Genomic DNA, 233,693 nt, shown 5'->3' with positions numbered 1-233,693 from the left:
CGCATGCACCGGTTGTTTTATTTTCCTGATCTATTTCGAACGTGATAAACAAAACAAATCAAAAAGCGGGATTCTTGGAACAACTCACGGGTAAATTCTTGAAGGAAGTACGGTGGAATTCCTGTAGGAACTCTGGCCAAATGCCGAGAAAAACTCCGGATGAGTTTTGGAATTATTGTTGACACCCACCCACCATCTGGTAACGCTTTTTGTATGAATATTCTACAAATTTTGTATGAGCTATAACACCTCAAGGACACCCACCCGCCCCTTAGAGCGATGAAATTTGTGAATGAGCCCTAAGCTATTCCTAGAGGAACTCCGGATGCGTTCCTGAAGAAACTCCAGGTGCGTTTCTGTAAAAACTCCACGTTTCTAGAGGAACACCAAAAAAACCTGCAGAATTCAAATACAAAATACGAAGAAATTCCCGGTGGAGCTCCAGAGAAACTTTCCAGGTATTACCAGATGAAATCCAGAGGAATCGCTGGAAAAAGAAGAGAAGGTTCTGCAAGAACTCCAGAGGAGTTTCTGAAAGAATTTTCGGTCGAAATCCGGAGGAAATTCCAAGGAATTACTTAATGAAATCCAGAGGAATTTCTGGAAGAATTTAAAAAAATCTAGGAGAAACTCCGAAGGAATTCCACGAAGAACTCTAGAGGAATCACTGGAGGACGTCTAGAGGAATTTCCGGAGAAATTCATGAGAAAATTGCCTAAGGAACTCTGGATGATTACCCGGAGGAAATGTATTTAATTTTCAGAAGTAACTCCTGGAAAATTCCTAATTGAACTCCGGAGGAATAAGAATTACTAGAGAAATTCTGAATAGGGGCCCAGATAGCCGTAGCGGTAAACGCGCAGCTATTCAGCATGACCAAGCTGAGGGTCGTGGGTTCGAATCCCACCGGTCGAGGATCTTTTCGAGTTGGAAATTTTCTCGACTTCCCTGGGCATAGAGTATCTTCGTACCTGCCACACGATATACACATGCAAAAATGGTCATTGGCATAGTGAGCTCTCAGTTAATAACTGTGGAAGTGCTCATAAGAACACTAAGCTGAGAAGCAGGCTCTGTCCCAATGGGGACATAACGCCAGAAAAAAAGAAGAGAAATTCTGAAGAGTTCCTGTGGAGAAAATCCGAAAAAAAACAGGGGGAACTACAGAGGAAATTTGAAAAAAAATACCGGTGGCGTTACAAAATAATAGTCGGAGTAAATTTGAAGGAATTCGCAGATGAACTACGGAGAAATTCCATGAGGATCTCCGGAGAAATTTTTGAAGAATCTCCAAAAGAATTCCTACAGGGACTCTGAAGCAATTGCTAATTCCTTCTGCAACATTTTTCATAGAAATGTAATATAATCTATAATATTGTCTTAAATGTAATCCATTCAAAAATGCATAGATTTATGCATTTCAAGACTATTTTTAAGCTGCTATAGAATGATGATTAATGAAATTATAAATGCTAACTTTAAATTAGCAGCTCTTTACGTAGAGCAATCAATCAAGCAAAACTTTATTTTTATTGATTCCATACACATATACACTTGAAATTTCACAACATATTTTTTTTCAATTTCCCATCGCTTTGTTTGCAGCAGTCCGTTCCATTTTTGCAACAACATAGTTGACCTAATCCCGGCATGTCCTCCATCGAATAAGCATGTCCATAATTTCTCGTCGATGAGATTCCGGTTCATGTAAAAATTCAGCGTACCGGCGATCGGGAAGAGCTTCGAAGATGCTGACTCTGGATTTCTGGAAAATAAAAAATATTATTGATCAGAAATCAGAAATTTTTCTAGCGTATCAAATATATAAATGACAATCATCAAACACATTTTTATTATTATTATTTTCCTAATGAAATTCTGGAGTAATAAAATGTAATCCTTAATGTAATCCGGAGTAAATTCTTTGAAAAAAAAAAAGTACGAAGGATTTTCTTAACAAAATCTCCAGAGGAATTCCTGTAGAAAATCCCCGGTAGAATTTCTGGACGAAATTCCCAGAGGAATTCTTGGACGAAATCCCCTGAGGGATTACCAGAGAAAATCCCCGGTAAATTTCCTGATATTTCCGAAGGAAATCCCCAGAGGAAATTCTGGAGAAAACCCCCAGAGAAAATCCTGAAGAAATTCCTGGAGTTATTTTTCCGGAGAAATTCCTGGTTCAACTCTCCAGGGAAATTCTGGAGGAAATCTCCGGATAAAATCTCTGAAATAAAATATACGAAGGAATTTCTAGAGAAAATCCTTGGAAGAATTTCTTAATGAAATCTCCGTAGAAATTCCTGTAGAAAATCCCTGGAAGAATTTCTGGATGAAATTGCTAGAGGAATTCTTGGACGAAATCCCCTGAGGGGTTACCAGAGAACATCCCTGGTAAAGGAATTTCTGGAGAAACCTCCCGGAGGAAATCCTGAAAAAATTCCTGGAGTAAATTTCCGGAGAAATTCCTGGTTCAACTCTCCAGAGAAATTCTGGAGGAAATCTCCATATAAAATCTCTGGAAAGAAAATACGAAGGAATTTCTGTGGAAAATCCTCGGAGGAATTGCTATTGAAAATCCCCTGAGCAATTCCTGAAGAAATTCCTCGCAGGAAATCTTTGAAAAAATCTCCGGAATAATTCCTGGAGCAAATCGCCAGAATAAAAAAAAGCCTCTAGAGGAGTTTTTGCAAGAAATCCTTGGAAGAAATCTCCGAAATTCTGGAGAAATTCCTGGAAAGAAAACTCCAGATAAATTCTGTGGAAAATCACCGAAAGATTTCTTGGAGACAATCCCCGGAAATATTTCTTAATTAAATATCCGGATGAATTCCTGTAGATAATCCCCGGAAGAATTTCTGGACGAAATTCCCTGAGCGATTACAAGAGAAAATCTCCGGTAATGTTTTTGAAATTTCGGAAAAAATCCCCAGAGGAATTTCTGCAGGAAACCCCCGGAGAAAGTCCTGAAGAAATTCCTGGACTTAATTTACGGAGAAATTCCTGGTTCAACTCTTCAAGGAAATTCTGGAGGAAATCTCCGGATAAAATCTTTGAAAAAAACACGAAGGAATTTCTAGAGAAAATCCTCGGAAGAATTTCTTATTATCCCTGGAGGAATTGCTATTGGAAATCCCCTGAAGAATTCCTGAATAAATTCCCCAGAGGAATCTTGGAAAAAATCTCCGGATTAATTCCTGGAGCAAATCGCCAGTATATAAATGGCCTCTAGAGTAATTCCTTGCAGAAATACTCGGAAGAAATTTCCGGAGGAATTCCTGGAGGAAGTTTTGGAGAAAAACTTCAGATAAATTCTCTGGAAAAACACCAAAAGAATCTCTAGAGAAGATCTCCGGAAGAATTTCTTAATATCCCAGGAGGAATTGCTATTTGAAATACCCTGAGGAATTCCTAAAGAAATTCCCCGGAGGAAATTTTGCAAAAACAAACTCTGGATTAATTCCTAGAGCAAATCGCCAGAATAAAAAAGACCTCTAGAGGACTAACAAAATCCCCAGAAGAAATCTCCAAATCACTGAAGGAATTCCTGGGCTAAATTCCCAGAAGAATTCCTGGACGAATTTCTTTGAAAAAATCTCTGAAGGAAATCCAAGGAGGAATTACTGGAAAAAATCTACTGAGAAAATCCTGGTGCAAATCCACAGAGAAATACCTGGAGGTAATCTCCGGAGAAAATCTCTGAAGAATCCCCTGAGGAATTTCTTAATGAAATATCCGGAGAAATTACTGGACAAAATCCCCAAAAGAATTTCAGAACGAAATCCCCAGAGGAATTGCTGTTGGAAAACCCCTGAGGAATTCCTGGAGAAAATCCTCGAAGGAATTCCTAGAGGTAATCCCAGGATTTATGCCTGGAGCATATAGTCCGAGGAGTTTCTGGAGGAAATTATCGGAGAAATTGCTACTGCAAATCTCCTGAAGAATTCCTGACAAAAATCCCCGGAGTTCTTGGGGATATTCCCGAAGGAATCCTTGAAATCTCCGGAGAAATTCTTTGTGCAAATTCCCAGAGAAATTCCTGGAGAAAAACTCCGGGAAAAAAAACTAAAAATATCCTCGAACAAATTTCTGAAGAATAACCCCGCAGAAATTCCTTAATGAAATCCCCTGTGGGTCCTGTAAGAATTTTTAACAAAATCCTAGAAAATCTCCAAAGGAAATCCTGGAGAAACTTAGGATGCTTTTCTGAAGGAAACGGAAGCGTTTCTAGAGAAACTCCGGGGTAATTGCTTGACGAAGAAATTCCTGGAGGAAATTAAAATTTGCCGATGGAAATCCGGAAGAATTTCTTGAAAGACTTAAGAAAAAACCTGGAGGAATTCACAGAGGAAGTCTAGAGCAATTCCCGGAGAAACTTTTAAGAAATTTTCTGAGGAACTCTGAACAAACACCCGGAGAGGATGTAGTGAATTATTCGAAGCAACTTCATAAGAATTCCTAGAGGAACTCTGGAGCATTTCCGAGAGATTACAGTAAAACCTCCATGAGTCGATTTTCTATTATTCGATATCGACACATGGACCAAAAAGAACCAACATTTCATGTTTACTATGATGGTCCTCTCAAACAACTTTCCAAAGCTTTTCTGTTCCATGAGTCGATGGGAACTTCAAGAGGTTTGACTGTACTTGAGGAACTCTGGAGAATTCTTGTAGATATTTCGAAAAAAATCAGGACAGATTATGGAGAAAAAGAATCCCCCAAAGAATTCTCGGAAAAAAGTATCCGGTGGATTTTTTGGTGGAAATCCCTCATCCCCGGAGGGGAAACCTTAAGAGGAGTTCTTGGGAGATCTCTGGAGGAATTCTTTGAAAAAATCATAGGAGGAATTTCTGGAGAAAATCTCCGGAGGAATTCCTGGTGAAAATAACCGAAGGAATTTATGTAACAAATTCCCGGAGGAATTTCTGAACAAAATCTCCTGAAAAATTGCTGGGGGAATTCCTGAAGGAATTATATTGAAAATCCCTGGAGTAAATGTTGGGGGATATCCCTGGTGGAATCCTTTAAATAACTGGAGGAATATCTGGAGCAAATCTCCACAGCAACTCCTGGTGCAAATCCCCAAAGAACTCCCTGGAGGAAATCTCCGAAAAAAACCCGTTTGAATTCTTTCAATGAATTTCTGGACGAAATATCCAGAGGAAATTCTGGACGAAATCGCCGGAAGAATTCCTGGAAGAAATCTCCCGAGAAATTCCTGGTGCAAATCCCCAGAGAAATTCCTAAAGAATATCACCGGATAATTCTCTGAAAAATACCCGAAGGAGAAAATCCTTACCGTCGATGGGGGTGACAAATATCTTCCCGTACACATTCCTTATGGAATCCTTGTACGAACTCCTAAATGATTCCCTGGAGAAAAACCCTGATGATTCCTGGAGGTGTCCTGTGTGAGTCCAAATGAAAGCGGAAAGCTGAAAGCGGAATAAAATATTGTTTAAAAAACAGCACCGATGCAATATTGATTTTGTTTTTACTTACCTCAAATGAGTAGGTTGAAAATACGATGGTGAAACTGCGAGAAAAATCCGAACTGGTAAACAAACGTGTGTCAAATCAGATTTGGAACAGCTCAAATCTTGTTCCAAATCCGACCAAAAATAGACCAGGCAATTAGCCTGTTCCAAAAAAGTAGACCAGAAAACTGGTATAAAATAAAATTGGAACATTTTTTGCAACACCGGTGCAAGCTCCAAATTTCAACATGGTCCAAAAATTTGGAACCAAACAGTGATTTGGACCACCGGTGAAGTTGCCCTTATAGGGTTGAACCAACTGTGCCGCATCTCGAATTATTTTTCAAAATGTGGTGAGTATCCATACATATAAAAATTTGTAAGAAAATCAGGAGTGCATATAAACAAAATCTGAAAGCGCTAATATCAGGCCCATGACGACCATATATCGATACACAGTGTTCTTCGTAGCCAGGATCCCGCATACCAAAAACCTGAGACGAGACTCGCGAAGACGGTCTTCTTTTTCTGTGATTGCTGAGTTTTTTCTTATTCCACTTTGTGTTTATACCAGTGAATCAATTGTCACCCAACACGCAGCAATAAAGACATTGTCATCTCCTATACTTGTTGCAACAATTTTATTCCGCAACATGAGTTTGTCATCACTTGAACAGAATATGACAAAGATCGATCACCACGTGCACAGCGATTTTCTGGGATTCGCATTGCAATTTTCGAGAACTTTCTCCGTGTTGGTAAACCATGACACATTATCAAACAGCTTTCATTAAACAAGTTTGGTTTTGAGTTTAAAATAGCTGATGAATCGCGAGTTGAAAAAGTTTCAACAATGTTGTACTCTGTAATTGTCATGACAATTTTGCTTTTAATTGTGTCCTTATCCGCAACAGTTGCGACAAACGGTTATGAGCGTGCTTGTTTTGTTGTTTGTTTTTCGTCTATCTTGATGACAATTTGATTCACTGGTTTATACCAATTATGCGCTAGCCGTTCAAATCCTCACATGAACCTCTCAGCAAAAAAAGATTGAGTTTGCATCACATCGAATCATAAATAGCCGTTTGAGTAAAATTTCATACCAGCAAACGTAGCATACATTAGAAATAATTAATCTTCTGCTTAGATTTATCAGCAACTTTGGAAAAAACTGCTCCGCTGACTGAGATTTTCAATAACAATTTACTTTGAACACAATACTTTTCACTTTTTCAACCATAAAAACGGTGGGCTGCATTTGACGTTTCGTGAGAGGGGAAACTGGGCTGCATATGACGTTGATATTTTTCCTCTTCGCGAGTCTCTCTCAGCCAAAAACCAGTTCGTCTTATATTGAGAACAGTAAACTTTTTCAAACTGAAATGGTTAATGTACCACAAACAGTTGTTTTGATATAATACAATATTGATCTCAAAACACATTACTATTCAAAACTGTTCAAATAATCCATACCGAACAGTAACAGAATAATATACTGTTGAGATATCGTTAAATAATATGAAGATGACATTTTAAAAGATATAGTGAAAATATTTCGCCACCATTTGGCAAATAAGTTTTGTTTAAATTTGTGCATCACACTAACACATCTGCATTTTACTTTATTTTACCAATGCTCAACAATTTGGCGAATAGTTACATGCTTCGGTATCTGTGAGCAATTTTTGGAGCGTGTAATATTTTCGTCAGTTTATTTTTTGTTTTGTGTTCGTTACCAAAGTGAAGTTGATTCAGGATTAGAGTGGAAGTGAAAAAAGTTTAAGTTTATTTTAGAAAAGGTTTACGGAGACAGATGGATTAACCTACTGCATATCGGAAACATGCCAGCAGCACCTCTAAGCCCTCCGGCAGATGATTCCCAAAATTACTCCTGTGTCGTAAGTCACGGCTTGCTTTCAAACTTTGCTCCTTCTCATGTCGATCAGGAAGCGCCACCAGGATTTTCCCGTAATGACCAACAACTGGATGTTTCATTACCAACAAATTCCACATGCTGGGCGGGTGGCGTCCAGTAGTAGATGTTTTCTAGCGGCAAAGTGCGGCAGATGATTTACGTTGGAATCCCGGTTAAAAGAAAGTGGATTGCTTTCAAGCCTCCGAAGTGAATGAACCACTAGTCGACCGACAGGTAGCGAACGGTTTATCGGTGTATCATTAGAAGGAATAGAGGTATAGTATGAATATTATAATGTAATAACTCGTAATGTGGAAATAAATGATACAAATGATAAATGATTTATTTTAAATGCTTAAAGTGAGAAGAAAAATACAAAAAATCCTGATTAGCCTTAAAACAATTTCCGAAGAATCCAAATAAAAACCAGCGTGTAGGAAGAGAATGGAAATAATCAAATTAAACAAAGCTTTTTTTAACTGTATCCTTTATAAGAAACAATGAAACAAGGAAAAATGTGTTCGTATTGTGAATACATATTTCCTTGTTTCATTTTATTTTCTTATTCATTCAATTTCATATAATAAAATCTCAACATGACAATACAGTATTGGGTTGAAATACACTAAACAACCGTAACCAAACAATTACACATACGTTATTTATTTTTCTTATAAGTTTATGGTTCAACTGTTTCGCAACTGTTTGTCGTATAGTAAATTTAGCGAAAAATGGATAATATGTCTTCCTTTCGGCAAACTGTTGATCACAAATTTTGTTCGAGAAAATCGACGATTTTAAATGGTTACATAACTTAACCGCCTATTTCCTACATTGTTATTTTCCTATTTACTGTTTGCCGAATTGTTGAAACCGTTTGCCGAAGGGTGGATATATTGTTATTCAGCATACTATACAAAATGGTTCAGCTACTGTTGGAAATGGTTTAGCAAGGTATGAGAAACAGTACTGATACGGTTCATATTTATTCGGGATGTCCCGGGCGATAAGTGAATATCGCCCACTGTCAGTTGTAAGAACTGTGAAAATAAAGACCATTCTTTTGTTTAATTGTTTGCTATTCGCTCCCAAGACGACAATTGGTCCGGTGGGGTGTGCTGCTGTCGTCATGATGATGGTTGACGAGAGCAATGTCAAACTCATTCATGGTTTCAAAACATTCGGAACAAAATATTTATTTTCACCGCTTTCTTCACTTATGTATGAAATTGAATGAGATCCAATGGTAGAGAATTCATTTATCTACCCAATGGTATTTTTAGGGGCAGCGGAGAATGTCCCGAATCGTGTTTTATTCAAGCGCAAAAATCGCTCAGGCGAAAGTTCCAATGAAACTAACCTCACATATCCTGGTTTTCCAACCTCAAACTAGTGCTCCTACCAGCCGGATCACAATTTTTATGAAAGTAGTGCAATAATACAAAAAACAAACGTATGTAGAACATAGAGAATGGATATTCCTACCTTTTCCGCCTAACTGTTTCACTGTGAACCGTCTTATATCAGGAAAATAAAACATTTTTCCCCACAGCGGCATGTGATGGATGCGTGAAAAATCAAATCTCTCATTATCTGACTAGTTGCGCTACCAAAGTATAGATGACTAACAGTATGTTGCGTTTTGCGATTGGAAGCGTATGGTTTGATTATCAATTTTTGATATTGTTAAATCAGCTAATAATGTGCCAAAAAGTCGAAGCACATTCAACATTTCGATGGTTTTGGAAGAAGAGCGAACATTAAAAAGCATCCTGCAAGCTTCCAAGCAAGCAATCAGTGATTTGGTTGTGACACTTGCTCGATTATGGATCATAAACATTAGTGATCCTATATAGAGAGATACGCGGAAGTAAAATGGAAATATTTGGCAACAGACCAGCAGTGCTGATTTTGCTCGGCGTCGAGAACAATATTGTAACACGGACATGACTTCCTCATCGCTAAAAATATTATTTTGTTTCGTTATAGATCTTTGAGCTACACATTCAAACTAATAAACAGCCCAAAAAATCAACAACTAAAAATCGCATTGAAAAAAAATTAATAAAGAAAAATATTTCATTTATTTTGCTTCATGCAAAATCACTTTTACCGAAATAATTTCAAGTGGATAACATTACTCCTCAAGAAAAGTTCAAAACAAACATAACGCATGTTCGTTTGGCTCACACTTTGACAGCTCTCGCTGCTCGATTGGCTCACACTTTGACAGAAATGTCAGCTTCCGCGAATCTCTCTTATAAAGGATTTCTAATCAACATTAAACAAAACTTCGCATTCTGATTGCACTCTCGATTCAAATTACCCGAAAATGAGTAAACACATGGAGATGTTGGCTACGCTAAAAGTCGTCCCGTGCCATGGGTCTGGTTAATATTCATTGTCTTTCGAAGAAAAATACAACAACTGGGGCTTAGATCTGACGGAAATGGTCTATTTGTTTGGTTATTTTTACTAAAGTGTCATACAGCGCCATCCACGTCAGCTATAGAGGGTTAGTGTATTCAAAAGAACTGTAAAAAAATCCTGAATAAACAACTTTGCAGAAGAAAGTTTTTTGCTAGGGTGCTCCTGTCAAAAGATAAAACTGATATAGAACAGTTTTAACTCATGTAGATAAAATCCGAACGAGTCCAAATGTAGTACAAATTTGTCCAAAACAGTTTGTCGAAGATACCAAACCTCTAGGATGCGAGAAATGTTTGATCCTTCGACCTGGTTGCTTGCTTCTGCGGAGGCGGGCGACGAGGCCAGGATCAAACATGTCGCGCGTCGTTCGCGTACCACGGTGGAATAGTATCGCGGAACGCGTATTAGTAGTGTTTGATGCTTTGATCTTGTCGCTTGCTGCTGTGGGGCGAGCTACGAACATTTGTTCGGCGTTCAATGCTTTTATCGAGCAATATCGCGAATCTGGTTAGGCGCATTCATTTCAAATTATACATTTATCGTTTACCAAAACGAATCCTTTACTCAAACCTTTCCCATATCCAAACTCCCAGTGTCTACTTGTGGAAGTGTGTCCTCGGCTTCCATAAAGCAAGTGACACGTCAACATTTCCCTTCCATCCCAAAAAGACCTGCATTCGGACGCAGTCGGCGCCGTTATTGTTTGTTGTAATAATGAGAGCAAGTACAGGTGCACATTGAGGGTCCTACTGATCCCGAGTAGTGTCTGTTGGTTCCCTGAGTAAGTACAGCTGTTCTTGCAATAACGGAGTAGCATCTGCGGGCGGCCAATCATGCTCATGCTCATGCGATACCAAACCTCTAGGATGCATATACAGAGTACTTTTGGCTCAGCTGAATTCTCGTTTCCTGCAAACGAAAACAAAGCGTTATAGGGGAATGTGGGGCAAGATGAGCACCCGGGGCAAGATGGGCACCCCTAGTTTGTGTCGTTCCTACCGATTTTTTTTCAATACATTATTTGGGGTTCTGATGACTATCATTAAATTGATATGATGGCCATAAATTTCAGCTAAAAAATCAACAGCACAACGTAAATATTGTCCAAAATACATAGAAGTCCAAAAATTTACCTTTTCATATAAGATTTGTTCATTTAAAAGTGATATTTTTGTTGCGTAAACAAATTAATTCATACGTTTTTGGCTGTATAGTTATAGAATAATCTTCTGTAGATAATCAGGAGCAAAACTTTTTATCAAATTTAAAAAATATTTCAATTGTTTTGATAATATTAATAAATTTACACCCTTGGGGCAAGATGAGCACCATGTTCAAAATTAAGTAAAAGTGTGAAACTATAGAACCACAGCTCACAGCTAAGCTTGACTTACGGTATCTTCTTTGCACAAAACAATTTTTCTAAAAAATATACAAACAAACAACAAATTTTATCGTTTTTTAAGTAAAATCTTAGCAATTTATGAAAAGTTTAGTTATTTTCTGATAAAAGTTTTAAAAACTAAGCTAGTTGATGATAAATATTATCAGATATTAAAGATAATATCTTGGGATATTGCAAGCATTGAAAAATAATAGTTTTCTTTAGTAAATTGCATCTTTTTATGGGGGTGCCCATCTTGCCCCGCAGTTTTTTTGACCGATGATAAAAAAGCTCTTTTTTAAAGTGTTATTTGGAAAACTATTTATCACTTTTTAAAACTTTTAATGGTTGGTGGTCATAGTAATAATGTAAAAGATAAGGATGGTTACCAATTTTACCAAAATAATAACGTTTAAGTAGGCTTAAATCGCGCTTATCCTTAGGGTGCTCATCTTGCCCCGCCTGACCCTACATGACACTGATTCTTCCGGATTTCCTATATGGTCATTAATCGTTGACATTGAAGGGAGTCGATTGGAGAGCTTTCGAGGTTTTTGAACGTAAAGTGCTGCGAACAATACTCGGATAAATAAAAAATGGCATCTGGCGGCGTCGCATGAAGCACGAGTTGTACCAAGTGTATAAAGAGGTGGATATTGTCAAGCTTATAAAACACGGCAGGTTGCGTTGAGGTAGGCTACGTTGCCAGTATGCCGGAATAACGACAAGCAGGGAAAATATTCAACAACGACTTTGTGGCAGGCCGCGCTCACGATGGCTTTTTGCAGTTGAGGAGGAGTTAAGGTAACGTTCAGGGCGACTGGAAGCGATTGGCCCAGAACCGAGCTCAATGGAGAAGACTCATCCATTCGGCGTGGACACATTGTAGTTCATTAGGTATCAAGAAAGTGCATGACTTCCGCATCTGTGTACAAAAGATTATTTTGCCCTCCACTCTATGTAAGTCCATAGGTGCAGTGATATTCACTTTGGGGCTCTATTACAACCTCGACCATTTTTTTTTAGATAACCACTTTTTATTCTGTTTCAAATTTAATTTAAAATTTGTTTTATACAATCTACGATATTACGCTTTCACCTCTGATCGGGGTCACCATCCGATCGCAGTAGTACACAATGTATCTGGTATTCTACATTCATTAGGTATTCTCTTTCTTACAGTTATACTAAACCACCATGTTACACAATCATGTTTTATGTTTTTCTGCGTTCCATCGATTCCCACACCACGTCTGCATCGTTCTGAAGAGATCTCTCACGAATCAACAGGGAGTCATACGGGTTTGTGATCGATTGTTTAATGTTACTTTTTCGTAGTGTTATTTGTATTTAATTTTAATTTCGCCTTTTTACTCGTAGTTTGTCGGGATACAGAAAGGAAAATCACATTTTGGGATTGTGTAAATTTAGGCTTCTGATATATTAGCTAGATCCATGTGTTACAGAAGAGAACGCTATTCGCTATCACTCACGCCGGGCTCCGATTCATCCATGCTCAACGTAGCTTTCATCTACTCGAATATCTATAGAATATTAAATATATAGGGGATTTGTTTTCTTCACTTTCTCTACAAATATTTTATTTTTGCTGTATTTACTACCAGTTGTATGCTACTACCCTTTTGTTTTATAATACAATGTCATTCATTCGATCGACTAAATAGTAAATAAAAATACCAATAAAAAATAATGATTTTAAGTATACTCTTTCTCATGCTTGCGTTGTGTTCGATTTTTCCACGGTTGTGTTACACATGACTGTTCGATGAAATAAACCTATGTTTCTATGCTTTCCTACTATGTTCATCTCAACTACTTTGTAAGGGGTGCAAAAGTACGGGGTGAATTTGCTTAAACTATTAGAACCGACGTCATACTGAAGATTGAAGCTGAAATTAAATGCAAAGTTTAAAACGAACAAAATGGTAATCAAGAAAGCGACCTTGACTATTGGAAACCAAAAAATAAGAAAAGGCTCTATACATATATACAAATTGAACAGAGTACAACAGCTTTGAGCGCGTGTCAGTTTACCGTTTTTTTTTTGGTGAAACTCCCGTGACAGATTCGTGTCACCATTGTCCGTTGTGCTTGTTTTCAAAAGTTGTTGGTATTTACAATAAAGAATCGAATAGTGTGGTAGCTGTGTTAAATTAGATAATTTTGGGACAATTTTCAGTTTTGTTTCGTTCTGCCAGTGGCTACCACGCTGAATTTGTTACGTTTTGTATGAGTGTGGGTATCTGAATCCGCTTGCTTCGCTTACACACTAAAATCACCGAGATCTTGATATAAAAATGGGGGATTACTTTGGGGAATCGATTATGTTGTGTGAGTGTGGGGATGATTGAACCTTTAAAACTTTATTTCAGTTTTGCGATTGATTGGCAACAATAAGTTTTATTGATGAAGAAACGAGATTCGTTTGAGCTTTGTCGGATGATGTAGGTGATAAGGACGAGTGAGTGTAGAACACTTCAAGGTAATACTAGCTTACGCAACTAGGTGCAGAACGGAATTTTTTACAACAAAAGTTGTACTTAACAACAAGCGCAGTTCAATATGTGTTCTACAATAAATGGCGTATATTTTTTTTTGCAATTCCTCATCGTAATAGGCTGCTTTTCAACACATCTATCTGTTTTGAAACGGCTTATTTTCCTGCACTGAATATCGTAGTGCCGTAATAACCATTACGCAACTGAAATTAGTTGCGTAATATTTATTGCACAACTGCTTTGAGTTACGTAATGAATTAATTATACAAACACAACAATTTTCAGAAATTGCAACATAATGATGAAAGCATCCCGATATAATTTCTGATACCCTCAAGTGGTCCTCTACGAAATTGCAAATAATGTTGTACGTAACTCGTTGCAAAACTCGATTTTTACAGTACTCGTCGTGATAACCCATCTCGGTAAGCCTCGTTGGATAAATGTTCGACTCGTGCTGTAAAAAATCATCATTCTGCTACTATTTCTGAAAAGTATTGTTTAATATATCAACTCTAACGATTCTACATTTGTTTTACAATATCTGAGAAGGGTTGCGTAATAAGGCATTATGCCACTCAAATGCGTTCACATTTATTTCACATATTTCTCCAGGCGTCTCTCTAAAAATTTTTCGGAGTTTCTTCTAGATTCTTCCAGGTTGTCTACCAGTTATTTACCCTAAAGTTCTTAAAAATTTCCTTTCGGGATTCCACCCGTTTTTCGACCAGCGGACTCCATTAAAATTTTTCCGAGCCTTCTTCCACGGATACATCAACGAATCACTCCGGGAGTTACCCAGAAATTCCTACAGTAATACTGTTAAGGATTCCTAGAGAGATAACTTTAGAAATTCTTTCAAGGGTGCCTGTAAGTTTTTTTGTATATACCTTCGGAAATTTCTCTAAGGATTCCTCCAAAGGTTCCTCAAAAAAAGGACAGACTTTTTTTTTCCAAGTGGTGAACTCGCCAAGGGCGAAAAGCCACTCTAATAAAGATAAATAATAATAAGGACAGCTTTGCTCTGAGCAGGCTATACGCATCGAGCAACTTTTGAGTTACCCACATTTGCTCAGAAATCAAGATCAGTAGGCTGTCCCGCCCCTCGTTAATTTATTCAGATATTTCTCTAATAATTCCTCGAAACTTTACCCTTGAAATTCTATTTTCTTCCTGAAATTTCTATACGATTCCTAGTTCTCCAGTTACAGTTAAAGTTATTAATTCAAAAATTTTTGAATTCTTCCAACGAATCTAGTAATCTCTTATTGGGCTCCTACAGCAATTCATCCGGAGAGAAACAAAAAAAGTAGATTGTAGTACCTAGTACCTTTTAATTAGGCATACGCGTGTTTCGATTACCACTTGTAGCCTTCTTCAGTGTCAGTTACTCGTATCAACAGTGAAGAAGGCTACAAGTGATAGTCAAAATAACCGAGATAAGCAATTGGGGCGGAATTAAGAGGTACAAGGTACTCCAATCTACTTTATTTTTGTTTCTCTATTGAGATTCTGCTTAGAGGATTCAAACATATTAAAAAAACATTTAATCCTGAGATTTACCCAGGTATTTCTCAGGGGTTCCTCCAAGAGTGTCTTCAAAAATTACTCTAGGGATTCTTTTAAGAATTTCTCAAAGGATTCCTCCAAACCGGGTATTTATCCAAAAATTCTTCAAGGGATTCTTTCAATGGATTCTTTTCTGCTGGAGTTTCTTTAAGATATACTCTAGAGTTTGCATTAAGAGTTCCTCCATAGATTATTTCAGCATCATTTAGGGATTCCTTAAGAAATTTCTCTAGATATGTCTTAGTTATTTGGAGCAGAAAAAAGCTTAAGGAAATAAAATTCCTGTCTGGAAAAGGCGTTACACTGCCTCCTCGTTTCAAAATATATCACCTTTCAGGTTTCACGCTAAAATTCATATTGTAAATGTGATGATCTGCAGTAGTCAATTAGACAGAAATTCCTATTGTAAGGCTGTTAGCGGTGTTCAAAATAGTGACCTAAAAGTGAAGTGTTTATAACGAACTTTCTTGCAAGACTTCATTGAAGATTTATCAGATATCGTAGAGGTGTGTGAAACATATTTTTGGGAAAACGCATTTCAGGTAGCGAGCCAAATTCATGGAACAGTTTAAGTGCAATCAGTTTTAGTAGAATACTTAAAAATGCGTTCATAAATTTCAGAGATATAAAGGGAATCTGTCAGAAGCCAACATGACAAATTGAACAAGACATCCTACGAGGTGTTCTTGGTTAAGTTCCTGTCTGGTGCATTTCAGAATTTTTGAAATTATTTCCAACGAAATTACTAAACAAATTGCACCAAGCTGTAAGTAAGACTAAATATTCGGCGTGTTTTCATATATCTGTAAATTACTTTGGTTGAAATGAGAAAGAAGCTTCACACTTATCAGGGTAACATCTAGATTTTTGTTTTGTTTTCAAAATGTATCGGAGGTTTCATCTATCTTTCTGCTGAAGATTGCTCTAGAACTTCTGTTGAGTGTTGAACTAGCGTCAGTTAAGTAGATTTAAATGAAGACAACAAAAAGAACAACATCTGCTAACATATTGCTCAGCAAATTTCTCAAACATACGTCCCGGGCTTTAAGTTAAACTTAGTACAAATATCACGGCAAAAGCTACAGCCCCAAAATGTTTTTTTTTTTTTAATAAGTATTATTAATTCCAAAGATGCTTCGAGATTTCTTAGGACTTCCTACCAAATTGTCTCTCATGATTTTTATAAGATTGATTTAATATCATGATTGAAAAATATCTTCAGGAATCACTCCAGAGATTCTTCCTTAGGTTTCTTTGAGAAGTCCTCCAGAAATTCTTTGTGAAATTTATTATTCAATTACGCGAAGCATTTACTCAAGGTTGCCTGCAAACAATTGTTAAGGAAGTCTTTTGGAAATAGGGTGACCATCTCCTGGAGATTCAAAATCAGGACATTTTGCCATTTTCACAATTTTCTGTGCAAATTACATTTTGTTTTAAACCCTTAACATACTTCATATTCCGAACAGCAGCGATTACAAATATTTTTTTTCCATTTTTAATGTTCCGGACTTGTAATGTACGATCTCGAGAAAATTCTATTTAGCCGATTTAAGCATGAGGACCGTTTTGATTCATATTACGGACAGCTTCAAATTCCGGACACTCCACTTTGTATGGGGAACACGAAATGTTTCAATTTTCGCCTTTCAAAAGTTCACACTTTCGAGGCTCGTTTAAAAATCATTTTCTATTGATAACGATTTTATAAGCCCCAACTGCCTTAGACGTCTCTTTTGTGGTTTGACGATTTCAATTGTTGTTTTGCCCTATTCTATTCATGATTTTCATGCGCTGTCCGGAACTCGAATCAAAGTGTCCGGAATATGAGACAAAAGTGAGGAAGCATCCGGACTAAGAATCATGAAAAGTCCGCACTTTTCAATTTATTTAAAATTATTCATGTTGCGGAATCAATATCTTGACCCACCATTCAAAAGTTTTGTGTTTTGAAGGCTTGATAACGCTGAAGAATCAAACAAAATGATTTATTTTATAAGCTTTTTGATGCGTTATACTTCTATGAAGCCTTAAATGTCCGTAGTAAGAATCAGAACGGTATAAGTTCTTATATATAGCTAGCCTTTTGTTGATAATCTATTCTTTTTGACTTTTGACTTTGCTAGGTATGTATCTGACAAGTATTTTCTCAAGGCTATTTTTTAAAGTCTGTCAAAAATCTGTAGGAGTCCTGTTTGCCAGACTGTCGCTTATAATTAAATTATATGGATTACTTAAATCATGGTTTCACAAAGAATTTGCCAAGAATAATTTAGAAGTTTCACAAAGATGCTTTTGTTAAGTTACCATTGAGATTTCCTGATAGTTTGTTAAGGATCTCATTAGAATTCCATGAAGAGTAGAAATCTGGCAAAGATACTAGAAACTTACATTTTTTTAACTCGATTCTGAGAGACATTTGTCAAAGATCTTACCAGAAACTCATGGAGTGCAAGATGCTAGGCGGTCGTGCTCCTCTAGTTTAATGTTGTAGTTTAGGCCATTATTTTTATAAATATTAACTCAATTTAAAAAAAAAGTTTGAGGTTGCAGACAAGAAAAAACCCACTGAAATTGTATATTGTGCTTTTTGAGAACATCTTCAATGGTAGCCCAAGTAACCACTAGCCCGCTAATTCGCCTTTTTGGGCTTATAGGGCTGTTATAGGCTAATATAGGGCTTGCCAGCTTTATAATAGCCCTATATTAGCACGGAGGGCGAATTAAAGTGCTATTTGATTACTCGGGAGCAGCAACTGTACAAGCTTTCTCATTTGAAATTTATTTGAGTTATAAAAATATGGCAAAATAATGAGACAATACCTCAAAATATTGCATATAATAGGAAACAGTTTTATGTTCAAATGATTACTATCATCTGTGCTGAAACTAATAACCGGAATTCTGTGAAAAAAACATCAGCTTGTCTGATTCTATAAACAATATCAGAATCGTCTAACATCGATTGAACCTGAAGGTGGTGTAATACAGTATAAAGAACACTTAAACAATGTAATGCAGTTGAAGTGAATTTCTGAATTTGGAAATCATTAGAGATATTTCTGAGAAAATTCATGAGGTATTACTTAGACCAATCCTTAAATAATGTCTGATGGAACTTCTGTGGAAATGTCCGATGAACTGTTACAAGGATGATTGATAGAACGCCTGAACATTTGAGGAAGTCTTGCTAGTGTCAAACCTCGAAGAATGACTGGAAGAATAATTAAAAAAAAAATCAACGTAGCAACTTCTGAATCCTTTGAGGCTATTTTGTGAGAACTAAAACAAGAAAACAAATGAAAAAAAAGCAACCAAAAGTTTAGATTTTACTTAAGCAGTGAACTCAAAAGTTCACTTTTAGTAGGTTTTGTGTTCCAATGAAACTATATTGCTGAATGAGAGATCATAAAGGATACTAACAGAACTTGATTCTCGAAAAAGTAACTCATGCACTTATCAACAACTAAAAGGTTCAGAATAAGTTCGAGTCGAAACTTGCTTCTACTTTATGGAAAACATCATTCTATTTGGGCAACTTAGATGAACTTGATGTGAACAAAAGTTCAGTCAACTATTTAAAAAGAGTGCTGCTCAAGTCAAAAGATGCCCTTTTAACTGAAGTTTTGGTTGCTTGGGAACTATTGTAGGAATCTTGAGAAAACCTGCTAGGGTAACATCTGGAGAAATCGTTGGGATTCAAACCTGGAACAGGCCCTAGGAAAAAAAAATTCTGTGGAAAATCCTGGAAGTAGTAGCGTTTGATTTACTGGAGCAATTTTCAAAGAAATTGTTCTAAGTGTCCCTCAAAGAACTGCTGGTGGAACTTCTGGATAAGATCCTTAAAAATTGGAGGGGAAATCTAAAAAAGAATTGCTTAAAGTAGAAGAGTCCTTAAACGAACTCCAAAATACTAACTCTGAAGAAATTACTAGAATAATTTCTGAAGGAAGGTTTACCGCGAGGAATCTATATACAAATTCCTGAAGAACCTGCGAAATAATCTCGCATAAGTGCTTTTGGAGGATTCTGCCCTCTAGATTTCAGCACCATGTAAATTGAAAAGCAAAATCGACAAGTAAGACATTTGTATTGAATTCTTTTGCGATTCCTTACATTCTAGTAAGAATTTCAATAAAAAAAAAACTATCATAACTTGAATTGTACGTACCGAATGTTCTACTTATCACTGTCAACTGACCAACACCATACTATGCCATTCCGTACAGAATGATCGTAAAAATCAATACTTGTGCCATTTAAAAAGGATTTGTACATTGATTCGACTTCCCCATCAATCCCCGCCTCTACAACGATCATCATCTACGGAACGTCACAAAGCCGACAAAGCTCAAACCGAGGTATCGTTTCTCCACCGTATTTCCGTCAATCCCACTCTACCCCGCAAAACATAACCCCCTTCTCAATCCCCCCTACCATCCATCAACCACATTTACGCTTCCCCCCGGGTCCCACCCATCTACTGCTTCTCCGTCTTCCCGACGCCGCCCATCAGCAAATGCTCCCCCGATATCAACCCGCTCGTCGGCTGATGGGCGTAGTTCCGGATCTGGTGCAGCGAAATCAACTGATTGGGAAAACTGTTTCCGCCGGCTCCTCCGCCACCGCCGCCGTTTCCGGCCGTCTGCTGGATCGTTTTTTGGTTCTGGAAGCTGATGGCGTCGTACAGGTAGGGTGGCCTCTGCGTTGCCGCCAGCTGCTGATGGTGATGGGCCGCTGCCAGCGAGTTCAGGTGCGGAGGCATAACGTTGATCGGCGTGAACGCCGAGTTGGTAGTGGTTTTGGTAACACTCGACGCGTCGTACGATCCGCTCGTCACGACCACGTTCGCTGCCGATGAGGTTGGGGTTTGATTGTTCACATGTTGCTGCTGCTGTTGAGGATTCTGCCGGATTACGACCAGGTCTTCGCCGACGTCGTCTGTGCTGCCCGAGTTGCCGTTCAAGTTACGATGGTGATCTGGAAGAAGCGAGAACATAAGCATCTGGATCAGGAAACCGATGTCGTCCGTGGGGTTATGGGCACAACATCAAATTTCAAAGAACTCACCATTCCCGGGATTGCTACCGCCGCCTCCAGCTCCTTGATTGCTACCGCCGTGCTGTTGTTGCTGCTGTTGCTGTTGTTGGATTGCGAAGTCGTACTGTTGCTGTTGTTGCTGCTGCATGGCTTCCGCTAGAGATGCTGCCGAATCAGGGCTGACCTTGGGCCAGTAGGGATGATCCCCACCAGCGGACGTTACACCTACGAGCGAGGCAGCAGCTGCGTTTCCAACCATGCCACCCATCCGGTTCAGGCCTAATCCAGCTAGGCCTGCTAGTCCAGCTGCCGCATCTACCGCCGAGATCCCCGGAGTCGCAACCGTCACCGCCGAATTGTTGTTGTTATTATTATTGTTGTTGTTATTGCTGTTGTTGCCCCGATTTCGGCGTTTCTCCTCCTTCTCGGCGTGCTTCTGCATGTGCTTCGCGAGGTAGGTCTCCTGGGTGTACGACTTACCGCAGAGCTGGCAGATGTGCGTTTTCAGGTGCTTCGAGTCCTTGTGCTTTGGTATGTGCTCCAGCAGAGACGCCTCGTCGGTGAAACACTTGTAGCAGGAGTTGCATTTGTACGGTTTGTCGGTCTGATGGCACCGCGAGTGGGACTGCAGGTTCGACAGCTGGGAGAACGCCTTCGGGCAGCCCGGGTGTCGACATTTGTACGGTTTGTCGCCCGTGTGGGTCCGTATGTGCTGCTGCAGGTGCGACAGCTGGGTGAACTTTCGTTGGCAAATCTCGCACCGGTACGGCTTGATGCCGAGGTGTATCCGGGTGTGCTGCGACAGGTAGCTCGAGTTGGCAAACGCCTTTGTACATTGGGCGCATTTGTAGGGTTTGGTTTCACGCATGTGCAACTGGCCGCCGTGCAGCTGGATGTCACCCTTGTTGGCGAAGATCTGCGGGAGAGAGGAGAAAGGGTGTTCCGTTAGAATTTCATTGACTTGTTGAGGAGTCTGTATATGTACAATTAGAAAACCATATGTTTAAATTTTAATTTGTATTCACATTGTACTCGCGATCGAGAACTGCTGAAATATGATCTAACTAGCTAACCAAGAACATAACCTGTTTGTATTGTACGGTTTCATTGATAAGGGAGACGTAATACGGAAAAAACGTTCGAACAGCAACAATAGCAGACCTTAAAATCATCACGGTGTATCACGGAGTTTCTTTATTTATTTGCTAGACAATTAATGCAGTTCATTTAGAAATTGCTATGTCGTTATCCACAGAATTATGTTTACAGGTCATTTGACAACACATTGCAGGGTCGTTTGTGGCGGTACCTACGTCTCAACAGAGCCAGCATGTTGTGTTCGATTCTCATCGATTCAAAGCGAGATGCTACTAGAAATCGCAGGCGTTCTAAACTCGGACACCATCGTATAGCAAATAAGCCAGGATGAAAGCACCACTGAGGCCTAGACCAAGCAAAGCTGGCATAGCGTATCATGGGTCGTCCAAGGTTTTTGAGAATCGTAAGTAGTACGTATAGTATCACTGGCTTGATCCGTCGAAGCGTCAGATAACCGGAAGCCACATTCCACCCGCAATCGCTGAACCGACTTCGGCATTCTACCAGCCAGTGTCCAAGTAAGAAGAAAACATGTAGCGGCAATATCGATTCGAAAGATATCCTCTTTATCGGAGAAATGTTTCTCCGGAGTAAATTAGCTCTAGGAGGACTCGGTCAATTAACACGGATGATAACGAATCCTCTAACCGGAATTTCTAGACCCTCATCGGAAACCATCCGGTCAACCCGGAGATTTCGAGAAGCAACGGATTGGTAACAACTTGCCGTAGAGAACGAGGTTTACTCAACAAGCGCAGAAGTGACCAGTAGAAGTTTTGCATGGTTCTGGCGTGATGCCGGCCCGAAACGCATTATCACATCAGAAGCTGTGATTCAGCCGCCAATGAAGGTAGTTCGAGTTCTCGCAGAGACACCGTTGAAACGTCGTAGTGAGCAACGTTTATGACGACATTTAAGCTTCTATGGCGAACTAGTAGTACAGCTAGAGGCTAGGATTAACAAAGTACATAAGCACAGCCCTTCACCGATGTAAGGAATATCGTAGTAGAAGATGCCGTTACATGATCGAACCTCCTGAATTTCTTTCGGAATTTGCTGATCCAAACTTAATTTATAATTTCAATCATAACCGAAACTCTTTCAAAGTGCCCGAAACTACGTGCGAACACCTTCATTGATGTAGTTGTCGCTCGTCCGAACATGTCGTTTTAACCCTGACCCTGCGTGTAACGCTCCGCTGATTAAGAGAATCCGTCCAAAGTTGGCTAGCTCACCGTGCAGCGCAACTCCACTTACGGCGAGCGTGCCTGCGTGCGAACGGCGGCACTGCACTTTACGCGATTAATGTACCTTGCGTCTAATGCCAAAGCCGACCGCGCACTCTGCTGAATGGACAAATTGCAACAGGGGAGACAATATTCAAAAATTAGGCATACGACCGGAGCGGCGTAGCGGCGGCATGCATCAGCGACAACCGTTTCCGACTCTGCTGACGATTAAGCCTAGAGCACAGACAAACAGACGTAGAACTGATGAAATTTCCATCAACCTCACAACCAGAGGCGCTCGCAGTTTTCAATCGTGCTTGACGATTCACACTACCGCCATCTGCAAGTCTAGTTGCACAACTCATTAGTTCGTGTTGCATGCTCCACAGGTGAAAATGGTGTGAACTGGGCGATGGATTCTGAGAAAACTTGTTCACAGCGTTACGTCTGTTTGTCTGAGGCGGACCACTTGTGCGAAGTGCGCGGAGTCCGAACCCCAAAAGCCGCTCGCACTGAATAACGCTCATCAATTTGATTAATGAATTTACACGAGAATAATGACTCGAAATTGGTGTTTTGCGCCGTCGTCGTCATCAGACGGTGATGCAAAGCTCTTTTGATTCGGTTTTTGTTTTGTTCCGTGCGATTCGGTCTGGGCTCATCGTCGCCCGGCGCACTATCATCGCGTGTGCTGGTGCGTGCGTGTGTGTGTCTGGGAAGGCTGAAATTGGCCGATGTTCTCTTCGCCGATCTACTGGAGTTGGGTGGTGAAGAGTGCTCGATCGCTCGGCGTGTTGAGTGTGCGATTTTTCTTCTTGGCTTCGGTGGTCGTCGTCGTCGTCGTCTAATTATGCACGCCACGACGAGCACAAATTCGGTAATTAATAATTACTTAGAGACGCTTGATCGCCGCCGACGTTTTGTCCGCAGCAAGTTGGCCAGGTGGCAATGCAAGGTCACCCGGAACCAAGGGTACATACGCTCAGAAGCATTCGTAGCAGGCGTTTCGATGTACTCACTCAGAGGAATCCACATCCACATCCAATCCACAACTAAGCACTTCTCTAGATTATCCGAAATTTTCTGGGATATTTGTAGCATAGCATAGCATAGCATAGACTGACTGTACATGTCAATGGTTGCTACTCCGTGATTGATCCAAACCGGTAAGAATTGCACTTCGATCCAAATGAATAAGGGATGGGATTTTCCGCATATTCTCGAAGTGCAATTTTAGCAGCTCTCATATTATTGATCAATAACGGCGCCGGCCAAGTCCTTACAGTCAGTTGGGAAGGGTAAGGAACGTTATTGTGTAATGATCGTTGCTTCTAAAGACCGAGAATACCTCTGCATCTCCACAATCATCACGGGACAGGTTGATTAGTGAGGAAGGAAAAAGATCTGGGAGTCACCTTTGGTCGGTGATGCGATCCATGGATTAGGAGGGAAAATACGAAACTTAAAACTAGTGTTGCATTTTTGTATCGCAGTAAAAATATATTGAGAGAAATTATGAAAAAAGTCGACATTCATAATACCGAACTATTCAGAGGTTATTTTTGGTAATGACGAAGACAGAAAGGATTGCGTATTTTAAAAGTGTATGTAACAGAAATAAGGGTATTGTCGACACATGTAATGACGAACCATTCAAAGCATGTTTGAAAATTAAAATAAAATTAAAAAAAAGTTACGTTGCAACAAAAAAATGTCTTACGTCGACATTCATAATGTCGAACTATTCAAAGGTTATTTTGATCAATGACGAAAACATAATGGTATATTAAGTTTGAATGAAACGCGAAAAAGTCGACACTTGTAGTGACGAACCATTCATAGCTTGTTTGAAAATAAAATAAAAGCTACTTATAGCAGCGATAAAATTGAATTATCATAAGCATGAAACGATCTCACCAGTACTTCGTCCTCGGCTGAACACGAAGCTTTTCGCACTTGATCAACACGAACCAAACACGATTGGTCTTGACTCCGTTGCGCGTCCCACCGGAACATGCAACCGAATCAAAAGACCACGCACTATTGTCACTCGAATGACGCGAACCGAACACGCTTTGTTTTGATTCCGTCGCGCGTTCCATCGGAACACGCAACCAAATCAAAAGACCACGCACTCTGCTCTGGCCTCTGCAAAGCACTCTATCCGAAATTTTCTGGGATATTTGTAAACTAGGTATGGGAGAGTGGGGCAGTTTGGCCACCTTAAGAAAAAATCGTTAAAAGTGCTAAAAATATTATGTAAACTTCGGATTTTTGCGTGATTTCCAACAATTCTTAGATCAATACACTAGATCTGTATGATTTCCGTTGTCTTATAAAGTTCCCGAATGAATGAGAGATTTCTCAAAATTTGTCATTTTTTGAGTTGATTTTCTACCGATGGGGTGAAATGAGCACCCTATTTTTGGTTGTAAAGTTATCTCATATAATCTAAAAATTCAATTATTTTTTTCACTACACTTGATCGCGCAAGAAACCCTCAGTGTCCCCTAGGAATCTGCAGACATCCTCAAAAATTCGTTGAAATTTCTGAGAAGTTTCCTAAAAAACAAGAATCCCTTGATGATTACAGTTAGGAATCCCATAGAAACATAACGATTGTTTTATGAGACTAGACTAGAATATTGAACACAGAAAAATAAATGTACCACAGACAGAATGTTATAACACTCTCAATCGTATTTATCGCACGTTTTAATGATATTATTGAGAATATGGTGTAGTTTGGACAGTGTTCGTATTGGTTGTGTTGGCGGTATTAAACAACACATTGGAATTCTTAAAAAGTGAATACAATATAGTTTCATATGAACACTTTTTATGGATTATATGTTGACACTTATGTAATCCACTAGAACACCGTAATTTACTTTATGACATTCCGTAAAAGTTATGTTATATGTAATTTTGCTTAATTTGTTTATATTACTGCGGTGTGTTTTAACATATGCATTGTATGTAATTCCAAAATAATAAGAACAGTGAGCTATAAGGGTGAGACGCAATTTATGATTGAAACTTTGTGTGAGTCATAGACATTTTGTTGCTCTTGTGTCAGTGCTTGTGTTTTGTTCAACAAGCTGTTTGTAAACTGAAAAAGAGGTTTTATTAAGAGTATCATCTATTGGCAGACTCGAATGGGCTGGTTACTCAGTAAGAATGCATTCTATACATGTAGTGTAGTACAATTTTCATCTTCATTGGTTCACTAAAACTTGTCATTTGCTTCTGCAAAGTTTTGATGAAAATTATTAGAGCGAGACAAAAGATAGGGAAAATAACACGGTCTCCCGTCTTACCTTAATGACCTCATGGAACTGTATGTGAGTGTATGACCAATGACCATCCAGAAGTTAAGAAACGCGTACGACAGCCCTTAGTACCTAGTTTGTAGGATTTGAGTGAATGTCGATGAAAATGGAGCTCTAAAATGTTGTCGGTGTATAGTAACTTGTTATTCAAGTGATTAAATCAACAGACACAATAATATTTCCAAAAAAAACTTTTTTTTAATTGCATTTCAAAAATCTTGCCTAAAATGGATCCATTTTGTTGCCAAAATCGAGGGGTGCCAAAAATGGAGCACGCCAGAACAGAATCCCACTGTATTAGAGTAAGGAATGTTACCGAAAATTCTGTTGTAGTGTTCCATTATATTGCTTTCATCTTTCCAAATGTTATATTCTAACATATAAATAAACTGTTATAGTGCTCTGAATTTTATGTTATATAAGGATTGTTCACTTTATAAAGTGGACTCCTTGGCCATGCTATATCTATTGAATTCATCAATGAAAACGCAATTCTTTTGCAAGAACAGCTGGTCTGGCAGTACTGGAATATCAACAACGGGGGGCCAGTCAAACAAAAGCTCAATTTCAACGTATGCTTTTCGACCAAATAGTTACTGGCAAGATTTTTGTTGGATTTTGGCCAGACGGTTTTGAGAAGTAGTTCAGCGGACTTTTGCATTGATAATCGATATACTCTTGGCCCCTAGAATTTTGGTGGACTGCTCCAGAGGATCATGGCAGATTTAATACATGGTCTATGATGGATTTCAGACGGGATCTTTAGTTGTGTGTCCGCCAAAGATATCTGTCAGCTCTCCGAGATCTGTGGCAGGTTTCACCTGAACTATCAAAAGGGCTACCTCGCTAGACTCTTCTTGTATGCTTGTCTGTTTCCGAGATCTTTGGAGTTAGATTCCTGGTAAGAATTTTGTTTGAAGTCATAAAAAATAAGTAGTCAACTCAGTCAATTCGTATTTTAAATTCTATTGGATTAATTAATCAATTTATATACATAGTTCTGGTAAATTCTGAGTTGTTCTTTATAACACCTGGGAATCAACAATAACCTCAATTTTGGAGGTAGACATGTGCTACCCATTGATTAATGTAGATCGAATAGTGCTCGAAAAGTTGGAAAGAAGTCATATTTTCTCAATTCAATATAGAAAAGCTGTTGTTATATATTTTTTTCAACCATCAACATGTCACGGAACTTTCTTATTCATACGGAACCACTCATACGAATTGGTCAACAAATACAATTTTCAAATTTGAATAGCCGAAAGATCGCGAAAATTTGAGTTTCAAAATTACTTCAGGAGACGCAAAGGTTGATCTAACCACCATGAGATCACTCGTGTTGAACTCGAGGAGCGGAAGCATGACCATTAATTTTGGCAGTAAATGTCAAACAGTGCCTTACCGCCTGTCTGTTGCAGAAACTTCCCGTTCAATTGATAACACAGCCTCCGAATCTACCAACGAGAATCACATTCCGAGAGACATTGAAAACCGAACCCGTTTCAAGGTCAATCTTTGCTGCAAGTGTATGTGTTCTCTTGATTGCGTTTGTGAATTTTGAAATCAGCGTGCGAATGATTTCAGCACTTTTTTTTTGTACCAATCAATCACCACCAGTATGAATGGAATTCCTTGCGAGTACGAGAAGCCGAACTTGCGATAGGTTCAGCTCGTAGATTTGCTGAACCAATTATCTTGTCCGAGCGGATGTCGACGGTCAAGTGAAAGTGATTGTCGATTATTTTTGTTTAGCTAATGTAGTTTCTCATCTCTCGTCGTTCATCTAGGGATCTTCATTTGGGCTACTTAAATGTCGAGAGATTTGGCTAAAAGACGAGTAGATATGGACGTTCAATAGAGTATTATGTGATCGAACGGTTGCTGGTTCGCACACGCATCATAACGCCGACGAAAGGCGATTGATCGCGCAACTCAGTAGCAAAAAAAATGTGTCTACCGCTTTGTTTTGAACGCCGTTTTTTATAAATTTAGATTTTTTTCGAATTAGCTAGATTGCGTTCTGTTTGGGTTTTCTGTTGTACATACAACGGGTTGATTACGTTTTCTTCTTTGGTAAATGTGTTGACGCTCAATAGCGGAGTGAGCTATTGAATCACTCGCGATCACCAATCTTGGTAGTTGTGTGGATCTAAATTTAGTGCGGACACTCATTGGAAGCATCTGTAGTAGAACAGACCAAAGCGACGCGATCACTCTCGCTCGATTATTGTCATCGTCTGTCTGTCACATGTGTTGCTCTCTTTGCAGTAGTTACTAATGGAGCGTTGCGTTGACGCGAAGTGAGACGAGATCAACGCGAAGCTACTTAGCGAACATTTGGTGATTGAGAGAATCACGCTTTGCTACAAATGTAAGGAAAAAAAGATGTTCGTTGCCAATACAAAGGCTCAGAGAACAAAACATACTTTTAGCAGAATTCTTACGCTTTTTCACGAATTGAAGACTAATCGATTGAAGGTTACATTAAGCCTAGTTCAACCTTTTCATGACTGGTGGGTGATATTGATCCAGTTTTTATATTTGGTCGTATAGAATACAGGAAATATTCTCGACTTCCAAGAACATAAAGTATCTCCGTGCCTGCCACATGATATACATATGCAAAAATGGTCAATCGACAGAGAAAGCTTTCACTTAATAACTGTGGAAGTCATGATAAAAACACTAAGCTGAGAAGCAGATTCAGTTCCAGTTGGAACGTACGTACCGGCCAATCATGTTCTATAAGTCTATTTACATCGTAACTTATTCACTTATGTATATGAGATGTTCTAGGTCAAATAATCCGAAGAACCAGGTCAGATAATCTACTAGATCTACCATGGCTCTTAGACCTTCCTCTATAAAAGTACTTATCCTACCATGTTTTGTGAATTTATGTATAACCCTGCCAATGTATAGAATTACATTGAAATTGTTCTTACATACTTTATGTTCTATGATTTCCTTGAGTTTCTAATCATTTGATCCACCAGATCAGTTAGGGGCGTTGATTATGTTTTCGAAATTATTAAATCAAGCCCTAAGTAGTTGTGTTAAGGTATAATGTATAATTCAAGAGTTTGTGTCAAATGATCTGCTTTATCAGATGTTTAATAGTTATCTTCAAGTCTACATGCACCTCTAAACGCACGCGTTTCTTCGGTTTACGATGTTCTTAGTTTACTGAATATCTAATTCAAGATTTCAGGGAAAAAATCATTGAGTCGTAAATGTAGATCAATCAAACACTGATGATTTAGTTTTTTTTTTTGTACAACAAGTTCATCTATTTAAGCCGGTGATTCCCAATATGAGCTGATTCGCCCATCTGGGGGAGATTTTAGAGCCCAAAGGGGCGAAAATGTTCAAACATAAAAGGAGAGGCGAAAATGTAAGAAAGGGGGCGAAAGTAATAGTTAGGAACGACTCATAACTAGGGACAATGGCACTTTACGACAATGGGAATATGGCATTCAATGTGAAATGCCACAAAATAAATTAAATTTGGAGAATCTATATAACGATTGCAGAAAATTTCAGATTTCTGCTTATGAAAATGATTTATTCATTGTCGAGTCGAGATTCCATCAGAAATATTCTAATCGTTTAGTTTCCAGTGTTACAACTTTCTGGATTTCTTCTTTTGTTTTGAATGTTGCATTGACAATGTAATATAAAAACTTATCATTTCAATTTGTAAAATAAAATAAAGAAAGACCATAAAATTCACATATATAAGAGATATTTTCAATGTTAACATGCATTTTTATGTAAAACTAGTCCCGGCAAACTTGACATGTCTTGCCATCAAGTAGTCTGTTGAAAAATGACATGCAATTTCACATACAAAATGGCACATAAGTTTTCTCCCGTTTTTACGGCTATTGCGAACACTTTTCGAAACTTTTCTGTGCACGGATACGTCGAAATCCTGGGCGATAGCAACAATGTAAAACTTGTGAAAATACGGTGAACCTTTCTCAAGCAATTTCATGACAAACAAACACCATTCCATTTTTAGTTCTATTGTAGGTAGATAGATGTGGTCAAAACCTAAGAGAAAGGAGACTGAGCTTGTTTTCTTGCCTACTTTGATTTATTTTTTTTTTCCATTCTTGGGTTGTGCACAATGGTTAAATAAACATAACTACGGTCATAAACATTTTTACTCTCCATCACTATGAAAAAGACGTTAAAATAACAGATAAGAATACACGGAAAAAAATCCGTTGCCGGATTCATGAACAAAAAGTCATGATTTCATAAAATTTTATGTTTCATGATATCATGACTAAAAGTCATGAAATGGTGACTATTATGCAATAATTCGTATGCTCAGGGCGTTACCCTAATCTAACTGTCACTTTCTTCACCTTAGTCAACGTTTCATGGCGATCGGTGATCTTTTCTTGTGAAATTATGAAAAAAGTGTTTGTTTTTGAAAAAGTTTAAATTCTTCAGAACCTTGTCATCATATCGATGACATTCTTGGTGAAATTCTCGTGAGTTCCCACATTGTTCCACAACACAATCAATGTACTTACTTAATCCTGACTTTGCAGAACCGGGCAATATTTGACTTTGAGCGAAGATTTTGCTTGACAATCTCGTCGGCGATTTTAACTGTTCGGAAGTGATGCATTCCCCACATCCTAAAACAGAGCAGGTCACAAAAGGCCTTCGGCAGCCGGATGGTCCAGTTCCACTTTCCACATCAGCAGAGTTGTTAAGGAGTGTTCCATGACTGATGGAATCCACCAGCCCAGGGATTATTTACCAATTCAATTGATGCTCAAAACAACATTTTGCGTACAAACCTAGCCACCGAATGTTCGCGTTCCTGCTAAAGATGCCACACTCGTTAAGTTGACATTTGTGGAAAGTTTTCACGGTTTATTATCTATTTATCTATTATTAACTATCGGCACAAAAGCAGTAACAATTTTAAGCTTTATTTTATTTGTTTACCAATGGCAAATATAAACTGGGATCTTAATTGACGTATAATGCTCCGTTTTCATGAACTGAGTTCATGATTCAGGGATCCTGCTTCATGATTTCATGACTCAACTTGCCATTTTTCAGTACCAAAATTGGAATCATAAGTGACAGACATCTGAAAATATGAAAAGTGCTTATGTTTTCATGACCTGTGTTCATGATATCAGATTCTGCTTCATGATTTCATGACCGAAACTGCCACTTTTCGTATCAAAAATAGGAATCATAAATGACAGATGACTAAATCCATGAATAGTGCTTATGTTTCCATGAATTTTATTCATGGTTCCAGCATACATGCTTCATGATTTGAGAATTTTAATTGCCATTTTTCTTCGCTAAAAATTGAAAACGTAACGTACAGCCGGCGTTACGCTAAAATGCTTCATGATTTCATGACTTTTGGTCATGGTGTATTTTTTTAACATGAAAACAAACTTTCCTCCCGAAATCATGACTCTTTCTCCTGTTTTAGAGTGCCGCATTTTTACCCGTGTAGCAGTTTATTAACACTCAACTGCATCTAACTATTCAGCAGTTTAAAATGTGAGATCATCAAATGACAACTAGAAGATGCAACTACATTTATTGCCAAATTTTCGCATTCTGGCAATTCGGCGACAGTTGATGACAGGTTCGCCATGACTTTTAGGAGCTCGCAATCTAAACCAGCTGTCTCCTCTCACTCTCAGGTAAAAACTATAAGAACACGAAAAAACCGCGAAATTTTTGCTTTATTACCTTAGTCACCCGCAAAATTTCAACAATTTGCCGTGGATTTTTGTTGTCCCTACTATGGAGAAGATATTTGTATATAATCCTTCTGGAAGATTAATCTATCCTGCAGTTCATTTCTACTTATTTGCCTGCAGTTTTTAGTTTAGTTTTGATTTTTGAAAGACAAATATCGACAATTACTCAAAATGAAATATTTGTGTATATGTTTATCGTTCAACATATTATGAAAATATCAAAACCCTGACCTGTAAAAGAGGTTTCAAAAATGTACACGTTGATCTGGATAATTTTTTTTTTTTTTTTTAATTACTAAATAGTTTATTAGGCTCATTGGAAGACCTTAACGGAGCCGATTGTTCATGTTAGTTGTTTACAATCTATTTACACATAGTATTTTTGTTAGTTTTTTGCACAAAATGAACAAAAATGGTGTATTATTATTATAAGAACAGTTCACAGTTGAATTTTTGACTTTTTGATGAAGTTATTAACGATTTGCATATAGATGATATCCATATTTCCCAAAACATCTCTGATGGGTTGCGGAGCTCGATTTTCTCGTTCCAATTGTTGTAACAGGGATGGTCTTGTCTCTTCGAATTTCTCACATTGCCAAATAGTGTGATCAATGTCTTCGTAGCTCAGGGAACAATCGCAAAGGTTGGAGTTGACTATGTTTACTCTGAAAAGAGATGCTTTTAAAGTATAATGGTTCGATATTAGGCGAGACATATTTTTTACGAACAGTCTATTGCACTGTAATGTTGAAAACCAAGAAGAAAGACTAACTTTGGGTAGAATACTGTAACAGTATCTACCTAGTTCACTATTAGACCAACTATCTTGCCAAGACGACAAAGCTGTCTGTCTTATGATTGCATAAAAATCGCGAGCTTCTGGGCAATGTTGATACACATCACCATTTCGGGCTCCTTGCTTTGCAAGGGCATCAGCAAATTCATTGCCCTCAATCCCGCAATGCGACGGAACCCACATAAATGTGATCGTATATTGGCGTTTGGCAAGCCATGCCACGGTTTCCTTAATGTACAAAGCAATTAGACTTGTTTTCGTAGAAACTCGAATGTTTTTTAGGCTTTCTATTGAGCTTAAGCTATCGGAGCAAATGAGGTATCTTTTGGGTGGAAGGGATTTGATATAATCTACTGTAAATTTTACGGCTAACATTTCCGCTTTATAGATTGAACACGGAAACTCTAACTGGAAGCTTGCTTCGAAGTTACAATTGTAGACTCCGAATCCACAGTTATCAACTCCTAAAGAGCCATCCGTGAAAAACATCTCCTCTGCGTTAATGTTTGATAAATTCTCAAGGTATGCTTGTTTAGCTTGACATGGTAGTAACGGTTTCGGCAAATTCGCCAGATTTTGGACTAACGACGTATTGACGTCGATTTCAAATGGGCGTGCTGGCACTTCATAATCATAAAAATTGTTCGAGCTAGGGGAAGTTGGCAACACAAGACATTCTCGGTACGATCGAAGGAAATTTGACTGTGGGTGTATTCTGAACAGTTCATCTAATTGGATTATCACTCTAGAAGATGTTATGTGACAATTGGCTAAATACCTGCAATTCAATTCTAGAAACCGAATGTTCAGCGGAAGGACACCAGCTATCACTTCAACCGACTGAGTATGAGTAGAATTCAGCAAACCCAAGCATATCCTCAGGGACTTGAACTGAATCCGTTCAAGTTTGATGAAATGGGATTTAGCAGTCATGTGAAAAATGAAAGAGCCGTATTCAATTACTGATAGGATAGTCGTTTTGTACAATTTTATCATATCCGACGGGTGAGCTCCCCACCATGTCCCTGCTATGGTACGTAGAAAGTTTATTCTTCGTTGACATTTTCGAACAACATATTGGACATGAATTCTCCAAGTACATTTTGAATCGAACCATAAACCGAGATATTTATAACAGAGGCTTTGGGTTATTCGAAGGTCATACAGATGTAACTGTAGTGGAGACAATGTTCGTTTATTCGAGAATACCACGATTTCCGTTTTTGAAGCAGAGAATTCCAATCCGAGGTTTTGTGCCCATATCGCGAGGTTATTTAAAGAGGTCTGAAGAGTTCCTTCCGAAAATTTAACATCTTTAGCAGTAGCCCATAAACATGCATCATCAGCGTATTGTACTAAAACACATCCGCTATCAATGCTGCTATCTATATCACTAGTATAGAGATTGTAAAGCAGAGGGCTTAGAGAAGATCCTTGTGTTAATCCTAGACATGAGTTGCGGACATGTTTAACTTGAAAGTTCTGATAGAAATGCATAGTTTTCAGCGACAAGAGGTTGAACAAAAAATCAGCTAACTGAACTGGAACTCCAAGCTTGCATAGCTTGTGGCATAGAATGTCAATTAGCACTGAATCGTACGCCCCTTTTATATCAAGGAAAACTGCAGTCAATGCTTGTTTGGATCGAAATGCGATTTGAATATCAGTAGCTAATAATGCTTGGCAATCTCTTGTACTTTTTGCGTGGCGAAAACCATATTGCGTCGGAGAAAGTAGTTGATTTTTTTCAGCCCAAACTTCTAGTCTAACGAGGATCATTTTTTCGACAATTTTACGAGTGCAGGATAGCAAACCTATTGGACGATACGACTGTGATATACCGGGGTCTTTACCAGCTTTGAGTATAGCAACAACCTTAATATTCCTCCAGGCTACTGGAATGGATTTGTTTTTGAAGATCCAGTTGTATGAACGAAGGAGGAGCTCTTTAGCAGGAGTAGGTAGATTTTTCAATAGAGAGAATTTGATTCCATCCATGCCAGGTGAAGAATTATTACACGATACGAGAGCGTTTTCTAAATCTGTGAAGCTAAAATCCTCTACTAGATCCATTGAAACCGTATCATTTTCAATGAATAACGGCGGTTGAGTAGACACAAAACAAGGGCTAACGTTTTCAGCAAACCGATCGATCCAACTCAAATCAAATTTTCGAATATCCGAAGGACTTGGATTAAAGTTCCTCAGCCTACGCGCTGTTTGCCATAAAATAGGCATGGCGGTATCTTTGGTCAGAGATTCTACGAACTGCTTCCAAAAATTACGTTTCTTATTTTTGAAAATCATTTTACTTTTGGCCTCTAACTTTTTATAATTCAAGAAATCTTGCATCAATCCAAACTTTCGGAACATTTTGAAGGCATCTGACCTCTGCTTGACAATATCAGTACACTCTTGGTCCCACCAAATTGTGGGAGCCTTAGTTTTGGAAAGTGACGAACGGATTGGCTTAGTTTGCGAGTTTTCGGCTGCCATCAAAATCAAGTTTGTTAGGAATCCGTGCAAATCCGGTTCCTGTACTGAAACGTTTTCAATTTCTGTTAAAATTGTCGAGGAGTATTTGGACCAATCAATATGTTTTGTCAGGTCATAGGGAACCACTAGTTCCCTTTTAGAGTTTGTACAAAATGATATGTGGATCGGCAGATGGTCGCTACCAGCAGGGTCATCAACAACATCCCAGACACAACTTAAAGATAAATTCGATGAGCACAGTGAAAGGTCGACTCTACTGTTACAAGATGGAGGACAGGCTATCCGAGTTACTTTCGCTGTGTTCAACACTGATAGGCGAAATTCGTCTAATATGTCGTAGATCATATTAGCTCTACTGTCATCTTTATCCTCCCCCCACGCACAACCATGGGAGTTAAAATCTCCGAGTAGAAATACAGGATGAGAAAGTTTGCTGACTAACGTTCTTAAGACACTAGGTATCAATCTAGCTGATGGAGGAATATACAGGGAAGCGATTGAAAACACCATATTGTCAATCTCAATTTCAGCCGCAACCACTTCGATTGGATTAACATTTGGTAGATCTATACGACGAAATGAATAACAGTTCTTTATACCCAACATAACACCCCCTGCTCGGATATCTCGATCATTCCGAAGAATATTGTAGTTCTGTAGATAAAAATTCAAATCCGGAGTAAGAAATGTTTCCGAGAGCGCGAAACAATCAACATTTAGCTTAAGTAAGAAGCACCTTAGATTTGCTATTTTTGGCAGAATACTTCTGCAATTCCACTGGAATACGGAAAACTTCTGGTTTAGGAGTGAGTTAGCCATCGATAGATACTAACAGTCCAAGGAGTGGCCATGATGAAATCAGTTTTTTCAGAAGGATGTTCAATATGGGTGTCAGTTTCAGGAGGATGTCTGTCCAAGCTGGAGTTAGCTGGAATATCTCCGAAAATAGCTTAACTATCTGGGTAACTGTTAAACCTACAGCTGTAGAGGAGTTTTCTGTGGAGCTGGCCACTCCAGGGAGGTTTGGAAAATCGGATTCTTTGTATTGAAACTCAGAAGGTTTCCGGGAGGGTTGTGACAGACGAGAGGTGGATGGAAAATCAAGAAACGGTGGGTGCGAGCTAACGGATTGATGTTGTCGCGAAGCCAACGGTGCAACACATGGTTGATGATTGGAAGATTTGCTAGTTGGAACATTCATTACATTTTGAGACGACATAATGGAATCTGGCTGATGATCGGAGGATTTGGTTCTCTTTGATTTTTTTGCTCGGGTTAACTTTTTGCGTTTCAAGGATTCCGAACGGCTACATACTGACTCATTTTCATCGATGTCTGACAGTTCACTGAGCGCTGCATACGGGTTTTCATGACAGAAGTCGGAGTTAGGCAAATTACCGACTGTTTCAGCATAACTGAGTTTGGATTTTTGCCAGATTCGTGCTGTGGCAAATTGGGCACGTTTTTTGTAAGCAGAGCAATCGCGGTGCGATTCATGGCTCTTTTTACAATGGAGGCAGATGTTTTCTTGGATTGGACATGTGGCATCGTGATGAGATTTTCCACATTTCCCACAACGTGCTTTGTTCGCACAGAGTGGTTCCGTGTGGCCATACCGTTTGCATTTGTTGCAAAGCATAGGCTTCGGAGAATAGATTCGAACGGGGATCAAGACATTTCTGATTTCGAGAAAGTCCGGCAAGATTGTTCCTTCGAACGTCACCCGGATAGAATATGAGGGCTTGAACGATTTTCCATTTTCATCATCAGATGCAATGGCTAGCTGATTGCATTCCAAAACTGGAACCGAAGGGATACGAGGGTCTTTGAATTTGCCAACACCTTCATCCTTAAGGTACGACAGATCCATATCAGCCTGCTGAATCACGCCATCGATCTCCACTAAATTGCATGGAACATATACTCGATAGAGGCGAGACAAACGTTCATTAAGAGCAACATTATTTGCTTCTTCACGATTGGTCAGCACAACGCGGACCTTGCTGAAACCAATCTTTCGGACTTCCTTTACAGTCTTGAAATTACTGTAAAGCTCTGCAGAAATCAACAACACGTTAAGCGGTTTATCTTTTTGCCGGAGGAACACTTCATATGGACCTTTTGCTGATGCCGGATAGCAACGATGGCGGGAAGCAGTAGGCTGAGGGTCTGTGCCAATCAGTTGAGGATCGGCTACTGATGGATGATCGGAAGACATTTCTTCGATGATTGGTGGCATCTGAGAGGAAGACCCCTCATTGCCAACCATATTTTGCTACCGAAACCAATCTCGTGCAACCAGTAATGGGTTGCGAAACAATGCGTTCCCACGACAATAGAAAGCACAATAGATACTTAGCTTTGAAATGAGTCCCTCGAATTGACCTTCACACAATAACACCGCACGGAGTTCGAAAGCAGAATAAAGGCTAAACACAACCGATTCGATCGAGAGTTGAAGAGCGACTGATCTGGATAATTTGTGGCTTCAGATAATATTGCATGCATTTTTGAAATACACAGCATGTTAGAATTGCATGAAAATTTTTCAAATACTTTTTTCTTTTCAAAATTAGACTTCATGAAATATCAAATCCTTTATTATCTTCTTCGAAAACAATTAATCTCCGTCACTTTGTTTCGAAGAGAAATAAGAATTATCAAACTTTCTGGATTTTACTATAGTTATTGGATAAAATTGTGTTCTCCAAGGCTAAGGCCTTCCTTAGCCAAGTGGTTAGAGTCCGCGGCTTCAAAGCAATGCCATGCTGAAGGTGTCTGGGTTCGATTCCCGGTCGGTCTAAGATCATTTCGTAATGGAAATTTCCTTGACTTCTCTGGGCATAGAGTATCATCAGGTCCGTCACACTCGGGCTCAGATTGGGTACAACTTCTAGTACTGCATTTGGTCCCTCGGTAGTACAAAAGGTACCCAAGTTTGACAGATCGCAGTACACTTTTCACGGCTTTCTAGATTACCTTATGAGCGTTAAAATTTTGGGCAACTGCAAGGGACATGGAGGTCTTTAATTTGTCTTTGGTATCATCGTACCTGACACCAGATATTACCCCTTTCGGGACGGACGAATTTTCGCTTTTATGATCAAATTTCTCTTGCTAAGTGGTAACGCTCCAAGATGAATTTCACTCTTCATGAGGTGTTAATGTAGCTTATTGGTCATAAAAGCTGAAGAGAGAATGTATTTGTTTATCCAGCCCTGTATGAGCCATTTCAGAAAACTTTGTCCAGCGCAACTGTGCTGCTTCGTCCCGAAAGGGATACGAATGCAAAAATGGCAACTTTGGCAAAGAAAGCTCTCAGTTAATAACTGTGGAAGTGTTCATAAGAACACTACGCTGAGAAGCAGGCTCTGTCCCAGTGAGGACGTAATGATAAGAAGAGGAAGAAGAAGAAAGACTGCTTTGAAGCACAAGACTGGGAAGTAATCTTTGATCCAATCTTAAACAATAATACTAATAGTATAAACATCCCTATTCCCGGCCACGTCCATTGCTAGAGGGGAAGGAAAATGAGAACTCAATGATAATTAGGAGTGTGAACAAAAAGTGAATTTTCGATAAAAATTAAGTGAGACCTAATTTTTGTAGATAACATTACCTTATGTTTATTTTTGTATCTACATTTTCAAAATTGAAAGAGCATTTTATTTGCCAAAACCAAAATATGTTATAGAAATATATCATTTTACACATTGAATATGACTCCTCGTCGCACTATCTTAGTTTTATTACCTTTCGTGCTAACGTTAAACCATCCAGCTATCTTCGGAAATGTTGTCCAGCAAATTACCGTTATGTCTCAAAATCCGAACATGACTTATATTCCGAACAGTCAGCGATTTCAAGAGTAAGAATTGATATTTCCACAACTTTTAAATGTACATGATTTATCATAAAAAAATTGATCATCCTGTTAAGAAATTTGAGTGATTTTCTTAAACAATCTGTAAAAAATGCCGAGTGTTGGATATATGAGTCAAAACGGTATTTGCTTCGGTAACATGAAAATTCAAGATAATCCGTTTGAAGCGTCACCTCCTTTCTTCATATTCTTAATGTTCAGATAATTCTTCATACAAACATGATAATGGCCTATACTACCTGTGATTGAAATCAGAGCAGGGCTGTCAAGAATCATGACCGGCTTGCGACACAGACGGAACCAGTCTTCTCACTGTCACTAGGTGAAGCTATATTTCACTCTGTCAGATCGCAATGAAATCAACCTGGGGAAATTTTCATTAGACACTGGGCAAACTTTTCAGGAGATACAAGATTGGTTAGATTTCAAGCTTGATTTCTACCGAACTTCAATAATTTTCCAAATTTGATGTTAAAATTTCACTTGAAACTTTTCAAATGGACTTATGTCACAGTGAGGTATTCTATCCTCTCTCGCTCTCTGTCGATTATATCAGTGCAATACTAAAGCTTTTGGGAAGTTTTTTCTCTAAGGATCGAAGAACATGGACTCCTTGGCTAGCATTTCATACAAAAAATACAACAGAAGTGGTTAATAAGGCTCAGTCATTGTTTAAAGAGAGCCTCTCAATGTTCTGATAGGTCCTTTTGAAAAGTTATACGAGATTAATTTCATTTTGACATTCCCACAAATTTGTTCAAATTGCAGCACAAAACACCCTGAACGTTGATCGATAGCTTTTCTTCTGCCATCTTCTAAGCTTCTGTGCAGATTAAGTTCACTGAATTTATACTAACACTTGTAATCACTCAAATATGAGGGGCCCAAACGCAAAGGAGTGTAAGTGACGTTTTGGTCGGTTACGAGTTCAGTATTCTAAACAATTTTTATTTATTTCTTAACTCTTATTCCCTCATTTTATTTTACTGCATTACTGCATTTCCTGCATTGCATAATTGCATTACAGAAATGCGAGGGTTTGCGTTTTTATAAAAGCTAGATAATTGTTTTGCATCTAGAATTTTTAAATATAGATTCAGCAAGATATTGCTGGTTCGCATCCCATCGATTGATGAAGGGAATTGAGCATCTTCATGCTTGCCCAACGATATGAGATCAGGGGTTGAATTCTGAGAAAATTGAGTGTATATCTCACTAATCGCTTTCTATAACATTTATGGTCTACTGCTACAGCTCTGATCATATCGGGGGATAACAGTGCATGATAAAACCCATCTAAACAAACTTCAAACCAGGGGCACTATTGCTATAGGCTGTTCGGGGATTGTTTATCATGCTAGTAAAGTATAACATCAACCCCCAATGTTAAAATAAGCGAGAAAAATGGATTTTATCATCGCTCTCTCTTTGGGGCTCTCCTTCGCTGCTATTATTTATCAAGCTTGTAACAACTTCAAAACATTGCCTATCATGGACCGATACAGTTGCGATGTTTTTCTTCGCTTGATTTGATCGTGCTTCAAACTCAAATTGAGAACGCATTCTGCAATGCATGTATAAGATTCCAGAATGGTTAATTTTCAAGGGAAGCTTTTAGTTAATAACTGTGGAAGTGTTCACACTAAGCTAAGAAGCAGGCTCTATCCTAACTGGGAAGTTACGCCAATAATAAGAAAACCTCCCAAACAATTCCCACAACCATGAAAAATATGTTCAGTAAAAAGTTTTACATGGGAAATACAAAAAAGAAAACAAGAAATTATTTAGGCAACCAAATTCGACTTGCATTACGACAAATAAACCAAACAAACCGCCCAGCACCGGTTCGGTTTCTGCATTTTGCTCGATCGACAAATCGATCGAGTAATTTAGACGGCAGCATTAGTGGTGGCAGAAGCAGCAACACCAGCAAGCAGCAGGGCGGATATAGCGTGAAATTGTTAAATACCTTGTCGAGTTGGTTTGGCTCGGAACGAACGGATCGCGGCGGAAAAAAAGAGCCGAAGACGACGATCACGAGGGTTCGAGTCACCAGCAGCATCTCAGTCGATCGGTCGGTCGGTGTCGGTGCGGCGCAATCAAGGTTACGTATTAGTTTTGGAGGTTGATGCTGCGCTTGCTACTGCTACTGCTACGTGCTGCTGGTTACTTAGTCCACTCTTGGGAGAAGCTGCGCATGCATGGCCGTTAATTTGAATAATCGCACTTTGGGCGTACATCGTTCGGCAACAACAATACCACCAAATGGTGTTGATTGACGTGATTTTTCCTCGGATGTCCAAATTGAGGTGTTTTTGCCTGCAAATGCCTGATTTTTTTTTCTTTTATTGGCGGGGAACCCGCGTAAATACACCAATTTGGTTGTCAATAATTTGGATTCGACAATTATTGCTCGGGTGATTTGCTGCGAGAAGTAACGAGTTTTTCTTTATGAGTCATCATGGGGGACTCATTTTTTCGAAGGTGCATTCATACCATTCGGCGCACGAATGTAAAAGGGCAGGTGTTCTGTGCAGCCTCCCCCTAGTGGAGGGGCTGATGACTGCTGCTACCGACCGAATGCAGCTGAGCGTCAATTAAATCCGTGAAGGCCTAACTGCGTGATGTTCACAAAAGACGACGAGCTCGTAATTCATCTTGTGTTCGAATGACGGCAAATTTCGCATGAAAAGTGAATTAAGTGGCACGTATTGAGTAATCCCTAGAGAGTTCTTGGAGTTATTCTTGGATAATTCAGATAGTCATAAGAAAATCCAAAGAATAGCCTTGAGTGCTTCCAAGATTTTCTGCCGATTTATTTAGTAACGCGGTGAGAAAATTCCAGGGATAATTTCTGCATTGTTTCCGAAAGCAATCAAAGTCAAAAGTGAAAACAATCGTACTAGAACTTCCTAATGGAACTCTTTCAGAAATTTCTGGAGAAATACTTGAACATTTCTTGGAGGAAATTCTGAAGGAAATTTTGAGGAACCATTGGACAATTTTCTAATAAAATTCCTCGAGCATTGTTATGGGGAATCTGCAGAATAATTACTAAAGGAATTCATCGAAACTACCCATCACTCAAATGAACCCGGATTTTGACCCCTGCTTACGCAAAACATCTTCCACTAATACAGCGCCCAGCCCAGCATCCGCCAACGAGGGGTTGACACTGAACCGAGAACCGCCAGCAGAGATCGGTATCAGCCGAGGCGACCTTCGATCACTCTGCGTGAATAATTAGCCCCCCAATCCGAGTGCTGCCGCCGGTCGATAGAGGAAGGGCACCCGAAAAGAGGTGGAAAACAGCGTTTACTTTCAAAGGCTCCCCCAAAAGTGGGTAAGTGTGTAATGTGCGCTTCTAATGCCGACATTGCCGATGATGATGATGATGATGGTGATCGTGATTTGTTGCCTCTCAATGGTGTACCGGTTCTTTGTTGGTGGGTTAGGGTAAAAGCTCCAATTTTGATCATAGCACCAATTTTCTTGATCCTGCAAGAACTTCATGGAGTATAAGGCCTTGAGATGAGAATATGATTAAAGGTTTGTGGATCACGCTTGTAGATCTGGAGACTTCACATATATTCCTAGAGATATTTTCTCTTACGCTGGACAAACCCGGTGTACCAACCCTACTCCTTTTAAGAATGGAGAGGGGTGGAGAAGAACAGGGGACGGAAGGCGTACACAGATTGGATCTAAGCGCTCAAAATTCCTTCATCACAATCGCACAAGTTTAACAACAGCTTCAATCGCTCATGTGTGGTACCTACTGCGAAGAGAGGCATAGCTATACAAAAGCAGTTCAGCTCCAGCATCAAGGTCATTGTCAAAAGTTCTTCTCGTCGTCTTTGCTTATGGTGGACCAACACTTGAATCAGGCTTAGATCAAGTTAGCAAGCAAAAAAACAGACTTGCGGTGGCAGATATTAATCACCTCGCGAAGAACAAGTGCTCCTTTATGGTACCTCTAAACATATCACAATCTGACAGCCGGATCAAGTCGCAAGTTTGTGAGCGTGTGTTCTCAATGAGTTTTGTGCCGAACTTGTGGCGGAGGACTTCTTTTGAATCGGATCGTCAAGCTCAGAGTGAGTCTCCTTCACGGTGCTTTGAATTCGATTATCGTTCCGGTTGGTGTTTTGGAAAGGAACTGCACTCGAAATTGAGTGCATTTAGCTAGAACTGAAATTGCTAATTTCCATTTACCGGGTTAATTGATTGGGTTAAAAAAACTTTTGATAGAAATCCGTGCTATTTCTAGCTCATTCTAAGGCTAGAACTTTACTTAAGGACCTTTGTAACAATGAGAGATTCTCTCCTCTCTCACTCTCTTTTGGTTATAACAGTGCAATAATATACCTTTTGGGTCGTTTTTTACAATAGATCGAAAGATAATGCTTTTAAGAAGCGTCTTGAAAAAAACTCTACAGAAGAGATTATTGCGGATAGTTTTTGACTAAAGAGTTAAAACAAAAGTAAACAAAGAGAGCCTATTAATTTTAGAAGGGTCATTTTGCATACATTATGCGAGAATATTCCTTAAGGAAATGAGTAATTTTTAGCATTTCAATAGAGTGGTATTCAAAACTGAAAAGGTAATTCGTGATCAAACGTCAAGAACCCACCGCAAAATCGCTAGTATAGTTCTAATAGCCTCCGTTATATGAATTATGGTGGCGCGTCGATTATCGCAAGTTTCTTGTTAAACAGTTAATAGATGGCTCATTTTCAGTGGTAGTAAAAACGAAATCCTGAAGCAAAGAAAGCAAAGTTAAGTATTCACAATACGTTTGATTTCTGATCACTACTTTTTTGATCCAGTTTCCTAATTACAAGTAATTTGCGTTCTTCAATATTTTCCATACGTTCTGACAGTTCTCGACTACCATTCTTCCAGGCGCTTGTGATGGAAGTTTTATTAATTTGAGAATCAAGAGCTCGGCGGCCAGTGAGAGAAACAGAATGTTCAAAAGGTTGTTGTCTGTACTTCATACAGCTGGCGCCAACTGTTAGAGAAGGTTTATGGACAAATGGTCGAAAGACAAAAGGTCGAAAGGACAAAAGGTCAAAGGACAAAAGGTCGAAAGGACAAAAGGTCGAAAACGATTTGCACGGTGGGAAAAATTTCCTTCTTTGAAAAAAGATTTTCGACCTTTTGTCCCTTCTTTTTTGTTTTTCGACCTTTTGTCTTTCGATTGTTTGTCCTTTCGACTTTTTGTCTTTCAACCTTTTGCCATAGATTCTCCGAGTGTGTAGTTCGTTGTTTTTCAGCAAATGTACGGAATCATACGTAGGAATCATGTTCAAATTTAATGCTGACCAGAGATTAAAAACACGTTAATGCTTCCAGGGGACAGTTATGTCCTTTGAATGAAGCAACATACTAGACAACGGACTAGCATGCAACCAAGTGCAACACCCAGTGGCACAGTCGGCAAAACCTTCCTCACGGAACGATTTCCGGACTGAAGCTTATGCTTAGCAAAATGCCAGATAACACTAGCCGCACGGCCCCATGGCCGGCAACTTCCGATAACTTTCTTAAGCATTTATTCAAGATGATATGGTAAAACCTAGCACTTGAGTATTAACTTTTCAAACTTGATAATTCATATGAATAAAGTGGTAAAAGCTCAGACAATTCTTAATCACTTATTGACCACACTCAATTGAAATCTTGAAGCGCAAAAGTTACATTTACAATTATAAAACGCTTTTTAAGTGGAAGGACTTTCATCCTGTAGTTTGGCTATTTCTTTATCTAGGTAAAATTCCAGCCATTGCCAAAAAACTTTCTTTGAGAGTTGCTTCAAGAAATACCAAGATTTCACAGAAAATTCCTCTTGGAATTCTTAATCGTATTTCTCCAAGTATTCCTCCAGTACTTGTTCACAAACTCTTCTAATATTTCTCCCAGAAACTCCTTAACGTCTCTCTTCAAATATAGAGGGATTAGTGGCGAAATGGATCTCCCTGTATGAAATTTGTGTTGCTCATGAACTTTTTGACAGTATAAAATTTTAAGTTTTGCTCTAATGGATAAAAAGTTTAGCAGGGCCATAGAATAACTCAAAAAAATATTTCATTAGCTCTATCAAGAACTTTTACGTTATTCCTCCATATACTAATCCCATTAGCGTAACTTGAACTCAAATCTAGAGGGGGCTTAACCCTTCTGATCGAAAAAATCCCTTAAGTAAAGCGTGTACTTAGCATGAGAGTTAAAATTTTCTAGGGGGGGCTTGAACTTTTCTAGGGGGGTCTAAGCCCCCCCCCTAGCCCCCTCCTCCCGTATTTACGCCAATGACTAATCCAAATAGGTTTATCTAAGAATTTAATTAATTACACATAAAAATTGTTGGGGAATTTATTTTAGCCTTGAATTTTTCAGAATAAGTACAATAATAAAATAAATATTTTTTGTTTCAGGAATCACAAAGATTTTTTTTGCGATTAAGTACTTTCAATAAGTTTCTGAAACTAATCTCACAAACCGTCAATGGTTTATTGAGCAGATTTTTTTCAAACCAAATTCCTGAAATGTCTGTATCAAAGGATGTTCTGGATTCCTAAAGATATTTTTTGAGGAATGATCTTCAGAATCTTCTTGTGAATTTGGGAAATATTCTTAGGAGAACAAACTGGGCAGCTCCTGATAAAAATCCTGAATCAACGCTTGGACTCACGACATTTTCAAAAAAAAATTCTGGAAAATTGAAAAAGAAAATCAAAATTGAAATCAATAGCGTAGCTAGGTGGTAAGAGTTTCATTTAATGTTTGAATTTGATTTCTAGAAAACTAACCCGTCAACAAGCAGATGAAAACTCAGTTTGAAGGTGACCTTGATCGGCAATGTGTAGGGGCCCCATGATCAATGATATCAATGGTTGTTGGGGCAGGATCGTGATTTCCGGCGGGATACACTCTGGGACACAATGTACTACTCCACTTAGGCAAAGCTGGAGCACTCAAGATCACCAGAGCCTATTTAAACTTATTTTTGATATTGAAACACTTCTTAAAGTAACGTACTTTATTCTACGGATGTTGAACTTTTACCGACTATCTTTATTACAAACTAGTGGTCCCGGCAAACTTCGTCATGCCATCAAGTAGGCTGTTCATAAACGCTGTGGATAGTCCCATACAAAATGACAGTTCCATTTACGCTCGTTTTTTCAACATTCCCAGTGACTGTCCTGGGATTTTTATACACATAAACACGTCGGAACACTTGAAAAACAAAACGGAGGAAGAATCATTCAAATCCGTTGACCCGTTCGTACGCCATTTCGTGACATACAAACACCATTCCATTTTTATTTTGATAGATTCATCACCTATTTATCTTACGTCGTGTATTACATATGTATTGCGCAAATGCATTTTAATTCTGCACTTGCATGCAAGTTTGTATTATAAAGCTTATAACTGACACCACTGCCTGTTTTTGGGTCATGATCAGTTTGAGAACTGTCAATGGTATATTTCAATTAGGATTGAGAATATAAATCAGTTGCCATTTTCGGGACATGGTTTGCACACAATCAAGGCTGGTAGCAGATCTCTTGTTAGAGGCTTAGCCTTTTTTTTAATGCAAGGCCCTATTTTCAACGGAAGTTCTTGAAAGTCTCTATTTTTACAAAAATGGTCTATAAAGTCACTTTTTTTTCTGATTGCAGTGAATCTGGCTTCAAGTAGTTGCAAAGAGACATTCAGTGACTATTGCGCGATTTTTCTTAGATTATTTAGGAATTTCTTTTCAGATTCCTCAAGAAAAAACTTCAGAAATTATGATTGTGAATTCTACAAAGATCTCTTCCGGTATACTTTTGAGATCTCTTTCAGAAATTTCTCTATTGATTCCAACATCATGTCTCCTAAAAACCTTACAGCATTATTTTAAGGGATGGCTGGAGGAATTTTCTCGTAATTTGTTCAAGAAAATACATAAGCACTATAACACTTTTCTTGACTATTTTGATATCCCCAGTTGTGACTTTTGGAGATCTTCCAATGCTTCCCACAAGAGTTCTTTAAAGAAAATCATTTTACAGTTATTAAAGAAAATCATTTGTGGATTTTTAAAGAAGATCTACGAGAATTCCTACGCCAGTTCTCCAGTTTGCCATTCAGGAATTTTTATATGGATTACTTTAAGGATGCATCCACGTTTACCCTAGGAATTAATCCAATAAATACTTCAGGGATTACCGAGGAAGTATATTTAATACTCTTCCAGGAATTCCTCTTCAAACAAATTTTGGATTCCTCATGAAGCTCTTCTCTAAAGACTTTACCAAAATTTTTTACGAGATAACTTTGGTAGTTCCTCCAAACCATTTCTCGTGTATTTTTCAAGTAAAATCTCCATGGCTTCTTTTTCTTTCTGGCGTTACGTCTCCACTGGGATAGAGCCTGCTTCTCAGCTTAGTGTTCTTATGAGCACTTCCACAGTTATTAACTGAGAGCTTACTATGCCAATGACCATTTTTGCATGCGTATATCGTATGGCAGGTACGAAGATACTCTATGCCCTGGGAAGTCGAGAAAATTTTCAACCCGAAAAGATTCTCGACCGGTGGGATTCGAACCCACGACCCTCAGCTTGGTCTTGCTGAATAGCTGCGCGTATACCGCTACGGCTATCTGGGCCCCATGGCTTCTTCTAAAGATTAATGTAATTTTTCTAGTAATTCCAATCTTCTAAGCAATTTATCTACGAAATCCTTCAAGGCTTCCTCAAGAACCCTGGAGTTCTTTTAGAGAACTTTGTGAAAATTCATCATGGGTTACTTTCAAACTCAACCAAGTTTCATCAGATGTTTATTTGGGATTTCCTTCTAGAACATCTCCCGGAATTTTGAAAAATTTCACCAATAATTTCAAAAAAAATCTTTTCTGGCAATATCTTGGGAAATTGACTGGGGAAAATATTTGAAGACATCTTTGTGGAATTTCTTCAAGAACTTCTGGAATAACTCCCGAAGGAATCTTAGGAATAATCTCTGGAGTAATTCCTGAAGTAATTCACTGGTTGAAATCTGAACGATAATTTTGAAGAAATAATAGGAAATCCTTTGAGAAAATACTATTTGAAATCTTAATGATGTTGTAAACGGAAATCTTTGTGGAAGTTTTGAGAAAACGATGGTAAAATGATTAAAAACATCCCTGTAGTACTTATAATTTTCTTGAAAAATTTCTGGAAGGTTTTTTGAAGGAATTCATGCTGGAATCTCTGAGGTAACTTCTATGGATATCTTAAGAAACATTCTACGTGAATTTTTTAAGGTATCTTAATCCTTAGATAGTTCATGAAAATCACAAAATGAACTCCTGAAGAAATCTTTGAAGTCCATTTTGTAATTAGTTGGGTAAGTTTATTAATTTAAGGTTTTACTTCTATCAAGAATTTCAAAATCAATTAGAACACAAAAATTGAGAAATTTCATCATCTCCTCAGAATTTCCAATTAAAGCTGTACATAAATTATTGCTTTCCAGAGTTACTTCACCAGCTAATATATCCACTTTCATGGCAAATCATTGAAAGTCCTCTATATAATTTTTAGTCAACTTATGTACTTTTGAACAAGCATTAGGAAAAGTAGAACTGTAGGCTCATTAACTGACATTTTTGTCGTTAAACGATTACAACAACACTATCAACATTTTTACATAAGTTCCATCACCATAGTCACAATTCTATAAGAGCTATTTGTTCATTGTGTGGGCCCCTAAATGGAACTCCACACCGGGCTCCGAAAACCCTAGCTACGCCACTGATTGAAATAGCTAGCAAAATGGACAGATATCAGTGTAAGCGCACTAATTATCCGTTTCTAGAAACAACCTGATACGAAATTCAGAAAATATCCTGTCTTGCAGATTTGTGATCTTGAAGCTTTGACCTAAACGTGAGAATCTTCAAATGTTTATTTTTCTCTAGATATCGTTTTACCAGTAAGACGGAGTGATCCCAAATTTTGAGCCAAATGAACGGAACTAGGCAATGAGTTGGTTTGGGAATCTTTAGAACTAACTATTTATGAAGCAATCTACGTCAACTACGCAGAAGTTGTTCAGAGAGCACTGTCGATGCATTTCATTTAAGAAAATTTTGGATTCTGAGAATAAGAATAAGTAGTGAAGTGCACACTATACATAAGAGCGTTTCACAAAAGTGTACTGCTATTTTGAAAGATTGATTACCATCTTGCTTCCATTGATCGTATTAAATGTAAACATCAAGATTATTAAACAAAAGGGATGAATTTACGAGAAAATTTAGAATACCGTTAATAACGTACTATTTAAAAACGAAAAAAAGAGCTGATCCATATAATTAGCGCTTAGGTTTTGACAGACAGAGACAAAATCTGTAGTTGTAAAACAATAATTTGAATCTACGAAAATTCAAAACTTTGTGACAAATACATATTTTTGTCGAAAAATCCATTGAATTTCAATGGGTAAATCAAAGTCCATCGAATACATTTCAAACATACCTTTCGAAAAGCAGCTTCAAATTGTTATAGAACCCAATCGGATATTTTTTTAAAAGTAAGAAAATTTTTGAATAAAATTTGGAAATATTTTTGTTTAAGAACTGTAATTGTTACAAACAATTTGCGAACAAATTCGAAATGAACGAGAATAAATTTATTAGACACATTACGAAGTGAGTGAAATAGTTTCGATGTGTCGGCTAGTGTAATTTGATGTCACATTCAAAGAACAGCTATATACTGAAGAGTCATATAAATCCATTAGTATATTTATGTCGCCTAGAGTCTGCATAAGGCACCCCTAGGTGACAATAACATATTGACGAATTTAAGTAACTTTTCTATATATGGAAATCTTTGAGGTTGAATGAGCAAAGTTTGATGCAACATTGACTCTCTCGTTTCCCAAATCAGATCGATATCGGTAACCAATGGAAGCCGTAATCAATTATTTTATTTATTTTTTAGTAGAGGCTACTGTATATCAATGCATTAAGACGAATTAACTATCGACTCTTACTATAAGCTTTAGGTATTCGGATCAACTTGGTTGAAGGCACAATTTTTCCAAGTAATCAAAATCTCGAGAAACTTACAAATACAATATTTAAAACAACAACCCCATCTACCAGAATTGAAAACCTATTTTATCATCCGTAATCTCCCGATCAGGTTTGTCGAAGACGAATGAATAATTGAATCTTCTCTTTTGAAATGTTGAAAGTAATCCGCAACACCATGTAGAACGATGATCAAGTTATAAGTCAGGCCTCGTAAATACACAAGTAAAATTTTAGGACTTTGAACCAAGAAAATGTCTATAAATTCAAAATTATTGCTATACGGATAAACCAACGATTGGGATTTGAGTAAGTTCGCACTCGCCTGCTCGGGAGAACAAACCAAAAGAATTAGCAAAAAGTTCGCGAACCTTTACTCGCGAGTGAACGACAAATATGCGATTTATTATGGGTTTGACAGTTAAATCAGCTGTATATCCATCAAATCTACAGTAAACCAGCAGTTTAGTCAAAAACCCTTAAAACAAGAAATTTTGCAGAGGAAATAGAAAACGAATTACTTCACCTTCGTTTACTCGCGAGCATGACAGATGCGAATAAATCAGCACTCTGATGCTCGTGAGTGTTTTGTTTTCGATCCAGTACAGCAGACGTGCTCGCCAGATTCCATCACTGCATCTCACCTTATGCTTCATCTCGATAACTCACTATCTTGACCGATCATGACCAATACCCGTTGAAATCAAACATAAATAATGTCGATGAAATTTATTGGAAAACAAACACTCGAACTGTTAACCGGTTGGTCTCTACCAAATTGTTTGTAAACTTGTCATCACCGGTAGTTCAACAATCAGTAGGTACCCTGCTGTTTAGCAGCTTCCAATTGGCGCAAACCTCTTATCCATTCGATTTGGTGCTGAAGATTTTGCTTGCCTGAAGGATGCCGTTGGCGACAGCCAAGTGTCGTTGGCTACCGTGAGAGCACAACTGGCAAACGACAATGACTTCGGTTTTGGTACTCGTACAGTGATGACAAGGTCCTATAACGAATTACATATAGGTACTCGGTATTGAAGGATCCATCGAGTTAGGGAGACAATGAGTTGAAAAATACTGTACTGCAACTGTGATTCAAAGGATCATCGAGGAAGCTATGAAAATTAAATTTTACTATGGTTCTAGAACTCGATTTCGAGATATGAAACATCGTGTTATGGTGATTTGGAATTTTGCACTACGAATGCAGAGTAGGTTGATCTAGCTACAAAAATTCAAATAAATTATTGCATAAAGTTGGATTCTAGAGATGAAATTAATTCCTGACAAACACTGAATTTAGCAAATCATTGCAAAAAACAAGCTATAGTTTTGTTATATCTTTTGTTAACTGGTAGTAGAGGAACACGTCAAAGTATTTTCAATGAAAAATCATTAACTAGTATAGAATATGAATCCATCCGTTCAGTGTAAACGTTCTACCTTAGACAGCATTGCTTCCATTGCAAACTTGTCCTGGATAGAATACAGTATACAGGAGAACATCAAACAAAAACACCACGCACAAAATTGAATTTTAGCAAAAAATAACAATAACAAAGCCCGAATCAACAAACTACGGGAGTTCAAGCAGTGACGATGTGGAAGAGGTTGGATGTCAAGAGAGGAAGAGAGGCTGATACAAAAAAATCAAAAACAACACCATCCAAACAATATAGAAAAAAACATCCACAAACATGCGCGTTTCCCAAGTTGGACAAAAAATACAGATACTGGGGACAGATGAACGAACGAACAAACGACTACATCGTGTCACAAGTCTGGTACCACAGAGTCACTCAAGCTCTTCTCAGTGGCTTGTGTATGTGTACCGAAAGCCAGATTAGATGCCTTCTGAAGACTAAGTTAGTGTGTCGTTCTAGCTAGATGCTGTCAAGGAGCTGAAGACGGGCGCCTCTTAGAGCTTGGCAGTCTCCAGCATTTTGTTCTCGTGAATCTTGTCTTCAGTCTACGCCACCTCCTGCCAAGATTGAGAGGTGAGAAGGCCCACGAGGAACTCAGTCTCCCAAGCATCTGGTCGCGTGTGGGTGTTAGAGATTGTCCCCCCTTTTAGTATTGGTGGTGCTCCCCCGAAAAAAGTTGTACCAAGACATTGTTGTCACACTGCTCGCAGTGTGGGGTGACACTCTTGCTAAGTGCAAGGCTCAAGAGGCAGAGCTGTTTTAGATCGCTTTCGGCGATTTCTTCCAAGTCGTTTCTTGAAACATCTTTTTCTTGGGATGAAGGAGGGACTAGTTGGATGGGAGCGGTCTGTGGTCCTTAGAGGTGATCCTAATCTAAGGGACATTCTAGAAGAATTCCGACCATCAATTTGAAAGCAAATTCATTATTCAGCTTCTCCTACTAAATCAACAAGTTAAAATTCATTGCTAATTTCCAAATCAAACCCGGTTAGATGGCGGAAGGCGCAACGAAGAGCAACCCTCTTCTGCCGAATTCGTCCAACCAAAGAGGAAGGAGAATCGAAACCCATGCATGCAACGGTGCGCGGGGTTCCTTCGAAAACACCAACAAAAGCAACAGCAGCAACTACAAAAAGACCGGCTTGGAAAATGATTTTTTTTTTTCCAGTCCATTTTTCGCGTATATGCAAAAACCTAATGGACGCAATACTCCGCACGGCGGGCAGCAGGTAGCGAAAGACGAAAAAAATCACCACTACTTATGCAAATTCCGTATTTTTTTTCGCTTGCTTTGCGATGGTCAAAAAACAGGGGACAATCTCGGCGTTGGCGACATAGGCAGAGGTAGGGGAGGGCGTCATCGCCCTGCTTAGGTCACCTAATTTCATTGGGATTGACGCATCTTCAAGATAATGGTTGTGCCTTGCAGAGGGAATAATAAAGGAGTGGACAAACTTTATCCAAACAGTAATGAAAGAATACAATTCTGGAAATCTATAATTTCAGGATGATAATTGCGTTTCGTTGACGTCATATATTCTTGCATTATTTCTATGAAAAACGGTAGAATTGCTATGGATAAATTCCCAGTTTAGTAAATCCAGAAGAATATATGGTACAATTATTACAGGGTCTGTATGTATTGAGCGAAGCTGAAGGTGGATTATAGCTGCTAAGTCAAGCATGAAGTATCAATTGGTGAGCTCGTTTCATGCTTTTGTTTCAAATCTCATACGAGTCCTGAAAAAAATCAGGCGAAATTCTATTAAACACTATCGTGTAGAAATGAAAATTTATTTCAAATAGGGATCAAATCAACACAATATGATTCACTACCAGCCATGTATACTTTTTCTTATTTTAAAGACATATGGTGAAAGAATTTTTCTATTTATTTGCGCTGTCCGTTAAGAATTCTGTCAGCACATCACTGCTCGGCGAAAAATCGACCAGGTTTGAAATAACAAAGATGCTAATGATCAGTGTCACAATGAAAATTGAATAGCAGATAGTTGTAGGTGGCACACGCACTAAATCGAAAGGGTTTTGCTATTCCAGGCTTCGAAATATGGCGCAACGAGAAACACAGTGTACGTTATAGGTAGGTAAAGCCCAGAACAATAACTTCTTCACCGCTTTTTGAATTGTAATTATTATTCAAATAATAAATCTTCTCAACAGATCAGTATGAATGCAACCAACGAATGCTTTGAAGATGATGGCCACTTGAGGAATGTAGAATCGTAATTATTATCAAACGATAATCTCAATTTATGATTTAAAATCATAATTTCATGAAAAATATCTAATTTTATTGGTATTTACGTTTAACCACAAATAATGGGGTCAGGGTTTCGGCTGCGATGAATTGTAAATTAGATTGAATTTTTTTTTTGATTCGAACTAATAATAGGCAATTTCAAATTGATGAGTATTATGCGTGGCGCGAAAAAATTCTCGCGCCGGCGATCTTAAAAAACGCTTGTAGATCATCGCAGTTACTTCAGATCGTTTTGGTGTCTTCTGTGCGATCATGCCTTGGACAATCAGCAATAATCGCGCAGAAGACAACAAAACGATTTGAAGTAGCTGCGACGATCTACAAGCATTTTAAGAAGTTTTCAAGGTCGCCGTCGCGATAAATAATCGCGCAATGCACAGTATTTAAATTGAAACAACCCAACATATTTGTTAATTTTTTTTTGTATTTCCAAATAAAACAAAAAAATTCTGGTTGTTTTTAACACAATTTGGTTGATTTTATATGCAAATATTTCATAAAATATCCAAAAAACTTTAGTTTGTAGCAACTAACGTGAAAAGTTGGAGCAAACTCAAATTTGTTTGTGCAAATTTTGACCTTGGTTGTATTTACCAATATGTTTTTTTTCCATGTGCCCATGAAAGCATAACATTTTCATATTCTATTTTTTTTTCTAAAGAATTTGAGTTTTATCTTCCAGAATTACATCCCACAGTCCCATCTTCGTCGATATTTCCCTAAATCCCACAACTATTAAGAGCTTTCGTACGCGCTTATTCGGGATGTACCGTTTTGATTCACATTACGGACACTTTAGGCTTCAGTGAAGTATAACTTATCGAAAAACATATAAATTGAATCGTTCTGCATAAAACCTTCGCTTAATCAGGCCTTGCAAACACTTTCGAGTGGTGGGTGAAGATTTGGATGCCGCATCTTGAATTCTTTAATAAACAAACATATTCAGCCTCTTCATGATTTTTATTCCGGACACAATCACACTTTTGCTTCATATTTCGGCCGATTTGATTTGAATTCCGGACAGTTCTAGAAAAACACAGTTAGAATAGTCTTATCAATAATTAACCGCAGTAAGCCGTTAGAAAGACGTCAAAACTAGTTGAGCATTGTAAATTTTCATGGATTGCTATAGAAAATGTTTATTATAATCATCTTTCAAATTGGGAACTTTTTAACGGCAAATTTTGAAACATTTCGAGTAAAATCCGTGTCCGGAATTTGAAGCTGTCCGGGATTCGAATCAAAACGGTACGTATTATATTCGGGATGATTATTGGTTATGCATTCGCAAAGTTTCATAAAGCTTTTATTCTCCACTAGTATCTCAACTAGAGATCAACCTCTTTTCTCAAAAAATCATATTGTATGATCAGCCCACATGAGTCTGCCAGTAGTTGATACACATAAAAAAAACTCGTTTGAACAAAGCACAAGCACTGCCACAAGAGCGTTAGCGTAGTTACGGTATACTTCGTAGATTAAACATTAGTATAGGAGCAATACAAATAATAAAAAGTTTATGACCCACACAGAGTTTCAATCATAAATTTAGTCTCACGTTTTAAGCTCACAGTTCTTATTATTATGGACTTACTTACATTGTGTATGTAAAATCCAACAGAGTGCGTTACTATTGGAGGGCAAAATCCCCAATATAATCCATAAAAAATGTGCACATTCCACTATTTTGAATCATTTTTTGTAATTCCAATGCGCCAATTAACATCACCCCCAACAAATGTGAATACCGTCCAAACTACACTTTGTTCTCATTAATATCATTGAAACGTGCGATACATACGATTGAGAGTGTGTTAATTGTTATTTTTACAATTTTACAATTAATAAGAGCTTAGCCTCTTTGTTAGACATTTTTTAAATGACAATTCAACATTCTATACAAGATTGTCAACGATACGGATCCCATTAAATAATCAAAATGTCCCTTACGAGCTGGTTCTATGAGTTTCCTAACTGTACCCTGGAAAATCCTTAGTGTGTTCTTGGTTTTAGGGAGCTTCTCAGAACTTTCAAAGAATTCTTGATCCTGAGAATGTATAAATGGTTATTGGGGATGCTGAGCGAAATATGATAACTCATAATAAACTCTAAGCATTTCTATGGCGTCCTGCGAATTCCTATAAGGATTGTGTGGATTTTTAGTAGTATTTTAATTATTAGTGGTTACTAGGGAAAATAAACTTTTGAAAATTTCTTTCAGAGACTGGAGAATTTTCACCAAAATCGCAGCGATTTATCATTTAAGATTTTAAATGATAAACTCTAAATTTCTAGTCACCCTTTCCGCATATGTAAATTCTAAGCAATATCCGTTGATAGGTAGGTTTATAACATATATCAAGCTCAACTTCTTAAAAACCCATTAAAACTCATTTCAAATAAAAATTAAAGGAAGCTCATTTATGTATTCTACACGGAGAAACTAAAGTACTCAAAAGATAGTTTATTCCACTTAATTTGGGTTGTTTGGGCGTTAACCCAATTTTATGTTGATGGGGTTGAAGTTGTTTTCATTTACAATCGTGTGAAAAAATACCTTTCGGCTAAGTTCTATTCAATCAATTCTCAGTACTCAAATTTGAGGCAACGCACTGAGGTTCGGCTTTTTAGTTGTTTTGCTCCTCGTTCGGGGCGAATGGGCCGCATTTATGGATCATGAGATATAGCTGTTTGTGTTTGCCCTTTTAACTGCAGTCAATTCGTTGAGTTAAGTAAAGCATCTCATACTTTGTCAGAAACATAATTTAAAGAAGCCATTATTGCCATATTTTGTAGTTTACGCGAGGGCCTTTAGGATATGCTGATTTTAATTGTTCAATAAATTATAAGACTCACGCAGTTTGGTGGAACCTTTTTTAAACACGTTTTTTTTTGCAAAAATACAGTGATTTTTTCGTATTCTTTAACATTTAACATTTAACAATCAACATTAAGGGGCTTAAGATTCATAGTACAGTCCAACTCTATGAAAATCGGCTTCGAAATGCACAGTTTCACAGTCTCGATATCATATGATTTCATGAGGATGATGTAGCAACATTTTAATGAGTTCCGATTTTGGCACGGCTCTGTTATAAGCAACTGCAAATTTAGACTTTGTTGTCAAAAACGGAATCCCACCGTTCTTGTGGAAATTATATATTATTCAGTTTCAGTGTTGTAAGCAATCACGGTAGTTGACACGTTTTCGCTGATATTCGGCAGCGCTTCCCCTAAACATTCACAACACGAGTGATCAAACGAATGTCGAAAAGAAAAATGTCAATTGAATGCCATTGGCCATGATAGCTTCGCGTTGAAGCGTTTTGGTTTTGTTTGTTTTTATTCTGCTTTCACTGTATGTGTGTCACATCGATATAACAGACAAGATCAAACTATCCATGTTATTTATGATCCAATGTCTGAATTCTTTGCAAAACTTATGATTTATGCAAATTTCATCGTATCAGACGACATTCAATTGACACTTTTTTGTGTTTGTCGACGTTCATTCTACCGCTCGTGCTGTGACTGCTGACCATGGCAACGAAACGAACGTCGCGCAAAGTGTCGAATGTTTACAGCACTGTTCAGTTTTTTATACAAAGTTCTATTCTACGCGTAACTTCTAGAAGAATTGTAAGAAAACTAGCAGACATGTTTCAGGTGGAATTACTGAACGTGTTTTTGAAAAGTGTTTTACGAATTTACAGATGAATTTTCGGCTTAACTTCTACAACAATTTTTAAAGGCATTCATGAAAGGCTTTAAGGAATTCCGTTTGCAAAGCTTCAATGGAAGAACTCTGGCAAAAATTGGTAAGAGAATTTCTAGGTTGATATACCGTCTCTTCTGCTCGGCTTTTCTTGCAGTAAATATTATGGGCATAATAACAGAGTAGAGTACAGAGTGGTTGTGGAATTCGTGTACCGTAATCCAGGGGTAAATTGATCACTATTTTACAACTTTTTGTTGTGTTACCCTTGGGAATCCCAAGATTGTAAAAAAAAAATCGACAAAATCAGTACTCCATTAATCTTTATCAGTTTATGTAATCGACTATTCATGAAGTGATATCTAACATATGATAAAAAAGTGTTAATATCAAAAAATTGAAATGACACACCGGGGCGATGTTGATCACCATATGACAAAGCAAGTTTAAGAATAAAAATTTTCCGTATTTACTGAATTTGGGTCCGCCGAATCTGAAAATGATGTCAAAATTCTTACAACTCGAGTATTTGTTCATTTTATTGCAAAGTTAAACTTTGAAAATCTTCCTAATACGATAACCATGGGATAACCATGGAAACTTCCTGGCGTATTTTTTCTCAACTTTTGACAAAGTTCACCAATGAAGTTTTTCTGCTTCCTAGCGAGATCTTAAAAAAAAAAACTTGGAAAGTTCTTGGGCGAATCTTATTCTATTCCGAAAATCCTCTCAAAGTTACCAAAGATCGATCACTACAGATTCTGAACGGGTTTCGCCATCACTTTTGGAGGATTTTCAATCACATATCTCTCAAATTGATCTGAGTAGATCTCATGTCTGGGAGGATTGTCGATTCGAATTTCTGACAAGGTTTATGAAGAATTTTTGATGAGTTGTGGAGGGCCCTTAGTTGCTGTCTAGACCTCTTTTTAGTTAAGTGTACGCACAATGCTCACCTATATCACACATCACTCGGATACATACTTGCATTTCCAAAAGTAATGGTTTGCGTGACCCACAAGTCACTTAGAGCTGAAAATACTATTCAACATGATTACGAAGTGCACTTACAACGAGAAGCTTTTCGTGAACCCCGCAAACTATGTTCGTGAAAATATAAGATGGAATCTAAACAGCCATTATGGCGACCATTTCTGGACTCTTTGTCAAATTACCTATAGATACACTCCCGAGCAAAAGTTTGGGTTCACCCCCAGAAGAAAAACATACCAAAGTGTTTTCTCTATATCTCTGTGATTACATGTCCAAATGAAACTCTCTATGGCGAAATTCGATAGACACTGAAAAACAAGGCTAATTTTCTCAGCATTAGATCGATCAAAATTTTCTATCATGTGAAGAGCACTCAAGAAATTATGGCCGATAAATCTGGAATTCAAAATCAATGAACCAGTCATTCAAGTCATAGGTCAAAAGTTTGGTTTCGAGATTTCCAAGACCGAATAAACAATTTCGCCAGAGAAGCCGTGAAATCAAAGACAAATAGAGTAAAGTGGGGCAAAAGTTCGAGTGGGGTAAGAGTTTCTTTTTCAGATTTCTCGCTCAATTCAAAACAAATCTTATAAATGTCATGGTGGTTCGAATTCTATTCAAGTAAGAGACTTTCAATCCAAATATCATAAAAATCGATTGAGATTTGGAAAAGTTATAACTATTTGTTGTTTTTCGACGTGAATATTGTAATGTTTGGTCAAACTTTCGTTGCATGGAATCAATTTAAGATAAAATCTTTTTCAATATTTTATGTAAGGGCGTTTCTAAGCCTATCATAAGGTTGCTTTGAGGTGTATTAGTTTTTGCATAGATGCTTGAAAACAATTTTTGGCCCATAGTGGGGCAAAAGTTCGAATCAGCGGGGCAAAAGTTCGACCCATGTATAAAATCACGGAAAAATTTGCAAATTGCCTAAAACCCACAAATTTTCTTCAAATTCAGTTAAATTTGTCTGATTGTGTGAAAATTGTCACCAAAATTTTACATTTTCACATAGTTTTGTGAAAAACTGCTATTTTTGAGTATATTACAATTAACCCACTTTTGGGCAATTTTTTGATGAAAATTTAGTGTGTATTTTTCGTCAAACTTAAGTTCACGGCTGGTGTAAAGTATGCCTATCATAAAAGGATCGATATTTTATGTTTTAGCCAGCGGACTTTTGCCCCACACTAGATTCGAACTCTTGCCCCACCGGTGGGGCAAAAGTTCGAATAAGACAATTAATTTTGAAACTGTTATAACTAAAAATGGGTAAATATTTTGACCCAAGTATGTTCAGCAAAATTATAGCCAATATGTTGACGGTTCACTGTATGGTATTTGTTTTGTTTTAACTGCTATTGTTTTCCTGGAAACTTTGATTATACCACTAAGGTCGAGCTTTTGCCCCACCTTACTCTACGCCTCAAAATGCGGCTAATTTGAAGTTGCCGAACAAATTTACCAGCAGTTATTATGGGAAAGGCTTCCGAAGAGAACGAGGCTGCCGACAATGGGCACACTGACATGAGATGTTCCAAGCGTTGTAAAAACGTTTCCAAGAAGTTTTTCACATGTCTGTCGGTGTGAATCAATAGAGGATTGAGAAGCGCATAATTGTAAATAGATAGACACGTAATATGTGTGCGCATGTCCGAGACAATAACAAAAAAAGAGTGGCTTCAGCTTAGACTGCCGAGAATACGTAAGTTCCCCTATGTTCTTGAAATGTACATTGTAGGGAGCCGGAGAAAGCTACATAACCACAAAATTCGTCATACGCTGCTTATTACAAAGTTTCAAACAATTCGGCTGAGAAAAACACCCCATGTCAAAGTGAAGTGGTTCTGCACCCTACATGCTCTTGCATTCGTAGGTATCACAGATGTTCTGTTGATGCAATTCACATTTTTTATATTTTTGCAGTCAATTTGTAATTGTTATGAAAATGGTCGTCATGAAATAGTAAGATAAATGTGTCTAAATAATGCATTACATGACTTTCCTCCCTTGTCTAAATTATCCTTTCCGACTTATATTACGACCGAAATTATAATCAAAACCAAAAAAAATGAGCCAATTTTTGTTTTTATTTTCAAAGACAATAAAGCCCCCTTCAACACAACCCTGACTCCGCCTCACAAGAACAGCGACCACTTCTATCGCCGTTTCCTACATTCGCATAAAATCCCTTTCGCTCTCTAATACCACCGACTATCGAACAACCATACACCCATTCCCGTGTATAGGATTAGCCTGCGAACGCGAATGTGAACGGTATAAAAATAACAAAATCTGATATGCGGCGAATCGCCAGCACAAAAAAATAATAACAATAACAATAAAACATACGAAAAATTGCATTCGCTTTTTTGCAAAACCGCCCGCTCCAATCCAGTACCTACATACTGAGGTTTTTTTCCATCTCTTCTGTTTTTCGGGCGTCTACCAAAAGCCATAGGGAAGGTAGAGTGCTGCTCTAATGTTGGCGTTAGTTTTTTCTTCTCGTTTTCGATATTTTGTTTGTGTTGGACGCCGAGTAGATTGCGGGGATGTGTGGTGTAGAATGCGTCACTTTGGGTACCACAAATATTGAAGATTTTATTTAAAAAAATATGAGCATGAGCATGACTAACCGCCCGCAGTTGCTACTCCGTTATTTTAAGAATAGCTGTACTTGCACAGGGAACTCACAGACGCTACTTAGGATCAGTAGCATTCTCAATGCGTATGTACTGATGCTCTCGTTATTATAACAAATAATAACGGCGCCGGCTTCATCCGAATGCAGGTCAATTTGGGGATGAGAGAGAAATGTTGACGTGATACTTGCTTTGTGGAAGTTGAGGAGTCCTCTTCACTTCCACAAGAAAACACTGGGAGTTTGGAAAGGGTTTGTTCGAAAACGTGAGCATATACATGTAAGACCGATACCGATAGTGTAGTTACTACGCGAACCGAACACGATCCCGATTTCGTTGATCGCTTCACAGGAGCATACAACAGATTCAACGGATCAACATACAATAGATTCTCTGTATTTGTGGATATTTTAAAGTATATCGTTTCTGGACTTCCAGTGGAGGGATTTTTGACTTCTTTGCTCTCTGTAATAATCATGATCTGTTATATATCATGAGAGTCTGTTTATCGTATACTGCTACAGCTCTAATTATATCGAGGGATAGCAGAGCATGATAGAACCCATTTAAACAAGCTGGCTTAAAAACGGGTTTTATCATCGCTCTCTCTGTCTTTAAGGCTCTCTTTTGCTTCTGCTATTTATCAAGCATGTTACAACTTGGGAATCATTACCGATCATGGACAAATAAAGATGCGATCTTTTTCTCCATTTGCTTGATCGTGCTTCGAAATCAATTGAAAACGATTTAGCGTTAGCGTTAGCGTTAGCGTTAGCGTTAGCGTAGTTACGGTATACTTCGTAGATTGGATACTAGCAATATTAATGTTTATTTTTGATAATCTAATCCAGATTGCTTTTAGGAACAAGGCTGGGGAGTGAACCTTGATCCAATCATGAAGAAGAATACCAATAGCATTAACATCGCTATTCCCGGCCACGCCCATCTTTACCGTAACTTGGGATAGGGGAAGGAAATGTTGATGTAGCACTTACTTAATGAGAGGCCACCGACTCAGCGACGCCCTCATAAGTGCTACGGAGGTGGAGGTTGGGATAGGTATATTGTCAGGATTCGCCTGAAAAGCTGGCGATAGACCGAGGGCATTTGTTGTTTATTTTTTTAAGTTTTAATCTTTTGAATGCCGGCATTCAAAAAAGAAAACATGTGTTTTATTTACCGTATAGATTATTTGGCATCGAATAGTACTATCAACCGTTTTTATGAAAGTAGTGTAAGCTCTGGTTATCTGCTCAGTAATCATTAAAAGCAGATCCGATCCCTCCAGGGTCATCGGAACGAAAAAAAAATAAATAAATAAATAAAATGTCGCGTGGGTACGATTAACGTGTAACTAAACAAAAGAAGAAATATGTTAATGTAGTGGTTGAAACAAAAAGTAGGGGAGTAATTTTCTGCTCTGCGATTTTTAAGCAGAACCGATCCCTCTAGGGTCATCGGAATAAAAAAAGGAACAAAATAAAGCTCCGACAAATCGCGAGGCATCTAATTTTAACTTTGAGACTAACAAAACTTTGAATGTAACAAAACATAGAATGGTTATAACTGAAATGTGTTTGTTTTTCAGCCAGATTCTTGATGGTCATTGGATCACATTAAAAAAATATAATTGGATAACAATTAAGCTTTCCAACTGGAACAAACTCACCAATTTCAGCATTTTACATTGGAATTCCCTTCAGCTGTTCAGATAATATCTTCTGATTCCGTTCCAATGGGGCAGTTGCAGAATGTTCCGCTAACACATACACTTTCACGGTTGGACTAAGCTATTAACAGTTAAAGTTTAACAATTTCTTCCTATATACTATAACGGACGCGAAGTAAACTTTAACCGTTGGAGAATACAGTTTCAATGAAACACAAGATACAGCGGAAATCCTTCCCGCCATCAGCAGAAAATCCTTAAAACTCTTTTTGGCAGCGGAAAAAAATGCGGGACACAATTTTTGACATCCGCATTCGCGCGCGGCACACTACGATCCGATCTTCGAAATCAATTGAAAACGATTTCTGCAAAAACTGCTGAAAAGTATAAATATTATGCTTCCTTTGATTATACTTAGGGTTTCTCTTCATCTGAAGTTCATACTGTAACTGATTATAGAAGGCTGAGTTGATTGTTTTCCGATTCCTTTATTTGAGGCTCAATTGCGTATAACACTTCACGGAGCCGATGTTCAGTTTATGTATTTGAAAGCTCAATTTCGTATAACGCTTTACGGAGCCGATGTTCAATTCATATATTCCAGGGCTCAATTGCGTATGACGCTTTACGGAGCCGACATTCAACTTAAGTATATCAAGGCTCAATTGCATATAACGTTTTACGGAACCACGGATGGTGGTCCACCAATATTTAACTTCCAAAATCTTAAGTTACAATTCTTTCGTAGCCGCATTTTCAGATTTTCTGATGTTCTTCTCCTGAAGGAATCCCTCGATACCACACTCCCCCGAGCCGTATCACGATTCACTCACCTTAACGTCCAGCTCTTCGGCTTCCTCGCTCTTTTCCCGCTTCATCTGGACGACAGCCGTCGGCGGAATTTTGCCATTTTCCACCGTGCTCGCTGCCGTCGTGATGACCAATTGTCCAAAAACCGGAGCCAGCTTGGCAGATTTTGGGCACCCAATCCGATCTCAAACTCGAACAGACCTAATCGGATCGGATCCGGGCACCTAATGTACCAATCTTCACTTCTTCTTCTTCTTCCTGATGATGGAGGATCAGCGGCGAGTTAGAAGTAGAAAAACAACTCGTCAAACTTTCGCTTTCATTTCACGCCGTGTCTAATCGTTATCACACGTGTCTCAGCCGTTCGCAGATAACTCCAAACTATGCTACCGAATCGCGAACTCCGAACCAGATTGGAGTTTTTGCGCGAGAATCGATTCCACCGGACCGACGAGAACTGCCAATTTTCAGCAATTGCCCAAATCAATGAAACTCGTTTTTTGGCATTCTTCTTTGCTTGCGTGAGAAGTGCAAAAAATTCAATCTTCCCTCACACACGGTGACACACAATCCGATGAGAGAGTCACACGGAAGGTGGCAGAGGAGGCGGCGTGAACGTGACGTCACTCACACAGTTTGCCAAAAAACTTGGTGTTCAATGGTCACTCACGAGCGCGCGCGCGGGTGCGACACGAAACAGCGGCTATTTTGGCAAACTCTCCCGAGCAGCAGCACTGGGACGATGGCTAATACTTGATGCAAGCCTACTACGACTATACGTGTATCTCACGGGGCTGGTTTTTGGTAGTGGTGGCGGTACGCCATGATTTTTTTCAATATAAGATACCTTCACTTTTTTCGCTCTCCTACACCATATTTTTTTTGCCTTCACCGATCGGATCTTGGAGGCTGAATTTTTAAGGTTCTTTTAGATGCTTTTGATGGGATTTTGGGTAATCTTTAATCACCAGTTATCCCCACGTCCACCAGATGGGTTCCAAGCGAATATCTCATCTGCTGTCCGGTTTGGACCAGCTAATTAGCAAACTTTTGTCTAATCACACGGATCTACCAGTTTGTCAGAATTTGTACAAAAAAGAAGTTAAATAAACACAAGACCACTGGTTTTTTTATATGCACAACACACCCGTACGCGCCGACGTTGAACTCACGGATGAAATTGAACTCGATTGTCCTCTAGCAAAAAACTGGTCCCCCGTGTGGTCTGACGACTACCGAGGCACTCATTCTCCCTGCCTGTCTGGCTGCTGGTGTTGTTTTAGAGCACATTCGCCGCTTGTGAGCGCTCTCTGTTATTGTAGAGAGACAGAACGTCTTCCAATTGGAAACGAACGGAACTCCAACGCCAGAACGGAGAACGGACTGGGTCTGAGTCTGAGTGGTCCGAAGGTTCCCAGCATCTCCCTCACCGGGACTTTAGTCAGACGACGGAGTGCAATCTCTGTTATTCTAGAGACTGCACGAGGCACACTCCTCTCGCAAAAGTTCGGAGTCGATGACGACCTGTCGTCGCCTACCTGGGATTTTTTTTCGAAACAGGAAAGTGACTGGATTCATCAAAAGAACGCAACGTGCCTACTTTAATTCGCTGCCGATGAGTTATCGTGTCTCAATCGAGATTTTGAAGTACCTTGAGTGTTTTCAGAAAATGTCATCGCTGTGGTTGAGTTACGTAACTTGCAAAGGATTCCAGTGCCGGAAATGAATGGAAACCAATCTTGATTCGCAAACGACTGGACATGTGTCGATTTTAGCATTTTTGCAACATTCAATCGCATGAAAAAAAATACCAATACCGAAAAAATCATCTCCTTACTAACTCGATTCTGATTGGTGTATGTGTGCGTGGCCATAAAAAGGAAAGTGGGAGCGTGTCCGACATGTGTACAGAACGGCTCCTAGCTAGAAATGGCCCAAAAATCGGCTAGCGAAAAAAAAAATTGCACACCGTGGATACACATAAAAAATCATCACCACTTTTTCTGCAGCTTACTATGTTTACAAAAGGCGGTCTGTATTGGTGCGACGACAGCATCGTCCGGCTTCTGATGGTGGCGCGGCGGCAGTTTCCACCCATACCACCCCCGCACCATACAAGAAGCACCGGAGACCGCCGCCGCTCGGTGGATGTCGTTTGGTCGTCGTTGTCGAACATCATCAGCGTGCGCCTTTGCAATCTGCCGGTCATCATCACTACTGTAGAGGTACCTACATAGTGGAGATCGGTCGGTAGCATGCGTTCGTGTGTACGTGCGAGATGGATGATGCAGTTTTGCGGCATGATGCTAGAAGAAGCGATTTTTTTGTGTGTTTTAGTTTTTTTTCGTTCGTTTTTTCGGGGATTCACGCGAATTTTTTGCCTTTGTATGTGAGTAGTTTTGAATGATGGGTTGAGATGATTCTTAATGAATTGCTTTGAAAGAATCGTCTATAAAGACACTCCATTAAACAATTTCAATTGAAAACTTGTATTTATAACACGTCAGGTTCTAGAATCGAATAACTATAACCCAATCGCCAACCCTCTCCTATGATAATCATGAAGATGCAGAGGTTTACTCGGTCTGTAGTGATAATAGTACATTTTACGAAACGGCAACACTGATGATATTACTGTTACTTTCACACGTAACGACATCGCCTTCTGTCCAAATTTTATTCATAAAATAAGCGATCAGGTGTTCAAAAACGTTTATTAAAATGGGCTATGGATGTCACACTAACATTTAATTCCAGACATGTCCTCATGATATGAATATTGAGGAGAGATGCTTCGGAATATTGAGAAGAGATTTTTCGAATCTCGAGGAGAGATTCTTTCAAATCTCTTGCAGAGATTCCGTCAAATCTTTTGCAGAGATTGTTTCGAATCTCGTGCAGAGATTCTTCCGAATCTCGAGGAGAGATTCTTGCGAATCTCGAGGAGAAATTCTTTCAAATCTTATGGAGAGATTCTTCCAATTCTTGAGGAGATTCTTCCGAATCTCGAGGAGAGATTCTCGCGTATCTCGAGAAGAAATTCTCTCGAATCTCGAGAAGAAATTCTCTCGAATCTCGAGAACGGATACTCTCCATTCTTCAGAGAATACTCTCCATTTCCATTAGATATACTCTCCATTCTCGAGAAGAGATTCTCTCGAGCCCCGAGAGGAGATTCTCTCGAATCAAGAGAAGAGATTCTCTCGAATCTCGAGAAGAAATTCTCTCGAATCTCGAGAAGAGATTCTCTCGAATCTCGAGAAGAGATTCTCTCGAATCTCGAGAAGAGATTCTCTCGAATCTCGAGAAGAGATTCTCTCGAATCTCGAGAAGAGATTCTCTCGAATCTCGAGAAGAGATTCTCTCGAATCTCGAGAAGAGATTCTCTCGAATCTCGAGAAGAGATTCTCTCGAATCTCGAGAAGAGATTCTCTCGAATCTCGAGAAGAGATTCTCTCGAATCTCGAGAAGAGATTCTCTCGAATCTCGAGAAGAGATTCTCTCGAATCTCGAGAAGAGATTCTCTCGAATCTCGAGAAGAGATTCTCTCGAATCTCGAGAAGAGATTCTCTCGAATCTCAAGAAGAGATTCTTTCGAATCTCGAGAAAAGATTCTAGAGAAACTCTAGAAGAGATTCTTCCGAATCTCCAGAAGAGATTCTTCCGAATCTCCAGAAGAGATTCTACTGAATCCCTAGAAGAGATTCTACCCAATCTTGAGAAGAGATTCTACCGAATCTCGAGTAGAGATTCTTCCGAATCTCGTGGAGAGATTTTTCCGAATCTCGTGGAGAGATTTTTCCGAATCTCGTGGAGAGATTCTTCCGAATATCGAAAAGAGATTCTTCTGAATCTCGAAAAGAGATTCTTAGAATCAACAAGTTATTAGACAAGTTTGTTAAAAATAGGTCTAATGCTTCCTGAAACATATGCCTAATATGCTCGGGAAGAGATTCTCTCGAATCTCGAGAAGAGATTTCCTCGAATCTCGAGAAGAGATTCTCTCGAATCTCGAGAAAAGAAGAGATTCTACTGAATTCCTAGAAGAGATTCTACCCAATCTCGAGTAGAGAATCTTCCGAATCTCGTGGAGAGATTCTTCCGAATATCGAAAAGAGATTCTTCTGAATCTCGTAAAGAGATTCTTCTGAATCTCGAAAAGAGATTCTTCAGAATCAACAAACAATTAGACAAGTTTGTTTAAAATAGGTCTAATGCTTCCTGAAACATATTCCTAACTTGCTCATAAAAGAAATCGAATCGACAAACAGTTTTACAAAATGACTGTGCAAATTCAATGGGATCGATTTCTTGCACTACTTCGCCATCGCACAACAGTTGTCCCCTTGCTCCAGTTAAACCAGTTCCCAGTAGATTTGCAAAAATTTGCATATTCTGTCGTTTTTTTTTGCAAGTCCATTTTGATCCACATCAAACACGCAACCCGATGCCTGTTTTTGCTACCGTCGTCTTGTGGGTCCAAATTGGATCAAAGTTAATGTCAAAAACCACGACCCAAAAACTAAAGGACAGGTGATGTCTCCGAAGCCGAGCCAGATCTACAAACTGCTGTTGTGATCAAGGTCAGTTTTTCCTGTTTCGTTCGATCTCAAGCCGAAATCCGTAAGCCGGACAGCGCGGCAAGTTCCATTCAAACTCGATTCAAACGGATTCGGAAATCTGAAGTCGTCGGGCGTTGCGCGTTGGTGCCAAATTCTTTCACGAACCCCACACTGCGCCATTAAACCGGAGAGGCAACTATGTAACTACTGGCTGATTTGCGAATTCGGCAAACAAATTGCAAATAATTTAACGATTGTGGGGCACATACTGTGCCAGGGTGTTTTGGAAACAAGAAATCCCATACGATACGAGAGGAAAAAAACTGAAATCAAAGAACAAGAACGAAAACCAGCGCTAACAGACGATCGGCACGGTGTTCCCCCGACCGTTAATATCTGGGGTGTCTAGTAGACACTGTCTACACACTTAAATGGATTCGCCGAGAACCCAACAGCTGATATCTCGGTAATAATTTGACGATTCTCGGTAAAACTTTTACCGATATATCGGTAAACGTTTACCGAATCTCGGTAACGTTCGCCGAAATCTCGGCAAAAACATGGATTGCCGAAATCTCGGTAAAATAAGTACCGAGATTCGTCATTGAAAATTACCAAACTCTCAGCTGTTGGGTTCTCGGCGATAAATTTTGCTGAGGTCGGAGAAATAATTTAAGTGTGTACTGGTTTACAGAAATGAAATTCGCTGATATTTCCAGGTTTTTTTTCGGGTTTAACAAAGTAATTGAAGATTTAAAAATATACTCTAATGACAGTAAGATAAAAAATAATGACAAAATAATTTTGATTCAAAATTGTTTCAAGTTCCAGTTTTTTTTAAATGCATATTGAAGCTAGATGGAACAGTATAACAGTTTAAGTTTTTTTTCAACCGAATTGTAGAACTTCTTCAAAAATTCAACCAGCACTTTCTCCAAAGATGCCTCTCCAGAGATTTCTGGAAATTGTCCTCCAGAATTTCTTCAAGATTTTACGTAGGATCTTTCTATGGATATTTCCTCATCGATTTCTTTAGAAATTCCTACAGTAGTTTTTTGAAATTTCTCAAGGAAATTTTTAAAGATTCGTCCAAGTATTCTTCCACATTTTTTTCCAGGCATTTCACCATGGAAATGTGGATGAAATTTTTTCAGAAATTAAGAAAAATGTTCAAAAAAAATATGAGCAAGGCAAATTTTAAAGTTACCTCTGCCGAAACTTATGCAAGTTTTTAAGTCATTTCTTCATGAATTAGGTTTACTAGAAGAACTCATAGACCCTTGAGGAAATTTTAAGAGAGTTTCTTGTTAAATTGTTAGGAAGATTGAAAAAAATCAATCTGGATAGTATCCTGCAGCTTTTTTTTAACAAACTCTTTGAAAAACATCAGCAATAGCAATATTTATTAGTATGGAACCTTAAGTAAACAATTGTAGATTCCATGGGATTTTTTTGCGAATTGTTTGGAAGAACTGCAGTTATAATTATTCAAAATAGAAATTCCTAGAAAAAAAATATAGAGGAACACAAGGATAAAATCGATCCTGTATTGTAATTGTGCAATTTGAGGGATTCTTTGAAAAATGCTCAATAAATTTTCTCGAATAAACCCTCGAGGATTTAATGGAGATTTTTTTGAAGTCACCGTGGATAAAAAAAACGTAGAAATTATTGTCGGGTTTCTTGAAAAAAAAATAATAATAATAATAAATAAATCCTCGATCTTTTTTTTTTTTCAAAAAGTCTGGAATCAACCTGTAAAATCTGTAAAAAAAGTTCTCCTAGAGTAACAACTGGAAAATTCGGTTAAAGAATTAGTGGTAAAATGACTGGGGTAAGAAGTAGAATAGTAACGTTGAAGTACTCAAGAATTTCTTGAAGCAAATTTCTCGAAATATTCTTTGAAAAATCGCTGGGAGAATATCTAGAATAATTGGTAGATAAATCTCTAGAAAATATTCTGGAGAGATTCCTGTAGAAGTCTCGGAAACTATTCCAGATAATATCTGTGGAGAAACCACAGCTGAAGCTTTTCCTCGAGAAACCTGAGATAAGGTTAAAGAACGTGTTGAGAAGTCATGCAACAGTCTTTGAAGGTATCTCTGGAGCCTGCATAATTTTGCATTAGAATTCACTGCAACCAAGATTTAAAAAAGAGACTTAAGAGATCTTTCATCAAAACTGAAGATTTGCATATAAATAGAGACCAAGTGTCTAAAATGAGACCTGCTATCAGCTCTTAGATTGAAAAATTGAATGTCTGGACATTTTAAATTGGGAGCTGATTAAATTCCAGCTGTTTACAATTTTTCAGATTTCAAGCATGAAGTTCTGTTGATCCATTACTTATCGAATATTATTCATAAAATTCAATAATGCTTTTTTAAGTCGATAAAATGTCATACACCAAAAGATTCTCACTGATTGGCTCAAAGAACGCTTTGATAACAACGCAACCGAAATTTTTGACAGTTCTTGACGCGAAAATCCTTTGTCATGAATATATTCTACCATGAATTACTGCTCCAAAGAAATTTCCCTGATTGTTATCAAAATTCCCTAAGAATTATGGTTTATATTGGTATCTTTTCTCCACAACAAAAATAATCTTTGTTGGCCAAAGAACTATGGGCAGTCGTCTTATAACTGTCAACCAAAAATATATTTGTCATATCTATGAGTTTTCTGATACAAATTTGAAAACAAATTATAATTATAATTCGAGTTATGCCGTGAGAAGATTTTTTTATGCGGTAAAGCTTAAATAATTTCAGATGAAAAATAATCTGCTCTCGCATATAGGCTGTTCTTGCATTATGCTGCAATAATAGATCTTTGAATTGAAGCTTTCAATATTTTGTAAATAAATTTCACATTCTTTTACCAAGTAATTTTCATCAACTATTATGCCCCGTTTGGGGCATAGCTTGATCCGCAGCGAAAGGTTCTATGAGCGTTCCCTTTACTTTCTTTGCCAATTTATCTTCCATCAGACCCACAACGAGTTTTATTTAGTAATGCTCTCTAATGTTACAACAATTTTTTACATCCTTGGCTTGGCAAATCTCCGAACGAACACCACGCTTGATGAGAACCCACCAAAATTTTTTGCCTTGGGCTCGTTCGTGTTGATCTCGGTAAAAGCTTTGCCGATATTAGTTCTAAATCACCCATTATGCCAAACGCAGGGCTGATAACGGTCAAAAAGTGAAATAATAGTGACTTTAATGACTAAAATTACCAAAAAAGTTACTAAATAGTGACTAAAAAGTGACTTCATAACTACAAAAATAAGTCTCGAATAAACGTTCATAAACTAAAAATATTCACAAGCCTACACATTATGTGAAATTAAAAGTGAAGTTTTTCGAAATACTTATGTCTTAATATATTTTTGATTTTCACGTATAACTTCACCGAATTACGATTGATGTAAAACATCATCATGGAACAGAGTGTGCAATAAATAATCTGGTAAATTTTGTACGGGCGCACAAAAGCCAATGTAGAAAATCTCCTGGAAGTTCAAAAGTCCTTAACTCTTAAGAAAGAAATTGTGATATAACTCTTTGGCATTAAGCTTTTTCATATGCTAGAGTTGTGGAACGAGTTTATGAGAAAAATGCTTTATGATATCTTGAAAATTTCCAGGAAGAGTTCAAGTGTAATATTTTGTGGCGACCCTTACAAAAAATGTGAAAAATAGCTGAGTGTTCTTGTGGAATTTCCACCAAAATTGATAATTTAAGAATTAAAGGCGAAAAAATCCAACAAGAATTTACTTGAATTTAGCCCTTTCACAAGCCAGCTTCGATGAACTCAAGAAAACCGTACCAAGAAAACTGTGCCATAGTAATCTTCTGTATAAATTAAAATAGAGTGGTGTTTGTATGTCACGAAATAACTTAAGAAGGGGTGAACAGATTGACGTAAGTTTTCCATTGTTGCACTCGACAAGGCATGCGACGTGATCGTGTAAGGAAAAAGTTTGGAAAAGTCTCTGGAATAATCGGGAAAACAGGAGAAGACAAATGTGTCATTTTGTATGGGGATACATGACGTTTCACAATAGCCTACTTGATGGCAAGACGAATTTTGCCGGGACCACTAGTTAGAGAATAATTTTGACGTATTTCAATAATCTAGATATTACTTAGTACTCGAAGTATCCAAAACAAAATTTATCACCAAAGTCTAATAACACTTAAACTGATCTCGAATTGATTAGCCCATGCGCCCATGTGTGTTCAAACAACGACTATTGCTATTCCAAAGCGCGTAGTCGTTCGACATCGTAGAACTAAAAGGAGAGGCTTAATCTGCAGCTATGATGAATTTCTTGTAAAATTTTGGAATTCATTACATAGTTAATTTCTAAGCTAATAATAATAATAATTTTTGGCTTCTTTTTAGAAAGACTTTTATTGAACTTTCTTCAAAACATAAGTCAAAGGTTCCTTCAAGCTATTTTTAGTTGATTTCTACAAAAAATTCAACTAAATGCTCGGTGGGTTCAATTTCGTAAAAGAGTAAAAGAATTTCAAAACTTTACCAGAACTTTTTCAGATATGTTTGTGCAATATTTACTTGAATTCTACCAGAAAGTTAGCGAAGAATCCTTTCCTTTCTTGAAATTTTGATATGCTGATAAAAGTGTTTGCATTAGAATAATAAAAACCAGTAAAACATTACTGTACTGCTATTTAAGTTAAGATCACGAAACAAGTGACTTTAGTCAACATTTTTCTGAAAAAAAGTGACTTAAGTGACTTTTTGCTGCAAATAGTAACTTTATAGTGACCAGGTCGAAAACAGTGACCATGTCACTAAAAAGTGACTCGCTACCAGGCCTGCAAACGGCCATTATGCCAAACGCCTTTGTGTCAAACGAGGTACAATTGTTGCAAAGACCTTCAGAATGGTTTGCAAAATGAGAGGAACCTGTTTCAGCTTTAATAGTAACGTTTGCCTGGCAAAAATTCAAAAAAAATAGTGTTTTAGTGAAAGATTCATGGTTTTGAGCAGTTTTGGCACAATAATCTAATCAAAATATTTCTTAAACGTGTTGAACTACAAAACTAGCTACAAAACCATGTAAAAGATTTGGAATCGATTGAGTGTTCATGATGTTATGGAAAAACAAAGACGTTTCTTACAGTAAAATAAGAAAAAAAAACAGTGGAGAATACTACTTTTTAATAAGACTTCGAAAAAGTAAAAAATTAGCGTGACATAATTTGTGTACCATCCCTAGAGGTTTCAAGGGTATTCATTTCAGGAATCTGAACAGACATTTTATATAGTTTATGGCGTGATGCTTTTGAATGAACAATATGTATTCGGGCTATACAGCCATTTGTGACCAGATCCTCATATTGGTCCGTGGCATTATAGCTATAATGTTCAGGATAAAAAATATTGAATTGCGAGCCGTCCAACAGCACTGATAACAGATATTGTTCTCTTTGGGTATATTCAGGAACCGGTGCCAGGTTTCCGGGTATCCGAAATGGCCATAATCAATGTAAAACAATGTAATGCGACCTTCTAGCAGCTTTTCCCTCATAGAAACTATACAATGAATTTTTTTACCGATAATCTTGAAAAATCTACGTGAACCATACCTTTTGGAACGAATATACCCCATTTGACATTGTTTTCGTGTTATTCAACATGTAAAATTACACATTTTGTTCGCTACATCTTCAAGGACACATTTTTGTGTCGTTTTATCATTTACATGATATAGTACCATTCAGTCATACTGGGAATGAAGTCCACAGTACTTTTCATTATTTTTAGGAATTTATCCAAGTACCGTTTTGATTCATATTACGGACAGCTTCAAATTCCGGACACTCTACTTTGTATGGGAAACATTTCACGCGATGTTTCAATTTTTGCTGTTCAAAAGTTCTCAATTTCAAGGCTCGTTTTAGTAAACTTTTTCCATATATATCTTTGAAAATTTATAATGCCCAACTACCTTAGATGTCTCTTTGGTGGTTTAACGATTTCGATTGATGATTTGACTGTTCCATGAATGATTATCATGAGCTGTCCGGAGTTCGATTCAAAGTGTCCGGAATATGAGGCAAAAGTGAGGAAGCGTCCGGAATAAGAATCATGAAAAGGCCACACATTTTCATTTATTTAAAATTATTGAAGTTGCGGAAGCATATTCTTCACCCACCGTTCGAAAGTAAAGGGCTTCCGACGCTCGATAGCGCTAAGGAATCATACAGAATGATTTATTTTGTATGCTCTATGCTGGGTTATATTTCCCTGAGTCCTTAAGTGTCCGTAATTTGAATCAAAACATTGAATCATGTTTTGGTTAATGAAAACTCGTATGGATATTACTGATTTCTTAGAATATGACAACTTGTGTCATCAAAATGGCGTAACTTCCAAACGGAACAAAAGATTTTTTTTAATTTGCACAAGTATGCGCAATAATAAGCTATAGGCTATAGAAATTGACTGGTGAGTACAAATTTAAGGTGAAGATGAATCAAAGCCAAACCTCAAATTTTCGAAAGCAAAAATCTGGAGAACCAAACATTCGTTTAAGCTGAAAATTGGTCACTAGCAGGTGGTAACCAATCGATTAGGGGGTCAGCTTAATCGAGTAATCGGTTCTTTAGATTTGAGCTCTTGAAAATTTGAAGTTTGGCTTTGATTCATCTCCAACTTAAAGACGAATAACGATATTTAAAGCTGCGTTAGTACCTTTGTAATAAATACATGACAATTACGCCTTTAGAACGGTGTAAGTTGAATATAATGTTATACCATTCAGAAATCTTTCCAGAAGTGAAGAATACATATACAATCTGGCTTTGAGTTTTGGTAACGGGGAATGAAAGCCCGTATCAATATCACTGATTTCATTACAATTTGTAGACTTACGTCATCAAAGGGCCTAACTTCAAAACGAGTCCTGTTTAAATTATGCCCAGACATACAGTTAAGCTGTAGAAATCAACTGTTGAGCACAAATTTGATAGAGATTTTCTTCTGCTAATAACGGTCTGAAGACCACCTTGATGATCGACTGGTGATCGTTATTGTTCACACATGTCTCCATTTATGACGATCGCTGCGATCGCTCCGCCGAACGCAAGTCTCCACACGCATGTTAACAAGCCGACTGCTCGATTTGTGTGTGCGCTCGCAAAATATGATCGTTTTTCACACCAGTTACAGAACGAGGCAAAATTTGGCCACTGCCACTGGAGGAAGTCGCGCGTTTTGCGTGTTTGTTTGGAATGTTTTCGAGCTTGTGGTACAAAGGTACTGCTGCGCTTGTTGAACCAAAGTTACCTCATCCTCATGCCCCGCCGACCGTTTTCTTTTTTCGACGAGGGGGGGTTATGATGTTTGTTTGCCCAAAAGAAGCCACCAGCCCAGCAAGACGGTTGAAGACGGTTTTCTTAATCTAGGTTGAAACGGGCGTTTGTTGTGATGTACCTGCAATGAAAAACAAGCAAACAATAGGATAATTAGAAAGATGTTGTCGTTGAAGTGCGTGAGAATATGAAGGGTTCGGTTGTTTGTGAGTTGGGGTTCTGCGGGCTGGATTTTTGGTTGTTTGTGCTACACAGGCAGACAGGAGATAATAGAAAGGATGTTTGGGTTTTGTTCTGAGGTTTGCTCATAACGGAAGTCACAGTTGAAAACAATTGGTGATGGAATTGGGTAAAGCTTGTCAGACGTACATGATGTTATTTCATGTTAGCTGGATTGTAATTATGGTTTTTGCAATGATAAATTCGCACATCAATGTAGACATAGACGTAGACGTAGACATCAACTTAGACTACAAATTTTAAGAAAGCATGTAGCATAGATATTCTCGTGTATCGACTCGCCAGAATCTCGAGAAGAGATTCTCCAGAATCTCGAGTAGAGATTCTCCAGAATCTTGAGTAGAGATTCTCTTGAATCTCGAGTAGAGATTCTCTTGAATCTCGAGTAGAGATTCTCTCGAATCTCGAGTAGAGATTCTCTCGAATCTCGAGAAAAGATTTTTTCGAATCTCGAGTGGAGATTCTCTTGAATCTCGAGTGGAGATTTTCTTGAATCTCGAGTGGAGATTCTCTCGAATCTCGAGTAGAGATTCTCTCGAATCTCGAGTGGAGATTCTCTCGAATCTCGAGTGGAGATTCTCTCGAATCTTGAGTGAAGATTCTTCAGAATCTCGAGTGGAGGTTCTTTAGAATCTGGAGTGGAGATTCTCTCGAATCTTGAGTGAAGATTCTTCAGAATCATGAGTGAAGATTCTTCAGAATCATGAGTGAAGATTCTTTAGAATCTCGAGTGGAGATTCTCTCGAATCTCGATTAGAGATTCTCTCGAATCTCGAATGAAGATTCTTTTGAATCTCGGGAGGAGATTCTCTCGAATCTCGGGAGGAGATTCTCTCGAATCTCGGGAGGAGATTCTCTCGAATCTCGGGAGGAGATTCTCTCGAATCTCGGGAGGAGATTCTTCAGAATCTCGGGAGGAGATTCTCTCGAATCTCGGGAGGAGATTCTCTCGAATCTCGGGAGGAGATACTCTCGAATCTCGAGAGGAGATTCTCTCGAATCTCGGGAGGAGATTCTCTCGAATTTCGAGAGGAGATTCTCTCGAATCTCGGGAGGAGATTCTCTCGAATCTCGGGAGGAGATTCTCTCGAATCTCGGGAGGAGATTCTCTCGAATCTCGGGAGGAGATTCTCTCGAATCTCGGGAGGAGATTCTCTCGAATCTTGGGAGGAGATTCTCTCGAATCTCGGGAGGAGATTCTCTCGAATCTCGGGAGGAGATTCTCTTGAATCTCGGGAGGAGATTCTCTCGAATTTCGAGAGGAGATTCTCTCGAATCTTGAGAGGAGATTCTCTCGAATCTCGAGAGGAGATTCTCTCGAATCTCGAGAAGAGATTCTCTCGAATCTCGAGAGGAGATTCTCTCTTATATTGAGAGGAGATTCTCTCGAATCTCGAGAGGAGATTCTCTCGAATCTCGAGTGGAGATTCTCTCGAATCTCGATAGGAGATTCTCTCGAATCTCGAGAGGAGATTCTTTCGAATCTCGATAGGAAATTCTCTCGAATCTCGAGAGGAGATTCTCTCGAATCTCGAGAGGAGATTCTCTCGAATCTCGAGAGTTGATTCTCTCGAATCTCGAGAGGAGATTCTCTCGAATCTCGAGAGGAGATTCTCTCGAATCTCGAGAAGAGATTCTCTCGAATCTCGAGAAGAGATTCTCTCGAATCTCGAGAAGAGATTCTCTCGAATCTCGAGAAGAAATTCTCTCGAATCTCGAGAAGAGATTCTATTGAATCTCGAAAAAAGATTCTCTCGAATCTCGAGAAGAGATTCTCTCGAATTTTGAGTAGAGATTCTTCCGGATCTCGAGTAGAGATTCATTGGAATTTCAAATAGAGTTTGTTTCAAATATCGAGTAGAGATCCTCTCGAATCTTGAGAAGAGAATCTTTCGAATCTTGTGTTCCAAAGGAACATGGATTTCAAGCAATCATGTTATTACCAAAATAAAATAATCCATTCACTTCCTATTGATCGTAAAGTTAATCAAACCGCACATCCAAACTAGAGTCCAAGTCTGTGCAAATTCAAAACCCCCTAAATTACCTCAGCCAAGACCAAGGTCACACGCAAGCCGAAATCCACCGTCACACGCACACATACAAGAGCAGCAGCAGTTGATCACCCCAGCAGAGTTAACCCCGATGATCGCCGAAACGACAAGTGAACGGATTTTTCCCTCAAAGCTAATCAACCTCCACAGCCAGACCATTATAACAGCCCGGAGTGGAACTTGAAGTCATTGAAATTTTGGAATTAGGCGCACCGCAACTTCAACCAACAACAATCGGGGGCCGAAAAGATCTAACCTGTTTGTCGCCCCTGGAGTGCACAGCTAAAAAAACAGAAGGGGAATTTAATTTTCAATCGAATTCACTTCAAATTTACACGATCATTAAAGGGTTTAAAATTTCTAAGTTGAAAATTGAATCACAGCCAAACAGACGTAACAGTTCGACCATTTTTTGTTTAATCCATCGCCCACTTCTCACAATCTTCATCTGGTGGTCACGTTGAACGGAATACGATCATATGCCGTGAGGCCTATAGAAGGCGCTAGTGTGAGATATCAAACGCGAAGAAAAGCGATGCGCGCGCCTCTGGTTGTCAATGAAAAATGGAATGATCGTGCGTGGTTTCGTCATTGTTACGTCTGTTTGACTGTGATTGAGTGTTAAATTTACATGTTGCTGTAGAATTAAATTATTTTGGTTTATTTCAATAGTTGTCTTAAGTTTACACTACATTTATATTAAGCATTTTTTTCAGTGCAGCAATGAGGGAAGTCGAGTCCCACGCTGGTGCCGCTCTCAAGTGGCGAAACTACGCCTTCAATTGTTTTGTGGTCAAGTTGAGCTAAATCGGCAGACAATTTTTCTGGAATGGAGTCCCTCTATTATTGAACCCGTGCGTGAGGAGAGGACGAGGGGTCACTTCTCAGTAGGTAACTAGTCTTCGGTTGGAAGGTCATTAACGAGCAGAGTGTTTGTGGAGCCACTTCCACTTGATCTCTCCTCTGATCTGTGGCAACACAATTCGGACAATAGCACCAAGCAGAAGCTTTGCTCATCGAAAATGAAAATGAGTTTTGCGGATGGGTTAGCAATACCGAAGTGTCTCAGTAGTAGCAGTACAGGGAGAATCGTTTGCAAACAAAATAAACAATCGAATCACTACTTGTAGTTTGAATTGGGATCGGATTGGACCACTGGCTTGATCGAGGCATGGACGTCGTCAGGGCTGGGAACTGAAATCAAGGCTTTGTCGACGTCGACTTGTCAGAGGAACTTACCAGAGCAAAATTAACCTTTGTATACCCAGTATGCATTGTATCCTCGTGTTGAACGTACAAAAAATATTTCTGTTCTCGAAAGTTTGTTCTTTGAATGGTAAAAAGGACGAGCTGTTTAATTTTATAACAACTAATAACATACATATTGCAGTTATTACTGAAATTTATTTGAATCCTAGATCCAAACTCAAAAAAGATCCTAACTTTTTTGTTTATCGTAATGATCGACTTGATGGGGCATGTAAAGAAGTTGCAATCATCATTCATAGGCGACTCAACTTTTTTCGTAATTTGAAACCAAAGTTTTTGAAACTTTGGGCGTTTCTGTTGAAACACAGCTTGATAAATGTACTTCCATAGCTGCATATTTGCCTTTTCAATGCACTAGGCAGTAAGTTAATTTGCTTTAAAATAACTTCTGGAAATTGACTCGTAATAAGTCATTTTTTTTTACATTTATGGTTTTAATGCAAAACATCGTTCATGGAATAATTCGCAATGCAATATATGTATATCAATTCAATACTCTGATTGCCCTACATGTTTTTCCTCTTCTAGAAACCCTTCGACGATTGATTTGGTATTAACGAACTTTTGTAGCAAACTGGTTCAAATTTCGAATTGTTATCGATTAGACAAGCAATCTAGCAGATCTAGGGTTAATAAAACTCCTAATCATTACTCACACACATTGATACAATGATACATTTGGAACTACTTCCCCGCTAAAACCCCGAATCCGCGATCTCCAGCACTTGGGTTCAAGCTTAGTACGGAAACTGCGGAACAAAGCGTAATGGAATCAAAATATTTTGATGTTGAAGCTCTTTTCGGAGGCTAAACGCGCCTCGCATATCATGCTGACGTGACGTGCCTTCTATTTACCGTAGGTATACCATCACCAGCACAGACATGCTAATTGTCTGCTAGGCACCTTCGGAAGAATTAAACGGGGGCTGCACCCGGTCAAGAAGGTTCACGGACTTTGCCGAAAATTGATGGTGCTAGGCGCGATCGGCATTCAAAAGTTGCAACCCGACATGATTGCGATTGCACTGTGCGAGGAGAGCAATTGAAGATGCACCCGGAGATTTCCGAAGATCATCGCGGAAGGGCAACCCCGTTGATTTTGCGTTCTGTGAAGGGCACAAAACTGGTTCCTGGAGGTCCCACGTGGCGCAGTTGCTTAAAAGTAATGAATTGCTCGTTTAGGCTGAGTTGAAAAATTGATTTGCCCCGTAGTTGCGTTGGAACAAGAGATAATCCATGAGCGTAGCCAGGATTTCCTTCAGGATTATAAACATGTTTCTTCATATATTTTGTGTTGAACTCTTTCGAGAATAATACTTGGAATGTCTTAAGTTTATTACCAAAGAATTTTTAGAAATTTATCTCTGGCTACACCCATGCCCTTCTCGGTATCCCAACCCGACATTGTAATGATAACCTTGTGACGTCGTACGATCGAGAAGTGAGAACGCTAATTGCGAAGCACCCTGCTAAAGGGGCTGTTTACGAATTGCTGTAGCAGACCAAGGATCGCCTTGTCGTCCCAGCAGTTCATGATTGGCAGTCAGCTGTGCGCACTGGCATTTTGAGGTTTCCTCAGGTTCGAGGTGTTGCCGACAAATGAGATTAACATCCAACGATAAGGACCCCGGCAAATTGCACGCTATCAAAAGTCAATATGTCTCGCTTTCGTCCTCCGTACTGATGATGGTGCGAGGTGTGCTCGCAGGTTCGCCAAATATTTTGAATTTCTGCAAGTGTTTCAACCAATATTGGTGCAAACGGGAGGGAGCAGAAATTGCAACAAACGAACGGTATTAACGCACTTGTCAAAACTAATTCGTACGGGCAAGGCTTTTGGGATTTTTCCATGGAAAGGCGTGTCCCGCTGGTGATGTTTATTATTATGCTGTCAGGATAATTCCCGTTGAGGAACGGTGCGTCGAGTGAGAATTTTTTATTTTGGTATGGCTGATTGAAGATCGAATGTTTCATTACTTCCAAAGAGTACCTTGTCATTCTTGGTTGATATATTTGACAAATGTTTTCCATGAGCATATTTTCCTAATAAATGGAAAAATACTAAGGTTGTACCAATTTTGAATCCGGATTTAAAACCAGACAAAAATCCAGCAGAAGCGAACGAAAATTCAATTTTTGCCAACGAACAGTTTGGATTCCGCCATGGACATTCGACCACTCATCAACTTTTACGTGTAACAAATTTGATCCGTACCAAAAAATCTTCTAGACATAGAAAAAGCATTCGACAGTGTTTGGCATGAAGGCTTGATTGTAAAATTTAAAACAAACTTTAATTTTCCAACATACATTGCTAGAATAATTCAAAGTTATCTGTCAAATCGTACACTTCAGGTTAATTATCAGAACTCCAGATCTGAAAGACTTCCTGAAAGAGACGGTGTTCCCCAAGGTAGCATTTTGCGACCAATATTATACAATATTTTAACATCTAACTTACGAGAGTTAGCTCAGGGATGTCAAAAACCCTTGTTTGTGGATGACACAGGGTCTCCGCCAAAGGACGAAGCCTGCGTGTCATCTGTAGTCAATTGCAAAAAAGTTTGGATATTTTTTCTTCATACTTGCAAAAATGGAAGATTTCTCCTAATGCTTCCAAAACTCAACTAATAATATTCCCACATAAACCAAAAGCTCTTTATTTGAAACCTTCAAGTAGACATGTTGTCACGCTGAGAGGGGTTCCAATAAATTGGTCAGATGAAGTTAAGTATCTAGGGCTCATGCTAGATAAGAATTTAACTTTCAAATATCACATTGAGTTGAATGCCCAAATATATAAAATGTCTGTATCCACTTGTTAACAGAAAATCGAAATTTTGTCTTAATAATAAGCTTTTGATCTTGAAATAAATTTCTAGAAGGAATCCCTGAGGCTGGATAATAACTGAAAAAGTCAGAATTCATAAAGAAAATCTTGAAAGGTTTCATTGATAATTTGTAGAATAATTTCTCAAACACAAATGCCTAGTTTTAAACCATATTGAACCTTATCGTAGTAATTTCTGCAGAAATCTTAGAAAATATTTATGGTGTAATAACAAGAAACATTGGTGAAGGAATTTTTTGCGGAAAAACCTTGGAAAATAATTGGACGTAACAACACTGGTTGTAGAATGATTTCCTTAAGGAAATTCTTGGAAAGCCTCTTCAAGTACCTCTTGAGAAATCAGTTCGGGCATTTCTGGACGAACCCCTGGTAGGAAAATTAGGGTCATTGGATGAGGATTTTTTTCCTAAAGGAATTTTAAAATGACTCTCAGATCCTACTTTATCCTACTATCTCAATATCTTTTCCATGATAACTGTGGAGAGTCAGAGGATTCTTCAGGCTCTAGTAACACTTATTGTTTATTAATGGTTGTACTTTTTGAGAAATTTTAACTTATTTCGAGCCCCATTCAAAGAATCTCTGCACAACATCGATATCCAAGGATTTCTTGAAATTTTTTTTTTCAAAAGTTTCTTTGGAACTCAGTTGACAAAATTTATTCAGAGATATCTTCAGGAATTTGTACAAGGATTAATAAAAATTTTCTGAGATGTTGTTTCGTGATTTCCGCTTATAATGCCGAGATAAATTATTGCACAAATAGTTTCCATTCTTCCTAGGTCATTTTCTCAGAAATAATTTGAAAAATACCTTTTCTGAGTTTTCATAGGAATCTTCACAGGGATTCCTGAAGAATTCTCGCAAAACTCCATGAAAAAAAAAATGAAGTTATCTCTAGCTAAAGCATTTTTTTTTAAATTAGGCTTTCGCGATTCTCCGACATGTCAGCACTTTGCTTTGTCTGTACTACAAAAATCGAGCTGACGAGTCTCTTTTTTAATTGATAGAACTATAATTTTAACTTTCTGTTGTTTGGATTTTGGGTTGTCTATTGTTGAAAAATGAATAGCAAAATATTTTTCATGGTGTTAACTTTTAATATATAAATCATTATGATGATTACCTTTGCTTAAATTAAAGTCATAAAATCAGAATAATTATTAAAAAAAAAAACATTTAGAAAGTGTCAAAAAATGTTCGTTTTGCATAAAATTCGTGAAAATGTCTTCGAAATAGTATTGCATGAAAATATCAAAAGACATTTTCATCGAAAAGATTATGAGGAAGTTTTGTGTAGATCATTTTTCCTCACTACAGATTAAAGTGCTTTCACAAAAATATAGACTGTTTTGAAAAACTGTTATTTAATTCAGATTTCTTCCAGTAGGTTGCGCTGTAAGCATTTCAGCGTGGATCTAGGAATTGCAGCGTGGTAGACCGTAGAATTTCAATTTGAATCCTGGGATTGTAAAGTGAATCATAGGATTACAGTGAGTTTTTGCTGGGTTTCCATTGTGGATGCTTAAATTTCCGTAGTATTCCAGTGTAAATTCTGGGAATCCAGTGTGAATCCTTGTGCTTCAGTGTAAAACCTGGTATTCCAGTTTGCGTCCCACACTGGGGCAGATAGCTATTTTTGATGGCCAAAACCTCTAGTACACTGGATATGCATCATGGAGGTTTGGTGTTTTCTACAAAGTATTTTGGATTAATTTGTACTACACAGATGAAAATATGTAAATTTCCATGTAGCGTAAATAGAAGAGTATAGTAAAAGTAAATCAAATTCATCTATTGGTGCAGCACCACGTTAAATTTTCAACTAGAGATGCTTGAATGTTACATGATCGTGTAAAATTAAAGTGCATTCGATTGAAAAATAAGCAATTTGTCGTTGACATTTCAGTTTATTTTAATGCTCCAAATATGTGCATGAATATAAACTGAAATTTATTACATATTTTTAGCTGCGTACATTTTGACTCCTTCGGATTTGATCTAGATAAATTAAAACTGATCTAGATCACTTTTATCTTTCGACAGGAACGTCCAAGCAAAAAACTTTCTTCTGCAAAGTTGTCCATTGAGGCATTTTTGACATTTCTGCTGAAGACACTTACCCTCTACCACTAATGTGAATGGTGGTGTATGACATTTAAAAAAAAACAGCCAAAAATTGATTTTGACCATTTTTTGTACAAAAAAATTGTAATTGTGTATATTTTCTCATCAAGTTTTCTAAGCTTGAAAATTATAATGGATTTTTTAGCTTTTTTTGCAGAAGTGTCATAGGGGGTAAGTGTCTTTCGAAGAAATGTGAAAAATGCCTCAATGAACAACTTTGCAGAAGAAAGTTTTTTGCATGGACGCTCCTGTCAAAAGATAAAATTGATCTAGATCAGTTTTAATTTATCTAGATCAAACCCGAAGGAGTCAAAATATAGTACAAATTATTCCAAAATACTTTGTCCAAGACACCAAACCACCAAAGGATGCATATCCAGAGTACTAGAGGTTTTGGACGTCGAAAAAAGCGATCTGTGCCCCAGTGTGCGTCCTAGGACTTCAATGTGGATCCTGGGATTCCAGTGTGAATGCGGAGATTCCAGCGAGTAGATCCTTATATTCTAATATCGATATTGATATTCAAGTACATATCCTAGGATTTCAGTATGAATCCTGGGAATCCAGAGTGAATTCTGGAATTCTAATGTGGATTTTGGGATTCCAGAGTGAATCTTCGTGTTCCAGTGTAAATCTTGGTATTCTAGTGTGAATCCTAAAATTTCAGTATTGATCCTGGGATTACAGTGAAGATGCTGGGATTCCGGTGTGGAACCTGGAACTCCTGTATAGATTCCAGGCATTCCAGTGTGGATACCAGTGTGAATTCCACGATTCCAGTGTGGATTCTAGAATTCCAATATGTATTCAAGGAAGCCAATGTGGATATTGGAATTGCATTGTGGATTTTGGATGTCAAGTGTGGATCATGGTATTACAGTGTGAATTTGAAGATTGTAGCGTAGATCGTGGGATTGTGGTGTAGATCCTGGAATGCCAGTGTGGATCCTGGGTTTCCAGTATGGATCCTGGGATTGCAGTATGGATACTGGGATTCCAAAATGAATCCTGGAAATTCGTTATGCATCCTGGAACTCCAGGAATCGAAACATAGGACTTTTGTAGCCAAGGTGAATCCTGGGATTCTAATGTGGATCCTAATATTTCCGATGTGGATCCAAGGATTTCAGTGTAGATATTGGGATACCAGAGATAATTTCGAGTTCCCTTTGTGGATCCTTGGATTTTAGTGTGGATCCTGGGAGTACAGTGGATATTGGGATGCCAATGGAGATTTTTCGTTTCCAGTATGAATCCTTGGATTCAAGTGTGGATCCTTTCAGTGTGGGTTCTGGGATTACAGTGTGAATATTGGTACTCCTATGTTAATCTTGATAACGTATTTAGGATCCTAGAACTCCATTGTGGATCCTGGGACTCCAGTGTGCATCCTGGGTCTCCAGTACGAATTCTCAGATTCCAGTGGGGATCCTGAGATTTCAGTGTCAATCCTGGGATTTTAGTGTGCATTTTGATATTTTAGTGTGGCTCCTGGGTTTCCAGTATGGATATTGGAATTCCAGTGTGGATTTTGGGTTTCCAATGAGAATTCTGGTAATTCAGTACATATCCTGTGATTTTAGGTTGGATACTGTGATTCCATTGTGGATCCTGTGGGTCGTGGAATTTCAGCGTGAAACTAGTGAAGATCTTGAGATTCCAGTAGGGGCCTTGGGATTCGTGTGGATTTTGCGATTTAAGTGTGGATCCTGAGATTGACACATGGGGACTTAGTTTCCTACACAGCTAAAAATATGTTGTAAAATTAAGTTTATTTTCATGCACATATTTGGAGCATCAAAATAAACCTAAACTTCAACGACCAATCCATTATTTTTCAATCGAATTCACTTTAAATTTACACGATCATGTAATATTCAACCATTTTTAGTTGAAAATTGAATGTATATTCATTTAAATTTACATGATGCTGTAACAACACATGATTTTGATTTATTTTTACAGTAGACTTCAGTTTACATCACATTGAAAATTAAATATTTTTTTCTGTGTAGGTAAATCCTGGGATTCTAGTGTGGGTCCTAGAATTTCCGGTGTGGATCCTAAGATTTCAGTGTAGGCATAGAGATACCAGTGGGGATTTTGAGTTTTTGTTGTGGATCATTGGATTTCAGAATGGATCCTGGGATTACAGTATGGATCCTGGATTTCTAATGAGTATTTTGGGGTTCCAGTTTGAATTCCAGTGAGCATTCTGGTATTTCAGTGTGGATGCTGGTATTCTGGTGAGAATTCTGGCATGCCAATGAGAAAGGTCAAATGGGAATCCTGTGTTTCTGTTAGAATCTTGGGCTTTCAGTGGCTATACTGTGGGAATCCTGTTATAGTTATGTTGAAACACTGTGCAAGTGTTGTGGAAATACTGTGGAAATAGTGTGCCATCAGTTTGAAAATACATTGGGAATCTTACGGGAAAGCTGGGATTTTTGTGAATGTGCTGTGGAAATTTTGAGAGGATTCGATGTGAGTTTAGGAAATTATGTGAGAGATATGTGGAAAACAATTAGTATCCCCGAGCAAATCCCAAGAATATTTCAAGAGAATGGAAATACTTTGAGAATGATGTAAGAATCCCTTAAGAGTCATGCCCATGTAAGAATTCTCTGAGTGCTTTGTGCGAAACCTCTAGCTATTCTCTTGGAATTGTGTAGAAATACTGTGGGAGTTGTGAAAGTCCTATTAGAATCCCGCGTGGTTTTTATGAGGATCCTAGGGAAATTTGGATGGAAAACCTATGGGAATCTGGTGGATATTCTTTGAGAATCCTGTGGGAAGACTTTTGGATTCCTATTGAAATTCTGTAGGAAACCTTTACGAGCCCTGTGGGAATAATATGGAAATACTTTCGGAATCCTGCTGAATCCTCAGTGGTTTTTATTTTGACAAAATATTACCATATATATCCCTCAATCGTTCGTTCCAAGGCATTCTAGTCTCAGAAAAAAGAAGAAAAATACTTTATATTGACGCAGAAAGCAATACCACCGTTCTAGATTGATAGATCAAGTTTTTTTCAACGAAAATCCTCTTCTCACGCACCGACCAAATTATCGAAATAATTTCTTCTAATAAGTTAAACAGTCTAATCTTCCCCATCTTCGGAAAGTTTCCAAACTGATGCAACAAAATGAAGAAAACGGTGTAAGACAACATTACAAATAGCAGCACCCTTGTAATTGAGCTTGAAGATTATTATTTTCCATTACAAAATTGCATATTTTGGAAAACACTTTCCTCATGCACCAACTTTTTGCCACAGGCAATAACCAGCACTATCTTGGTCCTGTTCGTATCGTAACTCTTCCTTTACGCCATCTACACCCATAAAAGAGCCAACTCTCCCATCCATCAACATTGTTGCCCTTTTGGGGCCCCTCGGACCTTAATCGAATCGTTTGAATATATGTGTTACGCAAATTCCATGCAAATGTGGCTTCCACCAGCAGTCAAAAGGACATGATTCATCGCCAAACAGGACATGTTTTGACGTCTAATTTCATCGACTGCCGATTTTGTTTTAGGGTAATTATCATAATTTGGTCATAATTTTAGGATACCGTCCGGTCAAGTTACCCTCTATTGAAAGCACTGAAAACTTAATTGAAACCAAACGACCAGGCCCAAAATTGTCGCATGGAGCAGGGATGTCCCGACTCTCGATCGCGATCTCACGATTCGATCTTCAGTGCCTACCAGAAAGTGCCAAAAGTGCTGTTTCTCGCCCTCTCCACTCAAGGGCGTAAGTAAGCGAGAGGCACGCACGACATGTGGGGACAACCTGTCAAAGTATGATTTATCAGTCACTCGCGATTTCCGGTGCCCGTCGTTTCTCGGATCCGCAGATGTTTCCGTGTCTGTGTCTGCGCCGAGTGATTTACGATCAATTTACGAATTAAGTGCGAGACTGGGTGAAGATCGATTCGGGCATGTGTCGGAGAAGGGGGGCAGTACGAGCTTCGGAGGGGGCGATCCGTCCGTATTTTTGGTGACCTGTCCGCTTTTCGGTTTTTGTCTTCTCGGGGTTTGACAAAGACAAACTAGAGTTTGCAAACACAAGAAACTGGTTGCGAAGAAAAAAACCGCGAGTCCGGTAGCTGAACACGATAAACACCGAAAAGGGTACGTGCGAGTGTTTGCGCCGTTAAGTGCTGTGTTGTTATTTGTTGAGCTTGTAACTACAAGATAGATATGATAACTGATGTCCGTCTGGAGACGGCTGCGAAAAGTGTCGCCCCGAAAGGTTGTTGTGAGTACGTTGGGACAGTTTTTTTTCTGGTGTTGCATAGGGGACCTTGGAAAAGATAAACGCGCGCCTATAGTTTTGCACGTTTCACCACTTTGTAGATGACGCAAAAACTAGGACCTTAGGACAATTGAGAGCTGAAGGGCGTAGTGGTTGTCTGAAGCGACAAGCATTGCTAGTAATAACATCAACTTAATAAATATATACTGAAAAAGTTTCATAATTGATGTTCAGAAAGTTTGAAACAGTTTTAGGTGGGGCTTTAGAAGGCTTCGTTATTTGAGTTTTTCCTCCGGACCTTTGAATCCCGGAAAGGTATTCCTTCGAATCCCGGACAGCGATTCCTTCTAATCAATGAAAGGGATTCCTTCGAATCCCGGAAAAGGATTCCCTCGAATCCCGGACAGGGATTCTTCCTTATCCCGGACAGCAATTCCTTTGAATCCCTGTCCAGGATTCTGAGGAATCCCCGTCCGGGATTCTGAGGAATCCCCGTCCGGGATTCTGAGGAATCCCCGTCCGGGATTTTGAGGAACCCCCGTCCGGAATTCTGAGGAACCTCCGTCCGGAATTCTGAGGAACCTCCGTCCGGAATTCTGAGGAACCTCCGTCCGGGATTCTGCGGAATCCCCGTCCGGGATTCTGAGGAATCCCCGTCCGGGATTCTGAGAAATCCTCTGACCGGGATTTGGAGGAATCCCTGACCGGGATTCGGAGGAATCCCTGACCGGGATTCTGAGCACTCCCTGATCGGGATTCGAAGGACTACCTGACCGGGTTTCGAAGGACTCCTTGACCAGGATTCGAAAGAATTTTTGACTAGAATTTGATGGAATCCTTCACCAGTATTTAAAGGAAACGTTGACCGAAATTTAAAGAAATCCCTGACCAGGTGTCGAAGGAATCCCTGTCCGGGATTCGAAGGAATCCCTGTCCGGAATACGGAGAAATCCCTGCTCGGGATTTTGAGGAATCCAAGACCGGGATCCCTGATCGGGATCCCTGACCGGGATTCTGAGAAATCCATGACCGAGATTCTGAGGAATCCCTGACCGGGATTCTGAGAAGTCCCTGGCCGGGATTCTGAGCACTCCCTGATCGGGTTTCGAAGGACTCCTTAACAAGGATTCGAAGGAATTCTTGACTAGAATTTGAAGGAATCCTTGACCAGGATTTAAAGGAATCTTTGACCGGAATTTAAAGAAATCCCTGACCAGGTGTCGAAGGAATACCTTTCTGAAATTTGAAGGAATTCCTGTCCGGGATTCGAAGGAATCCCTGTCTGGGATTGAAAGGAATCCCTGTCCGGAATACGAAGGAATACCTGCTCGGGATTCGAAGGAATCCCTGCTCACGATTCGAAAGAAGCCCTGATCGGAGTTCTGAGGAATCCCTGACCAGGACTCTGAGGAATCCCTGACCGTGATTCAACGGAATCTTTGACCTGGATTCGAATGAGTTCCTGACCTGGAATCAAAAGAATCCTTGTCCGGAATTCGAAAGAAAATGAGATCAATGTTATCATCATTTCTATCATTTATTAAAAACATTGAGGATGGGACACAGTAAAGTGAGAAGGTTAGTCGTGCATTAGTCAGCTTAACTAGTAGGCATTACATTTATATCTACATAGCGGTTACTTAGAATTAAGTTTATGGCAGTTAGTGTATAATGTGTTAAAGCAACGATTCAGTTAAACTATAAAGTTTGTTAGTCCAAAGCAATTAGTAACTTAATCACCTGTAACCTCGTCAATTAAAAGCCAAAAAATGAGTAAAGTGCACTACTTATAAAGTGTGAAGAGTGAAGCTAAAAAAAATCAGTGATCTACTAAAATAAATTTGCAAAGCGAACAAGCTACGTGCTTAAGTGTTAAGCTTTAAATTAGCGTGAATCGAATACAGGCAGACAGACAGACAGAACCACAGAATTACAGACAAACATCAAACCGAACAACAATGCACGGGGAGAAAAAAAAAGACTAACCTTTCGATTGCGGCTTGTTTTCATTCCATATCGCTGCGGCGAAAATCGGGCGGGCGAGAGAGAAAGAGAGAAAAAATCACAAATTAGTGATGCATTATTTGAGGTGTGTGTGATTGGTTCTGATTATTTTTATGTTTTTTTCCCGATTTGTGTGGCACTCATGGGTGAAAAATTATTGCTTTTTTTTCCACAAGCGGTGTGGGAATTGAACTACTTTTCTATTTTGGTGTGATTATTTACGTTGGATTTAATTAATTTTCATCAAACTGAGCCAATTATGAAGGGATGACTATTTTTGCGGAACTGAGTTGGAAAAAATCACACATTTATGCAAAATTCTGATGATCTGATTTGAGAGAGTGCGGTGCGGTTTCCGGTTTGTTGGGATTGTTACATTTTTCATCTTGCTCTGTATAACCGCATCAACGTTCCTCCCTCGTACCCAATTGGACCACAGAACCAGCACATAATTCCAGTTCCCTCTTCCCGCTAGCAACGTGTAACATGATGGTCAATTAAATGCAGCGAGCATGCATAAATGTTTGAACAGAAAAAAGAATCAAAACTGCTCACCGCACAATAACAAAGAATATTGAAATTTATTAAAATTCACCTCTGATTTTCTCCCTCCCGCTAGTTGGGCTAGCCAACGTGCGCTAATTATTGGCTTGGCCCGTAATTATAATCGAGTAAATCTACGTTTTGCGAGGTTAGACCCTTCTTGCATTCCTATGCATTTTTGAGCTGACTTGGGTAATGGAAGTTTACTCAAAACCCTAGCTCTGTAAGACAAGTATTTCTAAGCTATTGTAATGAAACCGCCAGGGGCGTAAATTCTTTCTGATAGAGATGATAATGGCAATAATAATGCTATTTTTCACAAAAAATCGTAGTGTTACAATAATGCACTGGCCTGAATAATAAACAGTGAACTTTGCACCCTCACAATTGGGCTAGTGACTCCAAAATTAAAATTGTGCGCCGTTTCTAATTGCACAGCAAGTTTTTGAGACTTTTCACAATTAGTGAGTGATAATTTGTTTTCAGAATTGGCATTCCACAATTTTTCAAAAATTTTGACGATTTCTGAAATAGGTTAAAACCTTGGACCCTGGTTAAGAAGTTTTATTTTCAAAATTGTTTTTTTTTGCGGATCCTGCCATATAATTTTCATAGCAGGATCGCGAGTGCGTTGAAATAGCATTCTACCCTAGATTTTAAGATGGATCAAGAGTCGGAGACCATCCTCTTTAACCACGGATTAGAATTTTACTTCACATTTTAGTACTGCAGGGGCAATGGAATTTGTTGAAGTTTCGATGGGATTGTCAATATGAAATTTTGTTAGCAATGAATTGTTAACATCAAGATTATTATCGATGTTGGATTTATATGTCTTCTAGTCGGCTCTTAAATAATTGAAAGTGGAGTTGATAAGACTGAGAATCGCTTCATGACATTTTTGAAATGTAACAGCGACAACATTTTCTGAGCTATGATGGCGAACCCGACTAGGGCGAAAATCTATTATAATAAAAATCAGAATTATATAATATTACAAACAAGAGTCGACGTGTGATGCAATAGTGCACTGGTCTGAATGATAAACAGTAGAATTTGCACTTTCTCTCATACATTCAATCACCTTGTCACCGCAATGAAACATTAATGGGCGGTTTTGCGCACTGTGATGAAAAGTAAGTGGAGAGACAGGGTGACATCAAAAGTTCAATGAATCCACAATGGCAGTGGAATGGTTGTTTGTAGCCAGAGAATAGTTGAATTCGAAAAAAATGTTTATAAGGACAATTGAGTTTCATAAAATAGTTCTTTAGAAACCTTAAAAAAATGAAAAATTTTCCATTCATACGTATGATGGGATATTAAAAAACCCCTGAAGGTATACAAAAAACCCTGAAGATATGCAAAATTTTGCAATAATCTTTCCAATCCGTCCTCACTTCATAAACCGCACCCGATTATTTTTATTTCCATCATTATCATTATTAAGTTTTTTATATAATTTTCACAGGTCATAAAAATCGCCGACAGCTGCGAGACGCCGGGAAGTGCGGACAGGAAGACTCATCGGACGGGAAAAATCTGATCGCGTTAGCTAGAATTATGCGAAAATAAAAGTGAGCTTCATCGGTGCAAAAAAAAAAAAAGAATCAAAAAATATAAATCGCACCTCAATTGTATAAATGCAGCAAAAAAAAAGTCTGCACAATTGCCACAACATGAGTGTGTTGTTATATTATTTGCGCTGGTCAGCTTCCCGCGCGCGCCTTCCGCACTTTGATGAACGCGTGAACTTTGCTTCCGCAGTGGTTTCCCCCCGTTGGTTCACGTGTGGCCGCAAATTATTAGCCCTTTTGAACGTGCGATGGTAACTGGCCTATATCCCGAGTGAAATGAGGAGCTGGAGTGAAAACTTTAATTTCAATCTTCAGAGCTTGAATTATGTGAAATTCAAAAGCTTTGTATATTTTCAATATTCTCAATTTAGTTAGTAGAGAATAATTTCAAATTGATGTTTTAAACTCTATGTAATATTACCTTAGATTTGTGTAGAAAAAATAGTTTATTCGAATATACTCATAGGAACTTTCGGTATTGAATCTCTATTTAGTACTTGAGTGACAAAAATTTCAAATTTTTTGGTTGTATCCAAAAAACTTTGTATTTTTTTCAGTAGGTTTTCAAGAGTATGATTAAATGGCAATCAATCACACATAAATTTGCTTTGGTCTCAATTTAGAATCTTCTTTCAGCTCGGGCCACCTACACTTAACATTATAATAATCATATCACGATAGTGCAGAGTGCAGTAACAACCAAAGCAAAACGACAAAAATGAGCAAAAATAAAATAATCGCACATTTTTCCACACTAATTTCCACCGGTTTGATGAATGATGCATGGTTGGCAGCCAGACGCATGAAATCGTCCACTCGTCGTGTCCCACTGCCTCACTGCGCCGTGCGGTTTTTTGTCTGTCCGGTTTCAGCTGAAATTATGTGCTTCACCATCTAACTTCGACTGATTTGCATGTTTGATTTACTCTATTTAATATATCAAATGATTTGGGATGGCATGAATTGAAGGGAATCATGTAATTTGTTGTTATAATATAGCTAACACTATCTATCGTATTACTTGATAATTATATCAAGAGTAATTTGTATGTCTGTTCATGCCAGTTATTATTACATTGAATAACACAATTGATTTATTTTTAATTTTTTTTATTAGTATTACCTAAATCCTCACTAGGCTGAATTGTAGTTTTCAGTTTAGAGTTCTAAGAGCCCCTGAATTATTAACTGAGAGCTTTTCATCAACAGTATCCATGTATCGTGATGCTGGTACTACGATGAGAAGTCAACAATTTTTTCAGCAGAAGAACGAATTAGCTCAAATTGCCATGAGGAATGATTTCCTTATAAAACCATGTTCAGATTTTGAAAAAAAAAAATCTACTCGTGTCCCATAATAATTCCCCCAAAATTCGAACAGATAGAATGACGCAGAAGAATGTCGTCAAAAACTTTATTGAAATGTAACGACAGATATTCGTTCAAATATTCGAAAGCTGAGATCAATTACATCTTGAGCTTGAGCTTGATTGGACGCCCGTGGTTGCTACTCCAGTATCGCCAGATCAGCTGCATTTACACAAGGAACCAACCAGATGACTGCCTGGGACTAACAGACACCCTCAGTGTATAAGTGATGGTGATCTTCTATTTTTAGGCAACAATGGTGCCTGCCACGTCAGAATGCTGACCAATGAGGGGAAGGGGAAGGAGTTGATGATGCATTCAACTAGCTCCCACGGTAAATCGTATATACCACTGCGTCTACGCCAGTTCATGCGGGAAGAGTGAAGGGGTGAGGTATTTTTTATGGCAGAGAGGCTTGCTGGTTTGGTTAGCAGACTGACATGTATCAGGCGTAAGGTAAGGCGTGCTATATGAACGCGTAGGGAAACGGTTTATTTCTGTCCGTCTCGGGTTCTATCAAATGCTATGAACTATGATAGATCAACTGTGATTTATTAAGTGTGGTAGATAGAAGCAAGTGAAAGATACAATTACAAAGTGCGAGGAAAGGGATGAGCCTGGGATTGAACCCATGACCTATTGCTTATGAAGCAGAAGCGATAGCCATTAGACCACCAACCCCGTCAATTCGAAAACTGAGATCAATTACATATTATAATCAACGTTTTCCATGAAGGAACATTACCTTTACAGATATGTGTTTTAGATTATGTAGAGATCTTTACAGCAGTCTTTTCATTCTTCCTTACCTCCATACTCCTTACGATTGTCGTAAGGACTTGGCCAAGATATTTTTGACAGTTGGATAATGCGTCCATATTGTCTTTAAAGCAGGAAAAGTTCCAAATATTTGTTTCTTGACAAGTCGGCATCATATGGAAAAAAACCAGTCCTCATGCATAAGTCAAGAATTGTAGAACACTCGAATTTTTACGACTTGTTTTATTGTAATGCTTATGAGAAAGTATTCTAGTTAAATTTGATCCAAAACGAGAAATGCTTGAGGAAAGCCTGTAACAACCTATTCAGCATTTTCTTCCAAATACAATTAGCAGAAATTATTATGCAGATTTGATAAATCTTTCACTTACGCTATTTCTCATCACAATTTTCGCAATCACTTTTAACCTTCCAGCCGTCGCGCGGTTCGCCACCGTCAGGACCACCACGCTGTTGTTGTGAGCGAAAAGCAAGCTTTTTTCACCAATGTTGTACAAAATACAACAGCGCGATGACTGAAGTGTTAAATGAGATATTTCTGTAATCAAAAACTTTGAAAATTTGATTCAAAATGTCTTTAACATAAATATTTAAGTATATTAACAACTTTTTGCGTGCAGTTTTCTTATGCATTTTCAATGAAATTCAATTATAAGCTAGCGCAAATTTCTTATACAAATCATTCAAAAATATTTTCTCATTTCATTAGCAATTCAACGAAAAATATTTGTAAAGATTTCCCCGAAAATAGTTAGTTTTCCAAAGACTCGTTTCGTTTTCAATTGGAGCACCACATGTTGTTGAAAAATTAAATTTAAATATCAAGCTCCAAGTAAATAAATAAGAACAATGTGTACTGTTTTGTCTCAAATACCGAACATGACTAATGCTCCAAACAGTGATGATTTTAAGGATTAAAACTAATATTTCCAAAACTTTTTGTTATGGAGGACTTGAATCGTATAATAATGGATCTTCCTGGCAAAAAAAAAACGAAACTGATTAAAGTCGAAGGTTTTTAATATGATAGGGGCCTAGATAGCCGTAGCGGTAAACGCGCAGCTATTCAGCAACACCAAGCTAAGGGTCGTGGGTTCGAATCCCATCGGTCGAGGATCTTTTCGGGTTGGAAATTTTCTCGACTTCCCAGGGCATAAAGTATCATCGTACCTGCCACACGACATACGCATGCAAAAATGGTCATTGGCATAGTAAGCTCTCAGTTAATAACTGTGGAAGTGCTCATAAGAACACTAAGCTGAGAAGCAGGCTCTGTCCCAGTGGGGACGTAACGCCAGAAAGAAGAAGAAGTTTTTAATATGAGACAACAGTTGAATGATAATCCGTGAAATATTCGTTTGGATTTAATTGTTTTATCATATCGAAATATAATTGAACACAACAATATTTGGGACCAATGTTTGGAAATCCACCGATCATGCCACATTTTTAATTCTTATGCTAAGAACAGTGATTATTTTTCTTATTTCTTATTTTTCATGTGGTAAAGGTTAAGATGTGCTTCAAGTTAAACATGTGATGTTGGGCTGACTTTGGAGTTGTAAAATTAATAACCACCGGACAAAAAAAAAACAATATTCCATTGTTTGGAAACGTTCTAAAAAATACGACTACATGGCTTATTTTTCAAAAGTTCTCAAAATCAAAAATTTTGAATTTTGAATTATTCCGAATTCAAATCACATTGAAAGTGGAACCTCCAAGTTTAAAAAATACAGCCATGGCCCGATTCTGTCAACCCCTTTTCGCGGAGAAATTTTTGTTGTCACCGTTTCACTATCAAATGGGCTTCAAAATTATTACAAACTTGTTGAAGTTACTATGAACGCTCCTATGATAAAGAGAAAACATAACATTGATAAATTGATTTTTGAAGGGAAACCGAAAGAAGTTGTGAAAAAAGGGCTGACGAAATCGGGTGATCTATGTATTAAGATTTAGAGGCGGCGCAAGCGATATAAAAGGCGAACTGTCATGTTTTGAACTATGACTTTCAGTGAAGTCTTCATAACTTTGTTATTTTCCATTCAATTTTGAAACATCATTCGCCTCAAAACTAATTATTGAAAAGTTTGTAGAATATCAAATTTGTCTAAAATAAAATCTGATAATAGTTAAAAATATATGATAATAAATCTTCGAGCTGTTTAGTAGAATACCTATAAGTAGATGAAAAAACCGAATTTAGTACTATACCATTTAATTCCACTAGAGTTTGTATCCTTTGACAGATACGTGTATTTCGACCTCAACTGTAAGGCCGTCTTCAGTGTCGTGTACTACAGTCGAGTAAATATCACAATTTATGTGATGTCGCTCTACTTGATAGCTGCGCTTGATGTTCCTAAATTCGGTTTGACATTCAAGATAATTATTGGGTTTATTCTACGACTGGCGTGAGGTGACATTTGTCGTTCTCGTATAGCGAGGTGAAAATTCTCGACTCGAGTGAAGTGACTCTCCATTTGATTTACACGGCGAGTCCTTCACTCGAGTCGAGAATTGTCACCTCGCTATACGAGACCGACAATTGTCACTTCACGCCAGTCGTAGAATAAACCCAAATTATACCATGGAAAACAGAATTTTTATGAACTGTATAAAGACACCATTTAAATAAACTGTTTCATACATTCCAGATATGTTCAGTGAACCCAGTTTTTAATTAGCATTGAGGATTAAAATCAATTTCCAGAGAAAAACCATGTGCTTTTAGTGAGCGAGTTACTAATTTCGAAGAAAATTGCATATCTTTAGGCGTTTATTGTGATGTATTCTACAATTAACAACATTTAATTCTAAATTTGACCGATTTATAAAAAAAAAGATTTTTCGAGTTTTGATTCGGATTTTCGTGAACTCAAATTTAGTGAATAACATATCTCTTCAATTTATGAAACCTATCGCAGTAACTGATCATCACCCCGGAATCAAGAACTCCAATTCTAATTGGATACACATCCATTCAGTACAGGTTTAAAAAATATTTGGATGATAATACATGCATCCTACTTGGAATTATAGAACAGAATCTATCAAAAGTGATCAACTTCATTCCATTTTACGGTACATTTTTTTGCATTTTTGGTCACAACCGATTGATGATAAAATGTAGAGTTACGTTGCGAAAGTTTTGCAATTGAAATGAATACTAACACAAAAAGAAAAATCATGAAGGGAATGCCAGAAATGTCGCAAATTTACACGTCACATCGTGTAAAATTACAATAACATCATGTAAGTTTCCGCTAGACATCGTGTAATCTAGCATGTACTCTAACCGATTTCGCGACAATTGGCATAAATTTACATGATGTTGGTGTAATTTTACACAATGTGTCATGTAAATTTGCGACAAATCTGGCATTCCCTTTATATGCATTATTTTACGCTGCAATTTACATGGATTTTTCTTTTTGTGTACGGTTTCCTGAGCTTTGAATTGCCAAATTTAACATTAAAATGATTGTGGTGAACTTTCTTTTAAAGTTATTAGTACCAACTTCGACAAGGATGCACTAATCGCCAATCTAGAACAGCACCACCATCGCATTTTAGCTTTAAGGCCCAAACGCAATGATAGCGGAACGGCAACGGAAAGCGGAACCAGTTCGCCAGAATGCACTGTATGTCATGCTTGTCGACCCAGACTTGGTTCACTTTCGTTCGTTGACAGCTCAGTTGAGATGGTGTGATTCATGGTGGTGAACCGGTCCCGCTTTCCGTTGCCGTTACGCTATCATTGCGTTTAGAACTGTACGTAAGATCACAAATAGACTGACAATAAACTAACTTAAGTTGTAGTTTTTTGTTGAGTACAAATAATATTAAATAACTGAGAGAGAGGAGACAGCTGGCTTAGATTGCGAGCTCCCAAAAGTTAAGGGAACCTGTCACCAACTGTCACTGGAAAACCAACACAGTTATTACAGATAATTTTCCAAATCGTTTCCTTCACTCAAACACGTCAGAACATTTGACCAATGCAAGAGTGAAATAATCATGTAAGTCTATCAGCCCGTTCTGGCAACAAAATCTTCTACAGATTGACAACTACTGAAAAACTAAACATTTCATATACTTTGCACTTGGATTAAATGGACAAATGCAAAGCATATGTAATGTTTAGTTTTTCGGTAGTTGTCAAACTTCCACTCGGCTCATTAGCCATAAACCACAAATCATAATTAATCAAAAACAAGTATTCTACAAATTGCTTAGTTTTGCTGGACCTCTTCCCCTACCCCTTGGAACAGGATCTAATCATTTGCTGTTTGCTATAATTTGTGCAATGCTATCGAGTTTGAGAGATAGAAGTTAATGTCCAAACTATGACAAGGTCGACAGTCTTATTAAGAATAAAATAAACTTGACCATACCTCTTGCCGTTGTACACAACATTGAGTTCATTCACAAGTGCATCTCTTATCAAAAAGAGCTGAACATGTATGGGATCGTCCATTAATCATGTAAGTGGTAATGGGAGGAGGCGGGGGATTTGAGGTATCTTAACTGCCATACAAATTATTTTTTATTTTTATACAAAAATTCATACCATAGGGGGAGTATATATGTCTATCAAATTTACTTAGAAAATTCTTTTAAGCCATATTATATAAGAAAAAGGAGAGGTCTATGCAACTCTTTTAAGTACGTTGTTGATAGGACGTGGCCAGAGCAACTCTCGATTGTTGAAAGATGGGCCAATCTTATCCAACAGAACATGCTACGTTTGAAAACTCAAATTGAATAATTGCATAAGAAGATATAATCGTATATGACTTGACAGCTACCATGTATCGTAGATGCTCAATATAAACAAAATGACGAAAATTCAACTCTGTGGCTATTAAAAAGCATTTCAATTGCTTCAAAATAAGTATTTAGTTTATATTCGAACCATTTTGAGAATTTAAAAAAAAATCATTTTTTTTGTGTTGATAAAAACGGAATAATTTGTTGACGAAATCGGAACGTGACAAAATCGGTGCGTGACAAAATCGGAACGTGATAAAAACGGAACATACCTGTATATCTTAAATCTACTACACAAAAAATCTTTCAAATTGTGAAAACATTCAAGTAATCCCGCATGGCGAAATAGGGAACCACTATGTCCAAAACTGGTACACCTACCCTACTTTCATTAATGCTTAACCGATTTCAAATCTTCATAAATAATTTTGAACAAAACTAGTTGTTTTTTATCTGTGTGTACCACAAATTTATTGTAAAATCGGTTCAATGTAGTTATTTATTAACGAAAAATATCAATTTTTTGCCAATAAAACGTTAAAACTTCAGCTTAACCTGGTTTTTCTTACCTGTTAAGTCTTCAGAAGGGTCTAAGCAACAACTCTTCATCAATGTTGTAACAAATATATGTACAGTCATCCCTCCATGAGTCGATGTTCCTTTACTCGATATCGACTCATGGAACCATACTAAAAACATAAAATCATGAAAATACCTGAAGGTCGTAGACACAAAAGTCAATTTGGACAAATTGAGTTGTAAGATTGTGAAAAATAATAGAATCGTTCTGGTGGGCTTCGATCCCACGAAACCCAATACGCTAGACTGGGCGCGTTAACCAACTACGCCACAGAACGGGTAACGATTCTGCAGCGCAATCGGCCAACCTGAAACCAAAGTCCTTCACGACCCTATTTTCTCCTTCACAACCCTACACCTCCTTCGGCTCTCTGAGATGCCCAATTCGACTCTCCTAAGCGTGCCTACGAACAACAGTGAGAGATTTTATTTTTAGCGTCGCACTGTTGCCTTGTTTGTGCCACACTACTCATAAGCCAACATTGGCTCAATGAGATGGTTAGTATGGGTCCGGCTTTCGACGTGGTCGTATCTCGTCATATCGACCCCTTTTGCGATAGAGAGATCGCCGCTCAAATTTACTCAACTAGGGTTGTCATGTCTATTACGGCTTAACCAGCCGACGGTGTTTTGAAAATACCTGAAGGTCGTAGACACAAAAGTCAATTTGGACAAATAAGCCATTTTACGAGACGTTCGAATGACGTTTTCTGGCGGGCCGCTCATTGTTGTTGTTCAAAAAACTAGCATGATATCTGAATGGCGCTGGAGACATTTTGGTTGCCGATGACTTCCCCGTCTCTTTCAGCGCATGTTTCTAACCGGTTTACATGTATTACAGGTAACGTAGATGAAAAATATCTTCCCCGCCTACTGATTTAAATTTTACATGCGAACATTAAAAACTTTGTTGCATTGCCACCAGCGCCATTGTTGAATATGCTCCTTCCAAATGTGGCGCTAGAAGAAACGTAAATAAATCGGCCCGCCAGAAACTTTCAAAGCTGGTAAACAAACGGAAACCATATGATTCGAAACGTCTCATAAAATGGCTTATTGAGTTGTAAGATTGTGAAAAATAATAGAATCGTTCTGGTGGGCTTCGATCCCACGACTCCCAATACGCTAGACTGGGCGCGTTAACCAACTACGCCACAGAACGGGTAACGATTCTGCAGCGCAATCGGCCAACCTGAAACCAAAGTCCTTCACGACCCTATTTTCTCCTTCTCCTTGTCCAAATTGACTTTTGTGTCTACGACCTTCAGGTATTTTCAAAACACCGTCGGCTGGTTAAGCCGTAATAGACATGACAACCCTAGTTGAGTAAATTTGAGCGGCGATCTCTCTATCGCAAAAGGGGTCGATATGACGAGATACGACCACGTCGAAAGCCGGACCCATACTAACCATCTCATTGAGCCAATGTTGGCTTATGAGTAGTGTGGCACAAACAAGGCAACAGTGCGACGCTAAAAATAAAATCTCTCACTGTTGTTCGTAGGCACGCTTAGGAGAGTCGAATTGGGCATCTCAGAGAGCCGAAGGAGGTGTAGGGTTGTGAAGGAGAAAATAGGGTCGTGAAGGACTTTGGTTTCAGGTTGGCCGATTGCGCTGCAGAATCGTTACCCGTTCTGTGGCGTAGTTGGTTAACGCGCCCAGTCTAGCGTATTGGGAGTCGTGGGATCGAAGCCCACCAGAACGATTCTATTATTTTTCACAATCTTACAACTCAATTTGTCCAAATTGACTTTTGTGTCTACGACCTTCAGGTATTTTCAAAACACCGTCGGCTGGTTAAGCCGTAATAGACATGACAACCCTAGTTGAATAAAATCATGGTTTCTATGATGGTCCCTTCAAACAGCTTTCCAAAAAATAGCTGTTCCACTCGATATTTCCAAGAGTCGATGGTCCCTTCAATATCGACTCATGGAGGTTTGACTGTATACATTTTTTTAAAATGTTTGCCATATTTACCTCGTAGTTAAAATAAGATGCTTTATATACTTCAGTTAACTAGTTGGAATGAAATATCCGGCGAAAAAGTTTAAATGATCGAAAAAAAAAATTCACAGTGCTTGTGTTCGTTAAATAACTAAGTCAACACAACGTTTTAATTATATATTTAATAAACACAGTTAAAAACTAAATTATTATATTCAAAATCATGTAAAAATATTTGGAATCGGTTAAGTATTCATGAAGTTAAGGTAAATCAGAGATTTTCTTAGTACAAAGAGGAACAGATTAGAGAAAACAACCTTTAACGTAGATTAGTTTTTATTTAAAACGAATTTCATAAAATTAATTTTGGATAGAATTATGCGAAGAGCTTCAAAATTGTAGTGAAAATAACAACGGCTCAACTGATGGTCATATCTTATAACATAAAAATTCATCTCTAAGTTGCTTCCACCACCTATAAATCTTTATATTTTTGACTCAAACTCTTCGGTTTCTCTTTTTATGTGATTTAAATTCAAAAGAGCACACGAATTTTTGGTTTTGAGAAGTTCCGAAAAATTAGCCGCACCCTAATGTTTAAGATTACATCAACTTTTAACATTGTATAGCAAAGGTCTACTCTTTGTAATAGTTGCTCTACGTCATCAGTATGAAAAAAATACATCGACGTCAATTTCGCAAACTCAAATTTACAACTAGCAATTATAATAAATCTATAATACTAGCTAAAAAATATATCCAAATCGAAGAACCATTCTCAACTTAAGTATATTAAAAATTGCTCAAACCATGCAAGTGCAAACTCACTAGCTTACAAACTTCATAAAAAAAATTAACTGTCAGGTATTGGTGTGTGTAACCAACTCCGTCATTCATTTTCATAGTAATGATTATTTAAATCTCGGAGTTAGCCTAAAACTACATGAAAGTATGTCCACAAACCACGTGGTCAACTCTCCCTTCTCCTTGTGCATGTGTTTTCCATAGTATTCAATCTCAGGAATTGCAATAGATCATTTCGTAAGTTGTTCATATTTATTTTATTTTTATTAGTTTTCGTATTCAAATCATTCGATAGGGACCAAATTACTAGTTCGGTATGCTTTACTATAGCAAATTCTGACAGGGTGTCTACTCATTTATAGAAATGAAATTCCCTGATATTTCCAGTTAAAAAAAATCCAGTTTATAAAATATTCCATAATGTTCCAAAATATTAATATTTTGCATAGATGATATTATCTTGGAGAAATAAGGGCTGGAAGTGATTGGCCGTCTTGGAAATAATAACTAGGAGGTCTTAGCTGAATAATAAACAAACAAAAATAAACCTAACAGGAACCACGACATGAGAGTTCAATTCGTCATTTGAACAGGCATTTCTTCAAGAATATTTCTATGACCTTTTTTTAGTTTCTCGTGACATTACGACAAATATAATTGCTCGTTTTGCTCCAGAATGTGATTTTTCACGAACGTTCTAAGTCATTCTTTTAGTTTTTTAGATACCTTCATGAATTCAATCTAAAAATTTTATAAAAATCAGAAATTCTACCAAATTTGTTTTATTTTTCAAGAAAATTATGTTTTTCAGAAATATATCTAATGTTTCTTCCATTGATTTGTTTAGGACTTTCTCTAACATTCCTGTTTAGAGCATCTCTAAGAATTCAAAATTTCTTCAGGAATTCCACCATTTTTTTCCTTATATTTCACAAAGAAGTCCTCAATGATTTTTTCTGATAATTAATCAGAGGATGTCTCCAGAGAAATTTCAGATTTTTTTTTGGATAAAATTTTGGAAGAAAATCGACGAGGAATTTCTATAGAAAATTTTGGAGTAATCTCTGATAAAATTTGTGTAAGCTCTGAGCATGAATTCCTATGATGATCTCTGAATGAAGAAATTGATGAAATTCTTTCTAGGATTTTCTTAATAAATTTCTAAAGATTACTAAAAAAAATCGTGTCTCTGAATAATGTTCCAAAAGATTTTTTGAATGATCGGAGCAATAATTGTAATAACTGACCTAGTATAAGCTGGTGTGGGACCTTAAACAAAGTTGTGAAGAAACCATAGAGATTTAGAAATTTAATTGAAAAATTATTCAGGAAAGGCTTGAACTGCAGCAATAATATTTAAATGAAATGCTGCAGGCAGTTTGTCGAAGTACTGTCGAAAAGATTTTTGGGATAAACTTTTGTTGAATAATTCCTATAGAATCTGTGGGAAATGTCCTAGAAGCAATCACTAACAAAATATATGGAGGAATCCCTGTGAAAGTTACTCGTTGGCAGGACAGAAATTCCTGTAAGCACCCTTTGAGAAATCGATGATTGCATCCCTGGAGAAGTTTCTGAAAGTATTCGTAAAGGAATCACTGTAGAAGTCACTAGAACTCCTGAAGCTTTCTTCGGGATCTAAGAAAAATACCATTAAGAACTTGTGGAATAATCGCGTAACAGTCTCTAAAGCAGTGATTCCCAAAGTAGGCGAATTCGCCCCCCTGGGGGCGATTTTCATGTACAGGGGGCGAAAATCTGTAAAATGAAATTGGGGGGGCGAAAAAACTAGAAAGGGGGCGAAAGCCCGAATCTGTTTTTTGCACGGAAGTTTCCATACATTTTTTTCGCCAAAACCTTATTTTTGGATGAAACGTCGAGAAATGGGATTACTTTTTTTGCACGGTTTTTTAAATTTTGAACCGAAAACTTTTTTGGCATGGTACGCATCCCCCGTGCAAAAACATAATCGGGTGTATTACATTTGGAGAAGATACTCAATTAAATAGAGGATCATGTTCAAATAATCTGAAGACTATTTGATTACAAGATATACCTTATCCCTCTATTTATTGTACATCTTCCATTTTATAATCCCAATGACATATATTGGACAAGTTTTTTAGTGTTTGTGTTTACTTGGTTTATGTATTTGCAACTGAAATTTTCTTTAAAGATATTGTATTCAGATCTACATCTACAAGTGACAAATATGTGAAATTTTTTAAATATTTTTAGAAATGGTTTCGAAATCCAAAAGCAATAATTTGATATCTTGTTTCCCGTAATATTAGGATTTTTTAACATTGCAGTGAAAAAGATAAAGTACATGTGTTTTTAATTTTTCTATGTTTTTTTATGATATTTGGCATTTTAAAATAGTGAAACATTTATTACTCAGAATTTAATCTTATTTTGTTCTTAATTCAACAGAAAATAACTTTCAACTAATAAAATTAAAAGGTTTCGAAATACAGAAAGTGAGCCAAGCCTTTTAAGTGCTGTGAAATCTGGGCCAGTAAGCCTGTAATGCACATAGGCTAGTTATAATTGCTGTTATGAATTTCTGACAAATATTTGTCGTTTACTAAAATTCAAGAAAATATGTCGAAAAGATTTGTTGATACATGAAAATCAATGAATATGATAGTCGCTTGACTTTGTCATGGATATAAGTACAAGTCAAGGTGATTTTTGGTACATAAAATGCTTCGAAACCACATATGTTTGACATCTTTACACTAGTAATATTGATTGATTAACCAAGCTTCGATACATTCATAGTAATATATCGATCAAAACTTTTGCAAGTAAAGTGTTCAATGCAGATATTTCAAAAACTTATCAGGGGGCGATTTCAAAAATCAATAGGCCTCAAGGGGGCGAAAGTCAAAAAAGTTTGGGAGTCACTGCTCTAAAGGTTTCTCTGAGCCTCTAGAATTTCGCACCAGAATTCACTGCAAGCAGAATGAGACAAAATTTTACTTTGAAAACCATTTTGTTTGAAATAGGGACTCTCTGAACTAAAATTAGAAACTATTCAAAGACTTGCATTAAAAGTGTGACCAAAACTCTAAAAAGAGATCTGCTTACCTGAGAAAAGTACCTGTTGTAATTTGTGTTCTTTTCCTACAAAATTTATTATTTTCGTAGAACAGGCGAAAATACTTTTATAAAAAAAATGATTGTTCTCAACCATGTTTCATATGCTCGTGAACGAGAACTAACTGGAACTGAATACTGTACTTGCATTTACCAACAAGGCTATCCTAAGTTCTACTATATTGGTAGAACAAGTTTTTTGTTGAACAAATAAAAATAACTTTAAAATTAAGATAAAAATTGAATAGCGGCGCAGCCGAAATTTTTTCGATTCAGCCGATTTTTTGCCTTAAAAGGACATATTCTACCATGTATTACTAACTCAAAATAATTCGATTTTCAATCTTTTTGGACGAAGTGAAAGAATTTGACTTTTCAGAAAAAATATAAAATTTCAAAAGTTGAAATCTTAAGCTTTCATTCCATAAAAAAAGATCGGTTGAGCTGTTCAAAAGTTATGATTTTTTTTAGAGACCAACAGTGTGTGCCGATGAAAAATGACTGATTTTTTATTTTCATAAAAATATATCTCCAAAACTAAAAAACATACATCGCTGAAAACTTGACAGTAAAAGTAAAATTTTCTGAACTTTCAAGAAAAAATGAGAACAGCAATAGCCCCTTTAATCCCAAGGCCTTCAAAACACGATAAAACGGAAATTTTTGTTTGTTTTTTTTTTCATGTAAAAAACATTTTTTTGTGAAATTTTATATTTTTCCTGAAAAGTCCTTTAGCTTTCATTTAGTCCAAAAGGATTGAAAATCGATCAAACGGTTCAAAAGTTATAATTTATTTAAATAAAAATTTTGAAAAATTGTAATTTTTCTGGTCACCCTATTTTGGAAATGGTCGCCCTAATAAATAAACCAAAAACACGTATGTCTTGATTTCGGATAAGGAACAAAATAGCAAATTTTAACGGAATTCGGTGACCCACTAGATCGGTTTTCATGGAATGGCTGAATATAAAAACCTATTGATCAATGTTACAATTCGAAAACACTGCCTTTTCGCAGAAACGCTGACTCAATTGAACGGTAGGCAATTTTGGCAAAAAAAAAAAAAAAAAGAATTAGACTTAAATTGCTCACGCGGAACTTTTAACGTAAGTTTAAAAGCTGCTTAGAAATTTTAAAAGTGTATTTCATCTTCAGTAGCCGAATTTTCGATTACTTGGGCGCATCTCTGGATTTGTTTTAAGAGCTTTTTCACTGAAAATTTTCTATTCATCGTGTGGCTGACACGATTGGACTTTTTCCCAGAAATATCAAGGAAAAATCCTGTTCCAAATCGAGAATCCAGACACATCCATTTCAATTTTGCTCTGTAACCACAAGGCTTGAAAAGGTTCCGAATAGTAATCATTTCGTTCATTAAACTTCTTCTTCTTGGCATTAACGTCCTCACTGGGACAGAGCCTGTTTCTCAGCTTAGTGTTCTTATGAGCACTTCCCCAGTTATTAACTGAGAGCTTTTTTTGCCAAAGTTACCATTTTCGCATTCGTATATCGTTTGGCAGGTACGATGATACTCTATGCTTAGGGAAGTCAAGGAAATTTCCATTACGGAAAAATCCTGGACCGACCGAGAATCGAACCCAGACACCTTCAGCATGGCTTAACTTTGTAGCCGCGGACCACTCGGCTAAGGAAGGCCCCCAATTCGAACTTTAGGCCCAGCGATGTAAAAAAAAGGTCTTGTATCGTTTTGAAACTCGAGGTCTGATCGTTCAAATCGATTTTGTTTCACATCTCTCTAAGTTATCACAAAGCTAGAGAAGTTCTTGGATAGTTATCTCTCCGTTCATCTTTCCGTTACATAACGTGTGGAATGATGTTCAACTAAATAAAATGACATAGTGACAGTAATGCCTTTCCAAAGACCAGTAGCTTAATAACGAAATATTTCGATTTTTTATTACTTAGAAGAGATAAGGATTCACGCAAAACTTCTAATTGCTGCGACTCGAAGAGATTGAAGTAGAAAGATGATTAGTTGTCAAACCAGAAACCGCCATCAAACGACCTTGAGATTTCTTTCTACTTCCCGCCGCCCCGGTTGTCGTTATCAACATCCTTAGTGAAAGCTACGCCGAAGTGGGCGGTCCCCAATACATCGCAATTGTTGCACATCTCCTCCACCACCGAATAGTTTCTCCAAGGTGCAACCTATAAGTGCAGCTGGATCAACACTGTCGAACGCACGTCACGATGTCGGTGCATCATAAAACATGAAAGCCAACAGCATGTTTCCTTCTTGTTGCGGTGCTAGTGCTTCTGCCATTACCTACTATGACCACCCCGCTCCCTACCTGTGACGTTCTTCGGGCTCTCTCCAATCCTATGTGAATGGTACCCTACTCTCGAATTCACTATTACTCTTCTGAGTACATATGGATGCAAGTTACTGTTCGGGCATTCTTTTTTGCTTATCGGCTTTTCACGTTAATTGCTAGCTGCTGTAGCGTGCGCCATTCGTAGCCATGGCGCGGAGGATAAGGCGTCTCAAGACCACACACTATGGGCCCGATTCAGAAATTTCGTGACAATAGTCAAAAACTATAATAATATGCATCATACATCCTTCCTTAGCCGTATGGTTAGAGTCCACGGCTACAAAGCAAAGCCATGCTGAAAGTGTCTGGGCTTGATTCCCGGTCGGTCCAGGATCTTTCCGTAATGAAAATTTCCTTGACTTCCCTGGACTAAAGTATCATCGCACCTGCCACACGATATGCGAATGCGAAAATGGCAACTTTGGCAAAGAAAAATCTTAGAGAATATTGTAGAAGTGCTCATAAGAACACTAAGCTGAAAAGCAGGCTTTGTCCCAGTGGGGACGTTAATGCCAAGAAGAAGAAGAAAGTGCATCGATTTTTTTTTGTGAAATTTTGATTTCCGGCCCATAGTGGACCACCGAGAAGAGCTCCCCCTCTTGGAAGGCGCTGAGGCACACTAAGGGAAGGGTGGCACCCGGCCGGGCAAATCCATCAAACAGTACTTGCCACACCATACCTTCATGTGTACTTGCTGGCCTATTGCTGCTCGCTCGGGTGGGAAATAAAAAGTGTGTGCAAACTATATGTATACGTAATTAGCATATTTTAATTTATAATTGCGTCTAATTAGCGCCTCCCACTGGTCCCACGGGGTGGCAATGGCTTCCATTGTAGAAACAACAACAGCAGCAGCAGCACAGGTGGTCTCAGTCCCTTCGGATGGTGGTGGTGCCGATGATGGTGCGAAAAAAGTGGGAGGGTCCTAACGCGATAGTGTGAGCTCCACACGGCCGAAGTCGTTGCCCCATTCGTCGACTTGCGTTCGGCTCGAAGGGGGAGGGGCCCCACCGGCTGCTACTTTCTTCAACTTTACGACTCCACAGCACGTGTGCCGCAAGGTGATGAAGTGACCATTCTCAGGCAACCGGTATGGACTCGGTGCCGACTGGTATTTCCCTCCATCAAATCCAATCCGTCCAATCAGGTGAGCCAGGTGAGGGATTGAAATTGATTAGCCCCGGTTAGATTCGGGCTTCACCCGAGGGGGCATTATTATCGATGATGCAAATTTTGCTGATCATAACGATCGAGGCGTGGTTTAATGGTCAATCAGCGAGCGCTGAATGCGGAGTTGTGCAAAATTGATGATGGATGGATCAGTCATTTTCAACGAGATGATGTTTTTTCAAGTATTTAAGTCATTTGAGAGGACTTCTTACTTTATTTGACTGAAGTTTTTTTTTTAAATTTTTAAGCAAATCTATCTGGATAACATATCAAACATTCTGACATTGCCTAAACTTTCACTCACATTCATAAGCTACCCAAAAAAAAAAAACATCACGCTAAACCATACCACACCCGTTTGTCAAACGTACCAGCCAATTACCATAAACCAGCATCATAAATCAATAAACGAAACGCACCACATCAACTGCCAATACCTATGCAAATAAAAATACAAATTCCGTTCTTTTGGTCCACCAGCAAATAAACCATCACACAAGCGGAGAGCATACCACCAGTAGTGAGTGGAATGATTGCATCGATGATGTTATCACTGCGGGACCAATGTTAGTGTGGGATGTTTGCTACGAACAACTATGTAGACACATTGGTAAAAAGTCTACACAATTCCGTAAACCGATTTTGATCATTTGACTTTTTTTGGCCAAACTTGTCACTTTGAGGGAACCAGTTGGAAAAATACATATCAAAATTTTGAGTTTATTGCTTATTTTTATTTCCCCACCCTTCAACCGTTCGAAAATAAGCAAAATCAAAACTTCAAAAAATATTTGTATTGGCTTTATTCATATTTGTTTCCAAACCTCAAATCCTAATCATCCCATTTTTGGATTATATCGGATTGTCTTCGAAACAAGAAAACCAATATTAAAAATCGACACGAATTCAAAAAACAAAATTAGAATTTTATAACGATGCGTGATCCATTTCTTATATCCTATGAAGCAAGTCTTAAGTTAACCAGTTTTATTTTCAAAACATACAACGATAGCAATCTCAGCATGAATATTCCTTTGCATACAAAACTTAATTTTGACAAGGCTCTAATGAAATTATTAAACTCATTTATTGTTAATTTTTTACGCAACAAGGCGCAGAATGAAGATTTTTACAGCACGAGTCGTACGTTAATCACACATTACGACGTGTGCTGTACAAATCAAGTTCTGCACCGTGTTCCGTACAATATTTTTTGCAATTTAATGAAAGGTTGCTTGAGTAATAATTTTAAAACTGTTTCTCCTCAATCTGCACATAATCGTCCGTAGCCATGTTTGAAAAGTTCTGATCATAGTAGGTTGTACTGAGCAAATGTCACAACTTTTCAAACAACCGTCCGGATAGCTTATTCGAAACAATGAGCGATTCAAATTTTGAGGTGCCGTTTAATATTGAGTCGGCAGCAGAAGTGGCCCTAGATGGTATCCTATCGAAGAAATCCAATTTAGAATTTCTGAAGCCACCGTCACCAGCAGATTACACAGGACACTGCATTTGTCGATCGTCCGCGTCTCTAATGGGCGGATTCAGGGGTTGATATTTATTAGACTGGCCCTTAAACAAAAAGTTGTAAAATTCAACGGGGCACCCCCTAGATATGTGCCTTAGGGTAAGAAAAAAGCTCTCTCAAAATTTCAAATCATTTGGTTGGTCCCCCAGCTGGCGCAATCAATTCAAAGTTTATACGGAATATTCGTCTCAAATATATTGAAAATTGATCCTAAGGACTGTTCATTTTATAAAGTGGACACCTTGTTTATGCTATATCTTTTTTATTTATTGATGAAATCGTAAACGGTTTTCTGTGTATCGTTCAACTATTATTCTACAATGTTATGAAAATACAGAAACTTACAAAATGCTTTCGGTTGAAGAACTAAATAGTTTTTGCAAAAACTCCTAAGAAAAACTGTTCGTCAAGTTTAAGCATTATTTTTCGCATGAAAAAAATCCTAAATTTAATGAACAAATTGTATGTTGGTATCCTTTACTATTCAACTTAAGGTAGAGCTTTTAAAAACATCAATAATATTCCATCAGTTCCTGACGCTGAGTCACTTTAGTGATCGATTCCTTATGGTCAAATTTGCTGATACACCATCTTTTTACTACCAGCAAAAAAGTAAAGTAATAAGCGTGTTCAAAACTGGTTTAGATTACTAAAGAAACTATATATGTATAAAAAAAAGCAAAATCTTGAGTTTTAACCGCATTCTTGGGTACCAAATATACTCTTTATGGTCATTTTATTGAAAAATCTCATACTTTTAAAATTATATACGCATGTTTATTGATCTAGAGCAAACTGTAAGCGTTTTTCTCAAAATATTTTGATATGTAGTCTCAGAATAACACATTCTGAAAATAATACATGCAAAATAAATTTGATTTAATTCAAGCAGTGTTCCCAATCTTGATGATTGTCATTGTGCTTTGAGTGGTCTTCTGAAAATAAATTATTTGTTTTTCTATTGTGCTTAAAATATGATGTGGGGACTAAATCAGCAACTCTATGAAGGCGTAAGTTATTTTTATTATAAATACTATATTATTACTTCCGTCTGGACATACTTTAAACCTTAAAATTCTACTCAAAAAAAAAAAAAAAAACATCACGCTAAACCATACCACACCCGTTTGTCAAACGTACCAGCCAATTACCATAAACCAGCATCATAAATCAATAAACGAAACGCACCACATCAACTGCCAATACCTATGCAAATAAAAATACAAATTCCGTTCTTTTGGTCCACCAGCAAATAAACCATCACACAAGCGGAGAGCATACCACCAGTAGTGAGTGGAATGATTGCATCGATGATGTTATCACTGCGGGACCAATGTTAGTGTGGGATGTTTGCTACGAACAACTATGTAGACACATTGGTAAAAAGTCTATCAGCAACTCTATGAAGGCGTAAGTTATTTTTATTATAAATACTATATTATTACTTCCGTCTGGACATACTTTAAACCTTAAAATTCTACTCATATCAGTTCCATTTAAATTTAAGATATTTTTCTTTAAAAAAAAATTGATAAAAAATGATTTTATGATATCTGCAAAATTGCTTCTCCAAAAATAACTTGATATTTTTTAGCAAGCTTCTAATTGATGATGCTTTCTAAGTACAACCATTTTTTGAAAATAAAAAATATGAATTGTCGAATTTTCCTGTCGATTTTTAATAATCCTTGATTTTGATAACCTCCAAAAATCGACCGTTCTAAACGTTGTGCCTTATTAGTGTGAAATCATATTATTTTGGTAACTTTTTTATTACCACAGCATTGTACAATATTAGTCGAACGATGTACAGAAAACCAATTTCTATTTCATTGATAAATTAAAAAGATATTGCATGTCCAAAGTGTCCACATTATAAAATGAACAGTCCTTATGTCACTGTTTCGTCTCGTATACTAGTTAATCGCGTTCAATTGAGCCCAGAATGACAAATTCACTAGTTGATGCGCTAATGAACATAGTTGCCGAAGGTTGTATCTGTATTTAAGCTCTTTTTCATTAGGCTTTCGGTTGTTGAAAGTTAGGCTTAGATCAGCACTCCCGTACAATCACACACGTGCATGCACCTTGTTCCGCAGCTCGCCCAGCGTCATAGGTGGCTATGATGCGCTTAGTGGCTACTACCCAGCTAAGTTGAAGGAATAGTAAGCAATATTGCAAATCTACTTCAGATAGTTAAAACACCAACATTATCAATTTTAATCATCATACAACCTTCTACAATATTGTTTGCTATAGTATCAAGTAGTGTTTTTGACATTCTGGGTTCAATTGAACGCGATCAACAATTTTCCTGACTCAAACAGGAGATGATGTGCTGTTTCCTATATGTTGGAGCTGAAAATCCTATATTAACTTCTATTCAATTGCGCCAGCTCATGGAACGATCAAATGAGCTGAAACTTTCAGGAAGTCTTCCTCTAACCCTAAAGAATAATCCTGGCCCGTGGAATTATACAACTTTATTTTTCTCCCATACTAAGATGGGCCAGTCTAATATTTATGTTCTGAAGAGGCATGGAGGATGGAAATCTTCAACTGTTGCTGAAGGATATATCGAAAGTTCCTTTCAACAATAAAATAAGTAATGATGATTACACAAATCCTAAGAACGAAAATTCATAGACCCCTGCGTTTCTGAGAATTATAGTTATATAAATCACATGTGCTTCATTACTGAAAAACGTTGCGTAATGAACTATTACGCTACTAAAATGCGTTGCGTAATGAGTCATTACCAGACGCTTTTCAGTTAGGTAATAAAATCATACGACAATGCGGAAAAGTAGGCAATTTCATGACGGGTTGGCGTAATGAAAAACAACCTATTACGATAAGAAATTGCAAAAAATAATATTTCAATACCAAAATTCTTGGAGAAGGTAGTCGCGGTCCTACTGTGATAATTAATTGGCAATACAGTGGGATTCCGTTTTTGGCAACAAAGGTAAAGTTGCCAATAAAAGAGCCGTGCCAAAATTGGAACCCATTTTTCTCTATTTTATTTTTCAATAATTGTTTTAAAGAATATCATTAGGATATTTTAAGATTAATCATCATAGCCAGACTTCGAAACGGTCCACTTTGAAACATATTTATGTAGGGTCAAATGTCTTCAATGGTTTTTTCATAAGCTCAATGTAAACAATTTGTATGTATGGGTGATGAAGAATGGCACATTCCCTCAAATATGTAAGAATACATAAATACTATGAAACGTTTTACTGTATTCTTACAAAGACAGATTAAATTTAATCAACATTAAATCAGTTTAGCTTAAAATTTGGCCGATTTAATTAGAAAATGGCTCCGTTGAATTTTATTTGTTTTTATTTAGATTTTGTTACACCCCTTGGCTTCAACTCAAATATTGGATGTATTTTGTTTTCCGTGTCCTTTCCGAAATGTCAGATAGGAGCAACCCCAGTGTTTAAACCCTGTGGCATTTTTGTCGACTAAGCGAACATCGAACATGATCAAAAGTGTCAAGGTTCATTTATGAACCCCATTTTTTAAATTAAGGGGGCAGGATCCGTCCTTGATTTCGGAATTTTCAAAAGCAGTTTTTTCTTTCAAAATCATACTCATCATGACATGCTCTTTCGTGTTAATAATAACAAAATTTTACTAAACAATTTAGGACCCTATTCTGAAGCTTTCGTTTAGAATCCTAAGATTTCGCTGCGATGATGCTGAAAATACTCAATCCTCTGATGGAAATTTTCAGGAGTCTATTGTTCCCAGGCTTGTGATTCCCAAATTCCTCTGAACACCTATTCAGAATCCTCAGGATTGGGCCAGAAATACACTAGATATAACTAGAAATCCGCGATATCACAGGAATTCATATATCTCAGTAGTTTACTTGGAATCCTAAGGTTTCATAATAATGTAACGTATAGAGGGGGTGGGGTGGTTTCGATTTCTTACTCTCCATACAAACTATTTCTATTGTTCATAAAAATACTTACCATGGAGGGTCGTAAAACCACCAAAATACCTTACGTAATGAATTGACGGCTTTCAAACAATTATACATTCTAAGAAATCCGCAAGAAAGCCATAAACTCCGTTAGGAATCCTTAGATACCACTTAGTATCCTTAGGAAAGTCCCAAAACCCCTCTAGAAAAGAACTGGATTCCAAGAAGCTAAGGATCGCCAGGATCTCGTGAGAAACATTTGGATCATTTTGTGTGGCTCGTATCCTTGATTGGAATTATTGATATGGTACGTAGTTTAGTCTAATCAGAGCACCACTAGTACAGCATGTGGATAGTCTCTTAGATAATTGAACGTCGTACAGAATGTTTTCAACAAAAGGGAAACATTGTTCCAAATAATCAAGGAAAATAGATCAATTTACACACTTATGATACAGACAGTAAAACTCAGTATTGCGGCCAAAACAACCAGGTTTTTTGGCTTCTGAAGAGTTTTTAGTGACAAAATAATCGCCACTACGTGTAGGCCAAAAAAAAACGATGGGGTCATCAATTTGTCTGCCTGTCTGTGAGCATCTGTCAAAATTATAGATTATGTTTTCTGAAATTGGGTTGAATAACGCAATTTATTTCGCTTAATTTCATATAAGTTTAGAGAAACGACTTTTTGCTTCATTTGTTTTCACTACTGCGTTATACTTTTACAAACGTAATGCATGTAAATCTACAAAGATAAGAACTGTGAGCTGGAAAGTTGAGAAAAAATGTGTGTTTTGAAGCGAGACAATGCTTGTGCTTTGTTCAAACGTGTTGTTTTAAATCTGAAGAAAAGTTGTTTTATTAAATGTATCTACTGGCAGCCTCAAGTAGGCTGGCCACACAGTATGGATGCCTGATATAAGATGTTGGAACGATTTTTTGAGATACATGTAGACATCATGAAACGTTGTGAATGTAAATAAGCTCGTACGGGAGACCTAACAGTTGTTGAGATTTCAGGGGATATCGACGAAGATGGTGCTCTAGAATGGTGGTCGATGTGAAACTGACCTGTTTTACCTATTGACACGATGATATAAAAAAAAAATACGAATTTTAATGGCATTCAAAAATCTTGTCAAAACAGATCTATTTTGTTGCCAAAATCTAGGGGTGTCAAAAATGGAGCATACCAAAAACGGAGCATGCTCAAAACGGAATCCCACTGTATCCGCAAAGGAAACAAAAACAAATCGGATTTGAGGAACACAAATTTCAAAAGTTAAATCTCACAACTAGATCTTAAGCCTATTCTGAAGTCATTTAAATTTTTTAAAAAGCCTCAATAATCGACAACGGCTTTGAAAGAGAAAAACAAAATATTTGCGAAATTTTGCAGTTTCTTATTGTAATAGGACGTTTTTCATCACGTCAATCTGCCATTAAAACTATCTGTAATTCCGACTGGAGAAATTAAATCAGCTGGCCACTTAGAATCATTCTTTGCCTGGAGTTGAGTCTTATATCAAAATAAGCTGAATATATGTAATCTAAATCTTATCTAGAAATGACTTTGATTAGGGTCATACCCTGTTACATTTTCTATGAAGCAAGCCTTAAGTCTACCAGTTCCATTTTCAAAATGGTTGTATGATGGCAATCTTAGCATAAATATTTATTTGCATACAAAATTTGATTTTGACAAGGCTCTCAGAAAATTTTTAAAGCGCCAAAAATCTTGCTGAAATGTTCGTATAGAACGCATACTTATCCAATTGAAATTCTAAAAGCTCAGAAATTCAAAAGCATTTTCAATCAAAAGAACATTTTTGATTTTTTTTTGTGGGAGAGAAGTGAGATTTTTTTAACCCCTAATAGCCTGAGACAAATCTTGAAATTTTAAATGTCCACAACTCGAAGACTAGTAGATCAATTAATTTGAAATAAATTTTGTAGTGAATGTGGTTATTTGGTCTTATATTACTTGGATGAGATACCCTCTCCCTTATCCCTCCCTCTTTTCTAGGTAACGGAAAAAGCGTGGACACGAGGAGTCCAAAATTGATCTTCAACGAATATCTCAACATGAGACAGAAGGATGGTGTCTACGGCAAAGTTATTCAGCAGATCAAGAGCAATCTGGTGGTGAAAAATCTGATTGAGATTCATCCGCTAGGTGGCACTAGTGACAAATTTGCTTCAATTATCTGTATCGCAAGATTATTATCAGCTAGTAGGTTGGTGTCTTTGGCAAGCTGTAGAGGAGATCTGGCAATTAAGAGTCTGATTCAGATTTGTTTTCGCTAGGTGGCACTAGTGACAACTGTTCTTCAATCATCTGTATCTCAAGATCCTTAACAGCTGGAAGGTTGGTGTCTTCCATGAAGCTGCTCAGCAGAGCAAGTGCTATTTGGCGGTGGAGAGTCTGATTGAAAAGTCATCCGCTAGGTGGCACTGGTGAAAAGACATCTTCAATCTTCTCTACTTTATGATCCTTATCAGCTAGATGGTTGCTGTCTTCGGAAAAATCATTAAACAGATTGAGGGCTATCTGGAGGTGAAAAATCTAATTGAGATTTTTTTCCGCTAGGTGGTGCTAGTAACAAATTTGCCTTCAATTGTTTGTATCTCGAGATCCTTATTTGCTTGGTGTCTTCGACGCAGCTGTTCAGCAGATCAAGGGTTATCTGGCAGTTAAGAGTCAGATTTAGAATTTTTTTACTAGGTGGCGCTAGTGACAATTTTTTTTTTCAATTGTCTGTATCTCAAGATCCTTATCAGCTAGAAGGTTGGGGTCTTCAGCAAAGCTGTTCAGCAGATGATGGGCTATCTGGCGACGAAAAGTCTGATTGAGAATTCATCCACTAGGTGGCGTTAGTTATAAGAAATCTTCAATTTAATATACACATGCATGCACATGCATATACACATGCAAAAATGGTCAATCGGCAAAGAAAGCTCTCAGTTAATAACTGTGGAAGTGATCATAAGAACACTAATCTGAGAAGCAGGCTTTGTCCCAGTTGGGACGCAATGCCAGAAAGAAGAAGAAGAAGGGCTATCTTGAGGTGAAAAATATTTGCCCTAATGTATGGCCAACCAGAAATTATTAGCAGTGCGTTAATCAAAAATTAATGAGTTGTTGGTTGCCTAAATTAATGGCTGAATGGCTGCTCAAAACCTAATTGGACATATGCCCTATCAAATCAGAAACAATATTGAGCAATATTGTTGCTCAAGATCCCAATCAACTTGGTGTCTTCGACGAAGATATTGAACAGATAGAGGGCTATCTGGAAGGTGAGAAAAGCCTCCATGAGTCTACAGCTTTCCTTAGCATTTCTGTTCCATGACTCGATATTTAAATGATTCGAATGACCCTTTAGATATTGTTTCATGGAGGTTTGATTGTATAACAGTATAACAAACACACTCTTAGATATTTTTACTAAAGCTAATAAATTTTTAGTCATAAATTTAATTCACGTTGAATTTTTATTTTTTACAAAGTTAATAAATATTTTTTACAAAATCTTTTCTTACATGCATATAAACCGTTTTCAGAACATCCGTTTCACGACGAATGGAATTTTTCATGCGGACGTTTATGTTGCGCACGTCAGTACAACAATCAAAAGCACAATAATAAGAAAAAGTAACCTTGGCTAGCCTTCTGATTACAACCACGGCTGTTACGAATAGATTCGTACCTTAAATTTGAATACCTATTGCATTGAACATTCCTAACAAAGTATTCTATACAGCTGACTGTCAATAGAGACAGAATTGTATGACCAGTGTGGAGGTGTTCATCGCACATTATGGAAGCAATTATCTTTCCCTTGTTTGTCACCGAAATTGTAAGTAAATGTACTTTTAAGAGATATATGTTTTAATAAATGTTTATTTTAGCTTTTTAGTTGATCAAAGACAATTTATGTGTTGTGTTTCTGCTGTAAGAATCGGTCTGAAGATGATGTTCAACGCCTCCCGCAACAACGGCTTTTGAATATATCTGAGTTGTTTTCCCGCTATGGACCAAAATCTCTTCATTCTGGAGATACTCTCGACTTTCCTGGGTAAAACGTATAGTAATAAAAGTTCTCATCAACTGACTGTCGAAATGATTCTATTAAGTGAAAATGCAGGCTCTGTTAGCGTAATTCCAAGAAGAAGAAGAATAAGAAGAAAAATAAAAAATGTAGGAAAAAGAAAATGATGAAGAAGAAGCGAAAGAATGAGAAGAAGAGAATCAGATCTTAAGGAAAAAAGGCTTCAAGATGTAGAAATAAAGAAAAGATAGTCAGATCAAACTTATTTTTCCTTCCATATTTAATAAGAGAAGTTCATGCATCTGTCCATTGTGCATGTGAAATTATGAATCGTCATATTATGTCTTATATGGAAAATTAAAATGTAACCAAAATGTTATTTAATTTAATCTGTTCACACACTGTTTATCGCTTTGGTAGCAAACCTTCCCATTACATCTTGCAGTCATTGAGTTCAATATATTTGCGATTTTGAAACGTCAACAAAGGAGTGAGATTATTCACAGGCCTTGTCTCGAACATTCGCCCATGTCAAATGAGTGAATGGATTCATATTTGAAGACCATGGAGACTTTAACATATTCTAGAATGAATGGTTCGGTTCATTTTGGAGATCAGCAGTCGAACCTTCATATAAGTGTGATAAGCGGCTCTGTTTTGCTACAAACCTATGAGTATTGATCTGAGTTGCCTCCAACCCAAGGAACAAACTTCTTCCTAAAAAACTTTTGCGGATCTCTGTATTTTTTTTTACTAAAATGAACAAATCAAACAACAACAAAATTTTAACCTTTTCATAATCTACATCCATCCATCTCATGTATACCAACTCAGCTTGGTTGGTAAAGCGAGCGTCTTGCATACAAGAGTTCTGGGTTCGAATCCCAGCCGAGCACATGGATTTTTTTCATAATTTCACGCATAATTTATCTATCTCTACCACGCGTAATGAGTGAATCAATTGAATAACCATACGATTTGGATTACCGAATATCTCAATATATGTGTCAATATTCATCTTTTATTGTTTCTTAGGATTTCGTCAAGATATTTCTCATAACATTACTCTCGGAATTTCTTCTGGAACTCTGCCATGCATGCTCTATAACTCTTTAAAATATTATTCCATCGAGCGGAAATTTCTTGAGAGATTCTAAATGCCTCGAGGATTTCCCCAAAAAATCTCTTTGAGAAAACTGTAAAAAATCTTTGAATAGATGAAAACTGCTTTCTAATTACCAAAATTCTCAGAGAGGTTCACATAAGAACTTCTCAGTGAAATTCGTTAGGTACTCTTAAACTTCTCCATAGCATTCCTTTAAGCACGATTTAAAAGATTCCTCTAGAAATTTATCCAGAGGTTACTACATACATTTAACTTCTAAACTAACTAAACATTTCCGAAAAATCTATCCAGGAAAAAAATCTTGTGAAAGTTTCTCAGGGAGTCCTCCAAGGATTTATCTAGGAAGTTTGCCAAGAATGTACTTTTCAGAAGCTTATGGAATATTTTGAAAAGTAATGAAATTGAGAAATTTCCTTTGAAATTTTTAGATTAATTTTTTTAAGTGGTTTCAGGGATATTCATAGATTAATTATAGTTAAACCCGAAGGAAGCATTAGATGCAGTCCTGAAGAAATCTCTGAGCTGTTTTCCAATGTTTCATTGGAAGAGCGTCTGTTACAACATTTGAAGGAATACTGAGAAAAAATATTTAAGGGATGTTACAGGATTAATTCCTGGAGACATTTGGTTGAATTCTTGTAGCTCTCAAGTATTAACAATTTTTGGAAAGCATGGACTTTTGAAGAAGTCGTTAAAATAAGCGAGTATTTTTAGGTATAACTCTTTAAAAAGACTAATGGAATCTCAGAGAATTACCTGGAAAAATTCTTCATTTTAGTAAGACCTAGAATAAATAGTAATTCCTAGAATAATTGGAGAAAGGATTTGAAGAATTATAAATTAGCTGAAAATTCAGCCAAATCAACAATTCTTGAAAAAATAATCTTAATTTACTCAAGGCAAATTACTGGAAAAATCCTTGTAGTAATTTCTTGGAAAACCCCTGCGTTAGACATTGCTTTGAGATATTCTCAGTGAAAATGGTGTTAATTTTGTATTAATTAAAAAAAATGGAATTTCTGGAAGATTGTTTAAAAGAGTTCATGGAGCAGTTCTCTATATAAACTTGTTGAATAGTCACAGGTTGCATTAAAGATTTCAAAAGAAATAAAAAAAAAAGATTTCTGAAGGGATATATGATGAATTTTAAGGAGTCATTAAGGCGAAATCTTGAAGTAAATCTTAAAATAATAGAATTCCTAGAGTCTAATTTCCGACTATATTCAAGAGGAGATGCTTGAATAAATTTCCTAAAAAAATATTTTTAGGAATTCTCAAAGTTGGCATCTTAGATTAATACTTGAAGGAATCGCTATAAACTTCCTAGAATAACTGAAACAACGTCTTGTGTTTTAAAATAAGGTTTGTTTCGATTGCATATATGAATTCTTTGTGTAAATCTGTAAGCGAAGACCTCGTCGTCCTCGGAGGACGACACGATAAGATAGTGATCGCACTTACATTACATGCCTTGCCTACAGGATTGCCAACACGGTACAACGATGGCATCATGCTGTTCTGGCAGCTTACCAATTGGCTGACAACAGCGGCAAGCTTCGATTTCCAAAAGTGAAAAACAAAAATTGTCGCAAACCATCTGATCAACGACATGCGGAACATACAAATTTGGATCTGATAAGAGCGATTTGCGTGTCCTGCCGGTTCCTCCCCGGTGCAATTAAACTAAACTTTCTCTCTGAATTGCAAATTGGCTTTGCAAATTTGTCGAAAAAGAGGCTTGATTTTTCTGCGGAAAAAAGTTTCCAGATTTCCCCCTCCCCGATATACACATACAAAAATGATCAATTGTCAAAGAAAATTCTAAGTTAACAACTGTGGAAGTGCTCATAAGTAAACTAAGCTGAGAAGCAGGTAATGTCCTAGTTGGGATGAAACGCCAAAAAGGAGAATATAGATAAATCACATGTCTTTGACGGAATGCGATGTAAAACTTCTACGAAGCATCGGAAGCACATAATCAGATAAAGAATTTACGCCAGAAACCCGCATTTGTCCACCAAAATTATTCACATCTACGGTAGTCACTGAAGTACTCCCTGACTAATTACATTAGGCCCCCCAGTATTTGTTCCACGCACCGCGGACCACGTAATCACAAATCACACGAAATTTCCATTATCCTGCGTCTGAGACCGCGGCGGCGCTGGGAGAAAGTTTCGTCGAGCCTTCTGCAACTCTGGGCAGACGGATGGACGGACGGTTTCGTTTATTTGGCCTCCGGTCATCACACATCACCTGCTTCCCGCGCGCACTCGATAGTGGTATTATTATTAACTGCGGAATAAACGCAAGAACGCGAGCCAAATTGTAATTATTAACCATCGCAGTGTAATCCCTCTTATCTGCGTTTTTCCCTTCGGTTTTTTTTCCTTCGTTCGAGAAAGTTAATTTGGTTAAAATGCGCCCTCGCGCACCCCTTCGTCCAGTGTTAAACTCTGGTGAAGAGTGGCATTCGATCTCCGATAGCAGATAAGCACGTGACACGGAGCCATGATTTACGGCGCGCAACGCTAGTGACTGATTTTCACGAAACCATCTCGTGAGAGTCCGTGATTGAAATGGGCTCCTATGCGTGGAAAAAGGGGGTTGTCGCACGGTGCTCCCCAGATCGTTATTATCAGAAGAAAATCTGCTTTAAGTCTCCAGTCATTTTCTGCCTGGGCAAAATTAAATAAAAAACGTAGGATTCATTTTGAAGATACTCGCTTTTGATGCTGTTTTACAAAGATTAAAATGGTATCAGAGATATTTAAACCGATTTTGATTTACGTGAAATGAGGTATCTTTGATATTACGGGTAGTTTTGAGAGTGAAGATCCACAACATACTATAGCGTGTCCCAGAAAGTATGGGTACCACTTTGATAACGCGAATCACTATAATTTTTCAAACAAATATTTTTTTGCATTTTTCCTTGGGCCATTTTGAATGCTTAAAAAAAGTTTGATTAATTAACTTTAAACATTTAAATTTTTTAGTATAGAAAATCAATTCTTATCTAGCCTTACTTTTGTGTTTTGTTTGCACTTAACTAGTAATGAATGTTTCTTTCAAAATTCTTCGATGTGATGAGTTTAAGAAGATTGTATCCAAGCTCTTCGCATAAGATAACTTTGAGAAATTATAGCTATTCGAATGTCTTCAATATAAATAAAAATAAGTTATTTTAGTAGTACTTATGTCTAATATATATATATATATATATATTATATATATATATATATATATATATATATATATATATATATATATATATATATATATATATATATATATATATATATATATATATATATATATATATATATATATATATATATATATATATATATATATATATATATATATATATATCTATATATATACAGTTAACTCTCCCTTACTCGATATTCCGTATCTCGATATCGAGTTAGAGAACCATAGTAAAAGTTGGTTTTCATGGCTAACTCGATGGTCCCTTGGAATGCAGTTGCACTGCTTTTGTGTTCTGTAACTCGATACCTCCCTAACTCGATGGTCCCTTCAATATCGAGTACGGGATATATATATATATATATATATATATATATATATATATATATATATATATATATATATATATATATATATATATATATATATATATATATATATATATATATATATATATATATATATATATATATATATATATATTTCGACAAGAAAAAAACATTTAAAATTTAACATGTTTTAACGTATAAATAAGGACTTGATTTTGACCCTTTTAAAAATCGACCATAGCAAAAACTCATTAGCTACATTATGGAATTGGCTCCGTAATGCCTTAAAGCGTCCGAGCCAATGAAAAATCTGGCAATTGTGAAAAACAGCATGTAATGTAGTTTTTATTGACAATAGTTAAACATGAATCACAATATTAGAATGCCTCTTTATTCTGTTTAAAGTAATGCTTAGAATGGTTGCACAACAAAAAAAAACCGGTAACTCAACATTTTGTTGATTTTTTTTATTCAAATTTCCACTCAAAAGTTTCAAATAAGTGACTAGGCTGATAGCAACTGAGTGTTTTGAAAATATAAACTTAAAAGACCTATTGCCTGTAAAAGGAGACCAAGAAACCAATAAGAATCCAACACATCAAATCGTTTCACCAACATTTTGCTGAAATTTTTCGAGCTGAAGCGTTCAGCAATCCAATTTGGAATTTGGAAAGACCAGAATGAGTCAAAAAATAAAATAAATCAAAAAATAGAAATCGTGCTAAATAATCTTATAATAAGTATAACTTAATAATCTATGATTTTTGGCATGCAATTTATTTTAAAAAATTTTGTTCCGAAACTGTTGATTTGAGAGAATCAATTTCTATAGTGAATTTGTACTGAAACGTTTGGGCTACAAGAAAAACATATTAACTGAATACATATTTTATGTTTTGTCATGAAAAATTTATAAATGAAACTTAAATTTTAAATTGCACAAAAATCCCATTTTTTGACATTTGTTTTAATTTCTACAATAGAATCTTGAAGGGAAACAGTCATAAATTTTATTAAAAAGGTTTTTCTAAGAACAATTTTTGATTAATTTTTTTTTAAATTTATTGTAAAAATAAATACGTTTTGATGATACAGTAAGTATAATGAAATTATTATAAACCATAATGATTATTAGGATCACCTCTCTAGAAGTTTTCATTTTCAAGTTATTTTAAGGTTAATGCAAAATTGTCTCATTTATATAATAAGTTGGGCTATTTCTTATCGTTATTGTTATCATCAAAACGTAATATTTTGACAAAAAAAACAAAATACTGAAAAGCGACCAAAAGTAGTTCTTGGAAAACAAAATATTTAAAATTTGTCCATCATGAAACGTTGTTCTAAAAATCTGTTTTCTACTAAGATTCTAGGGTAAAAATATGGGGTTTTTGTGTATTTTAAATTTAAATTTGCATGATACAACACATCATATTTTTTCAGTGTATATTTTTTTCTTGTTATCCAAATGGTTCACTCCATAGAACAACTTCTCCATAGAACATTTTTCTTTAAAATCATCAGATTCGGAAACAGAATTTTTCAAATAAATAACATGCGCAAAACTCATAGGCCATTTTCAAAAGCTATTCAAAGTTTTGCAGAATTCAGCCAAAAAAAGATGATGTGTATTCCTTTTTTTATTTATACTATAAATCTTATCTAATAATAATTCAGATATTTTTCCAAAGTTTACTTCAAATATTTTTTTTTAAAGGTATTCATCAAGTGTTTTTTTTTCGGACTCTCTTGAAAAATTTTCAAAGGCTCTCTCAGGAGTTCTTTCAAAGATTCTTTCAGATTCTTTTTATTTATTTCGAGGCCTTCACGATTGTCCTGGGATTTTTCCATCAGTTTCCATTGGACTTTGTCCGGAATTCACGTTCTAAACAACTTTAAGAATTAAACCTGTGATTCCTCCAGAGAAGCCTTAGGTATTCTTACAAAATTACCGTTTATTATTTCTTTGAGATACCACCCGGGATTTTTTTTCTTTTCAAATACTCCAAAAATTCCTGAAGACATTTGCCAAGGAAGTCTTCAAGGAGATTTTCCATGCATTCTTGTTGGGGTGTCTCCAGAGATATGTGAGAGGAATTTTTAAGGAATTATTGGAGAAATTGAAAAAAAAACTTCAGGGAATATTTTTTTGATAAAATTCTAAAGCAACCTCTGATCAAACATATGTCAGTTAAAAAGTAGCCTTTGATAAATTTCTACAAGGATATCTGAAAAAACTGGATGCATGAAGAAATCTAAGAGGATTTTCTAGAGGAATTCCTTGAAAACGTCAGACAATCCTGTAGAAATTTTTGTAGGAGTTCACTGGAGCGAAATTTTAAATTAGCTTTTTAAGAGTCCAAGAAGATTTTACTGGAGTAATTAATCGAGTAATTTTTGGCAGAGTAAATCTTGAATGAAATGCTGGAAAAACTCTTAGAGAAGTTTCTAGAAAAACTGCATGGGTAGTCCCAAGTAACAGTTATAGAGGAATTGCTGGAAGAGTTGTTGATAAATTTCTTCAAATAACCCCTCAGGGATTTTTTTTAATCCTGAAGGGTTATTTGAAGAAATCCATTAACAACTCGTAATCAACGAGTAATTGTTGATGCTTTAATGGAGAGTTATTGAAAATTCTTGGAAAACACTGGATAAGTCGGGGTAGAAATTCTTTTACAGTTTATTGTAAAAATCCTTAGGCGAATTCTTCAAAACCTATGCAATACACTTTTGTGGATTTTCTAGGTAGTTTCTGTGGATGATAATCTAACACTAGAACAACATCAGTGGAAACTATTGGAGGTTGCTGTTTTGAAGTGTTCAAGAAAATTCATCTAGATACATCCCGTGGAAAATCGCTGGAATTGCTGGATCGATGGCGAATGAATTTTAGAAAAATTCCAGGAGGGATCCTGGAGAAATAGCCAAAGGTATTCAAGAATAAATGTCTGGCGAAAAAACTAAAAGGATTCCTGAAGTTCAGAGACTTTTTATTAAAACTAGAGGCTTTTTACAAACTTGAATTAAAATAGTGTGCATGCCAAGAGTTTTTTTTTTGAAATCTACTGAGCTTATATTTGGCCACAATAAGCGTCGTATTAAACTGCTTCTCATTGCCCCCCTGCCGAAGTGAATCATGGAAGTGTCCAAGTAGCTCTGCATCCTGTTTATTCTGTTAATCATAGTAAATGAAAAACCGTTTACATGTTTTTAATAACCTCTAAATTTTTGAAATTATATCAATCATTATAAGGACTTAACCTCTTTACCAGCAGCTACATATACTATCCCAAAAAAGAATCAAATCGCGATAATTTTTTTGTTTCTCAATATGATTTCACCATTTTTTCACAAGTTCTCAAAAAACTCTTCTAGTTCCGTGTCGATATTGATCATTGGTGATCTGGTTTTAAAGATATTCCGATGGTTCATTTAAAGATATTCCGATGGTGGCCATTTATTTCTTGATCAATTTATCAAAATATATAAAAGTGGACTACACAATGCCAGGTAATGAGGAGCTACTTTGAAAATATCATACAAATCGGATCAGTATTCTCGGAGATATCTGAAAACTATAATATGTTGTTTTTTAAGTTTCAAAGATCTTTATTTGGCCTTCGTAGTACCAGAAACCTAAATACTCATTATTGAAAGACGGCTGCAGCAAATTGCTTCATTTTTTCACAACATACTCTCATTAATGTATTGTTCCGAAGAGTGAATATCCGAATACGTTGAAAATTCTTTGACCTGAGAAATTTATGTGAGTAATGGCTACGCGTTGATCCCCGAAGGAATTTTGGAATATCTCCGGACCCATAAAACCAAATATCGGCACAGACTTTAAGACTAGACGATTTTTTTTTTGAAAACTTGTGGAAACAATGATGAAAATAATCGAGAAGCAAAAAAGTTATCGTAATCTGAATTGTGATCAAATTAAGCTGGTTAATTCTGCCAAACGTGCAGCTTAGTTATAAACGACTGCTGAGCATATATTTGATGATGATTTTTGTTCTATAATAACTGTTTGGGGAACACCGCAAGTTTAGGACTGAAACGACGCGTTGATCCCTCATCGTCACTGTAGGTATACCTAGATGCCCTTTTCAGCTTCTTCGGCAACAAAGCCAGAGCAGTGCGCGCTTTCGAGCTTTTCATTTTAATTAATTCATTAACATCATCGCGTTTTCACATCATCGCACCATCGTCGTCGTCGTCTTCGACCGACGTCGCGAATGAAAACTGTTGCTTTTTGTGCGTGCAGGTACCGTCAAACGGGGTAATTTTGATAATTCTGGTTTAACTTTTCTTCTTCTTGACATTACGTCCTTCCCTGCTTAGTGCTCAATGAACACTTCCACCATTTTCGTATTTGTGTATCGTGTGGATACTCTATACCCAGGGAAGTAAAGGATATTTCCATTACGAAACGATCCGGGACCGACCGGGAATCGAACCCAGACACCTTCAGCATGGTTTTGCTTTGTAGTCGCGGACTCTAACCATTCGGCTAAGGCAGATTTGGACATGATTTGTTCTAAAAATTATTCATTCAATTCCTAAAATTAATCGACGTTCTCTAGGAGCATTCGCCAATTCAGTTACAAAAGCAATAATATTAAATTATAGGTTCTTCTTTCTGGTGTTACTTCCTCACCAATAAAAAGCATGTTTCTCAGCTTAGTGTTGTTATGAGCACTTCCACAGTAATTAACTGAGAGTTTTGTTTGCCAATCGATGAAGAGGTACAAAGACACTCTATGCTCTGGCAATTCGAGTAAGTCAGATTTTGTTCCAAAAAACTATCAAAGTTGCCCCGTTTTACGGTACTCACTTACGGCAGCCGCTATTGAGAGCTAGACTTGGCGCAGTTATACCTGGCGATGAAAATTCATAACAAAGCTCCCCAACATGAGTCGGCCCCGCCAGCAGAGAAGTAGAGAAGCGCGGGCGGGGCGACGAAGAGGCATATGTTTTAAGTACAACGAAGGTCGTCCAATAGTAAGTAGGTAGGTACTTAGGTAGGTACAGTGCAATTGGGCTTCATAGGTGGCGGTAGCTCGGCCACCCTGTACAATGATGGCGTTGTGGCGAGTCGGAGAAAGAGCCCTCATCGTCGGCGATGAATCTTGCGCGATAATTATTGAAATTGGATTAACCGCGTCGTCTCCGAAGGTGGCGAGAGTGCGCAGGTGAAGCGCGATGAAAAGGGATTAGCTGCGAGCGCTTGGGGGTTAATACTTATTATGCGCTTTTGAGGTGGTTCAGCTTTTTTTTGTCGTCGAAGTTGGGTTTTACAAGGTGCATTATGATTGTATTCTCATGTTTAAATTTACTGGAGTGAATTTATGGGCCTTTCATAGATCAGTCGAACTAGCCTGTTGGTATCGAATTCACAAAGTCGTCTCATGATCTGATGGTGTTTCCAAAAGAGTAATTTATTGGAACTTTTCCCATCGTGATAACATTTCTTCTCAGAGGTTTAAAGTTAAAATCTTTTATTTTACAATGGATTATCTTTAGTTGAATTTTGGAAGGATTGCAATAAATCTTTAATTTTTACAAGTAAGATAAAAAATATCTAATTTGTTTTACAATCTGCTCAGATGACACGAAGTCTTCGACCTTCGTCTTTTCATTCACAAATGAAGTGTACGAGTAGCCAAATTACTTCGAATTATTCTTACGATGTAAATTGGGGATTTTTTTTTTTGTACAAAGTGGGCTGAAGGGTCTTAGATTTTCATGAAACTTTTTCCACAGGCAGGGCTCATCAATATATGAATAAAAAAAATTGAGAAAAATTTAGGGTCGCTTATTTTTCCGGAAAACTCAGTTGGAATTTTTTTGTTTTCCTCTGACACTACTTACTTTGTAAAACCATAACTCAAGAACGAAGCATCGTAGAAACAAAGTTTTATTATGAAAGTGAAAGCAAATTTTCTCAGGAATAAAAAAAAATATTAACTGGAAAAAGTTTTCCACAAAATTTTTCACCGTTGAGAAAATTCGTCAAGAAAAGCCGGAAAAACTATGCTCCAACTCGTGGAAAATTTTCAAAAAAATATTTTTGAGAAGATAATTTTATAAGCTTTAATCGCTGAAATTTTTTAAATGTACTTTTTTTTCGAAAAAGTTTCATGAAAATCTGAGACCTTTCGGCACAAACCCGTACGGAAATAAAAAAAATCCCCAATTGTAAAATTAGATTTTTAAATTTTATTATTAAACATATCCCAGACAACCAAAATGCACGTATAACGGAATCACCTTTTGCGTTATGCGATGCTTATGTGTGGAAAGTTTCACGTAAAAGACGATGCGAAAAGGTCTTATACGTACAAAAGTGGAGGCGATATACGTACATTTTTATATGATGAACAATAGCATGCAATGCAAGTGTGTACATTTTACTGAGAACTGTACTCTTATGCGACTTAATTTATGATAACAAAGATCATTTGACAGCTGCTACGGATTGATCCGACTAACTTTGTACAAGTATATGGGACGAAACAAAAGGTACATATGAACTCAAAAAATAACGTTTTATGCGAGGAAACCCATCGATCACACGATTCCATCCACCATGTAGTGCGGATGTGATGCAATTTGTTTAAATAAACGACTTTGTTCGTAAACTGTTATGCGACTTCTGGTTGTCTGGGACATGCTCAACACTGGTAAATGTATTTATATATCTAGAAGAGCAATACTAGTTGAAATTTGTTGAAAAAATTGGTATTCAATACGTTTTATTCGAAAATTGCACTGTTCGAGGAAAACAAGCTGATTGGACGATATTTTCAGCAGTTTAATGGTTCGATTTCAAAATTTGATATTGGCTTGGAATTTTTAATTTACCAGGGAGATTCACCTACAAAAAGCTTAGGCAAATTTAATCAAGAAAATAAGCTTTTTTTAGGTTATCATCACTCAATTGTCAATATTTTGCATGCATCAGTGAAGTTCAATTTGTAGTTTTCAAACATACTCTAATAATCTCTCCCCTAAATTTAATATAAAAAGTGTAATGCATCAGTATTCGGTTTTATTTTAAGCAATATTTCTCACAAATTTTAGTTCTCCATCTACTTTTGTTACTCACGGCTCCGTCCTCACAGGAGTCCTCTTAGTCAAGTTGAAATCGGAAACATTCTAAAGCCAATGTTCGTTGTAGTTGAACAACGCAACTGATGATTTATTAACCTTATTAAGTTATTTTTATGAGAATTTTTAAACCGACGTATGCGCAACTTCAACACAAAAACCGGTGTATCTGATGTGACGCAAGTGCAAAACAAACTGTCAAGCAAGATGTATGTAACAACCATCATACGAATCATCATAGGGTTTGTGTCAAGCACAAATCAAAACGGTTCATTTGATAATTTTATCAAAATTTCAATTTGATTCAAAACAAATCGGCATTGCTTAGTAGTGGTTAGAAACAGTGTTCTTTTTTTCCATCTTTTAGTAGATAGCAATAGTAAAAATGTAGAACCTTTCAACCATAAATTGAAATGCTTCAAAATACATTGCATCGAATTTTTCTCGAACTCCTCGGAGTGTTAGATACGCCGTTTTGAAATATAATGCTTGTATCCTCTAAGTAAAACTAAAAACACATTCAACAATGAATAACTTAATTTTGCAAAATCACAAAATAAGCTTGCGTTAAAATAAATCCTCATCGAAACCATCGAATACTCTAGATTATCAAAAAATATATTTCAGATAACTCAGTATTAAATCTTTACACACTGTGTCACTCATTTAGCTCTTTTTACGGATTCTGATGTAGTAAAGGGGAGTTGGGGAGACTTCATGCCTGTTTCTATAAGCAGCTGGGGATGTGCAGGCAAATCAAATTTCGATGAGATTTTTGCACAATCCAGTAAAGATGTTTTGCATAACCAAAATTTGAAATTTTCAATGACATGCTTTACGAAGATTTAAACAAAAATAGGTGACGATGCCTTCTTGAACACATGGTTTTGTCTTAAATTCAGAAACCGACTCATATTACGAACACTAGACTATTCATGGTGATTTTTAAAAAAAAATCCCGTTTCATCACAGGATGATATATTTTTCTATGATTCAAGTCCTGTGGAAGTATCAATCGTCCCAACCGGGCCCAGCCGTAGCGGTAAACGCGCAGCTGTTCAGCATGACCATGCTGAGGGTTGTGGGTTCGAATCCCGCTGGTCGAGGATCTTTTCGTAAAGGAAATTTTCTCGATTTCCAGGGCATAGAGTATCTTCGTACCTGCCACACGATATACACATGCAAAAATGGTCAATCGGCAAAGAAAGCTCTCAGTTAATAACTGTGGAAGTGCTCATAAGAACACTAATCTGAGAAGCAGGCTTTGTCCCAGTTGGGACGTAACGCCAGAAAGAAGAAGAAGAAGTATCAATCAATATCTTCAAAATCGACACTGTTCGAAATATGAAAACTATTGTATTCCGAAAAATATAATATTATTTCGTTTTGATAATCTCCAAACCACAAATAAAATGCACCTGATTCAAAATGTGAGATTGGCTAAGATTTTAAAGAAAATATTGTTTCACGGAATTTTGTAGCATTTATCACAATTTCAGAATTTGGCAATGAAGCTGAGCGTAGAAATTATTTAAAACACTTTCTATGGCCAAATATATCACTATTCTAAGAGATTAGAAGTTTACAAATAACAAAGCTAGTAGCGGCCAGCCAGCAAAGTAATAGTGACTTTGGTGACTAAAATTATTAAAATAGTGACCGAATAATGACCAAATAGTGACTAAACAGTGACTTCAAAATTTGAAATTTGGTGAACTTAAGCGCTTTTAAATCTTTATTGACGGTAATGTGTCCGAGGAAGGGCTTTATTGTGTTAAATTGCAATTGGGTAACCCAATAACAATATGTATCAGCCTAGGGAAAAGAATGTCAAAAAGAGAGGAGAGGATCTCCCTCCTTCTTTACGGGACATATTTTGAAAATTGCTTACTGAAAACTATCTTGATATTAACTCTGCCGCTCTTTCGAATTACTTATGGAAAACTATTTTGGAAAGCAGTTCTACCGGAGATAAGAGATATAACAACTGGCCACGCCCATTTTATGACACAGCCTACAATTTTAAGAGAAAGATAAAAAGATACCATCTTAGGCATTACAAGTCCATAAATTCCGCAGAAAAAAACTTGAGAACGATTTTCTGGTGAAATAACTTAAAGTGTCAATGGCTATATAACACAAATTAACTGCGGGTTTTAACTGAAGGTGCAAATTAATTTTCAGCGAAAAAAATCTTTGGAATTTTGAGACTAATTCATGTTACAGTTTCGACATATGTATTTTCGATAACATATTTTATATTTATTGGTTGATTTCTAAGAGATTTTTTTTTTCGTGAAATTCCTGGCAAAATTCAAAATTTAATAACAAGGAAGAAAATAATAGATTCTAGGAAGTATTATTTGAATAAATTTTTGATAGAATTCTTAGAAAAATCCAGCATAAATTTAAGAAATTCCCAGAAGGATATTCAACGAATCTCTACAACATTTTTTGATACCAGAAAAGTTGTTGGCATACCATCTGTAAGAGTTGTTGTAAGATTCCTTCGAACGGTGAGAAAGAACATCGCTTCTGGCTTCCTACCGACAATAACTCTGAATATTCTGCCCGCAGTTTATTCAATTTGTCTTTGATAAATATGTTTCGGGTTTCAACCTAGTTTTATCCAATACCTTGCATAAATTTCAACTTCAAGTTGTTTTTTAAATTTAGCCAGCATTTCATCACAAAGTTCTGCAAGAAATTCGACATTTTTCAGACAATCTACCAGAAAAAAAATACACAATATTCACCTAAATTTCACCAGTAATTGTGTCGGAAATCTATTCCTTCCTTGACGTTTTGATTTTAAGATAAAAAAAAGATTTTATAAGAGCAACAAAAATTTGAATAATAATAATGCCAAATTGTCATTTTTTATCATTGGTGCTAAGAAAAGGTGACTTTAGTTACAATTTCAGTGAAAAACGTGAATTTAGTGACTTTTTGTTGCAAATAGTGACATTTAGTAGCTAGGGAAAGTGTACCAGTTATGGCCATAGTGGTTCTCTATTTCGCCATACGTGATATCTTGAATGCCTTCACATTTTGAAAAATCTTTTGGGTTTTAGCAGTAAAATAAAGGATAAATCTTCATGTTAAAACATTCAAAAAGATTAAAAATGTAAAAGTTAGCCAAATTTTGCATATGGCCAATTAGGGAACCACTATGGTCATAACTGGTACACTTTCCCTATGTCGAGAATAGTGACCAGTAGACGAATTCCGGTGCGAATTTTCTTCGAAAAAAGAAAATTTTCTTGCTGATGAGTAATGGAAGAAAATTTCTTCTCTTTGAAGAAATTGTTCGCCGGAATTCTACAGATCACTAAAAAGTGACTCATTACAAGCCCTGGAATAAACATGTTTTGCACCACAAATACAATGTCTGTATATAAGTTGCGGGAAAGAAAGTACCCAACCTATATATTTTAAAACAAATCATACTGAGCAGAAACATATTCTAAATTTTTATTCTCAAGATAGTTTCAGATTGCGCGTTCGATTTTCATATTAAATCCTCCAAATTGTGAAAATCAGAGATTTTTCTGAAAAATAAACGCCGTTCATAGCCGTTCCAAAAATCTTTGTTAATTTGTATTAGAGTGAAACTCCTTTCAAAATATGATTCGTTGTTACATCGGATGAGTTATAAGCTCTCATCTTGTCTTACAGAGAGACGAATATTGCGCAAAATTAATTGGAATAAACTGTTTTTAGTTCAAAAAATCGGGGGAATTAAGTCTTCCCGGAGCTCAAGTATATCTAGTTTTTACTGATAGAAAATTTTTCGCTTATTACTTCAAAGTTTTTATACTGGAATATATAGGCTAAGTCGAGTTTGCGTTAAAAACATGGTTTTCTTGTATTTTTATTCAAATTAATTTAAGCTTTTGTGTCTGCATCATGAGTTAGAAAGTCTGTTGAGACAGCACGATAGCAAATTTGGAATCTCTTAAACGAAGAACTAATATTCCCTTCAAGGTTGCTTTCACAGCAGTGTTTGGGACCCATTTTTCCCACAAACCGGTTTACCCCGGAAAAGACCAAAAAGATAATCAGAAAATCCTATAAGATCGTCTCGTTTCTTTTAGACGGTGATGGTCGTAGATTGAAACCAGAGTGGCAAGGACCTTACGGTATTCGCCGAGCTTATCCCTTTGCGCAAACTGCCCGTTAGGCAATCGAGAACGTGTCCGTGTGTATGCAAATCGAATAGAAAAGAATAGAGGTTCGTTTTGGGGACCGAGGTTCTTCTTCACACCTCGCCTGGAAGAAGCACAGCTCGAAACACATTCAAATGGGACCTACCTTGGACTCGTGCATCTGCGTCTCGCTGATGGACAGTGGCGTCGGCGGCGTCGAAGGCGCACTGTAATGCAGCACCGGCTTCTGATCCTCCTGGTGGCGTAGATCGTTGTCCGAATTGTTGTTGTTGTTGGCGGCTATCCGGTGCTGTTCGTCCAGGGCCTGTTTGTGCACCACGGCGGCATAGTCGATTCGTTCGATATTTTGCTGCTGTCGCAAATCGCTGATGTACGGTTTGTACTCGTGGACGGCGATGGCCGATCGCAGGTCTGTCGAGTTGCCGGCCGTCAGGGCATTCAGCTGACCAAGCATTCCACGTTCGTTCATCGACCGCAGCTGGTCGATGGAACGGTGGATGTGACTGTAGTCACCGGTCGGGATTTCGGCCATCAGCGGCGAGTTGTGGTAGTCCAACCCGCCGCCGGGCCGATATTCGATCGTTCGACCCTCCAGGGTGCCGGCCGAGGGATGATGGGGGTGGTGGTGATGTTGTAGGGAGAGAATCTTGGAGCCGTTTCCGGGGACGGGTTGCGACGAAAAAAGATCAATGTTGGCGGATTGTAGCGTGACCCAACAAACGGTCACAGAACTGCACGGTAAGGCACGACTTCGGTATTCACGAACCACATTCAACTACTCGAGGACACCACACCGTCACTGTACGCGCTTCACATATAGATCACCCACGTTTACTGTTTACTTCCGGTCTTATCACTTTGAAGTTTATTTTTTCTTTTGTTTATTTTCCTTTCGGTCGATAAACCATGCAAATCGTTTTTCCAGCACTTTTTCGTATCACTCACACTACGCAGACGTTTCTTTCACGTTTTTCCCTTCAGATGTCTGGATTTTCTCAGTTGTTTTGGGTTCTCTTCTCTCGACGGCGATAGACAGCGGAAAAAGGGGCAAAAATTGCTTTCAAAAAAACGAAAAAAAAAACCTTTGCCGCCGCAAGCTCTCACGTACGAAGAATTTTACGACAACGGTCCCAAAGTGGCGGACGGACGCGTTCGATGATGCGCGGGGGTGGAGAGCAGGACGCCTCTGTTTTATGTGGTATATAGCGAAAAAATAATTCGCATAACAACAGAGACCGATGACTCAAAAAACGAACCCAAAAAAACGAAGCTCTGCTGCAACACGCGGGTGCGGGCGAACGACTCTTCGAAACGGACGGAAAGCGCTCCTCGTCACCGCAGCTCCGTTCTCGTGCAGGTCGTCGGTGTTCTATTCCGGGTTATTCAAAACCCAACCAAGCGCATAGAATCTCTTGATAACTCTTCCGCCGAAAATAATGTCATTCGCATGACGCAAAAACCGTCTTTCGAAAGGCGCGCGCGTTTTCCAATAAGCGCCAAACTGTTATTAACCAATGCACTTGCCACCCCCTTCTAAGTCAATTGCTAAGAACACTTTTTATGCTGTCACTGACGATGACGATCGGTAAACACGAATCACAAAAAAAAAATCTCCACCAAAAAAATCTCTTCAAATAGAACCACCACGAGTGATTGGAGGGATCGCGGCGCGAAAAACTCCAAACCCCGAACACACTTTTGCTTGCCGTCGACGCACCGTCGTAAGCAGAGAAGGAAGGCTCTACGCTAGGCTATAGCTGCTTCTACGCGCCAAGGGGCCCCGAAAATGTGTGTTAATCAGCGCAAGGCAAAAACTCGACTGGTTTTAGAAAAAGTTTTTGGTCCTCAAACTTTTTAGCATTATAATCTTCCCCGGTTCGGTTTTGTGCGCTCTGCTGCGTGTGCTGCTTGTAGTAGAAGTTCGCCCTGTCTCGTCTGTCTGCCTGCCTGCCAGTCCTCTCTCTCGCGCGCGCGTTCTCTCTCATCATCAGTTCAGTCGGCGATCGGTCGGTCGGTCCCACAAAACACACTCAGGCGCGCGTCATTTTTGTGTACATACATTTTTATTTCTAAAAACTCCTCTATACCTACATGTATGCATAGCGAGTTGAGTTGAGTTGAGTAGAAGCAGCAGAAACGGCAGCAAGCAACGCAGCAACAACACAGAACTCTACGAGCGGTTTGAAAACGCATGGATGGGAGAACGGAGTTAGTGAGTGAACGAGCGAGTGTGCGAGAAGTGGTTGGTGATAGTGTGTGATTATGGTTTAAAAAAACATAGGGGAGAGAAGGAGAGAGTGCTGCTGAAATAAAAAACTGATCATACATGCATCACTCAGTCTAACCATCAGACAGTAGCGGAGAGGAGCGATTTGACCGACCAACCGAACGAAGGCCTCCATGTGTGGAAGAGAGGCCGTCACAAACGTATGCTTTCTATTACTGCATATGTTTGCTCAGATAGTACCGGGATTGTTAGATTAGGGGTGATCAGAAAGTCAATAATTAAAATTTTTTATCACACGCTATGTTAAAAAAAAAATACTACATTCGTTTTAGCACTTGCAAGCCCCGGAGGAGCTTCCCTGGAAGTCCCGCAGGAGCTTCCTTGGAAGTCCCGGAGGAGCTTCCCTGGAAGCACAGGAGGTCACTCCTCAACATGTTCCAGGACATCTTTTGGTTTGTCGATAAGTTGAGTGTAGTGACAAGTCAGGTAATGGTGCGACTAGAAAAATTTGATGAATTGTGGGAGAAGGTGAACGATTTGATCCTGGGCATCAAGACCCACTAGGACTTCACCGAGGAGGATGAGATCTGCTCCACTCAGCGATCCGAGTTCGGCTGCAAGTATTATGATATGAATGCATTGCTGCTGGACAAAATAAAGGAACTGGAGAAACCCCCTACTTTAACCAATTCATTCACAGTCTTGATACATCGCAACAGCCGACCATGGAGCACGTGCAATTGCCGCAAATCAAGTTGCAGACTTTCGACGGCAACATTGACGAGTGGCTGAGCTTCTGCGACTTGTATACGTCACTCATACACTGGAAGTCGCACTAACCACATGTGAAAAAATCCATTATCTGAAAGGGTGCGGCGAAGCGAAGGCTCTGGCAATAACAAGAGCCAACTATCAGATCACTCACCTAGCGATACAACGACAGCAAGCAGTTGAAGCGGAGGCAGGTGCAAGCACTCTTCAAACTCCCGAATCTGACTAAGGAGTCGGCTCCCGATTTCCAATTTCTGTTGGAAGGATTTGAACGAACCATTCAAACCTTGGATCAGTTAGTTCAACCCGCCGATTACAATCTGCCGCTTATGGATGTCCTGTTCGTTCGTCTAGATCCAGCCACAAGGAGAAATTAGGAGGAATTTTCATCGACGAAGGAGCAGGAAACCCAAGTAACCAGTAAGCACGATAATGCGGCACGATAACAGCATTATATGCGCATATGGGGTAATCATTTGATGCATGTCAGTTTTATATACGCATATAATGCTATTATAATGCCAGAAAAGGCGAAATAGCATGCCATTATAGTGCCAAGATATAACCGTGCTTCTCTGCACCACTAATGCTGATATAAGACCACGTGAGAAACGTCAGTTGTTTTCGTCAGGTTTTTAGGGCGAATATTTTGTGCTTTCGCGTACGCAGCCAGAGAGCTTTCGCGTATGCGGCCAAGCAACTGGTACACGAGGTAAATAAATGAATGAATGAAACCGGAAACATCTAATAGTATGCAAAAAATGTAATAAAATGATACAGATAATACTTCTCCGTATTAGACATATTCGTTTTGGTAGTGTTTTCATCTTTTTGAGGACTTGCAATTGCCACATTTTGATCCTTGTTTTATGATGATGAAATTCCTCATTTTGCGTCTCGAACCTGCGACACCCGTATTGTTGAGTTGTTGTCCTGCTCCTTTGCTCCTACGGCCACATAAGATGAATAGTATTGGAAAGAAAAGTGACCAATTTAAACCATCACTTTTCTCCGTCATAAAACCTGCAATTGTAGTAGTGAGAAGATTTATGTTTGACTTCCTCTTACCACTATATGCAAACACAAAGCACGTGGTATATCTGTCAAAACACTGGATGGAATTTGAACATGCCCTGTATTCGAATATAAAGCCAATATAGTGCTTATTTAATGTTTGTCTGCATCAGGCTTAGAAGCATTAATTATGCTGTAATAGGGTTTATATGCTGCGGAAGTGCTGTTATAAGGTGTGTAAGCATTTGTGGTGCTATTATAATGCATGTACGCATCTATGATGCTGATTAAGGGCTTATTATTAGTGCTTATGGTTACTTGGACAGCGTTAAAGATCTGCATTCCTCCAACGTAGAGTCGAGGTTCTGGGATCCCTACCTACAAAATCGTCCCATTTAAAGCCAGAACTTATGTTGAAGAGGAAACTATCCAACCTACACTCCAGCTACAATATAGCTCAGTCAGCAGTGCGACGCTGTGTAGTATGCTCGGAAACCCACCTGCTTTACCACTGCTCGGCATTCCAACGGATGTCCACAACCGTCCGCGACAAGGTGTTGCGAATCAACGTTCTCTCCCGGAACTGTTTTAGGTGCGGACATCGAGCGAAGGATTGTCGCTCTCGTTTTGTGTGTCGGAACTGCAAGGGCAAACACCACACTTTGGTTTGTTTCCGACCGTCTTCCAATGAAAACAGGAATGGGTCGCCTACAGAATGAACTGCAGTAGTGGGCAGCAGTACCCAACCACGAGGGGGGCTAAGGATTCCCCATGGAACACCTATCCTGGTACCGTGCAACGTATCCAGCAACCGTACATCGTCAGTACTTCTAGCAACAGCTATCGTGTGGAAGGTGAGGATGGAACTCAAGTTCCGGTGAGAGCCCTTTTGGATTGCAAATCGGAGTGCAACTTTTTGACAAATCGCTTCTCGCAACAGTTAAGGGTTCAACGGCAACGACCAGAGGTTTCGGCGTTTGAAATCGGGCGAGCCAGTATGAAGGTCGCAGTTTCAATATGATCGAGGAATTCCAACTTTTCGAGAAGGATAGAGTTACTGCCAAGGGTGACAGCGGATCTTCCAATAGCCAATGTGGACATGGCTGGATGGGAAACTCTGGCCGGCGTGAAATTGGCAGACCTGGCCTTTCTCATATCCAAGAATGTCGACTTAGTGCTAGAAATCCAGCACTTTTTCACGATTTTTAATACCATTTACCATTTACCCGATTTTTGTCCTGCGAAGAGATTAATTCGCCCAGTCCCCGGATAAAGTGTGCTGTGAGTAACAGTATATTCAATCGGTTCGAAAAGGTTCGGACGGTCGATACATAGTCGCATTACCAAAGGATGAAGCCGATTTTGGAAGGCTTGGCGAGTCAAGAGATATCGCTTACCGACGGTTTCAAAGCTTGGGACATAGATTACTGAGGGATTCAGTGTTGCGTAACCAATACAACCAGTTTATGTCAGAATACCTAAAGCTAGGCCATATGCGCAAGGCAGATGCGTATTCGGAAGGACACAACAAGATTCGTTGTAACCTACCCCATTATCCAGTAGTAAAGGAGGAAAGCACCACGAAGGTTCGAGTGGTGTTTTGACGCGTCGTGTAAAATGTCAACAGCGACGTTGCTTAACGATACATTACTAGTGGGACCGATTGTTCAGGATGATCTTCAGTCAATAATCCTACGAAGCTGATCAAGATAGATCATGGTGGTTGCGGACGTCGAGAAGATGTTCCGGCAAATTGGAATCAGTGAAGAAGACGCATCACTTCAAACCATCCTGTGGCGCACGGATCCCAGTGAAGAAGTTAAGTAGTACATACGAGTTGACGACGGTCACGTACGGTTCAAAATCCGCCCCATTCCTCGCTACCAGGACACTGAAGCAACTTGCTTTGGACGAGCAAGCCGACTCAATAGCGACGAATAGCATTGGAACTACGAACCCAGCTAGACGAAATGACCCGAAAAGGCGGATTCCGACTAAATGGGCTTCTAATTGTCGTTTGGTATTGCAGGGCATAGCAGAAGAAGATCTCGCTGTAGTGAGAAAGGAAAGAGTCTAACTAGATCCAGATCCAGCGGTGCGAACCCTAGGACTAGTGTGGCATCCGACGGCAGATGTCCTGAAATTCCGGTTCAGTATACCCGAAATTGGCACAATGGAGAAATTGACGAAGCGAAGAGTCTTGTCGATCATCGTGACGCTCTTTGACCCTCTCGGTCTGATTAGACCGGTCATAACGACAACAAAGGTATTTATGCAGCTATTATGGTGTTTAGAAAACGATAAAGGGAAGAAGTTGGACTGAGAACACCCACTACTACCAGTTGTCGACACTGACTGGCGAAGTTTTCACGTGCAGCTGCTTCCGCTAAACAAATTAGCGATTGAAAAATGTGTGGTCAAACCGAAGGCAGTCATCGTAGAACTGCATCTCTTTTCGGATGCGTCTGTGCAAACATACGACGCTTGCGCCTACATGAGAAGTGTAGATTCTTCCGAAGCCGTAGGAGTAGTTTTATTAACAGCACCGTTGAAGTGCCAATCCATCCCACGGTTGGAATTGTGTGGCACCTTGATGGCGGCGCAGCTTTCAGAAAGAGTTCTGGAAGCGATCAAAATGGATGTAGTGAAAGTGTTCTTCTGGACAGATTCCACATTCGTTCTACAGTGGATTGAGGCGATTCCCTCGACATGGACGACTTTCATGGCAAAGGTCCAAGGACTGTCGTAAAACCGAATTTGACGTCATGTTCTCGGAAGTGACAATCCGGCTGACCTAATTTCACGTGGTGTGAAACCCGACCAAATACAAGGCTGTAGTTTGTGGTGGGAAGGCCCACCATGGCTTCGAACCGATCCGGAGTCATGCCCAACACAATCAGCCATTCCGATAACCGAAGATGTGGAGAAGGAAAGTCGTCGAACTGTAGCACACTGTTCGAACCACCAAGAGGATTTTGGAAGCTGGTTGAACCTGGCAAGCGACGGTGTGCTTTCCTCAGAAGAATTTCGAGAGGTCGAACGTGTGATCATTCGGCGTGTGCAGCAGGGAACGTTCAAAGCGAAGTGGAAGCAAGGCTGGGAATGGTGGCACAAGATCTGATTCGTGTTGGAGGGTGATTAAGCAATTCATCCGAGAGCGAAGATACCAAGCATCCGATTGTTCTTCAAAAAAGTCATCCGTTCACCAAGAAACTTTTGGAATCTCTAACACACATTTCCTGACCGGAGCATCGTTGCAACAACTTCCGGATCCGAATTTCACATTAGTCCCATTGAACCGACTGACACAGTGGCAAGTAGTGCATGAGAAGTTGCAATAATTCTGGAAAGGATGACGATTGGAATATTTGTCGCAGCTACAAGGAAGAACAAAGCGTAGGCGACCAGCAGTCCCAATATCTGTTGGCCAGTTGGTCGGGATTCGAGAGGTCAACGTGCCACCCCTCCGGTGGAAAATTGGACGGATACTCGAGCTACACCCTGGAGATGACGGAGTAATGAGAGTTGTCACTTTGAAAACAGCAACGGGAAGCTTGGATAGATCTGTTGATAAATTGTGTGTCCTTCCATCATCGGTTCAAGCATTTGAAGGTCATATAGCAAAGTGAAGAAAGTTAGACCGTCCACCTGCACACGAGAGATTTTCTTTTTATTTCAGAAATCCAGCAATTCCAGGGCGGACGGGAATGTTTGCAATTCGGAATATTCACCCAACGCCCCTTCGTTGAAACATAAGTTGTTCACTAAGCCAATTGACACAACTTATCATCGCAAGGAAACAGGGAGCAAACCAAACCATAAGAGAGTGAGATTACTCCCGAACGAAGCATGCAACAATGACGTTAAAACGTGATTACTTCGATTCTCCATAATTTTTGAATCGTAGTTTTGTAAGAGATTTAGTTTTTCCTTACGTCGGCAACTAGCTCGATCGGAGTTGATATTTACCATTTTAAAACCCTTGACGCGAAATAGATAAATGTTACTGGTGTGCTAGGATGAAGGAGTATGGCCTAATAAATGTGTAGATAATTGTGTAACGATCCGTTTTTAAATAAATTGTATAAATGTGTCACGAAATGGCATTAGAACAGGACAACTGATTCGCTTTTGCCTTCTTTAAGAGTTACAACGTGTTTGTGTGAAGGAAAAGATTTGGATAGTTTTATGAAAATTCGGTGGAACGGGAGAAAACTAATATGCCATTTTGTTTGGGAGGTGTCTTGGCATTTTTCAGCAGATTACCCACACAACCAGAATGTACATATAACAAAATCACCTTTTGCGTTATGCGATGCTTATATGCGCAAAGTTTCACGTTTAAGATGTCGCGAAAAGGCCTTATACGTACAAAAGTGGAGGCGATATACGTGCATATTTTATATGAAGAAAAGAAGTATGCAATGCGAGTGTGTATATTTTATTGCGAACTAATCTGTACTCTTATACGACTTAATTTGTAACAAAAAATTGATTTGACAGCTGGTGCGGATTGATCCGACTTACTTTGTATGTTTATGCGGGACGAAACGAAATGTACAGATGAACCAATAAAAAACGTTTTATGCGAGGAAACTCGTCGGTCAAACGATTTCGCACTCCATGTAGTGCGGGAGTGATGCTATTTGTACTGATAAACGACCTTGTTCGTAAACTGTTATGCGACTTCTGGTTGCCGGGATCACTAGTTTTTAATAAACATCCATATACTGACCAATGTTACCCCGAGCTTTAAAATCAAAATCGGCAGTTCCTGATGGAAGCTTGTGAAAAATAGAAGTAATACAGAAACCTAAAGCCATACACACTATCACAAGGCTAAGAAGACATCTAAACACGATTGAGCAACGATCCATTAATTGTATTCTCAATAGGTAGGAAAAATAAGGTGGCCCGTTTACTTTTCTACCTTTTCTGAATTTTATAGTATATGGGTATGTTCATTTGATCCCTTTAAAGCTTGCGTGAAGGTTTGAGAAAAAATAATGAAATATAAGAAACAGCTCCATTTGCACAGGTCTTCTTCTTCTTCTTTCTGGCGTTACGTCCCCACTGGGACAGAGCCTGCTTCTCAGTGTTCTTATAAGCACTTCCACAGTTATTAACTAGAGCTTACTATGCCAATGACCATTTTTGCATGTGTATATCGTGTGGCAGGTACGAAGATACTCTATGCCCTGGGAGGTCGAGAAAATTTACAACCCGAAAGGATCCTCGACCGGTGGGATTCGAACCCACGACCCTCAGCTTGGTCTTGCTGAATAGCTGCGCGTTTACCGCTACGGCTATCTGGGCCCACAGATAGCACAGGTGTAAAAGGAAAAAAGCTGATCAAATGTATGGAAAAGATTTTCAATTACATTTTCGGCCATGATTGACACTGAAATTGACGAATTTCTTTCGTATTAATTTGACGACTCTCTATTCAATTGAGATGATACTGCCATAGAGAAAGAGTGTTTTAAAAAATACCTAATAAAACTTCTTCTTGGAGTGAAAAAGTTGCAAAATAAAGTTTTTGCAATTTCTCATCGTAATAGGCTGATTACGATCGTAATAGGTCCGCACCGGGCTCCGAGTTCATAGGAGCCCCAAATCGTTGTAGGAATTTCATTTGATATTAGGAATTTGATTTCTACAAAATTAACACGTTAACAAGGAGTTTGATGTAGACCTTGATCTGCGATTTGTTTTGGCCACAGGATCAATGGTTTCATTGGCAAGAGTAGCCTAAATACCTATTCAAAATTCATTATCGATAACTAGGTTTATTTTGTAATTTAAACGGATCTACCAAAATGTTGCGGGGCCCTTAATCGTAAAAAATGATTTGAAGATATGTTTAAGACCAAATTTTCAAACAAGCCGATTTTCATTTCAATTAGGTATTAATTGTAAAAATAAATCAGTTACCATCTCTGGGCCATGGTTTGAACACATTCAGGATTAGTAGCAGATCTCTTTGTAAAGGCTTAATCTCTATTTTAATGCAAATCTCTATATCTAACGAATGGTCTTGAAAGTCTCTATTTTAAGCAAAATGGTCTCAAAAGTCACTTTTTTATTATTTTGCTTGTACTTAATGCCAAATTCAAGAGGTTTCAAAGCGATCTTCAGAAACTTTTACGCGATTTTTACACCATTGTTCAGGAATTTGTTTTCAGATTCCTCGAGGAAAATTTTCAGGAATTCTTCTAGTGATTTTTACGAAGATCTCTTCTGGTATACTACTCCCATATGCTTCAGAAATTTCTCTATCGATTTCACCACCAATTCTAAAAAAAATCTTCCAGCGTTGTTACAAAGGATCTAACCAACATTTCTTTGTAAATTGCATTCGGAAATCCATTTGCAAAACAAACCTTTTCTTGACTATTTTGATTTACCTTGTGGTTATGGGATTTTTTTTTTCAGAAAGAACTACGAGATTTCTTACGCCAGTCTCTCCATTGATCCTTTCAGGATTTTTTATATGGATTCTTTGAAGGATTCATCCACATTTACTCTTTATTTACTTCAAAAATTTCTCTAGGAATCGTCCGAGGAAATGCATTTAACACTTTTCAAGGAGTTCTTCTTCAAACTCAACCTGGAGTTCCTCGTGAAGCTCCCTCAGAAATTTCTCCAATATTACATACGAATTAACACCTGCAGTTCTTTCAAACAATTTCTCATGTATTATTTAAAGTTAAACCTCAATGACTTTTTCACAAGTTCATCTGATGTTTCACACCAGGTAATACTACTGTAAATATTCCAGTGATTCCAATCAACTAAGCATTCTTATAACTTACTTATTTACGAAATCTTTCATTTCAATTTCGAGTTCTTTTCTCCCACATTTTTTAAAAAAATCATCAATAATTTCTTAAAAAAAAAAAATGCTTGAACTTTTTCTGGAGATATTCCTAAGAAAATTCTTTGCAGATGTCTTTGAGTAATTTCTCTAAAAACTTCTAGAGTAATTTATGAAGGAATCTAAGGAGCAATCTCTGGAGAAACTCCTAAAGTAATGCTTTGATCGAAAGCTTAAAAAATTCTGAACAACAATTTAGAGGGAAATTCTAGAAAATCAAAGGATAAAATACTAGCTGAAATCTAGAAGGTATTGTAAACGAGAATCCTGTTGAAAGTTTCAATAAAATAATTGTAAAATCATTGGATACATTCCTGGAGTACTTGATTGGATTGGATTTTCTTGGAATAATTTGGAATTTTTGATGGAATCTCTTAGCTAACAGCTATGGTTCTTAAGAAAAACTCTGTGTTGAATTTTTAAATGCATCTTAAACGGAATCCTTTGGAACGTCAAAATCACAAAAAGAACTACCGTAATCCAGGGTATCATTGATCAGCGGTGTAACATTGATCGGAATGACCCATCTCGTAAAAAGTTCGGTTCGTATCGCATTTTGTTTTTATTATTGAAATAACTCAAATAGTATATGACTTGTAAGAGTTTGGTTTTCATAATCGGCTTCAGGGGCCATGATTTAAGTGAGTAACGTAATTTTCAATATAACCGAACGTTGTTTACATGGGTGATCAATGGTACCCCATATCAGCTAAATCAAAAAATCACTTTGAGCATTTATTTAAGCATACTAGAAATATCTCAAAAACTGATCAATGTTACTCCGGATTACGGTACCGAAGTAATTTTTGGGTTTTTATTTAGTAATTTATTTGATGCAAACTTTAGGCAAATCAATTTATTTTTAAGACATTTCTTTCATCAAGAATTTCAAAATTAATTCCGATTCAAAAACACAAAATTGAGGGAATGTTCAAAATTTATTTATGTTACGATTTCTACGTTTCGATGTTTATGGGCCTATTTAAAAAAGTGCATAATATTATTCAAAATAGAAACATACCAGGCAACCCTAATCTTCTTTGAAGCATCACAGTGGAAGTTTCTAAACCACTGCCAACAAATTATTGTGCCGCTGCTCAAACCAATAAATTCTATTTACACAAGCAACTCTATCAAAATTCACCCGATAAAACCGAGAGAAACAAAAAAAAATCCTGATGTAGAGCAACTATCATTACAACCCAAACAGCAAAAACAACACATGTAGAAGAAATACGCAATGTGCCTGCTGCCTATAAGTGCCTACCACCCCTAGAGAGGTGCTCAGCCGCTATGCATCGTGCAGCATACTCTCTCTCACTGACTGGCTGGCTATGCTGAACATCGCCGTTGGTCTCACCTCGCTCGCCTGAAGCAACATGCTGCTGCTGCTGCTTTGCTGGTCGAATGGAACATGCCACTTACCGACGGAGAAACCAAAATCAATGATGATGCTGATGAAGTCGATGATTCAATTTCAATGTAGAGTGAGTGTTCCGGTGCTCTCTTAGATACGCACACCGACAAAAAGTGCGTCAATAATGTTGGGTAGCATCGAACGCATAACCCCCTCGAAGATGTGCTCACCATAAGCATTGCATTTTGGGGTGGTAATTTGAGAGTGAGTGCGTACGATTTGAGAGTATGCGAAATGCAATTGCGGTGCATGTGTATTATTTGAGAGCGTCAGTTGAGTGAGAAAGTGAGCAGTGAGATGGTTCACGGTTTTCACTCCATAGTGGCTGTCTATCCACTTGATGTTGGGTGTTTGAATGCAGAAGGTGATCAGGTGATCCCAACATGCTGATATCAATCCATATTAATGTTGTCGTTGAAGCTGACCTTTCATAGATAAAAAAACCTTGTAAAAATCAGGAATTTATACTGTCACAAGAAAACCACATTTGATGAAAGCCTGTTGGAGTTATACTATTTATTAAAGCTGGACCACCATGCGTCTCCAGAATGAATTTACCAACGCTCAAGTAGTACATATAGTACACTTCAGTTTAATTATCAGAACTCCAAATCCGAGAAGCTTCCTGTAAGAGCTGGTGTTCCTCAAGGCAGCATTTTTGGACCACTATTAAAGGCTGGTTTGCTACTGACAAGAAAAGGAATCGCCTATCTCGATGCGTGGAAAATTTCTCCCAAGAAATGGTCAAGACAATCACTTTTTTCTGATCGCAGTACGCAGTTGAGAAGAAATGTCACTTCAAAGGGGGCTCTCTGTAGGAAATTTCTTGACCCTTTCAGTCAAGGAATTTCTTTACTTTTCTTGAGCGAAACAGCATACTTAGCTTAAACAATAATTTAACATATGACGAATGACACAGCTGTGGTCTAGGCCTCTACGCCAAAAGACGAATTCTGTGTGTCATCTGTGGTAGGTTGCAAAAAAGTTTGGATATTTTTTCTTCATAATTGCAAAAATAAAAAATTTCTCCTAATACTTCCAAAACTCAACTAATAAAATTCCCACATAAACCAAAAGCTCTTAATTTTAAACCTTGCAACTAGACTTCCAATAGATTGGTCAGATGAATTTAAGTATCTGGGGCACATGCTAGATAAAATTAAACTTTCTTCCATTACTCACCAGCAAAAAATTTTTTCTTCTTCGAAGAAAATACGCGCCGGAAATCGCCCACAGGTGTAACAAATGTTATACATCTTTATCCTTAAGAGAAACGATACTCTGTTTTAAGAACATGCTTTCGATCTTCGAACAAATATTTAGGCTAACCGTGTTGTATGCTGTACCAATATGAACTAGCTGTTACACCAGAAAGAAAGCTCTGCATAGGATTCAAAATAAAATTTTGAGAATGATTCTGAAGCTTCCTGGTTTAGTACTGATGAAATACATAGAATATCCAATGTTGAAACATTGGAAGAAATGTGTGATAAAATTATTCATAATAATAGACATAAATCGTTGCAATCTTCTGCTGCCATTATTAATGCGTTTTATGTTAGGTTATTTTAGGTGAGGTTAATTGAAATTGTTTCCTTTTCTCTAATAAGCAGGTGAATTCAATTCAGCTGTTCTGCCGTCTAGAATTGGACGTACATGTCATCGTGACTATGATTTTCATCGAGATTTCTTCAAAGTATAACGTCTGTGATGATGTCTTTAATATCGCATAATAATAATTTTAAATTCTACAAATCACAGTCAGAATTTAATTTGGAAGAGAATCGCAATTAGGGCTAAACTGACAAATCAATAACAATGAGAAATTAATAAATGAAATTTGCAAGTGTAATTTTCAATCCCAATTGTAGCAAAGATATCCTCAAAGTTGAACCTTCTCAATTTAGAGTAGTGTTTGATCCTTTGCTCTTGCGAGGGCGTTTATAGAGTAATATAGCGAATTAGTTTAGGCGTGAATGTATCAAGGATTAAATCATCAACTATAGATAAATCCCACCTCAAGTAACCACGAAACTATATTAATACTCTATGTTTGCTCTTCAATTCAGTTTTAAAGTGACATAATCTTTAAGAGTTCATTAAAGCAAAAATATTATACATGAAATATTTCAGGAAACAAAGTTGATATTACTTAAATAAATAATTCATACGCTAGAGAACATATTATCACAGGACACGGTTATATGAAAAAATTGGATACTCGCTCCAGTCCACTTTTTGGATTGCAATTAGGTCCCATAACAACTGTGCAAAGTTTCAGCTCGATCAGAGAAACTATATTTTAACGCCAGCCGTTCAAAGTTTGTATGGGATTGGCTATGGGAAAATTTACTTTTGCAAAGAAAAATCGCCAGAGGTCGCCCATTGAACTCTATAAAAAATCTGAACACAGATCTCGATAGGTATTATTACAATGAACAACATTGTCGAAGTTGCGGTCTTCCGCAATTGATTGTCCTTGAGCTACTGAACAACTTTGCCGAAGGCGCCTTTTTTCTAAGTTGCCAGGATCCTGAGATATACGCAAACAAAAGTCTCATGTTCACTAGCACCGCCTGGTGGAAAAACCTCGAATCTCTTGACAACAATAATAATAGCCCTTGAGCTACCGAACAGCTTCGCCAAAGACGCCATCTTTCTAAGTGGTCAGAATTCCATGCTCACTAGCTCCGCCTGGTGGCAAAGTCTCGAATCTCTTGGCTAGAATAATGCTAGTCCTTGAGCTACTGAACAACTTTGCCGAAGACGCCATCTTTCTAAGTGGTCAGGATCCTGAAATATCCGCAAAACAAAAGTTCTATGCTCACTAGCCCCGCCTGGTGGCAACATTTCGAATCTCTTGGCTTGAATAATGTTAGTCCTTGAGCTACTGAACAACTTTGCCGAAGACGCCATCATTCTAAGTGGTCAGGATCCTGAGCTACCTGCTGGCAACATCTCGAATCTCTTGGCTTGAATAATGATAGCTCTTGAGCTACTGAACGGCTCTACCCCATTTGGCATAAAGCCATCTGGCATAATGCCGTTTGGCATAATGCCATTTGGCATAATGGCCATTTGGCATAATAGCCATTTGGCATAATAGCCATTTGGCATAATAGCCATTTAGCATAACGGCCATTTGCCATAATTGAACGAACTATTATTTTTCTCTCAAATTTCAAAACGTTTATTTGGGTGCTTGAAATATAGACAAGTAAAGTTTATTGGAAGAAGGGGAAAATATTGACCATGATTTTAAGTTTGAATAAGTAATGTGAAGTACAAGGAAACACATTAAGAAATACTTATTGTCACAATGTGTGGATTTGAGGCTGATGACAAAAACATCAGCAATGCAAAGTCACATCTGCGATTGAGCATATCGTGGAGATGGAGATCCGAGCATATGGGATAATGGATTTCAATACAGCATCATTAGAAAGGTTTCAAGTTTGAGTGTGTTGAAACACAAACACCGAACCGAATCGTTGTGTACAATTTGACCAAATGAAAGAATGGGCTTGAATCCCATAAGCTATGAAATTCCATTTGTGGCTGAGTACTTTCTTGGATTTTTTTTGAATTTGACGTATACGTTGTATACCTAGAGGAGAAGTTGAAGTGGCAGAACCTGCAAAATAGTGCAGCCAATTGTTCCAATTTTACAGAAATGAAAATTACGCGTTGGTGCAGAGAAATTATTATAGATTAGTGAATTTCACCTTCTTCCAAATATGAGCTGTTCTTTTGAGTTTGCGTTTTAGCTAATCTTAACTTTTATACCGTGCTGCTTCGAATTGCTAGACGCTTTGAAAGCTGAGCAGCGCCATATTTCTCGGTGTTTTTGGACCTTATTCCGACTTTCTCGTAGCGGTGTCGATGGTGTAGTGGTAAGCGTTACTGCTTCTCACCCCATTCGGTCGGGTATCAATTCTCATCGACGCCGTCGGTCGCGTCTTCTTTCGGAAGGCCTTGGTCTCAGCCCATTTACTGATGTGTTCGATATGTAGTGTCTCAGGTGTGTCTTGCTGTCTCTCTGGGCATCGGAATTTTAAGGCTTCGATTCTAGACCCAGCCAAAACAGTCTTATTACACAAACAACTGGCCCAGCGAAATAAGAAGAAGTGTTTTTTCGCCTAAACTCCGTAATTTCAGCTTCTTCTACAATATCCATGCATAAAAGTAGCCGAAAGAAAAAAATGTTGTGTGAATTAAGGCCGGTGTGCAAAATTTGAAGCGTACGGGCAATTCGAATCAACACAATTTGATGTAATAAACTTCAATCTTGGCGTGCCTATGATTCGCTGCAAACTAAAAAGAACTATTGATGTTTGAAAGAAGGTGTTGGCGATAAAATATGCTGTGAAACAACAACACTGCAACACTGACTGACGATACAAAATATAAATAGTATAGAAAATCACTGTTGGTAGGAGGTCAATTTGAAGACAGCGCGAGGTAAAATACCAAAATGTATGTATATAATAAGTTAGATTTAAAATATGTTAAAGTAAAATAAATTGAATTTCAGCATTGAAGTTGCTATCGAGAATGCTGCTTTCAGTCTTTGGTTATCGCGGCAAATGTGACTCCCTCCCCAACAGAAGGTATGATATTTAATAGAGTAATTCGCCAATTATTGAATGCCTAAAGGCTCGCTAATTGTAGAACACGTCATTAGGAATACATGTACTGTAAAAAATAGGCGAGATTTTCCGCTATTTAACGAGATGTTAACTGCCATACTGAATTATTATTCAGCATCCACTGATTTTTGTAGCATTTAAGGCAAACCTCTCTCTTGAGATTGTCCTTCTTTAGAACATTGGTAGTTCTTTATATTTGGTTTCTACGCCCTTAGAAATAAAAAAAAAAAAAACAATATTTTTAGAGGCTAAGCTAAATGGTTTCATATGACTGCTTTTTCAGCAGCGACAAAATTGTGACATCCAAGCTACGGTCAAACATCGAACTACAACATTATCAGAAATAAAAGAAGACAGACGTTGAGAGAGCATTATACGATTGATCAAAGCGAGATCAATCTTCTTTTTCTTCTTTCTGGCGTTACGTACCAACTGGGACAAAGCCTGCTTCTCAGATTAGTGTTCTTATGAGCACTTCCACAGTTATTAACTGTAGCTGTGTAGTTCCGGCGTATAGAATAGAACTACGGACGACCTGTTCCGGTGGTAGGAGTCCACCAAACGGGGTAACCCCAATTCAAGGTGTGATGCGAAAACCGTGCTGAGGAATGAATGGTCGAAGGGGTGAAAAAGATGTTTGGCCGTTAACGGAGCCTGTGGGGCACCTGGGCACCCCTCACAGTATTTTGTCCCTTACTGCGTTAATGCAGGGCTCTGGCGTGGTGGACCTCTTTTCCCGTGCTACTCGTGGGATCCAATCATGAATACAAACTTAAACCAAAATCAAAATAATAGTAGTAGCGCAGGTAGTAGCAGTAGTAGGGAAGCGAACCCCTTCGCAAGAAGGAAAACCGGCAGAAGTGCCGGAAAATCGGACCCCAGCCAGGCGTCCCGGAAAGCCGAGAAGGGTGGGCCCGAAAAGGCTGGCCCCTCACGGAGTGATAGGAACAGGGGGTTGCGACCTTTGAGAGGTCCTCAATCACCACAGGTTAGGGCGGATCAGGGGGGGGACGCCCCTTGGACAACCGTAGTGAGAAAGAAGAAGAAGGAGAAGCAGGAAGTTCAGGAGCGCAGGGATACCAGGCCTAAGAAAAGTAGGAGGGTAGGTGCCAAGCGCGAAAAGGGTGATGCGATCATCATCAAGACGGAAGAGTCCAAGTACTCGGAAGTCCTGAAGGCGATGCGCAGTGACGCGAAGCTCGCAGATCTTGGAGTCGACGTACGCAGTGTCAGACGCACTCGTACAGGTGCAATGATTCTCGAGCTTAAGCGCGACAAGGAGCGCAAGGGTGCCGCCTACAAAAGTTTGGCGGAAGAGGTCCTTGGCGAGGGTGTCGAAGTGAGGGCTCTGACGCAGTAAATGACTCTGAAGGTGATGAACCTTAACGAGATCACCAACGCAGAAGAGCTCGTCACAGCACTGCGGCAACAGTGCGAGATTCAGGTGCCCACCGCTGCCGTTCAGCCACGGAAAGGTCCGGCAGGTACTCAGGTGGCCTTAGTACACCTACCTGTGGCGGACGCAAATAAGTCCGCTAAGGTAGGCAAAATCAAGGTTGGTTGGTCAGTATGCTCACTGAACATACATGAGCAACCGGTGATCTGCTTTAGGTGTAGGGAACCAGGACACAAGTCCTGGGGCTGTAAAGGCCCTGATAGGACCAAGTTGTGTAGGCGTTGTGGTGAGGAAGGTCATAAGGCACTAGGCTGCAAGAACCCTCCCAAGTGCTTGATTTGTTCCGGCAAGTCCGTGAACAACAATCATCCAACGGGAGGCTCAAGGTGCCCGACCTTCAAACGAGCCATTAACGAAAAGTCACAGTGCAGGTAACGCAGCTGAACCTGAACCACTGTGACGCAGCTCAGCAACTGCTGTACCAGGCAGTTGCTGAGTGGGGGACGTACATCGCCATCATTCCACCTGACACAGGTCCTTTCGGGCCATGGTTGCTTTAGACAGTATCTACACCGTTTCGGTCATGCGGGTTCTCCCGAATGTCCAGTTTGTGCAGGTTTAGAGGAAACGGCGGAACACGTTTTGTTCGTGTGCCCGCGTTTCCGCACAATGCGTGACCGCATGTTAGCCACATGCGGTCGGGACACGACTCCGGACAATTTGGTCCAGAGGATGTGTGAAGACGAGTTTGGCTGGAATGCCGTTTCATCGGCTATCACCCACATCGTCTCGGAACTGCAAAGGAGGTGGCGAGTGGACTCGAGGAGTGACTAGTGCAGACGCTAAACAACAGGTGGTCCAAGGGTTCGCAGTCGGCTACGTAGGTCATACCGGTGCCCTACGGTCGAAATCTACCCTAACAGCGATTAAGTGGCCGCGGGGAGAACATCCTGGTAGCGCTGCTGTCGTGGCGTTGGCCTACTGGGTTGGATACGAGCCTCTGGTTGTTCGGGGCAGGTGGAGGCCCCTTCGTCAGCAATCCCAGCTGGTGCTAGCTGATAGGGTCAGTAGGTCAAATTGCGAAGCCCGCAGTATCAGTTCTTGATACCTGCGGTGCAGCTGGGCGCGGGCGTAGTGGTCGACCCTGCCCGCTATCAGCGGACAACGGGAGGTGAGGACCACCTGAGAAGCAGGCAAAGCGCCAGCATGCTACCTTGGTAGACCCCCCTAAGCGTGTCATCGATGTTCGTTGCTGCATGGCTACGCAGCTAACCTGGAGGATGCGATGTGCAATAGCCCCTCTCCGAAGCAATGCCTTCTTGGTGGTCCCGGAGAGACGAAGGGTTTGGCGGCAATGGAAATGGTTTAGTGGGTCGGGGGTGTAGTCCTGTTTACTGCTTGCATGTAGTAAATGGTCCCCAACCCCACACGGCGTCTGTTGAGCAGATTATCCCCCCATTGTTTAGAAAAAAAAAAAAAAAAAAAAAAAAAAAAAAAAAAAAAAAAAAAAAAAAAAAAAAAAAAAAAACAGTTATTAATTGAGAGTTTTCTTTGCCGATTGACCATTTTTGCATGTGTATATCGTGTGGCAGGTACGAAGATACTCTATGCCCTGGGAATCGAGAAAATTTCCTTCACGAAAAGATCCTCGACCAGCGGGATTTAAACCCACGACCCTCAGCATGGCCATGCTGAATAGCTGTGCGTTTACCGCCAATTTTATACTCCTCATATTACTCCTTCATGAAGCGATATGAATAAGTACTTAAATCTACAAGTTTGACTTGAAAGGCACCGGTCGGAACTCGGAAGTGATTCATTTTTTTTGTTTAGAGACGAAGATGACACATTGGACTTATCGAGTACAAATTTGAGATTTTTTTTGTGGAAGAATACATTTCAAATTATGCCAAATGGCTGTTATGCCAAACGGCATTATGCTAAATGGCATTATGCCAAATGGGGTAGATCCCTACTGAACAACTTTGCCGAAGACGCCATCTTTCTAAGTGGTCAGAATCCTGAGCAATCCGCAAAACAAAAGGTCTATGCTCACTAGCGCCGCCTGGTGGCGCAATTTTACTTAAACAGTGTTGCCAGCTCTGACAAAATTTTGAACCCTTCATGAGAAACTGGATTACAGTTGAAGAGTATTGCTATGTTGCTAAGCATTCTATTTTTCTGTTCCGCTCAAGTTCTATAGTTTTGATCTTTTCTTTATTCTTCTAAACAGTGTTGTCAGCCACATGAACATTTGTGATTCGGCACGCAACACTTCCTTCAACTTTGGTGAATATTCGGTATCGTTATCTTTAATTTTTTAGGTATTTTCATATCACACCCCCATAAAATTGGCTCTTTTGATAACAATCGAGCAGTGTTGCCATCTATTACTAAAATATGAAAACTTGAACGGCCATTTTGGAAAAATCTCAATCCATGCTTCAACTTTGCCGAATATGTCGAATCAGTATTTCTGCATCTAGACGTTGCATTTTTCAAAAACATAATTATAACCCTAATATTTTTTACGACCGAATTTTTTTACGACACCCGATAACGGTCGTAAAAAGAGGTTGGGGTGTATTTTGAATTATTCGATATTCATAGGAAAATAACAAAGTTGTCGATTGGAAATGTATCGATTGAAAGGAAACTGCACAATTTAAAAAAAAAAATATTTGAATGTTTCAATTGGAACATTATCTGTTGAGTATAACAGTGACTCCATCGTTTTTAAAGTCGATGTTACAGTTTGGTGTTTCTGAAGACTCCTTGTTGCCAAATGTGATTGACAAAACATTTTCGGGCTCAACGTGGGCGTTGTTTCCTCCAGTTACAAATTTGAGAATGACATCCCAGACAACCAAAATGTACGTATAACGAAATCACCTGGAGGCTTTATATGGGCAAAATTTCACTTATAAGATGTCGCGAAAAGGCCTTCTACGTATAAAAGTGGAGGCGATATGCGTGCATATATTATGTGATGAATAATAACATACAATGCGAGTGTATAAATATTTTACCGAACCAACCTGTGATCTTATGCGACTTAACTTATGATAACAAATGTTGATTTGACAGCTGCTACGGATTGATGCGACTTACTTTGTACGAGTGTACGAGACGAAACAAAATGTATAAATAAAATCAGAAAAGAAGTGTTTTATGCGAGGAAACTCATCGAAGTGACGAGTTTATCCACGGTGTTTTGCGGGTTTGATGTAATTAGTATGAATAAACGAATTGTAACGTGAACTTTTCTGCGATTTCTGGTTTTCTGGGATTCCTATCAATATCACAAAACACAGAAAACGACACCACAGGATCAACATGAATATCCCGTCATATCCCGCTGATTTCGTATCGCTTCCCTTCTAACAAGTTCTGCTAATGGGAAGTCATCTTCGTCTTCTTAGACAACACCAGCCTTTTGGAATCAATTCTGGATGATTTCCGCTTTGAACTTGACGCCGCATGCCTTGGACACAAGTTTGATAGCATCCAAAACGGTTCCAGTCGCTCGTCAACCGGTGCCTACGCTCTTTTGACCTGGAGATTTTCTTTTTGAAGCTTCTGTAATCGCAATTTCTCCCGGTATTTTAGGATCGTTAAAACGGTACCTTAAAGTATTTGGAATCTCTTCGCAATCGCTGTCACCTTTGCATGACTTGCCTTGTATTCGTAAATTATGGTGTTTCGTTGTGCAATGGTCGGCACATTGATGTTCCGTTTCTCAACTTTTTTCCATTTCCGGAGCGAATTTGAAACGATCTTTACAATAAAGGAATCGAATCGAATAAGATCGAGTCGTAGAAACCAAACTTAGTCATAGTAATCTATTGGGACCATCGAGCAAAGGAGGCATTGAGTAGAGGAAGTATCGACTACTGGGGGCAAAAGTGTATGAAAAATCAAAAGGACTGAAGAGATCATCGAGTAATGGAAATTATCGATGCGTGGAACATCGACTCATGGAGGTTTGACTGTATGAACAAATTTTTTTTGCTGATATGTCAGTTGAAATACAGTTGCTGATCGCTCGGCTGTGCGGATCTCGGTAAAAGAATGAGAATTAGCCGACCTCAACTGAGTATGTCTATGAGCAAATTTCGTGAAATATTATTCTTAACCATCTAACACCATTTTATTATTTTCAAAATGAACCAATTTATGTATTACACGTTGAATTAGACGCATGCATTTGTAGGTTATAAAAAACAATTTTTCAAACAATTTTCATAAATTAATCAAAAGCCACATAAAATTTTCAAAATCGCCCAACGCTAGTAGTAGTATGGCATCGAATCCTATATCCAGTGGTGCAGTGTTCGAGACTTGGAGAAAACTTTTTTTTAATATTCATCGGAATTTTATGACACTCTACTGGAAAGTCTGAAAAAGTCGTGCGAAGTGCGTACATGGCCTCTACTTTGGTATGTACAAAGCCTTTACATGCGTTTTATACGAGAGAATTGATTCTTATAGAATGATGTTTAGCAACAATTATTGGTTAGATATATTATGATATAGCCATAACAAAAGTAATATAAAATAATCACGATCGATACCTTCTCTGTATAGACATATGACAATTTCCATTGCGGCCACATTATCCTGCTCCGCTGGGAGAAGAGCATATCCCGGCTTTTGACGGTGTTGGGTATTAGAGGGTTGAACGGTTGCTTTATGGATTCCTAACATTTTCATGAAATTCCGTGGCAGTAAGATCTTGCTGGATTTCTTAGGAAATGTTTTGGACACACCTAAAAATGGATGTCCCTGTCGAGGATGTCTTAAATTTGTGAATTTCCGCAATTTTTACCTAGTTCTCTAAACAGGATTCTTCATAACTTGTTTTATTTCATGGCTCATAAAATCATTGACATATTCCTTGTGAGATCATTTTTATATGCTGGGGATAACTTTGAAAAATATTTTAATTTATGATGTAGCAATATCAGTTAATTTTATTTGAACCTTGTTTGAGCTGCATTCAAATCATCATATTCTAACGAATCAAACAAACCCTTTGTTTCCATAAATTTTGTTTAAAAGAATCTTCATTTTCAGGGATCCACGGTATGTTTATAGAACTTGAGCCGAAGCTCCAAAAAAATTGGGAACAACTGTTTGGGGACTTCCTCTGGTATTTGTTGAGAAAAAAAGTTTTTGCGTGAAATCTTTTAAAATTTTTTTGGAAAATATTCTCAGATCTCATCATTCAGAGATTCCATCAGATTTGATTCTTGAATTTCTTCCGAAGCTCATAAAATTCAGGATCAATAGATTTTTTAAATAGTGAAAAAAGAATGCGGTATGACTCACCTTCAATCATTTTTGCATCGATCATCACGACTTTCTTCGCACGAGAAGAAAAAAACATCCTTGTTATCATCTAAAATGGAGTCCACGTTGAAGCAACCGAAAGCAAGCTTCATTTTTGATTCCACGGATTAATTATCCGTCCAGTTGTGTTTGTAATCGTCTGCCGTGGGAGGGTGTCGTAGGAAATTGGACTTGCAAAACGCACCCAAATCGAGTCCACCAGGAACTTTGTTCGACAACTCGCAAGGGGTTGGCGTTTCTTCTCGAGGGTTGCTGAAAAATTGTTAAGTTTAATGAAAAAAGAGAGTTTTTTTTTTCTTCATTACACCATGAAGCAATCCCCTTCTTGGGTTGAGTTACATCTTTCGCCGGAAGATTTTTTTTCCTTCTGGCTTCTTATTTGCATACCGACAAGAGAGGAACCCCTTCCTGAAAAACGTGTTTCTTGGGTACAGTTTCTACGGAGCAAATGCGCGCGCGAAATGAAAGTAGCTCGTTTTGTATCTCAGAAGTCAGAACCAGGTTCTGGATGACAATGTTGACGGTTCAAGATGTTTTTTTCTTGGCGGAGAAATTGGATCAAAACTAATTGAACTTTCATGTTTGTGGCAGCAGTCAGTTGGGTGTGACATGTTGGTGTACCTGAACCGGAATCTGATGTTAATAAATTTGCTGAAATATCGCTCTAAGTTTGACAGAACAAAGAACAGCTTCAAATGCATCTGCCATTTTGTTGTTGAAGAAAAAATCCAGGAACAGGATTCTTTCCGTAATGCCACTTTCACGTTTCGTCACTTATCAGCTGAAGAATGTAACAGTGGCAAAATACGTCTCAATTCAATTAGTGGCGATGATTGTGCTGGTTTTCAAACTGTAGCAATCCTTGTTCAAAGAAAAAGTCACTCCAAAAAGAGTCATTCTCGTTGTGTTGTGAAATGGAAGGCAAAGGAATCGAAAAAGAGACCTATTTTGCACAATTATACTTACGAAACCCTAGAAACAAGAGAAACCCCGAACAACGAGAGTGCCAAAGATATTTGGTTCAACCGGTTTCTTTCCTAGAAGAGGGGTCTCGGTCGTCTCTTCCTTCAAATCTACCTGAGGAAATGTCTGCCAATTTGAATGACTGACTCCGATGTTGACCGACTCTTTCCTCGTCCGTAGAAGATGCCGCACCGAATTGGATTTCCCTTCTTTTGCATCACTCGCAGCGATGCCAGATTTTCTGGGCTTACATGATTAAATAATGATTACATCAAATAGTGCAGTAAACCGGAGATAAAGTGATTTCACTGCGGAACAAGATTTTGTCTCAAGCACCAAAATACCGCTATTTACTTAATTAGGAATTGTTGAATTCATTGCCATTTACAGAAATATCATAGCACGTCTAATTTTTGAGGTATTGGCTGTTGAAAATGCTAAATTTTACTATTTCATCCAACTTGCATGCAAGTTTTCCAGCTTGTATGGCAATTTATTTGCTTAATTTGCCTCAAAACTCAAACTTCATGTGTATAACAATACTTATCAACAAAGTTCATAATACTTCCGATGCTCAAAAGTTGATTTTTGTTGGTTTCGAAAAGTTTTGTATTTTTCCATATAAGAGAAACGAAGAATTTCATATGGAGACTGCAAGCTGGTTGAAAAAAAAAAACGATTTAAGTTCAATTTAATCGTACAATTTCAATCAAATCATATCTGGAATGAAAGTTTAAGTCCTATTTCGCATGCTTGGTAGATTTGTTCATAATATTTTTTGATAAATCATTGTTTAAATTTTATGTAAACATCAATGAAACCAGTGTTTTATACAACTTTGGCGACCTATAGCTAAAAATTGTAACGTGCTGGAACATTTCTGAGAACGGCATCAGATTCCGCAACCCCAAATCTACAAGAGACACATAATTTGATTCTTCCGTATCAGAATGACCACCGCATGTCAGCCCTTGAGCTACTGAACAACTCTTCCGAAGACACCAACCTTTCAAAACATCAGGATCTAGAGATATCATATGTTACAAAATTTTGCATTCTTATCCCTCATTATCAAATTATGTTAAAGTTTGAGTTACTGAGCAGCTTTGCCGAAGACCCCATATTTCCATGTAGTCAGGATCTAGGGATATTCGTTAAACAAAAGTTTCATACCCGCTAGTGCCGCCTAGTGACAGAATGTTAAATTGTATAGCAACAATAATAGCAATTGATTTACTGAACAGCTTTGCCAAAGGCGCCATTTTACTAAGTAGTCAAGCTCCGGAGATATTTGCGAAACAAAAGTCATTCTCATTATTCTAACAAAACAAGTTTGCCGAAGACGCCATCATTCTTAGTAGTCAGGATTCTAAGATATCCTCAAAACAAAAGCTTCGTGAACACTAGTGCTGGCTGGGGGGAAAATCCGAAGCTCATGACTTTTATAATGATAGCACTCGAGCTGCAGAACAACTTTGCCGAAGATGCCAGCTTTCTAAGTTCTAAAAACAAAATTTCGATGCTCACTAATGACGCCTAGTGGCAGAACTCCGCATCTCATTTTATTTTATACTAGTGGTCTCGGCAAACTTCGTCTTGCTATCAAGTAGGCTGTTGAAAAACACCATGAATCGTCCCATACAAAATGACAGATCCGTTCACTCTCGTTTTTCAAACTTTCCCGGTGAATATGCTTTGATTTTTATACACCGAAACACGTCGGAGCACTTCGGGAATTTAACTTGTAACGGTTACGCGTCACGAGGTCAGAATGTCATAACAGCTTAATCCACTTATGCGCCAAGTGAGCAAACCAAGTCTACCCACATGTGGATCAGCAAGATCTCCCAGCGAGACTCCTCAAGGCGAGTCGTGTTTTCTTAATTAGACTAATCCCGAACCAATCGTAAGGCAATTGCCGTTCAATTTCACCCAAAAAAACAAGGATCAACCGAAAGAACTAAATTATAACTTCAAGTACCGACAACGATCAAATTTTCTCATTCCTTACGTTATATTTCAAGCCTTAAGTGAATTTAAAAGCTTCTTATCCATGGATATTAAAACGTATAGCGCTATAATCTTAAAACTACTATTGGTGTATATGGGTTCATTTGCGAATGGGTATTTAACTTAATCAGCTAGATCTGACCTGTTTAAGCAGCGTGCCGGTTGATTTCAACGATGTCACAGCAGGGGGGGATACATACGGTATGTCGCGCAACACTAAAGTTCACTTGGTGGCGGCGGTTTCACGGCTCCTTTGTCGCAACGTGTTGCGAGTGGTGTGCGGCACCCACGGTAGAACCCGATGTCAGTGGTGAGCACCTATACCCTCGGCAGAATGGTGCGACGGCCAAACTACTTCGGCGGCGTATTGACTGATGGCCGAACTGCACGGCGGCTCGACGATCGGAACTACGCAGGTGATTGTCTTCGATTGCGTTTAAGCGAACCCGATGCTGTCAGTTCAAATGCTGATGGTTTCACGCTTTGCACCGATGGAGGGAGCATCCATGAACGAGGACTCCTCTTGATATTCCCTTCGAGACCGCGGAGCACGATGCGAATTTGGCGACCGATCGTCTCCTAAGGGCGTGGATACCCTTGGGCCCTGGGATGCGCGAGGGTCGAATGCTGGCTCGACGACGAGGGCAGGCCTACAAGCCGCCGGGCTTCGGATTCGTCCCTAGAAACAACAACGGCGTGTCGCTATTTCCTGCACCCTACACCGACACCTTCACTTGAAGGATACTGGTGTCCTGGTCCTCGAGGGAATTCTGCACCTGCACTACAGAATTTTGTGCAGTTTTTTCAGTTTTTGTAACTTCAGGATGTTTACTTTGTACTCAAAAACTTTTCATTAGGGCCAACAATTTAGCTTCAATTTTATCCACCTTAACTTCTCCTATTTAACTTTCTGATCGTCTTATGTCACCACTTAGAGTTTAACTTTTCGTCTAAAGAACGTCTGACTGTTTCAACGACCGAACTGAGAAGACTTGATCGTAGTTATTATTTTTCAATTGTGCCCCGACGCTAAGCCCCTTTTTTTTGTTCTATAGTTCTATTGTATTTTAGAAAAAAACAACTCTTCAGTAGGCAGTCCAACTGATGAGCCTGATGATCATCGTTCTTAGGTGATGAAATAATCACAACAAAGTTACAAATCGAGTGGTTTAAAATTGTGGTTCAATCTCCCACCACTAGAGGCGCTCATGTTGTACAAAAGTTATCGTTTAACCCTTGCTGGTCCCATGCGTCAAATTAGGTTTTAAATTTTATTTTATTTTTAAGGCGTGAATGAATAGCGTTATGAAATGAAAACCAAGTGTTCTTCTTGTAACACTGTTACAAACTATGAGAGAATTTTCAAAATCCGAAAGCCCGTTATTGAGCCATTTCGTGACATACAAACACTATTCCATTTTTATTTATATAGATTTTCCAATTAGTGGCTTTCTTATATTATTTATTTTTCTTCCCTTCTATCACCCGTCAGTATAGCCTTTTTTGTTGATAGGGCATATAACACCTTAGCTCAATGTCTGCCGCTGCCGTTATGTTTTCCAGCTTCTGACTTTCAGCCGATACAGATCAGCGACCAATTTTTTAGGCCTATTTTGATGTACTCCACTCATATACACCATCCTTGTTATTCTTGAGCTGTTGAACGGGATCCACAGCTTCCCTCAAAGTGAAAGCTGGTTAATTGCTATTGACCAACATTCTGGCGTAGTCATTGCTCTGCTGCCTCAAAATTCCTGAGCACCATTCAAATGTTCGTCGTAGTGCTGCTTCCACCTTTCAATAACTTCGCATCCGCCCGAAGAAAAGCTAGACATTTCAGCTCGCGTCATGACTTGCGAGATGTTTTGAGCTTTTGATGAAACTTCCGTGTTTATCAGGTACGGACTGCAGTTCCATTTCCTCATACTCCAACTCCTCCAAGCGTAGTTTTTTTTTCTCTTGGAACAGATGGATCTGCTGTTTCCGCTTCTGTCTATGATGCTCCAAGTTCTGCTCCTTCTTTCAATTCTAAACTTTTTGTCGAACCAATCGTTCCGTAGTCACAGTCTATCGTGCAATGTTCCCACCTACGATTTTGATGGCTGCTATGACTGTACTCCAACAGTTGAGGGTCTCCAGTAAGCGAACGATATGCAACGATGACAATGTATGCTGTGGTGAAATCCGTCTGCTTCAATCGCTGAAGGTCGGCATCGGTACCGTTCGTTTTTAACGACATGCAATTTCAAGAGTAGTTTTATCATAACCAGGTAGTGGTCAGAGTCGATGATAGCACCAGATAAGCAGTTTGTTTTATAGTAAAGAAGTAGGGAATAGTTTCAATATTAGTACATTTAATTGTGCCAGCAATTGACAGAATTCAAACGTTTGAAACCCGTTCTTGACTATTTGTTTTTCATTTTTATCATGTAAACTGACTATTTGCTAACACAGTATTTGCTATTTCATCTGAATGTTACGAACATATCGTTCATACATCATTTTCATGTGGGAATTGATTTTCACTGCGAAATAATTGAAAGTGTATCAAAGAAAGTGTTTTAACTATCTGAAGTAGATTTGCATTATTGCTTAGTATTCCTTCAATTTAGCTGGGTGGTAGCCACTAAGCACATCATAGCCAGTTGTGACGCTGGGCGAGCTGCGGTACAAGGTTCATGCATAAATATGATTGTACGGGAGTGTTGATCTAAATCTAACTTTCAACAACTGAAAGGTTAATGAAAATGAGCTTAAATCCAGATGCAATCTTCTGCAACTATGTTCATTAGGGTATCAACTAGTGAATTTGTCATTCTGGTATATACCCTAAAATCGCACTTTATGAAAATCACAGTTACCCATGATTTAGATGTCATATCTTTGAACTCCGCAGTCCATCACCATCGCCTCAAATCAGAGTGGATGGTAAGGTTTGGGCCTGAGGATCAGACGCCCCGTTGTTCAAATACAAGAGATAATCTTTTTTTATTGTTGTTCACACCAATCTAACGTTGGTAATTATTTGACTCAAATTGGAACATTTTTTATTATTTCACTCAAACGGAATGAATTCTTTTGTTCCTTAATACAACACCGTACTAAAAAACACGCTACAGGAAGAACTACCTTGTAATTTATATTTTATTCCGAAAAGTTGAAATCTTAAGCTTTAATTCCATAAAAAATATTGGAAATCGGTTGAGCTGTTCGAAAGCAATGATTTTTTTTTAAATAAAAAATCTAATGCGCTGAGACCTACAGTGTGTGCCGATAAAAAATGACTGATTTTTAATTTTCGCTGAAAATTTGAAAGTAAACGTAAAATTTTCTGAATTTTCAAGTAAAAATGAGAACAGCAATAGCCCTTCTGGTCCCGAGGCCTTCAAAACACGAAAAAAAAACGAATATTAAAGATTTTTTTTGCATGTTAAAAACTTTTTTTGCAAAAATTTATATTTTTTTCTGAAAAGTTAAAATCTTTAGCTTTCATTTCGTCCAAAAAGATTGAAAGTCGGACAAACGGTTCAAAAGTAAAATTTTTTTTAGAAATAAAAATTTTGCAAAATCTTGGTTTTTCTGGTCACCCTAATTCGGAAATAGTCACCTTAATCAAAAAATCCAAAAACACATGTATCATTATTTCGGATGACGAACAAAATGAGGGATTCCACGGAGGCATGCAAGTCGATTCTGATCGACCATTTCAAAAATATCTGAAACTTTGCACAGTTTTTCAGTTCCATCTAAATCGTCATTTTCCGATATCAAATCTTCAAGTTGAGTCACGACTAACTTTTCAAAAGGGTGTATGTGAAATGGTTCAAAAATATTCAAAAAGCTGCACAGCAAAAACGGTTCGTTCGATTGTTAGACAACTAAAGAAACAAAGTTAGACAACTAAATAATGATTCCAAAAAAATACACACAGTAAAAAAATATTTTTTTTTTGCATTAAAAAACATCATTTTTGTCACAAAAACTCAAATATATCAAAACCCTATCGGAATACCAACGTAATTTGTTGAGGGAAAACGGTCCATTATATTAGCTATCTACCATGAAAATGTGGTGATGGTAAGCCAATAAACAAAAAAGTTATGACATTTCAAATATTTCACAAATTTGACACTTAGTGAAAAAATTTTTTTTTTCATTGTTAATTTTTTTTAGGACCGCAGTTTGTTGCTGATTTTTTTGTTAAGGGTACCACATGAGGTTAACAAGTTGTTTTCATGATATTTTATTTAATTATTCATAACTATTATAGCATCTATTAGAAAGTTAGACGCGATCCAGTGTTGTGATCTAAAGTCTTGATAGTGTCATATTTTTTATTGTACGTAACTGAAGAAAAATTCTCTCAATAGTGTTGAAACCTTTTGATAAAAGAAACCTATAAGAAATCTAATATTGAAGACAAAAGCTACAAAAAAAGTTTTCTATACAGGTATACGACTAGTTTACCTGCAAAAAGTTTACCTCGTAGAGAACAAGGCGGGTCTATACCCAGGTGATCTAGTATACGTAAAGCAGGTCGGTTTTCTCGGCGCTGGTTTTCTCCACAAAGTTAAAATCTGATTACACCTGGGTATAGACCCGCCTTGGTAGAGAATAGACTTTGTTAATCATATTTGGGAGAAAGCGAGTAACTTCAACAACATCAAAAACATGATAGGTACATACCATGAACATACTCACGAAAAAGCTAAAAATATACTACCACTATGGTTATAAAAGATTTAATCGTAAAATTTTTCTTCAGTCAAGCAAACGACACCAAACTAGTCAGTAAAAACTTAAAAGTGATTTTGTTTATTAAAATCTAACGAGCAACATGAGTAGTCGCTTTCTCAACTGTTGCAGGCCGTTTGCAGAAAAATAGTGTTCGAAAGAGCTACGAAATCTCACCGAAAGCACCATAGATAAACTGAAAGCGGCTGGTTATGCTCCAATGTCTACATTGAATACAAATTTACGCATTTGTACGTCCTGCCGTTTAAACGTTGACAAACGGGCAATCTGTACATCATCGGTGGATCAGGTTGCAGGAAGTTCGAAAACAACAACAACTGAGGAATTACTAGATGTACCGACAACAACTGAGGAGTTACCAGAAGTACCAAGTGCAGATAGTCTTGCCACGGTACCATCAGCGACATCTGTTTCAACAAATCAATCAGAAGATGAGTGCATCCAGAAGGTCAACATCGAACGCTTCAACGAAGGGATAGCTGGAATAAAAGTGACTCCGATTAAGCTTAGCTTAGCTTAGCTTAGACTGACTACACATATCAATGGTTGCTATTCCGTGATTGACCGAAGTCAGTGAAAATGCACAAAGAATCAACTAGAAGTTCGGCTGGGATTGGCCATAATCTTCTTCAGTGTGCATAATTCAGTGCCTCTATTTATACAGGGTCAATAACGGCGCCGGCCACGTCCTTGCAGTCAGGTGGGATTGGGGGAAGGAATGTTAGTGTGTAACCTTTGCTTTTTGGAGACCGTGTTTGCCTCTGCATCTCCACAAAGGTTACTGGGAGGGATGTTTGTTAATGGGGAGGATCGTTGGGTCACAGGATTCACTTTGATAAGCGATTAGACCATGATAAACAATGATTTGTGAGATATATACATGCTTATACGTAAATATAATATTTTCATTTGATATGAACAATTTCTATGTAGAGGAAAATTATGCCGACACTTGAGGTGACGAACCATTCAAAGTTTGTTGAACAAATACCTAAATGTAACATTCCTACAGCTGTCAGGACGAAAGCATGTGTTATTATATTTTACTCATTTGAAAAGAAACAAAAAACTCGATTGGTTGGGACATCATAGAACACTCTTATTCTTATACCGACACTTACAGTGGCGAACCATCCAAAGTTTGTTGAATAAAGTGAACCTTTCGCAAGTACACTTGTAGTGTCGAACCATTCAAAGTTTTTTTAATTACAAAAATAAAGGTATATAAGAGGTGTTCTGAAAAAAAAAATGTTAAACATAAATAAATCATGAATCAGAGTTTGTGTCGACACTCACAGTGACGAACCATCCAAAGTTTGTTGAAAAATCATATTAACATCCCACCATTGTAACGATTGAATGTGCAGTCATACATATTTTATAGATTAGAAATAGTAGCATGAAACGAGCTCACCAATTGATCCGTTCTCCTTGACTGAGCTGCCACAATCCACTTTCGGCTTCACTCGTTTGCTCGGCTATAAAAAAGCACTCAGGAAAAAATATAAGCGCGCGACCCAAAAAGAATAAAAAAAAAACTGCTCGGGCTTTCTTGACGCACTGCCCAGGAGCAAGCGTCAAGGTCGAAGGATCAAACAGAACTAACCGATCGCGGCACTTTTTCACTTTCTTCAACCGAACTCACCGATCACGCCACTTTTTCACTTACGAGACCGACGCGCGACATGTTTGATCCTGCCCTCGTCGCTCGCCCCGGGAATAGCAAGTGTCAAGGTCGAAAGATCAAACAGAACTCTGGAATAAAAGTGACTCCGATTAAATTGACGAAGATGGGTTACGTCAATTATCCCGAGAAAAAATACCGTGAAATCAACGAAGCTGTACGAAGAAACCTCTTCAAATTAGGACCTGAGGATGTGGAAAATACAGACTACGATGAGGTAATTATGAATATGAAGGAAAGGTTCTCGAATCTAGCCACGACAAGGAAAGAAAAAATATTGATTTTGTCGATGCTGCCAAGCTCGTGGTCTATTCAAGACGCCATTGATGAGTTCAAAATCAATAGAAATACAGCAAAAGAGGCAAAACAATTCAAAAATAACTGTCTTGCAACCAAAAATGCTAGGTCGAGTACTTCATTAACAGATGAGACAAAAGAAAAAATAATTCAATATTTTGAAGACGATGAAGTAAGTAGAGCTATGCCTGGCCAAAAAGATTATGTATCTGTAAAAAAAGATGGAAAGCGTCAAGCAATCCAAAAACGATTAATGATGACTACTTTGAAAGAAGCGTATACACTTGAAGCGTGAAATTAACGAAAATATTAAGGTAGGTTTTTCCTCATTTTCGAGCCTTCGTCCAAGGCAATGCAAGCTTCTATCCAATTCAGGAACAGATAATGTTTGTGTGTGCACAACACACAAAAATATTAACCTAATCTTACATAGTTTGAAAAGAATCAATTTATCAAAGGATATTAAAATGTTAACTGGTAGTCTTTTGTGTGAAAATACAACATCAAATTGCTATCTACGATCTTGTTCGGATTGTCCAGATTCTTCATCATTGGAAAATACTTTATTCGCTGAGTTTGAAGAAAATTATATTGATCAGTTATCATTTGAGCAATGCACAGTGAGAAAATCGGGCTCCAAAACGCGACTAAATGCAATATCTCAGCTGGGTAATGGTTTCAGGAAATGATTTAGACCATTCTAGATCGGAAAAAGGCTGCTGAATCGATTGGTGGCGGTCCCATTGACCGGAGACTTCGCCCTGGCCACCTAGAGCCCTGGAACCATCCTGAGTTCCTTACGGCAAGTAGAATTATTGAAACTGATATAAACTGTCATGATTTCGTTTTGCTGCGGAACAGCACACGACAATATTCTTGCATGGCGGATTTAGTGATATGAATTATTGACCATAATGGTCATTTCATGGTTCCGGAACTAACCCGGAACATCCGTAAAATTGGCAATAATGAAATAAAATGTTCTGATGGTTCCTTTGTCTCTTGTTGATTAGAAAGAAGTACTCTTACAATTCGTATTTAGTAATCTGAATGTTTGACCATTACGGCCATTTTATGGTTCCGGAACTAACCCGGAACATCCGTAAAATTGGAAATATTGAAATGAAAACAAATGTTCTGATAGTTCCTTTATGTCTTGTTGATAAGAGAGAAGTATTCTTACAAGTCGAATTTAGTAATCTGAATGTTTGACCATTATGGCCATTTTACGGTTCCGGAACAAACCCGGAACATCCGTAAAATTGTAAATATTAAAAAAATATGTTCTGATAGTTCCTTTGTCTCTTGTTGGTTAGAAAGAAGTATTACAATTTGTATTTAGTAATATGTATGTTTGACCATTATAATTATTTTATGGTTCCGGAACTAATCCGGAACATCCGTAAAATTGGCAATATTGAAAAAAAAATGTTCTGATAGTTCCTTTGTCTCTTGTTGGTTAGAAAGAAGTACTCTTACAATTCGTATTTAGTAATCTGAATGTTTGACCATTACGGCCATTTTATGATTCCGGAACTAATCCGGAGCATCCGTAAAATTGGAAATACAGTAAGAATCCGATTTTGTCAGCCCCTCGATGAATTTTAGGCTGACAAAATGGGGAACCTGACAAAATCGGGTCATTTTATTTTGCACCTGTTTTTCAAATTTTGACATGTTACATGGTTACATGGACCTTGAAGAGGGCGATGGACATGGGCGTAGCCAGTTTTTTATTATCAGGGGCTCCCTCCTCCCTTATTTTGGTAATATCGATTTTTAACACTTAATAAAAGGCATTGCCTCTGGCTACGCTCATGCATGCATGACATCAAACATCATCATCAATTTTAATGTAAACGTGGTAAATCATGACGATAACAATTTTTTGACAAATTTTAAATAGGCTGACAAAATCGGGTCAAAAAGCTGACAAAATCGGGGGCTGACAAAATCGGGTCACTACTGTATTGAAAAGAAAACAAATGTTCTGATAGTTCCTTTATGTCTTGTTGATAAGAAGGAAGTATTCTTGCAAGTTGGATTTAGTAATCTGAATGTTTGACCATTATGGCCATTTTACGGTTCCGGAACAGTCGAGTATTCACGCAAAGCTAATGAAATCGCTTGCTTAGTTCAAAACTTTACCAGAAACTGGTAAAAGCACACCACAAATTGTTTACATGTTAAGCTAGGTATGCTGTTTCGCTCAAGAAAAGTAAAAATTTCTGCGGAAGAAATGGTCAATAATTTTTCTACAGTGAGCTCCATTTGAATTAACATTTCTTTTCAACTGCGTACTGCGATCAAAGAAAAAATGATTTTCTTGAGCATTCCTTGCAAGAAATTTCCCACGCATCGAGATAGGCGTTTACTTTTCTGTTGAAGTGCATACTTCCCATTAAGCAGAAAAAATGCAATTAAAAACTAATATAGATTCACTAAAGAAAGAAATGAAGACTTTTAGTAAAATGAAAAAAGTTCTGCAGAAAGAATGACATGTTGACATGCTTTTTCCCATTTCTGATCAATGCTTATTTAATTTTACTACTGATTGTGTTATAAACGATCTATCTGGCTAAGGGCCGATTTCTTCACCTTTACTTAAGCTGTAAACCACGTTTACCCATACGATTGAACCAGGTTTAAGGCCTAAGCGGTGGTGAAGAAACCGCTTATAAGCCAGATAAATCTCCAATGAGAAGGAAGATACATAAAGCCTGATTCGCTGCTGACAAGTAATTTCTTGGCCTATCTTGATGCATGGGAAATTCCTGGAAGGAATCGATCAAGAAAGCATCATTTTACAGTTGAAAAGAAGTATCAGTTCAAACGGGAATCGCTGTAGAAAATTTCTGAAAGGAATTGACAAGAAATCCCTTGAGCGATTCCTTTTCAACAGCAAATCGGGCTTAAAGGTGCATTTACATGCAGTATTGGACAAAACATTTGAAACTTTCCATACAAAATTTCCATACATTTCCGATTTTCCATACAAAATGGTCAACTTAAGAGGGTTAGATCTGAGTCATTTATGGACCGATTTGAATGAAATTTTTACAGTTCTTGCATTTACATATATTTTTCAGTGGTTTTTCCTATTACGAGTTTAATATCAATAACCATTTAACTGAAGAGACTTTTGACATTTTGTTTATAGTTGACATAACTAAATAAATTTAAGGACTAGTTTTATGGTACCTGCAGCAAAGTTGATTTTGAAAAGATGGACAAGTTTGCTTTATGCAGTTATTGTGTAACAGTTTTGAATTTTCGTCTTTAGGAAAATTGCTATTACTTTCAACTCGTGATTGTAAAACTTATTCAAAATTGCATGTTGGAATAACGATATGTTTGATGTTCTGTGAAAATTTCATTCAAAAAGGTCCATAAATAACTGAGATCTAGCTTACCAAAATTGATCTTTTTTTTTTCAATATTGCTAATTTTACGGATGTTCCGGGATTATAAGATGATCAAAGTGATCAAACATTCAGGTTTTTTTTGCAACATGGAAAATTTTAAAGAATGTTCCAATATGTAACAATACTTAATTATAAACAAAGAACATATGAGTTATCAGGTTTTTTTTCAATATGGAAAATTTTACAGATGTTCCAGGTTAGTTCCGAAACCATAAAATGACCATAATGGTCAAACATTCAGATTACTAAATACGAAATGTAAGAAAACTTCTTTCTAACAAACAAGAGACAAAGGAACTATCAGAACATTTTTTTTTTCAATATTACCAATTTTACGGATGTTCCGGGTTAGTTCAGGAACCATAAAATGGTCATAATGGTGAAACATTCAGATTACTAAATCCGACTTGTAAGAATACTTATCTCTAATCAACAAGACATAAAAGAACTATCAGAACATATGTTTTCTTTTCAATATTTCCAATTTTACGGATGTTCCGGGTTAGTTCCGGAACCATAAAATGGCCGTAATGGTAAAACATTCAGATTACTAAATACGAATTGTAAAAATACTCCTTTCTAACAAACAAGAGACAAAGGAACTATCAGAACATTTTTTTTTTCAGTGTTTCCAATGTTACGGATGTTCCGGGTTAGTTCCGGAACCATAAAATAACCGTAATGGTCAAACATTCAGATTACTAAATACGAAATGTAAGAATACTTCTTTCTAACCAACAAGAGACAAAGGAACTATCAAAACATATTTTTTTAATATTTACAATTTTACGGATGTTCCGGGTTAGTTCCGGAACCGTAAAATGGCCATAATGGTCAAACATTCAGATTACTAAATTCGACTTGTAAGAAAACTTCACTCTTATCAACAAGACATAAAGGAACTATCAGAACATTTGTTTTCATTTCAATATTTCCAATTTTACGGATGTTCCGGGTTAGTTCCGGAACCATAAAATGGCCGTAATGGTAAAACATTTAGATTACTAAATACGAATTGTAAAAATACTTCTTTCTAACAAACATAAAATAACCGTAATGGTCAAACATTCAGATTACTAAATACGAAATGTAAGAATACTTCTTTCTAACCAACAAGAGACAAAGGAACTATCAGAACATATTTTTTAATATTTACAATTTTACGGATGTTCCGGATTAGTTCCGGAACCGTAAAATGGCCATAATGGTCAAACATTCAGATTACTAAATTCGACTTGTAAGAAAACTTCACTCTTATCAACAAGACATAAAGGAACTATCAGAACATTTGTTTTCTTTTCAATATTTCCAATTTTACGGATGTTCCGGGTTAGTTCCGGAACCATAAAATGGCCGTAATGGTAAAACATTCAGATTACTAAATACGAATTGTAAAAATACTTCTTTCTAACAAACAAGAGACAAAGGAACTATCAGAATATTTTTTTTTTTCAGTGTTTCCAATTTTACGGATGTTCCGGGTTAGTTCCGGAACCATACAATAACCGTAATGGTCAAACATTCAGATTACTAAATACGAAATGTATGAATACTTCTTTCTAACCAACAAGAGACAAAGGAACTATCAGAACATATTTTTTAATATTTACAATTTTACGGATGTTCCGGGTTAGTTCCGGAACCGTAAAATGGCCATATTGGTCAAACATTCAGATTACTAAATTCGACTTGTAAGAATACTTCACTCTTATCAACAAGACATAAAGGAACTATCAGAACATTTGTTTTCTTTTCAATATTTCTAATTTTACGGATGTTCCGGGCTAGTTCCGGAACCATAAAATGGCCGTAATGGTCAAACATTCAGATTACTAAATACGAATTGTAAGAGTACTTCTTTCTAATCAACAAGAGACAAAAGAATTATCAGAACATTTTTTTTTTTTTCATTATTGCCAATTTTACGGATGTTCCGGATTAGTTCCGGAACCATGAAATGACCATTATGGTCAATAATTCATATCACTAAATCCGCCATGCAAGAATATTGTCGTGTGCTGTTCCGCAGCAAAACGAAATCATGACAGTTTATATCAGTTCCAATAATTCTACTTGCCGTAAGGGACTCAGGATGGTTCCAGGGCTCTAGGTGGCCAGGGCGAAGTCTCCGGTCAATGGGGCCGCCACCAATCGATTCAGCAGCCTTTTTCCGATCTAGAATGGTCTAAATCATTTCCTGAAACCATTACCCAGCTGAGATATTGCATTTAGTCGCGTTTTGGAGCCCGATTTTCTCACTGTGCAATGGGTGACCACGGATAGGTGTGACCTAGAAACTATTGTAAAACCTGTAGATGAGTTTGTATCATTTTTTTGCTTGAAATTAGAAAGTTTAATTCCTCACGACTTTATTAAAACAGAGCAATCCCGCTTTTTAAAAAATACGAAAAATACATTACAAGATGGTGAATTTTTAGTCATTTGTGATTTTTCTGAAAACTATAGCTTTGTATTGCAAGATGAAGTGCAGTCCCATCACTGGAACGTACAACAAGCTACAATTCATCCATTCGTTATTTATTTCAATGGAAGTACGCAAATTGAACATTTTAGTTTTATTGTAATTTCCGAAGATTTAAGACACGACTCAGTATCTGTAAATTTGTTCATTGCCAAAATGATTAACTTTTTACGCGTTGATAAGGATAAAGAAATCAGAAAGATATATTTCATGTCTGATGAAGCAGCATCGCAGTACAAAAACCGTAAGAATTTTTCGAGCCTATGTCAATTTAAATCAAAGTACGGAATTGACGCAGAATGGCATTTCTTTGCTACGTCACATGGCAAAGGTCCTTGTGATGCTATTGGAGGAACCATAAAGCGCATGGCCACAAGAGCAAGTTTAGCCAAAGAACGTTAGCATCCAATTAAAACTGCAAAAGAACTATTTGATTGGGCGAATCGCAGAAAAGAAGAAGATTTAACAAAATTATCATTTTGTTTTACTACTACTGAAGAGTACGAATTAACGGCATCAGAGCTCAGCGAGCAATATAATAACGCGAAAACGATCCAAGGAACCCAACAATATCACTGTTTCATTCCATTGTCAGAAAATAAAATTAAAGCAAAACTATACTCGAACTGTACTGATAATGATGCAAAAGTGTTCGATATTGTAAAAAATTTGAATAACAACAAATAAATAAATAAATAAATAAGTATTAATAAAATGTTTTCATGATCTCATAACGCATACCCAAATCCAAAACATTTAAACTTTATATATAACATTTAGAAACTCATCGATCATACTCTAAAAAAAATATCCTGGTAAAAAAAAAATTATTTTCGTGTAATCTGTTAATTCATTTTAATTTATACATATATACATATACATATAATATTTATACATATACATAATATTTATAAATATAATATACATAATACTAATGAATACATGAAAACGACTTGTTTAATTCACGCAAGGCCCTTAACAATAAAATCAGCAACAAACTGCGGTTCCCGTAATAATTTACAACGAAAAAAAAAATTTTTTTTTCTACTAAATGTGAAAATTGTGACATGTTTGAAATGTCATAACTTTTTTGTTTATTGGTTTACCATCACCAAATTTTTATGGTAGATAGTTAATATAATGGACCGTTTTCCCTCAAAAAATTACGTTGGTATTCCGATAGGGTTTTGAGATATTTGAGTTTTTGTGTCAAAAATTATGTTTTTTAATGCAAATTACTGTGTGTATTTTTTTTGGAATCTTTATTTAGTTGTCTAACTTTGTTTCTTTAGTTGTCTAACAATCGAACGAACCGTTTTTGCTGTGCAGCTTTTTGAATATTTTTGAACCATTTCACATACACCCTTTTGAAAAGTTAGTCGTGACTCAACTTGAAGATTTGATATCGGAAAATGACGATTTAGATGGAACTGGAAAACTTTGCAAAGTTTCAGCTCAATAGAAAAAAATGAATTAAAAAATTTACCAAATTTTGGTGCTGTTGCTTGGAATCACTCAAATAGCAAATTTTCATGGAATTCGGTGACTCACTAGATCGGTTTTTCATGGAATGGCTGAATTAAAATTTATTATTGTACGGGCTTATTCACGAATTTCATTACGCTGAAAGGGTGGATGGGTGACCTCTTGATGTTACGGCTCATATGAAACTTGCAGAATATTCAAACAAGAAGCATTATGACTAGGCTAGGTGGGTGCCGAAAGTGGCCATTTTCGGTGTTATGACATATGCGAATAAACCTCACCCGCACATTGTTCAAACCGTTAAAACGACCTGTATGTTCGGTATGTATTACTCAAAATATCAGTGGTAATGCAAAAAAAAAGATAAATGTACTTGAACCGTGGATCTTCTGATCCTCAGGCCCAAACCGAAGGCAAGACGTGTCAGGTCAAAGTATAAAAATGAAACCATTTGGCAATTGCCTGTCAAAAAAGACCACTTCTTGTTGGTAGTTTTAACAAAGGCCTACTTTCATATCGTTGAGTTGGATTGCAACCGGGCACTTTGTTTCTAGCCCGTGTTGCTAGTTCATTATTTAGAGTTTTCACCAAAAGTTTGAAAATTTTTCACAAAATCTTTTTGTTTCCAATTTGTTGATATTCGATGTTCAGTGTACCACATGTGATCTTACAATACTAAAATAGATAAAAATCCTGAATTGAGAGCAAAACAATGAAAATTATGTCTATTTTTTTACGCCTGTTTTGAATATAAACCTAAATTTTGAAAGAGATAACACATTCAATTGCACTACACGAATACAGAGTGTAAGAAACAACCTAATTATGAGTCTTATTATCTGAATTTGTTCACAAGATTTGCTTAAAAAGAATACTGGCAGCACTGATTTCTATCCGTGTATGAGATTTTAGACTCTTATTAACTTTCAAATATTGCAGCGAAAATCAATTCCCACATGAAAATCATGTTTGAACGATATGTTCGTAACGCTCAGATAAAATACATAGTTGGATTGGATAAAAAATATAATAAGATTTTCATCGTAATTTATACGGCAAACTGAAAAAAAATTGCTTTTTTTTCGAAATTTTTTGACTGATGTTATTAAAAACATAATAAAGAAGCGGTCAAAATGTCTTCGGCGAAGTGATATAGATTAGCAAAAGACTAGTTGTATTTTCGAATAAATTTCAATGTTTTTTGTTTCAGTGACGCATTTCGGTGGAAAGATCCAAATCAACACGAAATCGATTTAATACACTTTTAAAACTTTACCAAATTGGCTCAGGTTTGGACAGATAACTTGGTTTAATAAATAAATTTTGAATATGATGTGGCAAGGATACCTTAGAAGCAGTAAACAGGTCTAATGCACGGTGTTACAAGTGAACAGATCCAGTGGATTATAACAAAACTGAATCACAACTTTTTTTAAATTTGTTACAAATATCAAATTTTTGTTATAAATTTAATTAATTTTCAATTCATAACAAAATTACCATACAGTTTGTTTCGAAGAATCTGAAAGCTATAGCTTAAACATAGTCAGTTTCATTTCATTTTAAGAAATATTAAATTTTGTTATAGTATAACTTTGGAAAATAATACAATGAGTTTAATATCTGTTTAAATTGAAACAAATTATGTTATATTTATGTACAAATTATAACATATTTTGATTATATTTTGTTTAACGTAGAGGAGATTTTGTTATACTTTTTATTATTTTAACTTCTAATCAGCCAAAATCATAACAGATTTTGTTGAAAAATACGCGGTATCTGATTAATAAACTCTGTAACAATACTGTTGTAGTGCACTCTATACCATGGAATTATTACTTTATACCATAACTCCATACCATGGAAAGTCAAGAGTGCTTCCAACCCTAAAAAATCTTCAACCAACGGTATTCAAATCAAAGACCTTCAGCTTGGTCTTGCTAAATAGCTGCGCGTTTCCTTTAAGAATTTATCTAGGAATCGGGATTGAATTCGGAGAAAATTGAGAATATCTCCCACGTATCGCTCTCTGTAACAATCATGATCTTTAACACATTATGAGAGTTTGTTTACCATCTCCTGCAACATCTCTGATTATATCGGGAAGATAACAGTACATGATGAAATCCATCTTTACAAGCTTCAAACCTGGAGGGCAGTATTGCTATAGGATGTTCGGGAATTGTTTATCATGTAAGTAAAATAAAACACCTTCTTCAAATGGTAAATGAGCGAGAACAACGGGTTTTGATAATCGCCCTCTCTCTATTAGGCTCTCGTTTGCTCATCTTATTTAGTTTGTTACGAATCTTTGCTGACCATGGACCGATACAGATGGGATGATTTTCTTCGTTTGCTTAAATCGTACTTCAAAATCAAATGAGAGTGGATTCACCAAAGCCTGTCTTGGAAACTTACAGGCATTCGTGTTAGAGCAAATATAAATTTTATCTATTCTATTCAATCTATTCGAATGAACTTGAAAGATATTTTCTAGAACTGTCAGATGTATGAAAATAGAAAACAATAAAAAGAATGGAACAATATTGATGATAATGGAATGTTAGCATAGGTATTTAAGCTAATTGTAATATTTTGTATGTGTCAGGCTATTCTGCACGATAGTATGAAAAGGTAACTGCAATTCATTAAATATGATGAAAGAGATGAATGATGCCTCAGCACGAGGTATGATCGTCTTCCGTCGCGGTGAGATGAAAAATCACCCCGTAGTTTGCTAAAGTCCTCAATAAGACATCTTTGAAGATAAATATTTACAAATAGATTGCTTGTAATAACCACTAGAAGAATATTGCAATAACTTTTTAGAGAATTTCGAGGGGAAAATCTAAAAGAAGTGTGTAAAAGTAATCAGTTAAGAAAAAACAGATTAATATTTGAATGAAATTCAAATAAATTTTGAAGAACTCTGTGAAGGCATCTAGATATGCCTTTGGAGAAATTCCTGTAATAGTTCTGGAATACCTAGAAATGTTCCTGAATGTATATCTAGAGATTGTCCAACTTTTTTTTTTCCAAAACCTACTAATTCGTAGATACGTAAGAACACATCAATTCCGTAGATCTGGCATCACTAATCACGCGATGCCGTGCGTTTTGGGATTTGCCTTTCCCTTTCTCGGGTCCTTTGTGCGCACTCCAGAGGCCGAGTAAATTGTCTTGTAGGTATAGTCGCTCGGTTTAACGATTTTTAGGAAACCGAAGCAGGAAAAAAGTGTCTTCTTGAAGGAACGCGCGCGCCGTCCAGCAGCAATACTTGGCGTGGAATCACAGTTAAATGGAAGCATGGCAGATAAAAAAAAACTAAAACGTAGCAAAAAACGAACAAAACAAATTATAACATAAACACACACAGAAATGGCACGCGCTAACTAACAGCCCATCACACTCACTTACCAAAGACCGAAGAGATGGCGAAGAGACAGAAAAACGAAACGCTTAAACATCATTGGCAGACGAGATAAAAAGGAGCGTTGATGATGAGGTTTACTCTTTTTTTTTTGCGCTGCCTCCTCAGAGGATTTCGTGGTTTTTACTGTTGGTTTGCTGGTAGGTATATCGCATCGCTCCATTAGGCTGTGTGGCCCTTCGAGCTACGATGAGGGTGCGCGGAATGCAGTCTAGCACGTGGTTTCTCTGGCATGCGCCGCGTTTTGTTGGTGGAGTAGATTCCACTGAGATTAGGACACTTTTTTTTCTGTTAGAAACGAATTAAGTGATAATAGGTCTCTTTCAGCCGGGCTACTTTTTATGGAATGAACTACAACCTTGGTGATGAATCACGGTGTTTAAGGTAGACATAAACCACTCAATCATCACATATAATATAACTAAACTCATATATGAAGAAAGTTTGTTTTATTTGTAAGATAATTCGAGATTCGAATATAACCATTCGTAAACCATAAAGATGCAGAAGTGATAATCGTTTCTTTCCCCGATGATTGTAACATTTATTAATTTTATGACGGGTTGGTAAATGGCTGGGCATGGCGTACATTGGCACCTCGCGTACCTGAAGGTATAAAAGAAACCATATGAGATCTAAATGCTCAGGTTGACCAGAAGGACGAGTAAACCGATTGGAAAGTTCAGCGCCCACCGGCTGACGAACGAGAATAGATTTTGTCGACTCCAAGAACATGGCCATTCGTAGCACCTACTTCCAGCACAGCCTCTCATACCGATACACCTGGAGATCACTGCAGCAAACAGAATCGCAAATCGATCACGTTTTGATTGATGGACGGCACTTATCCGACATTATCGACGTCAGGACCTATCGTGGCGCTAACATCGACTCCGACCACTATCTTGTGATGGTTAAACTGCGCCCAAAACTTTCCGTCCTCAACAACGTACGGTACCGACGGCCGCCCGGTATGACCTAGAGCGGCTTAAGCAACCGGATGTCGCAACTGCATACGCGCAGCACCTCGAGCCTGCATTATCAGAAGAGGGTTTGCTGGATGAAGCCCCTATTAAGGACTGCTGGAGAACATTGAAAGCAGCCATCAACAATGCAGCTGAGAGCAACGTCGGGTACGTGGGCCGGAGTCGACTAAACGATTGATTTGAAGAGGATTGTAGACATATTCTGGAGGAGAAGAATGCAGTGCGGGCGGTCATGCTGCAGCAAAGGACCCGGCAGAACGTGGAACGTTATAGACGGAAACAGCAAAAGCAGACCCACCTCTTTCGGGAGAAAAAGGCCGATGGAGTAGACGGAGTGCGAGGAGATGGAACAGCTGTGCCGGTCTCATGAAACACGTAAGTTCTATCAGAAGCTCAACGCATCCCGCGACGGCTTCGTGCCCCGAGCCGAGATGTGTAGGGATAAGGATGGGAGCATTTTGACGGATGAGCGTTAGGTGATCAAAAGGCGGAAGCAGCCCTTCGACGAACACATGAAAGGCGCTGAGAGCACAGGCAATGAGGGACGGGACAACGAATGAAATGCCTTCGTCAGTGTTGCGGGCGATGGAAGCTTATCAACCCCCACTTTGAGGGTGGTTAGCTCAAGAACAATAAAGCTGCTGGTAAGGATGGTATCGGAGCTGATCTCATAAAGAAGGGCCCGAAGAAGCTGGCCATTTGTCTGCACCGGCTGATAGACACAATCTGGGAAACAGAACAGCTACCGGAGGAGTGGAAGGAATGGGTAATATTCATAATATATGGGCATTATCTCAGATCATCTTCCATCGTCTTTTACCTATAGTAAACGAGTTCGCGGGTAGTTATCAAGCCAGCTTCGTTGACAGCCGATCGACAACGGACCAGATATAATCCTTCAAAAATGTCGTGAATACCAGGTACCAACGCATCACCTTTTCATCGATTTTAAGGCGGCATACGATAGTATCGACCGCGTAGAGCTATGGAAAATCATGGACGAGAACAGCTTTCCCGGGAAGCTCACGAGACTGATAAGAGCGACGATGGAAGGTGTGCAAAATTGTGTGAAGGTTTCAGGCGAACATTCCAGTTCGTTTGGATCCCGCCGGGGACTACGACAAGGTGATGGACTCTAGTGCCTGTTATTAAATATTGTGCTAAAAGGTGTGATGTGGAGAGCCTTAACAGCTTAACAGCTGGTGTACGATTTTTATGAGATCCAGTCAATTTGTTTGCTTCGCGGATGATATAGACATTGTCGGCCGAACATTTGAAAAGGTGGCAGATCTGTACACCCGCCTGAAACGCGAGGCAGCAAAAGTTGGACTGGTGGTGAATTCGACCAAGACAAAGTACATGCTAGCTGGTGGGGCCGAGTGCCCTGTCGCCCTGTTCTCGCCTAGGTAGATAGACGGGGATACGTTTAAGGTGGTCGACGAGTTCGTCTACCTTGGGCCCTTGCCGACGGCTGACAATAACGTTAGTCGTGAAATACGGAGGTGCATCATCGGTGAAAGTCGGGCCTAATATGGCCTCCGCAAGAAGCTGCGGTAAAAAAGATTCACATCCTACCCAAATGTACCATGCACAAAACACTCATAAGGCCGGTAGTCCTCTACGGGCATGAAACGTGAACGATGCTCGAGGAGGATTTGCTGTATGCAGGAAAACGGTGTGTGGCGGTGAAGGATGAACCACGAGCTCGCCCAACTTTACGGCCAACCCAGTATCCAGAAGGTGACCAAAGCTAGAAGGATACGATGGGCAGGACATGTTGCAAGAATGCCGACCAGCAACCCTGAAAAGATGGTGTTGGCCACGAATCCGGTCGGAATAAGAAGCTAGGGGGATTGACCAGGACCTGGAAAGCGAGGGACAAAGTCGAGGATGGAGAGAAGCGGCCATGAACCGAGTAAATTGGCGAAATATTGTTGGCGAGGTTTTATCAAGTAAATCGATGTTAAACCAAAATAAAACCATAGATAAAGTATCTTCATACATACTTTCAACACAATAAACACATGCAAAAATGGTTAATTGGCAAAGAAAGCTCTCAGTTGATAACTGTGGAAGTGCTCATAAGAACACTTAGCTGAGATGCTGGCTCTGTCTCAGTAGGGACGTAACGACAGAGAAGAATAAGAAGATGTAGTTTCTCGGTGCACCTTGATTTATTAACGAGAAACACAAAACGAGTACAGAATTTCAAACTCCATTAGGATGCATAACGGAAATATTGCAGGTGCAACTAAAGTTATCTTTGCTTAAGCGGCATCCTGCCTCTTCGAACATTTGGGACAACACGCAAGATGCCCAAACCTGTACGGTATGATCACTTCAACCAGTCATCCACCGAAGAAAAGAAAAAAAATCACTTCTTGTGCAAACTGTTATCTCACATAATTTCCCCCCCAAAATGTGAAGCTCTTTTATCAATCTGCAATGTATGTATGGAAACCAGTTCCGCGCTGCAAACCTATAGTTAGTGGAGCATGTGCCGAAAGGCTGAGAGCAGAGTTCAGTTGCGCGTGGCTAATAACAACCTTCGGCGCTGCAACGAAACCGAAAAATCTCTTCCAGAACTCGGGCGCAAGGTGTTTCCGGGTCTGCATTTGAGGCAACCTCCCGCTGTTTTTGATACTCTCGTGTAAGCCGAAAAAATACCCTCGGTACCTACACCGTATTTATTCGATATCTGATACGACGGAGCTGTTCTTGCTTCGCGCCCGTTGAAACCGAGATTAACCATTTGTCTGTGTTCTGGGGCTAATATGACCCACATTCAATGAAATAAAAGGATTTAGGGTAACTGTTCCAGCTATGGCTCTCTATGATTCTCTATTTGGCCATATGTAGAATTTAGATAATTTTCACATTTTTAATCTTTTTGAATGTTTTATCATCATTTACTGCTAAAACACACAAAATCGTTCTAAATGTGGAAAAGTTAAAATTATCACGAAATAAATAATCATTATGGCCATTACTGGTACACCTACCCTATACCGCATCAAACAGTTGAAGTTGTGAATAGTGGAATTGTATTGCAATTCGTGTTCAACCGATTCAGCGTAGAATGAGTTAAATATTAATACATAAATCTGACTTATGTATCCTACAATTTTATATGAAACTGCAAAAAAAAAAATCTCTCTGAACGACAGAAAAAAAGAAAATCTATTGGCATTTCGAGAACTTAACACTGTTTGATTTAGCTGTTCCTTATGACCTGAAGGCACAAACAAAGTTAATTCTAATTTTGGCACAGACAGAAGGTAAAATGCAAGAACCAAGGCTTTCTTTCACCTGGCATCGCATGAACCATATTTCGCTCTGTTGTTGTGGTGGGAAACGCGTCCGATTTTTAATTGAATCGAATAACAATAATTTCGCCTCAATAGCCGGCAGTGCGGATTTCTTAGTTTTCCTCCCCGGAGATCGCTTGCATCGTTCTGATTTCCGGCTTTACTTTCGACATCCTTCCGCAGCTAAGGGCCGGAATGGGAGAGGCAGAGGGCTTTCGCTGCGGGAGTAAAAGGGAAGTTGTGTGGATAATGCATCGACAGAAAGTGATAAGAGCCTCCCCGTGAAAGGGAAACGAGAGATAATTTTCGGGTGCCGAAGGTTCGAAGCAGTTCAACCGTGGACCAGATGTGAACTTGTTGCAGCGAGCGCAATCGAGAGGAAAAAGTCTGATAACGATCAGCCGGTGAACATCAACGGAAAGGGCGACCGGCATTTTACACGCACAGCTTCCCTTTTGCTGCAAGAATGTTTTAATTTAACCAAAAAAAAAATTGGTCCCCGTGTACCGATCAAACTGGTCCAGATTCTTCCTCGAGCAAAGGGAACTGGTTTTTTTTTCTGTACATTCCCTGTCCATGTCGTTGGAGGGATTGATAATTGCGTGAAGGGCAGGTGCATTGTGTCCAATTTCATGCATTTAACAACTTTCTTCCAATCTTGAACTTTTCGCCACGGAAGAGTCATCAGACCAGTTTTTTCGGTATTGAAAATTACATAAAAATTAGTGTTAAGAGCATGTTTGGGCAGAGCAAAATAAAATCTTAAGATGCTGAGAAGCGAACGCGGGAACACGGAAAGTGAGATGCTGCAGAATGAGTGTCCGAAGAAATATAAACGGGGCCACTCAGGATTTCTGAAGTGTAGTGCCACCAATAAATCACTTCATCGGAAACCGGTTCATCATTTCTTTTGCGAAAAGTTCAACCACGTTTTTGTTACATTTTATAGCTTCAAGTCTTGTAGTACAGGATGTGGTCGTTGGATAATTATTTTTCCTATTGTTGATTAAGTTCAGTTGGAGCATTATGACATTAACTTAAACTTTCTACAATTAAATTTAGAGGTCTGTTTGGGCACGTCAGGAGTTAATCATCAATGTTAGCGTCCTTTTCCCGATCAGCCTAGATAGCCGTGTAGTGTCGGTAGCGGTTGTTTCAATTGGCTAAGAATTATTACTACGGACTGCCTGTTCCGGTGGTAAAAATCCACCTAACAGGTGACCCCTAATTAATGCGGCTTTAAGCTTACCGTTCCTAAGAATAAATGGTTAGGGGGGTCTAAATAAAACCTAACCACAAACGGAGCCTGTGGAGTACCAGGGCGCCCTCTACAGTATTATGCCCTTCCTGTGCTACCCGGAGCAATGGTGCAGGTGACCTCGTGTTTCTCCGAGATAATCGGCTGCCCTTCTTCTGTCTCAAGCCTGAGGCTAAATAAGGGTGGGTTTATTAATACGTTGTAATTTAGTTCAAATTTTCACCTCTATGGTTTCGCATTATGCATTTTACACAGTGTATTCTGTGCTCTTTCGCCTTTGGCGACTTTAAATAGATACCGATCTGGTTTTTTCGTTGCTGGTTTTTTTCGTGCTGAGATTGCAAAAAGCTTATTCCTGCCTAGTGCCCAGCATAAAAGAACAGCAACGACCAATCCTTGCAGACTCATGCAAAATGGTGCAGCCCAAGTGGCGCTAGTTCAAGAACTCTACTTTCGTAGAGGGAACTTCTATCTAGGTAACCTTGTGGACCCAGTTTTTGGTACTTTCAGCAAACTTGAAATGGCAAACTCGCGCTCCATGCCCCGCGCATGCGTGCTCGTTAATAAAGCAATCGTTGCTACACACATTTCTGAGTTAACTACCAGAGATGTATGTGCTGTCACAATCGATGTTTTTGTTGGTGACCTCAACAGGGAATACGTCTATTGTTCGGTATATTTACCACATGATGAACCATCCCCAACGGACGACTTCAAACGAGTTGTCGTACACTGCGTAACAAAAGGCCTTCCGCTGATTGTGGGCAGTGATGCCAATGTTCATCACATCATCTGGGGCAGCTCAGATATCAATTTGAGAGGCTCCAGTCTGATGGAATACTTAAGTAGTACAGACCTTGGATTACTTAACAAAGGCAATCGCCCAACCTTCATGGTTTCTAATAGAGAAGAAGTGTTAGACATAACGCTCTGCTCGAATAGAATCAGTCGCGAATTGACGAATTGGCAACAAAGGCAATCGCCCAACCTTCATGGTTTCTAATTGAGAAGAAGTGTTAGACATAACGCTCTGCTCGAATAGAATCAGTCGCGAATTGACGAATTGGCATGTATCAGATGAGGAATCATTATCTGATCATCGCTACATCTTCTTTGAACATTCAAATGTAACTGCGCAGACTTTGCGTTTTAGGAATCTCCGCTCAACAAACTGGGAACTCTATATTGAATTGGTTGCGACCAAATTTCATGGATATTCTCCGTCCATTGAAAATCCAAGTGATCTGGATGATGCCGTTGATACTACAACATCTTACATTATGGAAGCTTTTGAAGAAGCATGTCCTCTGCGGTTTGTAAAGACTACATCCTGTTCTGCTCCAAAAGGGATTTGAGTTTATCGAACATGTTTTGAAAAAGCTACTTGTAAGCAGTTTTGTTACCGGGTACATTCCCAGATCCTGGCGTGATATTACTGTAAAGTTTATCCCGAAAGGAGGACGTGCGTCGTATGAAGAAGCGAAGAGTTTTAGACCAAGTCTGACCCCTTTTCTTCTGAAATGTCTGGAACGCATTATCGATCATCACATCCGTGATGTTTATTTGGCAAACATTGCTCTTCATGTGAATCAACATGCTTACCAATCTGGAAAGTCCACTGTGACTCTTTTACTTAAAGTTGTATACGATATCGAGAAAGCATTCACTCAGAAGCAATCCTGCTTGGGTATTTTGTTGGATATTGAGGGTGCCTTTGATAACGTGTCTTTCGATGCCATATTGGAAGCCGCACGAAACCATGGGCTACCTACAATGATTATCAATTGGATTCATCAAATGCTCAAAAACCGACATCTCTTCTCGACATTGCGTCAAGCAGGGATTCAAAAATTGACTGTTTGCGGATGCCCCCAAGGGGGAGTCTTGTCGCCACTTTTGTGGAATCTCGTAACAGATACTCTATTGAGGCAACTCAATATTGCGGTTTTCCAACTTATGGGTTTGCCGACGACTATCTAGCTCTGATAGTTGGTATGTGCATAAGCACCCTATTCGACCTGATGCAAAGTGCTCTTCAGGTAGTCGAGAGTTGGTGTCGCCAATATGGCCTTTCGAATAACCCGAATAAAACATCTAAATTTTTACGGAAAAACGAAACCGCAATGAAATTCGAGCTTTACGTCTTTTTGGCACTGAGATTAATGTGACTGATCAAGTAAAGTATGTTGGAGTCATTCTAGATTCCAAACTTTCATGGACACCTCACATTGATTTCAGAGTCAAAAAAGCATACATGGCCTTTGGTCAATGCCGGCGAACCTTTGGTAAAACTTGGGGCCTCAAACCCAAATATATCAAATGGATTTACACAACAGTTGTTCGACCAATATTGGCATATGGATGTCTTGTGTGGTGGCAAAAGGGCGAAGTGAGAACAATCCAATCAAAATTGGGCCATCTCCAAAGGATGTGCTTGATGGCGATGTCTGGTGCGTTCTCTACAACTCCCACAGCAGCGCTCGAGGCCCTTTTCGACGTTGCGCCACTACACATAGGGGAAGTGGTGGTAAAATGAACAGGGGTGGTAAAATGAACACCGTGCCTTTTACCAAGAAAAAACAAATTTCGATGATTTTTTATCACGCACGGACGATTTAGAGCATAAATCTGAGTGTTCGAGTTGATACGTAGGTCAATTGAAGTGAAAATATCAACGAAAACTAAGATTTTAGAAAACCACGTTTGAAAATTAGAACTGACGTAACTTTTAGCTCAGAAGACTCGAGGTTTTTCAGTGAGGTGAATATCGTTATGATATGACGTCAAATCTGATACCTTAAGAATTCTTTTTGAATGGGTTTCAATCATTATTTTTCAAAATTTTCAAAAATATTTGTTTTGCTCACGTTTTTTGCATGGTGTTCGTTTTACCACCAACCGCTGTTCATTTTACCCACATAGTGCAGGTAAAATGAACATTTGCATCGCTTTTCGATAGCGATGAAAATATGTGAAAATTCAGCTATTTTAGTCTGAATCCATGTCGCTGCTATAGATTACATCCCTATTTTTGATGTTGTGCGATAGAACTATAGAAATTTCTCGTTTTTCTATCAGAAACAAGAAGATTTCCTTAAGGTGTTCATTTTACCACCCCTTCCCCTATATCTTAAACAAGAAGCACTTTCTTGCTCTTACCGTTTATGGAATGGCGAATGGCAAGAGATGCTTGTATTAGAAAGTCAGCAGAAATTAATAACGCCAAACAATTTTTCGACTGGGCTATGTCGCAAAAGATGAAAGACCAATTTAAAAAAAGATTGGGAATTTATCTATGCAACTGAAAATGACTATTCAGAGGCTTAAAAATTTCTTCAGGAAAGATTTTCTAACCTTGTTCCAATTCTTGGAACAAAAAAATATCATTCATTTATACCAAAAGACGAACAAGAATTTTTGCTAGTGAATTCTCAGATGCACATGAAAACCAAGAAAATACAGCATGCTTTGTTCTTAATAATACAAAAAAACGAAAATCTTCTGGTGTTAGCAACCAAAGACAATCATCCCGGTTGAAAAAATAGATAGTATTAAGATGAAAATGTAAGTTATATACTGAATAATTGAATAAATAAAATTGAAAAAAAAAATAATTATCTTATTTGTTCCATAGAAAAGAAAGAATCCCTTTTCAGTGTAATGAAAAATTGAGGTAGAAACAGTTTTTTTCAGTTTTTCTTAGCGGTGTAATTTTTCATGCAAAATATCATCCATTCCGACTTATACTTCATTAAAACCAATCCCATACTTTTTTCTCAGATGTTTCAGAAAATTTGTAATTGCTTTGATAAAAAATCTTTGTTTTTCCGATGCTTCGATTGAAATATGGGCTTTCAAAGAAAAGGCTTACATGGTCATTTTCCACAAAATTGGCTATAACTCAGAAACGAAAAGATAAGTACATATCAAAAATTTCAGCGATTAAAGCTTATGAAATTACCTTCTCAAAAATATAATTTTGAAAGTTTTCCACTAATTGGAACATAGTTTTTCCGGCTTTTCGTTACGAATTTTCTCAACGGTGGAAAATTTTGTGGAAAACTGTTTCCAGTATTTTTTTTATTTCTTAGAAAATTTGCTTTCATTTTCATAAAAAAAACTTTGTTTCTACAATGCTTCTTTCTTGAGTTATGATTTTTCAAAGAAAAGGTTCAAAATGGCACATTTGCACATTTTTTACAAAATTGGCCATAACTCAAAAATGAAAAGAAAGAAATTTCATAAATTTCAGCGATTAAAGCTTATGAAATTATCTTCTCAAAAATATTTTTTTGAAAATTTTCCACTAATTGGAACATAGTTGTTCCGGCTTTTCTTTACGAATTTTCTCAACGGTGGAAAATTTTGTGGAAAACTTTTTTCAGTTAATTTTTTTTTATTCCTGAGAAAATTTGCTTTCATTTTCATAAAATAAACTTTGTTTCTATGATGCTTCGTTCTTGAGTTATGATTTTTCAAAGTAAGTCGAGCACTCGACACTGAAGAAGTCTGTAAGTCGCAGACGAAATAGGCCTATCTGTCAAGATAAGCAACACATATTAGAGTTTAAAGGTATTTGCTCACCTTAGTGATTTTAGTATTTTATTTTTTTGCAAAAAAGTGAAGTGTTAAAGTTCATTTGTAGTTTTAAAGTAAGTAGTGTCAGGGGAAAACAAAAAAAATAAATCCAACTGAGTTTTTCGGAAAATAGGCGACCCTGAATTTTTCTCAATTTTTGTTATTCGTATATTGATGAGCCCTGCCTGTAGAAAAAGTTTCATGGAAATTCGAAACCTTTCGGCCCAGACCCGTACGGAAATAAAAAAAATCCCCATTTGTGACTCCGATTATGGAACTTCGCATCACCTGATATGCAACTGTTCAGTTTTTTCGCAAATGCGATTCCAATTATTTGGTACTCCCAACTGGTGGGGAACGTGCCTTTGGAGCCGGCTTTCTGAAAACAAGTTTAAATTACAATTGTCTCAACATTTTAATGAAGTTCAACAAGCGATTCAATTTGGTCTAATGTCTTCAATTATCATATCAATAATCATTACCATATTAAAATAGTCTGATTTGAGTGTGATCCACACTGAAAAAAAAAAACAAATTTCGAATGAATTGGAGTCAAATTCATTTGAAAATCTTTTTTTTCGATTGCTCTCACTTGTTATCTGTTGTTTCTTTTCACTCTCATTTGTTATCACATTTTTCCTCGAGACTAGACAAAACAATGAATGAATATTATTTTCGATAAGGTCTCATATCCAATTTTGGTATTCTAAGAGAGTACTAACAACTCCGAATATAATATGGCAAGAAACGCGCCATCCGCCCTTTTTTATATGAAATTCTCGATCATTTAAAGTAGGTGATCGCTTAGTTGTGTTTGATCCTTCGACCTTGATGCTTGCTCCTGCGGGGGCCGGCGATGAGGGCAGGATCAAACATGTCGCGCATCGGTCGAGTGAAAGTGAAAAAGTGGTGTGATCGTTTAGTTGTGTTTGATCCTTCGACCTTGACGCTTGCTCCTGCGGGGGCCGGCGATGAGGACAGGATCAAACATGTCGCGCGTCGGTCGAGTGAAAGTGAAAAAGTGGTGTGATCGCTTAGTTGTGTTTGATCCTTCGACCTTGATGCTTGCTCCTGCGGGGGCCGGCGATGAGGGCAGGATCAAACATGTCGCGCATCGGTCGAGTGAAAGTGAAAAAGTGGTGTGATCGCTTAGTTGTGTTTGATCCTTCGACCTTGATGCTTGCTCCTGCGGGGGCCGGCGATGAGGGCAGGATCAAACATGTCGCGCATCGGTCGAGTGAAAGTGAAAAAGTGGTGTGATCGTTTAGTTGTGTTTGATCCTTCGACCTTGATGCTTGCTCCTGCGGGGGCCGGCGGTGAGGGCAGGATCAAACATGTCGCGCATCGGTCGAGTAAAGTGAAAAAGTGCCGCGTTCGATAAGTTCTTTTTGATCTTTCGACGTTGACGCTTGCTCCTTGGAAGTGCGTCAAGAAAGCCCGAGCAGTCGTCAGTTGTTTTCCCTCTCGGGTCGCGCGCCTATTTTCTCTGTGTGTTTTTATATAGCCGAGCAAACGAGTGAAGCTGAAAGTGGATTGTTGCTGCTCAAGGATGACGGATCAATTGGTGAGCTCGTTTCATGCTACTATATCTAATCTATAAAATATGTATGATTGCACCTTTAATATTTTTTCAACAAACTATGAAATGTTCGTCACTGTGAGTGTCGACATAAACTCTGATTCATAAATTATTTACGTCAAATTTTGTTTATTCAAAACACTTTTTTCCTTTTACTATTATTTTTGTAATTAAAAAAAACTTTGAATGGTTCGACACTACGAGTGTAGACTTGCGAAAGGTTCACTTTATTCAACAAACTTTGATAGGTTCGTCACCTCAAGTGTCGGCATAATTTTTCTCTACATAGATATTGTTCACACCAAATAGAAAATTTTATATTTACATATAAGCTGTTTATAGCTCACAAATAATTATTTATCATGGTCTAATCGCTTATCAAAGTGAATCCTGTGACCCAACGATCCTCCCCATTAACAAACATCCCTCCCAGTAACCTTTGTGGAGATGCAGAGGCAAACACGGTCTCCAAATAGCAAAGGTTACACACTAACATTCCTTCCCCCAATCCCACCTGACTGCAAGGACGTGGCCGGCGCCGTTATTGACCATGAATAAGTAGAGGCACTGAATTATGCACACTGAAGAAGATTTTGGCCAATCCCAGCCGATCTTCTAGTTGATTCTTTGTGCATTTTCACTGACATCGGTCAATCACGGAATAGCAACCATTGATATGTGTAGTCAGTCTAAGCTAAGCTGAAATTCTCGATCATTTAAAGTATACCGATTAGAAAAATTGGCTTGCTTATCAAGCTTTATTGAATTCTGAGATGATTGATACTTTCACTTGTTTAGTTTTATTTAAAAATAAAATACTGAATACTTGTTTTAATTATGAATCGTGGTTTACGGCCAACCAGCCGAGTGGAAGTTTAACAACTACCGAAAAGCTAAACATTACATATAATTTGCAATTGGATTAGATGGACAAATTGATGTGAAAATTTGCGAAAAAGTTACACGTCTTCTCAGTGAGAATCGAACTCACGACTCCCCGATCTCTAGTTGGGGCGCGTTAACCACTACGCCATGAGAGGACTCATGAACGCCGAAGTTAACCTGAATTCGATTTCAGCTCAATAATCACGTGGTCCTCTTTTCGCAAAGTGCACCTCTTTCGGAAGAATTAGATGCCCATCCAAACACAACGCTTTCTATATATATCCAATGCCTAGCCCGAGAGCGCATTGTTTTTTAGGTATAGGAATAGCACACTACACTAGCCAGCAACTGCGCTGGCTGAGGTTTCTATTGTGTGGGCTTCCAATGGGTCGCGACGTTCTCAAACGACCGGTTACGGAACATGAGTCCGTTGCTCGATAAATACTTGTTTTAATTATGAATCGTGGTTTACGGCCAACCAGCCGAGTGGAAGTTTAACAACTACCGAAAAGCTAAACATTACATATAATTTGCAATTGGATTAGATGGACAAATTGATGTGAAAATTTGCGAAAAAGTTACACGTCTTCTCAGTGAGAATCGAACTCACGACTCCCCGATCTCTAGTTGGGGCGCGTTAACCACTACGCCATGAGAGGACTCATGAACGCCGAAGTTAACCTGAATTCGATTTCAGCTCAATAATCACGTGGTCCTCTTTTCGCAAAGTGCACCTCTAACGTGCACCGGTAACGCGCCCCAACTAGAGATCGGGGAGTTGTGAGTTCGATTCTCACTGAGAAGACGTGTAACTTTTTCGCAAATTTTCACATCAATTTGTCCATCTAATCCAATTGCAAATTATATGTAATGTTTAGCTTTTCGGTAGTTGTTAAAATACTGAATATTAAAATATTTCACCAACAGTTTTTGTTACAAAACCTTGTTTTTCTTAAGAGTAGCAAACATAATAACATATCTTGATACAAAATTTGATTGAGTAAAACAATGGCAATTGATTTTTAAGTTTTGTTTTATAATATTTTTTTTCAGTTTAGGCCACAAATAAAACATTTTGTTATAGAATTCTCGAAAAAATGCCCATTTCGCGCTGTATGGACGGTTGGTAGTATATCTTGAGACAAAATTTCATTAACCTTTCGATCGTCGCGCGAATTTTTGTAACGCGAGTTATAATTATTTTAGCCAAAAAATCGAGATTTTACCACTAGGCGGCACTAGTGAGCATAAAACTTGTATTTCGCAGATCTCAGAATTCTGACCACTTAAAAAGATGGCGTCTTCGGCAGAGTTGTTCAGTAGCTCAAATTATTCCTTTGTGGAGCAATCGACTGTTTCTTTTAATTGTGGAATTTACGGCTAAGCAGTCTTGGAATGATTAAAACGAGTTTTGTTTAAACCCAACGTTTCGACACGGGGATTGTGTCTTCCTCATTAATCTCCCCTGAGGAAGACACAATCCCCGTGTCGAAACGTTGGGTTGAAACAAAACTCGTTTTAATCATTCCAAGACTGCTTAGCCGTAAATTCCACAATTATTTCTTTGTTTAATCCTTAAAGATCGAAATTTTGCAAAATAATGATAGTCCCTGAGCTTCTGAACAACTTTGCTTGTCTAAAAAAACAAGATCTTGCAATATCCGCAAAACAAATTGTTTGGTCGAGATTCATTCCTACGTTGTGATTTCACAGTAAAACAGTAGAGCTTTTGGACTTACATCCTGCCATGGCAGTTATAGAGTTGCAACTGATTTATTTCTATTCAAGTGGTCAGAATACATACAAAAGGACATACGTATATGGTGATACAAGTAATATTCATGAATACAACACATTTGCGCGAACACAAATATTTCATGCTTATTAGCGCTGCCTGGTGGTAAAGTATCCTATTTCTTGGCTCAAATAATGATAGCCCTGGAGCTACTGAACTACTTTGCTGAAGACACTATCTTTCTAAGTGGTCAGGCTCCTGAGATATCTGCAAACATTCGTTCCCCAAAGCGCCGCCTAGTGGCAAAATTTTGAATCAACCAGCTCTAACAATGCTAGTCCTTAACTTACTAAACAACTTTGCCGAAGACGCCATCCTTCTAAATGGTCAGGATCTAAAATATCTGCAAAACAAAAGTAAAGCTTCCATGTCCACTAGTGCCATCTAGCGGTCAAATTAAATTAGGTACCATAAGATAGTGCTTCACCTCCAGAACAACTTTAACAAAGACCCCAAGTTTCTATATTATCTGGATTTTGAGATATATCGATTTCAAACTGTGGTTTACTCGAACCGTATATAGTGCGTCCATTCTTATGCGACTTCCATGTACATTTGTTAATTTTACCGTATTTTAAAGGCCATACTGTAAACATAAACTGTCGCGTATTGTTCTTTAGAGGATTCTTGAGGAATAGATTTTGGTTTGGTGTCGATAGATATCTTTGTTGCAAAATGATAACATATAAATCACAATTGTTGTACAAAGTACAACAGCGCGACAGCCCGAAGGTAAAATAAAAATAAATAAAGTTTTTTAAATCATTTTTTTTTCAGTGTAGGCAGTAAATTCATTAGACAACTCGCTTGACTCGCTTCAACTTGACTCGCTCATGAAGCTCCATTGAATACTGATATAAATGTTAATGTCACTAGTGCACATTTAAATAAAAAATAGCCATTTGTTCTAAATTTATTTTTTATGTTTGAAAAACATTTATTTTCTCAGTGTAGGCCACAAATGAGACTGTTTTCATATGGAATTCTCGATATTGTAAGGTAAACTTATTAGCCCATATTTAATCGCTTATTGAGTTTCATTCTGAGATAATTGTCACTTGTTTTGTTTTGTTTGAAAATGACACGCTAAAAATATTCAAGACAAGAAAAAGTTTTTGTTTCAAAACGGACGGTTGGTAGTGAACATCTTTAGACAAAATGTCATCAAAATAAAAATGTCCGATGTAGAAGACTTGTAGTTTTGATTTTTTTTTACAAATGAGATTTTTGTCAGTATTTTTATTCAAATATATAGACAATTATCTACAAGTCATCCATAACACATTTTTCAATTACAATATTTCGAAAAAAAAAACATCGGGTTTAAAAGTTTGGCCTTTTTTTCAATGATAGTCCAGATACATTTTGGAAACAGTTATTGGATACAGTGGCTTATTTTGTCAAGGTCTACACATCCACAAAGTTTCATTGAAATCTAAGAGGCTGCCATCATTGGTTCGAGTTGGCACGAAATGCGTCAATACATCTAGTTTCTCAACAGATGGCTTTAAATAATTCCTTTCGATTTTATTCAGAGGTTGCATTTGAAATTTCCTTGAATTGTAATTGGAAGGATGAGTTCACTCCAGCAATCGATTTCAGATTTTTTTCTCGGAATTCTTCCATTTCTTTTTCTTACATGTTTTTTGGGTTAACTTCAAGATGAAATATCTCCTGATAATTTTGCTTTACCATATACATATTCCGTGAATCCCATAAATAAATCTTCCTTTCATCTTTTTCCTGAAGGCACAAGAGATTCTTAACGAAATTAATACAAGGAAATTATCAAATTTTCTTTCAGAGATATTTGTGAGCAAAACTAAGGATTTCTATCTGATTACCAAAATTCCACCATGTAAAAATTTCTTCATGGTTTCAATAAAAGTTCTTTTAACTAGTAAGAATAAATTTCTCAGCAGATCTTCTTAAAAAATAATTTGAAATTATCGTATTCCTCCAGAATTTCATCAAGAGTAATTCCTTCTTTAAATACTCCAGAAGTTGTTTCAGGAACTCCACTTAAGATCTGTCAAGGATTATTTCTTAGAATATCCCTTGCACAAACTTGTGGGATCCAAGAAGCAATATTCTGAAGAATTTCCTTCAAATTCTACAGAAGATTTTTCTTGCTCTAAGTGATATTCAAAGATAAATGATGGTAAAACATGATGTAAGCACTAGATGAAGTCTTGGAAAATCTGTGAACTGATTCCTCGTGCATCTGTGACATAAATCCTGCTTGAATATTTGGAGGAATGCTGAGAAACACTACTAAATTTCTTTAAGGGCAACTAAATGATTGATTCCTGGACAAATAAATGCGATACAGTTTAGATATAAATTTTTTGGAGAAATAAGATTACATTACTAAAGGTTCATCTAGTTGAATTCTTAAACTATTTTTCCAAAGGGACTCTTGAAGGAATCAAACTGTCAAGAAAGCTTTTTGAAGAATTCCTAGATTAAATTCTTGTAAAAACATCTGATGAAATTCCAAAGAGCTGCCAGGAAAACATTCTGCAGGAGTCGTTACCGAATAAGTTTTTGAATGCTCGTAAATAAGTACAGGAGAAATTACACAAACTCTTATAATCGGGGTAATTTTGTAAGCTACTCCAAAGTCAAAGTTATTTTAGTAGACATTCCTACGATTATTCCAAAAACTATTTCAATCAAATTATTTTTAAGAATTCCATAAGAAATTTCTTGGGAAATCCCCGCCCAAGCCAACGCAATATTTGGAGTTGATCCTAGTAGAATTTATGATCGAATCCTTGAAAATATTCATCTTAGTAGTTTCTGGTTGAATTGCCTAGAATGATCATAACAAAACAAAATGGCCGCTAGAGACATTTTATATGGAGAATGTTATAAAAATTATTTGTATTGAATCGCTAATACGATTTTGACAAATTTTACCATTGCAAAAATGATGCGAATTTCGGTGTCGATTACGACTTTTATGTAAAATCACTAAAATATTTAATTATAAATGGCTAATAACTTTTTCCAGTGAAATTGGCGTGAATATTTGTCTAAGGGTTTGTAAGCTGCTACTTTCAACGCGAAAAGTCGTCATGGACTGCCTTATTACGTCACTTCGCGTTGTCGAACATATCCTGTTCAAGGACAGATCAGAGCAGCAATGGTTCAATAATTTCGTATCCTTCTAAGAATCTATTCTACCGAAAGCGTCCACCGTCGCATGGGTGGCCAAAACATCAATCATGAAATGCGTGGACACATCACTTTCGCCTTCTCCAGAAGCCAGAAAGTGTATTTTTCCATGATGAAAAAACTTAATTTTTTTCCAGTAGCTTTAAATGTAGCATGTCAAATTTCAACAAAAACCCCATTTGCCGCTGGGAAAGGATCATGCGAATGGATTATATTGCTCACTTTTCTCGAAAATTGATTATTACCCCCAATCAGTGTCTAATTTCATGCGACTCTATTACGAACCAAAGTGTAGCGCAAAAAAGGGTCACAATTTTTATGACCCCGTACAAGCCGGTGGACCAAAAAAAAAGGGTTACGCAATGCGGTTCTCAGCAAATCTCTTTTCATTACAACGGCGACAATAAAGCAATTAGATTTTCTGTTGTATTGAACAGAAAGCGAAGGAGTCCTGCGATTGTTATTCGAAACTAAGACTTAAGGTCAAACCGTTATTCTTTGGAAGATATTACCTGGACTTGAAAGCAAGTGGAACATAGTTACCTGCTGAATAAAGGCCCATCGTCATCCCGTCACTTTCACCGTTTTGGGTGTCCACGAGTTTATTATGTAACAGGATCCGCGTGCTGTAAAAAGGTCAACACTTGAGTGAATAAGCATTGAACAATTTTGAATGGTTTCTTGTCCTTGGATTCTTCGTTTGAATGGTTCAAAAGGCTCAAATTTCAGGAGCTGTAAAAGATCGTATGTTTGCAAAACGTTGAACAGACCGTTATTTGCTTCCACGCTTTACATTTGCCTATGGGATGTTTACAGCAAACAGGATTTGAAAAGGGTCCTAGCCTTAGAAAATACGCAGCTCATATTGGGGACAACAGAGCTACTTTGAATAGGTGGCAGTTGCTTCTAACACCGATCTGTCGAATTGAATTCGTCCCTGCGCACTTCGGTTGGATTCAAATGGTAAGAAATTTTGGTTGAAGTTTCAACATATCTAATCCATCGTCTAGACGTGGTTTTATAGAAGAAAACAATCTTCATCCATTTAATGATAAGTACCGTTTTGACTCATATTCCGAACATAAATTAGCTGAAATTTGTGAAAATTTTCATTACTTTGCTAAATCTAACTGTTGGCTGTTGACTGTGCCGATAAAAATGATTATCTAAACTTGTTTAGTATTGTTTGTACGTAAAAGTGTGAAATAGTTATATATGAAACAAGTTGCAAAATGATGATTTTTTCAGCACGAGTTGTACATTTATCCAACGTGGCTCGCCAACAGTGACTTCAAATGCATCTGAATGGCATAAATTGGCAGATATTTATGTAAATTTCAATTTACTCGCAAAACCTAACTGTTAGCTGTTGGGTGTAACGATAATAATATTGATTTAATTAGTTTTAATATTCTTTTTACGTTCAAGTACGGAACAGCATTTTGATTCAAATGCCGAACACTGTGTTCATTCTGTCTCATATTCCGAACACATTGATTCAAATTCCGAACAGCACGAATAAATCGTATTCAAATAAACAATTTCGCAAAAAAACATACTGAGCTTGTTCTTCTGGTCTGAAACTAGAGATTCATCACTACACCCGCGGTATAAATTATATTGGAACCGTAAAATTGAATTGCAATTGACTGCCATTTCCTTGTTATTTGGTAACATATTTCAGCGAAACATTTCAACCAAATCGCCATACAAAAACCGAGTGTTCGGAATATGAGTCTGTTCGGAATTTGAGACAAAACGGTAGTAGTATCTACGAATGTCACACATTTTCTCGTTTACATCATACAGAACTTTATTTTCTATAGGAGGATAAAACGGGTAGCGGGTTCTGCTGCCACCTTTACGAATACAGGAAGATCCGTTCCCAAAGCAGTATTGTAAGATCGGTCAATTGTTAGAAAATGCAGTTCGCGGAAAATGGATTTTTCTCGGTATCCATGCAAGTATCCATACTGCTTCGAAGAAGGGGGCAATTGAGCGCTTTCGGATGCGAATCTAATGCACCACTTCCAAAGTTAGCTCGCACAGACTCTGAGAAAAATTAAACTTTGGCAAGAAACCGAATCTAGTTTTTAATAGCCCCGACAATATCACGAGTCTTGCACCTGGATCGCACATCAGATAAGGTACCGCGGGGCAAGTGGGAACGAAAAAAACGGTAGTTCAAACAAATTGTTCAATAACATTTTCAAATGTCAATATTTTTCAAATCCAACAACACAATCACTTTTTGGCTACATATTTGCTGGTGTGTGCATGAAACTAATCGAATAATTTCTAAATTGTGAAAACCTTGGAAGAAAGTTTTAGCATGAGCCATTGGACGCAGTTGCCTCGCTAAACGGGGCAAGTGGGACACATCCAGTTTCATGCGTCAATCCACATCAGTAAGTCAAGCATTACAATAATAGGATTAATAAGTCATAGATTTTTAATTTTAAGTACATATTTGATGTACATAAGGGATCAACCATAAAATACGTTACGTTTTAGGAAGATACCCTTTATTTAATAGTATGTCACCTCACATGTAATATTAACAGTAAATTCCTCAATAAAAGCGTAAAGAGGAATTAAACATGTTCAAAATATATCATTTATAAGTTGTTAATTAAAATGTAGCTCATAAACAATCAATAATTGATGAAATTATAAATATGTTTAACCACCTTATGGGATGGAATTGTTTTCCAACACTACTTAACTTGGTAGAAATGTTAAAGTTCGAATAAAATATAAAATTAATCGTTATCATGATGCATTTTAAATTTCAGCTGTGTGTTTGTTCAATTTTGAAGTCGTGTTTCAAAAATAAAAAATAAAGGATAATAACACTTTTCTTCTTCCTCTTATGCAATTACGTGATTTGAGGTTGATCTTTTTTTTATAAAAATCATTTGTTTGAATGTTTTAGTGCTACTCTCTAGGAAAATGTATGAAACGTGTACGAAAAGTTTTGATTCTGGTTTTTGTTTTGATAGGTTCCACTTACCCCAGGTATAAATATATTTTGGGGTAAGATAGACCATCGAAAATTTCATATGAAATGAAAACAAAATACTGGTTTATCGTTAGCAGCTTGTAATAATACTTAAAAATATAGCTTACTGATGGAAATTCGATTTAAAACACATTTATTTTTTGCGAGTCAATGCAAGACGTGAAACGTGTCACAATTTATCATGCAAGTTGAAAATGGCGCTGAACTGACAACTGTTACATGAACCACATGGTAGTAAAAATAACAATATGTTTAGTACTAAATACATTCCTTGTCATTGTATCTTCAACTTTCTAGAAGAATACCCCCATGAAAAACTTTTCCTAGTTGAGCTATGACGAAACGCCCCACTTACCCCGGATTCTCACTTGCCCCGGGGTACCTTATAGAATCAGATGCTATGGCAGAACAGACTGGGATATTTGGCGGACGTCTCCCAAACAGTACCGAAAAGTTCTACTTTTCAGCACCGAAAACAGTGCTGAAAAGTAGCACTTTTCAGTATTATTTTTTTTGGTAGGAAAAATAGGCAATTATGCAGTGCATCTTATCAATGAAAAATTGATTAATTTGCAACGGAATCGCAAAAAAAAAACATTTTGATTCAAATGCTGAACAGCACGAATATATCGTTTTTGAATGAATAATATCGCATATAAATTCAACTGAGCTAGTTTTATTGACCTAGAACTATATTATCATCACTACTCTCGCAATGTAATTAAAAAAACGTTAAAGTTGAATTGCAATTGGCTGGTCATTTGATCACATACTTCAGCGAAACATTTCAACCAAGTCGCCATACAAAAACCAAGTATTCGGAATATGAGTCTGTTCGGAATTTGAGACAAAACGGTATTATCATCATTGATCGAGCAAGTGGTAGGGATTGTGGGCTCGATTTATCCGTACGGCAAAGAAAGGTATACATTTAGATCACATATTTATTTACAATTAAAAACCGATCACAAATCAGACGTCTAACTTATTCTACGTTGTGGTGTAGTATGCGCCTGGGAGGGAGAAACCGATACGATATTTATGTACGTCAAGGTGAGCCGAGATTATGCTGTCACGAACTGTCACTATGAGCCCGGATCATAAACAATGGACTAACATGATAAAAGCGCGTAATCGATCAAAACATATTTTGCGTTTTATGAAATGTGTCAAAAAATCGATTTAAAAGCTATTTATGCTTATTCAAAAGTAATATCACGATAATATAACACACAGAAAACTTTGGCCCTTTTTCCATGTTTGTCCGGAAAGATCGAAGGTACACAACAAAAGAAAACGAACGATTTTCATCAAATCTGCCTTGATTGACGTTGGCAAGCTGGAGTTTTCTTGCAGTTTGAAAAAGTTTTGCGTCATGTGTAGTATCTGTGCCTCCCTCCCAGGTACGCGCTATTGTTGTAGCAGACAGTAGAGCTCTGCGCCAGTCATTTATTTGGGAGACGGCGTCGGTTTGTCCAAACAATCATCTTAGGAGTTATGGACCATTCATTAGGCTGATTCAAATAACAAAAGAGTTTTCCTTACATAATGTGATAGATTCTTGGATCATGATACCTAGAACACAGGTACAGATCATTACTTCAGTTTTTATCAAGAAAATTGCTAAATAAACGAATTCATGTCATTCTTACTTTGTTTTGAGTTTTTGTACCCGTTTACCGGACTATATACTTATCCAAAAATGTGAGAACTAGTTAAACACTATTCTACTGGCAAAAATGAGTATTATTTCCCTTTACTATAAGGTTAAGTCTTATTTTGCTTGTTGCTTGTTTTGACATAACTAGCTTTTTATATTTTGCCACATGTATCGCCCTTATACTTAACTTCGTTTGATTCTAGCAATGTGCTTGAACCCGATTTTATTGATAAATGAAAAAAGATCACAACGAAGATTTCATTCGTCCTAGAGAATCCGACTAGAGAAAAACAACAAAAATAAAACGATATTTTATCAGAATATGATTTACATATCTTATTATGATATAGTTTTGTTAGACACCGTTATCCTCAGAAAATTTAAAAAAAAAAAAAATATCATAATGTGTTTTATTTATTTCGAACATGTTCTAATTTGTTTTATTTTAACCCTTTGGGGCCTGATTTTTTCCAAGAACTATTATACAGTTTTTTGAACGCCTTTCAATAGTTTTGGTGCTCAAAATGCTAAACATAACAAGAAATGATGACAAATATTTTTTTGGGAGGTGCTAGGTCTTCCAAACTGCTCTTGAGTTCATAACTTGAAGTCTATGCTTGTAATAACAACCTTGTTCATCATACAATGTGATGAACTGTAATCTACCGTATATTCTGAACCTTCTGAGTGTTCAGCAAATATTATCAGATCATTTCGAATGTTCTAGATTATCTAACTTGTCGGGGTGTTCAGTACATAAGATCTACAACGCGATGAGAGTCAGGATTTAGTGGTAATAACTTAATAACCCCGAAACGAAGCACTTCCGAAACATGGTGTATTCTACAAAGTTTCCAGTCATAATTAGCCACATCTATTGGGAAGCATCCATAAATTATGTCACGTAAAAATATACTATTTTCAACCCCCCTGCTTCCCACCTTTTGTTTGAGAACAATTTGTGAAAACGTCGGTAGAGTCTAAATGCATAAACGAGTAGAAACACGTTTTGGATATACAGTGGGATTCCGTTTTTGGCAACAAAGTCGAAATTTTCAGTTGCCAAAAACGGAACCGTGCCAAAATAGGAACCCTTATTTTAAATTTTATTTTTCAACTATTGGTTCTGAAAACTTCATTAGAATGTTATTACCAGAGCTGGGAAAAGTTCTGAAATTCACACTACAGTAGGCAAGCGTAACGAATCACAGTCAGCGGAGCCAGTGAAACTCACGCGTATCGCTTCTGTAGGCAAAATGCCTTGAAAATAGCAAATCATCCGTTGCTAAGGGCAACCCAAAACTACTGTAGAAAAATGTTCTATTTCCCGCTGCATTTCCCGCATTTACAGCCTTCAATGACGCTACTGATTTAGAAAATTCATGTACCCAACATAGGCTACTTGATGAGATTCACAATTTTGAACTACTGTATTAGAAGAACCACGTGATTTTCGCAAAAACTCAAGCCTACTACTATTACCATTCCCAGCACTGGTTATTACATCATCCTTATGAAACCATATGGCATCGAGACTTCAGAACGGTTCACTTCGAAGTAGTTTTCCGTAATATTGAATTATGCTATGAATCTATACCGCCGTAATGTTAATTGTGGCAAACGTTCTACATACATACTTTTTACGCCTCAACGTCTTTAATGATTTTTAGAAGCTTCATGTACACTATTTGTATGAGTGGGCCATGTTAAATCAATAATCGCAAAAGTGACTTTTATACAAGAACAGAGAATTTTCCTAAAACTGTGTAAGAATACGAAAAACATATTAAATGTATTACTGTATTCATACAAATACATATTTACAAAACAAAAGCGCTGGGTATTGCAAAACGGCATGATTTTATTTAATTAATGAACATTGAAAATCAGTTTAATTTTTAGGGTTTAGCGTAAAATTTTACAATATTCAATATGTTTAGAATACCCACCTTTTATTTATGTTTCTTATAAAGTAAAGTAGTTTACGATGAAAGATTGATGTTGATTAAAAGAGCAAACATAAAAAACTACATCTTATGATCCATAAGTGCGACACGTTATTTTTGTGGAATACACATACACGCTCTTATCATTTTTACTTGAAATGAATTTTAATTGAGCTTGATATATGTTTTACACCAAACTTATGAAATCAACGAAAATTTACAGAATCCTGTTATGAAACCTCAAAAAACTTGTTGGGATTCTTCATGTGCTCATAAGTAATCTACAAGAATACGCTAGGGCTCTGAAGCATTCTAATAGGAATATTGCTGCGATATTGCCGAAAATTCTGAAGTCTCCAATGAAAATTTCCAAAAGTTTATTATTCTTAGGCTACCACTCCTCAAATTTCTCTGGAAACCTTTGCAAAATCTACAAGATTTTGACAGAAATACTCAAAATACCACTACAATCCCACATTATCCCGCTAGGAATTATCAGGATGCTCTAGAAAACTTAAGTGCTTATTAGGAATCACCAAATTTCGGACTTAATCCCCGATAATCAATTACACCCGATTCTGTTTTTGCACGGGGATGCGTACCGTGCAAAAAAAGTTTTCAGTTCAAAATATCAAAAACCGTGCAAAAAAAGTAACATCATTTCTCGACGTTTCATGCAAAAATAAGGTACGGAAACAAAATCGGGTGTATACATTCTCAGGATCCCGCAAGATCCCTCAGTGTCCGCTAGGAATCTGCAGACATTCTCAAGAATCCGTTAAAATTTCTGAGAAGTCCCTTATGAACTAAGAATCTCCTAAGGATTCTCCAGGGTACAGTTAGGAAACTCATAGTCGCAGCTCGCAAGGAATTTTGATTATGTTGAGACCCGTATCCTTGATTGAAAATCTTGTATAGAATTCATCTCTTAACAAATCTAACGTTTTAAAGCATCTCGAACAAAAAGAAGGAACGGAGTTCTAAATAGTTGTCGCAGAAAGATTAATATACACACTGATACAACAAACAAAAAGTTACTCGCAATCGTGATTATCGCACGCTTCAATTATATTTTTGAGAATAAAGTGTAGTTTGGACTGTGTTCGCATTTGTCATGGTGCCGGTATTGAATAGAACATTGGAATTCTTGAAAAATATTATACAATGTAGTTTAATATACACTTTTTTTATTGATTATATGTTGGCACTTCTGCAATTCACTAGGGCTGTCCATTAGCCTGGGACACGATTATATGAAAAATTTAGATTCTCGCTCCAGTCCACTTTTTGGATTGCATTTAGGTCCCATAACAACTGTGCAAAATTTCAGCTCGATCGAAGAAACAATATTTTAGCGCCAGCCGTTTAAAGTTTGTATGGGATTTACTATGGGAAAACTTACTTTTGCGAAGAAAAATCACCGGAGGTCGCCCATTGATATCTATAAAAATTCTGAACACAGATCTCGATAGGTATTTGAACAACATTGCCGAAGACCGCAAAGCAATCCGATGCATGTGAAAAAAAGTTATTAAGCATAGTCTACTCGGCAATTTTGTCCGTTTTTGTTATTATTGTTATTCCTTTACGTGTTAATTAACGTCACCTTGCCAATAGGTTTTCATTGAATAACTTTTTTCACAATTGTCGGATTGTTTCGCGGTCTTCGGCAATATTCTTCATTGTAAAAATACCTATCGAGGTCTGTGTTCAGAATTTTTATAGATGTCAATGGACGACCTATGGCGATTTTTCTTTGCAAAAGTAAGTTTTCCCATAGTAAATCCCATACAAACTTTGAACGGCTGGCGCTAAAATATAGTTTCTCCAATCGAGCTGAAATTTTGCACAGTTGGTATGGGACCTAAATGCAATCCAAAAAGTGGACTGGAGCGAGAATCTTAATTTTTCATATAACCGTGTCCCAGGCTAATGGACAGCCCTAGTGAATTGCAGAAGTGCCAACATATAATCAATAAAAAAAGTGTATATTAAACTACATTGTATATTTTTTTTTAAGAATTCCAATGTTCTATTCAATACCGGCACCATGACAAATGCGAACACAGTCCAAACTACACTTTATTCTCAAAAATATAATTGAAGCGTGCGATAATCACGATTGCGAGTAACTTTTTGTTTGTTGTATTAGTGTGTATATTAGAACTGAAGTTCTGAACTCCAGGGTAAATTGGAGGGCCTGGAATATCACCAACGTTCCTTGAAATAGCCAATTGGTCTGTGAGAAGGTTCAGTGAACATGGTAGATTATATAACTTCACTCAGTTTAGAAGGAAATATTACTGGAAAAATAGTAGACCTGAAGTTCTGAAGTCCTGGGGAAATTTTGAAGGATCTGCAATACCTCAATCGTTCCTTGAAACAGCATATTGATCCATGAGAAGGTTCAGTCAACATAGTAGATTATATAACTTCACTCAGTTTAGAAAGAAAAATTACTGGAACAAGGGAAGACCTGTAGTTCTGAACTCCAGGGTAATTTGAAGGGCCTGGAATACTCCAAACGTTCCTTGAAATATCTTTTTGATTCGTGAGAAAGCTCAGTGAACATTAAATAACTTCATCGTTTAGTAAGAAAAATTACTAGAACAATTGTAGATCTGAATTTCTGAACTCCGGGGTAATCTGGGTGGCTCGGAATACCCCAAACGTTCCTTGAAACAGCTAATTGATCCGTGAGAAAATTCAGTGAACATGTTAGATTTTATAACTTCACTCAGTTTAGCGAGATAAATTACTTGAACAAGGGCAGATCTGAAGTTCTGAACTCCAGGGTAATTTGGAGGGCCTGGAATATCCCAAACGTTCCTTGAAAGAGCTTATTGATCCATGAGATGGTTTAGTGAGCATGTTAGATTATATAACTTCACTCAGTGTAGTGAGATAATTTACTGAAACAAATGTAAACCTGAAGTTACGAACACTAGGGTCATTTGGAGGGCATAGAATCCCGACTAGAGGCTTGTAACAAAAGTATAATAAAATTTTATCAGAATATGATATGCATATCATATTATGATATAATTTTGTTAGGCTCCGTTATCCATAGAACATAATAAAACAGAAATATAACATAATGTGTTTTGTTTCCCTATAAGATATTTTTTTGTTCATTTTTAACAACTTTATAACAAAATAAATAGATAGTTGTGCATTTCAATAATATACAATATTATCGTATATCGAACAGTATTATAATTTTGATACTTTGTATCAAACATTATAACTTGGTTTGATATGTTTTTGATAGAATTAAAACACATTTTGTTTTGTTTATGTTACTATTCATACACTTTTTGTTATAATTTTAGTTATTTTAACAACATCCTGCATCAAGTTTGTAACAACCTATGTTCGAAAAAAAATTATAACATAATAACATATGCTGATATAATTTTGTTATGTACCCTTAGTCGGGATACCCCAAACGTTCCTTGAATTAGCCTATTAATCCGTGACAAGGTTCAGTAAACTTGGTAAGTTATATATCTTTACTCAGTTTAGCAAGAAAAAATACTGGAATAAGTGTAGACCTGAAGTTCTGAACTCCAGGGTAATTTGGAGCACCTATAATATCCCAAACGTTCCTTGAAACAGCCTATTGATGCATGAGAAGGTTTAGTGAACAGGGAAGATTTTATAAATTCACTCAGTTTAGCGAGATAAATTTCTGGAATAAGTGTAGCCCTGAAGTTCTGAACTCCAGGGTAATTTGAAGGGCCTGGAATACTCCAAACGTTCTTTAAAACATCCTATTGATACGTGCGAAAATTCAGTGAACATGGTAGATTATATAACTTCACCCAGTTTAGCAAGAAATACTACTGGAATAAATGTAGACATGAAATTCAGATTTCCAGGGTAATTTGGAGGGCCTGGAATACCTCAAACGTTTCTTGAAGTAGCCTTTTGATCCGTGACAAGGTTCAGTAAACATTGTAGATTATATAACTTCACTGAGTTTAGCGAGAACAACTACTGGAACAAGTGTAGACCTGAAGTTCTGAACTCCAGGGTAATTTGGAGGGCCTGGAATACTCCAAACGTTCTTTAAAACATCCTATTGATACGTGCGAAAGTTCAGTGAACATGGTAGATTATAGAACTTCACCCAGTTTAGCAAGAAATACTACTGGAATAAATGTAGACATGAAATTCAGATTTCCAGGGTAATTTGGAGGGCCTGGAACACCTCAAACGTTTCTTGAAGTAGCCTTTTGATCCGTGACAAGGTTCAGTAAACATTGTAGATTATATAACTTCACTCAGTTTAGCTAGAATAACTACTGGAACAAGTGTAGACCTGAAGTTCTGAACTCCAGGGTAATTTGGAGGCCCTGGAATATCCAAAACGTTCCTTGAAATAGCTCTTGAGATTCTCAGAGGTTGGTTGATTCTATTTGAATTTGTTATGTTATTGTTTTTAACCCAAACAATAACTGTTACGGTTGTAGATTTCAAAGAGTGTGCTTCAGGACAGTTTGGACGTCCTAGAACATCCCAGGACATAGCAAAGCAAGTAAAATAATATTTTTGTTAAAAGAGTAATTCTGTATTATCTAGCCTGAACATCATGTATGTTCACAAACAGCATTTCACGCTTCGTATGTACTTATAGTTCAATTTTCCAAACTTCAGGATGTTCAGGATGTTCTAGGTTGTCAATTAGGTCATAAAGGCATATACTTCATATTTTTCTCTGATAAAAGAGTATATTTGGGACAACTTTGCCGAAGACAGTATATACATTTGTTCATTGGTTCTTTTTTTACAGCCTTTTTTGTACTGCGGTCATATATGACCGCGCCGGCCCCAAAGGGTTAAACAGTATTATAATTAAATTGAACACATATTAGTGCATTTCTATAAGTTATAATATTTGGAAATTTACTTCTTTTTAGATGTACGATTGTTTGGTTTTATGTTTTTTCATCCATTTTATTTCAATCCTATTCTTTATTATTTCAACATTTACACAAAATGTATATCTATATTGTTGTTAACCATATCATGTTTTTTTGTATATATTAACTAACTTATGATAAAAATGAGTTACTTTGTTTTTAATTTGGGGAGAATAAAAGAAAAATCTCTTGGATTTGTTAACAAAATGTTATGATCATCATTTTATAATTGGAAAATCGCAAGTGATTAAAAATTAACTTGTTGCTACACAATTCCAATATTAAATTGCTCGTTTTAAAGCATTTTTCTGTTTAGTATGTCTTATTAGAATTTTACCATAATTGATCTAAAAACTCGTAACTAAATGAGTTACCCCGTATATTACACAGTATTATAATTTTGATCCATTGTATCAAAAATTATAGCAGAGTTTGATATGTTTTTGGTAGATTTAAAACACATATTATTATATTCATTATATTATTCATGTTTTTTTTGTTATAATTTTAGTTATTTCGACAACATCCTGCATCAGAATTGTATCAACCTATGTTCGATAAAACCTTTATATGATAATATCATAAGGTGATATAATTTTGTTATGTACCTATAGTCGGGTTGTTTGAGCAATACATTTCATTGATAAGTGAGACTTCAAAAAAAAAAAAAAAAACAATACAAGTACCAGGAATTTTGCAAGATTCTATCTACAAACGGTTTAGGGACAAAACGTTAAAACCCAAAATGTCGAATACCAAAACGTAGAATCCCAAAATGTCGACAGGGACAAAACGTCGAAAGCAATTATTTTTCTAGCGAAGGTTTTCAGGACTAGCGTTGCTAAGGGAAAAAATGATGGCGTTCGAAACAGCAACATTTTCACTTTTCATCAAAGTTAGTATGAAGAAAAAATTTCAACAAGATTTCAATTTCACATCCATTTCTGACCAGAAAAGAAGCAGTGAACACGGAAAAAACAGTTTACCTAATTTTGAGTTCACTTTACTCAAAATTAAGTATATCGATTTTTCTCTCAACCCAAAATCTCTCGGTATTCTCTCTCTTCCCCACCAATGTTGTCAAAAACAGAAAAAGCTGCACCTACCCAATGGAGGTAGTTTGGCCCAATAAACCGAATTTGGGTAAATGCATTATTCTCAATCTGTCCCATATTTTGTCGTTCGGATTATTTTCGAACACCTTGTATAAATCCTATTTATAACCATGAAAATAAGTCAGATGTTGCATATTCAGTGGATAAGATCACTAAAAGGTTTAACAAATCATAGTGTACAATTCATGTATAGATAAAACTATGATAATTAATGCAACTTCAGCTACCTAGAACTCAAATTTCATCAGCACATAATTCCACTGGTGGTTCGCCCGGTACTACGCCACCCGGATTTGTTTTTCCTCGTTTGTGTTTAGTGAAATTAGATGGATTATGATGGGGAATGATATTGGTTTTAATTATGTGTGGTTAAATAATCAAAGGAATTTAATTTGTGGAACTTTGAAAAATAATAGAAAAGTGACAATTAAAGCAAAGTTTGCAGCTTTAGCGGAGCAGATAGTGCAGTTTTCGGATGAGGAGTTTGTTGAATCGGCGGATACATATCTTAGGAGACTTCAGGAATCTGGTGAGTTCGTTCCTTTATAATAGAAACCAGGATTTGTTTTAGATGGTACGATGATTTTTGCGTTCCGGAGTGCGTCTTATTTCGCCATATTTTCGCTGACGATGCTTTACTTTTTTTTTCTCGCTTGTTCGGAATGGTATATGCATTTTCATATGACAGGTTGGTCTATGCATTTGTTTACACCGGCGGAGGAGCAATGCACGGGGCTGTCATTTTCATAGAAGAGCTGTCAAAGTGCTTCAGGATCAACTGATTTGAACGTCTCGTGAAAAGGCTTATACTTGTACAAGTTACTCATTTCGGTCAGTCACTTTTCACGGAGTTGTCTATCTAGGTGCCCGGACGATTTTTTTCGGTTTGCGGGTCATGGTCGTAGGGTTGTTTTTTTATATTTTTTTTTATTTATGTATTTATTTTTTTTGGAACAATCCGATGACTCTGAAGGGATCGGTTCTGCTCTTACATTTTAACGAGCAGAAAGACACTATTGTTACATGCGTGATCGTTTATCTTTTTTTTTCTTTGACGCGATGCAATATTTTTAACACTGTAAATAAAACATTGTTTCTTTCTTTTGATATTCGACATTCAAAAGGTTAAATCAACAACAATTAAAAATCAAATGCTCAGAGTCTATCGTCAGCTTTTCAGGCAAATCCTGACCTAATATCCCTCCCAACCCCCAACTCCGTAGCACTTATGAGGGCGTCGCTTAGTCGGTGCCCTCTCGTTAAGTAAGTGCTAGGGGTTCCTGGGGTAATATGCACCACTTAAGGAAGATGTGCCGAAATGGACACTAAACAACATGTATGTAGTGTTTTAATACACGAATCTAGTTGGTTTGGGTTCACCGTACATGGTGTTGAGCGAATTATCATTATAATTACACTAGATTGTTGGAAAATTTAACTTTTCTCAAACACTACTTTTGCGTGAATTCAGATTGATGCGGGGCACGATGCACCACTTATTGGGGCAGAACGCACTACAACATTGAGGCAAGACGCACCTAAACAAAGGGGCATGATGCACCACAACAATGAGGCAAGATGCACCATCGTGGTTTAAACGTAATTTTATTTATCGTTAAAACACGACCCGACTAAGGGTACATAACAAAATTATATCAGCATATATTATTATGTTATAAGTTTTTTTCGAACATAGGTTGTTACAAACTTGATGCAGGATGTTGTTAAAATAACTAAAATTATAACAAAAAGTGTATGAATAGTAACATAAACATAACAAAATGTGTTTTAATTCTATCAAAAACATATCAAACCAAGTTATAATGTTTGATACAAAGTATCAAAATTATAGTACTGTTCGATAAACGATAATATTGTATATTATTGAAATGCATAACTATCTATTTATTTTGTTATAAAGTTGTTAAAAATGAACAAAACAATATCTTAAAGGGAAATAAAACACATTATGTTATATTTCTGTTTTATTATGTTCAATGAATAACGGAGCCTAACAAAATTATATCATAATATGATATGCATATCAAATTCTGATAAAATTTTATTATATTTTTGTTACAAGCCTCTAGTCGGGGAGTTTTGGATGATTTTCGTCTACAAGATGATACAATTGTGCATAAATACGGTACTATAGACTTCAAATGACCTAATTTTTATGATTGTGGTTAATTTTAGAATGGATCGTTCTGCCCCGTCCAATGTAGTGCATGTTGCCCCAACCGGGTGCTTAACAGAAAATGTTATGAAAAATAGAAATCGTTGTGTTATTTCGCCAAATCATCTCATCAACAACTAACCCAGTCTCTAATCATCTCTTTTATGGTTAAAGGTTGTAAACATCTCAACCCATCGCTTTCAAAACAAGAAGTGAAATGATCGGGAAAGTTACATCAGAATCGTGCTTTTCGATTTTATTGTTCTATCTCCCTGTTAAGTTTTTTCAAATGTATCAAATACTCAGGGTGTCAACAATTTGCAACGTTTCATCAACCCGCATAGGGGTTTTCTCTCAAAACTCGTTTATTTCAGAGAAATTGACTAGGTGCGTTTTGCCCCGGCAGTGCATATTACCCCAGGAGCCCCTACATCATAATTTCTTTTCCCTATCCTGAGTGAAGATGGGCGTGGCCGGGAATAACGATATTTATGGTTTTGATATTCTTGTTCACGATTGAGTCAAGGCTCATACCCAAGCTTTGTTCCTGATGAGATGAGATGAGGTTATCAAAATAGAAACATAAATATTGCTAGTATTAAATCTAAGAAGTATACCGTAATTACGCTAACGCTAACGTTAACTAGATTATTTCTGAGAGCAGCATCAGATTCAGCAATTCCAAGCCCCATGATTTGATTCTTGTGACACGCAAAACTGTTATTTTTGTTACGCTGTTCAATTCAAATTTCGGTTGAAGACCTTATGACCCCAAAATCGGATCCCTTCTCAACTGCTCTGTGTGTCAAATTTATGAGCATCTTTCTCTTCATCCGAAACGTAATACATAATCACATTCGTCCCATGTTAAACCTGCAGCGTCCCAAAACAGCCCTCTCGCAGATTTCTGCTTCCTTTCAGAAATTCGCATTCACAACTACATCCATCTTCTTTGAAACGGCATATTCGTGCATAATTGTTCGAGGGGATTCTTAGTCTCCTGGTCACGTTAATTCTGAAGGTTGCATTCCGTTTCGTCCTAAATTAATCTATTCTGTCCCAAGCATCAGAACTTGTTTATCTTTTTTTTTATTGAATTCGTTTACTGAAACTGTCTCACTTTTTGTCTTTCACGTTTTATATAGTTTGTCATCAGCCAGTTTGTTTTGATTCTCGGTCAATCGCCCCGGGACCTAAAAACCGAGTTGCATCCCAACAACCTGTTAACTCGAGACTTCCCACCATATCGCATCAGGAAAAAAAAACTTCTTCCCAAAAGAAATGCTCACAGCCCAATCGTCTGTCTGTTTTGCTCCGTAAATCAGCAAAAAAGTTCGACAACGAGAGAACACCAAAAAACTACCACTCATTTCGAGCCCTGGAAAAAAAAAATATCACAGTAACTTTTTTGCTGCAGTTTTTTCACCCGGCTGTTGGAAAGGAGAATTTCCAGCGCGAACATGTTTCGACTGCTCCTTTTTTTTGCACCAATCTTTGGCCAAGTTCGAGTCAGCACCCTAACCAATGTCCCGTAAGACACCAACCGTAGTTACCATATGGACCCGCAAAAAAGGATGCATTCGAATCACACCGGAATGACGCATGAAGATGAGATGGGGTTTCTTCGTTGAAAAGCGACCTGTTACGAAATTAACCAGCTGAACGGATTTTTTTTTGTTTCAACATATTAAAACATTCGTGAACCTGTTTTCGCGAAAGTGTCCTTTCTGATCCAGACGAATCGATTGCAGAATTTGGGGTCCCACTGGGAGCGAAACGATCGTTAAAATCACATTAAAAAGCGAAACCATTTGATCTCATTATGGCTGATATGCTCCCTAATGTTAAACGGTGAGGTTGGTAGGGAAATGTTCATGAATTACGTCACGCAAAATTTGGCCTTTTTACCACCTTTTCGTAAATTTTGTATGTCGTTTCCCTAAATTTCTCTCCCCATAAGAGCGTGACATAATTTATGAACGACCCCTTATTGGGTGGCCGTACTTTCGCGTTTCTTCGATATCATCGAATTCCAATCGATCGGTGTCGTTAAACTCGTGAAATTTTGGTTGGTAGCAGTTTTGCGACGGGTCGTAAATCAATCACGTGTAATTATTGTTCCCACAAGGAGGGTCGAGAGATGTTCATGATAGTGATTTAACTAAATTAAGATTGCTTTTGGTCAGTACTCATTCGCAACTTTGCACGCTTCTCGTAAAAATAGATCATGTTTTGCAATGAAGTCAACTCACCATAACTCGATATTTCGTATCTCGTTATCGAATTATAGAATCATAGTAAATGTTGGTTTTCATGGCTTGAATCGTTTTTGAACGATTTTTTCTTAAATCACAAAATCTGTTTGAACTGTAAACTTGTTTTTTTTTTAATTCCTTTATTAGTATCATTCCAAACATTACATTCATTTCTTATACTTAGGTTTTCAATTAACTGAACGTAAAAACATAACGCATTTATCGAGGCAATAGAAGATTGCAACGATTTTTATCTAAAATTATTATTAAATTTATTAAATATTTGTTTCAATGTTTCAACATTGGATATTCTATGCATAAGTCCTAGATATTTAACTACATCTGACCATTTATTGCAACCCCTCTCATCGTGACAACATGTCTATTTGAAGGTTTCAAGTCAAAAGCTTTTGGTTTATATGGGAATATTAAAAGTTGAGTTTTAGACGCATCAGGGAAAAATATTTTATTTTTTGCAATCTACTACAGATGACACGCAGGCCTCATACTTTGGTGGAGAGGCCTGTGTCATCCACAAACAAAGATTTTTAACTTCTCTAAGGTAACTCTGGTGAGTCAGATGTGACATTGATCCCAAAATGCTGCCTTGAGCTCTTTCAGGATGACTTTCAGACTTGGAGTTCTGTTAACAGCTGTAAACCCAACCCCCCTCAGAGAGTCGGAAGTGAAACTTTGACCATGCATATCTTTGTAGTTTTCGAAGCAATTTTCAAATTTTCAGCAATGGAACCGGACACCATTTAAGATTGATGTTCATTTTAGGGTTTTGAAATAGATGCGTCTACCTAAAGTTATTAAACCAATGGCACTTCCTAGTTTTTTGAAAAACGCATTTTTTTCACAAATCCAACAATAAAACAAAATTCAAATCAATGACATGTAGTTTTTTCGACATAAATAAGCATGTTTGAGTAGGGTGAATATTTTTGACTAGTAATTGAAATTACACTCAAAATTTATTTTACCCTAAATATTACAAAAAATCTTATTTTTTACCCGTTTACCTGTAAATCAAAGTTTAAGGCGATGACATATAGTTATTTCGACATGAATTTGATTGTGAAAGTCAAGTGAACATTTTTTAGTGAAAAAATGGATTTCTGATAACACTAAGAATTTATTTTACTCAGAAAACCACACAAAAAAAATGTTCGGCTTGAATTTACTTGTAGAAGTCAAGAGCACATGTTAGAGTAGAAGTTGTAATTTTTTATCACACTCAGAATGGATTTTACTTAGAATACCCCGTTGGTTTCATCACTTTCAATCTGAACACTTTTACTTTTTTTGCACATCATTCAAATTTAATATGGTTCAAACGTCAGTTAGGTCATGGAACGGAGTAAAGCGAAATGGAACACCGCGAAACGAAATGCAGTATTAAAACAAAACAACCAAAGAGGTAACCAGAAACACGTCGATAGGGTGACTAAAAGTTCAAATTAAAAATGAACCCCGATGGTTTGCGTGAGGTATCGTTTAAATTAACGGGGGTGCACTGTATCACGAAAAGCCCTTTTTAATCCGTTTTCATGTAACTAAAAATTCAAAGCGATGGCATAGTTTATCCAACACAGAATTGATTGTTACAGTCAAGTGAACATGTTCGAGTAAAAAAAATATATTTCCGATTACACTCAAAATTTATATTACTCAGAAATTTAAGTGTCATCAAACAATTCGATCTATACCAATATATGTTCTATTGACTTCTTTAAGCAAGCTCGTGCCGAAAAAATACATATCATAATCTTCGATTTTGATTAACAAGCAGAAAAAATAAAAATTACTCACCATAAATTTTAAGTGTAGGCAAATGTTTAGATTTGTTCTCAAACATGCCCACTTTTTTTATACAAGTACATCAATGTTGAAAAACATGTCCTAGATTTGAATTCAAACTGTTCCATAAAATTGTGGGTTTCGTGGCCGTGTGGTTAGCGGCATCAGTCGTTTAGCCGTATTGTAAGTGGCACGAAGCGTGGGTTCGATTCCCGCTCCAGTCGTTAAAAATTTTTCGCCAAACGAAAAATTCATCACTGGACTACTGGGTGTTCCGTGTTATCCGTTGCCTAATGTTCGTGAATGTTCAGTCTGTGCAGCCTTTGGCTGAAGACGGTGTAAATTGTCTTTAAAATAGGGTTTTTCTTAGTATATTCAATAAAAGAATTTAGAATTAAGCCTTTAATTTTGATTTACAGACAAAAAAGCTCAATTTATACGTTTTCTGTGTGGTTTCCTGGATAAAATAAATTTTGAGTGTTATCGGATTTTTTTTACTCGAATTTGTTCACTTGAGTATCAGGCAAATAGGAACGTTCGTGATATTTAAAGTAAAAGTAATTGAATGTAAAATAAATTTTAAGTGTTATCGGAAATTTATTTTTAACTTGAGCATGTTCACTTGACTTTTACAATAAATTTTGTGTCAAAAAATATACATCATCGCTTTGCATATTGAGTTACAGGCAAACGGGTCCAACAAATAGGGGTATTCATAATATTCTAGGTAAACGAAATATTAAAAATATAATATATTGAATATAATACTTTGGGTAATCGCAACTATTTCAAAAACCCAAAAATGAACATCGATCTTAAACAGTGTCCAGTTCCATTGCTGACATTTTTTTTTTTGTAAATTGCTTTGGAAACGACGGAGATACCCAAGTTACCACTAGCCCGCTAATTCGCCTTTTTGGGCTTATGTTATACGGCTAATATGGGGCTTGTCAGCTCTTTAATAGCACTATATTAGCACGGAAGGCGAATTAATGTGCGCTCTGGTTACTTGGGTATGCTTGTTCAAAGTTGCACTTCCAACTTTTTTTGGACCCTTGGTAGTTGGCGTAAGTTTTCACCCCCTTTGTAGAAGAAGAGATAATTTACCAGAAGAGTACCGTAAAGCATTGAAACCCTTACACTAGACTAAAATTTCAATTTATCAATATATAAATGACCAAAACTGCATATTTAAACCTCTAAACCCGCTTTTTATCGTCTTCGGATAGTAGGAATGCGTAAATCTGAGGAAGTAAATGCAGCTTCTGAACAGAACTGTTTAGGGTAATTTATGTGCTGTACGGATTTTGATTCATAATTTCAATTTTGAAATATTAACATATTTTGTCATGATTTAGCCGAAACACTTCTTCTTCTTCTTCTTCTCCTTCTTCTTCTTCTTCTTCTTCTTCTTCTTCTTCTTCTTCTTAGCGTTGCGTCCCAACTGTGACAATTCAAAATCCAAATATCAAATTCTGGGTGTTTCAACAATTGGCCAGGAGAAGTGAATCAAGTGAGTGAATTTATAGCAGAGAAAAAGTAGATTTTGTATGAAAATTGTCAGAAAAATGAATGACAAGTTCATCCAATTCTCCTCGCCTATGTTTCTACCATGACTTCCTTCGACATTCATTCATGCGACATTCATCCTTGGCAGAATTATAAGAAAGTCAGGTTTTTTACAAAATATTGAACAAGATTTTTAAGGAATTCTGGACACGAATTTCACGGATAAAGCCAAGTATGCTGTTTCGCTTATAAAGAAGTAAAGAAATTCTTTGACTGAGTGGGTCAAGAAATTTCCTACTGAGAGCCCATTTGATATTACATTTCTTCTAATGTGGTTTTCCTGACCATTTCATACGAGCAATTTCCCACGCATCGAGATAGGTGATTACTTTTCTTGTCAGCAGCAAATCAGTCCTAACATTGGCAAGATTCTCACAGATTTTTTACAGGGTTTTCAACGAATTGAATACATAATTTTCTACAATCCTGGGCAAGATTACGCTATATAACATTTTGCCAGAACATTTATTTGATATTATATTTGATTTTATAACGCTTAACGAATCTATATAAATAAAAATGGAGTGGTGTTTGTATGTCACGAAATGGCTTGAGAATGGTCCAACGGATTACCGCAAGATTTTCACTGTTGCACTCCTCAAGGGATGCGACGTGTTCGTGCGAAGAAAAAATTTGGGAAAGTCGCCGGGTTTATCGGGAAAACGGGAGAAGACTAAGGTGTAATTTGTATGGGGAATTTCTTGACGTTTTCCAACAGCCTACTTGATGGCAAAACGAAGTTTGCCGGGACCACTAGTTTATAATAAAATTATGAGCAGGTGTCTTTTTAAATACTTGTAAGCGTTTCCAGAGATTTCTAGGTGACATTTCAAAATGAGTATTTAGAGAGATTCTGAAGGAATCCTAGGCACGATTCTTGTAAAATCTTGACTTATATCCAAGACTTTCGTTAAAGCTTAATTAGGATTTTAGCACCTTCCGGTTCATGCTAATAATATTAGGTCAGATTCTGACAAAACTCGGAGTACGTTTTTCAAAAAAATGCTAGGTATTATTCTCAAATTGGTCGGTTATAGTAAATCTGAGGTGTTTCGGGGTCCAAAAATGATCATTTGTAGGCAGGATTGATAATATATACTCCTCAACATCATCAGAGCTCGGTGACATACTCTAGAGCAGCGTGCTGCCTTTGACTCTTTGCGAGGGAGCAAAAAAATGCTGAGCAGAGAAGCAACCAGAAATGAGCGAGGAAGATGCAGCGCAAAACACAACAGAGTAAAATTCCATCAAAACAGAGTGACATCACAACTCCCCGATGACTGTCTTGTTCGGGCGGGACCTTCAAGAGTTCTTTTGAAGCGTGAGTGAAGATGAGCATCGCAACAAGAGAGAGAGAGTACCAGAAAAAAAATAATCCTAGCATTTTTTGCACTCTCACTCGAATAAACTAAGGATCTGTGTTGAACATTTAGAGTTCAGTTTTTACTCCTCAGAAAAACGGAAATATCGCCTCATCTCTTCATCGCAGAGGAGTTTCTATCAAGCCTATTTGTAGGATCAATCAAATGCAGTCAAATGCAGAAAATCTTAATTATTCAATTTAATCGATTCTTAAAGGTTAACTCTGATGCGTTTTTCCTAAAATTCTTTGATATAGTGGCCACATTATAGTCGATTCCGAAAACTATCTGTGAATCGCACAAAAGCACAGAACCCTTTTCGCCCGACCTGACGCAGCGACTCACCCGAATAACTCCGGGCACAATAACATTCTCGAGTTTCTTTGACCATTTTTTTTAAACTAGATTTATGTACAATAGGGTGCAGCTTATTTTTAAAAAGTTCTCAAACCCAAAAACTAGTGTGAATAATAATTACAGAGAATTCTTAAAGTTTGAGCTGAAAATATTAAGATTTAGAGGTGGCACAAGCGTCTTAAAGCTGAATTTTCAAGTTATAAAAAATGGCTCTAATACGATGGATACTAGCACATCACCTTATGAAGGTTACCAAAAGTATATGCTCAGCCTCTAGCACTTATTGTGTTACAATTCAGTGCAATTGTAAGTTATGTTTTTAACAATTGACAACGCTGCTTAGTTTAAAGAGATTTTTTTTATTCTTGAGTGGAAGGAAACTGTGCTGCTCGGGTAATTTTACTTTCATGATAAATGATAAATTCATTCAAACGAAATGACACTTGAACAATTTAATAGCTGCAATAATATGTAAAAGAAGCAAAAGAAAACAAATTCTTGTATCGGGTTTAGGTTCTAGTAAGAATCGATCTTATTTCACAACTGACAGATTACTGCCAATTGATCAAAAAATCAAGAAATTTAAGAACGTTCATTTAGCATAATTGACAAAATAAAGTTTTGATTTTTCTTGAATTTATGTCCGTTCCAAAGAAAACTGCTATTTTAATTTTGGAAAATGGTCGATTCTTAAAAGAAGCTTAAACCTGACGAACTCCTTTGGATGTAATCCACCTGATTAAATTTTGACGGAAACAGGTAGTCTTTATTCATTACTCACACACTTTTTATCGCTTTGTCAACAACAATGTCGTCATCCATTGTCCAAGTGTCAAGTTATGAAACATAAATCGACACACGCGCCCATATCCCGGAGACCCTTTGCTGCCATTGAATGAAACCCCGAAACCGATCAACCAATAATCCACTTTTCCTGTATCGAACACGCGACCCCACCACAGCAACAAAAGGAACACCCGAGTCAACTCTTTTCCGATTCCTTCCCGTGATTCGAATTCCGAAGCCCAACAATGCCAAAAAATCGACCCATTATTCGCATTGTCTGCTCTACTTTTCGCCTTCGATAATATTGTGAACCGAATTTCACAGCTCGTCATCGAGAGAAAAAGGGACAACGAACGGGGTCTTAAGGTGTCACTCTTTGTTGCAACACGACGATCCTAGCAAAATTTGTTTGGAATGGAAGAACCGCACTTTCATAATCGCTTCATTTACCAAACGCCGACCGCCAAACCCGAAGCCGGTAATCGCAATCAATAATCTATTCCCGTAGGTTGCTGTCGGGGATATTGAATTTCCTCATTCGGATAAAAATCAGAGTACAAAAGCAGTGTCTTTTATGTTCAGACTGGAGTTTTTAATAAATACCAGCACATTCTCGGCGAAGAAGGGGTTTCAAATCGACAAGGATTGAACACGGCAGATTGTGATCTACTATATCTAAGGGCATTGTATTGGTCCGGGTTTGAGGGAAGGATTGTGATGCAAAATTGAGCCATTTTCGAATGGCGAAAGAATTACCTGTGCTTGAGGCAAAATGAGGAAGGTTTTGCACGTTGGTGTACTATGGGCGATAAAGTGGCCAATTTTACAATTGGACTATTTGTTTCATAAATAACCATTCTAATTATTAAACTGTAGACCCTATTCTTGCTAACTTGTTTATGAATGCAAAACATCAAATTTTAATCACAAACTTCATAAATATAATACAAGATGGTTAAAACACTTTTGGCCACCATGCTATATGGGAACTGCCAATAGTGCTACGTAAGTCCTCTGATCCGGGATTGTGAGGGTACGTGTCGGGAACAATGAAGGAAAAATCGGAGTTTTGTTTGGGGTGGACAACTAGGATTGAACCCTTTCGCACTCATTTGTGCAGTAAGAATATGAAATGTGGGTTCACTGTGGTGTCACAGAAGATGGGAGGAGGTGCCACCATCGATCATAATTTTTTGCTCATCAGGTTCTGGAACGTGACATTGGGACATGGTTACGGTTTAAAAGAAGCGGAATTCCGTTGAAGAAAGCGTATGGATTGAAAAACGGCTTTGTATTGTAATATTAAATAATTATTGAAGGATCTTTATACTCATAGACACTGTAAAGTCTGTAACATTTTAGAAAATTTGTTTCAATTTTGTTGTATTTGCATCAAACGTTGCGGTTCAGATTTCTTTGACTCTTTGTGAACGCAATCACGTAGGAACACTTCAGAAACCTAACTTTGAAGGAATCAGGTAAATCTGCTGAATCGATCAGGGATAGAAGCTAGTAGCTATAACATATAGAAGAAAGAAGATAGAAGCTAGAGAATAGCAGATAGAAGAAAGAAGATCGAAGCTAGAAGCTAGAGGCTAGAAACGGGAAGCCAGAAGCTAGAAGCTAGAAGCTAAAAGCTGCACGTAGAAGAAAGCAGATAGAAGAAAGAAGATAGAAGCTAGAAGATAGAAGGTAAAAATTGGGAGCTATAAGCTTATCTTTTAGCAGATAGGAGCTAGAAGCTAAAAGATAGCAGATAGAAGAAAGAAGATAGAAGAAAGAAGCTAGAAGCTAGGAGCTAGAAACTAGAAGCTAGAAGCTAGAAACTAGAAGCTAGAAGCTAGAAGCGAAAAGCTAAAAGCTAGAGGCTGGAAGCTAGAAACTAAAAAATAGCAGCAACAAGCAAGCATATTGAAGCTAGAAACTAAAAGCTAGAAGCTAGAAGCTAGAGGAATAGAAGCCTGCTGCAAAATGGTGAGTCGATAACCAGGAAGGAGCATTCAACATAGCTCTGGTCCTCACACACCTTTTCCTCACGCTTCCACGGGTCTAATGCAGCCCACAGACGCTCAGAAGGTTTAACCAGCATTGACTCCACCCCAAGTTAGGCAAATCGATTTATGTTGATACAACCGTTTGACCGACTGTCAAAGTTCGTTACAGCAACACTATATTTCTTCGCAAGTTTTGAATGATTTCAGTAAGTCTATTGAATATATTATTGTTATTTTTTTGAATTATGTTGGGTGTAATCGTACTATCGTTGTTAGGAAAAGCAGAACTTTTAAAAACTAAGTACCGGAGGATATGGATATTGATGACGAATTCTAGTTATTTTTTAACTCTAAAATTATGAGATGTCTCTGTCAGAGATTATTCTGAACATTTATAACATTTAGTTTATATTTAGTAGTTGACTAGCGGTTATTCTACTCTGAAGTTTTTCCAGGAATCCATGAGTTATATTAGGGATTCCACCAGAAATTCTACCTGAAATTTTATCAATAATTCCTCTAGAAATTTATCCACTGATTCAACCAGAAACTCCTCCGGGAAAAATTTTTCAAGCGGAATTTTTCCATTGATTCCTTCAAAGGTTCCTCTACAATTTATTCGGAACATCTCCCACTGATTCCTTCAAAGATCAATCCAAACAATTGTTCAATTTATTTCTTCAGTCTTACTCCAAGGCTGCCTCAAAGAATTCCTCCAGAGATTGCTATAACAAAATTTACTCAAAGATGCCTTCAGGAATTCCTCCTGAAGTTAATTCCGAAAATACCATCATGCATTTTTTATACAGGAATCACATCATGATTCTTTCGGATACTTCTCGAAAAATTCCTCCGAAGAATTCACCAGGACATTCTTCAGGGCTTCCTCCTAGGTCTTCCCCTTAAATTACACCAGGAGTTGCTTCAGAAATTTCAAAAGGAATTTCTTCAGCGTTTTTTTTTTCTAGTTATTTTTCTCCAAAGTCCTCCAGAAATTTATCCAACAACTTCCCAAGGGATTTATTCAGTGATTCATCCAATATTTCCTTCGAGAACTCCACCAAAAATCCTCCAAAAATTAATATTGGAATAAGTAGATGAAAAAACCGAATTTAGTACTATACCATTTAATCCCACTAGAGTTTGTATCCTTTGACAGATACGCGTATTTCGACCTCAACTGTAAGGCCGTCTTCAGTGTCGTGTACTAGTCGAGTATAGTACACGACACTGAAGACGGCCTTACAGTTGAGGTCGAAATACGCGTATCTGTAAAAGGAAACAAACTCTAGTGGAATTAAATGGTATAGTACTGAATTCGGTTTTTTCATCTACTTATAGGTATTCTACCAAACAGCTCGAAGATTTATTACATTATTGGAATCCCTCTAGCGAAATTTCAGAAACTCTTAAAAGATTCTGGAAGCAATCTTTTCCTACGATTCCACTAGGAATTCCTCTAGAATTTCTTAAAGAAATTGCTCGATGAATTCCTCCAAAGAAATTATTACAGAAATTCCATCAAAAATTCTACCAGGAATTTCTCCTCCCATCAAAAATCTTCTACTGATTTTTCTTTTGATTTCCTTAGGAATACTTAAAAAAAAATCCTTCAGCAATTAATCCGAACATTCTTCCAGGGATTCCTACACAATTTTTGAAATTCCTTGAAGAATCTCTGGAGGAATTCCATGAAAAATTTCTAGAAAAACACCTGGCAAAATTTCTGGTGGAATCTCTCAATTAATTTCGGGAAAAATCTGTAGTAATTAGCTTGATAGAACCCAGAATAACCCTAGAGAAATTCCTGAAAGAACCATTCAGAAGAATACCTGATTGAATCCCTGACAGAATTTCTGATGGAATCCCAGAAGGTGTTCAAGTTGGAGTCGCAGAAGGATTTTATAATGAAATCTAAGAAGTATTTCAAAAGACTCGTAATGGAATCTCTAGAGAAACTTTTGTAAGAACCCCTGTAGAAATTCCAGGTGAATCTCTGAAGAAACTCCTGATGGAATTCCTACAGAAACTTTTGATAGAATCCCTGGAGGAATTCTAAGTGGAATATCTGAAGAAACTTCTAATAAAAACCTTGAAGGAACTCCTAATGAATTTCCTAGAAGAACTCCTGACGGATTTCCTATAGGAACTCCTGATAAAATCCCTGGATGAATTTCTGATAAGATTCCTGATTGAACTCCCATTAGAATCCCTAGAGGAACACCCCATGATATTCCTAGAAGATATCCTGATGAAATTCCTCGAGGAACTTCTGATATAATCTCTAGGAGAGCTCTTAATAGAATATTTTGAGGAATTCTTGGTGTAAGCTCAGAAGGATTTTGATGGAATCCTTGAAGAATTCTTGATGAAATCCCCAGAATTATTTTAATGGAAGCCCTAAAAATACTACTGATAAAATCCTGATGGAATCCCTGGAGAAGTTACTGATGAAATCATTGGAGGAACTCCTGATGAAGATTTCCTCATGGAATCACCTGAGAAACTCCTGATAGCATCCCTGGAGGAATTTCAGGTGGAATTTCTGAAGGAACTCCTGGTGGAATCCCCGCAAAAACTACCCAAAGAATTGCTGAAGGAACATCTGATGGAATCCCTAAAGAAACTTCTGGTTGAATCCGTTGAGAAACTTCCGATGGAATCCCTAGAGAAATTTCTCATGGAAACCTTGATGGAACTCCTGGTACAATCCTTTGTGGAACTCATGATTTAATCTTTAGAAGTACTCCTGATGGAATACCTGTCGGAAATTTTGATGGACTTCCTGGTTGAATCCCCGATGTAACTCCTGGTAAGGATTACAATAACTTCTGATGGACACTCTCCTGATTCTTCCCTGAAATAACTTCCCATTACCTGGATGAATTTCTAGTGAGTTTCCTGATGGATTCTTTCTTGGAATTCTTGGTGCAATCCCTGGAACAATTCCGTATCGAACTTTTGATGTCGTCTACGCTGTGTAAATTCACGCATTTTGACTTTGCCACCCTTCTGCATCGGCAGTTTATGGGACGTCGAAGCTTCAGTTTGACATGCTGACGTCGATGTTCGTGAAACATCCCTACAGACGGTACGATCAGCTCGTCAAACATTTGGCTCCGCCCATCGGTGGTTTGAGCAAAATGAAACTCGTTTGATTTTGGCCGACTGATTCGTTAACCGTCATATCGGTTTCACAAACTCATACCAACTTCACAACTTCCTCCGGAAGGTGGCCGAGCGTCTGGTCCATCTGACCAGGGGCTCAAGCATGGTCTTCCCAGGATGTTGCAGGGGTACATCAGGGGGGGGGTTGACCCATTTCGCATAAAGACGTTTCGCAAAGGACGTTTCCCATACGGACGTTTGGCATAATGGACATTTCGCATAAAGAACAGGTAGCATTTTAAAGAAGGCATATAATTGTCTTTATGCCAAACGTCCATTATGCGAAACGTCCACCCATAAAATTATGCGATACGTCCTTATGCGAAACGTCTTTACGCGAAACGTCCCTCCCCCCATCAGGGGGCTCTGGTGAATCTCTACAAAAAAAACACGTATCTGCAAGAGGCTCTGAACAAGCGACCAGGTACCGCCTTTAAAGTGCCTTAGCCCTCTGGAGTGCCAACCGCCCAGTGAACACAAACTCGTATATGATAGTGCATAAGAGTACAAAAGTGGAGGCGATATACGTACATGCGCCATAAGGCTGCATGCAAGTTGTACGTATATCGCCTCCACCTTTGTACTTTTACATACCATCATATACGATGGTGTGTTTACTGGGCGGTACATCAGGATGGATGCCAGTAAAATCCTGATTATGGTGTACTGGTCACAGCGCAGAACAACGGACAGGACACGGATTGGATACGTCGACTAACTGTTCGTGTACGTTCGAAACTCGTCACCAACCTCGGTGAGTAGTAGGCTCAGATGTAACATTCCTGACTTACGCCGATCTGGCAACCATAACGAGAGTCTACTATAAACAACAAGGGCCCAATCGAATGGAGAAAATAATCGATTTGGATGGATAATCTAGTGGAGAAAATGAAGACGCAGCAGTATTCGCAAGAAGCGGAAAGATACAGACGGTAGCAGCCAACACTAGCAGATGCACACACCGAGTGAGCCACCGGGAATCCAGTAGGATGAAGGCTCCCTGAGTCAAGTGTTCACTCCAAAGTCGGGGAGTAGCATTGTTCAAGACGACAGGCAGCATGAGAAGTCGGAGTTCTCGAAAGTAAAGAGGGAGGTCAACGAACTCTAAGTTCCAAAAATATGACCAAAAACAATGATCATCTCAAGATCAACCAGCTGGTCACGAGCATCAAGTCCGCCGTTACAGCCGCAGAACGCGGACCGAAGAAACTGCGGATTAGAGCGGAAAAGCCGAAAAGGCGTTGATTTCGGTGAATCTCAGGAGACACCTAGGAGCAAACCGACCACACGCTCGGAGAAAAGAACGAGGGATACACAAAGAGCGCGTCAGCAAACAGAATAACGGCAGTGAATGGCGCACTGTGAAAGGTCAGAAGGAAAGGAATGCAGCACGAAGGAGAGGAATAGAAAAAGAAAGGAACCAAAGAAGTAGGAAAAGCGATGGTCACCTCGTGAGAGGTTTAAGAGCGATTCTCTTGTAATTAAGGCAAGTACAAGACAACCTATGCGGCGATTCTCATGAGAGTGAGGGAGGATCCAGAGCTGAAGGAGCTGGGTGAAAACTCTGAACCTCTGAAACTGATCCCTCGGGAGACAAATTCAGAATCTCTAAACATCATTGAATCGTGGATGACTGGAATGAAGCTGCAGTTGGCTCATCATAAAACAGAGGTGATGCTGGTCGGAAAATGCAAAGTGATTCAGCAGTTACAGATCAACATCAAATACGCAATCCCATCGAAGCGCTGAGTAATGAACGACGACAGGCTAAACTTCAACGTCCACGTAGACTATGCACGTAAAAAAGCAGCGAAAGCAGTCAATACTGTAGCTAGGATCATGTCCAACATTGGAAGACCAAGAAGCAGTACGAGGCGTCTTCTGGCGACCGTATCTTTGTCTTTATTGAGATACTGGGTCTCGGCTTTGGCTGCAGCGTTGACAATCATCGAGAGAAGCTGGCATGAACGTTCCAGCTCCTGGCAATACGGGTGGCGAGTGCCTACCGCACTATATCGTCGGAGGCAGTGTACGTTATCGCCGGAATGATCCTCACCTGCATCACTCTGGCTGAGGACATAGCATGCAACCAGAAAAGGGACACAAGGAATGTAAGGAATACCACCAGATTGGATACAACGGCCAAGTTACAGCTGGAGTGGAAAGGAAAGGTGACCCACAAGCTAATTCATAACGTTGAAGTTGCGTGATGTAGTTCTTGGGAAATCGAGACACAGGCCAGGCTTTTGAAGCTTTTCTGTACCCTACTATGAAGAAATAAATAAAAAAAGGAGCTAGAAACTAGAAAAAAAGCTAGAAGCTAGAAGCCAGAAGATAGGAGATAAAAGAAAGAAGCAAGAAGCTAGAAGCTGAATGTCAGAAGCTACAAGGTGCTGGAAGCTAGAAGTTATAAGCTAGAAACTAGAAGCCAGAAGCTAGAAGCTAGAAGCTATAAATTAGAACCTAGAAAGCTAGGAGCTAGAAGCAAGAGGCTAGAAGGTAGAATATAGCAGATGGAAGAGAGAAGCTAGAAGATAGTAAATAGAGGAAAAAAGTTAGAAGCTAGAAGCAAGAGGCTAAAAGCTGGAGGCTAGAAGCTAGAAGCTAGAGGCTAGAAGCAAGAAGCATGAAGCTTGAAGCTAGAAGTTGGAAGCTAAAAGCTAGAAGCTAAAAGCTAGAAGTTGGAAGCTAGAAGCTAGAAACTAGAAACTAGAAGCTACAAGTTAGAAGCTAGCCGTTTTGTCTCAAATTCCAAACAGACTCATATTCCGAACACTCGGTTTTTGTATGGCGATTTGGTTGAAATGTTTCGCTGAAAAATGTCACCACATTAGAAGGAAATGGCAGTCATTTGCAATTCAATTTAAACGTTTTCAAATCTATTTTATACCTCGGAGGTAGTGTTGATTCTCTAGTTTGAGATCTGTAGAACTAGCTCAGATAGATTTATATGCAAAATTATTCCCTTGAATACGATTTATTCATGCTGTTCGGAATTTGAGACAGAATGAATCAAAATGTGGTTTTAAACTTTTACGTAAGAACAATACTATTCAGGTTTAAATAAACATTTTCAACGGCACACTCAATAGCTGACAGTTAGACTAAGCTAAGAAATTAAAATTTTCACAATTATCAGCTAATTTATGGCTTTCAGATGCATTTGAATTCACTGTTGGCCTTAAGTGTTCGGAATATGAGTCAAAACGGTACCCTGATTGAGTTCTTTTTTTAATTACAATACTTGGAAAGCGTATAATCTCAGTACTTTTACTTTCGATTTTGTCAAGAGATTTATCATCAGACCATTTAAGGCGAAAAAAATTTCCCTACTGTAGTTCAAGATCTCCTGCCTGAACTCAGAGCAGATTCAGAAATACTGACCACAATTGGCGGCACCATTTGTTTTCTCACTTGAATCGAAAAGTCTGAGCTAGAGGCTGTTTTGACATGTGGCTTAGAAAGTTTGTTAAATGTTCAATGATTATTGAAATATTGAATCACATAAACGTAGGTACATAGCAAAGTAAGCTGTAATATAATTTGATTTTTTTATAAATTTCACAATACAAAAGATGACCTCATCATCAGAAGTTCCGTTCACCTGTTCTTGTTCCGCCGCAGTGAATCACTTCTTGTATTGTGTCTGAAATTCCGTTTTTTATCCCTAACTTCCAAAATCATCACTGACCTACTGAACACATGTGCGCAACTGTTGCAGCAAAGATCGGCTCTAAGCGCAAACCGAACTAATTGCTGAATGAAACGGACATACGGTCTGAAAACCGGTGACGGCCAACGATGATGACCTATTGATGCGTAAGCGTAAATTTTCTAACGTCTGAGTTGCAGTTCCGCACTTTTTCTTTCCTACCATCATTCTTGGTTTCCTTCGCCAGGGTAGGGCGCAATCCGGTGAATGAACAGGAAAGGCAAGACCACTGACTGATTGCTTCTTTTGCTTCGCCCCGGGATAAGGCCGGAGAACACACGGCTGCCTAATCGGGACGATGCCCAGTGGTCCAAAGCTCGTCAAAACTGAAAAAATATGTTTCAAATTATTTTCTAGATATTTTTTCTGACCTTCTTTAGTATTGAATATGAATTGCTAAAAGTTTCAGATCAATTGGTGTATAATTCAAATTTTCACAAAATGTGAATTGTAAAGATGTCAGCCAAAATTGATTCTATTAAATTGTTCAAAATTCGTCAATGTTATTCCTTTGAAACAACTATGTTTGTTTGCTTTGTTTTAACGACTATTTTCATCAAATTGCCTTCATCAATTATGTTTTTCTTCTTCTTCTTCTTGACATTAACGTCCGGCTACTCAACGTAGTGTTGTAAGATCACTTCCACAGTTTTTAATTGAGAGCTTTCTTTGCCTTAGTTGCCATCTTTGCATTCGTGTGGCAGGTATGAAGATACTCTATGCCCAGGGAAGTCAAGGAAATTTCCATTACGGAAAGACCGACCGGGAATCGAACCCAGACACCTTCAGCATAACTTTGCTTTGTAGCCGTGGACTCTAGCCACTCGGCTAAGCAAGGTCCCAAAAAAACATGTACAGTCAATGATTTAGGATTTTTAATTCATTTGAGTGTGATTTATTCTTTTGCCCAACATTTACATGGAGTGCAGCCACTGTGTGGCCGTGCGATGCGGCGCGGCGTGGACTTATGTGTCAGGCTCTAAAGGACCTCCGAAACGAATGGCCCAACGAAGCAGAGACCGAGAGAAGGAACAAAAAACGTGGGAAAATATTGTGTCGAGGGAAAAAAATCACGAATGCAGGTATAAATTTCACTACATTGGTATATGTAGGTATCATCTTTATGGCATTGGGTTTGGATTGCAAGACGGACTCCGCTCGGAACGTCATCAATCAGAGGCCCATCGACGTGGTCGTTCCAACAAATTTGAATTTTTACTTCAAGAGAATGCTGGTAGTGAAGAATTTATCACTCTGGTAATTGAAAATTGGTTTGCAGATATCGTTACAAAGTTGCAGTGCTATTTGAGTCACACGATATACGAATGCAAAATTGGTCAATTGACAAGGAAAGCTTTCAATTAATAGCTGTGGAGTGCTCATAAGAACACAAAGCTGAGAAGCAGGTTCTGTCCCAGTTGGGGATGTAACACCAGAAAGAAGAAGAAATACGGTAGCACATAGCTGATTTCTAGGAACGCTTACCATACATACTATTTTTCCGACACATCTATTCAAAAAAAAGCCATCAAAAACAGACGTAAAAAAAATCCGTTATGTCCAATACAAACCGTGTGCGAAAATATTGAAAACTATCCACAAATCATAACAAGGTCAACCCATCTTCAAACTCACTCGACTTAAGGCAACACTCGACGGCAACTTGGCGCAGTGTGAAAAAGCAATCCAAATAGACACACTTCTGTGCTGACCGCAAGTTCGTTTGCTGGCGGACAGTCAGTAGTTATTTGGCTACCAGTACCCAACTGGTCGTCAGACATGCAAAACGGCACGCTGCTGTGGCCAACCAACTCCGTTCAAGGTCCGTTTTCAAGTGTTGGCACAAGATCACTCGCTATCGACGCCAGACCTCGACGATCGCCTGGAGAGTCTTTCCGCAAATAGATATGATAGAATCTCCCCGATGGCAGTCTAGCATTTCGACATGTACATTTTCGAAAAACTTTTCAAAAGTACTAACCTGCGTACTTACTCTACGTACAGTAGTCAACAGTAGACACTGACGAACGGACGACTGACAAAATTTGCATAACTCTTATCACCGCCTGGGGCACGTGTGTGGTACGCGCTAACGTATTTTTCCTGGTCCAGTCTCGAATTTTGCACCGCATGCTGTGCTTAACCTTCATCCAACAAACGATATTTTCACATGCCGAAAAATACACTAAAATCTGCATTTGTTTTTGATGAATGTAGAGGTCTATTAGGGGCCCAGATAGCCGTAGCGGTAAACGCGCAACTATTCAGCAAGACCAAGCTGAGGGTCGTGGGTTCGAATCCCACCGGTTGAGGATTTCTTCGGGTTGGAAAGTTTCTCGACTCCCCGGCATAAACTATCAGCGTACCTGCCACACGATATACGCATGCAAAAATGGTCATTGGCACAGTAAGCTCTCAGTTAATAACTGTGGAAGTGCTCATAAGAACACTAAGCTGAGAAGCAAGCTCTGTCCCAATGGGGACGTAATGCCAGAAAGAAGAAGAGGTTTATTTTGTAATCGAGCATATTCATGTGACTTGTCTGTAATTATTATTTTGCCGTATTATTTACGTGACCAAGGAAAGAAGTGAATTCGGCACCGCTCAAACGTCAAATAATTGAGCTCGTGCATTGGTCCATACAAATCTAGTCACATAGAGTTACATAGACAACTGTCGAAAACTTGATTTGGTCGCCAGTGACTTCAGTCGAGTCATTTTGATTGACACGACTTATAAAATATACTTCATAGTTGAAAATTTCATAATTTCCTGAATTACTCTTCAAGGTTAACGTCCGGAATTTTTTTTTGAGTATGGTCGTAATGCTATGTAAATCGGAATTGTATGAATTCAACGCAACGCAGCATAAGCGTAGCTCATTCTTAAATTTGTATTGGAAATTACAAATACAGTGGGATTTCGTTTTTTTGCAACAAAATCGAAATTTTCAGTTGCCAAAAACGGAACTGTGCCAAAATCGGTACCCATTTTTTTAATTTTATTTTTCAGTTATTGATTTTAAAACATTATGAAAATATTATTACAGCATCCTTATGGCTTGGCCATTATTGAAACGAGGAAACCTGAACCCTAATTCATGATAATCTGATATACCGTCAAACGGGGTAACTTGCAACAATTTTCAACTTCAAAGCTATATGGATGAAAAATTTAAAGATTCAGATGAAATAAAAACCATCTGGTACCCTAATTGCCAAGTAAAGAATACCACGCGGTATTAATTTTATCAATATTTGGTTTTCTGGAATCAGGAGAGACTAAAAGTATACATTTTTAATGCTACCCCTGATGTGGGGTAACATGCAACACACAGTGCTACCTAAAGTAAATTATTAAAAACTTAACCTTTATCGTGTTATCGTGATCATTTATAAATTATCTGCAGTAAAAGCATGACAATTACCAGGAACAGGCTGCTCTACTCTTAGAAAACTGATTATTATTGATTGAATTATGAGTATTAAATAACATCGAGTGAATACTCCAGTGGCATTGCATAGGGTGTCCACTCGGGGAAATTCTAGCATATCATAAGTCTTGACAGTTATTGGAATGCCATTTATACGTTTTAATGCAACTTTTGTACAAATACAATGATACTTACAGTTATACTTCAATTAACTTATTTTTCTTATAAATATTCAAATTAATTCGACGTATCACATATTGATATAAAGGTCTTAAAATGTGTATTCACATAACTTTCATTATATTTCATGGAGAAAGTTCCCAATTCCAAATCAGCAAGTTAATTTTAGTATAGATTTTCAAAATTATTCATCATTTTTATGAAGAAATAAAACCAAATTTAATAGTAATGCGATTCGTGTAAATTATCTAATATTTAGTACCAAACGTGTATTGAATTGGTTGCGGTACATAAATTTCAATGTTACTGAACAAATAGTATGTAAAATTTAGCCTTTTCATGTGTTTTCGATGACAAACGGCAAGAAATATCAAAAAATTGAGGTCAAAATTGCTGTTGCAAGTCACCCCACAAGGGTAGTCAAAAACGTTTTTGATTTTTTATAGTGTTTAGGCATCAAATTATCAAAACTTTTATATTGTGTAATATGATTTTCACCTCCAGCAAACCAACCAAAAAAGAAAAAATGCCCCCCTTGCCAAAATCTTCTGTTGTATACCCAAGGTCAATAAATGGCGGAATAAATCATAATAATTCAACTCAGTGCTGAACGAAACGATAATTCGGTTCAATGTCGAAGTGTTGCAAGTTTCACCCCTGTTGCAAGTTACCCCGTTTGACGGTACACTTTTTTCAGAATTTCATTGAATTCATTCAGAATTGATGGAATCGGTTCAGATTTGGTTTTATGAGTTTTTTCAGGAATTCCTCCTAAGATTCCAAGAGGGATTCTTCTGAAAATTGTACCAGTGTTTCCTCCAGTAAAAGTTGCGGAAGGAATTCCTGCAGGAACTCTACCAAAAAAAGATTGAAACATTTACCAAGTATTTCACTTTTTCCTTTTTTAGATTACTTCAAGAATGTTTTCAAATTCCTCCATATATTATACAACGATTTGTTTCAGATATTTTTCTAGAGATTCTTCAAGAACTCAACCTGGGAGAGTTCCTTCAAGATTTCTTCAGGGGGTTCTTTAGAAATTATAGTGAGATTTCTCCAGAAGTACTCTTCTCTTGAAATCTCTTCAGAGACACCTATATGAATTCTACAAGAGATTCCTTTCGGGAAACATCCTGGGATTTCTTGAGAGATTCGTCCTGAATTTCAGGTACTCGTCCATTCAGGTACTCTTCAAAGAATATCTCATAGGATTTTTCCATTGATTTCTCCTGGAATTTTTCAGGTAGTCTTCTAAAGATTCCCCCAGGCATTTCATTTGTCATAAGTTTTTAGGAATTCTGCTAGAAATTATTCAAGGTGTATCTCCTTTGATTCCACCTAATTTCCTTCTACGATTTTCCCATGAATTCATTCTGGGTTTCCTCCAAAAAATCCTGTAGAAATTCCAAGAAGTCTTCCAAGGTTTCCTCAATAAATTCTCGCATAACTTGTGATCTCGCCCTAAAAGCCATAGGTAACCGAGTGTGTAACTCTTTGTTTCCAAACAAACGAAAGGACTAAAATAGAAACTATTATCACTTCATCGTAGCATTGTTGAATAACGTGTAAATCCATTTGTTTGCTCGGTAACAAGAAGCTACACACTCGGTTACCAATGGCTTTAGGGCGAGATCACAAGTCACGCGAGAATTCCTCCAGCAATCATTCTGGGCAATACTTATGGACTTTCT

General features: G+C 37.8%; 1 protein-coding gene and 1 long non-coding RNA gene across 5 annotated transcripts; both read right to left on the bottom strand.

The window, feature by feature from the left end:
- Positions 1 to 1,477: 1,477 nt before the first annotated feature.
- On the bottom strand, positions 1,478 to 5,784 carry LOC5571566. The gene is made up of 3 exons (XR_002501519.1): positions 5,503 to 5,784; positions 5,300 to 5,435; positions 1,478 to 1,765 (listed from the first exon to the last, which is right to left on the bottom strand). It is a non-coding gene; the product is annotated as an uncharacterized LOC5571566 (long non-coding RNA).
- Positions 5,785 to 18,087: 12,303 nt separating this feature from the next.
- On the bottom strand, positions 18,088 to 136,648 carry LOC5565476 (zinc finger protein rotund). 4 transcript variants are annotated; one of them, XM_021849350.1, is made up of 5 exons: positions 136,431 to 136,648; positions 134,880 to 135,747; positions 90,256 to 90,288; positions 20,365 to 21,250; positions 18,088 to 20,274 (listed from the first exon to the last, which is right to left on the bottom strand). In XM_021849350.1, exons 2-5 carry the CDS (start codon positions 135,264 to 135,266, stop codon positions 19,775 to 19,777), a joined length of 1,806 nt encoding a protein of 601 aa, XP_021705042.1. In that variant the 5' UTR covers positions 135,267 to 135,747; positions 136,431 to 136,648; the 3' UTR covers positions 18,088 to 19,774. The 4 variants fall into 4 exon arrangements, with proteins under 4 accessions (XP_021705042.1, XP_021705043.1, XP_021705041.1 ...); XM_021849351.1 differs by having other exon boundaries at positions 136,452 to 136,648; XM_021849349.1 differs by having other exon boundaries at positions 134,880 to 136,648.
- Positions 136,649 to 233,693: the final 97,045 nt, after the last annotated feature.

Source organism: Aedes aegypti, chromosome 3 (assembly GCF_002204515.2).
Source record: "Aedes aegypti strain LVP_AGWG chromosome 3, AaegL5.0 Primary Assembly, whole genome shotgun sequence".
Classification (NCBI taxonomy): domain Eukaryota; kingdom Metazoa; phylum Arthropoda; class Insecta; order Diptera; family Culicidae; genus Aedes; species Aedes aegypti.
The sequence above is the reverse complement of the archived record's forward strand: the minus strand, read 5'-3'. Positions and strand labels throughout refer to the sequence as shown.

Bases quoted from the DNA above. Each gene is read 5' to 3' on its own strand.
- LOC5565476 (XM_021849349.1), bottom strand. From the start codon at position 135,266: ATGGCCGAAATCCCGACCGGTGACTACAGTCACATCCACCGTTCCATC. The intron at 90,289-134,879 runs GTAGGTCCCATT...TTTTCGCCGCAG, and splicing joins CGCAGATGCACGAGTCCAAG to CGATATGGAATGAAAACAAG. The intron at 21,251-90,255 runs GTTAGTCTTTTT...TCTCTCCCGCAG, and splicing joins AAACAAGCCGCAATCGAAAG to ATCTTCGCCAACAAGGGTGA.